The 288,358-nt window shown below is 44.3% G+C and overlaps 1 protein-coding gene across 1 annotated transcript; it reads right to left on the bottom strand.

Annotated features, from left to right (window-relative positions):
* Positions 1–120,436: 120,436 nt before the first annotated feature.
* RUNX3 (RUNX family transcription factor 3) lies at positions 120,437–288,018 on the bottom strand. The gene is made up of 5 exons (XM_069223929.1): positions 286,148–288,018; positions 282,270–282,426; positions 267,904–268,008; positions 209,774–209,938; positions 120,437–124,408 (listed from the first exon to the last, which is right to left on the bottom strand). The coding sequence occupies exons 1-5, from the start codon at positions 286,379–286,381 to the stop codon at positions 123,885–123,887; spliced, it is 1,185 nt and encodes a 394-aa protein (XP_069080030.1). The 5' UTR covers positions 286,382–288,018; the 3' UTR covers positions 120,437–123,884.
* Between the last annotated feature and the right edge of the window lie 340 nt (positions 288,019–288,358).

The following is a 288,358-nucleotide window of genomic DNA, read 5'->3' as shown; positions in this document are numbered from 1 at the left end:
CACGCAAGGCAACCCGCAGTGTGGTGGAGCGGACTTTCGGTTGCCTGAAGAGCTGCTTCAGGTGCATCCATAAGAGTGGAGGGGCACTACAGTACAGCCCAGAGACGACATGTAAAATTGTGGCCTCATGTGCAATATTGCACAACATAGCAACGAGAAGGGGCATACCTGTTGAACCAATGGAGCCTGACTCAGATGAAGATGGTGAACCCTTACCACTCCATCACCCAGTAGACAGGACCAGTGCAGCAGAGGGCAGGCAAAGACGTGCTGACATCACGCACAACCATTTCTAATGTAAGTAATGACAATGCCACTGCAATTTTATGTCTTTCTGTAGTTAGCAACTTTATTACCTTGACTTCCGGTAACGTATGTGTCAATAGGACATAGCCATGAAGCATAGGCTAACGTGCAAATAACAGTGTGACACTATTAGCATCATAGTATAATTGTACAGCTACATGTTACGGTAGTCCCCTGTAGGCCTTAACATTACTTCCTATGTCCATGCACTCCAATGAGTGCTCAGTGGCCTCACTGGCACCTCTTGTAGCGGGTTCACTGGCAGTACTGTGTCTGGTACTGCAATGCCTAGGATCCATCACAGGGGCTGTAAGACTGCTGAGGCTAGAGAACTCCTCACTATCTCTACCAACCAGTTTGCTGTTTGTAGCACTGCGTGCTATCTGCATTGCATCCAGGACATTGATTATTTGCATCAAGCCCTTTGCAACGGCCCGACTGCAGTGTGCCATCTCCACCTGTGTGCCCACAGCATGTCGTGACATCATGGCAGTTGAGCTAGCAAGCCGATTGACCAATCTGTAGAACCCATCAAACCTTCTCATAAATTGGTGATGGTGCCCACGGTGGCTGACACGCTCCTGCTGAATCTCAGTGCAGAGGTCCCTAAAGGCATTTGTCAAGTACTTTGTGTTTTCGGCTGCTGTTTGCTGTCCCTCATGCAGTGACTCCAAATGCTTGTTCATTGCGCCTATGTTCTGATTGAATGACAAGAACTGCCTGTGGATTGACCTCATGTGTTTGCATTGCAGGCGCTGCACTTTCAGCATGGAAGCTTCAAGTCCGCCAAAGATTGATCGGCCCTCTCTTTCCTCTGTGCACTGTCTGCCTGCATCGTGACGCCTCCTGAGGGCAGTTGACTGACGCTGGGGCAGGGACTGCTGTGTTCCTGTGGATTTATCCTCTGTGGGTGGTGTGGGGAGTTCATCCGGCATCTCATCTGAGTCCTGGCTGTACTCTGGAAGAGGTAACACCCTTGCCCTGCGTCTGGCTGGTGCAATACTGAGAGACTCACTTGTGTTGGAGTCGGACTGTGGCTGTGTTTCAACATCCCCCACATTTCCACTTTCTCCTGCTGCAGTGACTGGGATATCTGCAACGACAATGTGCAGCATGTCATTTATTTATATCTCACAATAAGTAGCACAATAGTAAATTTTCTACTCTGACATCATATCACTGTGACTTGTGTGTATTGTTTCTTTATGTGGCTTAACACCAAGTTGTTTTTAATGTGGTTTATTGATTTTAGGATCACTCCCACAAGGCATTGTTGTGTTGTATGTAAGATGTGGCATGGACTACTTATCACGCTGTATCAAGCTAATAGCTATTTCTAGGGGGCATTTGTACATACACATATGGGGATACGCATCATTGCTGGCCTTACCTTTGCTGGTGCTGGGTGTCCCTGAGGTGTCAATGTCAGTGACACCACTGACAGCTTCAGGAAGCAGTGTGGACCCCACCATGTCTTCCATTGGTGTGGACGATGTCTGGGTGGGTGGTCCTCCTCTGGTGCTCCTTGTCTGGTGGCTACCCTTTCTTTGGCACGGGAACGCAGGTCATACCATCTCTTGCGAATTTCCTCCACAGAGTGCTGAGCAACAACCACTGCACAGATTTTTGTCTGGATTTCCAACCAGAGTTTCCCTTTCTCACTTTCAGGGACTTGTAGTGAGTTCTTCCCAAAGAGTTTGTCATGGTTCCTGACCACCTCCTCAGTGAGCACCTCCAGTTCCTGCTCACTGAATTTGAGCTTGCGGTGCCTGTCCACCTTGTCCTTCACCTTCCCATCAGTGGCCACGTTGCAATTTGGTCCTGGCTGGATCACAAAGCTGGCTCACTGGTGCTGGGCTGTGTCTCCCTGCATGCTCCTGTGGGTGTGGCTTCTGAAAACAGCATGGGCTGACTCACTTTCTGGTTGTGATGTTATCAGGCTGTTCCGGGTTGCCGTTTTCGCAATTTGCGATTTTCAGATACCGAATTGCAAATGATTTGCGATTCGGTATTTGCTAATTGCAAATTGCATTTGCGAATTTTAAGAACTCACAAGTACCGACTCGCTATTTTGATACATCCCATTTTGCATTTCTAAAATAGCGATTTCTTAAAATTCCCTATTTAAGAAATGCAAAACGGGAGCTTGATACATCTGGCCCTTGAATCTGTAAAACAGAATTTGGGCATTGTGACCGTTACTCGAACTGTGTTCCATGTCATAGACCCCAAAACGTTTAGTAATTTGGCCTCTTTGCAGCTGATTTGGTAATCGTTTTCAAAAAACGTTTTCTTTATATAATGTACCCATCAGTGTTTTTATTTAAATTTTAAAGTGCGAAGATATACAGCAACTTAGTGTGGGGTTTGCGCTAAAAACAATAATAATAAAAGAAATGATAGTTTTTAGATGCATAGGTTTGTTTGAAATTTTGGTCTCATGTGACTGAGTATGCCAGGCCCCTCCAGACATTGATTTTAATTAATATATTAACTGTATTAAGGGGCCATATGATAACTGATGTAAAAGTAGGTCTCAAAATCCAAGTGGAATTCATCAAAGAAATGAACGCCATGAAACACCGATTGTTGGTGATTGTTAGAGATGCGCCTGGGTCAAGAGAACTGTTTTTTAATCCACATTGGTGGGCCCTTTTAAAACAATGAAATATTTGCTTATTTCATGGTGAAAAGATGTAAGAAAAGTTATTGGAATGACCTGATTTTGTTATTGATTTTGTCATGTGAAAATAAGGCTTCCCACTGAACAACATTCTGACATGTGAAGTGACCATAAAAGAAAATTAACTGCAGTATTCTTCTATGAAAATGTATCAGCTCTGCTTGAACAGACTAACGGTTCATTCCTTTTAGACACAGACTCGCCAAAATTAAACTGAGCCAGCGGCAGCCAGGCCTGCCAACTAAAACATGTTGTTTGAACAGAGCACATATTTTTGGTTGAGTATTTGGACTGAAAAGCCATGGGTTTGGAAATCAATGATGAAATGTAATTGATCCTAAGACGTAACAGTGTGGAATCAGGGAACTTTTGACCCCGTTTTTAAATTCTAAATTCAAATAACAAACTCTCAAATTAAATATGTTTGCTATAATAGTTTTCTTATGCATAATGAATGATACATTTTAAAGCATTTCGGGATTAAAGGTAATCTTAAAAAATGGAATACTCTACACAAAGCCTCTGTGTACTGTAAAACATTCAGGTGCGGTTTCTTTAACTTCTGGGTTTGGTTTAATTTGAAATCTTCAATTTTAAGGCTAATCACTTAGCACCCAGAACGCTTTAATGATATCCTGACAATTTTACAGGGATTGGGCACTCCAGGACAGCGGTACCTTATGCAACATGGTAAAGTTCAGTTCTGACACACTTTGGGGCATATTTATACTCAGTTTGCGCCGAATGTGCGTCAAAACTTTTGAAGCACATTCGGCGTAAACCATGCACCATATTTATACTATGACGCCCGACCCCGCGAACGTCAAAGTTCCTCCGTGTATGTCATTTTCTGGATGCGGGACACCACCTGCATTAATGACATGCAAGGTAGGCGTTCCCGCCCAAAAAATGACCTTAAGGCCTGTGTGCCTTTTTTATACTCCTGTGTCATTTTGATGCACAGGTGGGGGCGGTCCTTAAAAAATGGCACACAGCCTGCTGTGCGCCGTTTTTTAACGCCTGGGTGAGGGCAAGCGTTAAGGGGCCTGTGGGCTCACTTCCATGGTCTCTGACCATGGAAGCAGTCCAGAGGTGCCCTTCCCTGCCCCCAGGGACACCCCCTGCCTCCCTCTCCCACCCCTGGAGGACACCCATGGATGGGGGGACCCATCCCAGGTTAGTAGAGGTAAGTTGAGTTAAGTATACTTTTTTTTAAAAAATTAAGTGGCATGGGGGGCCTAACTTGGGCCCCACTACATGCCACTATGCCCAAAGACCATGCCCAAGGGACAGAGGTCCCCTGTGCATGGCCATTGGGCAAGGGGGCATGACTCCTGTCTTTGCTAAGACAGGAGTCATTTCAATGGGGTTTGTGCATCAAAAAATGGTGCAAGTCCTGTTAGAGCCATGATTTTTTACTCTAACCGGACTTGCACCATTTTTTGATGCACAACCCCCATTTTTCCCTAAGCCGGCGCTGCCTGGTTAGAGTCATTTCTTTTTACTCTGACCGGCCCGCAGTGCTGGCTAACGTCAATCCTTAAATAAGGCACCCTCCTGGCGTGTAGGAATGGCGTTAGCCAGGGGTAAAGTTTTTGACGCAAACCAGCGCCTTTGTGTGAAATCTGTCTATGTATATGTATGTGGTATTTCGGTAACTCTGCCCTAGCCTATATATATATATATATATATATATATATATATATATATATATATATATAGCCTACGTCTACAAAAGACCTCTACAGTCCCGCTGACTCCGCCAGGCTTGAGATTCTGCTTTGATGGAGTAATGGGAAACAGTGTCTGACTGCAGGACTGCAGCCACTGTCACAGCTGAGCAGATTCCGATCTGCCTTTCCACCAGGCCGACTGTGGTGGGAAAACCTCCAATTCAATCAAGGATGGAGGATTGGGGGGGAAAGAGATTGAAAACCCCCTTCCCCCTGTTTTCTTTTATCTTTTTCACAGGAACATGACTGGAGGATCCCTGCCAATGCTGTTGACACCAACCCCATTATCATTGAACACAAAGGTGACCAGTACGTGGGACATGTACACGAAGAGGTAACGGTTTACTGACGAACGCTACTCGACTGTCAACATACATTGACAGTTTGTTCTTGGGGTTGAAATGGGGTTGAAATGTGTGTGGACATAGGTTGTTGCATACATTGTATGCAACACGCCTATATCAACACATGTATCCAATGGGACACTCCCCCTCTGTTGCAAACCACCACCTTCACACTGCCGGTACAGCGGGATCGTCTAAATCAGGTTGGTGGTACACCGCCAGCCTGATGGTGGCAGAGTCTAATTCGCCAGCAGTGGGAAACCTCCAGGCAGCTGGTTGTTTCCTTACCGCTAACATCTCAGATCGGGTGGGGTTTGGAGACCGCCGACGTGATGGTCTTTTTGGGCCCGCTGCCAAAGCCACTTGGCGGTAATATCTCCAACATCTAAATCTGGATTTTAGTTTCCATTGCAAAAGCATTTTTTGTCTTTGCTATATCTTTGGCGCCGTTTGACAAATATTCCCGAAATTGTCTAAAAAAGTGTGCCCAAGGGGCTTGTTGTCCAAGGAAAATGTAGGGGTTATTCGTCAAGCGGAGCACCTGAGAAAAATGGGGGGTAAAAAAAAAGTGTGTTTCCCTCTTTAATTCCCATAGGGGGTTTCATCACACCTACAGCCTGAACCGCTGGATGGAATTACAACAAATTGGGCAGAAAGGTAGCTTTTGGTCCACAGATCACGCGTTTTATTATTTGATGTAAATACGTTCAGTAGTTTTTGAGATATTAAAGGGTTAAAGGGAAAAGAAATGTAGAGATCTAGAGCCATGGATCCCGGCCCTCTCCTGCTGATCTGATTGGCTGCCAATGCTTCAACCAAGAAGTGTTGCAGCCAGTATGGGACTCAACGTCAGCCAAGTCCCCAAAAAAACTTTAAAAAAAGAAAAGGGGGCAGGGTAGGTATGCAGGGTAGGTATACCCTCACCCCCTTGCCTTGGTCCTTGGGTCCCCTGGGGCCCTGCCAGGGCTTAATGATATTTTTTTTAATTCTTAGCTAAATCCATGGGTGGATCAGTGAATTTTGCTGAGCATTTTTAAAAAAGCACGGTCTCCAGTGCTTGTAAGTTATTTTGCCCCTGTGTGGGCCAGCTCGAGGGACATTCCATGTAATCATAAAGTAGGGGGCCCACATGGTCCCCCTTGTAGGACTTTTAGTAGTCCTGGGGACCACCACCTCCCTGGGTTTATGATGAATAAAGATGTGGGGGCCACACAGACACTCCCGGGCCCCAGTTATCACCAACTCCCTGGGACAACAAATTACACTTGTTACGGTGGACCGTGCAGACCCTCCTTGGTCCCAGGGACCCCAACCTCCCTGGGACTATAGACTTCTAAAGGAAAGCAGCTGTTGGGGGTGCATGGACCCCCTCAGGCCCCAGGGACCGCCACTTCCCCTGGACAAATACAAAATGATTGTGGGGGCTGAATGGAACACCCACACCCCAAGGGACCATCACCTTCCGAGCCTTCTGAATTTTAAAAGAAGGGAGGGGGGGCGTGCCATGTTCGGCCCTGGGAACAACCATCCCCCCGGGGCTGGCCCATGTTTAACAAAGGAGGGGGGTCATGCGGCCCCATTCCTGGAGCCTTTTATGGTCCTGGGGACCGTAGCCCTCTAGGGCTGCCTTCTGCTACCTCCTGAGGTGCCCACCCTCAGGAGATAGCTGTTTTCTTTGCAGCAGTGGACAGCTCCGCCAAGCAAAAGCAAACATAACAAAACTGCTCCTGCTTGCTGGGAGCGGAGTTAGCATCTTTTTCTCTGCCCGCTGTCATGCAGGCAGGAAAAGAGACCAAAAGATTGCAGGGAGCTCCATTTTCAAATGGGGTGCCAGCTGGGGCCGCAGGGGGTCTTGAGGCCCCCCCTTTGCCCATCAAGTAATAGTTGGTGCCCTGGGTGGTACAAGGGCACGTATGAGGATGTGGCTGGGCACATGGGATGGGGTGCCAGGGGCTGAAATCGGCTAGAGAGGGAGTCCTCTTAGATCGCCTCCCATTTTAAAAATGAAAAAATGGCACCAGGAAGGTGGTGGTCCCTTGGGCGAAAGGGAGTTCGAGAGGCCACCTCTAAGGGTTAATAATGTATTGTCCCAGGTAGGTGGTGGTCCCCGGGCTCGGGGGGGTCTGCGTGGCCCCATGTATTTATTAAATGTAGCCCAGGGGAGGTGGCGGTCCGCAGAGGGTCCCTGTGGCCCCCCACAAGTTATTTTAAAGTAGCCCCCAGGAGGTGGTGGTCACCGGGGCTCCACGTGGACGCCCGTATATTTATTAAATTTAGCCCAAAGGAGATGGTGGTCCCTGGGGTCTACGGGGTCCGTGTGGCCTCCAACAAGTTTTCTTAAAGTATTCTTAGGAAGGTAGTCGTCTCCGGGGCTAGGGGGGGCATTCAGCTCCTCCCTTGAAAAAAATGTATCTATCCCCAAGGAGGTGGTGGTCCCCAGGTTCCGAGGTGGTCCTTGCGCCCCCCCCAACTATTTTTTAATTTGTTGCCCTGGGGAGGTGGTGGTCCCTGGGGACTGGAGGGGTCCGCATGGTCCCACAATTTTGTTTTATTTTGTAGGTGGACCCGGGGCCTGAGGGAGTCTGTGCAGCCTTACATATATTTTTTAATGTTGTCCCGGGGATGTCGAGATCCCTGGGACATGGCAGGGTTTGCACAACCCCCTTAAAAAATAATCAGATGTAGCCCTGGGGAGGTTGTGGTCCCTGTGGCCGGGGGGGTCTGTGTGGCTCTCCGTCACTATTTTTAATTTGGTTCCCCCTGAGAAGGCCAGACCCTCAGGCCATATCCCATCGCGCACCGCCCAAGGCCATGGGCGGCGGTGGTTGGATTAACGTATAGTAAGTAAAATTACTTTAAGTTAAAAAAACATGAAATTCACTGAAAAAAACAAAATGTTTTAGTTAGAAAATAGAACAAAAAATATAGAAATTTGCTTAAAAAACAAAGGTTACAGGGACGTTATAATTAGGCTCACATTTCAAACGTACAAAACCATAGAAATTCAGCTGTTATAGTTAAAGTTATTTCAAGTAACTGTAACTCTTGCCCTAAGGTAACTATAACTCACACCCTCATATGCACTGCTAATTACATCAAAGATTACAACGCTCATGACATCTTTTATTATATCAGTGATAATATCACTGTAACATTTGCAGTAACATTATTAATGAGAAAACTGTGCATGGCGTGAGGGTTATCCAGGAGAGATGGCCGGGCCCTGGGGTCCCTGGGGCCAAAAGCGGCCTAGGGATGGGGGCAGCACAGCCCTGCCTCTGTTTATTGGAAGGTGGACCCTGGGGATGGGGTCTGTGGGGCCAAGATCGGCCCAGGAAACAGGGCCTCCTGGCCCACATCTCCATTAATTTATGGCCGGACCCCAGGAAATGAGGTCCCTGTATCTGAAATCAGCCCAGTGAGAGGGCCCATGTGGCCACCTCCCCTATTAAATGAAGTCTGCGCCCCAGGGGATGGGGTCCCTGTGGCCAAAATTGGCCCAGTGAGGGGAGCGATGCAGCTCCCCCTCCCCTAGAATCCTTGTTTAATACACAAATGTGTAAATCACCTGAAAGCTCCACCTGCTTGGCTCCGCACTGTGCACCTTAGTAGTATACAAAGGTCTTCCTGTCTTTTAGCAGGATGATGTACAGCTTACCAAGAGGCCCCTAGTGCGATTCCCGCTGATTTTGTTGCCACTTTCTTAATGCTGAGGAATATGAGAACTTCTCAACAAAATAAAGAAGTACTTAAAACATTTAGCTAAGAGGAAGGACCCTGGTTTGGTGTAGATTTACGTATTTGTAGTCTCGTTGGTTTCCCTATAGCAGGATTCATGTTGTCACAGAATTCTGGAGAAAGATGCACAAGGAACAATCACATTGAAAAACATACACAAGGTAGCCTGGAGACATTTCCTCATGGCCCCTCTCAGAAACTTACACACTCACTCACAGACCCACTCAGACTCTCACACACCCACTCACAGACGCACTGAAACCCTCACGCACCCACTCCCAGATCCACACAGAAACTGACGCACCCTCTAAGACACTGATGCACCCACCCTCACACCCACACAGACACTCTCACAACCACTCTCACCCCCAGATACACCCTCTCACACCTGTTCTCACACTCAAAGTGACAGGCCGTGGCCAACTCCCGCCATACATGGCCAAAGGGCCGTGTGCGGCCAAAGGGCAGTGCACAGCGTGGGGTTGGATAGTTAGGGGGTTGGCCGCAGGGTCTGGCTGCAGGCCAGGCCCTGCGATCAACCAGTGGTGGCTGGATTAATGTACAGTAATGAAAATTACTTTACGTTAAAAAAAACATGGAAATTCACTGAAAAAAACAAAGGTTAAAGGGACATATTAGTTTGGAAATAGAATTTAAAAAATCTAAGACATTCACTTTAAAACCCAAAGGTTGCAGGGATGTTATAGTTAGGCCTCCTTTGCAATTATCATTCACCTGGCTCTAGGGTTGTGGCAGTGCCTGGGGCCCATTTCAACCACGAAGAGGAGGGCCGCTTGTGCCCCCTCCTCAAATTATTAATTATATATATACCCTGGGGACCTGGCCCACCTGGGGGACGATCTATAAACAAGCACAGGAGACCGCAGGATAAAGTTTGCCAGGATAAATATATCCTCTGCGATTTTGTGGCAAAAATTTAAAAAAATGCTTTTTGGCCCAGGAAGGGTCCCTGGGGGACCCCACCACCAGGCCTAGGGGATCAGGGTATTCCTCCCCACCCCCTTTTCTCTTTTTTAACTTTTTATAGGGGACTCAGTAGAGTCTGAGTCCTAAAATGGCTGCCAACACTTCCTGGTTGAAGTGTAGGCAGCCAATCAGATCTCAGCATGAGATCTGTTGGATGGCAGGGGTCCACGTCCCGAGATACAAAATTTCATTTTTTCTCTAATAACTCCAAAACTACTGAACGGATTTACACCAAATCACAAAAAGGGCTCTTTCTGGACCAACAGATAGCTTTCTGCCAAATTTGGTCTAATTGCATCCAGTGGTTCGGGTTGTAGTCGTGTCCAAAATCTCTAAGGAAAATTGCAAGGGGAAAATGCATTTTGGGACCTCACTTTTTCTTGGATCCTGTTTGACAAATCACCCAGAAGCTTTCAAGACAAAAGCTGAAATGAGTGGCAAAGTAGGTTTGAAAATTTAGTGAAGATTGGTCTAGCTGTGCCAAAGTTATTAGCAAAACAAAAAACGTTTTTCTATGGAAACTAGGTTCTAATTATAACTACCTACGCATGACCTCCAGTAGGTAATATATATATATATTTTCCCACTGGATAAAACAAACATTAAAGAGGTGTTACAGTTAGTTGAAAATGTCAGTTCAAACACAGCATTTTAAGCTAACAAAACCACTGAAATTCACTAGTTCTAGGGTACCTATAACATATGCCCTGCCATACACAGTGTGGTTATCAATGATGTAATTCCAGATGTCCTTAGGGATGTTATCAATGCAGTCACTGAACATGTCAAAAGTGAAGTAATATGTGAGGGTACAAACATTGTATGATGAGGGTGCAAGTCATAATTTCTTTAGGGCACACGTTATAATCTCTTCAGATAATAATAACTGGTGAATTTCAGTGGTTTTGTTACTTTAAAACATTATGTTTAAACTAATACTTTCACCTAGCTATAACGTCCCTTTAACCTTTGTTTCTTTCACTGAACTTCTAAAGTTTTTTTTAAAGCAAAATAAATTATTTTTTCCAATCCATAACTATGACATCACTTTAACCTTTGGTATTTTCATTGAATTTCTATGTATTATTTTTTTACATAAAGATTAAGATGTCCAAAGCTGTGTGTGGCGTGAGATTGGCTGCCTCTGGGAAATAAATGTATATGTATGTGTATGTGTATATGTATATGTATATGTATATGTATATGTATATGTATATGTATATGTATATGTATATCTCAAACCAAGGCCCTTTCAGGGTTAGAGTGACGCATAAATTATGCAAAAAACAAAGGAGAACTCTGTGAAGTTCCCAATTTTAGGTGGAGAGCAGATCTAGTAAGAAGCACTCTGCAACACCAGCGACACTCTAGATTTGCTCACCTCAAATGTCTGCTTTTCTAGCAAAGTTTTTAAGCATAGGATCAGCACAGTGCTATCCTCGCCGAGCTAGATAATGACAAAGTCTTTTGCCATTTGTACAGCAAAATCTTTAAGCATAGGATTGATACAGTGTCATCTTCGCCGAGCTGTATAATGACAAAAGCCATTTACCACTCCAGGCACAGTATTAGAGCATTGGACTGGTCAAATACCGTCCAAGCCAACCTGGAATGAGTAAAGCAACCCCTGACACGTCTTTTGCTCTCATTAGAGCTCTTCAGAGGGGTTTAGCTTTGTCCAGACACAAGGGAGCACCCAGTATAAGTCAAACAAAGGCCCTTTCAGGGTTAGAGTGACACATAAATTATGCAAAAAAAAAAGGAGAACTCTGGGAAGTTCCCAATTTTAGGTGGAGAGCAGCTCTAGTAAGGAGCACTCTGCAACACCAGCGACACTCTAGATTCGCTCACCTCAAATGTCCGCTTATCTAGCAAAGTTTTTAAGCATAGGATCAGCACAGTGCTATCCTCGCCAAGCTAGATAATGACAAAGTCTTTTGCCATTTGTATAGCAAAATCTTTAAGCATAGGATTGACACAGTGTCATCTTCGCCAAGCTGTAAAATGACAAAAGCCATTTACCACTCCAGACACAGTATTAGAGCATTGGACTGGTCAAATACCGTCCAAGCCAACCTGGAATGAGTAAAGCAACCCCTGACACGTGTTTCGCTCTCATTAGAGCTCTTCAGAGGAGTTTAGCTTTGTCCAGACACAAGGGAGCACCCAGTATAAGTCAAACCAAGGCCCTTTCAGGGTTAGAGTGACGCATACATTATGCAAAAAACAAAGGAGAACTCTAGGAAGTTCCCAATTTTAGGTGGAGAGCAGCTCTAGTAAGGAGCACTCTGCAACACCAGCGACACTCTAGATTCGCTCACCTCAAATGTCTGCTTATCTAGCAAAGTTTTTAAGCATAGGATCAGCACAGTGCTATCCTCGCCGAGCTAGATAATGACAAAGTCTTTTGCCATTTGTACAGCAAAATCTTTAAGCATAGGATTGACACAGTGTCATCCTCGCCGAGCTGTAAAATGACAAAAGCCATTTACCACTCCAGGCACAGTATTAGAGCATTGGACTGGTCAAATACCGTCCAAGCCAACCTGGAATGAGTAAAGCAACCCCTGACACGTGTTTCGCTCTCATTAGAGCACTTCAGAGGGGTTTAGCTTTGTCCAGACACAAGGGAACACCCAGTATAAGTCAAACCAAGGCCCTTTCAGGGTTAGAGTGACGCATAAATTATGCAAAAAACAAAGGAGAACTCTGTGAAGTTCCCAATTTTAGGTGGAGAGCAGCTCTAGTAAGGAGCACTCTGCAACACCAGCGACACTCTAGATTCGCTCACCTCAAATGTCTGCTTATCTACCAAAGTTTTTAAGGATAGGATCAGCATAGTGCTTTCCTCGCCGAGCTAGATAATGACAAAGGCCCTCATTCTGACCCTGGCGGTCCTAAACCGCCAGGGCCACGGGCAACGGAAGCACCGCCAACAGGCTGGCGGTGCTTCAGTGCCCATTCTGACCGCAGCAGTAAAGCCGCGGTCAGAAAAGGGGATCTGGCGGTTTCCCGCCGGATTTCCCCTGGGCCAGAGAATCCTCCAAGCAGCGCCGCCATGGGGATTCTGACCCCCTTTCCGCCATCCTGTTCCTGGCGGTAAAACCCGCCAGGAACAGGATGGTGGGAAGGGGTGTCGTGGGGCCCCTGGGGGCCCCTGCACTGCCCATGCCACTGGCATGGGCAGTGCAGGGCCCCCCTAACAGGGCCCCACAAAGATTTTCACTGTCTGCTATGCAGACAGTGAAAATCGCGACGGGTGCTACTGCACCCGTCGCACCCCTGCAACTCCGCCGGCTCCATTCAGAGCCGGCTTCCTCGTTGCAGGGGCTTTCCCGCTGGCCCGGCGGGCGATCTTCTGGCGATTGCCCGCCGGCCCAGCGGGAAAGTCAAAATGACCCCCGCGGTCTATTGACCGCGGTGCGGTCTTTTGGCAGTTTCCGCCCGGCGGGCGCCGCCCGCCAGGCTCAGAATGAGCCCCATAGTCTTTTGCCATTTGCACAGCAAACTCTTTAAGTATAGGATTGACACAGTGTCATCCTCGCCGAGCTGTAAAATGACAAAAGCCATTTACCAGTCCAGGCACAGTATTAGAGCATTGGACTGGTCAAATATCGTCCAAGCCAACCTGGAATGGGTAAAGCAACCCCTGACACGTGTTTTGCTCTCATTAGAGCTCTTCAGAGGGGTTTAGCTTTGTCCAGACACAAGGGAGCACCCAGTAAAAGTCAAACCAAAGCCCTTTCAGGGTTAGAGTGACGCATAAATTATGCAAAAAACAAAGGAGAACTCTGGGAAGTTCCCAATTTTAGGTGGACAGCATCTCTAGTAAGGAGCACTCTGCAACACCAGCGACACTCTAGATTCGCTCACCTCAAATGTCTGCTTATCTAGCAAAGTTTTTAAGGATAGGATCAGCACAGTGCTTTCCTCGCCGAGCTAGATAATGACAAAGGCCCTCATTCTGACCCTGGCGGTCCTAAACCGCCAGGGCCACGGGCAACGGAAGCACCGCCAACAGGCTGGCGGTGCTTCAGTGCCCATTCTGACCGCAGCAGTAAAGCCGCGGTCAGAAAAGGGGATCTGGCGGTTTCCCGCCGGATTTCCCCTGGGCCAGAGAATCCTCCAAGCAGCGCCGCCATGGGGATTCTGACCCCCTTTCCGCCATCCTGTTCCTGGCGGTAAAACCCGCCAGGAACAGGATGGTGGGAAGGGGTGTCGTGGGGCCCCTGGGGGCCCCTGCACTGCCCATGCCACTGGCATGGGCAGTGCAGGGCCCCCCTAACAGGGCCCCACAAAGATTTTCACTGTCTGCTATGCAGACAGTGAAAATCGCGACGGGTGCTACTGCACCCGTCGCACCCCTGCAACTCCGCCGGCTCCATTCAGAGCCGGCTTCCTCGTTGCAGGGGCTTTCCCGCTGGCCCGGCGGGCGATCTTCTGGCGATTGCCCGCCGGCCCAGCGGGAAAGTCAAAATGACCCCGCGGTCTATTGACCGCGGTGCGGTCTTTTGGCAGTTTCCGCCCGGCGGGCGGCGCCCGCCAGGCTCAGAATGAGCCCCATAGTCTTTTGCCATTTGCACAGCAAACTCTTTAAGTATAGGATTGACACAGTGTCATCCTCGCCGAGCTGTAAAATGACAAAAGCCATCTACCAGTCCAGGCACAGTATTAGAGCATTGGACTGGTCAAATATCGTCCAAGCCAACCTGGAATGGGTAAAGCAACCCCTGACACGTGTTTTGCTCTCATTAGAGCTCTTCAGAGGGGTTTAGCTTTGTCCAGACACAAGGGAGCACCCAGTATAAGTCAAACCAAAGCCCTTTCAGGGTTAGAGTGACGCATAAATTATGCAAAAAACAAAGGAGAACTCTGGGAAGTTCCCAATTTTAGGTGGACAGCATCTCTAGTAAGGAGCACTCTGCAACACCAGCTATACTCTACATTCGCTCACCTCAAATGTCTGCTTATCTAGCAAAGTTTTTAAGCATAGGATAAGCACAGTGCTATCCTCGCCGAGCTAGATAATGACAAAGGCCCTCATTCCGACCCTGGCGGTTTGAAACCGCCAGGGTGGAGGGCAGAGGAAGCACCGCCAACAGGCTGGCGGTGCTTCCCGGGCCATTCTGACCGCGGCGGTAAAGCCGCGGTCAGAAAAGGGGAACCGGCGGTTTCCCGCCGGTTTTCCCCTGGCCCAGGGAATCCTCCATGGGGCGCTGCTTGCAGCGCCGCCATGGGGATTCCGACCCCCTTCCCGCCAGCCTGTTCCTGGCGGTTTACACCGCCAGGAAGAGGCTGACGGGAACGGGTGTCGTGGGGCCCCCTAGCAGGGCCCCACAAAGATTTCCAGTGTCTACTTTGCAGACTCTGAAAATCGCGACGGGTGCCACTGCACCCGTGGCACCCCTGCAAATCCGCCGGCTCCATTCGGAGCCGGCTTCCTCTTTGCAGGGGCTTTCCCGCTGGGCCGGCGGGCGATCTTTTGGAGATCGCCCGCCGGCCCAGCGGGAAAGTTGTAATGACCCCCGCGGTCATTTGACCGCGGTGCGGTCTTTTGGAGGTTTCCGCCCGGCGGGCGGCGCCCCCCACCCGCCGGTGTCGGAATGACCCCCAAAGTCTTTTGCCATTTGTACAGCAAAATCTTTAAGCATATGATTGGCACAGTGTCATCCTCGCCGAGCTGTAAAATGACAAAAGCCATTTACCACTCCAGGCACAGTATTAGAGCATTGGACTGGTCAAATACCATCCAAGCCAACCTGGAATGAGTAAAGCAACCCCTGACACGTGTTTCGCTCTCATTAGAGCTCTTCAGAGGGGTTTAGCTTTGTCCAGACACAAGGGAGCACCCAGTATAAGTCAAACCAAGGCCCTTTCAGGGTTAGAGTGACGCAGACATTTGAGGTGAGCGAATCTAGAGTGTCACTGGTGTTGCAGAGTGCTCCTTACTAGAGCTGCTCTCCACCTATAATTGGGAACTTCCCAGAGTTCTCCTTAGTTTTTTGCATATATATATATATATATATATATATATATATATATATATATATATACACAAATATGTCTCTCTATATATATCTATATTAATTGAAAAAAAACAAAGGTTAATTATAGTTCGGAAAACTTAATTTATTATTTCTGTAGAAAAACAAATTAAACTACACCTTAGAAATTAAAAAGCTATAGTTTCAACTTAAAGTTATAATTCTCACCCTGCCCAAAACTTTCTATAACTTGTGCATCTCTGTACACAGTTTTGTAAACTCAAAGTGGAGTGTCATAGAGTGGAGCTGAGTGTCGTGGAGTTAAGTGGTGTAGAGTGGAGTGGAGTGTGGTTGAGTCAAATATCAAAGAGTGCAGTAGAGTGTTGTAGAGTGAAGTGGCACAGAATAAGTAGTGTGCAGTAGAGTTGGATACAGTGTTGTGGCATAGGTTAGAGTGGCGTAGAAAGGAGAGTAGTAGAGTGTTGTAGAGTGGAGAAGACGGGAGTGGCATAGAGTGGAGCAGGGTGTTGTAGAATGGAGTGGCATATAGTGGGGTACACAGTGTAATAGAGTGAGGTAGAGTGGAGTGGCAAAGAGTGGTGTACAGTGCAGTGGTGTAGAGAGGAGTAGTGGAATACTGTATTATGGTGTAGACTGGAATGGCGCAGAGCAGAGTGGTGTAGACTTGACTGATGTACATTGCATTGGCATACAGTGGAGTGGCCTGTCGTACTGTAGATTGGAGTACTGTAGAATTGAGTGCTGTGTTGTAGAATGCAGTGGAGTGACGTCTCATAGAGTCATGTGTTATTACTGTGTCTTACAGTGAAGGGGCATAGAGTAGAGTGGCACAGAGTGAAAATGGCTTGTGTAGATTGCAGTGGCATGTTGTAGAGTCAAGTGGCATATCATACAGTAGAGTGGGGTTGAGTGAAGTGTTGAAGAGTACAGTGTCCTACAATGGTACAGAGTGGACTAGTGTTGTAGAGGGAACTGGCATCCAGTGGAGTAGAATGGAGTAGAGTGGAGCAGAGTGCGGTAGAGTGGATTGTCATTGAGTTGAGTCCATATAGTACAACGGAGGAGAGTGTCATAGAGTGGAGAGTTGTATAATCAAGTGTCTTAGATGGGATTATTGCACATTTTTGTATCATAGAGAGTGGTAGAGTGGAGTACAGTGGAGTGCATACATTGCAGTAAAGTGTTAACAGCACAGTGACATAGAGTGGAGTAGTGTGGAGTACAGTGTGGTAGAGAGGAATGGCATAGAGGCCCTCTTTATGACATTGGTGGTAAATTCCACTTACCGCCATGCCGACTGCTGCCAACATACCGCCACCGCAGCAGTTATCCGCCAACCATATTATGACACACACATACCAATCCGTCACTATACAGCCACACATAGAAGTCCGCCAGCCCAAACGTCAGTGATAAACTGGCGGTATCCAAACCCATACCGTTATGCCAACAGAACAATACCCACAACATTATGACCCAAGAATCACTGCAGCGGACATTCAATGGTGGTAAACCATTGGCGGTACATACAGCTGCGCTCAAACTACACACACACATACAAAACAAAACCAAATTGGTCAATTTAAATAACACACACCTGACACCTATGCACACACCACACCCACACACCCACACCACTATAAAACACACACCGACATTACCCACAACCTTTTACGACTACAAACCATTGCCAACAGAGAGAGAGACAGCAAGAGCAACCACACAACCAGAGCCACATACCACCATCACCTATATACCACCCACGCACCTCACAACACACACCCCAACACATCACCCTACTCACCCTCACCCACACCACTCACACCACACTCATGGCACTACAACAACACCCCAGGTTCTCTGAGAAGGAGCTATGGGTCATGGTGGAGGAAATCATCCAGGTAGAGCCACAGCTATTTGGATCACAGGTGCAGTAGATATTCATTGCTAGGAAGATGGACCTATGCCGGAGGATTGTGGACAGGGTCAACACTGTGGGACAGCATCCCAGAATAAGGGATGACATCAGGAAGAGGTGGAATGACCTACGGGTGAAGGTACGTTCCATAGCAGCAAGACACCAACTCACGGTACAGAGCACTGGTGGTGGACCCCCGCCTCCTCCCCCACAACTAACAACATGGGAGTAGCAAGTCTTGGCAATCATGCATCCTGAGGGCCTGGCAGGAGTAGGAGGAGGACTGGACTCTGGTAAGTCAATTTCCTATTACTACCACCCCCCTCCCTGTATGCCATCACATATCCCACCCTCACCCTCACTCCCGTCACTCCACCACCTCCCACACACCCCACCATCACAACCCACTCATCCCAATGCCAAGCCCTGCATGCAACACCAATGCTTGGACACCCCTCACAGACCTGCATGGACACCTATCACCACAGTATGCACACTAGAGAGAATCACCTAGCCCACCAAATAACAACTCACACAAGGAAAAGCTGCCAGGGCAAATCCAACCAAAGAGGGCAACACACCCATGCGCAATATGTCACACATAGAAACAATAAAACTGCATTTACATCCCCACAGGTAACCCAGCCAATGTCACCGGCGAAGAGGTGCCAGCAACATCCAGTCCCCCCACAGAAGAGGCCCACAGTGATGACAGCAGCTCTGGTCACCTGGATCTGGATGACCAACCTGGCCCATCTGGGACCTCCGGACAGTCGGTTACCCTGGCACACTCTCACACCATCACTGAGCCTCCCCCCTCAGGAAACACCATCACAGTACCTACCCAGCTGGCCCATACCTCTGTCCCCAGGACACGTCAATCAGCAGTGTGTCCACCACTACAGGGACCCCAGACCACCCCACAAACACAGGACAATCAGGGACCTGGGGTTAGTGGCAGTGGCCACACGGTTCAAGGGACAACAGGGAAGCTGGGAGGAGTGCTGTGTGACGGGGGGACAGGCCCAGGGAACCGACCCTCCAGGAAGCACTCACTGCGATCCTGGGAGCATACCAACATTCCCAGGATACACTGAGCCAGATTCTGGACAAGTTGCAGGAGAACATGTGGCTGCAGGAGGGACAGTACCTGGGGATCAGGGAGGACATGAAGGCCATCAACACCACCCTGGTCTCCATTGCTGGGGTGCTGGCAGACATGGCCAACAGTATGAGGGAGGCAGTGGCACACCACCGGGCCCCTGACAATAGACAAACTACTGAACAGCCCTCCACCTCCGCTGCCGCTAGTGGACAGGAGGCCCGGTCACAGGACCAACAGGTCACCAACACCCCTCCCCCTGCAGAAGGAGAACCACTCTGCAAACATTCCCTGAGATCCAGGCAGCAGCCAGAGACTATTGCCAAGACCCCCGCCAGGAAATAAGACTCTCCTGATTGTCACCCTCGTGTCCCACTCTGTCACCCTGTCCACCTTGAACTGCCATTGCTCCCCTTCCTATGCCCCCTTGGACAATGCACATGTGATACAAATAGACTGGACTCTAACCTGGACTTTCCTCCATCATCACCCCAGCCCATTGCACTACCCCCTCTTCTTCAGAGCACTGCAAAAAACATACTCAGATAAAATACAATTATGGTGTATGTCAAATGTTTTCAAAATGTATTTGTTTGACCAGGTTCAAACGTTGCAATTCAACTGTACAGTAGGAGGATAAGGGATAACTGGACCTGGCACAAGGTGTAAGTACCATTAGGTACCCACTATAAGCCAGGCCAGCCTCCTAACGTGGGCCATGAGTGTAACAGGCAGGACGGTCGGACTAATACCTTTCCCTGTGACTATTTCCCTACAGGTCAGTGCCCATCAAATGTAGGGTATAGGCGTGCCATTACCAAGGACATGCAGACCCTGGGGGTCTACATCAAGTGGAGCACCCACTGTCAGAAACGGTGGGAGGACCTGAGACGCTGGGCATGGAAGATAGCGGAGGCCAAGCTGGGGATGGCCTCCCAACAAGGAAGGGGTGCCCATCGAACCCTGACCCCCCTGATGGCCTGCATACTGGCGGTGGCCTATCTGGAGCTAGATGGGCACTTGGGGGCATTACAACAGCCACAAAGGGGTGAATACAGTGCCCTGGTGGGGTGGTATCCGTGTGGGGGGTTTGGGCCCTGTGGGTGCCCCTAGGCCAGGCCTGGCATTGCAGAGTAGGTCCCATGTTGTGCTGTATTCTGATGTGAATGTCCTCCAACCAAGCTAGTAGGCATCCACTACTGGGCAGGGGTCTTTGGGTCTCATTTATGCTGCAATTTGTGTTAGATGTCCCTATCCATGAGCTGGTGACTAGCATTGTGACTGGCAGTGCATTGCCTAATATGTAGGGCTGTTCCCTGTGTGTGAGTGTGTTGTGTACGCCAACGGTGGTATTGTTGCCGCCATTGACCAAGTGTGTCCTTTGTCTCTTCCCCCCCCCTTTTCCTTTGTCACCCTGTCCTTATGTGCATTAGCATCATCTGGCGGAGGAGCAGAGGCACCGGAGGGAGCTGCATCCCACAGGACCCAGGAGGCCGAATCCACCGACGGTGAGGGCACCAGTGGGACAGAGGGCAAGGGGAGAACCACAGCGGAGACTGGAGGGGACAGTTCGGACACAGATTCCTCCTCCGATGGAAGCTCCCTGATGGTGGCGGACACCTCTGTACCCACCCCAGCTACAGGTACATCCGCCACCCCTGTACCAGCACCGCCCTCCCAGTTGCCCCTCAGCAAGTTTCCCGTGCCTGCTCACCCAGAAGGGTGGGCATCTCCTTCGCCCCAGACACCTCAGGCCCTGCCCCAGTTAGCCCTGCTGCCCTGAGTGAGGAGGCTATTGACCTCCTGCGATCCATCTCTGTTGGGCAGTCAACCATTGGTAATGCCATCCAGGGGATGGCAGCCCAAATGCAACAGTCCAATGCATTTCTTGAGGGCATTCACGCTGGCTTTGCGGCCCAACAGTGATCAATCCAGGCTCTGGCCTCCTCTCTGATGGCAGCCATTGTCCCTGTTTCCACCCTCCCCCCTCCAACTTCCTAAACCCCAACCCCATTCCCCTCAACCCCAGCCTATCGCAAGCACACAGGCAGATGAGCAGGCACCCAGCACAACACACAAGAGTGGACATGGCAAACACAAGCACCACACTTCATCCCACAGGCACTCACACAAACAACATCCAGAATCAAACATACCAACATCCACTACCTCCACTGTGTCCCCCTCCTCTTCGTCCTCCACCTCCCTCCCAGTTGTGTCTACACTCACACCTGCATGCACCACATCCTCATCCATTACCACCATCACCAGCACACCTATCAATACACAACCCTCACTGGCAGTTACCACCCTCACATCCATGCACACATCCCCTGTGTCCTCTCCCACTGTGTCTGTGCCCCTCCTCCCAAAGTACACAAACGCAAGCACTCAGACACCCAACAGCCATCCACCTCACAACAGCATCCAGCCCATGAACCTGCACCCAAACACAGCAGACTGACACCTCCTACCACCACTCCCCCGTCCTTCTCTCCCAAACCATCTCCCTCTTCCCGCCCCAATGTCCCTAAGAAGCTTTTCCTCACCAACATTGACCTCTCTCCTAACCCTCCCCCTCCCGTCCCTCACGTCAGGCCAGGGTAGTCAAAACCCAGGCAAGCAACTCAGCCACCCAGTCCACGGGCACAGTAGTGTTCACAGCTACTCCAGGTGGGAAAGGATCCCGGCCAGCAGCCAGTCAGACAGAAAGGGTGCCTGCCCCAAGTGCGTCAAGGAAGGGCAAGGAGTCAGCCCCAGCTGCAGGAAGGAAGGGCAACGAGGCAGCCCCAGCTTCAGGAAGGAATGTCAAGGATGCAGCCCCAGCTGCAGGAAGGAAGGGCAAGGAGGCAGCCCCAGCTGCTGGAAGGAAGGGCAAGGAGCCTGCAACAGCATGCAGTATAGAAAAGGGGCCTGGTGCTGGGACTCAGTCGGAGACCCCACCACCAACCATGGTGGTGCAGATGTCCGAGGCTGCAGGCGATACGCTGGAGCCTCACTCCACCACTGCCAGCACCACCACCAGCACCGCCAACAGCAGCAGCAGCCCCAGTGGGCAGCCGTCCGAGGCTGCAAGGAATGGGCTGTAACCTCCCCCCACCACTGCCAGCACCGCCACCAGCAGCAGCAAACCCAGTGGGCAGCCGTCTGAGGCTGCAGGGAATGGGCTGGAGCCTCCCCCCACCACTGCCAGGTCCAGCAGCAGCACCTCCACTGCCACCACTGAGCAGCCGTCACCACCTGCGGACAGTGTGTAGTCCTGCATCCATGGGCTGTTGTGCGGCCTGGCCCCTGCAAATCCTGTGGGTATGACACCCAGACGAGAGGCTGTGACATTGCATCCCCAAGATCTGCATCACAGGGCACGATGCCCCCTCCAGAACCAGTAAAGAAGCCATCCATTCACCCCATCGTCCCCAGGATGAAGCTCACTGGGCACGAAGCCCCCTCCAGAGCCAGTGGAGAAGCCATCCACTCACCCCATCCTCCCCAGGGTGAAGCTCACTGGGCATGATGCCCCCTCCAGAAGCAGTGGAGAAACCATCCACTCACCCCATCCTCCCCAGGATAAAGTCACAGGGCACGATGCCCCCTCCAGAACCAGTGGAGAAGCCATCCACTCACTTCATCCTCACCAGGATGAAGCTCACTGGGCATGATGCCCCCTCCAGAATCAGTGGAGAAGCCATACACTCACCCCATCCTCCCCAGGATGAAGCTCACAGGGCACGATGCCCCCTCCAGAGCCAGTGGGCAAGTCACCCACTTGAAAGACTGTGTACCTTGCACTCCCCAGGACAGAGTGATGGGCATGTTGCCCCCTCCAGAGCATGTGGGCAAGCCACCCACTTGAGAGACTGTGGCCTTGCACTCCCTAGGACAGAGTAATGGGCATGTTACCCTCTCCAGAGCATGAGGGTAAGTCACCCACTTGAGAGACTGTGGCCTTGCATTCCCCAGGGCAGAGTAATGGGCATGTTGCCCCCTCCGGAACATATGGGCAAGTCACCCACTTGAGAGACTGTGGCCTTGCACTCCCCAGGACAAGTCAGTGAGCAAGTCACCCACTTGAGAGACTGTGGCCTTATACTCCCCAGGACAGAGTGATGGGCATGTTGCCCCCTCCAGGACCAGTGGCGTTGTACCATCTTCCGGCTGAGGTGCTCCACATTCCCCATCCCCCTAAGGTGCTTGGCTATTTTTGACCTGATGCCCCTGCAGTGTTCTCTTCGTGTTGTTGCAGGAGTGAGGTGGGGCCTTGGACTTTGTGATGTGGCCCTGTGGCCCACAAACATTGAGGGGTCCAGTGTTGTAGACTACAGTGGAGGAGAGTGTTGTAGAGTTGAGTGTCATACAATGGAGTGTTGTAGAGTGTGGTAGAGTGAAGGAGAGTGGAGTTGCATAGGTTAGAGTAGAGTGTTATAGAGTGGAGTAGAGTGTCATAGACTGTGGTAGTGTGAAGTGTTTTAGAGAGTCATAGAGAGGAGTGCCATAGAGTGTTGAACGGTGTGCTTGCATAGAGTGGAGAAGTGGAGTACAGTGGAGTACAGTGGAGTGCAGTAGAGTAGTGTGCCATAGAGTAGAGTAAAGCAATGTGGCATGGACAGGCATAGAGTTGTGTACTGTGTCGTACAGTGGAGTAGAGTGTTCTAGAGTCAAATAGAGTGTCTTAAAGTGGTGTATCATAGAGCACAGTACAATGATGTACAGTGGAGTGGTGTATCATAGAATGCAGATGGGGTCATTACAACCCTGGCGGTCGGTGTTAAAGCGGCGGTAAAACAGCCAACAGGCCGGCGGTAAAAAAAATTGAATCACGACCGTGGTGGAAACCGCCAACATAGACAGCCACTTTAACACTCAGACCGCCACGGCGGTACAAACAAACACCGCGGCGGTAACCGCCAACAGACAGGCGGAAGACAAGGTTCCGCCCACTGTATTACGACAGTCCACCTTTTCCGGGGTGGATTCACTGCGAACAAAAACACAGCGGAAACAGGACTTGGAAGAGAAAACGCTCACCTCTACACACCCCACGAGGAACCAGGACGCCATGGACCCCGAGCTCCAGATACTCCCAGTCTTTATCTTCCTGCTCCTCTACCAGGAACAACAAAGACGGCGGCGAAGACCACGGTGAGAACTGCACCTACGACACAGGAGGGAGGGAAAAAAGAGTGACACACACACGCAACACGCAACACTCCCACCCCCACCCTCACCCACTACAACACACACACAAGTACATGTTGATACATTACATTAACAACCCCCAACTCCCCCTGGAAGAATGCAAGGACAAAAGGAAATGAGTCAAACGTTTGTAATCTATTCAAATACAGTAATCAAAAATACATATATATATATATATATTTACACTATAAACAAACACATACACCAAGAATACAACTCAAAGGTATTCCACCATCATAGTCCGTGGACCACGGGGCCCAAAATGCATGGGCGAGGCCCTCACTCAATACCCGATCAAAACGGAGAGAACACTGCTGGGGCATCAGATAGAAATACAACAGGCACCTCAGGGGGAAGGAAAGGGGGGGCACCTCAGCCGGATGAGTGCATGATGCCAGATCCACGAGGGGGCTCCATGCCCACTGCTGTATCCTGGGGAGTGCAAAGCCACAGTCTTACAAGTCTTTCCAGGGGGTGGGTTGCCCACTGCTGCATCCTGGGGGGTGCAAAGCCACAGTCTCACAAATCTTTCCAGTGGGTGGGTTGCCCACTGCTGCATCCTGGGGAGTGCAAAGCCACAGTGTCTCAAGTGGATAACAGTCTCCACTGGTTCTGGAGGGGGCTTTGTGCCCAGAGTGCTTCATCCTGCCAAGGACAGAGGTAGTGGATGCCTTACTCCACTGGTTCTGGAGGGGGCTTCGTGCCCAGAGTGCTTCATCCTGCCAAGGACAGAGGTAGTGAATGCCTTACTCCACTGGTTCTGGAGGGGGCTTTGTGCCCAGAGTGCTTCATCCTGCCAAGGACAGAGGTAGTGGATGTAAATCTCCACTGGTTCTGGAGGGGGCTTTGTGCCCAGAGTGCTTCATCCTGCCAAGGACAGAGGTAGTGGATGCCTTACTCCACTGGTTCTGGAGGGGCTTTTTGCCCAGAGTGCTTCATCCTGCCAAGGACAGAGGTAGTGGATGTAAACCTCCACTGGTTCTGGAGGGGGCTTTATGCCCAGAGTGCTTCATCCTGCCTAGGACAGAGGTAGTGGATGCCTTACTCCACTGGTTCTGGAGGGGGCTTTGTGCCCAGAGTGATTTATTCTGCTCAAGGCGGCCTCAGTAGCGTCAGAAGCTTTGGTGCTCATTGGCCTGCGGTGCTGGTGGCGGCGGTGTCCTGTTCAGCGGTGCTTGTGGCGGTGGTGTCCTGTTCAGCGGTGCTTGTGGTGGCAGTGTCCTGTTCAGCAGTGCTAGTGGCGGCGGTGTCCTTGGCAGCGGTGCTTGTGGCGGCGGTGTCCTGTTCAGCGGTGCTTGTGGCGGTGGTGTCCTTGGCAGCGGTGCTTGTGGCGGCGGTGTCCTGTTCAGCGTTGCTGGTGGCGGCGGTGTCCTTGGCAGCGGTGCTTGTGATGGCGGTGTCCTGTTCAGTGGTGCTGGTGCCGGTCTTGTCCGCCATGCAGGTTTTCCCAGACTTGCCTGTTTTTCTGTGCCCCTTCCTCACCTTACTTGGTGGCGCAGCTGTCTTCACACTCCCAACTGTACCCCTGGGAGAGGCTTTGGTGGTAGATGTTTTGCCTCTCTCCCGCCGGGCACTGGCCAACTTTTTGTGCTTTTGAGGTGGGGGACTGCCCATGGTCTGGCTCCTTGGCACACTGGCTGCCCTGCTGCCTGGCGCACTCCAGAAGCCGGTTACTACTGGCACCACTGTTCCCGCAGATGTTGTGGCTGAGGTGCTGGGTTGGGACCTGGAAAGGCGGGCCCTAGGAGACTGAAGGGGTGGGGGAGGTGAGGGGAAGAGGTCAAGGTTGGACAGGAAAAGTTTTTGGGACACACTGGGACGGGTAGATGGAGGGGGTTTGGGAATGGAGGAAGAGGTAGTGGTTGTAGGAGGTGTACGTTTGCTGACTTTGGGTGAAGGTGCATGGGCTGGAGGCTGTCGTGAGGTGGATGGCTGTTGGTTGGGTGTGTGGCTGGGTTTGTGTACCTTGGGAGGTGGGCTCCCAGACACACTGGGAGAGCACACAGGGGATGTGTGAATGGTAGTTGGGGTGGTGACTGCACGTGAGTGGGGTGTGGTGGTGGGTGTGCTGGTGATGGAGGTAGTGGCTAAAGATGTTGTGCATGCAGGTGTAAGTGGAGACGAGACTGGGAAGGAGGAGGGAGACAAAGAGGAGGGGGGACACAGTGGAGGCAGTGGCTGTAGGTATGTCTGCATGTGTATGATGCTTGCCTGAGTGCCTGTGGGATGTGTGGTGCTTATGTTTGCCTGAGCTTCCCTTGTGTGTTGACGTGTGTGCATGCTGGTCTGATGGTGTGCTTGGGATAGGCTGAGGTACAGGGGTTTGGGTCTGGGTGGAGGAAGTTGGAGGGGGAGGCTAGAGACAGGGACAATGTCTGCCATCAGTGCTGAGGCCAGAGTCTGAAAAGCTCGCTGTTGGGCTGCCTGAACAGAATGAATGCCCTCCAGGTATGCATTGGTCTGTGCAACTGCCTCGCTATACCCTGGATGGCATTCAAAATGGTAGACTGCCCAACAGTGAGGGACCTGAGGAGGTCAATGACCTTCTCACAGAGGGCAGCAGGGCTGACTGGGGCAGGGGCTGAGGTACCTGAGGCGAAGGAGATGCCCACCCTCCTGGGTGAGCTGCCACGGGGCACACGCTGCGGGGATGCTGGGAGGGCGGTGCTGGTAAGGGGGGTGGCAGCTGTACCTGTTGATGCGGAGGCACAGAGGAGACCGCCACCGCAAGGGAGCTCCCATCAGAGGAGAAGTCCATCTCGCTGGTCTCAGTTCCTGTCCCCACCGTGGAGCTCCCCTCGCCCTCCGTCCCACTGGTGGCTTCTGACTCCGTTGTGTCGCCCTCCAGGGCCATGTGGGATGCAGCTCCCTCCTGCTCCGGTGCCACTGCTCCTCCGCCTTATGATGCTAATGCACACAAGAACAGGGAGACCACAAAAAGGGGGGGAAGACAGAAGAAAGACATGTTGAGTGCATCCAATACCGCTACCGTTGCCGGACACTACAGACACAGAAGCCCCCTGCACTACGCCGTGCACTTAGAGTTCCCTAATTAATCACAGGAACATGAGTTACAAGGCCTATGCCCGATTGCTGCACACATGGAAGTCACAGGAGCCTGACTAGGTGTAGTTGGCTCTGAACACAGGTGGGGTGGGGTGCCACAGGGCCTGCCTTAAGAAGGGACCTTGCCTACTAAACTCGCCCTGGCCTAGGGGAACCCACAGCCCACCTCCCCCACCCAGACACCTCCAATGCGCGTTGAATCAGCAGAATTACAGTGTACTCACCCCCTTGTGGCTGCTATGATGCCCTGAAGCGCCCATCCAACTCCGAATACACCACCACCAGGATCCGGAACATCAGGGGGGTCATGGTGCGACGAGCACCCCTCCCATGTTGGGAGGCCATCCCCAGCAGGGCCTCCGCCGTCTTCTTGCTCCAGCGGCGAATGTCCTCCCATCTTTTCCGGCAGTGGGTGCTCCGTCTGTGGTGGACCCCCAGGGTCCGGACTTCCTTGGCGATGGCATGCCAAATATCCTTTTTCTGGTGGGCGCTGACCTACAGGAATAGTACAGGGGAAAAGGAGAAGATATAACCGTCCGCACGGTCACAGTCATTGGCCCGCATCCCTACCCTTGCCATGACGCACATGCACTCACCGTCGTATCATGCACGCCTCATTCTCTCCCCCCTATCTTTCATCAACACCATTCCAAACAGGCATTGCCCATACAGCATGCTCACAGTGTACTCACCTGTTTGTCTGGAGGACCGTAGAGTGGCGTGTACTGGGGGAGGACCCCATCCACTAGTTTCTCCAACTCCTTCGTGCTGAAGGCAGGAGCCCTTTCTGCAGACACACGAGCCATTGTCTCTTCCAGACTGAGGTCACAGCAGCACTTGCAGTGTAGGTCCTCTCCTGTCGAAGATCAGGTATCAAGTGATTGAACAGACAGGAAATGGCAGTGGCGTCCGCGGGGGTGCATACCGTCACCGCCGGCGTACATCGTCATTGGCTCCTGGGACCCATAGGGTCCAATGTTAACCAATGCAGGATTGCGCCGCTGTCTTCGACCGGCTACCCCGACAGTGTACAATGCCAGCGCAGTTACCTAATATCCCCTTGTCCCACATTACAGGACAGGCAGCTGCCATTTCAGGGGGCCACAGGGCATTCGTTTTCACTGCATGACACATATCTAGGTCTTGCTTAAACACTAATACAGCCATATGTCGATTTTCAAACATTTTCCTATAGTTGTGTTCATGTACCTCAGTGTTGGCTGACCCTCTGATCGCTGTTCTCATCCATAGAGCACGTCCGCTGGGGCAGGTGAGGAGATGGTGGCATCCTCCGGTGTACAGACCGCTGGTGGACCTGTCGACAATGGAGGAGCGACATGTAATTGTCACCTACAGACTTGATCGTACCACAATCCTGGAACTGTGTGCCCAGTTGGAGCCAGACCAGATGTCAGCTATCCGCCATCCCACAGGAATCCCCCCTGTAGTGCAGGTGCTGTCAGTACTCCATTTCCTAGCAAGTGGGTCTTTTCAAACAACAGTGGCCATAGCATCAGGGATGTCCCAGCCCATGTTTTCCAACGTGTGGTCCAGAGTGTTGTCTGCCCTGCTGAAACACATGCGCAGCTACATCGTTTTCCCTCAGGTGGAGGATTTGCCTACAGTGAAAGGTAACTTCTATGCCCTGGGACATATCCCCAACATCATCGGTGCCATTGATGGGACACATGTGGCCTTGGTCCCCCCACGCAGGAGTGAACAGGTGTACAGAAACCGGAAGAGTTACCATTCTATGAATGTGCAGATGGTGTGTTTGGCCGACAAGTACATCTCCCATGTAAATGCCAGGTTTCCTGGCTCAGTGCATGACGCTTACATTCTGCGGAATAGCAGCATCCCTTATGTGATGGGGCAACTCCAGAGGCACCGTGTGTGGCTATTAGGTGAGGACATGGACCCAATACAGTGTGACTAGGTGTGTTGGTCTGGGGATGTCCCTAAGAGTTAGTGTGTGTCTAACAGTTGTCCCTCGATATTTGCAGGTGACTCTGGTTACCCCAACCTGTCATGGCTACTGATCCCAGTGAGGAATCCCAGGACAAGGGCAGAGGAACGCTACAATGAGGCCCATGGGCGAACTAGGAGGATTATAGAGAGGACTTTCGGCCTCCTGAAGGCCAGGTTCCGGTGCCTCCATATGACAGGTGGTTCCCTATTCTACTCACCAAAGAAGGTGTGCCAGAGCATCGTGGCCTGCTGTTTGCTTCACAACTTGGCTTTGCGACGACAGGTGCCTTTTCTGCAGGAGGATGGTCCAGATGGAGGTGTTGTGGCAGCTGTGGAGCCTGTGGACAGTGAAGACGAGGAAGCAGAAGAAGAGGACATAGACAACAGGAACACGTTGATCCAACAATACTTCCAGTGAGACACAGGTAAGAAGACAACACTGCCTACTACACCTGATTTAATTCTTCTACCTCTCATCTGTCTGTCATTTTCACCCAGTGTATGGACACTGAGTTGTCACTTTCCCTTTCTATTTCACAGATGTGGGTCCCACTGTGTGACCTCTGCTTTGTTTCCGCATGGACTAGAGCTGTGTGACATAGGTGTGTTGACTTCACATTGGATATAGCATTTTCCCACAGTTATTGCAAATACACATTATTGAAAGCACAGACTGACTCCAGATTGTTTTGTGATTTAAGGGTGTTTATTTAAGTGCCAAATAGTGGAAGGGGTTGCAAAATGGTCAGGGGTAATGGTGGAGGAATGTCCATGGCAGAGTCCAGTCTATTACTCTCACAGGTGCATTGTCCACAGGGTCATAGTAAGTGGAGCTAGGGCAGTTTAAGTATGGACAGAGTGACAAAGTGGGACAGAAGGATGACAATCAGGGTGGTCTAATTTCTTGGTGGGGGTCTTGGCATTGTTCTCTGTCTTTGTCCTGGATCTCAGGGACCGCTTGCGGGGTGGTTCTCCATCTGCAGGGGGTAGGGTGCTGGTGTCATGGTCCTGTGGCAGTGCCTCCTGTCCACCAGCGCCGGCGGAGGTGGTGGGCAGTTCATCGTCCAGGCTAGTGTCAGGGGCCCCTTGTTGTGCCACAGTGTCCCTCCTGGTGTTGACGAGTTCCTTCAGCACCCCTACAATGATGCCCATTGTGGAATTGATGGATTTTAGTTCCTCCCTGAACCCCAAATACTGTTCCTCCTGCAGCAGCTGGGTCTCCTGAAACTTCGCCAGTACCGTTGCCATCGTCTCCTGGGAATGGTGGTAGGCTCCCATGATGTTGGAGAGGGCCTCATGGAGAGTGGGTTCCATGGGCCTGTCCTCCCCCTGTCGCACAGCAGCCCTCCCAGTTCCCATGTTTTCCTGGGCCTCTGTCCCCTGAACCGTGTGCCCACTATCCCTGCCCCCAGGTCCCTGGTGTTGTTGGGGTGGTGGGTTAGCCTGGGTTCCTTGTAGTGGTGGACACACTGCTGCTTGACGTTCCCTGGGGACAGAGGTATGGGCCCACTGGGTGGGTGCTTTGCTGGTGTTTCCAGAGGGGGGAAGCTCTGTAGTGGCCTGTGCCAGTGTGAGGGGAACCGACTGTCCCGAGGTCCCAGATGGGCCGGGCTGGTCATCTAGATCCAGTTGGACAGAGCTGCTGTCATCACTGTGGGCCTCTTCTGTGGGTGGAGTGGACATGTCTGGACCCTCCTGTCCGGTGACGTTGGGTAGGGGTCCTGCAGGGGTGTAAAGGCATGATTATTGCATGTGCAATGGGTGGGTGACCCTGTACCACAGTGCTTCCATTCTTGTGTGGGACCTTCTGTGATAATGATTTAGAGGGGTGTACATACCCGTGGGACATACCCGTGATGGTGATGGGTGTCCATGCTTTGGTGTTGCATGCAGGGCTTGGGATGTATGGTTTGTGATATTGGGACATGTGTGAGGAGTTGGAGTGATGGGGTGAGGGCAAGGTTGGGGGTAGGTGATAGCATGCAGGTAGGGTGGGGGATATGGTAGTTTAAGGTTTGACCAGAGTCCATTCCTTCAGCTACTCCTGCAAGGCCCTCAGGATGCAGTATAGCCAAGACCTGCTCCTCCCATGTTGTAAGTTCTGGGGGAGGAGGTGGGGATCCGCCGCCAGTCCTCTGAACCACAATCTGGTGTCTTGAGACCACGGAACGCACCTTCCCCCGTAGGTCGTTCCACCTCTTCCTGATGTCATCCCTAGTTCTTGGGTGCTGTCCCACTACGTTGATCCTGTCCATGATTCTTCATCATAGCTCAATCTTCCTAGTTATGGTGGTGTGCTACATCTGTGATCAGAATAGCTGTGGCTCTACCCGGATGATTTCCTCCACCATGACCCTGAGCTCCTCCTCAGAAAACCTGGGGTGTCTTTGCGGTGCCATGGGATGGTGTGGGTGATGTGTGGGGTGGTGTGTGTTGTGATGTGTGGGGTGATATTTAGAGGTGTGTTGTGTGAGGTGTGTGGATGTTGTGTGAGTGATGGTGTTGAGTGCCTGTGGATGCTAGTGTTGTTTCTGGTGGTGTCTCTCTCTGGCCTTCTGTCGCAATTGTTGTCGTGGGGGTTTGTGGGGGATGTGGGTGTGTGTTTTATATTGTATTGGGTGTGTGGGAGTGGTGTGTGTGTATTTCGATTTGTCCAATGTAGATATGTTTTGTAAATGTGTGTGTATTTTGAGCGCGGCGGTGTGTACCGCCAATGGAATACGGTGGTTGAAAGACCACCGCGTGGATGGTCGTGATAGTGTGGGCTTATTCCTGTTGGCGTGATGATGGAGGTTTTGTTATCGCCAGTTTATCACTGTCCTTTGGTGTGGCGGACTTGTGTGGGTGTCTAGATTTTGGCGGATTCCGAGCTGTGGGTCATAATGGCTGTGGCGGAATTCCGCAGCTGCAGCGGTTTGTTGGCGGTCTTCTGCACGGCAGTAAGCAGCTTTAACCGCTAATGTTGTAATGACCCCCTGAGAGTCTTAAAGTAGAGTGGCTTAGAGTGGCGTAGAGTGAAGTGGTGGTTCGTGGAGTGAAGTCGCATGGAGTGTTGTAGAGTGGAGTCTCATACAGTGGAGTGGCTTGTCATAGAGTGGAGTGTTGTTGAATGGAGTGTCATTGAGTGAAGTGTTATTAAGTGTAATGTAGTTGAGATACATGTCATTAAGTGTAGTGTCATAGAGTGAAGTAAAGTGTTGAACAGTGGAGTGGCACAGAGTAGAGTAGAGTGGAGTAAGTAAAGTGCCATGGAGTGTTGTGCCATAGACTACAGAGTATAGAGAGGAGTATTATACAGTGGAGTGTCACTAAGTGGAGTCTCGTATAGTGGAGTGTTGTACGGTGGAGTGTCGTAGAGTCTGATGCAATGTAGTAGAGTAGAGTGGCATAATGTAGTGGAGTGTTGTACAGTGGAGAGATGCACAGAAGACTACAGTGTTGTAGAGGGTGGTAGAGTGGAGTGGCATAGAGTGTCATAGAGTGGAGTGGCCTAAGATATAGTAGTGGAGTAACGTGGATTAGAGTGGAATACTGTGTCATGGAGTATAGTGAAATAAATTGGCATTGAGTGGCATAGAGGGAGTGTTGTACAGTGCAGTAGAGTGTTGTAGAGTGGCAGAGAGTGGAGTACAGTGCCATAGAGTGGAGTAAAGTGTCATAGAGTGGTGGAGCATAGAGTGGAGTGGTGTAGAGTGGAGTGGCATGTTGCAGAGTAGAATGTAGTGGTGTAAAGTGGAGTAGTGTGTTGTAGAGTGTCTCAGAGTTTAGGGACATAAAGTGGAGTAGTGTAGAGTGGAGTGGCATGTCATACAATAGAGTGGCATGTTGTAGAGTGGAGTGTCATTGTAAGGACTGGAATATTGTGGAGTGTAGTGGCATGTTATAGACTGGAGTGGTGTGTCATACAATGGAGTGGCAAGTCTTACTGTAGAGTGGAGTGGTGTAGAGTGGAGTAGCATATTGTAGAATACAGGGGAGTGGCGTCACAGAGTCATGTATCGCACAGTGTCTTACAGTGAAGGGGCGTACAGTTCAGTGAATTAGAGGGGAGTGGGATGTCACAGAGTACAATGTCCTGGTGTGGCATAGAGTGGCTTGTTATAGAGTGCCTTGAAGTGGAGGGCTCAGAATGGAGTGCCATGTTTTACAATGGAGTGGCATGTGGTAGAGTTGAGTGGCATATTGTAGAGTGGACTGGAGTGTTGTAGAGTGGAGTGGTGTGTGGTAGAGTGGGGTGGCATATGGTAGAGTGGAGTGACGTGTAGAGTGAAAAACATCAGTGAAGAATATACGGTTATAGAGTGGAGTAGAGTGTTAAATAGTGGAGTGTCGTAAAGTGTAGTGCGGTGCCGTACAATAGAGAGGAGCAGCGTGCCATAGAGTGGTGTGTCGTGTTGTGTCTTAGAGTGAAGAGACATAGGTGGTCATTACAACCCTGGCGGACGGTGTTAAAGCTGCGGGAATACCGCAAACAGGCCGGCGGACAAAAAAAGGGAATTATGACCCTGGCGGAAACCGCCAACAAAGACAGCCACTTTAACACTCCGACCGCCACGGCGGTACAGACAAACAGCGCGGCGGTTACCGCCAACAGAGATGCGGGAGACAATGTACCGCCCACACTATTACAACCCGCCAATCCGCCACCTTTCCCGGGGCAGATTCACCGTGGATAAAAACACGGCGGAAACAGCTTTTGCTATGGGAAAACGCTCACCTGAACACATCCCACGAGGAACGACGACTCCATGGAACCAGAGCTGCAAATACTCCCTGCCCTTGTCTTTCTGCTCCTCTACGAACAACAGCTACGTAGGCGCAGAAGACACCGGTGAGTACTGCACCTACGACACGGGGAGGGGGGAAGGCAAAAGTTAGGGGGACACCCACCAAACACCCTCACCCTCGCATATCACAACATACACACCAATGCATTCACAAAAATCACAAGAACAACCCACAATCCCCCCGGAAGAATGAAAACACAATGCGAAATTCGGTCAAACATTATAATGTGCCAATATACATGTCATACAAAAGTATACTGATATATATTAGAAAATCACTCATAATAATATACAATACGAGAAGTAGTGCAGATATGTACACAACAATGTCCGTGCACCAACAGTCCAAAAATGCATGGCCGAGGTCCACAAACGACACCTGACCACAATCGGAGAGAACACTGCCGGGGCATCAGATAGAAATACTACAGGCACCTCAGGGGGAAGGGAAGGGGGGGCACCTCAGCCAGATGAATGCGAAGCCAGATCCACGACAGGGCACCATGCCCATTGACGTATCATGGGGAGTGCAAAGCCACAGTCTCTCAAGTCTCTACAGTGGGTGGGTTGCCCACTGTGCCATCCTGGGGAGTGCAAAGCCACAGTCTCTCAAGTCTCTACAGTGGGTGGGTTGCCCACTGTTCCATCCTGGGGAGTGCAAAGCCACAGTCTCTCAAGTCTCTACAGTGGGTGGGTTGCCCACTGTGCCATCCTGGGGAGTGCAAAGCTACAGTCTCTCAAGTGCAAAGCTACAGTCTCTCAAGTAGATCCAGTTCTCTACTGGTACTGGGTGGGACTGGTGCCCATACTGGATGAGTCTCCATGTGAAAGTTCCTGTCCTGTCACTGTCCCAGCTGCACATGGGATAAGTATGCCTGATGTGGCGGTCCATTCATTCCTACATGGTGCCTGCCCTGTTCAGCGGTGCTTTGCCATAGTGGTCTTTGCCCTGTTCAGTGGTCTTCACCATGGCGGTCTTTGCCCTGTTCAGCGGTGCTTTGCCATAGCGGTCTTTGCCCTGTTCAGCGGTCTTCACCATGGCGGTCTTTGCCCTGTTCAGCGGTGCTTTGCCATAGCGGTCTTTGCCCTGTTCAGCGGTCTTCACCATGGCGGACTTTGCCCTGTTCAGCGGTGCTTTGCCATAGCGGTCTTTGCCCTGTTCAGTGGTGCTTTGCCATGGCGGTTCTGGTACGGACATTGGTGTGTGGCATGACGTTTCATCATTGCCCAGCGGGGCTGTGGCAGCCGGGGCCCTCCTGGGCTGTGACTCTGGCTGTGGACTCAGGACCAGTGACGATACTTGGGCCCTCCTGGGCTGTGACTCTGGCGGTGGTCTCTGGACCAGTGACGATACTTGGGCCCTCCTGGGCTGTGACTCTGGCGGTGGTCTCTGGACTAGTGACGATACTTGGGCCTTCCTGGGCTGTGACTCTGGCGGAGATCTCTGGACCAGTGACGACGGTGCTGGCGGTTGTGTCTGGACCGCCTGAAATGATGGCGCACTTCTCCGCCGTGACACTCACAACAGGCTGGCAAGACTTCCTCTGGACCTTCCCCACCTTTGGTGGAGTCACAGCTGAATCTCCAATCCCCTCCGAACCCAGGTCAGTTGTTGTCCCACCAGGAGTCTTAACACGGTCCCGTCGTCCACTCTCCAATTTTAGAGCCTTTAAAGGGGGTGGGCTGCCAGTGCCTTGGCTCCGGGTCCTACTGCCTGCCCTAGTGGCCGGTGCACTCCACAATCCCTGAACTTGCACCACTGGTATTGGAGGCTTTTTGGCTGAGGCGCTACGACGGGACTGATGAATTGGAGGGGGGGTGGGGGCAAAAAGGTCAATTTTACACAGGGACAGTTTCTGACGAACACTGGGATGGGTAGCTGGAGGGGGTCTGGGAGTGGAGGAAGAGGAGGTGGTTGTAGGAGGTGTTACTTTAGCTGTTTTGGGTGCAGGTGCAGGTACAGGAGGCTGTCGTGAGGTGGATGGATGTTGGGTGAGTGATTGCCGGCGTTTGGGTACTTTGGGAGGGGGCGTCACAGACACACTGGGAGAGGACACAGGGGACGTGTAAATGGCAGTGGAGGTGGTGAGTGCAGGTGAGTGGCTTGTGGTGCTGGGTGTCCTGGTGCGATTCCTGGTGCCTGTAGATGTGGTGCATGCAGGTGTGTGTGTAGGCGAGACTGGGAGGGAGGAGGGAGAAGAGGAGGAGGGGGACACAGTGGAGACAGTGGATGTTGCTGTGTCTGTATGATGCTTGTGTGAGTGCCTGTGGTATGTGTGGTGCCTATGTTTGCTTGAGCTACTTTTGGGTGTTGACTTGTGTGCATGCTGGTCTGTAGGTGTGCTTGGGATGGGCTGGGGTACAGGGGATTGGGTCTGGGTGGAGGAAGTTGGAGGGGGGAGGCTCCACACAGGGACAATGGCTGCCATCAGTGCTGAGGCCAGAGATTGCAGGGTTCGCTGAAGGACAGCCTGACCAGAACGAATGCCCTCCAGGAATGCATTACCGTGTTGTAACTCTCGTTATACACCCTGGATGGCATTCACAATGGTAGACTGCCCAACAGTGAGTGACCTGAGGAGGTCAATGGCCTCCTCACTGAGGGCAGCAGGGGTGACTGGGGCAGGGCCTGAGGAGCCTGGGGCGAAGGTGATGCCCACCCTCCTGGGTGAGCGGGCACGGGGCGAACACTGAGGGGCTGCTGGGAGGGCGGTGCTGGTAGGGGAGGTGGCGGCTGTACCTGTAGAAGTGGTGCGCACAGATGGTGCCGCCACCACAGGGGAGCTCCCATCGGCGGACGAGTCCGTGTCGCTGGTTGGTGATCCGGTGGCCGACGTGAAGCTCCCCTCGCCCTCCGTCCCACTGGTGCATTCAGAGTCCGTGGTGTGGCCCTCCATGGCCATGTGGGATGCAGCTCCCTCGTGCTCCGGTGCCACTGTACCTCCGCCTGTTGATGCTGATGTACAAAAGGACAGGGAGAGCAGGAAAAGGGGGGGAGACAGAAGAACAAGAGTTTTAGTGCATGGTATTCCGCTACCGTTGGCGGACAAGACAGACGCAGCAGCCCCGTGCATTACGCCGTGCTCCTGCACTCTGCACACGCAATTTTTGGGTAATGGCCTACATGGCAATGGTGGACATCTGCGCACATGGATACCAAATATACCTCGACTTGGCACTCTGCTGAGGTGGGGTTGAGTGCCACATGGCCTACATAACAGAGGGGCCTTGCCTACCTAACTCGCCTTTGGCCTAGGGACACCCACAGCCCACCTCCCCCACCCAGACACCTCCACTGCAGGCAAAGTCCACAGAATGAGGTTGTACTCACCCTGTGTGTCTGCTGTGATGTCCTCAAGCGCCCATCCAACTCCGGGTAGGCCACCGCCAGGATCCGGAACATCAGGGGGGTCATGTTGCGACGGGCACCCCTCCCACGTTGGGAGGCCATCCCCAGCTGAGCCTCCGCCGTCTTCTTGCTGCAGCGGCGAATGTCCTCCCATCTCTTCCGGCAGTGGGTGCCCCGTCTGTGGTGGGCCCCCAGGGTCCGGACCTCCTTGGCGATGGCACGCCAGATGTCCCTCTTCTGGTGGGCACTGACCTACATGACATGCACAAGGGAAGAGGAACAGTCATTACCAACTGCACCGTCGTTGTGAGTGGCCCCCTCCCTACTCTGGCCATGTGGCCCATTCATTTGCATGCATTAATGTTCAATCAACTCTGCCCACTTCCCTTTTCCACCCAGCCCTCTCCACCCAGGCCTAGCCCATACAACGTGCTCCCTGTGTTCTAACCTGTTGGTCTGGAGGACCGTAGAGTAGCGTGTACTGGGGGAGGACCCCATCCACAAGTTTCTCCAACTCCTGTGCAGTGAAGGCAGAGGCCCTTTCCCCAGACGCAGCAGCCATCGTCGCTTCCAGACCGAGGTCACAGCAGCACTAGCAGTGTAGGTCCTCTCCTGTCGAAGGTCAGGTATCTAGTGATTGAACAGTTAGAAAATGGCGGTGAAGTCCGCGGCGGTGCGCATCATCACCGCCGGCGCACCTGTTCATTGGCTCCTGGGACCCGTAGGGTCCACTGTTAACTAATACAGCATTGCGCCGCGGTCTACGACCGCCTACCGCAACGGTGTGCAACGCCAGCGCAGTTACCCCACAATCCCATTGTCCCAGTTTAGAGGTCAGGCAGCCGCCATTACAGGGGCCCACATGGCTTCATTTACTACTGCGTGACATATAGCTAGGCCTACACTCAACACACATACAGGAAGGGTTTCGTGAGTGGTGTAGTCTTGTGTGTAACTGTGGGTACATACCTGGAGGAATAGTGACTGGTTCTTCGCTGTTGTCCTTCGTAGGCACCGTCAGCTGGGACATATGAGAAGATGGCGGAATCCTCCGGTGTACCGACCGCTGGTGGACCTGTTGACAATGGAAGAAAGACATTTAATCGTCACCTACCGGTTTGACCGTGCCACTATCCAGGAACTATGTACCCAGTTGGAGCCAGACCTGATGTTACTGATCCGCCATCCGACTGGAATCCCCGCTGACGTGCAGGTGCTGTCAGTGCTCCATTTCCTTGCAAGTGGGTCTTTTCAGATAACAGTGGCCATGTCATCAGGGATGTCCCAGCCTATGTTTTCCAACGTGCTGTCCAGAGGGTTGTCTGCCCTGCTGAAACACGTAAGGAGCTACATCATTTTCCCTCAGGTGGAGGATTTGCCTACAGTGAAGGGTGACTTCTATGCCCTTGGACATATCCCCAACGTCATAGGTGCCATTGATGGGACCCATGTAGCTCTGGTCCCCCCCCCCGCAGGAGTGAACAGGTGTACAGGAACAGGAAGAGTTATCATTCCATGAATGTCCAGATGGTCTGTTTGGCAGACCAGTACATCTCGCACGGTAAATGCTATATTCCCTGGCTCAGTGCATGACGCCTACACCCTGCGCAATAGCAGCATCCCTGATATGATGGGTCAACTCCAGAGGCACCGTGTATGGCTGTTGGGGGACTCTGGTTACCCCAACCTGTCCTGGCTATAGACCCCAGTGAGGAATCCCAGGACCAGGGCAGAGGAACGGTACAATGATGCCCATGGGCGGACTAGGAGGGTGATCGAACGCACCTTCGGACTCCTGAAGGCCAGGTTCAGGTGCCTCCATATGACAGGTGGATCCCTATTCTACTCACCGAAGAAGGTGTGCGACATCATCATCGCCTGCTCCATGCTCCATAATTTGGCTTTGCGACGCCAGGTGCCTTTTCTGCAGGAGGATGATCCAGATGATGTGTTGTAGCAGCTGTGGAGTCTGTGGAACCTGTGGACAGTGATGAGGATGAAGCTGAGGTAGAAGAAAACGACAACAGGGAGTCAGTCATACAGCAATATTTCCAGTGACACACAGGTGAGAACATTTTCAGATTTTACATTACATTTCACTGTCACACGTCTACCTCTATCCTGTTTGTCTATTTCAATCACAATTTGTTAACTGAGTTGTACCCTTCCATTACGGTTTCACAGGTGTGGTAACCTACGTGTCAACTGCTTGCATCCTTCAAGGGCTTGTGATTTGTGACATAGGTATGTTAGCCTTACAATGGTACAGCCATTATGACACTGTCATTGATAATACAAAGTACAAAATCATAGACTGACTCCAGATTGTTTTGTGTTTCAAGGGTGTTTATTTAAGTGCAAATTATTGGAGGGGGTGGTAAAATGGAGAGGGGGGATGGTGGAGGAATGTCCATGGCAGAGTCCAGTCTATTAGTCTCACAGGTGCAGTGCCCATCTGGGCATAGGAAGTGGAGCTGGGGCAGTTCGAATATGGACAGGGTAACAAAGTGGGACAGTGGGAGGACAATCAGGGTGGTCTCATTTCCTGGCGGGGGTCATGCCATCTTGCTCTGTCCTGTTCCTGGATCTCAGGGACTGCTTGCGTGGTGGTTGTCCGTCTGCAGGGGTTGGGGTGCTGGTGTGTTGGTCCTGTGGCGGGGCGTCCTGTCCACTAGCGCCGGCAGGGGTGGTGGGCAGTTCATCGTCCTGGCTGGTGTCAGGGGCTCCTTGGAGTGCCACGGTGTCCCTCAAGGTCTGCTGTATGTCCTTCAGCACCCCTACGATGGTGCCCAGGGCGGAGCTGATGGTTCTGAGCTCCTCCCTGAACCCCAAATACTGCTCCTCCTGCAGCCCCAGGGTCTCCTGCAACTTGTCCAGGACCGTCGCCATCGTCTCCTGTGAGTGGTGGTACGCTCCCATGATGGAGGAGAGGGCCTCGTGGAGAGTTGGTTCCCTTGGCCTGTCCTCCCCCTGTCGCACAGCAGCCCTCCCAGTTCGCCTGTGTTCCTGTGCCTCCGTCCCCTGGACTGTGTGCCCACTACCACTGCCCCCAGGTCCCTGTTGTTGTTGGGAGGGTGGGTTACCCTGGGTGCCCTGTAGTGGTGGACACACCGCTGATTGACCTGTCCTGGGTAGGGAGGTTTGGGCCCGCTGGGTGGGTGCTGTGCTGGTGTTACCAGAGGGTGGAAGGTCGGGGTTGGGCTGTGCCTGTGCAAGGGGAACCGACTGTCCCGAGGCCCACAATGGTCCGGGCTGGTCATCAAGATCCAGTAGGGCAGAGCTGCTCTTGTCACTGTGGGCCTCTTCTGGGGGTGGAGTGGTGTTGTCTGGACCCTCTGGTGTGGTGACGGTCCTTCGTGTTCCTGCAGGGGCATAAGATCATGATTATTGCATGTATGTGTGTAATGGTGTGCAATGGGTGGCTGTGCGTGAACCCCAGTGCAAGCATTCCTGTGTGGGGGCTTGTGTGATGATGGTTGGAGGGGTGTTCTGGGTATGTGTAGTGAGCATGCTTTGGTGAGGGGTGACCATGCTTAGTTGTGTCATGCAGGGCTTGGTGTTGGGATGTGTGGTTTGTGTTATGGGTACATTAGTGATGAGTTGTAGTGATAAGGGAGGGTGGGGGTGTGTGATAGCATGCAGGTAGGGTGGGGGATCTGATAGTTGAGATTTGACTTACCAGTGTCCCATCCTCCACCGACTCCTCCGAGGCCCTCAGGATGCAGGATGGTCAAGACTTGCTCCTCCCATGTTGTTAGTTGTGGGGGAGGAGGTGGGGGTCCGCCGCCAGTCCGCTGTACCACAATGTTGTGCCTGGAGACCGTGGAACGCACCTTCCCCCGTAGGTCGTTCCACCTCTTCCTGATGTCCTCCCGATTTCTTGGGTGCTGTCCCACAGCGTTGACCCTGTCAACTATTCTGCGCCATAACTCCATCTTCCTGGCTATTGATGTGTGCTGTACCTGTGAGGCAAATAGCTGTGGCTCTACCCATACGATTTCCTCCACCATGACCCTGAGCTCCTCCTCGGAGAAGCGGGGGTGTCTTTGGCGTGCCATGGGGTGGTGTGTGTGATGTGTGGGGTGGTGTATGTGTTGATGAGTGTGGTGAGTGTAGTGGTGTGTGGTGTTTTGTGCGTGGAAGTTGTGTGGGTGATGGTGTTGTGTGCCTCTGTGTGATGGGGTTGTCAATTGCTGTGCTGTCTCTCTGGCCTTCTTTCAGAATTTGTGGTCGTAGGGGTTTGTGGGTGATGTGGGTGTGTGTTTTATATAGTGTTGGGTGTGTGGGAGTGTTGTTTGTATGTGTATCAGGTGTGTGTATTTGGAATTGTCCAATGTGGCGGGGTTTTGTAGATGTGTGTGTATTTTGAGCGCGGCGGTGTGTACCGCCAATGGAATACCACGGTTGAAAGACCGCCGCGTGGATTCGTGGGTCGTAATAGCATGGGCGTGTTTCTGTTGGCGTGGAGGTGGAGGATTTGTTTCCGCCAGTTTATCACTGACCTTTGGTGTGGCGGTGTTGTGTGGGTGTCTGAAATTCGGCGGATTCCGAGATGTGTGTCATAATAGCTGTGGCGGTCTACCGCGGCCGCGGCGGTGTATTGGCGGTCTTCTGCACGGCGGTAAGCGCCTTTTACCACCAATGTTGTAATGACCCCCATAGAGTGGAGTGGCATACAGGGGAGTGACATGTCATAGAGTGGAGTGGTGTTTGGTAGGATGGAGTGGTGTGCCATACAGTGGAGTTGCATGGAGTGTGGTAGAGTGGAGGGGACTCTCACAGAGTGGAGTGGTGTACTGTAGAGTGTGATTAGTGTGTTGTAGATTACAGTGGAGTGGCATAGAGTTGGGTGTCACATCATAGCGCAGGGTGGAATGGTGTGTCATGGAGTTTTATGTCAGGAAGTGTCTTAGAGTGTCAGGGCTTATAGTAGAGTGGCATAGAGTGAAGTGGCATGTCATAGTGAGGTGTGGACTGTCATGGAGTTGAGTGGTGTGTCGTAGAGTGGAGTGGAGTGACATGGAATGTCAGAATGGAGTGGCATAGGTAAAGATGGAGGTGATATTTTATCATGTATAAACTCTGTAATGTGTGTGTGAAGAAGAAATACAGCTGTATTGCTTTCTGTCGGCATAGTCTCTATGGTTGTTGGTGTTATTTAGTAATAATAGGCTGTGTTTATAAGCCATTTTGTGTTAATAACCAATCACATAATGCTTTACTTCTAAATGTGTTTTCTTCTTTAGTTTTCTATTGGTTTTCATTGTCACATGACCACCAATGTGTGTTTGAAATGCATTTGTAATACTTGTCAAATTTCATTTTTGCAGAATAGTTTATTGTCTTAGGCCATTTTTTTTTTTTTATAGTATTGTGCTACATGAGTAGCCCAATTTGTATTTAAGCCAATGGTCCTTGTTCGAAATGTAGTTCTTGATATGGTTTACTTTTCTAATGGCCAATCAGGTAACTGTTTATATATGTGTTTGTCTGCCGCTCTGTTCCTCATTCTTCCATGTCAGTCTTCATGCAAGTTGGTTGGAGTTTAGCCGGTTGGGCACAGTTTTATTTTTTGGCCAAACAATATGCAAAGAAAGGAGGTGTTTAGAAGATTTAGGTTTGAAAGGAGTTGAAATAATATGGATTGGCAAAAGAGATTTGAAATGGAATCAGTGACTCCCTTTAATTTCCTCTCTTTGTGAATGTGACGATCACCACTCAATGGTAATCCACTGTAGTGGCAATCATATAGGACTTTTAACTGGAGTTAGATTTGGAATCGAGATGAGGGAGACATTTTTCATCTTAATGTCTATGTTTCAGAAGACACATTGTATGTTCTCAAGTTATTGTCAGAGACAAAGGTGAAAGTGGTCTACTGAAAATGCTGCAAGGTTTGAAAAGACTCAAAGACATGTCAGCAAGACAGTTTCAGCATTCCTATGAGATCATCAAATGTCTTCCATTTCACTTTTTTTTTATTTAAACTTTTTGTGCAATGAACAACAACTTGTAACCAATACAACAGTCAAGGCACATATCACCATTTCTATGACAAAGCGCCCTGTGCTGTGAAGTTACATTCAATTTCTAGCCCGGGCTATCAACTGAGCCATTTAGCAGCTGATCATCAAGTAGCATAGGGCGGGTAATGAAGTATTAATTGACATTTCAACTGTGTATTCAACTTCTATAGTGGACAACAAGGGGCGGGAGGGGGGTGAGGGGGAAAGGGTAAGTGGGAAATGGGGGGGTCTTCACATCACCAGCAACCTGTTTAAAATTGTAAACCACTATGCCGCTGCATCAGGATGGTTCACCTCAGTCGGGCAATGCCCCTCCGCATCAGCGGCTATATCACATCGTTAAGGCAAAGACGTAAGATATGTCCATAGGGGAGCCCATATATCAACGGGGCGGGAGCAAGGTGGCATCATTTCCCAGTAGGCTTGTAATTGTTCCTGGCAGTACGCTACATCTCCCAGCCAGTCTATTTTGCGGGGCGCCTGCCGCCTTCCCCAACACATAGCCACCCTGCGCTTTGCTAACACTACCATCAGCCCCACTAGCTTCCTGTACTCAGGCTGAATCATTTTGACATACCCTAGAAGAGCAAATTTGGGGGAGAGTGGTGTTTCCATCCCAATTATTTCCTCGATCGCTCCCATCACTTTATTCCAGTACTCTTTAAGTCCCTCTCAACTCCATGCCGAATGCAGAAAGTCTGCATCCGGCGCTGAGCATCTGATACAGCTTGCATCTAGCCTTACATCAATCCTCCAAAGACATTTCGGTGTATAGAACAGACGGTGTAAGAATTTAAAATGGATTAAGTGCAGTCTGTAATTGGGGGAAAGCTCTTGTATGTGTGTCCGGGAGGACCTGACCCATATCCATTTTCCATTGCGCCCTAGCCTGGGGTGTTGCCAAGGTTGCGGATGTCTGCATAGTGGCATACAAGCCCATGATAAGCCTGCAGAGCTTCGGGCCTTGTACACCAACTCTAGCATCTGGTACCTTGGCGGCACCGCAGGGAATTCCGGGTATTGTGACCATGCCTTCGACTTGACCTGCAAATGAGTCAAGCAAAGCAGGGTGGTATTATGTGGCTCACAGAGTGCAGCTTCTGGAGTGATAAACAAGCCCTCTGGGTACCACAACATCAGGGTTTCCATACGCATGTTGCGGAGCCCCTCACGGATCTCTCCTCCCTCCGATAGCTGCAGACTCAAACGTTCTAGCACCGGCATCGAGGGCGCTACAGCTCTCCAGCTCCAGTGCATCACAAGAGTGCCCTCTAAGCCCGTACAGTGCACAGGACCATATCTACACTTGTCCCTTTTGCCACGGGTGGACAGAAAATAGCGCCCGAGAGCCTACAAGGCCACACGGACTCATGTTTGAGAGCCAAATGTGGTAGGTATTTAATGGGATGTATCCAGAAATGTGCAAAATGAGCCTGCCACAATTATAATATGGTTCAAAGTCCGGGGCCTCCAAGCCGCCCATCTCAAATGGTTGTGTCAGCATTTCCCATTAAAATTCTTGGCTGTTTGCCCACACAGACTAGCGTTATAAGCAGTGATCGGAGTGGCTTTAGGAAGTTGGCTGTGAGGGTAAGGGGCATGTTGATAAATAGGTAGAGGAACTTGGGTAATTATCATTTTGGCTATTGCTATCCGACCGGTCAGTGAAAGTGGCAGAGAGCGCCAGGCCTCTAACCTGTCCACCAGCCGTGCGATGGTCCTGCCATAGTTTGTCATCCACAATTCATGCATCTCCCTGCTGAGCCATATACCCAAGTAGCGCACCGGGCCATCTGCCCAACTTAGGGGGTACTTTGACCGGTATTGGACTGTAGTGTTCGTCAAAGGGTAAACTACTGACAGTCCAATTTATCATAATACCTGAGAGATCACCAAAGCGTACAATCTCCTCCACAAGTGTGTCTAGATTAATCTGTGGGTCTCGTACATATAAGGCAACATCATCTGCATATATGGACACCAGAATCGGCCGCCGCCTGAAGGCCAGCCCCCGACCATGGTGATGTTGCCAGCGGCTCCATCACCACAGCAAACGGCAGCGGCGGGAGAGGGCATCTCTGCCTCGTGCCCCTCGCCATCGGGAGGGGCCTGTCACTGTCCCATTGAAGCGGATTAGTTGAATAAACATTAGGCTTAATCCCACCCTTGCCAGTAAGCTTAACATATAGGGCCATTCAAGGGAATCTAAGGCCTTTGTTGCATCAAGGAATACTGCCACGGCACGGTCCTCTGGACTCACCATCCGGGTCGCCCTGAGGAAGGTGCAGAGATTGTACAGGGTTGAACGACTGGGTACAAAGCCAGATTGATCCTGAAGCACCAAGGACAAGAGCAGGGGCTGCAGTCGGGCTGCTATTAGCTTTGCTAGTATTTATTGTCTATGTTTATAAGCGACAATGGCCTATAGGAATCACAGAACCAGGGATCCTTGCCCGGCTTCAATATGGTAACAATGAGGGTGGGAGTCTTCCCTTTTCAAGTGCCTCCACATACATTTATAGTAGATGCAGTGCTAGCAGATCTCATTATTCCTTGTAAAAGGCTGCCGTAAGCCCATCCAATCCTGGTGCTTTATCCCCAGGTTGGCTGCATATAACCTGCGTGATCTCCTCAACCAAGAATGGGGAGTCTAGGCATTGTCTGTGTGAGTTCTCTAGCCACAACAGGCTAATATCTTCAAAATACTGGGTAAAGGCAGAACAATCAGGCGTCACCGGCGTGGTGTACAAGGAGGTATAGAAATCTGTCATTACTTTCTTGACCTCTTCCATTCCGGCTCGGCGCTCGCCGCCATATCAACTAGCTCAACTATATAGTTCCCTGCCCCTGGTTTGCGCAGCATCGTCGGTAGTGTCTTACCATCTCTCTCACCCTCCCCATATCTCCTCGCCTTAGCTTCTCTCCCCAGAAAACAGATCTCCTGGAGTGCTGCTTCCTCATAATGTGACAGCTTTTCCCTCCCCTCGCTCAGAAGGGCACCATTTATAACCTCACACATGTGTCTCTCCAGCAAGGTCAGTTGGGCCTCCAATCCTGCTAATTCACGACGAATCGCTCTGAGCACACCATGTTGTTTGGAAATACAGACCCCCCCGAATCACAACTTTTAAGGCCTCCTATAGGGTGTCTGCAGAGGATACTAAGCCCTTATTGATAGTAAAATACTCCACTATGGTCGTTCGGGCCTCCTCCCTAAAGGCCTGATCTCTCAGTGCCCTGTTCAGCAACCGCCACGTGGACTCGCGGCGAGGGTCCCCGGGAGTCTTCAACTCCAGAAACACTGGAGAATGGTCCGACAGGGTTCGGGACAGATGGTCAATACTCTCAGTCCAGAGTTCTACGTCTTTGGTTCCGAGCCACCTATTGATTCGTGACCAGCTATTAAGTGCTGTATTAATACATGTTCCCTCCCTGCTCACACTATGTTTCGCCCTCCATAAAATCACAATTGTATGTTCTGACATAATAACAGACAAAACATTTGCAGCTGCCCGATGCTGGGGGCGCCATTGACTCTCTCAGTCCACGTCAGGGTCTAGCACTACGTTGAAGTCACTGCCCCAGAGCAGGGACCTAGCGCCCAGTGACCCCACCATGTGCCAGACCTCCACAAAGAATTCTGGGTCATCCACGTTTGGGCCATATATCGACACCAGACGGAACGTTGACTCTGGTACTCCTAGGATGTGAATATTGTTCCTACGTGAGCAGGCTTCAAAGTCTTGATTCTTATTGCGGATTAATTCCAACACGATCCATTTGAAGTAGGCGTTCACCCTCTCCACGTCGGCCATCCTCCAGGAACGAAGTGCGGGATTCTACCTGATCTACGTGGGTATTGTGATCATTCACCCTTTCTTTCAGGCGATCAATGCAGTCCATGAGATGGTCTAGTTTTGCGTCTATACCTTCCAGGCTGTGCTTGAGGTCCAGATGTCGACTGAGGATCCTCCTCCTGGAGCAGCTCTTCTATCTGTTTGTTAGCGTGACTACTCTTTCTCTTGCCCTCAAAGGACAACTTGGGTTGTTTTTGGTCTGCTTTTCCCATGGAAGCTGTGTCCCGTGTCTGGGGGGCGACGACCACTCTACCGCGAGCCAGCTAGATCTGTAATAAGTCCTCTGTCTCCAGTCCAGACTTTTTCCGCCACCCACGTACACTATTGCTTCAGTCTCCCTCCTTTTTTCTCGCTGCGTGCTGGTAAGAAGCATGGGCCACGGCCACACTATCCACCATGCATGCTCTTATTGCGCCATCTCGACATGCCATCAACTGGAACACCCGCTCCTCACCTCATCCTCCGGTCAGGTTCTGGGCACGTTGTCCTCTGGTCGGGCTCTGGGCATACTATTCCCTGCTGCCCCGTGGATCCCCAGAAGGCTCCGGGGCCTCGAAGCTCCTCACAGCAGTCTGAAGTGTTTTCCCGGTGCGGCGTCGGTGATCTCCAATGTGCACACTCTAAGGCCCAACTTTGTGTCCGCACCAGTGCCCTCCAGGCCTCCATAGGTTTGCCCTGTGGGACAATCAGGTGTTCTTCCCACTCTGCCGGCCCACCCACTGGGCGGGTGTTACCGCTGTTCCATCCTGCAGTTACCAACTCAATAGTTACCTTAGGGTGAGAGTTATAGTTACTGTAGAGAACACTGACTATGACTGCTGAATATCTATGGTTTTGAACGAGTGAAATCTGACCCTAACTATAATGTCCCTGTAACCTTTGTTTTTTTCAGTGAATTTCTATGTTTTTTTTTTACCTAACGCAATTTTAATTATTATAGTTGCCGTGCGCAGCAGGGGTTGGTCACAAGGCCTTCAGCCAGGCCTTTCAGCAAAGCCCATATAACCACCCAACCCCATGCCACGCACATCCTTTGGCAGTGGGCAGCGCAGGTTGGCTACAGCGCCTGTCTCTGTCAGTGGATCTTTGAGTGGGTGCATGAGTGTTTGAGTGGGCCTGAAAGTGGGTGTGAAAGTGGGTGTGTGAGTCTGAGTGGGTGTGAGGGGGTGCATGAGAGTCTGAGTGGGTGTGTGAGTGGACACATGAGTCTCTGAGTGCATGTATGAGTGAATGAATTAGTGAATTAGTGTATGAATGAGTGTGGTTTTTCTTTCAAATTTTTCCATATTTGTGAATAATTTAGAAAAAATCACAAATGCTTGCGATTATCGCACATGGTGACTTAAAATTATTTTAAACCCATAATTTGCCCCTAAAACACACCTATATTACACCCCTGGGGTCAGGGTACCCTCACCCTGACCCCTTATGCTACTTTCAATTTGGATTTTCACCCTCGGGGACTGTGTCCCGTGAAATAAAATGGCAGCTGCAACTTTGTAGTCAGGTTGCGGTCAGCCAATTGCAATGCTTTTTTTCACAAGCGTATTCCAAAAGATTGACAAATGTCACAAATTATCTGCGGCCAGAGATATACAAATTTATTTTCCCTTTAATATCTCAAAAACTAATGAACAGACTCACACCAAATAAGCAAAAGCGTAATTTGTGTACCGACAGCTAGCTTTCCGCCAAATTTAGTGTAATTTCGTCCAATGGTTCAGTCGGTAGTCGTGTCTAAAGAATCCTATCGAAATTAACATGAAAACGTAACCTTTTTTGAGTCCCTTTTTTCTCGTCCCCCGCTTAATGGATCAACCCCGAAACTTCCCATGCGCAACAAAAATCACTGCAACACTTTTTGGGGAGAATTTCATGAAGACTCTTCAAACGGCGCCAAAGATATAGGCAAGTCAAAAAACACTTTTCCTGTGAAAACATGGTCCTAACTATAACTACATAGTGGCGACCGACCACTAGGTAATATATATATATATATATTTGCTACTGGTGGTAGGCAGTCGGTAGTTATAGTAAGGACCTAGATTCAATAGATGGAGTGTTTTTTGTTTTACCTATAACTTTGGCGCCATTTGACGAAACTTCACAAAATTTTCAAAACTTATACTTGGTCAGTTCAGCTGCTGTCTTGAAAGTTTCAGGGTGATCCATCAAGCGGGGTCTGAGAAAAAGGGGGGTCCCAAAATGCTTTTTTCCACAATCATTTTTCCATAGAGTCTTTAGACATGCATGCAGCCTAATTTGGCCAGAAGGTAGATCCTGTTACGCAGATTACGCTTTTTGTGGTTTAGTGTACATCCCTTCAGTAGTTTTGGAGTAATTTAAGGCTAAAAAAATTGCTCTATAGGGATGTGTATGCTCCGCTGGATTCGCAAATCCGGGGGAAAAACAAGGCCCTGATTGGCTGGCCGCAACCTGACAGAAAAGTTGCGGCACCATTTTGTTTGTCGCATCGGCTTAGGTGTGAGAAAATAAGAGTGCAAAAACATATAAGCAGTCAGGATGCAGGCATTCTGATCCCATAGGACACACATAAGGGTTCCTTGGACCGCTTTTGGGCAAAAAATTACCCAATTATAGTTTTCCATTTGATCTGCAGATCTGATGGATCCGCGGTTCCAGCGACAAATGAAAATAAAAAATAAAAAAAATAACACCCACTGCATCGAAGGCCGTTTGCAGCTTTGGTTTGGAGGCCTGCAGGGTGCAAAGTCCAGGCCCCGCTGCCAACCGCTGCTGAACACGGTTGAAGGTTACATCTGCATCTGTGCGTGCTAAAAAATACATTTAAATTCACTGAAAAAAAACAAAGGTTACAGGGACATTATAGTTAGGTTCTGAATTTCCTATCACAAAGCCATAGAAATTCAGCAGTTATAGTTATGTTTAACTCAAGTAACTATAACTCGCGCCCTACGGTAACTAAAACTTGTGCTTTCGCCATGCACAGCTAATTACTCCACATATTACATCATTGATGACACCTCTATGGCATATTTGATATTATTACTACAACATTTGCAATAAAATTATTGATGAGAAAACTGTGCATGGTGAGGGTGGGAGTTTAAGCATTGTGTTCCTTGTGTCATCAGGGGCTAGGCACCCCACGACTACCAATCTGAATGCTGATATAAGCTCTCTAGTTGGCAGAGAGAGGGATTGCAAACAGCACTAACACAAAGCACTAATGGGAAACAGCCATGACGGTCAGCTCCAATTTCCCCCTTTTCCCTTCAACGCCTTCCTAATTTGGAGCAGGGTTGGGATGGTCCTGATGGATACATGGATGTTGTAAAGGAAATTGAGTGCATAATTCCAGTAAGAGTTCACCAAGTAAGAGCATATTTAGGGGACTTAATACACATGAAAACCATCAACCTGTGCTTTTGCAAATTTCTATAGGAGCTTTAGATCGAGCCTGGATGGAACCTGCAAAGTTTTGCAATGCGAAAATCTGTGGAGTCCTGAAAAAACTAAAATAGGCCCATATTTATATCTGTTTGTGCTAAATTAGCGTCATTTTTTTTATGCAATTCAGCGCAAACTTAACTCTATATTTATACTTTGGCGCTAGACACGTCTAGCGCCAAAGTTATGGAGTTAACGTCATTTTCTGGACGTGAAAACCTACCTTGCATCAATGAGATGCAAGGCAGGGGTTCCCGTCCAGAAAATGACGGTATAGCCCTTGTGCCATATTTATCCCAGAGTGCTAACATCTAGCACAGGGGACGGGGGCCCTAAATAATGGCTCTAAGCTTCCTTAGCGCCATTCTTTAATGCCTGGGTCAGGGCAGGTGTTAAAGGGCCTGTGGTCCTTTTCCATGGTCAGAGACCACAGGTGCCCTTCCCTGGCCCCAGGGACACCCTTACCCACCCCTACCCACACCAGGAAGACACCTAAGGATCAGGGGACCCCATCCCAGGAAGGTAGAGTATTGTATTTTTTCAAAGTGCCATAGGGAGCCCTAACTTGGGCCCCCCTACATGGCACTATGCCCAATGGCCATGCCCAGGGGACATAAGTCCCCTGGGCATGGCTATTGGGCTGGGGGGCATGACTCCTGTCTTAACTGAGACAGGAGTCATATCCATGGGGTTTTAACGTAACAAAATGATGCTAGTATGGGCAAAGGCATTTTTTTTGCCTCTGCCCGTACTAGCGTCATCCTTTGACGCTAAACCCTCTGTTCCCACTATGCCTCCCCCACCTGGCTAGCGTCCTTTTCTATGATGCTAGCCGGGCCTAACCACCGGCTAGCGTCATACTATAAATATGACACCCAGCCGGCGTCTTGGTATGGCACTAGCCGGTGGTAAACCTTTTGACGCTGAACTGCATTAGCAAAGTTCAGCATCAAAAAGTATAAATATGGGCCATGGTGTGCACAGAGTCCAGGGGTTCCCAGAGGCTTGACAGAGGCAAAAATAGATAATACTAAGCCTCTATTTGTGGTAGTGTGGCATTTGTTGTACACACACAAGCAATAGAAGAAACAAACACTCAATGACTTAACTCCAGACCATTAGGATTTTACATAGAAAAATATATTTTGTTAATTTACTTATAGTACCACAAGATTCAGTCTGCAGGTAAGTACATTAAATGAAAGGTATTTTGCATAGGTAAGTTCAGGACTTTGAATCAAATCTACAGTACATACAGTTTTCATTAAAATTGCAAAAAGCTATTTTAAAAGTAGACACTGCAATTTTCAACAGTTCCTGTGAGAGGAAAGCAAAGTGCAGTTTCTGAAATAAGTACAAACCTAGAGGTTTAGTCTCCGGGGCATAGGTAGCCTACCGTTGGTTCAAGATAACCCCTAGCATCCAGCACCAGCAACACGTGCCTGGTTAGGTGCAGAGGTCAAACAAGAGCGAAAATAACTTGGGCCCCTAAGGAGACAGGGGGTACTCCAGTTCCAGTCTGAGTGCAGGTAAGTACCTGCGTTGTCAGAGGGCAGACCAGGGGAGTTTAGCAAAGCACTGGAGGGGTCCCAAGTAGGCACCAATCCCACACCCTCAGCGGTACAGGGGCGGCCGGGTGCAGAGTGCAAACAGGGCGTAGGGTTTCCAATGAAACTCTATGAGGGGACCCTGGGGGTCACTTAGATGCTGCAGGCAAGGCATAGGAGGGCTTCTCTGGCAAGACACCAACACGGACCGGTAGGGCTGGAGCTGAGTCAGTTGTTGTCTCGTTCTCTTCTATGCAGAGTTGACAGCTCAGCAGTCCTTCTTCTTCTTGTGAGGTTATCAGGAATCTGATGAGCTGAGTTCAGGGAAGCTCTTAAATACTAAATTTAGGGGGGGTTAGAGGTCAGAGGGCAGTAGCCAATGGCTTCTGTCCCTGAGGGTGGCTACACCCTTCTTGTGCCCACCCCCTTTGGGGAGGGGGCACATTCCTATCCCTATTGGTCCCTGGCCTCCAAACCAAGATGGAGGATTCTGCAAGGAGGTGGTCACCTCAGCTCTGGACACCTTAGGGGTGGTCCTAGCTGAGGTGGTGACTCCTCCTTGTTTTCCCTAATTTTCCCTCCAGACTTACCGCCAAGAGTGGGGCTGTGTCTGGGGGGTGGGCATCTCCATTAGCTGGAGTGCCCTGGGGCAGTGTAATGAGAGCCCTAAGCCTTTGAGGCTCACCACTAGGTGTTACACTTCCTGCAGGGGGGAGGTATGAAGCACCTCCACCCAGGACAGGCTTTGTTTCTGACCACAGAGTGCACAAAGGCACTCACTCCATGTGGTCAGAAACTCATCTGAAAGTGGCAGGCTGGCACAGACCGGTCAGTCCTACACTAGCAGTTTGGCTAATATACAGGGGGCGTCTCCAAGATGCCCTCTGTGTGCATTTTTCAATAAATCCCACTCTGGCATCAGTATGGGTTTATTGTGCTGAGAAGTTTGATACCAAACCTCCTAGTATTCAGTGAGGCCATTATGGATCTGTGGAATTCGTGATGACAAACTCCCAGACCATATACTCACTATGGCTACAGAATGCCTAAGAATTGACTTAGACACTGTAGGGGCATATTGCTCATGCAGCTATGCCCTCACCTGTGCTACAGTGCACCCTGTCTTAGGGCTGTAAGGCCTGCTAGAGGGGTGACTGACCTCTTCCACAGGCATCGGTTTATGGGCATAGCACCCTGAGGGGAGTGCCACGTTGACTTCGTCTTTTCTCCCCACCAGTACACACAAGCTGCAAAGCAGGATGCATGTACTGAGTGGGGTGTCCCTTAGGGTGGCATAATACATGCTGCAGCCCTTAGAAACCTTCCCGGGTTATAGGGCCCTTGGTACCTGGGGTACCTTTTACAAGGGTCTTATCTGTATGCCAGGGCTGTGCCAATTGTGGAAACAAAGGTACAGTTTTAGGGAAAGAACACTGGTGCTGGGGCCTAGTTAGCAGGGTCCCAGCACACTTTCAATCAAAGTTGGCATCAACATTAGGCAAAAAGTGTGGGGTAACCATGCCAACAGTGGCATTTTCCTACAATAAGTCTTTGCAATCCTTCCCCATCCCATTCATCCACCCCTCATTTACCTTTTATTTTATCACATTGTGTATTTTACATTTGTATTTTCTCTGTGACTTTTTGTACTTTTTTGGTTTTCCCTTTATTTCCTTACTTTTTCCTGTCTTCTGTTATTAATCCCTTCCTACTTTTCCTATTTTTGGTGGTGGCACTTATTTTTTATGTGAAGCGCCACCTCCCCTCCATGTAGGCAACAGGCGCGAAGACTGGGAGTGGGTACGTCCTGCAGGAGCATCGGCTGCTGTGGGGGAGGGTGCCCCAGTGCGTGTGCCAGAGGACTGGAGTGAAGCACACCTAGCAACAGTTGACACACTACTGGGCTGACATCCTCGACCGGCACCAGGAATTGCTCAACCTGCTGGGTGGCAAGGCTGCTGGCTAGCTGAGTTGTTATATATTTTTGTATTCTACAATGCTAATATTTTTTTCCAAACACTCAGAGGTAAGATAAGCTTACGTAATGTTACAAATATTATCTAATCCAATTTGAGTGAGCCAGGTGCTTGGCGCTACCTAATTGTACTCATCGGCGCTCGCTTGGGCTGATTATTTAAGAAGTCATGCAGACTCCTCTGTCCTGTCACTAAGATAGTGGTAGTAGTGGTATCAGTGAGTTAAAGTTCTCTGTGTCTTTCCTTATGTAAATCTTACAGGCTCAAGCAATCTTCCAGTGATGTGTAGTATGCATCTATGTATTTAAAAGGAGACTAAGCTGGCACATCAAAGGAGGTTGAAAAGCAAAGATCATTTGTTGCAATGTATTAGTAGTTCCAAATGTAGTTTAGGTTTAGGAAATTTGGAATAGGGTTTGGGATTAGGAAATTAGGAATAAGTCAACTCGATACTAGTACAGTAGGCGACCAGCATATAGAAAAGTACAATGTTACTGCACTTGCCTTTGCCTGTCAAAATATTTTCTGGGAGGTTAACTGTACCACTAATCTATTTTTGTTATCTTCTTTATTTCTAACATCAGCACCCAAGGGCAAGAAGAGGAAGGAGGTTAGGGTGAAGCCTGTGCTGCCACCACCAGTGTCGCCACTGGTAGAAGTATCACTGCTACCACCAGCGTCATGGCTGACAGATCTGCTGGCTCCAGTAAGTCCACCTGTGAATATTATTATTAGCTTCTTAGCTTTCACCTCTCCTCATTATGAACAATTGCTCCTTTTTTAATACTTTGACTATCTCCTTTTTTTAACTCCTCTTCGTTCGATTTAATGTTTGGTAGTTCTTGCTTTCCTGCATTATTTTTTATTCCGCATTTCATGTTTCTGTAGCCGACTTCATGCTATCTGTACTGGTAGTAACTTTCTTCTGCTTTGTTACTAAGCTTTCTCACTCCCCTTATATATCTTCACTAGTACTGGACTAGTACTGTAAGACTAAGAGAATAGATATTAGGTAATCCACTGTGAAGATACAGGCCCAAGCCAGATATTCCATTCATGTTTGTTAAGAAGGCTTTCTTTTTCTTGCTCTTGCTCAAACAGTAAAATGAGAGGGGGGCCATAGTCATGGTGTGCCTCTCCAATTTTATGTTGTATGTATTATCATTCAGTATACCAGAGTTTCTATGACGTTGGAGCATGGCAGGAAAGTAGTATGAGGACAGTCCAATTATATTTGCCAACCAAGACCATATGTCCTTCATTGACCAATTTATTCCACCCCTTCGTTGCGCTTCAATGACTCAGAGTCATCTTAGCTCTGCCCCTCCACTATGAAAAGTTTTTGTTTGGCCTGGCTTTTCTAACATAGTCAGCCAACAAAATGCCTAAAGTGATATTTTCAATAGAAAGGATTGCTAACCGAACTGTAGTGATGTATTGCGGTTGAATTTTGCTATAAAAAATAATAAGGGGCGGTATATCTGGCATCTAAAATGTGTAATGATTTGCTAGCAGCACAGACCACCAGAGACAGGGCCATCAGCAGCGCCAGGTGCCAGTCACAGTGGCGACAGGGACGGGCGGTGGTAAGTCACATTGCTTGCTTATTGAAAATTACTAGTATGCTCACTCAATTTGTTAAGTGAGGCAGATCCCACCCAACATCATTCATCACCTCCCTGCCCATATCATTTCATGACCCATGACCTAACTGCGACATGGTTCAATTTGGCACCACAGTGTAGGCTGTGCAATGTGCTGTTTTGGCTGTTCAATGTGTAGCTGCTTCAGTTAATGCTGCATTTACAAAATGTTCAATGCAATGCAAACTGCAAACATGGTGTATTTTCCATTCCTTCCAGTGCCCACTCAGTCACCTCCTAGTGCTTCACTCCTTTATTCTTTACTAACTCCTGTCCCAGCCTACCAAATAAATTGAAAATTCCATTCTTGTCTTGTGCCACATTTTTCTGGCCAAGTGATTCATACATTTAATGGTTTCCATAATTGATTTATGCGTGCTCAAATTTTTCTCTTTTGACATTCCTCAACTACAGTGACTAAGCCAAAGTTTAGACACATTATGATTATCAGTGATGCCTCACTATTCCATAGTAAAACCTCTGCCTATCTGGCCTAATTCCTCTAACTTACCTCGCAGTAGAGTAATTTAAGTTTCCCTTCCTCTTTGCCAAGCAAATGTATTTGTTTTAAATAATTTGTGGTGGAGGGTGAGGACAGGGATTAAAGGGGGATTAAGGGCCTGTTTTTGTATTTTGTGGATGGGATACTCTGTGATGAACGTGCCAAATAAAATCTATATATCCTGTTTCTTTCCCTGTACTGTAGTGCATCATGTTTCCCACATTCTACTTACGGCAGAAAGGATATCTGCATGATATACATGATGTGTGTGATGTAGTATTATTATTGTTATCATTATTATGCCTCTTTGGAGTCAGGGTAGAATTGAATGACTTTTGGAGAAGAGCAGGGCCATTGGAATTACAGAAAGATAACTGTTCATTACAGCTGTCCCACTGCAGACTGCGTAGAATACCAATGTAGAACGTGACACACTAACTAGCATGCCTCCATTAATTTAGCACAACAAGAATACTTGTACTACATAGTGGATGATGCTTACTCATTATTGAGAGATAATTTATTTTTATTTTTGCACAAAGTGTCTGTTTAGTTTTTTTTTTTAGGATATTCTTTAAAAGAAAAGAAAAATCACTCTGTTAATCTGGTGTTATTCTGCCTTAATTCCTTTCAGACAGTCTGTGCTTTTACCTGAGGCATGTGTGGGTACAAAACGGCCCTGTGACTCTCCTAATCACATCAAATTCCAATGGCCAGAGGAGACCAGTGTTGGAGCAGATATGCTAATATGAGAATATGCTAATGACTTATGTATACATACTAATGAAAAGAACGATATTAATAAATGAAATAATGTGTAATGTGCAAAATGTGCCCACAGGGAGAGGTCACCATCTGTGCTAAAAGTTCTAAATACCGTGAAATTTTTTAAAGTTTGTATTAATATATCATAATTAACTATATAATCTATGTTTCATAATGCCATATGTTCTTAGTTTAGCCAGAGGCCTAGTCAGCTCCAGGTCTTGCCTGCTTAAACATGGAGACGCGATGAGCTGGCGCAGACTGGAACTGGAGAGAAGAACTTTGATCTGTACGGAGTTCAACTATGAGCTCTGCTAAGTGAAAAATGCGAACTCACCAGCAGACAGGAGACAATCAGAACAAATTGATACAATTATGTGTAGAGTAGGCTAAATGTACTTTCCCAGGACTTGAACAATGGAGCTACAGACTAAGAGCTGGAAGCAACAATTTTGTTACATGAAGACCGGATGATGTTCTCATCGACAGAAGAACCAATCATGTTAATGGAACTTGACTCTCAAAATAACATAGACAAGTGGTAAACAAAATTATAGGTTAGAGTCATAACCCCTGATAAGGTTGACCAATGGGCAATTTGTGGGACGGGCTGAGAGACCCTAATAAAAAGTCATGATATGAAGGGAAAAATCAGAATGGAGAGGCGAAAGTTGATGACGTCAGGAGACGCTGTCCGAAGAGCTGAAACCTTGGGCTTGTTTCTGTGAGCCTGAGCCTTGCTGATGACTAATGACCCAGAGACGAAGTCTGACTTGTTGCTGATCTATCTCCGATAGGTAGCTATAACCTGACTGACTAATGAATGCTTTTCTTTCTAGGTACCAACTGCACTGTTTAAAACATTTTCTCTTTTAGATAAATTATTTCCAAATTAATGATTTTTGACTCAATTGTTTTAACATGAAGACCCACATACTGATGCTAATTCGGAGATAGGTAGGCTGACAAGGGTGACTTAGGGTGACTTAGACTGAATGACTTATATTGCTGAATCATTCGATATATTATGAATTGGTATTTGCTTGTTTAACGTTGATTGCATATTAACAAGTGATGAGAATTTATGGCTTATGTTAGTAATAAAGTAAATTGATAATCATGATATGGTTGAATAAAAGGTTATGAACAGAGTTGTAACTAATAGGGAATAAACAGAACTAACTTTTTTATGAGTCGCAGTGTTTTTTTTCTGGCTAGATTAGTTCATGGATATTTGACTTGATCACTTATTGAATTGGTGAAGTTTTCTTTTACTCGCTATACTTGACTTGGATACCCTATGCGATTCAAAAGATTCATCGACCTATGCACATCCCCTTGTAAGTTTACTTACTAAGGACAAGGTGCGCCGGCACCAGCAATGTACTTTTGTGGTGCCACTATATAGTCATAAACAAGTATTTGCATAGAGCATTGTTTACAATGTGTCTCTTATTTTTTTCATTCTTGATATAGCTACTCCTGCGGGTCTACCACCATCACTGGCATGGCAAGAGATAGCAGCCCAGCTGTGGCAGCAGAAGTTGGAGGCCATCTGGACTGAGTACTAAAGGTCGGAGGAGAAGGATGCTGAGGCATTTGCCGCTGCCCCGGGCCCCAGTTCCTCCATCCAGCCACCTGCACCATCATTGCTGCGCCCCACCACTCAGACCGCCAGATCCAATGCAATGTGCTGCACAAGCTGGTGCAGCTGGGTCGTCAGATGGCACCCGCCTCAAGAACCCAGCACTGAGAACTGCAGACACTCCTTGAAAACATCATTTTCTGAGCCTTTTTTTATTTGTTGTTTTGTTGAAAGGTACTTTTGTTACTGGGTGGAGAGAATGGGAATTTGGGAGGGGCAGTTAATTTTGGACTTTGTTTTTGGACTTTTCATTTGGTGTTTATTTTGGACATTGGTTAAGGTGATATTTTCATGGGAGAGCGGTGGGTCTGTTGTGGGTGGAGAGAGTAGGTTATTGTTGTTATGTAAAGGAAAAAATTATTCTAGCATACTTTATGCCTGAAGTAGTTTTGTTGTGTTTTACTCTGAAGCGATGCATCACCTTTGTTGCATGACGCATTGCTGTATTTATGCTTGTCATAGCAAATGTGTCACTTTTGGCCCTGTTGCACTGCACCTTGCTTCCCCCAGCTGTGCCAATTTTACTGACGCTCTGTGGGAGCTTGGGATTTGGTGCACTATCTTGTAGATAAGGTGCCCCAAAGGTGCTACAAATTGTCATAGCACAGCGCATCTTAAAATTATGCATTGCTGCCTTAGCACAGCAATGCGTCATTCCTTGTAAAAATGGTCCCCAGTGTGCAGTGCTACACATGTAATCCTTTGCTTGAGAACTGGTCCGCATGTCTGTTGTCAGGTGGATAGTGTGAACAGCACTCTGCAGCAAAGCTTGTCGAACCAATTTCAGCGCCTCCTGATGGAGCGCTTGAACAGCAACTCTGGCAAAATAGGTAAGGCTGACAACCTTCCATTTCGGGCAGATGACCAGCAAAAATTCTAAAAATCCCACTCCTTCCACAAAAGAAAAAGGGAGGAGGTCCAGCTCTAACATTTTAGTCATCTTCTGATTATACAAACATGCCGTTGGGTTGTTGTGTTCGTAGGTCCTCACCTGCCTACACATGCTTGTAATAGTAGTCTGGATTTTTTTCTTTTCTGGTATCACTGACACAGATGACATCTAAGAAACAGGAGGTGGTAGACTCAATGTGGGTCTTGGGGCAATCATTGTATGCTCTGGTGTCTCCATCTGACTCTTGTGCCATTTGAGGTTGCTGAGACAGGTGATACAGGCACACTGCTGGCAACAGGGCTTCTTTGCAGGAAGCTGTCACCCTCTTCTTGCTCATCACCTTCACCTCCCACTGTGATTGGAGCTCATTCCCCTCTCTCATTGTCACCACCACCTGCAGCAATTTTTTAAGGTGCTGCTCCCACCGGGTTACGTGATGTTTTTTTATATGGGTTGTTTGGTCTCCTGTACCATAGAGTGAACTAGGCTTACCTCAATGAACACTTGTGTGGTAAATGGAGCATATTGCAATGTTTCCTCCTACATGTTAATCATAAGGAAATACCAAACTGAGAAGGAAAACTTTTATAATGGGCCACTGGTGCGACTTTCAATGTCTGAAGAAATGGAGGCAGGACGGTGTATCGATGATTGCCTTTCTGAAGTGTGTATTTCAACTCAGGTAGTGGTGGATGCAGGTTTCAGCAGACCCCTATAAATATGGAAGCTGGTGGTGGTGGTGGAACAAGTGCCACATCCCTTGGAGCATGTTGAATAGGAGGGGTAATCATAATGTGAGTGCCCTCTGCACCAGCTATCATGGCAATGACTGGCTCGTCCTCATGCTCCTTCCCTTCCATAATTCTAAGGCTTTCAGGAACTTTCTTTTCCCTTGTCTCTCATGGCAGGTCTCGGACTCAGCCAGGGTCCACTTCATGTCCAGATCATCAGAAGGGGGCTTGGAAAAGATGGAGGAGTACCCTTCCTTTTTCTTGGTAGAGATCGGGAAGCCAATCGTTCAAGAACAGGTACATCTTGCTCAACAGGAAGCTCAACCTTCTGTTCTGCTCCTACTTCAGGTAAATCTACTATTTCTAGCAGCAGCTGTTGTCCATATTGCTCAGTTCCCTGTGACAATTGGGTAGTAGTTTGCAGCTGAGACAGCGCTAATTCAGACTCACTCCTCATCGCCACGATTGCAGGGGCTGCCTCTCTGAGAGACTTGGCTTTGGGCTTAGGTTGAGGTGGTACCATTAATAGGGGAGTGCTGTTCCCAGCTTGCTGGTTGGAGGGAGGTGTGGCAGGCACATGTTACCTCAAAATGTTTTCAGCTGGCACGCCAGTGGTGGAAATCTACTAATTCTTCTCCTCACTGGACACTTTCTTGGCAGAACCTTTCTTTGGTGCCATCGTCAAGCTCTGTCAGTTGGCAGTGGCACTTAGCTGCACAAGGGGAAGGGGTTAGATGACTCACATGTTGTGGTCAAATCACTTTGTGCTGGCCTTCTGTCTGGCAGTACTCTGTGGGTCTTGTGCACCAAAATGCAAACAAGTAGGAGAAGCATTTAGTGAACCAGGGCATTTTGCAGTTTTCTATTAATTATTCATAGTACAGACAATATCATTTAGTGTGGTTGGTGTATCAATTCAAGTCAAACCACATCACAATAACATAATATTTACTTTTCAGTCAGGATAACAACAAACAAAAGTAACATTTTTTAGGTGCATCTTAGGGGAGACACCTGTGGCAGGTAGGTAGGTCCAGGGAAAATGTATTCTTTAAAAAATGAATGCTGGTGTGCATTGCATCTACGGCAGGCAGGGAGTCTTGGTTGAAATGGAATAATCCTTAAAAAATAAATGCTGGTGTATGCCTACAGCAGGTGGAGAGGCAGGGGAAAATGGAAGAATCCTTAGAAAATGAATGCTGGTTTGTGTGTGGCTATGCGCCTATGACAGGCAGGGGATCCAGGGGAAAAGGAGTAATAACAATCCTTAAAAAAAGGAATGCTGGTGTACGACAGGCACCTATAAGAAGCACGGTAGAAGGAGGGAAACCTTTTAAAAAAAAGTAAAAATAAATAAATAATAAAAAATAAAAAAAAGAAACTAAATATAAAGCAAATAATTTCAAAAATACAAAATAAATAAATAAAAATGTAACAATAAATAAAAAAATAAAAAAAATAATTGCTGGTGTACTAGGGGAAGAGGAGAAGCCCATTTGGATTTGGGAGCAAGGAGGTGGAGTTGAAACAAAACATGTATTATTAAACACCGTACATACATATACCACAATGATCCTCAGGCATATTAATTAAACTGTTATAAAAGAACACATGCAGGCCTATAGCAAAAGCACACTGACTTCCTACACAAAAATGGTCGCTGGCCACATGGTCAAACAACAAGCAAGGAGCCATGCACAAAAAAGAACACATGCAGGCTCATGGCAAAAGCATACTGGCTGTGGTTGAGCAAAATGGCTGCCGACCACATGGTCAAACAACAAGCAAGGAGGCATGGACAACAAAGAAGAACACTTAAAGGCCTATGGCAAAAGCACACTGGCTGGCTGCACAAAATTGCCGCCAACCACATTGTCAAACAACAAGCAAAGAGGCATGGACAAATAAAAAGAACACATGCAGGCCTATGGCAAAAGCACACTGGTTGGCTGCACATAATGGCCGCCGGGCACATGGTCAGACAACATTAACAACAGCAAGCAAGGAGGCATTGTAGAGCAAAGAACAGGTAAAGGCCAATGGCAAAAGCACACTGACTGTTTACTCAAAATGGCCACCAAAGACATGGTCAAACAACAAGCAAGGAGGCATGGACAACAGAACACATGCAGGCCTATGGAAAAAGCACACCGATTGCCTGCACAAAATGGCCGCTGACCACATGGTCAAACAGCAACAAGCAAGGAGGCATGGACAGCAAAGAACACATTCAGGCCTATGGAGAAAACACCCTAGTTGGATCAGAAAAGGGCCACCGGCCACATGGTCAAACAAAAACAGCAAGCAAGGAGTCATTGGCGAACAAAGAACACAGGCAGACCAATAGTAAAAGCACACTGACAGGCTAGACAAAATGGCCACCTGCCAAATGGTCAAACAACAAGCAAGAAAACATGGATAACAAAGAACACATGCAGGCCTATGGGCACTACACAAAATGGCCCCATTCACAAGGCATAGAGAACAAACAAAGACAAATGGTGGCATGGCACATAGCAAACACACACACTGGTCAGACAAAGGAGGCATGATAACAACAATGAAGAAAACACTACCATTAATTCATCAAAGCCAAAAATGAAAATTAAGTGAGCCTCAAGCATCAAACATTATCCCACCATCATACACTTTTTGCAGAAAAAACATGAAATAGAAAATAAAACCCCACATTTTTAATTTAACACAATGCCATCCGAGGCCTAAAAGATGTTAAAAATAACATATACCTAAGAAGCAGTTGGTTCATGTACCCATGATTGCTACTGGCTGGATGGCCGATGGGCAGACTAGTTTACATAGAAGAATAAATGAACAGTGCAAGTTTAACAAACATGTAGAAAATGTACTAAACTGTGCAACCTTTTTCCCTTACAAAAGATAAAGCATTAAATGCAAAATAATAACTATGCCCCTTCTGAAACTCCATGGCACACACCATCAACAAAATCAAATAAAAAATGTAATAAAAGTACAAATAAATACTGGTGCATGCTCTCTGTCAAACCACACGCTTATACAAAGGTTTTTCAATTAACTTGCGATATCTCAAAAACAAAGGGCCGAAATTAGATGTTGGCCGTAACGGTCCCACTGTCGACTTTTCAGCCGTAAAACTGCCCGCCGATTTGATTGTCCGCCCACCCTATTTAGATGTCAGCGGAAGCATAGGCGAAAGACTGCTGATGGTCTGCCACCACCACCAAAAAACATTACCCGCGTCAACTGCGCCATAGGCTAAAGCAGCTGGTGGGGGGATGGCTGCCCCTTTTACTGCCAAGCTAATCATGATGTGCAGTCCCGCCGATGCAACTTTGGTAGCTAAACCTCTAAACCTGAGCTGGCGGATTAGCAGTTATATAAACAACAAAATCCACCTTTTGAACACTTTCCACATATCCTGTCACCATGAATACACTGCTACCAGTCCTCCCATTGCTCCTGGGATGGGTCCAAGATGGAAATCAACCCTGTTGCCGCTGGAACAGAAGGTAATTCATAGGCATTACTTGTAGCTGTATAGCAACACTGGACTCATGCATGCCTCAAAATCTTTATAAACACCGCCATACTGTTACACAGTGTGGAAGTATGAAATTGATCAGAATAGACCCGGGACATAAGAAGCACCCAACAATTAGTAACGGACTGCCTGCATGGCAAAAGACACCAACACAAAAAGTCTCAACAATAAAAAACAGGAATGTGTCCTCAAAGGTGTGTGAAAGAATGTGCCCAACCATTGAAAGTGACAATTGGAAAAATAACCCCAAGTTTTACACAAAAAAAACATTCCAGTGTAGCACAAACACTGCAACATGCTACAGGTGGTTTTACCCAGAATGTGATACAATACTCACTGGTGAACTGCAAACATGTCAGAGATGTACGTAGGTCACATGTCTCCTTGGTGAGTGCAACATATCACAAAGATATGATCACATAAAATTGTAAAGTGGCAGGTCTTCTGTATGTTGCATGTGTGCATATCATTCACATATTGTCAAAATAAAGACACACGCATTCTCCAACCGCAATAACAGAAACACATATAATTTGAGTGGAAGTGTACATTAACATGATGAATGCTTGCACCCAAATTAATATGCCATCACAAATGTACATGTGCATTTAAAATAATAACAACCTGCGCTTATCACTGTTACAAAGAAGAGGAAGTGCATGGCACACACATTAGCAGAAATAACATCATCAGCATATAATTAGTAACAATCAGAAGATAAGGCCAGGACAAAGGTATTCTCAAAATAAAAATGTATTATAGAAATGATATAACTCTCTCATAAGTCAATTAAAGGACACTGAATTGAAAACATAAAGGCACTAGGCCAGTAATCCATAGTGTGGGTGCATGCCCACAACTTGCCTCCTAATGTCACTGACAGAATACATCTCCTCTGGAAAGGGCATCCATGGGGCAGACAGCAGGCACCTCAAAGATATTATTGGGGAAGTGAGCCCTTGGGTTTGGGAGGGGTGGGTCTGGGTTTATGAGGGGTGGGTTTGGGTTTTGGAGGGGTGGTTCTGGATTTGAAAGGGGTGGGTTTGGATGTGGAAGGGGTATCTTTGGATTTGGAAGGGGTGGGTTGGGATCTGGAAGGTGTGGTTTGGGATTTGAAAGGAGTGGGTTGGGATTTGGAAGGGCTGGGTTAGGATTCGGAAAGGGTAGTTTGGGATTTGGAAGGGGTAAGTTGGGATTTGGTAAGGGCCAGGGCCAGGGAAAAGAGCAAGATCTCCTTAGGGAAATAGGTAGGATGTTCGAGACTGAGTTGAGTTTGGGAGCTAGAGGGAGTGGTCTTCTCTTTTGTGCATGTGTCTGTTGAAGGTAGGGGTGCATGGGGGACTGGTGTATGTGGTACATCTGTATGTTTGTGTTTTTTTACTGTTGATCTGTTGGGTGGGTGAGTGTGGGCATATGTGTGTGTTGGGGATGTGGTGGGTCCAATGACTGGGGTTGGGTTGGTGGTGTCTGTGGGTGTTGATGTAGTAGTGGGTGTCATGTCTGGGTGTGTGTTTGTGTTTGTTTGTGTAGTGGTGGATGTAGCAATTGGGGGTGTGACTGTGGTGGTGTGTGTTGTGGTAGCATGTGTCTGTCTGTGCTTATGTTTCTTGCCATGTTTGTGTTGGGATGTGCTGCATGTGGCTGTTGTTGTGGGTGCATGCATATGTTTGCTTTTGCTTTGGACAGGGCTGTGTTGAGGGATTTTGGATTCTTAAGGGGTATGAGGCTGGGGTGGGTGGGTGGCTGTCACCAATGATGAGACCAGACCCTGGAATGACAGCTGTAGACCAGATAAGGCACTGTGAATGCCATCCAGGTAAGCTAGCATCTGGGTTTTCCAGCCGGCCAGCCCCTGGATTGCATTCAATAGTGCGGTCTGGCCTACAGAGCTTGTTCCTAATAGACCGACGGCCTCCTCTGTGAGTGCAGCCTCAGACACTGGGGCAGGGGCAGCAGTGCCTGCAGCAAAGTTGATGCCGCTCCTTTTTGAGGGGAAGCAAGAGGGAGGGTGGAGCTGGAAATACGGGGGGCAGACTAAGATGTAGGTGTCAGTCTCTACAGGGTCTGCCCCACTAGGGACTGGTCTTCATTGGAGGCCTCCAAGGAAGATTCTGAGTCACTTGTAGCCTCCTGGCCAGTCCCCGCACCCTCTGTGCCACAGTTTCCCATGGTGTCAGTGGTCTCATCACCCAATCCCCATTGGCCAGCTTCATCTCTGCTGATGTGGCTGCTGTCCCCTTCACCTTGCCCACTTAGTGCTGAAAAACAAGATACAGCAGTTATAGCATATCTGTGAGAACACGATGAGACATCAATGTTCATCACACAACATTTGCAAAATAATTCAGGTATCCCATGTCATGTATGCCTTTATAACATATACACTTGTAGTTCACTCCATAACAAAAGGTTCCAACAGCATGAGTGAACACATAGGCCTGGCTACATCTCTGAACCACTGCAGTACATAGCTAATATTGGTTCTCTGCTCACAAAGGCTAAATATTTTTGGATGGAACTTGCCTGCCCAAAATGGGAGACCACCCACATCTATGTGATGTAGCCTTTCACATGCAAATGTCCCTTTCAAGCTCACATTCCTCACCATTAGCAAATTACTCCCTGGGCGGGACTAAGGACACCAAAATGTTGTCTGTGGGATGCATAAATCTCTCACCAATGTGGACACATTCCTTTTTGTTGCTTACAGGACATTTTTGTAAACAAATTCATGTTGCCATTCACAGACTGGCTTACATGCACAATTGTAATGGTCTAAGGGCTCAAATCAAATCAAATCAAATCAATCTTTATTCGGATTTTACTCCATAAAAGATAAAAAAACAATCTCTTTAAAATGATAACAAATACACAGTAAGGTACTTCAGGAAAACATTACAAATAAATAAATAAGTAAATAAAAAAATGTAAAAACCTGCTACTACAGCTTGAGGAATTATTCGTTTTCATACCAGAGATTTTCTAAGTACGACAGCTTTTTCCTTAGTTCTATGGCATTTAGGATACATTTTATCACTGCATCACATTTCTCATTGGTATCCAGTTTACATAAGTAGTTAAAAGCTTCTCTACAATAAAATAATTTGTTAGTAATAAATAAAGGTTTAAAAAAATGCTTCCTAACATCATGATAAAATTTACAAGATATAATAAAGTGCATTGTGGATTGTGCAAATTGTCCCACACAGGGGCACTTCGGTAGGCTTTTACTCCAAGTCCTCATCTTTGGGAAAGCTACCAAGAAGTGAAACATTCTAAAGCGCATTTAAGTCAGATAAAATCTATCCTGAATGTTTACTACTTTCAGCAAATAATTTGGCATTACCTCGTTATTTTCAGTCATATAAAGTGCTACAGTTGACTTCCTACATTCTCTATTTTCTCTATCACAAACCCTCCATACCATAAGTTGATTTTTCAATTCTTTCTTGCTAAATTGAAGAATAATACCTGGATTGTCCAAATTTGGAACTAGATTTATGCCTTTCAACAAATCTTTTAAATGCATGAACCATGGAATTCTATCCCAATATTCTAGTGTGAGGCAACCTTTAATGATCTTTTGGGTAAAATGTGTCCCTTCTTTAGACCAAATACCATACCAGGCCAACAACGCATTGGTGTATATTAGATCTTCCACATAAGGGCAACCCAACTCCTTGTGTACCATAAATGTGGAGGTGGTATTTGGTACTGCAAGTAGTCTGCAAAAAAATGTGTTCTCTAGCACTTGTAATGAACGAATCTCGGGCATCGAGCCCCAAAGGGCAGAACCATACGTAATGCTGTTAATTGATTTACTTTTGTAGATTTGCAGCATTTCCCTAAGGGGTTTATTGCCAAATTGTTTTGAAAATCTAAAAACAGCCTCAGTTGTCCTAACATACTTCATCTTGATAATTTCTAGATGTTGCTTCCAATGACCCATATTAGAAAACTGTATGCCCAGATATGTAAATCCATTCACCTCTTCACATTTATGGCCTTAAATAAAAAAAGCTTTCTTCCTGACCTTTCCCTGTCCACAAGTCATTACAACGGTTTTGCTCATATTCAACAACATATCTCTGTCCTCCATAAATTCCACAAAGCCCTTGATTAACCATTGCAACCCATTTGCAGTTCGTGACAGCAGTACAGCATCATCTGCATATAAAAGGACTGTGATAGAGCATTCTCCTATTTTAGGGGTATCGATATCCATATTTGTTAGATGGGCATCTACTCCATTTATGTAAAGGGAGAATAGAAGGGGTGCCAAAACACAGCCTTGACGTATTCCTCTCCCTATCCTGAAACCTGGGGTACACTCGCCATTTCTTCCATATCTTGACAGTGTTGTGTCACAACTTTTTTCATCACATCTATTTCATTTATCCCGGTCCATTTAATTACAATACCATTTTCCCTTCTTATTCCTATATTCATTGCCAATCGTTCACCTATATTAAAGGGTTTAGCCAATCTCATAGTTAATAGCAAGGGATGATGATCACTATAGATGGTTGGCTCAATCTTCACAGATTCGACCATATCCATTTTGCTCTTAGACATTAATATATGGTCAATTAATGAGAAGTGTCCTCTTCCTATAAACGATGGGAGCTTTATTCCTTTAAACCCGTCTTGTTCCATCACTTCTAAATCATATCTAAATATTATCTCATTCAATGCAATTCCATAATTGTTGTGCAAAAAATGCGATTGTACGCTCCCCCCATCGTCGACAAATCCACATGTCTTTCCTATAGTATTCTGGAATGTCCCAATATTGAAATCTCCAGCCCATATTATTTTATAGCTTGAAGTTATATCATTTACAAAAGTTTGTAAATCTTCCTGAAGAGTCGATGCCACTACTCTATTGGTGCCATCAAATTTATTGTTGTAATAGTTTATTAAAACAATCCCTAAAATTCCATCTATCCGAAGATATAAAAACTGATAATAAGGGGAATCAAGGGAGGATTTCACCAATATATGCGGTACCAATGTTGAGATCAGTATTGCTAATCCTCCCTTTGCCCTACCGCTGGGTGAGGTAGAAGCTGGGGTGGAGAATATGACATATCTTTCAATAAAAAAGGATCCCGTGTGCCATGTCTCTTGTAGGCAGATTATATGTGATGAGCTTATTATGGTCTGCCATTCCTTCTCAACCATTTTCGTTTTTACTCCAGCTATATTCCACGACATGAGTATAATTAGATCTCCTGCTAGGGACCTCCCATCTAACTCAGCGTCACCATTACAACTTAAACACTTTGGAATGGGGGCTACAGTAGTGGGTTGTATTTTGTCAGGTAGCAAGATCTCTTTTCTACTCATGTCCTCCTGCTGTCAGTCCAAATCCTCCATGTTACTCAGGGGTGCGAATCGATTGGAACACTCTGGTTTATTATACCTCTCCAAATTACTGGGTGTTTTTCCTGTGGCCCCCATGCCTCTTGTGCCTGCAATATTCATCATTCTGTAAAAATATCCTAAAGAAACAGCCATAATCTCTTTTCTCAGACTTTTACAGGTTCTATGTCTTATATCCAAGTCCGCTAGTAGCTGACCCACAAAGCGAGGATTACGAAAATTAACCACAATGCAGTCTCCCTCGTCTTCCTCCAAATATCCCACCCAATCAACTCTTCTTGCATATAAGATTTCACAAAATAGTATATCTGGTGTACATATATTCCCTGCCATCCAGTGTATTATTTTGTTACTTAAATCTATCCAGGTCTCAACGATGTTTGGTCTCAATTTGGGAACATTTTTAAGAATGATTGTATATGGTGTAGCATCTGGCGGTAATTGTAATACCTCTTTCACAGGTCTATTTCTAATCGGGGACTTGCATCTATGATTTCTATCCAATTGCTCCATATAATTGATCATGTGTTCCTTAGACAGGGGAATTTCTTTCTGTATGGGATGCCGATATTCTGTGCTTCTTTTATTAGAATCTACTTTCCCTGTCATTGCACTATTTCTTATGTCTACAGCCACTTGGTTCTCATTTGAAATAGTGTCACAACCATGGGACAGATTTTTCGCTTTAGTCATTGAATTAACACTTACTTCTATCTTAGATATATGTTCTTTTATCTCCTTGAATTCTAGCAATACTTTTGACTCTATCTGGTCTAGCTTGCCATGCAGTTTCTTGAAAAGGGTTTCCATACGTTTTTGTAAGGGGCCATCGTTATCTGGTGATGGTGTTACTGCATGACCCCCATGCATTTCAGTTGTTATTTTGCTATCCTTAGAAGGCTGTAAAGATGGTAGCATAAACTTAGATTTAGTAGTCTGACTACTTCTTTTTTTCTTTGGTGGTGAAGGAATTTGGTCATCTGTGCTATTCAAGGAGTCAATTTCTTCTATTATGTCTGTAGGTAATAAAGGGCCTAAGGAAAATCTAGGATCCACCCCAGCACATTTTTCCTTTGGTGATTTTAGTTCAGAGATTAAACCTACAGCCTCAGTGCTCACTTCACTAATAGCCCCACATAGGACATTTTTTGTTGCTACTAAATGTGCTTCAGCATTAATAATTTCTTCGTTAATTTTCCCCATTGCATCTGTAAGATAATTAGTGATCGTATTAGCACTTCTCTGTTTTTTACCGTTCCCCATTTGGCTTTGCTTTCTTTTCCCCATTATGTGTGTTATATATAGGGGGTTACTATGTTGAACACTCTTATCTAGTCACGACAAAATATATGCAAATCGCTAAATCACTAAACCAGATAGCAACAGAATGAGTCCAGCCCAACCTCCTCCGGGCTCTAGCAGGCACGACGCGGGAGCATGAAAGGAGTTCCTGCCCCTGTCCACAGAGCCGGTACCAGCTACGAGTGTAAAGCGTTAGTGCAAAGTAAGGAGTTATTGGAGGGATCCTGCCCCTGTCTATAGAACCGGCACCAGCTGCAACTCAAATTCTTTAAACGTCTCCTCGTGGCCCTATAACAAACTAGGTATTGCGGTATTGTGGTCCCTACGAGGGTCAGTCTGGGAAAGCGCACGCCCCTACCTTATGTTGGTGCCCGAAGCCAATAATTGCCAAAAAACAAAAAATAAAATATCAGGGGGGTTGCCCAGCCCAGCCTCTGTCAGGCGCAGGACGGGCCCGTCCTTGGCCCGGGCTTTGCCCAGGCGCGTCCCGCGAGTGGGAATGCGAGGCAGAATTTAAAGGACTCCCGGGCTTTCAGGGCAGCCCCTCCTCACAGCAGCAACCAGTTCCAAAAAAACGCGCGTTTAAGGACTCAGGTCCACCAGTTACTGTCAACATAAAGTTTCATAATTTTGCTTGGGAATTGCTGTCCAACATGTGTCCGGTAAAGAAAGAAGTCACTGTACACAAAATACTCAAACTGTCAGTGCAGATGCACATTCTCATATTGCCATAGCACCAACTTAGCAATGTCAAGTCTTAAATATCAGCTGCTTCACGGTTGTGCAGTTTGCCACAGTCATCAGTGTGGAAGCCTACATCCACTACACACGTGTGATGTACCAGCCATGTGTCTGCCCACAACAGTAATTGCCTTGGGAGGAGGAATCTAGTGGCATGAGACAGTACAAAGCAGCACAAAACACACAGCATCAGACACAGTCTGGCCAACTTACATCTCAAGAAATCATCATGGGCTTTAGCTGTCTGCCTTCCTCGCAGAAGTTGGAATAAAACATGGCTGGAAAGTAAAGAGGTTAAACCACAACAATATCTCAAAACAATTACTTACCCGCTTGTTGCTGCTGTTGAGCCCTCAACTGCCCATCCAGCTCTGGTTCAACCACTGCAAGGATGTGCGCAATTAGGGGGGTCAGGGTGTGGCATACCTGCTTAGATCGCTGGGAGGACTGGCTGACTTGGATTTCGACAGATTTTCTAGTTGCCTGCTGCAGGTCCTCCCACCTCTTCCGACAGTGCAGGCTAAACTGCTTGTGGACCCCCAGGGTCTGCACCTTCTTCGCGATGGCCTTCCAGATATCCGGATTTTGATTGCCGTGGAACTGTATAGATGACACTAAAGAACAGGGAAAGCCAATTCTGTGTCACTGTTGGGCAGCACTGCAGTGACATCACATATTCCCAATGAACACGAACACGAACATTTATAAAACAGTTGAGATTTCTTTTGTCAACTAAACAGTCATAGGTAGAGTGGTAATACTGATTCACAGTGATCTCATGTGCACCATCAATACTTGCTAGAGCCTCATGTCACCTAGTCAGACCTATAACATCATCTTGGCCAGAACTATGCAACCAATTCTGTTGTGAGAGCCACCCACTATCACTCACAATCATTGTGAGCCTCTTTAGGACAGACCACTTGTACAATACTTGCACATCATCATACTCACATCCTACATTGGCTTCCTGCCTAAACACCCAAGAATCAGAACTCAAGGTCTACATCATATGCACTGACTGAGGGCAACTGAGGTGGGTTACTATGTATCAATGAGATCAGGGATTTGTGGGTTGTTTGGACATGTGTGGATTCTAATGGGACAGACTGGGATAGATGATGAAGAGCCACTGAACCACTTGCTGCACCTAAAATAAGTCTAACTATACGTGGCTTCATGACAGGTTGAAACATACAGAGCTAAGTGATCGACAATATGTGCTGGAGTCCCATGTGACAGTACAGCATCAGACAACTCCAGACCCCCAAATGTTTCAACCCTAATCACTTTTGTTTCAACATTGGCTGTATCGTGTTGGTCATACAACTGGTACGCTATCCACTGGCCATTGTCAGTCAGTGGCCTGCAGTTTGTGAGAGGAAATAGGATTTGTGTGATACATTGCCACAGATTGCAGCTTCTACTGTCAAGTGGCTTAACACTGCCATACATAGAACACTCATATATTTGGCACAAAAATCTGTCCCACATACATCATTCTCTCAAGTCAAAGCACAACAATAACCACATTACCAAAAGAGAACCAAACATGTTGTGAACCATTAAGGTATAGATTACTCAGTCAGACATTCCCCAATCAGACATGTACCTGTTGCTCTGGGTCCCAAAGAGCTAGCTGTACAGGGACAGAACCTCCCTCGTAAGGAGCTCTGCTCCTCAGAGGAAAAGGCAGTGACCCTCTCGCCTGCGTTTTCCCAGCATCCTGGCTCCTAAAGGTCGGTAAGAGCAGCAAAAATCAGGAGGTTTTGTTGGCTGCCGTGTTAAGAGACAAGTGATTTTTTTACACAACGTGGTGCAAAAGTACACGGCAGACGCAATCTGTGATGGAGACAGACACAGCAATTGACTTTTGTGCGTAGATGGCACACAGATTAGCCTATCGCAGGGACCAATGTGAGGTTCCCACCTACTACACGGTCAGTGTCCGCTGATGGCCGTTGGCTACGCAATGTCCTGATGGCAAGGTCAGACAACCGCCATTTTAGGGTGTTTATCTGCACATTTTACAATTTTATTTGCATCACCTGCACTTAAAATGGGGGCTAGTGCATTTTTAACAGTCAGATATGAACAACACTTTTCTGTGTAAGATATAACATGTAAAAATGTGTCCCATGACTGTGTTTGTCAATGATAGTGCTGCAGGGGTAACAATACCCCCATTGATGGCATTACAGGTCAAATGTATTTTTTTGCACATAATGATGAAAAGTCATAAATGTGTAGGATTTACATTTAAGTATATTTGATGTCAGAGTGTACATGCATCACCTAATGACATTTTTACTGTTACCCAGTAGACAGATGTGCTTTGACATTAGTAGTATGGTGTGACAATTTCATCTGACATTTTCTTTTCCATACAAACAGACGCCTGAACCCAGCCATGGGTAGGAGGCAACAGCCCCAGGTATTCCACCTCTTTCCAGACCTTAAGCTATATTGTCTAAAAAGGCAAACTACACTGGATTTGTTCTAGCAGTTGGAGCTGGATCTCCTGCCACACAATATAAATACAACAGCCATAACACCAATAGTCAAACTCATGGCAGTAGTGCATTTTGTAACCATTGGTACCTTTCAGTACACCGAGGTAGTATCTGAGGGCATGTCCCACCCAACATTCAGTGGTGTATTTCAAAAAAGTCCTTGCTTCCCTGATTAAGAACATGAACAGCTAAATCCAATTTCCACATCCACAGGATTTAGCCACTGTGAGGGAGAATTTATGCTTTGGGTGGAATGCCACAAGTGGTTGGAGCATTAGATGGCACATATATTGCCTTGGTGCCACCACACAACAGAGAACATGTGTACCACAATCGGAATAACTTCCATTCTATCAGAGTGCAAACTGTCTTCTTATCAGACTAATACATCATAAGTTTGTGTACCCTCTTCCCTGGGTCAACACATGATTCACTCATGCTACAGAACAGCAATATACCCATGCAGAAACACAACTTGGACCAGAGAGGGCCTGGCTTTGCTGGGAAGTCCAACATGACTTGTAGATATTTTGCCTGAATCCTAGTTTAGGAAGGGACAATGGTTTGATCTGATAGTAATCTATTGATGTGTTGCTTCTGAGTAGGAGTCGCAGTGTATCCTAACCGACCACGGTGACTGGCACCACTGAGAAATCCAACAACATTTAGGGAAGTGTGCTTCATTGAGGCTGATGGAAGAACGCAGATGCCAGTGGAGTGGTCTTTCAGGCTCCTGAAGACTTGGTTTAGGTGCCTGGACAAGACCAATGGAGCCTTCTCCTACTCACCATGTAAGGTGTGCCAAATCATGGTTGCCTGCTGCATTCTCCCGACCATCGCACTGAGGAGAGACATTCCTATAATTGCAGAGATGGGTGACTGTGATGAGCGTTCCGATGAGAATGTTGAAATGCCCTATGAAGAGGACAGTGGTGAAGAAGAAGGAGTTGGCTTATGTCAAAATGTGATTGCCCAGTTCTTCACCTGAGTGTAAATTTACCTTTTCAAGGTTTATGCCAGTACAACATGGTCCCTAGGGTACATATCTGTCCGCTAGGTTCCTTTTTAGGACTGGTCAGTGCAGGAAGGGTCAAGGCAAAGATGCTAGTGAATCAGTTTTTCCCCACATTGGGTTATGTGATCATTAAAATAGTTTAAAAGTGCTTATGCTAAGTATGTGTGTCCTCATGCTTTGCCGATTGAGGTACATATTCTATGTTCTAAAGTTGATTTTCTAATGTTATTCTTTTTCAGGATCTTTCACCATGTCATCTTCATTTAAAATTGAAACTTCCACTGTGAAGTGAAATGTTGCTGTTTGGAAGTACAAAGTGAATCCCCACTTGGGATGGACAACTCTTTTCCACACACAACTTGCACTCTGATGGCATGGAAGTTCAGAAGATTGTTTCTGTCCTATTTGCTGTGTGATGCTGCCATCAAGGCAATATGTGCCAATTGATTTGCTCAAAACACATTTGAGGCCCTAGCATGCTGTTCTCCCTTCACGCTTGCTATATCTTCAATTTGTGGTCAGTGGAGGTAGCTGTTGATGTGTTTCATCATTGGTGATAGGATTTGTTGTTAGCTCATCACTGAATGGTGAATGTGTCATTGTACCAGATACTGCCACAGTATTGTGTACTGGTCATATGGCCTTAAATGTTGTCATGATGTGGACTATTGGTGTTTTTGATCTAGGATTCTTGTTGTGAGGGCAGGATGTATGGCTCCAACTGAGGTCATGTTTCAGTGATAATTTGCCTGTTAAATCTGTTCCCAATGAATAATCCCATTCCTCCATGCTATCAAGGTATTGGAGCCTATAGACCTGATTGGCACCAACTTTGGGGTTAGGGCTTTTATTGGTTACAGGGGCTCCATTTCCACAAGGACTTGTTTCCAAACTTTGTATGTTCCACATACATTCTCAGTAGAGTTTATCTTTGAAAAAAATGTTTTAGCTTTTTCCCACTTTGTATTTGCAACTTTGTTCTACAAAATGATTGTACATAGGGTTCCAAACATAATGTTGGTATGTGGACATGACAATGGAAAGGCCATAAATAATCAAACAAGAGTATTGTACTCTGTGCCCATTACATTTAGGCCCTGATTTATACTTACTGGGGCAAAACTGCACTAACACAGTTTTGCACCAAAACATTTAGCACCCGCTTGCACCATTTTTGTGCACCAGCTGGGCACCATATTTATGTTATGGTGCAAACAGTGCAAAGAGTAGGCTAGTTTAAAAAAAAATGACGTTAGTCGAGTGGGGCTGGCGGTATGGAAGAAGGGGATTTTGCACCAAAAAATTACATTAGGCAGGTTAGAGTAAAAAAAAAGACTCTACCCTGCCTAGAGTCATTTTCTGACGCAAAACCATTCATACCACATGACTCCTGTCTTAGAAAAGACAGGAGTCATGCCCACCACCCCAGTGGCTGGCACAGAGGACCAGGGTCCCCTGGGCATGGCCATTGCACCCTGTGCCATGTATGGGGGCCCATTTCAGGGCCCCCATGGCACTTTAAAAAATAAAATAAAATACTTACCTGTATTTACCTGGGATGGGGTGTCAAAGCCCAGCTCACCTGAGTTCTTGTTCAGTTCTGATGGAGGTTGAAGACAATCCGACCCCACCCTGAAACTGCTTGTTCCAGCACACTAGTTTTTAAAACAGTGCACTAAGAACAGAAGCTCAAGGGAAGGGGGGAAGTGGATAAAATAAAAAAGAGAGACAACACCGTTCTTGCGTTTCCACTGTTGAAGTGCTGCACAAATCTGCGGCCCTTTCTGACTTCTGTAGAAACTGGTGCCTAATGAAACATAAACAAAGAACAGATAAGTGCAACCTGTTCCTAAATGGGTTCCTGACTATCCCTTTATTTATTAGAAATCCTCTTCTAAAAGTACCTCTTGGATCCTGGTCTCTAGTTTCCAGGTTTGGAATGTGTTACTGCTCTGAGATGTGTTTTCTATTACTGTAAAGCTTCTAAAACATTAAACAAATACCGTTATCAGAATTACCAATATCAAACATTCATCATAATATAACTAAAGCCTAAATTCCCAATAGCAGACTCACTTTTCCCATATTTCCAGAATCTTTTATAAAACAAATACTGTACTTTTACATCAAAATACAGCATGTAATTTGTGCAAGTCCTTGATTTACTGTTTGCCTTGCTGTTAATGGTTTCCACTGTTCGATTCTTAAAAGTTCCATGAGAAAAAACAATGTTTGCTTCACAAAGTTCTGCAAAATATTCTTGTAACAAAGAGTTTGAATCACAATGTTCGTGGAAGGTATTTCGTTTCAAATTGTCTATACACGAATCCAGAAATTGTTGTCAAAGTTCTTTCAGGTAATAAAAGGTTTTGCACTTACTTGTTGCTGGCAAGAGATACTGATCAGTCTAACCTTGTCTTCTTTCTCTTTTGCAGGTTACTCATAGGAGAGAGGCTGAAGCAAGGAGGAACCGGAAACCGGAAGAAGGAAGAGCCAGAAGCTGCGCCCATTGAAGTCAATGAAAGTCTGTAAAGAGCAGGAGTGCCAGCGCCGAGGGATCTGTTCTCAGGTAAGCGGGAGGAAGACGAGCACAAGCACTGGGTGAGGCTCGGGGGATGCCTTTTATAGACAGGGCTGGGTGTGGTTTGAAGGGCTGGGTGTGGTCCTCACATGCTGCACATGTTCTTGAAAGGTGTGCAGAGTTTCAGTTATTATACAAATGAGTTGGATTAACACATGGCCTAGGGAGGAGTATTTTAAAGAAGCTTTGGTAAAAGCAAGGCCCAATGTGTAAACAAAACAGCACATTAAACAACATACACAGAAGCCTAGGGGGGGGAAGGTGAGATAACAAGAAAGGCTTTCAATAGTAAGTTTAAAAGGGAGCTATTACAGAACCCACTAGTGCAGTGAGAGGGGACATGCTCTTTGCTGTGTACAAACCCTAACAGTGTTGCCCCCCTCAAAGGCCCTCCTACAGGATGGGGTTTTCCTGGATTTTTTAAATAAAACAGTCTAATCAGCTGTGGGGCATGTACATATGATGCTGGTTCCCATGAATTCTCAGATTCATCATATCCTTTCCATTCTACTAAATAAAACAGACGTCCACTAATTCTTTTTGAGTCTTTTATGCTTTTCACTTCATATTCCAGATTTCCCTTAATTGGTATGGGTGAAGGTGGTGGTTCAGGTCGGGTTTTTGAGTTGTACGGCTTAAGCAAGGACGCATGGAATGTAGTATGTACTGGATATTCTTTTGGTAAATCTAATTTTACTGTTACCGGGTTTACTATGGCAGTTATACTAAAGGGTCCAATGAAACGTGGTTGCAGCTTTCGGGATCCCTCTATGTTTAGGTTCTTTGTGGAGAGCCATACCTTGTCACCAATTTTATACATTGGGGCCTCAGACCTGTGTTTGTCTGCTTGTCTTTTCATGCTTTCCTTGTATTTTAATAAATGTTTCCTGGCTTTGTCTTGTATGTCACCTAACCTCGTTAGTCTATCCGTTACTGTAGGCAACAGGGAATCTTCTAACAAAATGGGTATAGCTCTTGGATGATACCCCTGCAAGAAATAGAATGGTGAGCAAAGTAGAGCTGAATGCTCAGTATTATTATAAACAAACTCTGCTACAGGGAGAGCTTCCAACCATTCACTAGAATAATCAGCCAATAAACAACGTAGCGTTTGAAGTAAGGTTTGGTTCAGTCGTTCAGTCTGTCCATCTGTCTCTGGGTGGAAAGCAGTGGATAAGGCCACATCTATTTTCAGTTTTTCACATAATTTTTTCCAAAATCTGGAGTTGAACTGGCTCCCTCGGTCTGACACCACTTTGCTTGGCAAACCATGTAAACGCACAATTTCCCTTATAAAAATATCGGCAAATTCTGTTGCCGTGGGTAATTTCCGTAATGGTACAAAATGTGCCATTTTAGATAAAAAATCCACTATAACCAACACTGTTGTGAAGGATTTTACAGGTGGTAAACCTACAATAAAGTCTACGCTCACAGTGTGCCAAGGTTGTTTGGGTGTTGGCATTGGTATTAACAAGCCGTCAGGAGCCTTATGAGAAGATTTATGTCTTGCACAAATTGGACAGGTAGTGACAAATTGCTTAATGTCCTTTCTTATAGTGTCCCACCAAAAGTGTTTTTGCACATTTTCCAGGGTTTTTACCCAACCAGGATGACCTGCCAACGGTGAGGCATGATGCCAAATTATCACCTGTGTTTGTAATTCAGAGGTGGGCACTAACAGCATGTTGTCGTGATACAATAAACCTCGTTGTATTGTGTTATGGGAATCCTTTAACCAATCCTGAGGTGCTATTTGCATGTGTGCATTATATAGATCTGTGATGAAATCCTTCTGTTGTACTGGTGCTAACAACTTTTGGGGAGGAATAATGGGTTCTCCTATTTTATCTTGTTTCATGTCTGAGGTATGTCCGTATCTAGATAACACATCAGATTGAATTTGTTGTGCACCTGGTCTATAGGTTATAACAAAGTCAAATGTGCTAAAAAAATTTAACCAGCGCATCTGACGTGGTGTTAGTGCTTTAAGTGATCCAAAAAACTGTAGGTTCTTATGGTCAGAAAAGATTGTAACTGGGTACTTGGCTCCCATTAAATGGTGCCTCCATTCTGAAAAGGCTACTTTGATAGCTAGTAGTTCCCTTTCAGCCACAGTGTAATTTTGTTCAGCTGGCAATAACTTTTTAGAATAGAAGGCTATAGGATGTAACTGGTCATCTACTGCATCTCGTTGAGAGAGAACTCCGCCTAAAGCTACTTGTGAAGCATCCGCTTCAACAAAAAAGGGCAAGTCAGGATCAGGATGTTTCAGAATTGGGGCTGAAGTGAACTTTTGTTTTAGGAGTTGAAAGGCGTGTGCCGCCTCATCAGTCCAAAGAAATCGTTGCCCTTTCCGCAACAAGGTAGTTATTGGGGCCGCAATGTCTGCAAAATGTGCAATAAACCTCCTATAAAAATGGCCGAAACCCAGAAATTTCTGAATATCTTTTACAGAGGATGGTTCTGGCCAATCAGCAATAGCACTGATTTTCTTTACATCCATAGTTATTCCTTGAGGTGACAGGCAGTATCCTAAAAAGTCCACCTTGTTGACATTAAAAGTACACTTTTCTAACTTAGCAAAAAGATGATTTTCTTTTAACTTTGATAATACTGCACGAACATGTTGGGTATGTTCTTCTGAGTTCTTAGAGTAAATGAGGATGTCGTCTATGTATACTATGACACAAACGTCCAGGAATTCATGTAGGACCTCATTTATAAAGAACTGAAAGGCCGCAGGGGCATTACATAACCCAAAGGGCATTACTGTGTACTCAAATAAACCAAACTTTGTCTTGAAAGCTGTCTTCCACTCATCCCCCTCTTTTACTCTGACCAGGTGGTAAGCTCCCCGCAGATCTAGTTTAGTGTATACAGTAGAATGTCTTAATTGATCCAACAACACAGGTATTAGAGGAAGAGGATATTTATTCTTTATTGTAGCCTTATTTAGTCCTCTATAATCGATACACGCGCGCAGGGATTTATCCGGCTTCGGGATAAAAAAGAGTGGAGATGACACCGGAGATGTGGAATGACGGATGAACCCAGACTGTAGAAGGTCATCTAGGTAGGTTCTTAAGTATTTGGTTTCTTCTTCAGTCAAAGCATATACTCTGTTATTAGGTAAAGGGGCCCCTGGGATAAGATCTATACGGCAGTCATAAGACCGATGTGGGGGCAGCACACTAGCCTTTACTGGATCAAAGACGTCTTTAAAGTCAGAATATTCAGGAGGGAGACTTGGTTCATCTTGTGTAACACTAGCACAGTGTAATACTGTGCTCTGTTCTGTACCTGCTTCTTGATAGCAATTGGTTCTACAGAAAGAGGAATCCAAAGTAACAGTTCTATTCACCCAATCAATTTTTGGGTTATGAGTTGTTAACCAGGGTACCCCGAGAATCAAACCAAAATTAGGAGTATCTATCAGATCAAAGCTAATCACCTCTGTGTGCCCGTTCTGACAGACCATAACAAGTGGACTTGTTTGTTTTGTGATTAAATCAGAGGTCAATTCTGACCCATCCACTGCACATACTGCTTCTGGACAAGGCTTTAGGCACATAGGAAGTCCTAAGATTTCAGCTAACTTATTATCCACAAAATTTCCTGTAGCACCTGAGTCCAGTAGGACAGGGAGAGAATGCCTCACTTGGGTAGTAACAATTAAAACGACCTGAATTATGAAATGTCTAGGTATGTGCGGTACCCTGAAGGCTGCAGCATTAGAGGTTTGATTAAGATGTTTTCTCGAACAAGTAACCTCTCCCCTTGTCGAGCTTAATCGTTTCCCGATTCAGTTGAGGAGGTGGAGGAAACAGCACCCTTTCGTGGAGTTTTAGGCTTTACTGGACATTCTCTGGCAAAGTGACCTGCCCTGCCACAATATAAACATAATTGAAATGTTCTCCTTCTTTCTTTTTCCTCTGATGTGAGTGGACCTCTGAGTGTCCCTATTTGCATAGGCTCTGGTTCAGGGAGTTTATTATCTGTGTCTTTCTTCTCGTGTCTAATAAAAGTTAACCGTGATTCCAGTTTGTATTTATCTCCCTTTCTTTCTCCTAGTCTATGTTCTAATTTCACAACTAAATCTACAAAGTCCGAATAGTCTTTTGGCAAATCAACGATATGAGCCAGCGCGTCTTTTAACTCGTCTCTCAAACCTTTATAAAAAAGGGAGACACGCTTTTCTTCTGGCCACTGTGTCTCGGTGAGTAAACGATTAAAACTAGTGAGATAGGTCAATAAATCCTTGTTGCCTTGTTTAAGATTTAAAAGCTCATTATCACTTGCCTGCATGAAAGTGTGTTTTGCAAAAAGGCTGGTCATGGTACGTTTAAATTGATTCCAATTATGGAGGATGGGATCATCTCTATCCATGAAAGGAATTGACCAATTGGCTGCTGTGCCACCCAAATAAGACAAGACAAATGCCACTTTCGTATCATCAGTAGGGAACTGTTGTGGCTTACAAATGAAGTGTAATTGACATTGATTGATAAAAACATGGAATTTGTTACTATCTCCATGAAAACGTTCAGGTGCTGCTAAGGGCACAACATTAGGAACATTAACAGTAACCTCAACTGGGGAAGGCAAAGTTGTATGTTTTGATGGCGCCCCTGTCTCTGAGGAGGTTTTAAACAAAGGCGTAGAAGCTGTGTTCCACTGAGATCCCCTAAATTTATACCTGCTTAAATCCTGTTTTAAAGAGGTATTCTCCATCTTTAATCTCTCTATTTCCTCTTGCATATGTTGCAAGATGCCAGACACTGATTCATTATGAGCCAAGTCCTCATTTAGGGCCTGCGCCATATCCGTGACGTCAATGCCCTCTATTTCTTCCCCGGTATTCATCGTCCACCAGAACTGAAATTTTTTAAGGCTTGTGCTTCTGTCAAAGCCCAGCTCACCTGAGTTCTTGTTCAGTTCTGATGGAGGTTGAAGACAATCCGACCCCACCCTGAAACTGCTTGTTCCAGCACACTAGTTTTTAAAACAGTGCACTAAGAACAGAAGCTCAAGGGAAGGGGGGAAGTGGATAAAATAAAAAAGAGAGACAACACCGTTCTTGCGTTTCCACTGTTGAAGTGCTGCACAAATCTGCGGCCCTTTCTGACTTCTGTAGAAACTGGTGCCTAATGAAACATAAACAAAGAACAGATAAGTGCAACCTATTCCTAAATGGGTTCCTGACTATCCCTTTATTTATTAGAAATCCTCTTCTAAAAGTACCTCTTGGATCCTGGTCTCTAGTTTCCAGGTTTGGAATGTGTTACTGCTCTGAGATGTGTTTTCTATTACTGTAAAGCTTCTAAAACATTAAACAAATACCGTTATCAGAATTATCAATATCAAACATTCATCATAATATAACTAAAGCCTAAATTCCCAATAGCAGACTCACTTTTCCCATATTTCCAGAATCTTTTATAAAACAAATACTGTACTTTTACATCAAAATACAGCATGTAATTTGTGCAAGTCCTTGATTTACTGTTTGCCTTGCTGTTAATGGTTTCCACTGTTAGATTCTTAAAAGTTCCATGAGAAAAAACAATGTTTGCTTCACAAAGTTCTGCAAAATATTCTTGTAACAAAGAGTTTGAATCACAATGTTCGTGGAAGGTATTTCGTTTCAAATTGTCTATACACGAATCCAGAAATTGTTGTCAAAGTTCTTTCAGGTAATAAAAGGTTTTGCACTTAGTTGTTGCTGGCAAGAGATACTGATCAGTCTAACCTTGTCTTCTTTCTCCTTTGCAGGTTACTCATAGGAGAGAGGCTGAAGCAAGGAGGAACCGGAAACCGGAAGAAGGAAGAGCCAGAAGCTGCGCCCATTGAAGTCAATGAAAGTCTGTAAAGAGCAGGAGTGCCAGCGCCGAGGGATCTGTTCTCAGGTAAGCGGGAGGTAGACGAGCACAAGCACTGGGTGAGGCTCGGGGGATGCCTTTTATAGACAGGGCTGGGTGTGGTTTGAAGGGCTGGGTGTGGTCTTCACATGCTGCACATGTTCTTGGAAGGTGTGCAGAGCTGGGTGTGGTTTGAAGAGCTGGGTGTGGTCCTCACATGCTGCACATGTTCTTGAAAGGTGTGCCGAGTTTCAGTTATTATACAAATGAGTTGGATTAACACATGGCCTAGGGAGGAGTATTTTAAAGAAGCCTTGGTAAAAGCAAGGCCCAATGTGTAAACAAAACAGCACATTAAACAACATACACAGAAGCCTAGGGGGGGGGAAGGTGAGATAACAAGAAAGGCTTTCAATAGTAAGTTTAAAAGGGAGCTATTACAGAACCCACTAGTGCAGTGAGAGGGGACATGCTCTTTGCTGTGTACAAACCCTAACATGGGGTCCCCCATCCTCCGCTGTCCCTCTGGCATAGGTGGAGGGTGTCCCTGATGCCTGGGGAGGGCACCTGTGGGCTTGTTCCATGGTGTTCCACCATGTAAATAGGCCCACAGGGCCCCTAACACCTGCCCTGATCCAGGTGTTACACGGGAGTATAAATATGGTGTTAAGGGCATAGAGTCATTTTTTGCACTGTAACGGCTACCTTGCATCTCATTAAGGCAAGGTAGGTTTCCACATCCAAAAAATGACTTTAACTCTATAAATTTGGCACTAGACGGGTCTAGGGCCAAAGTATAAATATGGGGTTCGTTTTGCACCGCATTAGGGTAAAATAAATTACACTAATTTGGTGCAAACAGAGTATAAATATGCCCCTTATTGTGTAGAAACAATAATACGTGTGAAGTAAATCAAATAATTAGTTTTCAACACAAAAGCATCTGTCATGGTGGATGGAAGCATGGTAGTAGAGCTGAAAACATTTTGTAGTCCAGTGTCCAAAATACTACAGTCCTCAGTGTCCATGGAACAGTCCGTAGGGTAAATGGTAGACACACAAGGGGAGATTTAGTTTAGCGTCTCTTGGAGGTGGTGGTGTTGGTCTTGCCATCCTCTGCTGCTGGTCCAGATGATTGTCCCCTCTGAGGAGGAGGGGGGCACAGGTGCAGGGACTGGGGTGGTAGGATAAGGCTCATCCTGTGGCAAGAGTTGTAGCTTGCCCAGATGTTGAGGGTCCTCAGACAGAGGCAGATGGACCGGGAAAAGACCTGCACATAAGCTGGTAGAGGTCATACATCACCCCAGTCAAGGAACTCAAAGTGGAATTGATGTTCTGGAACTCCACATTGTTCACCATCTGCACCTGTTACAGGTTCTGGATCTCAGTTAGGACCTGGTCTATTGCATCTTGGGGCTGTAGGCATGATTCCAAGACTTGTTCAAGGGTGGTCTGGCTTACCAAAACCCCTGTAGGCTCACTTGGCTGGCCCACAGATTCCCTTCCATGGCCCCTACCTCTACTGGTCTGTGCTCTTGAGGTGTGCCCCAAACCACTGGCTCATGACAGACCTGTTGCCAGGGTTCTTGGTGGCTCAACAGGAGCCAGGACTGGAGACAGAGGGTGGGTGTGCTGACTCTTGGTGCACAGGTTGTGGAAGAGTCCTCCTGCTGAGATGGTCTTGCAGCAGTGGTGGGAGGTGTTGCTGTGGACTGGGTCTGACTTTCTAGAGCGGTGCGGCCAGACAGACCAGATGGGCCAGCTTGCTCCTCATCATCTGGACTTGCAGCATTGGAGTCCTCATTGAAGGCCTGTTCCTGGGCTATAGTGGAGGTCTCCAGGCTGTCAGATGGTGGTGCACTAGTCCGGGTGGTTGGACCTGTGAATGACACAGAGGATATATGAATTAAATATTGTTTGTGCATTTCATGTGTCTTTTACACATAATGGCCAATCTAAAAACTAGAGAGGTAGAGATTGACAGATTAGGCCTTTGTGTGATTTTCACTGTTTAATCCATGCAGCCTGATTTACGCAGATGGAAACTCCAGTCCTGACCTTGTAGAAATGTAATGAAATGAAAAAGTGCAAGTTCATATTTGTGGGTTACATATGACAGACATTGGGGTCAACACAGTGGCGGGTACATTGGAGTCCTAAATCCTTCCAAGGCCTAGCAGTTTGCAAAACATTGGATACACAATGGTTCATAACACACGATACTGCAAATGAACATCATATGAACAGTGAAATTTTCCTTGTGTGTGGCTATAATTCTGTGCTGCATGCCACTACAAATCTTCTTATGTCTTGGATTCAGAAAACAATAACTTATGTAACCATTTCCAACAAATCAATACATGCATGAACAGGTGTCTGTGTGCTTGAGATCCACAACAGGTGATATTTAATTCCTAAACATGACATGGTGACTGAAAAATGCATCATTTTTTGGGATGTGTGTGCATATTGATATAATTGACAGTGTTACAACATTACACACTACTTTTGATTATCAGATCCAGGAACAGAGCATCATGATAGTTGTAATCATCTGTTGACACCATGGACAATACTTGTTTGAAAAATAGCTTCCACATATCACTTTCAATGACTGCATTAGATATGGAAACATGTTTGCAACTGGTACACACTTATGGATCTCATGTGACTTAGAGACAATGCAACTTAGTGACACCATAATCTCCTGTGAAAATGGATGTAGTTTTGGACGTGCTTTGGGTAGGACAACAACATACATTGATAGAGAGTAAGGGCACAGTCCACGCAAGTGGTGATCCATGGGGAACAACACACAATCTGGCTAGCCATAGGGTATTCTATTAGGAGGAAAAGAACACCTATGCTGCTGGCAACATATTTTGTTCAGTCAAAAATAACTACATCTTTGTTGCTAAGTTTATTGCAGCATTCTAACAATCTACCTTAAAGGCAGTACTCCATTAATAGTTAGGGAGACATACATCTTTCAAGTGGAAGACAGGGCCATGTTACTTTGCTACTTTCTCTCTATGTGTGTGTGTTTGTGTGAGGTGGGTAGAAAGCAGCAACCATGGTCAATGCATTTGTCCTTTACTGGTTGTTTTTATTAGTTGTTTTACATATGAACATTGCAGAGCACTCAGGCCCTGGGATTCAAGCTTTATTAAAAAAAATAAAACTACTTACTACTCCAAGGCACTCACCAGTGGCGTAACGGAAAATGAAGAGCCCCCTTGCAGAATGTGACGAGGCCCCTAAAAGGTTGGCCTCTTCCCCATACCACAGGGACCTGAGTTATGCCCCTGACACTCACAAAGGTTTTTGTGCAACTTCAGCATTTTATTAAAAAAACACTTTTTATACTATGTTTCTTACTACCGAATATGACCTCAGAAGTAGTTATACAACCTAAGATCTGACTATGAGCGGCACTGAACCAGTAGTGTTATAAATATGCGGATGAAAATAATATTACTGTGTGGTAATGCTGCACCATTGCTAAGCAAATACAAGCTAAACCCCCTGCAGTAAGGAATTACAGTGTGGAGCCAGTTTTACCAGTCGTAAAGCCACACAGATTACCAAATCCATGGGATTTCACACAGATATTTACCAACTGCTCTGAATAGGTGGTAAACGTATTCTGTGGTCCGTGTGTGGGGTGGGCATGGAGGGAGAGGGATGTTGGGAATAATGGAGGGAAGGGGAAGCAAAATTTCATCCAAGTGGAGCATTGTCTCCTCCAACTTGTTTGCAACTTTCCCTGAGGACTGGAACCATGCTGCAATCATGGCCCCCCTAAAAAAAATCGGCAGACCCCAAATAACTTGGCAACTTCTGCCCCATCTCCCTTCTACTATACCCAGAGAAGGTGATCGGGAAGGCAATCAACCAACAACTCACTAACCACCTGGAGTTCTACAATCTTCTTGACCACTTCCCAAACTGGCTTTCGAAGCAACCGCAGTACGGAGTCAGCACTCATCGCCGCCACAGAAAAGATCTGCATCCTGCTGGACCGAGGATAAACCACCGCCCTCAAACTGCTGGACTTCTTAGCTTCTCATAATCTCAGTGTCAGACAGGTCCCCCACGACCAGATCCAACTTCACCAAATGCATGATCTGCGTAGCAGAATGGATGAAAACCAACAGCTTGAAACTCAACTCGATGAGACAGAAGTGCTGATCTTCAGTAACAAGAACCGCCCCGGGGACTCAATCTGCTGGCCATCATAGCTTGGTCCAACACCATTACCAACTAACCTGGGATTCATTTTAGATGATAAACTTAAAATGGCCTCGCAGGTGAATGCAATGATCTCTTTCTGCCTCCACATACTATGCATCCTTTAAAAAAAATTTCAAGTGGATTCCCAAGAGAACAGGGCACAATGTAACCAGAGCTCTAGTCATCAGTAAATTAGACTGCAGCAATACATTCTATGCCAGCATCTCTAACCACCTCCTCCACTGACTTCATCCCATCCATGTTACCTTTGTGACTCAGGCCCATAATGAGGGCATTGACGGTACTCATGTTAGCCACATCACTAGAGTAAACGCCTAAGTGGACCTTCTGAAATTCAATCTTGTGACTTTAAAATTACTCGCAGTGCTGTGCGCCCCCACCAGCTTTTTTACTATCAGCCAAGCACCGAATAACTGGATGATAAAATGTGCCACTTAATAAATCCTCAGATATCCCTGTACAAGTATGAAATACAGCGTGTAATTGCCATTTTCATACCATCATTTATCTTTATTTATCATTATATTCCCACCAGTCTTTTGAATAGAAAATAAACCCTTCAGGGATAGTATGAAAGTCTTTTGAACATGTCATGTTGTCAGATGAGGCTTGAGTAAGAGACATAAAAGAGGAATGCAGAGATCTTCACAGCGAGCCTATTGTATTCTTCTCTAGAAGCTAATTTGCCAGCGTACAGAGCAAACTATACAACACATTAGCCGCGGTTTCAGTTTCCCATGTTAACAGTAGACTCAAAAGTGATCTTCAAAGAATGCCTCGGTAGTTGCCTAGAACAAACACCATAAATTAAAGATCTTGGATTTGTTTCAGATTTACACAAAATGTGCCGTGCAGTATATGCCACAGAAAGTATTACTCATAAAGAATGTGATTACATGTTCATAATTATGAATTTAAAGCCTGGACTTTTCCGCTTGCTTTAAGAGTTACCCAAAGTGGGGTCATCATGGGTTATTTCGTCCAGACAAAAAGGAGTGCCCCGGTATTTCCAGACCTGAAATAAACTGGTCTGTAAACACTGGGCCTGGTTTTACAGGGTGCGCAACTGGGGAGAAGCATGGACTGTGAGCAGTCTACTACTACTGGGAAGCAGACAATGCTTCTCCAGCTGAGCTGCAGCCTGGCATGGCCCCAGACAGCCCCCCTGCTCCCAGCCCTATCCCTGAGCCGCACCAGCCCCTTCATTGCTATTTACCACTTGCCCATTACTGGTTGCAATTTACATGAAACGAACCATGGATTCTGGGGCTGGCATGTTATTCCCCATGCCATTCCAGGTGTTTTAAATTGTTATTCCTGTTAACCCACAGAGAGATATCTACCAGAATCACCAGTTCTGCCCCAATGTTTTCTCACAGACTTAACAGGGAATTAATTATGAGACCCTTACAGGGTGATTCTGGATTTTAGTGGAATTCATAAAAAGTGCCACTCGCTGCAGGGTTGTAAATCGTACTGTTACTTATGGCCTGATTTGGAGTTTGACAGATGGGCATTCCATCACAAACGGTGCATTAAGATATAATGCACCTATAATAAGGTGGACATGATCTCCGTCATATTTGTGACACTGTCACTCAACTGTCAACTACAAATCAGGCAGATAAGCAATAATGTCCTACAGGTAGTGAGCTTGGCTTTTGGTCTTCTTTTATACAGCAAATGATCTGAGGAGACAAACCATTAACTCTTCTGACATGACCTGTGACAATAACTGTAGCCTATGTAATATGTTACATGCGTAAAGTGCCCTCATTGATGAACTGAGCCTTGTGATTACCAGTACACAATCCCACACTCATGCTCAGTGAGTAGTTAATTCATGAACATTGTCATATGTAAAACACCCACATAGCAAAATAGTAAGGAAGACTGGTAAATGGCTGGGGCTACAAGGAGAGCTTTCCACGTTTACCCTGCTAAACATTCATGGAACTGTTTGAAAAAGGGAAAAATAACAATGCTTTTGGCTTAATCGTTGTTTGAATTTAAGATGGCCTTCTGTTTTCTAAAACTGTTTAAATGAATGTGTCATGCCTGTATGCCCGGTGGAATGTGCATTTATATTAAAGGGTCCACTCTCAATCCACGTCACTTGCTCACAACTGAACTCTGCTGACAGGAGGTGGACCCTGGGGTAGCGGTGTTTATCTTTACTTTTGACTGAGCCAAAATATACACACTGAAAGGGGTCTAAAAGATCCTCTGGAATGCACTTCTTAATCTGAAGAAGACATTTATTATAGCTTTTCGCAAGGCTCGTGAAGGAAGGCTTGAATAGCCAAAAGTGTACTTTTAAAATGTGCAACAATGAAGTAAGTCCATATACAAAGATTCTTCAATATATAAACAGCAAATATATACATGCAAGGATACAAACACTTATATTGATATATGTATATATATTCATACAAAATGCAAAGCAAATAATTAATAAAAATGCATCACAGTAGGGCCTGTCGGGTGCTTCATCTTTCTCCTGACAGCAAGCCGATGACCCCGTTCGACTGCAGGAAAGAGAGAACTCTACCCTCATGGGAAATATATATCAGGCATTCTACGTCTAAAATCCTGATTGAGCTCTTTGAATCTCCCATTATTGATCTGGGTCTCTTATATATTTTAAACAAATGAGGAAGGAGCTTTCTAGAAAAGCCCCTCCTGCTTGCAGAAGAAGTATTAAAAAATGCTGGCTAGTTTAGGTCAGGGTTGAAAGAAACAGGTTGGAACTGGCCAGTTTCCCAAGGTGTCTCTCCCAAGTCTAAGCGGTTCCCTGCTGTACCATAAACATCAATCTAGTACATCCTTATCGTGCTGACTGACTGACTCCTCCATATTATGTCCTAGCTCTTCGGTGATAATATGTCCGAGCTCCTCAGTGAGAAAGAGAACATGCAGAATAGAAAATGTTTGTACGGAAGACTACTTGTACCCTTAACGTGGCAGTGAAGCTATGGCTAAACTGAATACAAAATGGAGTCTGTAACTGGTGATCACTAATGTGACGGTGGACAGCTAAGCCAAGTGCAAAGTGGTGCAACATGAAGTCAGTGGTCAAAATACAAATATCACTACAAGCGGTAAGCCTCTTTGCAGAGTCAATCTAATTTGCAGCTTCTTGAATTCCACTACATTTAAAATGTGAAATGTTTGTTGGTGCTGATGGATACCCATTGGGACATTCCTTAGCCAACAATTGCTGCACCCTTTAGGTATTTTCCTAAAGAGGAACCCGGCACAAAGCCTTCCTTTGAGACTTATATGCACCATTACCTGAAGTTGACCCCAGAATTGAACCTTTTGGAGAGGCTGAAATGCCCTAAAAGGCTCATATATTGTTGATAAATCTTTGCTAATGTATCTTCCTTGATCTAATAAAAATTGGACAGCTCCGTCTAGTCATAAAAAATGCTAATCTAGACTCCAATATTCTCTCAAACATAAAGGGGGTCATTCCGACCCTGGCGGTCATGGACCGCCAGGGCCGGGGCCGCGGATGCACCGCCAACAGGCTGGCGGTGCATCCATGGGCATTCTGACGCCGCGGTCAGAAACGGGAAACCGGCGGTGTCCCGCCGGTTTCCCGCTGCCCTGGGGAATCCTCCATGGCGGCGCTGCTTGCAGCGCCACCATGGGGATTCCGACCCCCTTACCGCCATCCTGTTCCTGGCGGTTTTCGCCGCCAGGAACAGGATGGCGGTAACGGGTGTCGTGGGGCCCCTGGGGGCCCCTGCAGTGCCCATGGCATGGGCACTGCAGGGGCCCCCTAACAGGGCCCCACCAAGATTTTCAGTGTCTGCCAAGCAGACACTGAGAATCGCGACGGGTGCAACTGCACCCGTCGCACCACTTCCACTCTGCCGGCTCCATTCGGAGCCGCCATCCTCATGGAAGGGGGTTTCCCGCTGGGCTGGCGGGCGGCCTTCTGGCGGTCGCCCGCCAGCCCAGTGGGAAACTCAGAATTACTGCGGCGGTCTTTTGACCGCGCAGCGGTATTCTGACGGCGGGACTTTGGCGGGCGGCGTCCGCCGCCCGCCAAAGTCAGAATGACCCCCAAAATCTTTTTCAACCAGGCATTGTCTTAGCTGAATAGCAATCTAGTTACTCTTCTGGTTTTAGCACTTAAACTGCATCACTTGATGTTGTCTGCATGCTAGATAATGGCGACCTCTGAGTAATTTTCCTCCCTGACCTCTTGGTGACTTTTGATACAGTTGATCATGCAAAGCTATTGCAGACATTGTAGACTCACGTATGCTTTTGCAGCCACGGTTCTGAGATGGTTTGCCTCACTTCTAAATCACAGTCATCACTTTCTGAAGTTTAGCAAGAACATGAAAACATCTTTGCCTGGCCATCAGGGGCTTGTTGCGTATTGCATGTGACAATGTGGTAAGTGCAAAAAGTAAAATGTGTCCTAGGTAAACCTATTTGTGGAGTACTCAACATTGGTGCATAGGTGTGCGCAATGTATTCTGTATTGGGACATATTACTCGCCTATGTCATTCTTTATGTACAGTATCTTATGATGCACATGTGACTGTGTCATATGTATACCACTATACTGCCCATAGTACCCTGCTGGTTGTTCCTTGCCACCTACAGATCCATACTCCCAACATCCTGATGGTATGTTTTCCTGATATTTGCCCTCTGTCCATTCAAATACCCCTTGATCCATCTCTATGTGCAACATTGAATCAGACAAGTTGAGTAGATGCCTAATATCCCTGATGTTTCCATTGAGTGTCAAATTATTGTGAGGCTGTGATCTTTATCTGTAACTTCACATGCCACACTTGCTGCACTTACTCAGATCTTTTAGAAGTTGTCCCCATTGGTAAGTGAGGGCTAAACATTGGCACGCGTGATTTTGCTTCAGAATGGACATCCTGATTATACTAAACCATGGTGGTATTACTAGACTCCTGGCGCAAACCATATCATTGATATGAGTGTTCAGAATATTAGTACCAGGTATATGTTTTTTGGATGGGAAGTGGCAATACAGCAATTTCCTATTGCAATGTGTTGTGGGCATGCTAAATAGGCCACTACATCTTGGTAATTTGTACAACCTGAACTGGTTTTTGCCAACATCATGTGTACATAGTTAGGTCCAGACATATATCAACATTGTGATGCAACATAAACATACTTACTTTCGCCATTGTAGATATGTTCGGATGGCTCTTGGTATGGAAACCTAGAGTTAGTACTGACTGGATTGTGTTGAAGATGTGGCAGTTCACCTTCACATGTTGTTGCAATTATATGTGTAGCCAGTCATTTGGCTTGCCTCAAGGTGTATGTCTCTATCATGTTGAGCTCAGAAGTGGGTTGTGGTAGTGCAATGGTCATGTGCAGATGTCAGATTGCTCATGTCTGAAGTGGGGATGGTGATGTGGTCACTTGAATAATGGCCTATTGATGTTGCCACTCATCATGATTAGCTGTACTGTATGTGGCCTTCATGTCCATGACAGGTGTACATTGTATAAAAGGTGATGGTATGGTACCTGGCCTTGTCTGTGGCTAAATCCTGTGGGTTACATTGGCCCCTATTAGTGCACATTACTTTGTATACAGGTGGTGGATGACTTAGATGAGTAGCTGCACAAAGTGTGTATCATCCTTTGCAACAAGACTATTGGGCCCTGTGTTGCTGACATGTGTTTAGACTCTCTCATAATCTAATAATTGAAATGGCAGGTATAGTTGCTGCATATTTGCTGATGCCAATAGTGAAGTTTGTGAACTCTGACATGAAATGGTTTGGGCATGTATGCAACATGCTGTCTTATGTTTGGTACATGATGTGGTTCCTTTGCTGGTACATAACATCTGCTACAAATGTAGGTATATGAGGATTTTGTGTATGTGATATGTAGAAATGGATGCTACCACTATTTCCATTTGGTTGGTTGTTGGTTGACTATGTTCCTGTGGAAAGGGACTCCGATTCATGTTGGCAAGTCAGGTTGTCATGGAATGGTTATTGTGATTGCTCTAATGATATGATGGTACAGTAGGTGTGTGATAGGGATATTACAAATGGGGATTTTTAGAAGATGGTGCGCTCACTATTGTGTCCTTATGTTAAGTTATCTATAGACAGTGCTCTCCTAGGTTGTTCCCCAAAACAACCTAAGTTAGACAGCCACAAGGCTATCCTTCAATACATTTAGCAATGGAAGTACTCAAGCCGTATACGTAAAAGCATTAAGTTCACAAGTCCATTATTCTATTTGTGACGTTTGTCCTCTTCTTTATTTATTCTTATTTGGTAGCCACAGCCAAGCCAACACGTGTTTCATCTGGGTACATATCTCCCCATAGACTTCTTCAGGGCTTCTCTCGGCTGTTAATAATGTATAATATATAGTCAATCAAGTACTCAAATAATTATTAAATCCTAAATGAATTTAGATAGCTTATTAAACAAATATATCCCATTATGTGTAATTTACTTTAACGTGGTGGAAATCCCTTATATGGTGTGTTCCTCTAGTTATCACTAGTAATCATTCTATCAGTTTGGATTATAGATAATCCCACGTGCACCAACGAGTGACTCACCCCGCACCAGAAAACACCAAATTGTATCCATTAAATTGGACCACAAATAAATAGAAATACAAATTTTACCTGACAAAAGTGACTCCGGTTACCACTATGAAATGTAATCTAAATTGAATGATCTGTAAGAAACATCATGAAATAGGAAAGGATTTTATTGCTTTCTCCATTCTTGTTTACAAACAGTATTAGGCACTTTAAATTGCGCACATCCACTGATATACTCACACTATGAAGTTAAAATGTAATGTCCAGTGCTAATCCCAAAATCGGTCTCCTTCCTTTTCTATAGAGAGAAAGAGATGCATTTTTGAATCATCAACCAAAGTAAGAAAAGTATTGTTTAGCTTTGCGCTAACACGCCTGTTAAGTACCAACTAACCTGTCTCATGAGAAGGCGTCATGTAAGGCGTCTTGCTGTCTTCGTTCTCTTAAAAATCATGAGTAACTGAGTTGTTTCAGCAGGTAGCCACTCGCGAGTACGCGAAAGGGAACCAACGTTACGAGTTCCCATATTTAAGTTCTACCTTCCATTAGCATTGAAAACGGACTTCCCGTTTCACTTCCCAAAATAATCGCACTAGAAAGAGGACGATCAGTTCTACGGATACACGTACTCTAATGCGTGGCAATAAACATAAAAGTAAGACTCAAAACAGTGTTTTCTTCCAAGAAATAAGACCCGAATTCTCCATTATTACACTCAGATTAGTAATATCTAAAACATCTATTATGTAAATGTATACAGACTCATCTTACTTGTATTATTCATTTGCTCTGCACTGAGATTTTGTTATAAAAAATAGATTAGTTACATAAAGAGAAATAAGTGTAATCTAATTACTATATAAGTATTATATAATTGGTCTTTGGTGTAGAGGCCTAACTCCTTCATGCACGTGATTAACTATTATCTTAAGTAACAATCATTTATTGATTTATTCAGTTCCCCAGAAAATATTCAAGTTCGTAATCAGAATTCAAACCACGTTCAACTGACATTAATCTGATAATCTAACATGATTCCCTCCTTCTTAAAGCAAGTTCTCTATTCCCTCATCTTGGATTTACTTTAACATGGTCAAATCCAAAAAATTGGAATTCTTTCTGTGTTTCTTGCATGTCACAATCTCTCATATGTAACGCAATAGGAAATCTATCATCATTGTGTTTTATGGCTCTCCAATGTTCTCTAATCCTTATTTTTAGTGGACGGATGGTGCTCCCTACATATATACGCTTGCATTTGCAAATCAACATATAAATAACATAACTCATATTACAATTGATAAACGTTTGTATTGGATATCTTTTGTTGCCTATCATTCCTCCAAAGTCTCTTTGTCCTAGGCATGCTCATCTACATACGTTACAACTGCCACACTTAAAAAAACCTCTACGTTCTTGGTTTAACCAACTGATATTGGTATGTAAATCTGGATAGCTAGGATATACCATATGACTAAGAGTCTTGCCTCTACGGTAGACAATCGCTGGCCTTTTATCAAGGTATTTCTTAAGAATTTCATCTTGCATTAAAATATGCCAATACTTATTCATACTTTTCAGCAATAATATAGAACTATCCGTATAGTTTACAATTACCCTCATCTGTTGTTCATGCAGCTCTCTTTTCTGTCTATCTTTAAGTGTACTCTCCCGAGATATCTTTTGTATTCTTCGCACAGAGTCATCCACAATTTTATTCTGATAACCTCTACTTAAAAACCTTCTTCTTGTATCGTTAATACATGTTTCAAAATGTTCATCCAAACTACAGTTCCTCCTTGCACGAATCATTTCACCAAATGGTATTGCTCTTATCTGACTAGCTAGGTGAGCACTTGTAGCATGTAATAATGAGTTACTTGACGTCGATTTTCTAAATAATTTGCTCTCTATTCTGTTCTCCTTTATGAATAATTCTACGTCTAGAAATTCAATGTTAGTGTCACTAAAGTGATACTTAAATTTCATGTTAACATTATTACAGTTAAGATAGTTACAAAATGCATGTAAGTCATTCACAGTACCCGTCCATAATAGGAGACAATCATCTCGATATCTCCCCCAATAGAGGATATGAGTATGCCATTCCGATGCTCCAGGTCCCCACAGCCATGTTTCCTCGAACCACCCCATGAATAAATTTGCGTATGATGGCGAGAATTTCGACCTCCATAGCCACGCCTTGTTTATGTCGAAATCATTCATTTTTTAAGAGAAAAAAGTTGTATTGCAGGATTATATCCATCATCTCAATCAGCATCTTAGTATGTTCTGATAGACTTGCCGATCTTTTGCTTAATGTGTGTGTTATATCATGTAATCCAGAATCATGTTTAATATTAGTATAACGAGCTTCCACGTCTAGAGTTACTAGATATGTGTTGGGTTCCCATATTATATCATTCAACATACCCAGTAAATGTTTTGTATCCCTAATATACGAGGGCATATTACATACCAGGGGCTGCAAGAATACATCGACAAATTCTGCTAATCTCTCGGTAGGGCCTCCGATCCCGGAAACAATAGGTCTCCCTGGTGGGAAAGCAAGATTCTTATGTATTTTTGGTAAGGTATAGATACATGGAAATCTCGGACGGTTTACTTGTAAATATTTATATTCATCTATGTCAATAATGCCCTTTTCAAACCACTCACAAAGTTTCTGATTAATCAGGTTAGTTAAAGAATATATGGGATTCATATTCACTTTCTCATAACACACTTCATTATTTAGTTGCGTATACATTTCGTTCTCATATTCATATCTGTTGAGGATCACCACATTTCCCCCTTTATCAGCTCTTTTAATCATTATAGCCTTATCTGTCTGAAGGGATTTCAGTGCCTGATATTGTCCATAATTCAAATTATAGTTTTTCTTATGTTTTTGATCTATTAAGGGTTTGTTATTCAAGTCCTCATTAACTAGTCTATAAAATACATCTATATTGATATCCATGGAGGTCCTTGGAGTCCAAGTTGATTTTTGCTTTAAACCGCTGCTTTTATGAGTATCTGCCACAATATTTAGGTCCTGTAGAACTCTAGACATAATAGCAGGAGATTCTTCTTGATCCGTGATCAATAAAATCACCAATGTATCTCTAATGTCTTGTATAGAAAGTGTACTCATGACTCTAGTCGGTTGTTGACTCATTCCGGTATTTGAAATCATAGAATTCAACTCAAAGTATTTCTTTAACTTTAATCTCCTCACAAATTTAAGAAAATCTATCTTGGATTGACAGATTTTTCCCTGGCTTTTAAGACAAAATCCTAATCCTTTATTTAAAAGGCTCAATTCATAATTGGTCAGTTGTTTGTTAGATTCATTTATAACAATATTAATATGATTAGAGTCTGGGTTTATGTCTTCCTGTGCCACGATCTTGTCTTCATACCCGTATCTTTTTCGGGTATGTTTTCCTTGCTGGCCTCTCCTTGTTTTGTGTCTCGATTTTTTTCTCATAGTTTGATCCCTGTATCCTTGTTGAATTCTCCACATTTCTTGTAAAAAAGAACTCTTATCCATACTAGGCTTTGGTATTGGTCTTTCTATACTTCCTCTCTCCCTTTCACTGTCACTCGAAGAGGGTATGCTACTTACTGAATTATTTGAATTGACTGAAGAATTTGATTGCGTCCTCTGGAGATTATCTTGAATTAAATGATCATATCTCTTAGAAAATGTAAATACTCTACTGTAGGAAGTTGGCTCTGTATGTGCTATTTCAAAGTAAGGAATAGCATGCACAGAGTCCAAGGGTTCCCCTTAGAGGTAAAATAGTGGTAAAAATAGATAATACTAATGCTCTATTTTGTGGTAGTGTGGTCGAGCAGTAGGCTTATCCAAGGAGTAGTGTTAAGCATTTGTTGTACATACACATAGACAATAAATGAGGTACACACACTCAGAGACAAATCCAGCCAATAGGTTTTTGTATAGAAAAATATCTTTTCTTAGTTTATTTTAAGAACCACAGGTTCAAATTCTACATGTAATATCTCATTCGAAAGGTATTGCAGGTAAGTACTTTAGGAACTTCAAATCATCAAAATTGCATGTATACTTTTCAAGTTATTCACAAATAGCTGTTTTAAAAGTGGACACAGTGCAATTTTCGCAGTTCCTAGGGGAGGTAAGTATTTGTTAGGTTAACCAGGTAAGTAAGACACTTACAGGGCTTAGTTCTTGGTCCAAGGTAGCCCACCGTTGGGGGTTCAGAGCAACCCCAAAGTCACCACACCAGCAGCTCAGGGCCGGTCAGGTGCAGAGTTCAAAGTGGTGCCCAAAACACATAGGCTAGAATGGAGAGAAGGGGGTGCCCCGGTTCCGGTCTGCTTGCAGGTAAGTACCCGCATCTTCGGAGGGCAGACCAGGGGGGTTTTGTAGGGCACCGGGGGGGACACAAGCCCACACAGAAATTTCACCCTCAGCGGCGCGGGGGCGGCCGGGTGCAGTGTAGAAACAAGCGTCGGGTTCGCAATGTTAGTCTATGAGAGATCTCGGGATCTCTTCAGCGCTGCAGGCAGGCAAGGGGGGGGTTCCTCGGGGAAACCTCCACTTGATCAAGGGAGAGGGACTCCTGGGGGTCACTCCTCCAGTGAAAGTCCGGTCCTTCAGGCCCTGGGGGCTGCGGGTGCAGGGTCTCTCCCAGGTGTCGGGACTTTGGATTCAAAGAGTCGCGGTCAGGGGAAGCCTCGGGATTCCCTCTGCAGGCGGCGCTGGGGGGGCTCAGGGGGGACAGGTTTTTGTACTCACAGTCTTAGAGTAGTCCTGGGGTCCCTCCTGAGGTGTTGGATCGCCACCAGCCGAGTCGGGGTCGCCGGGTGCAGTGTTGCAAGTCTCACGCTTCTTGCGGGGAGCTTGCAGGGATCTTTAAAGCTGCTGGAAACAAAGTTGCAGCTTTTCTTGGAGCAGGTCCGCTGTCCTCGGGAGTTTCTTGTCTTTTCGAAGCAGGGGCAGTCCTCAGAGGATGTCGAGGTCGCTGGTCCCTTCGGAAGGCGTCGCTGGAGCAGGATCTTTGGAAGGCAGGAGACAGGCCGGTGAGTTTCTGGAACCAAGGCAGTTGTCGTCTTCTGGTCTTCCGCTGCAGGGGTTTTCAGCTAGGCAGTCCTTCTTCTTGTAGTTGCAGGAATCTAATTTTCTAGGGTTCAGGGTCGCCCTTAAATACTAAATTTAAGGGCGTGTTTAGGTCTGGGGGGTTAGTAGCCAATGGCTACTAGCCCTGAGGGTGGGTACACCCTCTTTGTGCCTCCTCCCAAGGGGAGGGGGTCACAATCCTAACCCTATTGGGGGAATCCTCCATCTGCAAGATGGAGGATTTCTAAAAGTTAGAGTCACTTCAGCTCAGGACACCTTAGGGGCTGTCCTGACTGGCCAGTGACTCCTCCTTGTTTTTCTCATTATTTTCTCCGGCCTTGCCGCCAAAAGTGGGGCCTGGCCGGAGGGGGCGGGCAACTCCACTAGCTGGAGTGTCCTGCTGGGTTGGCACAAAGGAGGTGAGCCTTTGAGGCTCACCACCAGGTGTGACAATTCCTGCCTGGGGGAGGTGTTAGCATCTCCACCCAGTGCAGGCTTTGTTACTGGCCTCAGAGTGACAAAGGCACTCTCCCCATGGGGCCAGCAACATGTCTCGGTTTGTGGCAGGCTGCTAAAACTAGTCAGCCTACACAGATAGTCGGTTAAGTTTCAGGGGGCACCTCTAAGGTGCCCTCTGTGGTGTATTTTACAATAAAATGTACACTGGCATCAGTGTGCATTTATTGTGCTGAGAAGTTTGATACCAAACTTCCCAGTTTTCAGTGTAGCCATTATGGTGCTGTGGAGTTCGTGTTTGACGGACTCCCAGACCATATACTCTTATGGCTACCCTGCACTTACAATGTCTAAGGTTTTGTTTAGACACTGTAGGGGTACCATGCTCATGCACTGGTACCCTCACCTATGGTATAGTGCACCCTGCCTTAGGGCTGTAAGGCCTGCTAGAGGGGTGTCTTACCTATACTGCATAGGCAGTGAGAGGCTGGCATGGCACCCTGAGGGGAGTGCCATGTCGACTTACTCGTTTTGTCCTCACTAGCACACACAAGCTGGCAAGCAGAGTGTCTGTGCTGAGTGAGAGGTCTCCAGGGTGGCATAAGACATGCTGCAGCCCTTAGAGACCTTCCTTGGCATCAGGGCCCTTGGTACTAGAAGTACCAGTTACAAGGGACTTATCTGGATGCCAGGGTCTGCCAATTGTGGATACAAAAGTACAGGTTAGGGAAAGAACACTGGTGCTGGGGCCTGGTTAGCAGGCCTCAGCACACTTTCAATTGTAAACATAGCATCAGCAAAGGCAAAAAGTCAGGGGGCAACCATGCCAAGGAGGCATTTCCTTACACAACCCCCCCCCAAACGAAAGAGGATGAGACTAACCTTTCCCAAGAGAGTCTTCATTTTCTAAGTGGAAGAACCTGGAAAGGCCATCTGCATTGGCATGGGCAGTCCCAGGTCTGTGTTCCACTATAAAGTCCATTCCCTGTAGGGAGATGGACCACCTCAACAGTTTAGGATTTTCACCTTTCATTTGCATCAGCCATTTGAGAGGTCTGTGGTCAGTTTGAACTAGGAAGTGAGTCCCAAAGAGGTATGGTCTCAGCTTCTTCAGGGACCAAACCACAGCAAAGGCCTCCCTCTCAATGGCACTCCAACGCTGCTCCCTGGGGAGTAACCTCCTGCTAATGAAAGCAACAGGCTGGTCAAGGCCATCATCATTTGTTTGGGACAAAACTGCCCCTATCCCATGTTCAGAGGCATCAGTTTGCACAATGAACTGCTTAGAATAATCTGGAGCTTTGAGAACTGGTGCTGAGCACATTGCCTGTTTCAGGGTGTCAAAGGCCTGTTGGCATTCCACAGTCCAGTTCACTTTCTTGGGCATTTTCTTGGAGGTGAGTTCAGTGAGGGCTGTCACAATGGATCCATATCCCTTCACAAACCTCCTGTAATACCCAGTCAAGCCAAGGAATGCCCTGACTTGAGTCTGGGTTTTTGGAGCTACCCAGTCCAGAATAGTCTGGATCTTGGGTTGGAGTGGCTGAACTTGGCCTCCACCTACAAGGTGTCCCAAGTAAACCACAGTTCCCTGCCCTATCTGGCATTTGGATGCCTTGATAGAGAGGCCTGCAGATTGCAGAGCCTTCAAAACCTTCTTCAGGTGGACCAGGTGATCCTGCCAGGTGGAGCTAAAGACAGCAATATCATCAAGATAAGCTGTGCTAAAGGACTCCAAGCCAGCAAGGACTTGATTCACCAACCTTTGGAAGGTGGCAGGGGCATTCTTTAAACCAAAGGGCATAACAGTAAACTGATAATGCCCATCAGGTGTGGAGAATGCTGTTTTCTCTTTTGCTCCAGGTGCCATTTTTATTTGCCAGTACCCTGCTGTCAAGTCAAAGGTACTTAAGAATTTGGCAGCACCTAATTTGTCTATGAGCTCATCATCTCTTGGAATTGGATGAGCATCTGTCTTGGTGACAGAATTGAGCCCTCTGTAGTCCACACAAAACCTCATCTCTTTCTTTCCATCTTTGGTGTGAGGTTTGGGGACTAAGACCACTGGGCTAGCCCAGGGGCTGTCAGAGCGCTCAATTACTCCTAATTCCAGCATCTTGTGGACTTCCACTTTGATGCTTTCTTTAACATGGTCAGATTGTCTAAAGATTTTGTTCTTGACAGGCATGCTGTCTCCTGTGTCCACATCATGGGTACACAGGTGTGTCTGACCAGGGGTTAAGGAGAAGAGTTCAGGAAACTGTTGTAGGACTCTCCTACAATCAGCTTGCTGTTGGCCAGAGAGGGTGTCTGAGTAGATCACTCCATCTACTGTGCCATCTTTTGGGTCTGATGACAGGAGATCAGGGAGAGGTTCACTCTCTGCCTCCTGATCCTCATCTGTTACCATCAACAGATTCACATCAGCCCTGTCATGGAAGAGCTTAAGGCGGTTCACATGGATCACCCTCTTGGGGCTCCTGCTTGTGCCCAGGTCCACCAAGTAGGTGACCTGACTCTTCCTTTCTAGTACTGGGTAAGGGCCACTCCATTTGTCCTGGAGTGCCCTGGGAGCCACAGGCTCCAGAACCCAGACTTTCTGCCCTGGTTGGAACTCAACCAGTGCAGCCTTTTGGTCATACCAAAACTTCTGGAGCTGTTGGCTGGCCTCAAGGTTTTTGGTTGCCTTTTCCATGTACTCTGCCATTCTAGAGCGAAGGCCAAGTACATAGTCCACTATGTCTTGCTTAGGCTCATGGAGAGGTCTCTCCCAGCCTTCTTTAACAAGAGCAAGTGGTCCTCTTACAGGATGACCAAACAGAAGTTCAAAGGGTGAGAATCCTACTCCCTTCTGTGGCACCTCTCTGTAAGCGAAAAGCAGACATGGCAAGAGGACATCCCATCTCCTTTTGAGTTTTTCTGGGAGCCCCATGATCATACCTTTTAATGTCTTGTTGAATCTCTCAACCAAGCCATTAGTTTGTGGATGGTATGGTGTAGTGAATTTATAAGTCACTCCACACTCATTCCACATGTGCTTTAGGTATGCTGACATGAAGTTGGTACCTCTGTCAGACACCACCTCCTTAGGGAAACCCACTCTGGTAAAGATACCAATGAGGGCCTTGGCTACTGCAGGGGCAGTAGTCGACCTAAGGGGAATAGCTTCAGGATACCTGGTAGCATGATCCACTACTACCAGGATATACATATTTCCTGAGGCTGTGGGAGGTTCTAGTGGACCAACTATGTCCACACCCACTCTTTCAAAGGGAACCCCCACCACTGGAAGTGGAATGAGGGGGGCCTTTGGATGTCCACCTGTCTTCCCACTGGCTTGACAGGTGGGGCAGGAGAGGCAAAACTCCTTAACCATGTTGGACATATTGGGCCAGTAGAAGTGGTTGACTAACCTCTCCCACGTCTTGGTTTGTCCCAAATGTCCAGCAAGGGGAATGTCATGGGCCAATGTTAGGATGAACTTCCTGAACAGCTGAGGCACTACCACTCTCCTAGTGGCACCAGGTTTGGGGTCTCTGGCCTCAGTGTACAGGAGTCCATCTTCCCAATAGACCCTATGCGTTCCATTTTTCTTGCCTTTGGACTCTTCAGCAGCTTGCTGCCTAAGGCCTTCAAGAGAGGGACAGGTTTCTTGTCCCTTACACAGCTCCTCCCTTGAGGGTCCCCCTGGGCCTAAGAGCTCAACCTGATAAGGTTCAAGCTCCAAAGGCTCAGTTCCCTCAGAGGGCAGAACTTCTTCCTGAGAAGAGAGGTTCCCTTTCTTTTGCTGTGTTGTAGTTGGTTTCCCAACTGACTTTCCTGTTCTCTTGGTAGGCTGGGCCATTCTTCCAGACTCCAGCTCTACTTGTTCACCCTGTGCCTTGCATTGTGCTCTTGTTTTCACACACACCAGTTCAGGGATGCCCAGCATTGCTGCATGGGTTTTTAGTTCTACCTCAGCCCATGCTGAGGACTCCAGGTCATTTCCAAGCAGACAGTCCACTGGGATATTTGAGGAGACCACCACCTGTTTCAGGCCATTGACCCCTCCCCATTCTAAAGTAACCATTGCCATGGGATGTACTTTTCTCTGATTGTCAGCGTTGGTGACTGTGTAAGTTTTTCCAGTCAGGTATTGGCCAGGGGAAACCAGTTTCTCTGTCACCATGGTGACACTGGCACCTGTATCCCTCAGGCCCTCTATTCTAGTCCCATTAATTAAGAGTTGCTGTCTGTATTTTTGCATGTTAGGCGGCCAGACAGCTAGTGTGGCTAAATCCACCCCACCCTCAGAAACTAGAGTAGCTTCAGTGTGGACCCTGATTTGCTCTGGGCACACTGTTGATCCCACTTGGAGACTAGCCATACCAGTGTTACCTGGATGAGAGTTTGGAGTGGAACCTTTCTTGGGACAGGCCTTGTCTCCAGTTTGGTGTCCATGCTGTTTACAGCTATGACACCAGGCCTTTTTGGGATCAAAGTTTTTACCCTTGTACCCATTGTTTTGTGAAGAGGCTCTGGGCCCACCCTCCTGTGCAGGTTTTTGGGGGCCTGTAGAAGACTCTTTACTATTTTTAGTTTTGGTTGTCTCATCACCCTTCCCCTGGGGAGTCTTTGTGACCCCTTTCTTTTGGTCACCCCCTGTTGAAGTCTTGGACACCCTTGTCTTGACCCAATGGTCCGCCTTCTTTCCCAATTCTTGGGGAGAAATTGGTCCTAGGTCTACCAGATGCTGATGCAGTTTATCATTGAAACAATTACTTAACAGGTGTTCTTTCACAAATAAATTGTACAGCCCATCATAATTACTTACACCACTGCCTTGAATCCAACCATCTAGTGTTTTCACTGAGTAGTCAACAAAGTCAACCCAGGTCTGGCTCGAGGATTTTTGAGCCCCCCTGAACCTAATCCTGTACTCCTCAGTGGAGAATCCAAAGCCCTCAATCAGGGTACCCTTCATGAGGTCATAAGATTCTGCATCTTTTCCAGAGAGTGTGAGGAGTCTATCCCTACACTTTCCAGTGAACATTTCCCAAAGGAGAGCACCCCAGTGAGATCTGTTCACTTTTCTGGTTACACAAGCCCTCTCAAAAGCTGTGAACCACTTGGTGATGTCATCACAATCTTCAAATTTTGTCACAATCCCTTTGGGGATTTTTAACATGTCAGGAGAATCTCTGACCCTATTTATATTGCTGCCACCATTGATGGGTCCTAGGCCCATCTCTTGTCTTTCCCTTTCTATGGCTAGGAGCTGTCTCTCTAAAGCCAATCTTTTGGCCATCCTGGCTAACAGGAGGTCATCTTCACTGAGAGCATCCTCAGTGATTTCAGAAATGTGGGACCCTCCTGTGAGGGACTCACTATTTCTGACTAACACAGTTGGAGACAGGACTTGAGGGGTCCTGTTCTCCCTATTTAGGACTGGAGGAGGGACATTGGCCTCCAAGTCACTAATTTCTTCCTCTGTGAGGTCATCATCAGAGGGGTTGGCTTTTTCAAACTCTGCCAACAGCTCCTGGAGCTGAATTTTGGTAGGTCTGGAGCCAATGGTTATTTTTTTGATATTACAGAGAGACCTTAGCTCCCTCATCTTAAGATGGAGGTAAGGTGTGGTGTCGAGTTCCACCACATTCATCTCTGTATCAGACATTATTTTGCTAAGAGTTGGAAGACTTTTTAAAGAATCTAAAACTGTTTCTAGAATCTAATTTCAAACTTTTAACAAACTTTTAAACTCTAAAAGACAATGCTAAACAGGGACTTAACACACAAGGCCCTAGCAGGACTTTTAAGAATTTAGAAAAATTTCAAATTGCAAAAATGAATTTCTAATGACAATTTTGGAATTTGTCGTGTGATCAGGTATTGGCTGAGTAGTCCAGCAAATGCAAAGTCTTGTACCCCACCGCTGATCCACCAATGTAGGAAGTTGGCTCTGTATGTGCTATTTCAAAGTAAGGAATAGCATGCACAGAGTCCAAGGGTTCCCCTTAGAGGTAAAATAGTGGTAAAAATAGATAATACTAATGCTCTATTTTGTGGTAGTGTGGTCGAGCAGTAGGCTTATCCAAGGAGTAGTGTTAAGCATTTGTTGTACATACACATAGACAATAAATGAGGTACACACACTCAGAGACAAATCCAGCCAATAGGTTTTTGTATAGAAAAATATCTTTTCTTAGTTTATTTTAAGAACCACAGGTTCAAATTCTACATGTAATATCTCATTCGAAAGGTATTGCAGGTAAGTACTTTAGGAACTTCAAATCATCAAAATTGCATGTATACTTTTCAAGTTATTCACAAATAGCTGTTTTAAAAGTGGACACAGTGCAATTTTCGCAGTTCCTAGGGGAGGTAAGTATTTGTTAGGTTAACCAGGTAAGTAAGACACTTACAGGGCTTAGTTCTTGGTCCAAGGTAGCCCACCGTTGGGGGTTCAGAGCAACCCCAAAGTCACCACACCAGCAGCTCAGGGCCGGTCAGGTGCAGAGTTCAAAGTGGTGCCCAAAACACATAGGCTAGAATGGAGAGAAGGGGGTGCCCCGGTTCCGGTCTGCTTGCAGGTAAGTACCCGCGTCTTCGGAGGGCAGACCAGGGGGGTTTTGTAGGGCACCGGGGGGGACACAAGCCCACACAGAAATTTCACCCTCAGCGGCGCGGGGGCGGCCGGGTGCAGTGTAGAAACAAGCGTCGGGTTCGCAATGTTAGTCTATGAGAGATCTCGGGATCTCTTCAGCGCTGCAGGCAGGCAAGGGGGGGGTTCCTCGGGGAAACCTCCACTTGATCAAGGGAGAAGGACTCCTGGGGGTCACTCCTCCAGTGAAAGTCCGGTCCTTCAGGCCCTGGGGGCTGCGGGTGCAGGGTCTCTCCCAGGTGTCGGGACTTTGGATTCAAAGAGTCGCGGTCAGGGGAAGCCTCGGGATTCCCTCTGCAGGCGGCGCTGGGGGGGCTCAGGGGGGACAGGTTTTTGTACTCACAGTCTTAGAGTAGTCCTGGGGTCCCTCCTGAGGTGTTGGATCGCCACCAGCCGAGTCGGGGTCGCCGGGTGCAGTGTTGCAAGTCTCACGCTTTTTGCGGGGAGCTTGCAGGGATCTTTAAAGCTGCTGGAAACAAAGTTGCAGCTTTTCTTGGAGCAGGTCCGCTGTCCTCGGGAGTTTCTTGTCTTTTCGAAGCAGGGGCAGTCCTCAGAGGATGTCGAGGTCGCTGGTCCCTTCGGAAGGCGTCGCTGGAGCAGGATCTTTGGAAGGCAGGAGACAGGCCGGTGAGTTTCTGGAGCCAAGGCAGTTGTCGTCTTCTGGTCTTCCGCTGCAGGGGTTTTCAGCTAGGCAGTCCTTCTTCTTGTAGTTGCAGGAATCTAATTTTCTAGGGTTCAGGGTAGCCCTTAAATACTAAATTTAAGGGCGTGTTTAGGTCTGGGGGGTTAGTAGCCAATGGCTACTAGCCCTGAGGGTGGGTACACCCTCTTTGTGCCTCCTCCCAAGGGGAGGGGGTCACAATCCTAACCCTATTGGGGGAATCCTCCATCTGCAAGATGGAGGATTTCTAAAAGTTAGAGTCACTTCAGCTCAGGACACCTTAGGGGCTGTCCTGACTGGCCAGTGACTCCTCCTTGTTTTTCTCATTATTTTCTCCGGCCTTGCCGCCAAAAGTGGGGCCTGGCCGGAGGGGGCGGGCAACTCCACTAGCTGGAGTGTCCTGCTGGGTTGGCACAAAGGAGGTGAGCCTTTGAGGCTCACCGCCAGGTGTGACAATTCCTGCCTGGGGGAGGTGTTAGCATCTCCACCCAGTGCAGGCTTTGTTACTGGCCTCAGAGTGACAAAGGCACTCTCCCCATGGGGCCAGCAACATGTCTCGGTTTGTGGCAGGCTGCTAAAACTAGTCAGCCTACACAGATAGTCGGTTAAGTTTCAGGGGGCACCTCTAAGGTGCCCTCTGTGGTGTATTTTACAATAAAATGTACACTGGCATCAGTGTGCATTTATTGTGCTGAGAAGTTTGATACCAAACTTCCCAGTTTTCAGTGTAGCCATTATGGTGCTGTGGAGTTCGTGTTTGACGGACTCCCAGACCATATACTCTTATGGCTACCCTGCACTTACAATGTCTAAGGTTTTGTTTAGACACTGTAGGGGTACCATGCTCATGCACTGGTACCCTCACCTATGGTATAGTGCACCCTGCCTTAGGGCTGTAAGGCCTGCTAGAGGGGTGTCTTACCTATACTGCATAGGCAGTGAGAGGCTGGCATGGCACCCTGAGGGGAGTGCCATGTCGACTTACTCGTTTTGTCCTCACTAGCACACACAAGCTGGCAAGCAGAGTGTCTGTGCTGAGTGAGAGGTCTCCAGGGTGGCATAAGACATGCTGCAGCCCTTAGAGACCTTCCTTGGCATCAGGGCCCTTGGTACTAGAAGTACCAGTTACAAGGGACTTATCTGGATGCCAGGGTCTGCCAATTGTGGATACAAAAGTACAGGTTAGGGAAAGAACACTGGTGCTGGGGCCTGGTTAGCAGGCCTCAGCACACTTTCAATTGTAAACATAGCATCAGCAAAGGCAAAAAGTCAGGGGGCAACCATGCCAAGGAGGCATTTCCTTACATCTACCCTTGGCATAATCCTGTTCATCCCTCTTAAGTTTCCTGGCCTTTCTTTCTTTAATATTATCCTGAAATTTCTTTACGATGTCGTTGAGAATTTCACAGTTTTTATCTGTAGCTGTTTTGAGGTCTAATTCCCGAATTTCTTTCTCCAGTTTACTAATCTCTGATTGCAATTTCGAGACCTTTAAGTGTGGCAGTTGTAACGTATGTAGATGGGCATGCCAAGGATTAAGAGACTTTGGAGGAATGATAGGCAACAAAAGATATCCAATACAAACGTTTATCAATTGTAATACGAGTTATGTTATTTATATGTTGATTTGCAAATGCAAGCGTATATATGTAGGGAGCACCATCCACCCACTAAAAATAAGGATTAGAGAATATTGGAGAGCCATAAAACACAATGATGCTAGATTTCCTATTGCGTTACATATGAGAGATTGCGACATGCAAGAAACACTGAAAGAATTCAAATTTTTTGGATTTCACCATGTTAAAGTAGATCCAAGAGGAGGGAAAAGAGAACTTGCTTTAAGAAGGAGGGAATCATGTTGGATTATCAGAGTAAGGGCAGTTGAACGTGGTTTGAATTCCGATTACGAACTTGAATATTTTCTGGGGGACTGAGTAAATTAATAAATGATTGTTACTTTAGATAATAGTTAATCACGTGCACGAAGGAGTGAGGCCTCTACACCAGAGACCAATTATATAATACTCATATAGTAATTAGATTACACTTATTTCTCTTTATGTAAGTTTTCTATTTTTATAACAAAATCTCAGTGCAGAGCAAATGAATAATACAAGTAAGATGAGTCTGTATACATTTACATAATAGATGTTTTAGATATTACTAATATGAGTGTAATAATGGAGAATTTAGGTCTTATTTCTTGGAAGAGAACACTGTTTTGAGTCTTACTTTTATGTTTCTTGCTACGCATTAGAGTACCTGTATCCGTAGAACTAATCGTCCTCTTTCTAGATCGATTATTTTGGGAAGTGAAACAGGAAGTTCGTTTTCAATGCTAATGGAAGGTAGAATTTAAATATGGGAACTCGTAACGTTGGGTCCCTTTCACGTACTTGCGAGTGGCTACCTGCTGAAACAACTCGGTTACTAGTGATTTTTAAGAGAACAATGACGGCAAGACGCCTTACGTGACACCTTCTCATGAGACAGGTTAGTTCGTACTTAACAGGCGTGTTAGCGCAAAGTTAAACGATGCTTTTCTTACTTTGGTTGATGATTCAAAAACGCATCTCTTTCTCTCTATAGAGAAAGGAAGGAGACCGATTTTGGGATTAGCACTGGACATTACATTTTAACTTCATAGTGTGAGTATATCCGTGGATATGCGCAATATAAAGTGCCTAATACTGTTTGTAAACAAAAATGGAGAAAGTGATAATATCTTTTCCTATTTCATGATGTTTCTTATAGATCATTCAATTTAGATTACATTTCATAGTGGTAAACGGAGTCACTTTTGTCAGGTAAAATTAGTATTTCTATTTATTTGTGGTCCAATTTGATGGATACAATTTGGTGTTTTCTGGTGCGGGGTGAGTCACTCGTTGGTGCACGTGGGATTATCTATAATCCAAACTGATAGAATGATTACTAGTGATAACTAGGGAAACACACCATATAAGGGATTTCCACCACGTTAAAGTAAATTACACATAATGGGATATATTTGTTTAATAAGCTATCTAAGTTCATTTAGGATTTATTAATTATTTGAGTACTTGATTGACTATATATTATACATTATTAACAGCCGAGAGAAGCCCTGAAGAAGTCTATGGGGAGGTATGTACCCAGATGAAACACGTGTTGGCTTGGCTGTGGCTACCAAATAAGAATAAATTAAGAAGAGGACAAACGTCACAAATGGAATAATGCACTGGTGAACTTAATGCTTTTACGTAGAAGGCTTGAGTGCTTCCATTGCTAAATGTAGGCGTGTGATAGGTAGCGTAGTGTTAGGTGACATTGTTGTAATGTAGGGGTGTAGGTAGTTGTAATGTAGGGGTGTAGGTAGTATCTAGCCATGACATGATGTTGGCACTGACCTGGTTCTACCTGGGGGTGTATTACAAGTGGTTGTAATCTGCTTGATGTGTACAATGTTATGTAAGTGCTTGAAACAAATGTGATGACCCTACCTCTCTATTGACCTCCTGAGGTCAATCTCTGTGGGTCAGTCAACCATCATGAATGCCATCCAGGGACTAGCAACTCAAGTCCAACAGAGTAATGTGTTCCTGGGAGCCATTCACTGTGCACTGGCTGGCCTACAGAGATCCTTTCAGGCTTTGGCATCCACACTGACAGCAGTCAGTCACCGATTGTCTACTGTCCCCCCTCCACCTTCTTCTCCCCCAACTCAAACCCCCCTTCCCTGACCCAGCCAAAGCACTCAGACACACAGGCATGCATCCACCTTAACATCCAAGGGTAGCTCAGGCAAACATAGGCACCACAAGACATAACACGGGCATGCACACAAGCAACATACAGATACAGACACACCAAACGTCACAACCTGCCCTGTCAGCCACCACTCCTAGCATCACTGACACTACACCTGACACACCTGCATACACCACACCAACATTCACAGATCCAACCACTACACCTACCCTATCCACAATCAGCACAACAACAGACCCTCAGACATCCACCCCAGTCACCAGACCCGCAGACACCACAACCATTGACACTCTTACATGCAGCACATCCACCATACCTTCAGTCACCACCCAACAGACAGTCACCCACCCACGACAGCATTCCCCAGCATCTCCACCCCCAGTTCCGTACACATGAAGGCCCTCACTCACCCACCCAACAGACACCCAAAATCCACAAGCATACCTCCCACAAATACGCACCCACAACACCCATACATACACATCAGACAACCACTGCCTCACCCTCCACACCCAAACCCCCTTCCAATGACCGTCCCTGTGTGTCAAAAAAAGATTTCCTTTCATGTTTTGACCTTTTCCCTACTCTTCTTCCCCCTGTGGGATCCCTAAATGCTCAGTTTCCCTCCCCAGTCCCGTCCCTCTCACCTCCAAGGCCTCTCCTAGCCCCCCTGCAAGTACCCAGGCCTCTCCCCAATCAAGAAGTGTACCTCTCCCAAGGGAACCAACCCCCCCAAGCCTAGACCTAAACCCCCGCTCCCAGTCCCAAAGGACCCCCTCCAAAGCCTAGGCCCAACCCCCCCACTCTGTCCCACCAATAATCCCAGATGTGTCTGCCTGCCCCCTTGATGACCCTACCTGTGGAAGTTACATGACAGTCAGGAGTCAAGTTCAGAGCACACAGATGTGTACTGTGTGCATTTAGCATATTTTCAAATTGCACTGGCCTATGGCCTTGGACATTTCAATAATGTTTCTAAAGTTGAATACATATTTGGACCAATTGGTTGTTGGCTTCGACGTTGCATATTTATCCTGCATTTCTTTTCTTAGGTCAGATTTGTTAATGTCCGACATTGTTTGTCTGCGAATATTTGTGTGTAAGTTCTGCTTGTGCTGCCTATTTTGTCTGGACAGCATGTAGAGTTGTGTGCAGTACTTTTGTCTCCCAGTGATGGGCATGTGTTGTGTGATGGGCATGTGTATGTTGGGGACATGTTGTTTTCATGGTAGTGAATGGTGTTTGTGTTGACATGTGTTTGTTGCAGTGTTGTGTGCCTTTGTGTGCTCTGACTGTGTGATGCATGTTTGGTGCATGGTATGTCAGATATGATGTGCTATGTATGTCGATTGCTGCATTGTATGGTTGTGTGATTGTGTGTGTTCATTCTCTGTTGGAGGTACCTTATGCTGTATGTGTGATTTGTCACTGGGTTGTGTATTGTGGGTGCTTGCAAATGCATTGATGGTGTGGGTGTGGTGGTGTCGTGACATGTTGTGGTGTTGTGTGTAATTGTGTGTAACTGGGCCTATGCTGTGTTTCTGGGAGTTGGTATGTGTTTTTGACGTGTGTGTGATGGGCATAGTGTGTGTACTGTGTTTGTGCGGTGTGTAAGTGGCTGTCTGTGAGTGTGCGTGTCAGTGTCAGGTTACGTGGTTGTGTTGCCCTCGCCTCCCGTTCCCAATGGTATGTTGTGTGAGGGTACAAACTCTAGCAATATACAACAGTGACAGGTAAGTGTGTGTACTTACGGTTGCTGGAGTCATATTCTGTGTTGGTGCCAGAGTCTCCGGGCGAGTAGGAGCAGCGGGATGACATCTAGTTCAGGTTCCAGGTCTGCTTCAGATGAGTATGGCTCCCTGAAGGTCAGTGTCTCCTTTCATGCAGTTGATTTTCACCTGGCGGTGTGCTACCTCGTAATCTGTCAGTCAAAAACATGGTCTACGCCACCCTGCAGGTGCCTTCCGGCATCCGTGGAGGTCTAACCGCAATGGTGGTGCCGGTGGTGCATTGACTGTGTTCTGTTGAGAATGCTGTCATGTTCGTAATTTGGCAGCCCTCTCTGCCAGTCTGTTGGCGGAATGACCATCACCACTAACATGGTGGTCCTCGGACCGCCAAACTCGAAATGAGTTTGATATCATCTTGATACATTTTTTACCACTGTATGTTCTACAAACCTTACTCCACAGTATGTTAGAATACTGAGGCCACTGAAATTAAAAGCATACAAAAAACATGCTAAAAATATTCTGCTGGGTGTGACAAATGTTGTAATTGTTTTGGTCCTTTCGTACAGTATCACCTGTTGGAACGCAGATGTTAGGTACAATGTTGAAAATACCCTCTTACCGCTGAGCGCAATCATCATTTCTGTTAAATTGGTTGAAGGTGTTTGTCAACCAAAACACATTTATTTTTTTCTCTTAGGTCTATACAGAGTCTTATATCACACCCCCTTTTACTCACACTCACAACTGGAGCCAACCATTATATTTCTTCTATGGTGAAAGCTGTACTTAGTTTTTGTAATTCCTTTATGACTGCCACCTTCATTGTGATTGAGATATTGCTCACCTTTCACACCATGGATTGTGTACTTCCCTTTAACCTTATTTTTGTTTATTCATCTTTTCAAACAACCTTACTTATTAGTAAACACCTCTGTGAACTCATAGTCAAGTTTTGGCTCCTGTGTAGCACCTACTGTCACTGACTATATATTTCTGTCACATCCTCTAGTATTATGGGGGGTATTGTAGTTGGGATCCAAGATTCATTTAAAATCCCTCTGATGGAATCAAGTGATTATGCAGTCCCTTTTCATAGATACATATATTTTCCCAGTTATGTATCTTCCTTTGTATTCAGTGCACCCAATGAAGCAACCCTGTAGTTTAACTAGTTCTCTGCATTATCCTGCAGGTCTGATGTCAGACGGGAACAACTTGACTGTCACTTTTATTTTTCTTTGTATAGATCTCCTAAGAGATCAATATTAGCTTTTCAAAAGGGTTAAATAACGTCTACCTTATGCCCTTCTACTTTCACCTTTCCTTAGGACCAGCTTCTATTTTGCTTACAACCTGTCTATCTTGTCACTCTACTCCTCACTTTATCTACTTCTTTAGTCCCTTTGTTGATCTACATACCTTTGTAAAATGGCCCTTCTTCCCACAGTGATTGCAAGTTATTTTCCACCCTGGGCACCCCATTAGTTGTCAAATTTCCTAGTGATCTGCACCTGAAATTCATGGCCTGATCATTTTTTTAATCTCTGCCCCAACAATACATTTTCTTTCACTCCAGTTTCCTTTCTCATTTCTTCATAGGCAAGGCTATGTTGAATCCTCTTGCTATCTGGATGACTTCACTCAATTGGGGTTGTCCTTAAACCACAGTTCATTTCTCACCTTCTTCATATTACAATCCAACATAAAGTGATCCATTAGTTTTCCCCCAGGGATTCTCTAAAAGTATAACTTGATGTTAACTTCCTTAACTCATTTACGTACTCTCCTACTCTCCTTCTACTCTTTTGTTTCCTTTTTCCAAAGTGGAATCTCTCTAGTGTAGATTTACAGACTCCTCCATAGACAACTCTGAGAGATGATCAAATATTTCTTGATTTTCATCACCTATACATTTCATCATTAGTGGGGGTTTTCTTCTAGCACACCTGGTCAGTGCCAAAAGCTTTTGCATAATGTGAAAATGTTTTTCCCCATTTTCCCACTTCAATTGTGGATATACTGGGGAGGACTCACAATCTACATTGTTAAGATCAAGCGTCTTATCAAACGTCAGCATGAGCATTTCGTTTTTAAAGAGACAATGGACTTAGCATAGGACTCTGTAGACCTGAGATCACCTCTTTTTTTAAGTTCAGTTAATCCTCAGTACTCAAATTCTTTTGAATGGCTCACACCCATAACAGAGTTCCCCACACTTTTAGGGAGTAAAATGAACTGTGAAGCACTCTACTTTCTCTTTCGCAAAAAATAATTCATTGAGGTCTGTACACAGTGCACCTTATCGAGTACACAAGGATGCATTCTGTCTTCTATTTATATCTATGTTTCAATGGTAGCTACTGGGTGCTTCTTCCTTTGAGCAGTAGATAGGAGAACAAGCATTGGCAAACCCAATAGGTTGTGCTTATACGATAACAGTGCTAGCTGGTGTGCAGCATGTCTTAAAGTTTTTTTAGAAAAAGCACTATAATATGGACAGCATTTGACAGCATTAAAGTTTAGCGATGTGTCATAGTGTTTTTCTAAACCTTTAAGACATGCTGAGCATCAGGTAGTGCTGCTGTGTGATATGTCTAAAAGTCATTGACAAAGCCAATAGATTTCATGGAGGCAAAACCTATTGGCTTTGCCAGTGCTTATTTTCCACACTGTTTACCCGACCTTGCTCCCTCTTCTGAAGGCGCTAATTGTAGCCAGAGTGCACACCATTTCACAAGGGATACAGAGTGGATCTGTCCCTGCTGTGAGGTGCACACATACAACATATGGTAAACAAAATAAAAATAGCTTTTTTTTTTCTCTTATGCAGACTTCAAAATGAAATGACCTTCTGCAGGTCTTCAGAAATGCAGCAGAAATGTAGCAGAACTGGAACATGATGAGGTCCCTCTCTGTCAGACACGCACCTGCCTTCCCTGCAAGAAAAAACAAGAAAACAATGGAAAAAACATTAGTGGGAGGTCAGGGAGCTCAAGTGGCAATGGGCAGAGGTGCTGGGGGGAACTTGGAAAACATCAACAAACAACAGCAGGAAGACGTAACACATGCAGTTGTATGGAGTGCAGGCCTGAAATTAAAAAATAAGTACCTCAGATGCGCACGGCCAGTGGAAGGACACTGGCCGCCAGCCACTGATATCCAACTGGAAAGAGTACTTGGTCAAGGCTCCAGAGAACAGCTGAAGCTGAAGGAAAAGAGAGGAAGTGCAGCCAGATGACGTGAGGAATTCTCCTGACCAATGAGAAGCAAGAAATGGAGAGTGACCGGAGAAGCCTACCAATGGTAAGTAATAGGGAGGCTGTGGGCAAGCTTTGAATCTGTGGGGGGTTTGTGTGCCCCTTATAAGATTTTTTTTCCAAATATTAAAGCTTTCACCACAGCCCAACCGCTGTGCTGGCGAAACCTAAAAATAGTTTGGTGGAAAGAAGAAGTGGCGTAATTGTCAGAGCTGCTGACTATGGAGCTGGGGAACCAGGTTTGAGTCTCAGCGTCAGCTCAACATGCTGTGATTCTAGGCAAATCACTTAATATCCCTGTGCCCACCAAAAATGAATGTGTCCTTGTGTGATGTAACTGGTGTTCATGTAAAGTGCTCCAGTACCTTTGGTTCATGTTCGCACTATGTAAAACCACAAAAAAATGGTATCTGTGTTTCGATGGTAGTCACTTGGTGCTTCTTCCTTTGAGCAGTAGACAGGAGAAAAATAGTGCTGAGGACCTGACGACTGGGATTACTGGTATGTAAGTGGTTCAGATGTACTCATCATTCACGTACAAATGCAGGTTAAGAAGTCCTCACAACTTGTCATATTTATAAAATAGTCAAGTTTAATCTTATCAAATCACAGCATCCACAAGCTGCTATGTCTCTCAGTTACAAAACCTATCTGAAGGAGGCAGGTAACAACGGTGGATGACACCTCTATTCGAATTCCATCAGCCTGCATGTGTAACCAGCAAACATATACCACAACGTGTTTATGTCTTCTAAGAGATATAGTGGTACAGGTTTACTCTCATATTAATGATTGTCTGTGCCTGTCTCTATATTTTCCTTTCTTAATTTAACTATTTTCAACCTTTTTTTGATTTATGAAATATACTGTGTATTTTCACCAGCATCCTTGTAAATATTTACTGGTTCTCATTTATGTCTCTTCACTGTTCTCTTTTTTATCGTGTATTCTACTTCTCCGTTTCTATGCCTCTGTCTCGTTTTTCCTCTTACATCTCCTATGTGCTTAATGGTGCCTCAATACATAGGGCCAAATTTACAAGGCCCTTGTACCTCTTAGCACCACCCTAGTATAATTTTGTTTACGCTAATGTGGCGTTAGGAAGGCCATTCTCCTTTGCCATATTTACAAAGTGGCGCAATGCTGGCCACTTTGTAACCCCTTACACTACATTATACCTGCGCCAGGTATAATGTATACAAGGGGACGTTCCCATGCAGGGAGGCTGCAAAAAATTGCGCGTAAAAAATCTACAAGATTTCAATGCAACATTTTTTCCGTCATTTTTAATGCCTTGCTTGGGGCAGACATTAAAGTGATGGGCCCATAATACCCTATGGGACTCCCTAGTACTTTGCTACACTAGCGCCAGAATTTATGGTGCAAATCCAGCAAAGCGCCACAATAGCGCCATAAATTATGATGCTATTGTGGAAATGAGTGCCCTTAATGTGTTTGTGGGGTAGCAACAGCTGTATTTATTAACAGAAAGCCTCCTTGTCCTCGATATTGGTAAATACGCTATTTTAGTCTCATACATGGTGCATTTGTCTTATGTGATAATGAAATGTATTTGGGAGAAGGCAAGTGTAGGCAACCCACTCTCTTCTCTCATTCCCTCGACCCCCCTCAAGTATTTGGTTCATTGTGCTGAGGTATTTGTGAACAGGCCAGCAGAATTTTGGGTGTTGATGTAGGCTTCTCCTTTCCGTTGTGTTTAGCATTAATGAAACAAGGTATTTCACAGAATCTAAACTAACTTTCAGAGACTATGGTGTGATGGTTTTGACTAGCACTGGAGAACTTTGTCCACTAGGAGGGAGTAGCGTTGATTCTATTTAATGTTCCCTGGAGTGAGACAGATCTCTTAATGCTCATAACCAAAAGAAGTGAACCCTCATACCATATCATTCCAGGCCCTCTGAGATCTTTCTCAACAGACCCTCAACACCTATTCTACCATCAACGGCGAATGTTACCACCATGGGGTGACTTCGTGGGTAGCACCAACCCAAGGTCTCAATTCACTTCAAACTAATTTAAATTACCTCATATCCTAAATTCAAATGTATTAGTGCCCATAAAAAGGCTGAGGGTACGATTAAAAACAGGTGACGTTGTGAGGATCAGCAATGAATCCTATGCAACTAAAAGTAAGGTTGGCATGTTTCAGCCTGACACAGCCACCCAGGGTCCATGGCTTTCATCAGGACCTATAGTTAATTAGAAATACCTACAACTTTCAAGTAATCATCAAACGTAGTTATGATTTGTGGTTCAACTAGTGCTGCACCATTGGGAGTACAGAGAGGAATCTCAATGGGAGCTCTCCCTGTATCCCACCACAGGAAAAGGCCTCTATTTTTGGAGAAGCGATCAAAATCTTCAAAAATTCTCCAAAGATCTGTAATGCCATCCTGATCCAAGTGAGAAGGATGGAAAAGGTGACTGTGTGATCTCTTAATACAATACTTTTTGTATCTCCACACTAGGCGCAAACAATGTTTGTGCACTTAGCACAAAGCGTATATTTTGCCATTGCCATTAAATCCTAAAGCTTGCAAGCTTCAGGAAACTGTGCAAAGATGACTACTAGTTTTGGTTCTTCTTATTGTAGCATTCCCACTATCTTATATTTATCAGTTTCAAGCATTAACGGTGCTTAAATGCTAATAAAGATAGTACACACTTACCAAATGGAATTAAATATTTGCAGAGTATGGTACAATTATTTTAGCAATTTTCAGAAAGATCTATATGAATAATAAAAAGATTGTGAGTACATCACATGTTGATTGACAATGATCCAGTTATCATTCGATAAATATAGATCAAATGTTACAGCTTCAAATAGCTCAAGAAATTGTGGTTACTATTTACGGTGATCCTCATTTTGGTAAAGGCTCGTACATAGGCTCCCATGTGTCCACATTTTGGGCCTAGGCTACACTAGTGGAAGTCTCTGGCTTCTGGTCCAGTACACTTGTTGCTCAGCGTGTATTATTTTGCTGCGCATATTTTAGGCTATATAGCCTGGTTTGCTTTTCCATAGCAAAATATCTTTATGGAAGGGACAGACATTAAAAAATGTAATACACAGTAAATTGAGTAGGGGTTGAGACAACGGAAGGGATCAGTAACAACTCTTTCATGCGCTGTAATAATTAAACGTCTTCAAAGTGTTGCAATACTATGTAACGTATGGATGTTTTTAGATATTGGCCTCAATGAATAGACATATGTTGATTCCAATGTTTACTTGAAACGTGGGTTCATGTGATGCTTTTCAGAAACAACCATATTTCTCCTTCATGCAGTATCATCAGATCTCTGAAAACCACCCAACCCTTCTAGTTAGACTTTTGCAGAACGTCAGTTTTCAATTAATCTCTTGTCGCAGAGAGTTTTGACTAAAGACAAGCTGGTTTTCATCCAAAGCATGGGACCATATCTGTGGTGGTAGTTGCGATTGACAAATCCTCTGCACAGTGTATGATGGACACAAAGACTGGTCTCCTGCTCTTATATCTCTTGGTGAAGCTTAATACAGTTGATCACTCCATCTTGATCAACTGCCTGCTAGGTGTGGGTCTCTCAGGCATGGGACTGAACTAATTAGATCTTTTTTCTCAGGTACAGTTGATCTCCACGCTGCCCCTTCACCTCAGCAGAGTTCCTGATCTACTTTAGGGGGCCCCAGGGATCCTGCATAGTCCCCATTTTATTCAATACTTACGTACACTCTTTTTTTGCATTTTTAAAAGTTTTTTTAAACATTTAAGCTTATTGTTATGCAGAGCTTGTATCACCAAAATTCTGATAATTGAAGGTCATCTATCAATATATGAAGGTAAGTGATAAAAACTATATAGACTTACAGTAGGTCAGTGCCACAGGCGAGCACCAAGAAGCAGAAACAGAAGGAAAGAAAGCAGACAAAACTAAATCTATTTCTGAAAACTGGGTCCTCTTCCTTATGGTTCTGTCTAATTCAAGGTAGAAAAACACTGACATTTTCTGCCTGCTTAGAGCAGGTGAAAAGTGTCACCGGGAGGGCAGGTTTAGGTTGTGTGGTGATGGTCCAGGTGTGGATGGCTAGGAAGGGTCAGGGGCAATTTGGGGGTAGCATTTTATACTCCTTTGTGATGTGTTTTAAGAGAGGAGGCAGTACACACACAGCTCTGGGCTATGACAGTGCCCAGGGCAGTAGTACCCTCGAGGGGGAAGGGGAGCGGTTTGTGAGGATGGGGCCTTGAGGGGAGGGTCTGCAGCCAGACTAAGAGTGCACTGTATACTTCCCCTCTTTTGAACTGTGAGGGAGGTGGGAGAAGTGTCATGCAGCCCCATGCTCTCAGCGATGAGTGAATAACTTGAAGAGGGGCACATGCAGCCATGGGCATTGTTCCCAACCCAGATCTCTATCTGGTGTACGTGGGGGGAATAATTAGAGTGGGAGGTGGGTGGGGGCCCTGTCTGCCGCAAGCCCCAGTCTGTGGCATAGAGCTCTGCATATAGCTCGATGCGTCCTTACAGCCAGCCCTGTCAGGAGTGGGAGTGGGAGAGGGTTGAGGGGGGGGGTTATCGCTTTGACTAGAGGGGTCATTTTATGCTCCCAAGTAGGACTGTAGTTGTCCTCGGTCCAGTGAGTGCTCCTTCCCACTGCCCTTACCTTGCCCCTGCAGTGGTTTCACTAGATACACATTGTCGTCCAGTGAAGCCAGCCCTGATGTCTCTGGGCACAGAATTCTAGTTTAGAGGTAGTCTGGTTATTTGGAATTGTGAGTGTTAGAATGCAAAATGCATAATGCAAAATATAAAGAATTGACTGACAACCGTTCATTCCCATAACCACACATTTATTATTTCACTTAGGAATTTATTTAATGCATGAAAATTATTTCACAAACACTTAATTAAGCATAGTTGATAGAAATATCGATATTTGTAACACAAAAGCAAAACAGGTCACTTTGCATGGTTTTAAAAACATTAACAAACCTATTCACAAAATAGGCGGACATAAATAAGAAATATAGCAACAACAAATCATGGTGTATAGTATTCCTAGGCAGTGACAGCAAGTTAATTTGTCTTTCCTTGTATAGCCACATTATACGATCTGTTATATATAACAATATTTTTTACAATAAAATTAGTAGCATAGATGCATTTTTCAAAACCGTGTGCTTTTCCGCACAATTTCTCATTCCAAATGTTTTGTTCCATCTGTAAACCAACGCGCCAAAGACATTTTCATTGGATACAATACCTCATTTGCATATTAGTATGATCGTGCAAATGTAAACAGGCTTGACAGTTAAGTGCCAATCACGTCCAAACCCTATAACAAATTGAGCATATCAAATAAGCAATCTATAGTGCAAAGCTAAATGTTGTTGCTCATTCTTTAAAATATTGTCATTAAATACATTGACAGGAATATTTAACACCTCAATATGACAATATGTCATTTTTTTATTTGTATACACCATCAATATTATTAAAATGTTCTTGACATTAGCAACGTTCTTTGACATCAGACTCAGTAGATGTCTGTTTATATTTTAAAAAAACTTTGGGAATGCTAGCAAGTTGAAGAATTAAAGCAATGACTGTACAGTTTACAAAAATACTTTTGTGCTTATCATTCATATACAAATGTCAGGTGAAGAAAAAGGTTATTAAGTTAAACCATGTACTCAAGTGGTTATTGTACCTTTAAAGTCAATCTTGATGCCTGTACTAACTATACAAGCTACAGTATATCTAATTCAGCAGCTCCCACAGGACCTCATGAAGAATCCCTGGTGCAGGTGGTGTTACATATGTGCCCTCACACTTAAAGTAGCAGAGGGCCCCATTAAATCTGGTGGTGGTGAATTAATATCAATGAGGATTCCTTGTGATTCCTGATAATCCGCTGAGAATTGAGGAACTACCAGGAGAAATATCAGTTCTGAGTTTTATTACCCTAGTTGGCAGTAGGGTTTCCCCTGCAGATTTTGCTTGCGTCCCACGGAACTTGTAATTCCTGAGAAGGCTGATAACGTTATTGTTGGCCCCATCAGGAATTCAGTGGAGCTCTTAAAGAGACCCATTATCTGGACGTAAAATACCACAGTAGGTGAAATAATACAACTTGAGATGTTAACTTCAAAAGTACTTGATTAAAACGCTTATTACATCTGCATTGCCCTCTATGGTAAGCAAACATGGAAAGGAAACTTTAATAACATCTTCTTTCTGAATGAAAGGAAGGAAAGGCTCTTGCTAACATACCTGTGCCGCATCAAGAACTTCCAATTTGGCATACGTAATTGTGAGATTTGCTTTTGTGTTCGGAAATCTCAATTGAAAATACAGTAGACCTTTTAATGTGCCTGTTACTTGATGAATACCGACTTTGTACTTTAAACAAGGGAAATAACTAGTGCAAGTTTCAGACAGTTTCCAAGTGGCGGTTCTACATTAATTAGCATACATGTATGATCTCCTTGTAATTTTGGAGAAGGATGCAATCTCACACGTAAGCCATAATATTTTGCCCTGTTTCGCACAACTCTTTCTTAGGCTTAGGTGCATATTTAAGGAAAGTGGTGCAGCGCCACTTTCCTAGCACCCCTTAGCGCCCCCCTACCACCACCATGTGTGCGCTGTATCTAAGATAAGGAGCACCATGACGCAGGGTAGGGGCAATAGCATAATTTTTATTGACGCTATTGATGTACTGTGCAGGAGTAGCACCAAAATATTGGTGCTACTCCTGCAGAGTATATAGGGGCCCATTATAAATAATGGAAGCCCACTTTTAATGCCTGCTCTGAGTAGGCGTTAAAAGTGTCGTAAAAAAAGACGCAAGGAAATCTGTTAGATTTCCTTGCACCATTTATTCATCCCCCCTAACGGGGGAATGCTCCCTGGGCATACATTATGCCTGGTGCAGGCACAATGTAGCGCGAAGGGTTACAAAGTGGCGCAATGCATGCATTGAGCCACATTGTAAATATGGCGCAAGGATATTGGCCTTGTTGGGCCACATTAGCCTAAAAGAAATCACCCTAATATGGCTCAAGGTGCCACTAGGGGCTTATAATTATGTCTCTTATTACCTTCCATTGTTCTGCACATAACAGTGTAATACTAATCACATGTAGCAGTTAAGTCTGCTTCTGACAACGTTTTCAAATATCCGTTTCCTTTAAAGTAATGTTGGTGCTACCAAAGGGGCATCAGTAGTTAGATTTCCAGCAGAACCATGTGGAATGGTTGCTTTTCAAGTGATGTAGTAGTTAAAGCCCCATTACTGTACCTCGTTTCTGAACTAGCTGATATATCCGTTATTGGAACATACTTGACGCAAAGCTCCCTACCTCCTACTTAACCTCGAAAAAGGAAATATTATTTCAGTACAAATGCATTGAATTCGGCGCTTTTCATTTTCATCTGAAACGCTCTAAAAAATATTGGATGAACTCATAGGTTAAATACTTAATCACCACTTTCCTGTACCTCTGAATACAATAATGGGAAAAAATATTCATCTGAAAGGCATAAGAAGACAGATCTACAACAATACTATATTTACAAGTGCTTATCACATATTAAGTATCTCAAGTTCATTGCTACATAAAACCAGTTCGCAGGAGCAAAATATATTGTCAAACTAGAAAATAATTTATGTAAAGGTATATTGTGGACGAGAATCTTTTCAGATGTCACATAAAGTTTTTTTCTGATTCTCAGAATATTTGAATACAGATGAAATCCCCGTGTTTTACCAAACCACGTTGCTGCATTCAATATTTTAGTATGGACAGATAGGCTGTGAATCTTCATTAACATATTTACATAAAATGCTTATTTATTTTCCGCATTTCTAGTTGGACAGAGCTTCTAAGCAGTAATTGACACCGGCAATGTATGCTAATCAATAACTGCCTCTCTCTATTCAAGGTGGAGAAAAGGGTTAAAATGAGATGATGATTTCACTCCAAACAATGTATGTACATGGGTAAGCTTAAATTCCAGATATGTGTAAATTAAGATGTTTCAACTCAATGGTGAGCAATTAGAGCCTATTGAACACTACAGTACATCACATAGAGAATAACACCAGTTGTTTGTATGATTATGGTAACTCTGGCTCGTTATGTCTGGAAAATATAAGAATGATTTTTGTCATTATCTGACTTCATAACTATAATGCACAATGGTCATGGTAACAGATTAATTTTTAGAATTTACATTACAAAATGCATACATTTAGAACTTTGGTTATCTATCGGTCTCTCTTATTAATACGGTCTCCAGACAGACTCGTCCATTCTTCCAGTGGTCGACATTGCAGTGGGTGAATTACTATGACTGCCATCTGCATCCACTCCATCATTCTGATTGGCCAGGTTGGGGTTCATTAGGCTGTTTCCTGCCGTTGTACTTGTACAGGAAGAGAGCATTCTAGTTGGCGAGCGTTCTCCCCCTGCAACCATAGAGAATTGGTATGATCCCGATGATGTCCCATAGTACAAATGGTAGGGGGATGGGTTAGTCTGGAATGGCCCACTTTGGTTTTGAGTTGATCCAGGGTAGGGTGGTGGAAGGTAGGTGTGATGGAAACGGGTGGACGTGGGCATACCTGCCATGCTGATGCCACCTATCCCTGTCGTAGATGATGTGGCAGTGTATGGGAATGCAGCAGACATTGCCCCAGGATAATGCATGCGTGGATCAGTAAACCTGGTTTCGGTGAGGGCAGGCAAACTTGAAAAGGATCGATCAAACTGCCGTGGATCAGAGAATGGGCTGAGCTCTGCTGTTCCTGTTAACAAAATAAGAAACATTTTCAGTAACAACATATAGTTTCAGAACTGTATAGCATAACCAATCTTATTTTGAAATTAAGTCTTTACTAGGTCAATGCTAGTAACTCCACTGAGGCTGAGCCTTTCAATGTTTTCAATGCCTATGGTACTTATGTTTATGCTGTACACAGAGGTGCACCAAATGGTTACTGTATTGCTGTATTTGCCCTATCACCAAATATTTAGGGCCTCATTAACAGTTTGGTGGTCCTACCGTGGGATCGCCAAACTCGCAGGAAGGACCTACCGTGGGATCGCCAAACTTGCAGGAAGGACGCCCCTGCTATGGCAGTGGCAGCATCCTCTGCCCTATTGCAATGTTATTGCCGGTCTGACCAGTGAGAACATTGCAATAAAGCGTTCCAGCTGGTCAGACCAGCAGGAACAGTGCTACAAGTGCTCCTTAAATGGAGCTGAGTGCTGTCTCATTACACAGAGGAGGCCGACCAGCACCGTCGGAATGCGCCTTGTCTGCAAATAAGACAGTGCGCATCTCGACGGTGCTGTGCATGGTGCCCTTACGCTGCCCAGGCCATGGCAGTGGGCATGGATAGTGCAGGGGCCCCCCTGAGGCCCGAGCACACCCCCAATGCCAGCCTTTACATGCCGGTCAGACTGCCTTAAAGATGCTGGCAGTGAGGGGATTTGTAATCAGCCAGGTGGCGCTGAGTTCAGCGCTGCCCTGGCTGAATACAACGCTGACTGCCGTCATGCTGTCAGGAACATTACTGGCGGGGACGGCGGTCCCCTGGCAGGTCTGCCCACCAGGGTTGTAATTGGACAGTAAGACCACCTGGAGTGCGGCAGTCCGACACTCAAAGCTCGTAATGAGGCACTTAGTCTGGTCTTTGGTTGAAGTGCATTACTGAGCAATAGTACTTTTATTACTAAATTTCTAAACCTGTAAAACACCCTTAAATGCAATCAGTAAAAACACTCTAATACATTTTTTCATATTCTCGTCTTCCTCTTGTTTTCATTAGCCCAGTGTGAGCAATTAATACAATAAAGCAAGAAAATACATGTATCAGTAACATGTGGTTTTCCACTTGTAAATCAAAACGTTCTAAAATATTTATGGTTTTGAATCAACATTTAACAAATAACACTTCCAACATTTCAGCGTTCAGTGGTAAAATCTGAAAATTTTCTGCTAAAGCAAACTACATTAACTTTTACAGTTGATTTGAATTTTGATTTCTTTGGTAGATATTTTTGTAGCATATGAATAGGGTCCAAGAGTCCTGTCTCGACCTCGTTATAAGTCAGACCATTTTTTAAGTCAGAAAATAAACTTTCGACTGGGACAAATCTGGTCCCTGTATTCGACGAGTGATCCTTTGCAGTTAGCCTTAACTTTTAACTTTGACTTGGTCTAGTGAGACTAGATAACTGCGACTGGCACTTTTTGCTTTTTAGTGCTATTTTTAATTCAAATTTTTAAAATGTATGTCTCCAGTTCTACTTATGTGAGTTTTGATATTTTGGTGTAATTTTCTTTATTAAAACATCCTCAATGGTTCTAAATTGGTTTGGGCTTTTTCTTGTGTAGTGTTGTCACCTTATTTCTGTTTGAGTACTGCACAAATACTTTACACATTGCTTCTAAGTTAAACTTGACTGCTTTTCGCCAAGCTACTAGAGGGTTTTGCACAGACTTATATAGTGACTTTAGTGGTTCACCTTGATAAGGATTGTGATTATTACTTGACACCCTCAACTAATACTCCAATTTCATACAGTCCCCGAAATGAATAGATGGACTGATGTTGTGGACATGGGTTGCAGTGTTTTCTAGTGGCAACTTGTGTCATGTCCCTGTCGAATGCTTCCAAAGGATTTATTGGAGGGATGCAAACTCCCTTTATTACTTTATATGGTTGGGTTGGAGTGGATAGGAGCATAAATAAGGCAGGCCAGCAGTTTGGCAGCACAGTCTTTGTGGGTGTGGTAGCAGAACATCTTAGTCAGAATACGGTCTGAAGTAACTATCCTATTCAAAATAAACTTTATAAAAATATCACCTCTTTGGGTGTCATAATAGAAAATTTTGACTCAGTGCACAATATTTTTCAAATGATATACCATCCATTAGAGCCAATAATAGATAATCTACACCTAGTGGGACAATCATTTTTAAATTCTATTTCTCACATTGGAGTTAAAAATAGAAAATCTATAGCCAAAGGGATAATATTTTTCAAATGATATATCACCCATAGGAGTTAATAAAAGAAAATATACACCTAGTGGGACAATATTTGTCATATGATATATCACTCATTGGAGTGAATAATAGAAAATCTATAGCCAGTGGGACACTATTTCTGTAAAGGATGTTTAGGACACAATATTTATGTCAGACGATATTTCTGGCAACCATATTCTGATGTACAACTGCTTATGTCACTAGAAGTCCCTGTTTGTTGATGGCATTTTCTTGATCCTAGATGGCACAAGACACTGCCTAAGAGCAGAGTGCTTTAGGCAAATTTGATCATGGGCCTCTCTAGTTTCAGACCCCATTAGGGCTACTTAGGGATTTGCATTTCCATCACAGCAGTCAGGATTGTAATTGCTGTAGTCAGCAGAGGAGGCTGAATTGTGGATAGCTATATACTTTCAATTAAATCCAATCCCAAGTAAAAAAGCGTAACACTAGGGAAATTAGGATAAGGAAAGGAGGAAGACTCACACATCAGCCTGAAATGACAAGCAGGAGCACAGCTCTTTGTTCAACCCTGTCCTGTAAATGAAGTAATGACATGCCGGTATGTCTCGAACAAGATGCCGACCAAATAGGCAGTAATTTGACTCTGTGACACACAATGTTTATTTTAGAGTTACTTTTTAAAAAGTTTTTCTATACTTTACCCCTGGACGACTTCACAGTCAGGGCACAGATCCCTGCATGGTAACGTATAGGGACAAATAAAACAAGTTTAACTTGAAAATGCAGATTACAAATATTTTTACATTAAATAATATTGGAAATTCATTTTGTATATTTATTTCAAATGTAGGAAAACTAAAACATGGTACAGCACTATTAACTTAATTTTGAAATAAATCTTTAATTAGTGGAAATAGATTGTGTTAAATTAAAATGATTTTTCAGACGTTTAAATAAAAAATAAATTCCTACCTAAAGAAAAAACGATTTTTATTATGCATTATGTTATGCATAATGCACACTACTGTTATGCTGCAGTGGGTTACTTCTGAAGAATGACAATGACTGAATGGAATAGAAGTAACCTTCTGCTTTGCACTTAAAGAATAGAGTAAGGGCGGGATTCTGAGATGAGCAGATTGCTGCCCTTTATTCACTCATTTGGAGTTATTGATACAGGAAATACTGGTAACTCTGTGTAGGTGGGTAGAAATGTTCTTGGTTAGTGGATTTCATAGAATAGGAAATAGGAATTAGCGATTCCACCACAATTCCTGCATGATAAGGCCAGGTGGTTAATGGCAGCGCCGTGTGATTCTCCTATAGAAGCTAACCAAACCTTTGTTTTGGCATTCTGTGGAATAATTTAGTATGTATGGCCTACACGTATGGTCCCCACTCCCTCTTCATAAATAGGCTGAACAGCTGTGAGGATTCCACCATTTCTTTTCCCTTTGCGCATAGGGTTTAGACAATATTTTCAGTTTTGAAAACATTCACACATACACAAATTGCCACAATCCAAAATGTTCAAAACGTCTTTAAAACAGAAGAGAATCGATGGAGTTTTTCATTGAGAACCTGACCCCTCAGATCAGGACTGGCGATACTTTAATACAAATGTTATAGATCTTCGAATGACAAAATACACTGAATATGTGTGCGTTTGTGTGTTGAGCATCTATATGTGCTTTGACTATAGTTGTGCGAAGTATTGGCGTGTTAGCTAGAATTTTCACCTCTTTTATTGGCCTGCACTTCCAAATACAGGCCAGGCCATTAAAAAACAGCCCAGTGGCAATGCTAGTTTAGTGCAGTCCTGCAGGATGGTAGTGTAGCCCTAAAGGATGGAAGTATGAGAAAGCCCAGCAATCTTACAAAGCATCTCCCACACTAACCATCCTCCCACTCCGCTCTCCAGTCTGTTGAATTCCCTTACTTTGTCATGGAATTCCATGAATGCTGAAGCATGAACATTCCAATACCAAATGGATGTGGTAGTGTTGAGTGGTAATGAGATTCTATGTTAATAGTGTTGTGAAAGTCAGGAGAAGTACAGTGGTGAGCTTTTCAAAATAGTACTTGGGGTAATAGTGCAGTGTTGGGGTTACAGATGTGTGTTCTAATGTTCGTAATGATGCACTGGGTGTGGTGCTGAGAGGTGGTAGTTTTCTCTGTGGGATGGAAGGTCATCATTGGCCTGATAGATATTTGCAGCAGGCTGTGGTTGTGTGGTGGTGTTAATGTCAGTACGTTGTTGTGCTATTGTAGTCCCTTGATGTGCTGTGGTGCAGTGGTGCAAGATACAGGGCGAGCTGGTTGTGAACCACCCTGTCACAGAGTCAAATTCTGGACAGTGAAGTTCTCATTTCTGAACAGACATCAACTTTAGACAAATGAACAAATTCTAGACATAGTGTAACATTTATGCACACAGCCATCGATTACAGTGAATCACATAAAACTAAAAAGAAGTAACAGATGAAGTTAGAAGTCAAATTAAATCATTGCTCACGCTAAATTTGTATCAGTTCTAGAGCAGAAAAAAGATAAATTCTGAGGATCTCAACTCGTCCCTTCCTCTAGAAGGAAACCACTTTATGGAATGTGCTCCTAAATTTAACAGTTTTGAAGAGAGGCATTTTGTGGATTGAACAAATGTGAGCTAGCCTTAATGTAAGCCCTTCCACAGAACAACGGCTGTGGTTGAATTAACTGTCAACCTTCCATGTCACTACTCACTGAAATTCAAGACAACAACAGTCCATAATAGGCAGTATGTTCAAATATCATTTAAAAATATTGTCCTGTGTATATATCCTATAATTACCTCCAATAGAGGGACATTTTTGCAGAATATATTTAGGACATGAAGGGCATGATTCTCAAAGGTAGCTTACATTTCTTGAGTAATTTATGCTTTTTAGTACATTTTTGCCGGTTACAAAAATCAATTATATGTTACTGCTAAAAAAAACTGAAGTTAGAACAGGACCACACATGGAAAATCACTGGTACTGAAATACCCTCTCATAGAAAATAATTAAGTAGGGAATTTAAATAAAACCCCCATATCAAATAATATTTAATTAAATAGTTAAAAATATAAATAAATATAATTTTATGTTAAAAAATATCAATAGTAGATATGTATAATGTACTTATGACACATTCTAACGCCCTATATTAATGTAAAAATAATTTAAATTTAAATACATTAATTCAATACCTCAAGATCGATAATTATTAATGTGTAATAAAAAAGTATTTTTTTCTTTATTTGAAAATTTCTTTTCTCATTTAAACTTCTGAAAAATAATTTTCTTTTAATTTAACATATTCTATTACTAAAAGATTTATTTCAAAATTAAGTTGCAGTTTCGTAGCATATTTTATTTCGTTCTACATTTACAATAAAAGTATAAAATTAATTCACATTATTATTTCATATAAAATATAGTTTAATGTTTATTTTAGAGTTACACTTTTTTTTAGGTTTTTGTATACTTTACCATTGGGAAACTCCACAGTCAAGGCAGAGATCTCTGCATGGTAAAGTAGAGGGATTTTTTAAAAAAATAGTTCCGTTAACTTGAAAATGAATATTAAAAATATTTTAAGATTAAATTATAATGGAAATTCATTTTATATATTCATTCGAAGTGTAGAAGAAATAAAACATGCAACAGCACTATTAACATAATTTTCAATTAGTGGAAATATATATTACATTAGATTAAAATGATTTTTCTGAAGTTTAAATTAAAAATAAATTCCCACCTGAAGAAAAAATAATATTTTTATGCATTAATAACTATTAAAATTATTGTATACAATTACTTGAAATTAATTTTGTTATATTTCAATTCAAAATAGTGTTAAATATTTTTTTTTAATTCTAAATAAGGCATTGAAATATATCACCATTCAATAATAAATGAATAATAAATGAATGCGTTTTATATTTTGTTATCATTAAATTACACATATTTATATTTTTAACTATAGAAAAGAATTCAGTTTAATTTCACATTATTTCATACAGGAGTTATCTGAATTTTCTACCTCCATTTTTTTCCCTGGGGGTGGGAAGTGTTGCAGTTGTTTCTAGTTGGCCATATATATTGCTTGACTTACTACTTTGTAGTAACATAGACTCAGATTTTGTGAATAACCAAAAGTAGTACACTTACACAAAGGTATAAATTACTGATAAAGAATAAGTTACCTTTGTGAATAACGGCCAAAATTTGTAACAAATGATATTTTGACAACAATACTGTGATACCACACCCAAAAAAGGACACAGATTTCCTGACCAACTTAATGAAGGGTTCATAAAAATACTGGACAGGTGTTCACTCTAGTAGTGGTTCTGGAGCCCGGGAAATGTTACCAGGAGTAGTTGTGGGGTGCTAGTCAAAGTATCGCTTTTCTCAGCATAGTAATGTGGTATGTAGTGTTGCAGTACTGTTCTTGGCAAGTCTAGTGCTGAGCTCAAAGTGTGTCTCAAATAGCTAATATTAAACTGCTGTTGTAGTGCTTTTTTGGGAGGTAGTAATACAGTGCTGTGAGGTTGTACTCTGGTGGTGGAAGGTGGTGGTGAGGTTGTGGTGGAAGGCGGTGAAGTGCATTGGCGAGGGATATAGAGGCACATTATGATCCTGGCGGTAAAAACCGGCTACTGCTGCGGCGACGGCCGCAAAAAGACCGTCGCCGCGGCTACCAGCCGTCCACCCTATTATGACCACCGCCGGATTTCTGCCAGAAGAATGGCGGAAACCCGGCTGTGGCCATGGTCGAAATCCGGCTGTGGCCATGCCGGAGGATGGCAGTAAGGTGGTGCTGCTGCCAGCAGCAGCGCCACGCCAGTAGACCGCTGCAGACCGTACCATGACCCATGATATGCCCTGGTGGTGTTCTGCTGGCGGATGCTGCTACTGGCGGCAGCGCCCCGTCCAGTCTCCTGCCGGAGGACCCCCTGACAACAGGTAAATCAGGTGCTCCAACAGGGGAGGGGCATAGGGGGTGTTGTGTGTGTGTGTGGGTGTGCATGATGGATGTGTGAGTGCATGCATGTTGTGTTGTGTGAATGCGTGTGTGCTTGTATGTATGTCAGTGTGTGTGGATGTGTGTGTGAATGAATGAGTGTGGGAATGAGTGTGTGTATACGTGTGTGCATGTGTGAAGGAAGGTGCGTGTATGTGGTGGGGGACTGGAGAGAAGGGCAGGTGGGGGATGTCAGGGGCGGGGGCAGGGAAGACCCCTATCAGTGACAGGGAAGGGATTCCCTGTCACTGATAGTGCCTACCGCCATGGTTTTCGCAGCGGTAAGGTTGCCACTAAAACCATGGGGGTAGGTGGGGTCATAATCCCGCAGGCGGGCAAGTGACGGCCCCCGAGCTGGAGACTGAAGTCTTCAGCCCGGCGGTCGTTACTGCTGTGGTGGTCAGTGTGGTACCAAACCGCCAATGTCTTAATATGGAAAAAAGTACCACCAGCCTGTTGGCAGTACTTTCCTCCATATTAACACCATCCGCTGGGGTCATAATGACCCCCATAGTCATGTAGTGGGATCTGTGGTAGTGTGTCACAGTGAAATGGTGGAGGGTAGGAGTGCCAGACTGAGAGTAACTGTGTGTTGGGGGGGTTAACAGACCTTTGATGAATGGTGGCAGTTCGGTGAAAATGTGGTTATGCAGTGGTGGGGATATTATTTTACTGTGAGGTGGTAGAGCAGTGGTTTTAGTTGTTAGTGCTATGGGTGCATAAAATGGGCACCATAAGGTGGCAGTACGATTATAGGGTTACTGTGCAAGAATTGTGGAGTTTTTGCTTTTTGGCAGCACTAGAAGGAGTAGCAGTTGTCCTTCCATACATCACAACCATCACAGTGTCACGTGCAGATAGTAGCCACAAAATGACAGCTTCATTTCTGTTGCTCCATGTGCTTAACTTGAACATTTATGGCCCACTAGGAAGGGGCTTATTCTAGTGGATTCAGACAGGAATCAAGATCAGGGGTCGCCGATCAGAAAGCCAAAACACAGCCAAACAATTGAAAGTTTAATATAGTTGATTGGGTGGAAGAATTATAGTAGGTACTTATGGATGCTTTATTTCTGCGTGAGCTCAGTCAGTTTCTAGCAAGACCTAAAAAGAATGTTTTGTCGAATTTGCACAACTAGCTAAAAACACTGGTCAAGCCTATATTAAGTGAATGTATTTTACTTTGAGCGTAATCGGGCTAAGACAATTCGGTGATGGATAGTTCAGTGATCTCTACTGGAGAAAAGCCACTAAGTGACAAACTTAGGAAAGGCAGAATGTCTAGGAATGCTTTGTATAAAGCTGCACTTCTTGACAGCTGGGACATTTAAGCTGACCTCGTTTATAAATATAACTAACATATTTGTGTATAGAGACTATGTTACATCCTTAAAATATTTGCAAACATATAACAATTTGAAGGAGTCTCTCATTAGACACGATTCAACCTCATGTACTTCCTTCCCCATTTGCAGGAAAGCACAGCCACTGAAGTGCCTCATACACATTTAATATATTCCAAAATTCAGACGAAAGAACAACGGGCTAAATGTACTAACTTTTGACCAATGCAGTTGCTGCACTGAGGTATCTGAAAAGATATGGTGCTGTTTTCTTTAACCGTCAGTACTAGTGCAATTTAGGCTGACATGCTCTAACCCATGCACCCTTGTACCATTGTGGAAGGGTATGTGTGTACTGTCAGGTATACGTTTTTGTTCTGGAAGGGGACCGTGGCAGCACAAAAACTATGCTTTAATACTATTTTCACTTTGTATGTGTGCTGTAGCATATGTGCAAAGTTGGAAAAATGTTGAGACTTTTAAAAGTTGCTCCACTGACACACCCACCTCAAGGATGTGCAATTTTGTGTACAAATCCCTATCTACAACTAATAGGACATATGGATTTGGTGATAAGAACCACTAGTGGTTGCATGGCAATGCCCATGTACCCCCAGTGGTAAGCCCCTGTGATGCAAAGTAGCGTAAAGTAGCACACAGCACTAATTTACGTTACAGTAGGCAACTTTCCAACATAACAGGCGCGGCTCCACCGCTATGGTGGAGGAGCATCTCCCCCCTCCAGCAGCTTCAAACCTTTTGCTATAAAACGATAATAAAAGGGGCAGGGCTACGGGCCAAGACGGGCACTGAGTGGGAATGCTCAGCACTCCCCTTCAATGCACATGCATGTTTGGCCGACTGTCTTGGGCCGGCCAAACCCACATGTGCACTGGGCTCTCTCCAACCCAGCACTGTGTTGCTGGGCTGAAGAGAGCAGACACAGGCTCCCAGTCTGCCTGGGAGTGCCCTGGCTGGGCGATCTGGCCAATCCGAATGCTGCTGTCATGCTGGCAGCAGCATGACACAAGTGTTCAGATTGGCTGCAGGGCAGGCTGGGACCCTGTGCCTGCCGATGCAGCTAAGGAGTGGCGCAGTGGTGGTGGCAGCAATAAAGTTTTTTTTTAATTAATTCTCCCCTGCCCGCTCTGCCCCCGCACGCGCTGCCCCACCTCTACAAAGCTCTGTGAGCCGCTCCTGCAACATAAATGATGATTTGCATAAATTCCACTGCAACACTATGCACCTAGTTTTTTGTCACTTTTGGGGCACAAGCTGAGTGCAAAGAGTTAGGCAATTTCCCCCACCATTGTGGGTGTGGGTGGAAAAGTAATTATTTGTCGTTATCCAGGCAAAGTGCATTTGGCTTCCTCTTTCTACCACTGTCATATACAATATCAACTGAAACCTTTAAATGTACAGAGACATATGTTTTCAATTGGCTGGAAATGCTGTTTCCTATCAAGTACTTTCGATGACATTCACAGCAGAAATCCATGAAAATGAGAAACAAACTGAAAGCCAAAACCAAACAGGTTGTCAATGTGGGTTTTCAAAAGGTTCAGAAGAAAAACATCAATTTTGTGTTAAGGAAATCTTTCTCTCAAACCTTATTTTATGGAAGGTTGACAGGCAGGTTGGCGGGCATGGACTTATACCTGAGCCAAACAATTTTAGGGGGCCGGAAAAAGGACGAAAGTGGTTCCAATATGTTTTGCAAATGCGCCAGGGGCATTTATTGAACCACAATTACAAACAAAATTACTGTATTACATAATACAAGGAACAACTCTCATTATTAAAACAGTTTAGGATAGCCCTTGCCTAGAGCTTCTTGGTTATATAAATAAGAGCTGTATCTCAGAATATTGAGGACAAAAATAATGTGCTACAAAAATATACTAGCCGGAACATCAACTACCAAAATATTGTGAAGGTAAGTATCCAAAGGTAAGCTTGTTAAGATTTACTATTCTTTAGTATGCGTGCCTTGAAGAGATATATATTGTCAGGTAATTATGTGAGTAGTAAATATTGTATATCAATACTTAACTATAATTTACTTACCTTGATAATATTTTGTTGTAAATATCCTGGCTCTGATATTCTTGTAGTACAATATTTAGACTTTGATATTTTGTATACCAAACAGGGGGGATGATACTTGTACGATTGCTGCTCATGTTTGCTTTTCAAATTCAATTACTTCAAAGTCAATTTATTTCAAAATACTGTGCTTTTTCTAACAATGAACTAGGCTTATATATTTAAAAAAAGAATCCTTCAGTCTTTCTGTCTGAGATTGTGATTACTGGATACATTATAGCCTTTGTGAATATGTGTTGTGCAGTAACTAGAAGTTGCCAAATAATTTTACCCTGGATGTCAGGTGAAGTTTGTGGTTGGTTCCAAAATTTGGTCAGTTGCCCATGTGGTAGAACGTTTCTCTCAAAATGTGAATTTTCCAACAAAATGTAGGACAATAATCCTCCTGCTTAGGGATGTTTCTTTGTTGAGTTTCAGTCCAAGTAAAATAACACGCTGGGCCCACTGTTTTGAAATTCCCTCTTGTAAATCCCTGGCAGAAAAATGACCACATAAACGTCTGAAAATAACTCTATACCTTTCTCAGCTGCTGAGCTTACTGATTGATCCCGTCATGGTTCCACCCGCCTACCTCTTGTTCAACAAACTACATGTTCCCGTGGTCTCTTGGAATTGCTTCTGTATCATTTAGTTGGTTTGGATGTCATATATAAAACACCCATGAGACTGTTGTAATATATCACAATAACAGACACAATTGCGTGCCGATGTGCAGTCTGTAATCCTATAAAGTAACTGTGGTTTACTCAGTCCAAAAATGTCTTTGCACTGCTGATAGGAGCAAAGCCCATTTCTGAGGGGACCTTCAAAAAACTTTCAATTAAAAGTTCTAATAATATTAATCTGAGGGATTAGCCCCGAATTGGACGTAGAACCCAAGGATCCTAATTCAGAGTGAAAAAAACAAGACCTTTGGGTTTAACAGGTGGGGCACAACGCCTGTCCTATCTTAATCAACCTGGTAGACTTCCATCTTGCAATGGGTTCAGAGAAAGTTAATTTCAGAAAGCACTCTGGTACCACCAAAATCATTGGACAATGGAACTCACCATGATGATTCAATCGCGTAACTGTGAACCACCCGACAAATGCTTGTGCTTGTCACTGAGAAAATAGCAGGAGAAATTCACCAGCTAGTCACTCAGAGAAATGCCAGAAAAATACATCCGCTATTTGCTGACAGAATGACTAGAAAAATGCTTCAGTTCGTCACTGAAAGGACTGCTGGAGACATGCATTAGATCGTTCCTGGGAGAACTGTTGAGAAATGCATCAGTGCACCTCTGAGAGAATCCCTGACGACATGTATCCTCTGATCATTGAGAGATATGCAGATATGCATCAGCTTGTCACTGAAGGAACCACTGAAGAAATGTATCAGATATTCACTAAGAAGCTTGTATGAGAAATGCAGCAGTTAATTACAGAGATGAAGGATGGAGGAAATACACCAGCCGCTTCCTGAGTGAACTGATAAAGAAATGCATCAGCTTGTCACTGAGAGAACTCCTGGAGAAATTCATCAGCTTGTCACTGAGAGAACTGCTCAAGAAATGCATAGGCTTGTCACTGAGAGAACTGCTGGAGAAATGCATCAACTTGTCACTGAGAGAACTCCTAGAGAAATGCATCAGCTTGTCACTGAGAGAACTGCTCAAGAAATGCATCAGCTTTTCACAAAGAGAACTGCTGGAGAAATGCATCAGCTTGCCACTGAGACAAGTGCTTCAGTAATGCAAGTTTGACCATCAGCGAACTGATGAAAAAATACATCAGCCTGCCACGGCGAGAGCAACCTACAAATGGAACTTTGCCAAATGTTTTCTTAGTAGTTCACAAGCATTATCTCATGCACTTCCATCTCATGTTCTCTGAAGAGTTTCTATAGGTTGCGAAGCAATGCTCATCGGGGGACCCTGCTCACTCAAGCAAAACCACACTTATAAGGCCAGATGAAACCAAAATACATCTCATATTCCTTTTTGTCATCTGCACAGGGCATGTGGCCTATCAGTACATCCAACGTTTTGGGCATGCTTACCCTTTTAAAATGTGGTTGTAGAATTTGCACACGTTTGGGCATCTTCAGTACTGTCTGGCATGAGTTAAAATGATGTTGCTTGCTGTTGGAATTGTAGGCAGTATTTTAAAAGCATTAAATCAATCATTTCCAATAGACTTGATCACTCTCTGGGGAACCTCCATATGTTGAGTCCATATGCCCTGATGTAGACTATGAAGAAACTCACGTTGCACCGAACTGATGAGTTCCAGTTAGGGTGAAAAGCATTTTAGGATCGTGTTGTATCTACGAATATGAAGTGTGTGTACTCCAAAAACTGTACCTTCAGGCAAACATTCTCTCACAAAAACAACACTTTGCAGATATCTGCAACCCTCTATTGGTGAGATAATTCACAGTTGAAAGTGAGTCTTTGCTGGGAATGTTTGCTGCAAAAAGTGCCTTTGTAAAGGTTATGTTTGGAAAACCCTCTCAGCCTCAGACACCCTTAGATGACTAGTCGTCTCTACCTCAGACACCCTTAGATGACTAGTCTTAAGGTCATGTGGTACAGCAGCTCAGGCACGAAGGGATAGCTTTTCATCAGGTGGAATAGCTTTTCTAAAGGTATGGACAAACTACAGTGGGTACAGTTTTACGAGATACTCCCAATGGGTGTCTTCAACATTTCCATCAAATGTTGACCTTGTGTAGGATGCCTAAAGACACTGCAAAACCCTACTTGATTTTCACATGCATTGCCACACTAATCACAAACATGATTTTTCTTAAAAATATGCTTTTTCATTTTTTCCTTATTTCCTGTGCCTATATGAAAGTTAGTTGAGTACCTTTGCACTTCTATAAACACACCCCAGTTCACAAACCTATTCACTGTCCTAACAGATTCACCCTTTCTTCTAACAAAAATCCATATAAAGAGCTAGTTAGACTGAATCTGGTGGAGAGATATGCTTAACCCATCATCATAAACAGAGAGCAATAACTAGAGGAAACGTCTGCAATCTGGCGGAGAGATATGCTTAACCCATCATCAAAAACAGAGAGCAATAACTAGAGGAAATGTCTGCAAGCCCTCTGGGTTTCAAGTTGGACTTTTAAGGTACACTCTGCATTCCGCTTAGTCTCCGTTTACAAGCTGTCAGAGCTGAGTTCCAGAGTGGAATTCCACTTTGCGTAATTATCAGTGGGTCACCTTTATCAGTCAGATTTTCCAGGTGCGGGAACACCAGACCTGATTTTACCGATCAGAAAATCTGTCCAGTATAATTGTCCTAGGAAAGGGTTCCATTGCTGCCTAGACCCAGTCCTTAGACCCCGCCTGACCCTCTATAAAGGCACTGAGCAACATGAGGTGCATACCACTGCCAGGCAAAATCCTTCCATTTCCCTTCCACCCTCTCCACCACACTCCCTCCCTCCCCCACCGTGCACAGGCCGCAGCAGTGTTTAAAGCAGGGGCGTAGGGAAATCCCCACTTTAGCAGCTGAAGCGGGGGCTCCCACTGGGCCTAATAAGCTGGTAAACTGGGTCCACATAAACATTAATTAGTTGTTTATGGGCCTCTTATGTCTGCAGACAAAATACTGATAAATAGCACCGCTAGGAAATACCATGAGAGAGGGTTGTGAGCTTTCTGGTGGAATGCACAGGGAAGGAAACACACAGAACAAATAAAAATAGTGAAAAAGGCAAAAAAGAGGAGCACATTGGACAGAAAATAGCATGACAGAAAAAAAGTAAGGATGAAAGAAAAAAGATGGATAGATACAAAGGGAAAAAAGAATGGAAGGAGTATGGAATGGTGACAGGATAGAGGAACCCTGAAAGGAAAGATAGAAGAAAAATGAAAGGGAGAATTAAATGGTGAATAAACAACTGGATGGAAGAGTGAAAGAATTACCTGATGAATGTGTGAATGAATGAAAGTATGAACGAATGAACAGACGAAGGCGAGTGAATAGATGGATGATGGAAACCTAAACATATAGATGGATGAAAAGATGGCTGAGTGGATGAATGGGGCAATGGGTGAGAATATGTAAAGGTATGGACAGATAAGTAGATGGAAGGATAAATGGATGGATAGATGGAAGGAGAGTGAAAGGAACTCTTTTTTAGGAAGGTAGCATTTGCTCGCTTTACACGCTTGGTCTGATTAGAGGTATGTTTCAAGTGGTGGGTGTTTTAATTTTCTGGCTACTCCCTTGGAAGTGCACAAAACTGGTCATCATTCTCTCAGTCATCCAGTCAGTGTACGGACCAGGTCATCATTCCCTTAGTGATCCAGTTGAAAGGGGAAATAGTGCCCTCTCTGGGCGGCCAGTGCAAAGGGAATAAGTTCTTTGTCAGGGAGGGCAGGGCGTGTGAAATCAGGTTGCACATGCCCGATTTAACAAGCACTGCCCTCGCTGCATCTGGTGCCCTGAGTAGGGTTAGAGGAATTGGATTAGACCAGGCCTGAAACATACACGGGCTGTTGTCGCTTCACAAGGCTTGTATTTTTTGCAAGTGCATTTTCAGGTATCTATGGAGTTAGGGAAGTATCGTTTTTTTCTGTAGTACTGCTCTCTCCTATTGTCCTGAAGCAGCCCGCAACTAACAGGGGCCGAAACACGTTGACCTACTGTATTCGAGGAGTTGCTTGAATCTTTAGCAATACTAATAAGAATTGTGGAACACATCTTCTACAAGAAATGGACAAAAGTATCTACCTGATGTGTTCCGTGATGCAACTATCTCCTATGTGGATTGCCTTATAGACAGAAGATTACAACCACGTCTTTGCGGATTCTAAGGAGGATTGGAGTACAATCACAATGAACTGAAATTGCTAAAAAAAAAATGTTTGTCTGTGTTGTGTATTTATATGTGTTCCATGTTATTTTAAGCAGACTGATGTTTCTATATATTGGATGAGTAATATATTTAACTCCAGACCACTGCACTATCCGGATGAAGTATAATGACATTAGTTAAAAAGATTTTTTTTCCAATGACTAATTAAGGTATTCAATGTTGTATGAATGGTGACATTATCTTTCCCTACTATTAACCACACTTTTTACATAAAACTCTAATTACCCGGGTCTAATGGGGTCACTAGGGTCACTCCCCCCTTTTCCCTTTATATACGTATAACCTGTAGGGTCAGCCCATAGAACTATAATAACTGAGAACGCCTGGGACAAGGAGAATGCTTAAAATGCAGGCATTAAGTACTGATGTTTGCCTGCTTTGTAGGGTCATTGAAAGTCAATGCAGACATGAAGCAGAGAGGGATAGTTTGCTCTTCTGTGGACCTTCGGCAGGTGATACAGACTGATAATTAGGCCTGAGTCAAATGTGCATAATTTTCATTGTGGAAATTACATGAAACTCCCAAACAATTATGTGAAATGCTCGCACAGCATGTTGTGCCTTTTTAGCGTGAAAGTCCTCATATTTATTTTTGAACACGAGGACACGTTTTACGTTTATAACAACTCAAAATCCCTATGATGCAAATAAAAACGTGCTCGCATTCTGTACGCTCATGTTGTTCCCTCCTTCTACCATAGGATCTTTTCCCGAATGGAATCGACATTACCTACTGTAGCCGAATGGTGTATATTTTTGGCATTTCGTGTAACAAGCGTTAACACGAAATGCTGGACATTATGCAAAAATACGCCAGCATAAAAGACATTTCATCCGGCCCTAGTGGTAAACGTCTATTGTCCCTGTACTGCTCTGTGGTAACATCGATTAATTTTTCTTTCCATTCATTATGTGCCTTTGTCCAAAGTCTAACCTCATAATTGAAGGACAGGCAATGAACTGTACTATACACCCCAAGTGGAGGGCTTTAACCATATTAACATTCTCAACACAGGATAATATTGACTTTTTAGCTGTTGAGTCATAAGGCATTATAAAATGTGCTCTGCCTTTGAACCTCGTCAGCCAGGTTTCATTCCCGGTGCCCCAGCCAGTGACAGCCTCTGAAAACATTTCCTCTCAATGTAACAACTGGTAGAAAAGTAGGGTTTATGAAAGAAAGAACGAGGTTTAAAATAAAGTCAACTTATATGAAGAAAACTATGTGCAACGTCATCCAGTATGGCATGATGCTCACCGGTGGCGCAGAGGAAATAATAGCTTTATTTATTTATGCCAGATGGATTTCTTGAGCTAAATAAAGACAGTGGCTCCCCAGCCAGACCCAGAAGGATGAGTTGATTAAGCTATCTTAAATGGAATATCCTGATTTTAATTCCTGGTGTAAACACTGAACGCACTGTTTATCTGTTGTATGCGATCTCTAGTAAATAAAACGGCCGACTGTAGACAGAAAGTCCCCAAAGCCAATTTGCTCTCTTATAAATGCTCACACACATGCAAGGATGTTGGAAAGTAGGGTTATTAAGGCTTTGTGTGGGTGGGCTCACTGATGCAGGGGTCCTTTGGAGAGGCTGCTAATAAACACAGCAAGGAATAAACAGCTAGAGACATGAGCTGGGAGGCAGCTCCAAGGATGGATCAGGGAAAGAAAAACTCTCTGTGCGTCACTGGGACCAAAGTGAAGCTCTCCAAGCGACGGTCTGTGAGGGAGCCTCTTAGTTATGTGATTTTATGTGGATTATAGAGTGCATTATTACATGTGAGGGTATCCTGGCGCTGCGCAGGTACAGGGACCCAGCCACGAGGGCGGGTGGAGGTATTCGAAGAGCCAGGCCTTCAGCTTCTTGCGAAACTCAAGTAGAGAGGAGGCAGCTTTGAAGGGTATGGGGAGGTTGTTCCATGCTTTAGGAGTGATGAGCGAGGCCTTCTAACCAAGTGAGCCCTAGAGTGCTATTGCCAAATTTCAGGATTCTGGATCTGGGAGGGCCATAAACATGCAAGGGTCAGCAAAGAAGATGCATGGGTGGAAAGATAATAAATTCAACAGAGGGTTTGGGAGATGTACTGTTTTATACACTGACTATATCCATCCGATTTTGGCATATCTAAGAAACAAAGCTTACATATCTTTACAAAATTTAGCCCTAATGGGTGTGATCATTGGCAAGGCCCAGTGTCACAATGTACTGCGAGCTGGCGTACCGGGCACAGGAATTCCGTGCAGATCACGCCCTGTGCCAAGGGGGCTCAGCTGAAGGTAGTGACAACCAGGCAGTGGCTGCAGGGTAGCTGAGGTCAGTTCCTACTGGAAACATGCCCATAGATCATCATAAGTATGGGTGTTCTGGCTACAAGGAGTGTCTGCAGTACATAAGCTGTCAACTCAGGGGTGCTATGGTACCACTGCTAACCACAAATGATGACAATAAATATTTAGCTGCCTGTTGGAGAACTCCTGTTACCAGTATATTATCCATAGTATGGGCTGTGTATCAGTTTATTCTTGTTTGGATGACTGGTTGTCTGTCTCAGGTCTCTGTTCTTGATTTGATGATTTGATTATTTTCGTGTTTGTCCCCCCCAGAAGCATTTTAGTCTCATAATATTCTTCTTGGAGAAGTTGTACCCTTCCACTGCTGAATTGAGAGGACTCTTTTTTTCTTTGTCTTTCAGCAATCATGTCTTTCCAAGTCTTTCTCTAACATCTCTTTCTCCTTACTCGTCTCCTCATCACGTGTCCCCTTTGCTCCTTCTCCTGCTCATCATTTTCAGTAAAAAAAAAAGAAAATCCCCATTAGAGTGCTCTTGCCCCCCCCCCATGCACCACACACCAAAATATTAGTCTAAATCAAGAAACATGTGTTTGCAAGCATTGTGATGAACTATTGACCAACTTGGCAAAATTTAAAGGCAATGCAAAACAAAGCATTGTCAAAACCAATATCTCAGCCTTTTAGAGTTGAGATCCATTGCCTTTGCCAGTTTTTGTTGGGTTTTGGTTTTTAATAAATAATACCTTTTGTAGCAGTGGTTTCAAACCATACATTTCTAAGATATTATGTCATACCTATGAATCATGTGTTTTGCATAATTTGTGGAAATTACATTATCCATAGTCTACTACCACATATTGCATTAGGCAGTGTAGTTTTGATTGTGTGGTTTCCTGTTTCAAACATCATATGCTATAAACAATTCATTACAGTCTGGAATTATAATGACATTTTTAAGCCACCCACCCCATTATATAACCGGGTGGTGTTCAAAGTATAACTTCACACATGAAAATCCCTGAATTTGCAGGATGCAATACTTTGTAAGCATTGGCAAAGCCAATAGGTCTTGCTTGTGCAAGACCTATTGGCTTTGCCAATGTATTTTAGTCATGTTGTTCACCAGTGTGGCTGCTGCTCAGCATGACAAAAATGTTAGTGACATAGAGGAGAGTGGTGTTGAATATTGTTCAATAGAATGGTGAAGAGTAGAGTAAAGTGTTGTAGAGTGGAGTGGTACAGAGTGTCATGTATTGGCGGTGGCATGTGTGGAGTCACGTAGAGTGGCGTAGAGTGGACTGATATAGAGTGCATTGGCATAGAGTGTTGCGGAGTAAAGTGGCACTGAGTGCAGTGGCATTGAGTGTAGTGGCACTGAATTCAGCAGCGTACAATGAAGCAGAGCAGAATGCTATGGTGTACATTAGAGTAATCAATAGTAGAGAGCAGTGGTGCAGAGTGGAGTTATGCGGAGTGGAGTGGCGCAGGGTAAATTGGCGCAGAGTGGAACGACGCAGAGTGGAGTGGTGCAGAGTGAAGTGGCGCTGAGTAGAGTAAAGATGTGCTGTCTGAAAGGCTGCTCCTTAAGGTACTGAAATACATCAATGCTGTTAATTTTGCAAATACAGTGTGGCAATGGGAAATTATTAACTAGCTCTGAATGACTACCTATATTCCACAACATGACTACCTGAATGACTACCTATATTCCACAACATGACTACCTCTATTATTCGGGAGTAGTGAAGATAATTGTAAAGTGCTGTGCTCTAAGCAGCATCAGGATTGGCTGCAGGGCAGGCTGGGAGCCTGTTCCTGCTCTATCCAGCCTGACAACACAGTGCCGGGCTGGATAGAGCACACTGCACATGTGTATTTGGCCGGACCAAGTCGGCTGGACGAAGAAGCATGTGCTCTGAGGGGAGTGCACAGTGCACTCCTCTCAGTGAGTGTCACAGTCCGTGGTCCTGCCCCTTTTAATACAAAATGATAATAAACATAGCTTATTATCGTTTTGTATTAAAGAGTTTGCAGCTGCTGCTGCTGGCGAGGGGGCGACGCTCCTCCACCCTAGCGGAGGAGCCGCCCCTGAATGCAGGTCTCACGGAAAATAGATGTTCTCCCACTTTTGAATAGGGCTTGGATGGAATATGAGACTCTTTTGGTGGGGCTTGGTCCACCTAGCACCTGCCAAGACAGGTATACACCAGAAAGAATGAATTAGGGGCAGGAATTTTTAGGGGGTAAATTTGATGCTTTAATGTATTGTTCTATGAATATTTAGGTAACAAAAATGAATTTAAAAAACGTAATAGTGTTGCTAGAAGAACATGCAAGCCTTATCAAATGTATTTTACATGATGGTGGACGTGAGATCTGAGTCTGGTTAGAGTTCGCCTTAGTACCAGTTGACTGACCTGAAATACTGGAACCCAGGTAAGCGTTTCATCGTCAAGGAAAGTTGAATTATGCATTTCTCCAGCTATGGTGTTTTCTGCATAACTATGGATTTGCCACAATATCTACCATTTGCAGCATAATTCACAGATATCACCGAGAAAGTTTCTAGCTCAAGCGGATCAAAAGTTACTAAACAAAAACTGCTACACGTGGCTCTGTTCAGTGGTATACCCCTGGCAACTGTTAACCTGTCACCTTTCAGTTGAAGAATGATGTATTCGAGTGTTAAACTGTAACTAAAGAGGTGCAGTTTGCCCAGACCGTATTAATAGTTGTTAAAATTACGAAATAGTGAAATACTGCACAGATTGTGTCACATTATGCTGCATATTTTTCCATTCCTTGCCAAATAATTTTGTCAACCGTGCTGCGTAATTTAGTCCTCCATTGCCACATAATTGCTCTTCCTATAGGTCATGATGACCCTGGGACTTTTCTTTTATGTAAACTAGTTTACAAGATTGGAGATTTACTCATTGTGCGAGTAGCTGAACAACAGTCCCGTGATGCATTGCTGGGTATTGAGCACATATTTTGCCTTGTCAAAAAAGCAGGATTTAAAGAATGTTTTCTTTGATAAGAGTTGCACCCTGGAAGAAGATCCCAGGTCTGTTTCATGAATGGAAAAAAGTCGGCCTTGCAGTAATGACACCACACACCTGTTGACTTCCATTCCCTTGAACGCCCTGTGGAAGTGATATTGGACTGCCCTTGATCATGATGACAGGTCATGGTACGTTTTTGCAACATTATTTCCTGAAACGTGGAAAGAGTGCCATGAAATTAGGGGTGCAAAGGGACATGCATTAATGTTGAGGGTCACAAGATGTCACCCCTGTTGAAAACAAGACCATCTCAAAGGGAGGGCTCTTTACCACAACAGGGGGCCCCGTGCTCGTGTACAACACGTATTTAAGTAAATGAAAGCAGGCTTTCAATTATAGGTGTAGACAATATAATGGAATTGCTCCATGGAAAACAATCCACTCCCTTGTGGAGTTGACGACAGAGGTATTTCAGGTGTGGAGACATGCTCTGCGATAGACTGGGTGAGACAGAAAGATCACGTTACAAAACTCATCATGGAGATGTAGGTGGTTAAGCCAGGCTACACAATTAGGTTTCACAAAGTGGGACCTCATTGGCATCTCTCAGCTGGGAGACATCTGGCAGGGAGTCTACATGGAATCATTTCAGGACTTGAGAACAGAATAGAACTTGAATCAAACTATAAATATCTTCAACTCTGCCACAGGGACCAATAAGGGGGGAACGCTGAAAAGGGGGTATATCCTGAGTATACAAGTGGTTGGTCATTAACTCGCCAGACTTTTTCATCCCAACAAGAGCCAATTGGTAAGCTTAGATTGGCCCTCTGGAAGATGGTGAATGGAGGGAAGCACTCATGGCAACAAGGGAACTGGGGATATTCTCCAAAATGTAAATTATACTACCTACCTATACCTCCGGAAATTATGGAAGGTCCGAAGCCACCTCTTGTCCTCCTCCCTGCGCTGTGGAGAAGATGAAACAGATTTCTCTCATGTGTTCTGTCCTTCCCCACTATATCCATTACTGGAGGTCCATTTTTCACATACTGCCAAAGGAATTGGGACCTCCAGTAGATATGATGGCCGCATAGCTCTGTTAGGGCTCACAGAGGACATGGAGTGGTGAGGAGGGGGCAAGAAGAGAGGCTGCTGGGAGGGTCAGGTTTGGGAATTTAGGTTTCAAGAAGAGACTTTGCTCGCTTATGGAACTCGGCCATAATTTGAATTAGCTAAAGGGTACTTTCTTTCCAAAAGCAATAAGGAAGAATATCTCAAATAAGGAGCTATAAAGCAATCCGCATAGGTTTCAAGAAGCAACCATGTATGCAGTGTGGCTTCGGTGATGTGGTATGGGTGAACATTGCATACCACCTCCATACAATGTTGTGGTTTGCCTAATGTACTAAATATACATCGGCATGGTCTCTAAACACAATTATTTTTTTGAAAAAATAAATCCGTTTTTATACACCCTATACGCCCCATTAACAACATACACTGAGGTAAATGATACAAACGATCTCTACTATTTTAGGAAAGGTAAACGTATATTTATTTTTCAATACGCCATATTTGTTTTCACGGAAGGGTTCGCGCATTTGTCTGAGCCGTCAAATTTCGATTTTTCAGAAATGTGAATTGTACACAGTGGATGTGAGCCCATCTGGTATCAATGCGGATGACTCTGCCCTCTCTTCAGAGCTTCTCCTTTTTCCTCGCTAGGCGGGAAGAAACATATCCTGAGGGCAGGGGCAAGCTTTCCTCGAAAATATTGGTTTCCGTTGCGGTCTCCAGCACCTAAACAGCTCTAAGGCATTCGAGGTCAACAAATATAAACACATTTATCCAACTCTCGAGGCAAAGCCAACATTCTAATTAGAACAATGCACTCACCGAAAGGCACCTCACTTCCGCAGGTTCACGTAGTACAAATGAAATGTGAGTACATGCAACGGGACGGCACATCTTGTAATTCCATCCAAGACCTTTGCTCAGATAGCGTCCCAGGCGAAACCAAATGCGGTGCCCTCCTTGGTCATCCTCCCCACTGCTCTCCCCCACCCAATACCCTCCTGTGCCCCCTCCCCCCCCCCCCCCGCCCACTCCCCTCCTGGGCCTCTGCTACTCGCTGTAGATAACAGGTGTCACTACCACCCAATGTTGTAGTACAGCTGCTACTGCTGCATAATATTCCCTATGAATGAGAATACGTTACTCTACTGCTGACGCCGCTGTACCCTTTCTGTATGTAAAGGAAACGAGAGGGAATGAAAGGGCAATGATGCTGAGTGGTTCCAGAGGTTTATGGAAGATCTGTGACCTTCACTGCTGGCCTTATTAGGTCATGCGCTGCCTGTTGCCAGGCAGATAGTGGCTTGCCAAGAACACATAGAGACTTGGAGCTCTCCCATTGCTTACCATTGGATGGCTTTCCTGTCTTGTCATTTGCCTGCTTCCTATTCGTGTCCCAGCTTTTCAGTTTTGTTTTTGCCCCTCCCACGGAGCATTGACTCTTTTACATCATTTGATTGGCTGGTATTTCTGCATCCGTGCTTTCTTTTCAAGCACTACTTTTTTCTTTTGTTTTAAGCAATCAATGAGAGTGCATGTCTTTTGAACTCTCTCCCTCATGTACTTCCCTCCTACTGCACTTGTGTTGCTCTCTGTCACCCACGAGCCTCTCCTTACCTGCTTCGCTGAAGCTCTCATCCATGTGCTTCACCCCATTGCCTCCTCTCGCTCTCTGTGTTGCTTCCCCTACTCCATTCATGCCCTCCTTCTGTCTCGTGTTTCCATGTCTTGCTTTCCTCCACGCCCTGTGTTGTTTCCCCATCTCTCATCGTCCTCCTCCTGGTTGCTTTCACAGTTCACATCCTGCTGAGTATTTTAGAGCAGTGAATGACTGTGAACAAATATTTACCCCACCTCTGACTTATCTGAATCCCCTATGGCACACCCAAAGTCCCTTCGTCTGACGCCCAGCTGCAGATGAGATCCCAGGTGAGGTGGGGTCTGTGCGATGGGAGGTGAAGAAAGGGAAACTAAGGCAAGGAGAAGATTTAGAGAGATTCTGGGGTAAAACAACAGACACCAGCAACCTGGAATAAAAAATAAATAAATAAAACCAGTTTTGTAGAGAAGCTTGTGCGTGCCTCTAAAGTTAGAAGCCCTGGGCATCTAGCCTACTCGCCCATAAAAACCTGCCCTGAACCAAGAAGCATTTGATAAAAAAGATGACATAATATTCTGATAGAATCAAGTACTAAAATAGGAGTAGATACTTACAACTAGACAGATAAGTATTCTTTATAAACCGAGAAAGCCATGTCTTAGACCCTCGTTACATGTAGATTAAATACAGATTTGGGCAGTTTACGAGTTTGTCCTTGGCTGCAGACTGGTAGTGGTGCATATAATCGTCAGGTTGGAGGAGTGTCTCTTCTCCCGATGACATCAGGTAAAATGAGAACATTGTGCATATTGGCGGTTATGATTGTGTTGTGTTTTTAACCTAGAACTATGTTTCTGACTGAACAATAGCCTTAAAGCATCAATTTAGAGTTTTAAGAAAGAATGGGATTAAGGCATCTTAATTTTTACAGTTAAAAAATACCATTTAGTCAGTGCCCAAAATCGTCTTGGCTTGTAACATGGGTTGTAATACTGAGCCTGGTAATACGGTTACTCAATTGTATTCTCACCCCATTTACGATCCATTACAAGTATGAGGTTCAGAGTTGGGAATACCATGAAGGACATGGTATTAACCAGGCTGTTTCCTGCATGTTTCCCTAATTTCTGTACTTTTCAGATAGCAGATTATACCTGCTCTCAACAGGTGAAAGTTGTGTCTAGAAAAGCTAGTGGCAACACCAAATGTGGTATTAGTATGTGTGGTAATTCCACCCGGTAATACCACATCTGGTAACCCTTGTTATCCTTTGGAGAGATCTTACCACTGGAAACCATGCAGAAATACCACCCACACTACTGGGAGGCACCCCCTGCAACTGAAGGCCGGGCGTCATTAGTCGCATCACAGGAAGGAGCCCACCTCTGGAAGTCTGAACGTTGGTGTGTGTGTGTAGGATGTGATGCCTAAACATCGACTCCCGCGCTGACGATACCCAACTGATCCTCTCCTTGCCCGACTACCCAGCAAAGGCCAAGAGAAATTTCCACAAAACGATGAGAGCAGTCACTGCCTGGATGGAAGCCAGATGCCTCAAACTCAACTCGGGCATGATGGAGATCCTCATAATCGGCTCCACCCCCTTCACCTGGAATGACTCCTCATTGCCAGCATTACCAAGAAACTGCAATCAAGACTACAAAGAATCAGAATGCAGCAGCTAGGCTCATCCTGGACATCCCTCGACACAACCACATCTCCTCCCACCTCAAAGACCTAGACTGGCTCCAGTCAACAAGTGCATCACCTACAAACTCCTGATACACACTTACAATACGCTACACTACACTACACTACACAACATAGGAACAGCCTACCTCAACCACCGCCTCACCTTCTACGCACCCAACAGACAACTCCATTCTTCCCAGCTTGCCCTCGCAGCCATTCCCAAGATCTGAAAAAGCACAGCAGGAGGAAGATCCTTCTCCTATCTCACAGCCCAGACATGGAACACGCTACCTCTTAAACTCAGACAGACCACATCACTGAAGCAGTTCAAGAAGGACCTCAGGACCTGGCTGTTTGATTGAGCAGCAGGCCAGCTAACAGCGCCTTGAGATCCCATGGGTGATAAGCCGCCCTATAAAAATACTGATTGATTGAGGTGGTGTCCCTGGCAGTAGAATAACGGGGATACCCAAAATTGGACTCTGTGCCTGGACCGACCCTTGGGCAGGGTGTTGTTTTGTGTGGGCACCGGTCTGGCAGGAGGAAGGCTGACCTGCTGGTGGTTCTGGACCTTCCTGCCCTACTCCCAGATATCTGGTTGGAACTTTTGGGAGTTTCGCCTGTTGACAGGTACCCTGGCAGGGCCGGTGCACTATGCGGTGTCCTGGGTATGAGTTAGCTTGGTACTCCTCTGTGATGGAGGGGATATGATGATGTTTTTTTCTAAAGTTTGCCATCCAAATGTCGTCTTTGTAATAGTTCATGGATGCCTCAGGTAGAGAGCCTGGGAAGGGAAGTGTATCAAGTCTGGGCACTTCTGGCACAATATACACAGCAGATCTCATGACAAATATGATTCGAAGAGGCTTAAATGTGGATTTGATGTTTATGTTCTGGAGTCTTGCTCTTTCTTGTTGCATCCTGTAATGCTAAGTTTTCTTGACTGTTTTACCACAGAACAACATTTTTAAGGTTACTATGCAAATAAAAGGCTACGCTGTGAATGAATCATAACATTTTTATTTTCCTTCTTGAGCACCTGCATCGAGGGAGTGTAAATGTGGGGGTGGCGATTTGCACGTTGTGTACGCACTATTGCAACGAGTTCATCAGAGAAATGTATGCCCTTTGGTTAGACTTGTCATAGTGTGTGGACTATTGTTGGAGTTGTTCAAGCCTATCACCCGTTTATCAAGCTAAATAGGGATCACTGCAGTCTTACTTCAGACACTTCTACGATGCAACCTCTAGGGGCCAATTACAATAACCTAAAAATCTTATTTACCCATAACTTTAAGATATCAGGGTGCTATGTTTATCAAAATGGTGTCAGCAGGTGGTGTTGGTACAACACAATGCTCAGACTAGAATTTTGAATTAATTGAATCGTTTGAAGTAGCTTAATCTTCTTTGACTATGACCTTCCTGTTCACTGGTGATTCCATTCAAGTGCAAGCTGCTAAAACATCTTATCATTCAGCAATCCCCGTCGTCATCCAAAGTGTAAAATCCTCTCTCTCCTGATATATCTTCCCTCTTATTTCAAACAAAGCAAATTGTCTCCACACTATCACAAGCACTGGCAAAGCAAATTGGTCTGGCATTGGCAGCCAACCTTTTGGCTTTATCAATGTTTGTATTATTTTATCAGGGTTTTTGCAAAACTTTATTGTTGGGGAAACTGTGGGGCCCTGATCAATCAAAAAAAAACATTTTTTGGTCTCGAAAATCACACATTGCCATGCTAGTGTCTGGCACTTAAAGGAACTACTTTGTGCGTGGATGTGCTCCTAGTGAAAGGGAAGAATGCTGCCACTCACAGTGAAGTTATCTAACAGCTGAATACTAGGTGGTGTAGTGAGCAAAATAAAAATATGAATGACTGAATAACAGATCAATGGATGAAGAGGGCTGCCCATATGTATGTTATACATATAATGTTAGTAAGTGCAAAATGTTTCGGTAGTGCCAGACCTAAAAAAGAGTCTAGAGTCTTGCACAAATCTGTGTTTCCACAAAGACTCCCAAAATGTGTTCCCTGTAGTTACACCTGGAGATTTCGACTGCCAGAATTCTCTGGTAAAACCTGAAAAGCTACGTGAGAGATCTTCACTTCAAATAAATATTTAGACTTCACTATGAAAACACAACTCATTCCACAGGGACGTGTCACCTCTTACCAGAGTTAAAGACTTTATCAGCCTACAAGGTCTCTGTCCGGCAGTCCACTTCCTTATCCTCTCATTTCTTGGTGATGACAAGATGAACCTGACAGCCCTACTAAATACACATCTGCTCCTCTGCAGGTGAATGTGATGGATGCCTTATCGCTTCACGTGACACCTATTTCTCACCACTGTCTTCCTACAGTAGCCTGCATATTAAATTTAAAAGGCCATGCAAGGCTTTCAAACTAGCTACTAAAGAGCAGACTTGTAATGGTTGTATGACCCAAGGACTCCAGGATCGCAGAAATTTCCAAATTCAGGAAATCAAAATTTCGAAACCACACCATTTCATCTATAGCACATTGGAGTAGGTTACTCCAGACATCAAATAGTAAATTCCGGCCAGGATTTCAGTAGCTTCACAAATAATTTGTACGCAGAAAATGTATCTATGATTAATTCTAGTGAAGATTATTTACATATTTTGGTAATTCCTGAAAAGTGAGCTGAATTTTTGTCAGGAAATTCAATAATCTGCCCTATGGCGACACACCATGAAAAACTCTGAAATCGTCCCAAAAATAATCTTCTCATTTTTGTCAAAAATCGGATGTTTTCTCCAACACACACACACCCCTCAACATCCTGTCACTATAGACAAACAAAAAAATCTGTCCTAGTGTAATGTCAACTTGCACACATGTAAAGTGCTCTAAGGAACTAGGGTTTGCTCAATATAAAAACTATAAAAAGAAAAAGAAAGAAAATGTTGTTTTGGCAGTAAGTATCTGGCCAGAGCTGCCATTCTGGATGCCCTTCATTGACACTGGGACTTCCTGGCAGTGTCCTGGTGCAGTGCTGCTCCAGCTGTGGGATACAGTACGCACAGTCAGTGGGACCAAAAGATGGTAGAACGCAGGCACAAAGGACGATCTACGGAACGCTGACTGCATAGAAGTGCCGGGGCTGTCCTTTACATATATGACATCTAAGTGTCTTTTACAAGTACAGGAACTACTCTGAGAAGTACTAGCACTGCCTTGATAAAAACTAAAAGTAGGTCAGGGTTCCCGATCAGGTTTCATATCCTGCCGCAACTCTATCGGGGCTAACATCAGAGATTTGAGTTAATGTGCGGGAAAGAGGTGACTAAACCCTCATATCCTTTTCTAGGATTCAGTCACCTGGCTTATCAGCATTGAATGTGTTTCCACCGTTGAATCTTTGACGGGGCTCTGTGTTTGCAACCTTTTTTAATTTCCCGTGTTAACTGTTTGGAACACATACATTTAAACTTGTTGAGTCCTGAGGAGGCCATAAAGATACTGGCCGAAGCACATCGACCTTGTCCTTAGAGGAGATCACCACCAGAACCACGATGATTGTAATAAATTGCAGTTGTGTAGGATTCTACATATATAAATGTTCTTCTATGTTACTCTCAACCCGACTGAGTACCAGTCTAAGGACATATGCTGAACGCCGAAAAAATATTGTTTACGAAAAAATGTTATTTACGAGGACAATGGGTGTTCAAATCCTTTCTCATATTGATGAAGTCGGAAATTATGCAATAAATCTGTGCCAAAGCAAGTAGATTGTACACTTTTAGCTATTATGACTTATCGGTTGGACTGTATCTGCAAGTACACTTACAATGTGTTAATTGCACTGTGTAAGCGGACACAATCATGTGAAGCTTCAGCTTGCAAACTGAATAGGCTATACAATAATAATTGATTGTATTATTGTAGACTGAGTGTTGGTTGGACAAATTTATCCCTGTAGAGAACCCCTTTGAATTTCTATGTGATTACACCCAGGTTCTGTCAGGGTTGTACAGGCTTCCCCTGTGTTTACACAAAGCTCAAAGTAAAGCAGCCTTTCTGTTGTGCTGAGGATTGCTGCTGTTTTCCCTCTCAGTGTACAGCAGCCCTGCTGAGAAGGGCTGATACTGCCTTAGTAAAGTCTAGTTTAGTTTAGGCTGCTCTCCATCCAAGGTATCCTATGAAGAAATGGCTGACTTTTTATTTAGGAATAATTCCATTACTCAATTAGATGTAAACAATTACAACCGAACATGTATAGTTTAGCTGGAAAATCATTTTGTTATTTAGTATCAAAAAGTGTATGTACATTAGCACGTTTTGGCTTCAGTGGCAACATTAGCTAGGATTGGGTAAAGAAATGTTCTCCTTCCTAGGTGAAATAATGACAGGGCAAGGTCATGGCTAAGGTGGAAGTAATGACTGGACATGGGATATAAAAAAAAACGTTTTTTAATATTTATTTTGCAATTGTTTTCGACCTAAGCATTGTCAAACTAACTGCAAAATACTTTTTAAAATGTCAAATTAAATGTATCTCAGTAAAGTTTAAAAATGAAATGTACTTGCAACTAAACGTTTTAGAGCACTCGCCCATAATCAGAAAAGATATTCAATAGGACATTTTCCACTAGTTTTCTGAGTCTAACAAAATCTGCTCTTAGAAACTAAAAACCTTGATTTAACATAGTTTGTCGCTTGGGAATGCATTTGTTTCCTGGTCCCCATTTCTTCAACGGCTATACTAAATAGCAAAGTAGCACACAGTTGTGAGACGTAATTTTTTTTCAGGAATGCAAATATGATTTGTGAAGAGTATCCAAGTTATATCACCGAAACAAACATGGTAAGTATATTAGATTTAGCACGGTAAGTATATTGGATCACCTAGCATTTTAATGTAGGTGTTAAACTGGTGATAACACCTTGCACAGTTTAGACACATTTTGACTAGTTCGCCTTCGAAGCAGGGGTGTCAGGGGTGTCCAATGCTGGCCTACAGTGTTTTCAGGATCCCCATACGAGATACAGTTACACACACTGGGCCGCGTCACGATTCCTTTGTTTGCGTTGTGCCGAAACAGGGGGCTCTGCACATTTCTGTGTCACCATTCACTGGGTTTACTAACTTAAAAAATCTCTGAAATAACAGGGGCTTAGTTATCATTGGTGCAGTGGCACAGTGGCCCAGAGCCCTGAGGGGCCACTGAACCCTGATAATTGCTATATTCTCCAACTCAAATATCAGTCGAAGGGGTCACTTCCTTACCCTGCACCAGGGCCAATGCAGTCTCTCTGCACTACTGTGAGATAGTGCATGTGCTGCTGGGAAACATGAAGGGTCAATTGTTCTGTGCTTCCGAGTCCTGCACTCAAGAGTCCCTACACTAACTCTGAGACCTGTAGGGTTAAAGAATGTGCCTAAGAATGGGAAAAAGAAAGGCACAGACCCCTTCTGCATGACTCACATAGAGGTAATCCACAAAATCTGCTAAAGCTTTGAGTCACGTAGTCCAAGTTTGAGAGCTTGGAATAGGGCAGAAGAAATTGTCATGATACCGAGGATTCCAGCTCCGTTTGAACACAACTTCTCTAGAACATTTTTCATGACTTGCTAGACTAATACTGAATGTCTGAAAATGCCTTTATTTCCACATGATTTTCTTCTTTAAACGTGCTTTAAATTTCTGTTGAAATTATCAGTTAGTGAGTCCCCCTCAGAAAAGCCCATAGTTAGTTAAACAATCTGAGTCATTTTTTTAAACATTTTGATATAATGTACTTGTTTTGGAATTGTGTCATTTGTGATATTTTTGGCGATTTCAAATGTACCCTTTTAAATTGTGACATCTAAGTTATTGGTCCTGCTAGAGACACAGCCCGCTCGCTCCCATCCAGTTCTTAGCTCCGCTGGGGCCAGTAAATGTTTAAAAACGCATTTGTAGCCAGTAGGAAACCGAAAGCTCAATTTCCTGTCAGTAACATTATGGGACTGGTTTACTGCTGCAGAACACGCGTGTGTTAGAATCCCAACCACAACATAAGGGCTGCTATGTCTTAAACAAATTTATGGCTCACAAACCTTGCTCTGTGTGCCATAAATACCTGCAACAGCACTTGGTGTGTTTCCACCAATTAGGGAAGCTCTTCTTGCACAACTGAAGTGCTTATATAAAATCAACATCGATACCCAAACATGTTAGCTTTTGTAAGGTGGAAAGCTAACACACATACCACAGGTTTAACATGGGCACACACAGACACACCTACGCACATGCGCACAACCACACACACAACACACCAAGTGCACCAATAGTCCAAGATATGCTCACACAAAACACACGCACGTGCATGCTCATACACGGTACAGCATGCGTAGCTGAAGATCTGACCTTTTACAAACACACACAGACACACTCAGACGAGTTCGCGAGCACACACCCACACACAACACGGTAAGTGCACCAGCAGTACAAGATATGCTCACGCAAAACACACACATGCATGCTCACACACGGTACAGCATGAGTAGCTGAAGATCTGACACAGACACACAGACGAGTTCGCGCGCACACACCCACACACAACACGGTAACTGCACCAGCAGTACAAGATATGCTCACGCAAAACACACACCTGCATGCTCACACACGGTACAGCATGCGTAGCTGAAGATCTGACCTTTTACAAACACACACACATGCATGTATTCACACACACACACACCAAGTGCACCAGCACTTCAAGATACCCTCACCTGCACAGAACAGTCACAGCAGGCAACAGCAGTCCAAGTTTACCTTGTCTTTGAGCATCCTTTGCTACCCAAAATGGATGACGCTGAAGTCCACGCAGAATGTGGCAAAGCGGCCTTTCGTGAACTCAAACGATCTACTTTGGCCAAACTGCCTTACTAGCTATTGGTTACACTGACATATCGTGCCCCATGCCAAAATGTAAAAAGTGCCCATTTGCACAGCAGATATCAACACTGATGTGATTCATGACAACGAGTGTTGTCTTAGCATCTCCTCGGTGCTCATTTGTTGAACTTTGGAGAATGACTAGCTAAACCAGACTGCCAAGATTCAACTTAGTACCATTCAGGACCTCCACTCCTATCAGAAGCAGGTGCAGCAACCCACTAGGCTCCATGCCACTCTGACAGGCACACGGAAGTGCATTTTAGCAAATAAACCTATTGCTTTCTTCTCATTTTCGTGACAGAGGCGGGCTGGCCGCAGGGACACCTGCCCCACTGTTGTTATGGAAATGGCGGCCTCTTACTCCTTCCGCATTTTTCTCTAAATCTGTAGGATCGCTGCTTGTTGTGGAGCTAGGGTTCCGTCAAAGCAGACACATAGATGCTTTTTATTTGATACATATAGTTGTGCAACCTTGAAGTGGCTATGATCCTAAACAATGTCATTTGGTGCGTCACTCCTCACTTTGCAGTGCATCGATTTTTTTAAATGTTTAGTACTAAGAATGTGTTAAGTTGTGAGATTGTACCAAGAGACAGACAATCGGCCGAGGAATGAGCGCGTTGATTCCCTTAAAGAAAGTGACAGAGCAGCACAGGACCCGGGGAGAGACCTTTTAGCAGTGACACCCTTCCAACTGCCCGTCTCAGAACCCACCTGCATTCCCCAGGCCACACTCTCCGTCCACATCCACCCGTCACACGCCCAGAGCAAGCATACCACCCAAAGCTAAAAACAAAAATGAGGGGCACTACTCGATGACTCAAACTGCTTAGTAAACCCCTCGAAAAGCAAAAAAACGAATGTATCTCCACAAAGACCGGTTCCAAGCCACCACTTCAACATAAAAATACACTACTGCATTTAATGTGTAACTTAATTTCTGCACTGAATCGAATTCAATGCGTTCCCGTGTCACCGGGGGTGCCCCATGTCCACGATACCATTGTTTGATTTATAAACCTGGTGCATCATGGGAGTGGTACTCTTGGTTCACGTCAACGCATCAGTTTGGACTGTAGTGCCAGGTTGCAGTTTGGGTTATGTAAAGAAACCCCAGGGACCGGACATCTGGAGCAGGAGTGTAGTTTGGTTGGTGATACTGGAGGTGTGAACTTCAGATTTCGCAAGAATCACGCTGGTATATCTTGTTAACATTCACTAGCTGGGAAGCAGGTCATGAGGGGGGCTTAATGGGCACTGGAAGGGCAGAGAAGTGCGGATTGTTAGTGGCACTTAAAACAAAATATGTTGTAAAAATAGCCAACATCTTTTACAGAACTGCATAACAGAGGAGAGAGGGATTGTATGCATGTTTTTTAATCTGTTTGCCTGTAAAATTCTTGAGTTAAATCCGACAGACACCTCACTATACCTGACTGAAAGCACCTGTTCCCAACTATTACATACATTTATTTGGGGGGTGGGAGGTAACACCCCAAGGCCCCGACCCCCAAGCTACGACCCCGAGGTTGAATCACCAAAAAATTTGAAAAACAGAGATCATGTAAGATGAAGCCACATATTGCCAAGAAACACGAAGCATACAGAGAGCAAACAACAAAAGATCTGCTCCAAACGCAACACGATACCATGCCCCTCATTTACTTCCACATTTGCATGACCATCAAGCACTGCCCGCGAGCCATTAATTACAGTATACGAAGAAACATGGTGCAAAAAGTGTTTTCAGACTGGCCAAATTTAAGCTGAAATCAAACAGGTGGTTCAAAATCATGTTTTCATGCGTATATTAAAAAGAATATTGTGTCCGCCAAAATTCCCTGCACCTGAGAATTGCTTGTCTAATTAATATATTGTGAAGTTTGTAAACCCATGTGAAGCGCGCTGCTACCTTCGTGTCTTGTCTATGCTCGCTAAAACCACACATAAATAACATTTAAAACAAGGGCACACATCAAAATGGATATATCTCTCAAACCAGCATCAATACACAAATGATCTGATGGTGTGCACGCAGGGAAACTCTTTTGCAATAACTACTAAAGCAGAGTCTATATCATCAAAGTTGCACCCCACAACCAACTACATGGATGAAGTGTCACACCATGTGCTAGGCCAATATGAAGGTCCTGAGACAACATCTCAGCATCATAGAAATCCAGCTCCATCGAGCATGCACCTTCATGCACAAGAGCAAGAAAAGATGGTAGACATACAGGAAAAGCAGTTTCTGGAAACAGACAACAGACTGGGACTAGATTGATTCGGACGCAGTTAGAGATTTATAACCAACAGAAGCATGCCATCGAAGACTTCTCCGATTTAGCACACTCAACCTCATTTCAAATGATTAGAGAGATGAAGGTGGCATGTGAAATATGTTACTTCCTTCCTACAGTAAATCACCTGGGACATAATCAGCATCTCACAACCACTGTAAGTCAATGAAACATGCAAGCATGGTATACCATGTCTCGCCCCACCGGATACAAAACAGATAGAAGCTCGAGGGGCTTGCACAACATCAGTGGCTTTCCTCTAACATTAGTGGCCCTCAATGGCACACACACGTGTGCGCTCACACACACACACACACATATATATATATAGACAGCTATCAAGAAAACCTAAAGCTGTGTTCCCATTTGCTTCAACAAGAAATGAGACACCGGTCTTAACTAGCAGTTGATGCCAGCAATGGCTCCTCCATTAAGGCAGAGGAGCCTCTCCCCACTGCTCTCTCAGCAGTGAAAACATGAAAATAAAAGGATTATCACACAGGCCATTATCATTTTACTTTTCCTTGTTGAATCGAGCCGGGCCATCCCAATGGACAACAGCTGCAGCAGGGATAGAAGTGGTAGGAACTGCTGCAAGTGCGCATGTCAGATTGGTCGGCTGTCTTAGGACAGTCAAACCGACAGGCGCAATTAGATCTCCCCACCCAAGCTGTGGTGTACAGCCAGGTGGAAACCAAGTACAGGCTCCTAGGCCCTAACTGAGTGTTAAAACAGCCCACTCAGAGCGCTGCTCTTATGTGTATTATTAGTATTACCAGCATGAGATCAGCACCTGGTTTGGCGTAAGGGACTGGGAACCTTGCATGGACTACTGGGTGTCAAGAGAAGTACAGAAGAGCATTGAGGTGCTGGCCTACAGGTAAGTGCTTTTTATTTTTTTGTATTCCCCCCGCGCTGCCCCGCTTCCCCCTGCACTGCCCGACCACTTTTGTTTCACAGTGGCCCGCCACTGGTTGAGGCATGATACCAATCTGCGCTTCACGGCATACTCTAAGCACTTCCCAGGACCATGGCATGGTTCAGCCATTCAGTATGTCAGTCGAGTCTGTGCAAACATGTAAAGTGGCAGATAGTGCAACTGTGCTGGTCTAGGTGAGGTATGTGTGTGTGTGCTATTGAGAAGCATATTTTCTTGTTGCCATTCTGACAGGTAATATTTATTTGGCATACACCTTTCCTGAAATAACATCACTTCTCTTTCTCTCTCTGTCACTCTCCCTCTCTCTCTCTCAATCTTTTTTCTTTCTCCTTGCCTCTCTCCCACTACGTATGAAGACCACTTCCAGCATCAAGTGGTAGCAGATAACTATGAAGACAAGCTGGATGACAACCTTCCACAATCCAGCAAAGGTGAACAGATGAGATGTGAGAGTGCACACATCCAACTATGGTGCCTCACTGACAAACCATTGAGGTGTTCATACAGTCATATGCATGCCTCAGAGCATAAACAGGATTCAGGTGGAAATGCTGCAGGCAGGGTTCTGCTGAAAGTCTGTATCATGCAATGTAACATGGCCCTCAACAGACTGCTCTGAGCCCTAGATAACCAAAGCCAGGTTCTACTATTGCCACCCTTACAGCTACTGAAACATGGGGCATTCAGACAGCTTCCAGTACAACAGCATCCTGGACCTGAGCACACAAGGGCATTAGAGTGTGTCTACTCAGGTAATTACTGCAAAGGCTCCTATAATATCATATGGAAGTGCACAACGTACCGGGCACCCTTGAGAGTCTACTGGCAACAAAAAGTGGATGCAACATTTCTATAGACATTATTCTTGCTAAAGACATTCTAACATACAGTACAATATCAGTACTCAATGAGCTGCCCTGACCTACAGGGACCAACTCAGAGGACGATTCTGTGGGGAGGCAGATGACACTTCTATTTAGTAAAGCTTGCACACATGAGGTGGTAGCATCCCAAATTGTCTGTTCATTGGAAGGATGCAAATTCCTATAGGTGCTTGAAATATGCAAGCACAAGTGAACAGGTTAAGTTTTTCAGCAGACTATCACTATTTCTATTGTCCTTACTGTCTGCATGCAAGGGGGAGTGCATGCTGATTATTCAAGCAAGCTATACTCCCATCTGGCAAACACCTTCTGTGCATTTAAAGTTGACAAACTTAGTTATGCCAAACTACTCTTAGCAAATTATTTTTCAAATGTCCCCCACACTTTCCGGGTGGAACAAGATTGTAATGAGGAGGCAGAGGATAATTGCATATTTGACACAAAGACGGATGGTACTGGGTGGAAGGGGCATGGGAGTGTACGCACTGGGGCCTTCCCTTCTTCTTGTGCTTCCTATCTATTCCTCTCTGCTCCTTGCTCCTTTTTTCTTTTGCTAAAGCCTCTGATGGGCCTCTCTCCTGTCACAGCCCTTTTTAGGGTTGAGCCTGTAAATGCATGCACAAGTGTTCAGTTAAGGGCTTGAAGCCCACCTGCCGCTCACCATTTGTTGGTTTGCGTGGCACTCTTCTTTACTGCCTCGTAATTCATCAAGGCACACTGACTTCATTTCCATTTGTCTGTGTGGAGCAGGGTCCAAGCACTAATTGATTCAACTTAATTAGTGTCCGTCCGCTGCTCCCGATGTGATCAAAGTACTATTTGTTCTTTCTAACTTCTAGTGCACTGCAAACAGAAGGCTTGTGACTGGCAAAAAAGTGCTCAGCACAGCAGGACAAACAAAATTGCAAAGTTTTATTTTTTAAAGCTAACTTTTTTATTTTGCTAAGTCGCCTTTTCTCAATTTCCATGCATATCTTCTTTTGCTTTTGCTCGTGGGTGCTGTCATCCTAAGATAACAATTAACTTGTTGACATCACCAGGCCTCTCTAGTCACTGCCCACAAGACTCATTACTTTACTGTCCTCTCCCAACTCTCACATCAATGCCCTTTTCTCGTTTCACTGCAGTTATCAAACCTCACTTCTCTCAATCATTCCCAACTGCCCTCCCAGTGTTTGTTTCAGAGGCCACTGCTCCCTTCTCCCGACACTGGTGAACTTTCCTGTCGGTGCCCCTTCTCCTCTCCAGTCACCACTCCTCTCTCCTACCACATCCCATCACTCCCCTCTCAATCCTGCCCCCTTATTGTTTCACTTTCGGTCTCTTATCATTCACTGAAGACGACTACTATCACAAGGCCTGAGTTTCTATCTCCCCTATCTTTAAACCTCAGCAACTATAAACAAAACTGAAACAATGCAAGCCATTCTCACAAAACAAGCACATCTGCATTTAATACAACATGCTACACAACAGTTTTCCCACACAATGATGTTGATATGTTAGTCAAAAAGTTGTGCTGCTGGGACGGGTACCCGCTGGGACATGCTACCATGCCCCACTCGTTTGGTTTATCCTGTGGCCATAATGTTTTCTCATTCCATCATGTTGCTAGTGGTCTATCAAGTCCATCTCTGAAACTGTCTGCCTTCATGCGCAGTCTCGTCGGGCAGTACTTGGCCACATTTGTGCCCCGTTTTCTGCAATGTGCAGTGGGAGGGAACTGGTGGCAGATATTGATGTCTCTCACGTGACTTCCTGGAGAGGTGTTTTTGCCAGGATGATACATCAGCTTCACATACTGCTGTATCTTGTGTGCCGGGCTTTCCATTTTTTCTTTAGTAATATCTGGTATAATGCTAACACTCAACTGTCAGTGTTCTGATGTGTTTGATGTGCAGTAATTTTCTGGCAATTGCTTTTAGACCTTTTATCACTGAGATCGGCTTCTCTGGCAGTGATGCCTTCTGTGTGCCTCCACATGGGCGCTGTGGTGAGAGGCCTTGCTAAAACCCTGTGGCATGTCCGGAAATCAGTGCTTTTGTGCATTCTTTTCAATGCTATCAGCTTTTTCAATTCCATTTCACTCTCGGTGCTCACCTTACCTGTCGTGCCTGACCTTCAGTTTCTTCGGAGGTGTCACCATTGCACTGGTGTGGGTGGATTCTTAGAGTCTCCATCTACGCCTGGGACATATGGGTGAGTGTAGGTGCCCTGCCCGAACTGATGAGGGTAGGGCTTCAGATATGTCTGTTGCTTGTGGTTGTCAAGTGCAAGGGAGGGCAAAGTCTGTTCTCCGAGGGTAGCTGGATCCAGAGTGGCTAGCAGGTGTATTTCATGTCATTCTTGAATTTCAATCTGAATTAAATTGAAGATTGAAATGGATTGTGTAGGCAGATGTTGGCATTACACATTATATATCACACAGGCAAGTTGGTAATAATCACCTTGCCATTTAGTTTAGAAGTGGCTTTCGCCATGTTACAAAATTCTGGATCCTCTTTTGGCTAAACATTGTGTGATTTCCTGCTCAGGAGCAGGGAAGTGTTTTTCAGATTAGTCATTGTGCTGTCACAAGGGCCTATTTCAATTTCCAGGTCGTTTGCAGTGAGTCTTGTTGAAAGTCTGCAGGTGTATGTAAATTGTTTAGAGGGGTGTCACCTGTGTGATGCGTTGTTGATGTATATATGTGTGTGAGATAGGTGAAGATTCAATCTTGTGGGAGTATATGTTGCATACATATGATGGATTGCAGTACTATTTGCACAACATTCACCTGTCTATAGTCCTGTGCTGTAAGTTCCATTATATTATGGTGTCACCTTTCCTCTTTGGCTTCGATGTGGTAAGTGTATCTTATGGAGGGGCTAGAGGTTGATGTGTCCTGTGCCAGTCGCGGCTGCTGTGCTCATGCGAGCGGGTTGGGCGAGTGGGTGTTGGGGGTGGGATGTGGTAAAATTGAATAAAAAAAAAAATGACCTGCACGCCTCAGCGCCGCTCTGCTCCTCCATCTCCTCTGCTGCAGGCAGGCAGAGGCTCCCAGTCTGCCCTGTGGCCAATCCCGACGCAGCTCAGAGCAGCGTCAGGATTGGCTGGGAGGGCCCAGACAGGGCGCTCCCATGCAGACTGGGACCCTGTGTCTGCTCTCGCGGGCTGGAGAGAGATTACTATGCATGTGTTTGGCCGGCCTGAGACTGCCACCCAAATATACATGCGCACTGAGGGGTCATAGTCCCTAATTCCCCACCTCTTTAACAAACGAAACTATAATAAACATGGCTGATTATTGTATCATTTGTTAATGGAGGAGAAGCCGTTGTCCTGTGTCCTTGTGAGTATTCAGGGCTGGGTACGATATGCACTGGTTGTAATTTCCCATGGTTTCTTACAAAGCTTTACCTCTGCCTTTTCTTGTATGAATAGCCTACACTCATTCTATGTTAGCATGTACTTTAGTGCTTGTGCAGCAGAGTGAGCAGCATCTTTTAGCTGGAGTCAGATTTCTTGTTCTTCTGAGCGTATGTGAGTGTGTGTGTTCTACAGGGATGCTTTGGTGTCATTACGGAGCATAGGTTTGAAATGTCATTTTGGTGGTTAAATTTCCTGCGTGTGAACAAAGGTGTCTCCCAATTGTAGTTCTTTAGCTTTTGCAGTTGGCAACTATATTGTGTGAGGTGTGTATGGATGTGGTTATGTACAACGTATTCTGATAGGTGTTTGTGGGTATCTTCTTTTCCTTGACTTTATTGTGTTTTGGGACCATCACAAATAGTATGGGTGGACTTTGCCATCCAACTAGTTGCTCCATAGATGCACGTGTGTTTTTCTAAGCTGCAAAAAATCGAGTAACGTTTATGCTTTTGCAGTTTCAATATGGTCTTGGGTGCTTTTACCCAGGTTCAATCTACCAAGCCAGGGTGTGACCTGTAGTCTTTAGATAACTCTAGATTGTTGGTCACCAGGTTAATGCACAGCACATTCACCCACACTCACCCACACTCACCCACCAAGAAGAAACTGAGAAATTCTACTTTGTGCATCAATTAGATCATTGATCTCTATGATCTGAATTGCACAATATGGTGTAGCTTCTACAAATGGCATGCATATACCGTATAGAGCACCTGGACTGAGTAGTCAACACACACTAACACAGGCACAGACTCAGTCGACAAAGGTTGCACGCTATTGTCTGAGGGTGTGTCTGAGTACCACTCAACCTTTAAATATGGATCTAAGGCCCACCAGGAGCATGAGACGCACTGTTAGTACTCTTACCTATACCTTACCATCAGTATGCCCCGCAGAGGCCTGGCGCATGGCATCCTAGCTAAAGTTCAGGGCACGCCTCTACGGCCATAGAACCTGCAGCCTCCCTTTGGTGCAGAGTGAGTGGGGCCTTCTTTTTCCTTCTATCCGATCCGGGGTCCCTGCTGGGGAAGAAGGTAGTTGTAGACCATTTTTTGGCTTTCCAGTAGCAGAAGCTCAGTCCATCGTAATATCTGTAACAGGAGCTTCTGTCGTCCCAGCATGAGAATCCTTCAGTTACAAGGGGACTGGCTGTTTTAACTAATCAAACAAGTGGTAAAAATGACGCGGCCTCTGTTCCGTGGTTGCCGGTCATCCTTCTCGGAAACAAAATCGAAGCAGGACAAATGCAAGTAAATCATTCCAGCGACCGTGACATCAAAATATAAAACAGAAGGCAAAGTGAAAAAATACAAAATATGTGCCCACAAAGTGGAGCCGGCACTCTTTGTATTTGGGAATGTCGTGCTTATTTTAAAGGGATGTAACCCCAAATCCCTCTCTGCTCTCCCTATTGCGGCTGTCCCGCCGCCAATCACAATATTTGAAGGAAGTGTTTATTTTCTTCTCGAAATCACACCAGCTGCTGCACTAACTGAATAAGCCCATTTAGTTGTAAGAATTTACCCATTGTGAGATTGAATCAAATCCCCCCGTGCTCCGAACCTGACCCGGCCTATCGACGGAAACGTGAATGTTTTGGGATGGTCTGTCGTGGAAGCCAGGAATATGTAGAAATGTGTATACAATACAAGGCATCGAAAGGTCACGGTCCTGCTTGCTAATTTCAGTGTCTCGCACTCAGGGTCGGCCTGGATTAAGGCAAAATGGCCGCCAAAACACATAGGCCAATATTTATACTTTTGAGCGCCGCATTTGCGTCATTTATTGACGCGAAAGCGGCACAAACTTACAAAATATAATTGTATTTTGTAAGTTTGCGCCGCTTTTGCGTCAAAAAATGATGCTAATGCGGTGCTAAAAAACTATAAATATGGGCCATAGTACTTAATTGAAAAACTGCAATTTCCACTTCATTAACGGCATTTCTTCTTTTTCAGTTAAGTCATGGGTATTCACATTTTACCAGCGGCTGCACAGTTTGATCTGTAATGTGACCGAGGACCACATTGATGCCAGCAGGGTGGAAGTCGGAGGGCTTGGGGGAGTTTAGGGAATAGTGCTAAAGTGGATGTAGAGGAAGTGAAGCATATACATCTAGGCCCATTTTTATACTTTTTTTGCACTGCATTTGTGTCATTTTTAGATGCAATAGCGGCACAAACTTACAAAATGCAATTATATTTTGTAAGTTTGCGTCGCTTTTGTGTCAAAAAATGACACAAATGCAGCACAAAAAAAGTATAAATATGAGCCCTGGTGTCTGAATTGCACATTGTGAAAGCAGAAACTTGGGATTAATCCCGGCTTCTCCACTTAACCAAACTTTGTCATCCTGGGCAATTGTTTTATTTCACTTTACCTCCTTTTTCTTTACTATCACATACGAGGACCTTGAAATACATGAATTCAGGATGTATGCTGCACAATTCCTTATGTGTCTGAATTAATAAACTATAATGCTGTTCATGTATAATCGAAACCCAGGTCTCCCAAAGAGTTCACATAACAAATGAGTTGCCTCTTAGGGCCAGATGTACGAAAGGAACTTACCCATTCTGTGTCTATGGGAAAATGTGTTCGCACATATGGTCCTTAGTTCACAATTAATATTGTTTTCTGGAGGGAGGTGAGGGGGGCGGGAAGAATGAAAGATTCTAATTTCTATCACTTAAAAAAAGTGCTTCTCAATGCACTAATATATCATTGTGTACTATGGCGCAAGGGTTCTACATGTTAATGAAATGTACTTTTTGAATTTCAAACAGACTTAATCATACTTTTATACTTTTGCTGCACTATGTCTTTAATAGTGAAGGTGTTTCTAAAGTTAGTAGGTCTGGGACACCCTAGTTACTTCCTTTCATTAGCTTCAATTAGCCTTTAAGAAATACTTCCCCATTTAGTTTATATTTTTTAGTGTTAACGCTGAGTCAGTAAACAGCAGCACAGTGCTGTTGTTGCTGAGGGCTGCATGTAAATGTCAGGAGGGCCGCATGCAGCCCCCCAGCATACTGTGAGTATCACTGAGTTAAATCAACCAAGGCCAAGGCTGCTGCAGCGGGCCTCTTATATTCTTCAGACAATTTGAGTCTTCTCTCCAACTGGTGGAAAAATATAATTAAAAGTAGTTTTGTAGAGTTTAAATATGGACTTGAACTATTGCCAAGCTGGGATGCAATAATGTAGCCACCCAGGCAGACAAGCCTATAGAAAAATGAAGAGTTTTTAGGACTGTCGTATAAGTTATTGGAAGAGTTAGCAACTTGTCTGGCTAAGAATGGTCTGGTCTTAAAATATCTGATTTCTCATTAGGGTATAGCCAGTGCCACTGGAAGCATGCAACAGGGGATGATCAAATTATGTGGCTAGAAAATGAAAATTATGTAGCATAAAGCAGCACATTTTGTGACAGCATTAATAAATTATTTTTCCTTTTTTTTTACACTTGTTAACACTTTCCAGGCAAAGGGTCCACCTCATTAGTAACAACTTAAGACGTTAAGTACATCAATCGGCAATTGAAAGGTGACCAGTCGCCTTTAGCAAGGGCCTTTTTTCTTTGCAGCACCACATGTTGCTGTATTTTCAGTACCTTTTGATCCTTCTGATTTAGAAGCATTTTTTAAATAAAATCTGTAAATTAAGTAGCAGATTATGGATTATGTAACATTAGGGCAAATTCATAATTGTGCAGAACAATTCCACTGCTGCAGACTAATAGAATTCCTGTGAGACCTGGATATAACTAGTATCCAATCCCTGAGCAAGACAGGTGCTAGAATCTTTCACACCCTAACATTTAGTGGCTTTTTGAAATATTTTCATGGGCTGTGTGTCTAATACATGTTCCCTCACCTGCGGTTTCCCCCAGGGCTCCTCGTTGAGCCCCACACTTTTAAATATCTATTTCTCTTCTCTGGCCAAAGTTGTGGAACCCCACAGCCTCTCCTTGGTCTCATATGCTGATGATACACAGTTAGTACTGTCACTCTCTAATGTTGAGAATACCTCTCAATCGAACCTTTCATCCTGTCTGGCGGATGTAGCCAAATGGATGACTGAGTCTAAACTTAAACTTAATGATGTAAAGTCAGAAGTAATGATCATGGGTAACTGCACGCTATCCAACTCTCCGACACTACTTCCAGAGGATTTTAAAAATCTTCGCCCCCTAAAGACCACATAAAGAGCCTAGGCTTCTGGCTAGACCGTCGCTTTATGATGGACCAGCAATCCAAAGAGATCGCCTCATCCTGCTTTTGCCTCTTAAGAACTATGAGGAAAATCCGCAATCTTCTGCCTTTTCTTGCCAGGAGACTTCTTATTCAAGTCCTCATATTGTCACGATTGGATTATGGCAATCCCCTGTTTCTCAGCTCCCCTTTCTACGTGATAAGGAGACTGCAGGTAGTGCAAAATGTGGTAGTGCGATTACTCAAGAATACACCCAGACATATATTGGCTAAACCTGCTTTAGTCTCCCTCCACTGGCTACCCATAAAGCAACAGATTAACTTTAAGGCCCTATGCATGACACACAAATCCCTTCATAACAAGGGTCCCAAATTTCTTAGGCAAAACACTTTATTTTACATCCCAGCAAGGACGTTGAGATCTTCTGCTGCCCTGCTGGTTAACACTCCTGGATTCAAGAGAACTATATGGGGATGCAATTCCTTCTTAGTTAAAGCTGCACACCTCTGGAACTCCCTCCCCTTAGAACTCCAACAAGAACATCTAGAACTACCCTTTCATAAGAAACTGAAGACTTTCTTATTCTCATCATTGTTTTTCCTTGGGTTTTTGCTCAAAGCTTTCACTTACTTTTTTAGCGCTGGGAGGCCTTCTAGTAGCCATGCACTCTATAAATTTACTAAACTAAACTAAACTAAATAGCGAGCATACTGTGGGAGCGAGTTCGGAAGCAATGTCCGCCACCACCCGAGGGGGGCAATGCTCTAATGGCGAGCCTGATTTAGCAGGAGCCAGAGCACTCTGACTGGGCGTAGGTGAGAGGAATTAAAGTTACTCAGCACAGGGCCTGGACTTTGAGTCATAAGACTAGATTTGGCATGAAGGTCTTGGCACCCTGAAATTTTCAGAAAATTCGGATAGATAATATCAATTTTGTTCTCAAACTGATTTGCAATAGCATCACAGATAGCTTGTGATTTAAGAAAGAATTAAGGACCTTAAATCATTTTTTGGAAGAACTGTTGGCTTGATCAATTTGCAACAGAATATAAGCCCTCTACATCTTTTTTATGTTCTGATGCTAATGTATTAAGGCTAATTTATATACTTCCTTATCCATGCCAGATTTTAAATAGCGCCAGCACCTTTCAAGTTTTTTCTGAACGCAGCTCGGCAGTGTACCTGGAAGACTGTGGTGTATGGCTAAAGTTGTTGCAAGGCTTCACGTGGGCAATTTTATTTGAAAGCCAAATTTATCATCTGAAATAACATTGTCAATAGCAGTTGTAACATGAGGAGAACTAAATTGAAATTCTTGAGCAAAAGATTCTGGTACAATATTCTGCCAGTGTTTAGAGGTGTTCTTGATAACCCTTAGTAGGTGAGCCAGCCCTTTGGATAGATCAATATAAAAACTGATTACGGAGTGATATGTCCAAAGTAGAGATACAGGAGTGTCACAAGTCAAATGAGGAAAGTTAGGAAAAAAATAAGTCTAAAATGTGACCTGCAAGGTGGGTAGAGCCAATGACTCCATGTTAGAGCAGGTTTCACAAAAAAAGTTAAAATCACCTAATAATAAAAAGTAATTTGAGGCCAGTACATGAGGGGCAATGTATTAAATTAGATGCTGGCTAAAGACTATAGCCCTCATTATGATCACAGCGGTTCAGACCGCCATAATATGAACACGGGGAGGGCTGCCTGTGGCGGCCCTCCGCCACTGCCAGGCTACTGCCAACAGGCAGCCTGACGATGGTGGATATCATTATCCGACAGGGCAGCGATGCAAGCAGCGCCGCCCTCCAGATAATGAACCCTGTTTCCTCCAGCCATTGGTGGCGGAAGGAGTGCTCCGGGGCCTCCCTGGGGGCCCGACGCACAGGTCACTGCCACATTACGGGCAGTGAGCTGCGCGATGGGTGCTGCTGCACCCGCCGCACTGAGGCATTGACGACGGCTCCATGTGGAGCCATGGGCAATGTCTCGGCTCTGCATTCTGCTGGGCCGGTGGCCGGAAACACTGTTTCTGCCCGCCGGGCCAGCAGAATGTTTGTAATTCGGCCAGAGTGATCTCAAGGGGGCTGGCGGTCTATGAAAAGACCGCCAGCATGAACACGGTGGGGTTTCCCGGCGTGTTCATAATGAGCGCGTATGGGTTCTATGTTGTTGGCCACCGTCAATAAAATCCTTTTGTGCTCTTTGGTTGATGCAATCTTGCAGTCCTACTTCTATGTTTCTGGAAGGTAATGATATCTGGTTTCCAAAACATGGTCCACGTTATCTCTTAAAATATATAGAGTACAGAATTTGATAATTCTACTGCCATTGCAGATTGTAGCCTCTTATAAATGACCAACGATTAATTATAAAATTTGCAGCGGCACTGATTCTCAAGCAACAATCTTTGGGTAGGCATAGTTGCCCATAATACTTTGCACTCAATGAACTTTATTAAAAGCAGATTGGTGACGTGCCACTGTCGTACAGTAGTGACTTTATAATGCTGCTTGTTTGCACTCAGGCTCATATACACAGAAGCTGACATTAATGAGTCCCTTCGAAAACAATCTATGGAAACTGAACAGTGCAATCAAGGGGAGCTAACGGCTCCTCAGAGGAAGGAGCTGAAAATATTTTGTTTTGGTGACTTAAAGGCTCTAAAAATGTCTCTGATTTCATTCCAAGTCAAGTCGCAGCATATAATTATAGTGGAGGATTTTAAGGCATTAATATAATTATACAGGTAGAATTTACAGTTATTAACTATCACAGCTCTCAACTATGGCTTTTAACTGCAATTGTTGTATGAAACCTGTATCACTATTGTAGCACAGCTCACTGTGCACACATTTATGTCACTTGATGTGCTCTTCGTGTTTTATCCACGCATTTAAATGTTTTCAAAATATGCATCTGTTTAAAACCCTTTTTCTGATTTTCTTAATAGGGCCACATTCTGATAACACTGCTCACCTGTAATACGAAAATGACATCAGTAACCTGTCATAATAATGTATCTCAGCTGAGTTCAGAGATGTTAATGCCCCCTTCGAGAGCCAACAGACAATGTGAAGGGCAAGTCATAGAACAGAAATACAAGTGCTTTGTAAACAATGAAACTCTTTTCAGCTCTTTCAGCTGCGGATACGGACATTAGTATGGAATAATACTTATTAATGATTATTATCGAAGTTTATTACAAAAACAATAGGAATCTTTTTATGTTACCCCACAGTCTGATCCACATCGGCTTTTGAAAGTGACATATGCAACCGTTTCAAGCACACACAAACAAGTTGGATACTGGTGCATTTGTTTTCACATTACAGCTTTTTCATGCATTGTGCAACCATAACATCTCTATAAAATATTGTATTATGCAATCCCTGTATGAAAATGCGACTCTAATTTCTTGATAATTGGAGAGTTGTGACACACGCAGTCGCCGATCATTAAAAAAAAAATGACACCAGAAATCAACTGCAATAGGTTATTACATTCGAGTTCTGAAGCCACAATGCCTGCTGCCAGAGGTAGCAGCCAATGGGAAATGAAGGTCGTGTCATAGACAACAATTAAAGTCGTTTTTTAAAGAAGGAAAAGGAAACCTTACTTTTCTTTCTTTTTCTAGTTTTTTAAACTTTACAGTGCCAAGCAGAAGTAGATATTTAGGGCAACATGTTTATTTTTTGCACTAGTTTGAAAATTATTTACAACTTAAAATCTTCCTTCATGTTTCTGCTGCACATTTTTTTTAACAGTTTCTAATATCTTTTTTCCAGCAAAAACGAACAATTTGTTTGATGTGTTTAATTTTGCACTAGTGGTTCTATTGTTCAGGTTTGCACATATACTCTCTCGTTCATGAAAGAGCTTCATTTTATGATTTGAGCATTTTGTGGGAGGTGATGGTGTGACCATCTATTATAAGGGACAGGGTACCCTCTGCCATACATGATAAGCATATTGCAAGTCACTTCAGAGTTCCATTACCTTATAAAGGAACTCGTTTGTTGGCCTCGTTCCTCAATATGGCCATGGAACTCCTCTGTGACTTGTAATAACCTTAGCATCTACAGCATAGAGTACTCTATCCCAAATATTATACAAATATGTATGCAGTAGGGGATTTAAAAGAGGGGTGGGCGAAAGATGGTGGCATGACCATATAATATTAGGAATACAATACTCCCTACTATATGCTATAAGGATGTTTCAAGTTATGTGTGAGTTCTGTAACTTTCTGAAGGAACTCTTAGGTGATTTGCAGCATCCTTGTAATGTAAATGTTTAGGGTACTTTATCCCATGGGTAGTGGCAGTGGTCAACAATTATGTTGGGATACTTTGAGCCAGCACTTTTGACCACTGGGACAGATACTTGTATTTCCCGGGACAGCATTTTATTATTTTTCTTAGCTTCTATGTGTCATTATAGAAGAAAACTCATATCACTGGAACTGCTAGGCCGACTCTGGGCACTTTGGGCCCGTAGAGCTTTGTTAGTGAGGTGTAGATTGAGTCTTTGACACAGGGGCCACCTCTGGGCTTATTTCAAATGGCTTGGCCCTTTTTTTTAAGTAGAAACTAACTGAAAACGAAGGAAAGCTTCCCAAAAAGTAACACTCCTACTAAATCAAAGGCTTTTTAGGCGTTTCCATTACATTAAGGTAATAGCATATATGTTATAACTGATGAGATCACTGATTACATTATGGCTGGAACTTGAAACCACCCAGTTTTAGAAAGTAAGATGTTTCTATTTAAACCCCTCATGTCCTCTTTCAAATGTTCACGTTTATTACAGAATACTGATGATATTCTAGGGTGAATTACTGTGACCTCTTTTTACCATTTATACTTTGCAAAACACATCCTACAAAATCAGGCAATGTTGAGCTGTAACGTGGCTTTTGAAGTGGAATTCACAATTATTCCTTATATTTCTTTAAAGGTCTGCGTCAAATGTCTCTGTAACCACACGGTTACACCTTAGGCACTCTAGGGTGCTACAAACAATAGTACACATTTTAAAAATGACTTTGCTTCCTCGGCCACTGGAACAATTTTTTATAGACTTAATATACAAAAGAACGTGTCCCATAAAAAGGCTAAATACATTTTTAAAACGATTTTTGTTCTGAAAAAGAAATCCAAGGGAGGCATGTTTTATTAATTTGTAGAGCTTAACATAAAATGTATCGCCCAATAAAACGGTAGTCACAGACCTAGAGAACATGTGGGCAAGCAGGAAATAACAATCTGATAACTACCTATAAAAAGATATGGGTTTCGCCCCAACTAAATGTATGTTTGTGTTTATTCTCTTTTTCAAGGGACACTTATTGTAATTCATTTAACGTATGTTCCATTTATGGACAGCAAACCCACTTTCATTTGGAAGTGCATGTATAGGGGCAGAGAACATATGATACATCATCCACATAGCCCACATGACAGATACATACTAGTCTTTTCCACTGCACTACCATCTAGTACACAGTCAGGGGTATATAATACGATATAAGTGCGATTACAAGATGGCAAAATACAGTATACACAACTACCTGAGTTTAATGCTTATTCCAGACAAAACAGCAACAGCCCATCGACTAGAGTAACAAACCACGAAATCTACGGGTAAACATGAAAATGTTTGACTTTTCAACCTTGCTAGATCAGTAATTGATTCTGGGAAACATGGTGCTGCATTTGAAAGAAAATCCTCAAATCTTCAGTAGTCAACATTTAAAAAATGCATTTACAGAATTCTGGACAGCGGAACATTGGCAGTTACAGGAGAAGATTTTGGGATCCTGAATTAAGGGCCTTCTGCTCTAGTAAACCAATCAATGGGGAATCTGTACGTTACCCCCAGCTCTACTAATGTGCTCTGCTATCTCTGCCTACTGATCCCTAAAATGAACTTTAAGCAAGGAAAATGCAGGGATCAAGCACCCAAGAGATCATAGTAAGCCTGGAGATTACCGCAAGACTAGGAATCTCATTATTAATGAATGTTGTAGCCTGGCTTTGGCAAATGTGACTACAATGTAAATAGTCCCCCACCTGTTCCGAAAATGGCCGAATGCTTGACTAATAACCCAATTAGAAAGATGGCCGCCTTCCTCTAGAGTAATGTGCGAGCAAATACTGCCAGGCACTTTAACTAAAGCTGTACTGTGGTGAAGAAATGGAGCAAAAAGCGTTGCTGACCATTGTTGCTGAATCTGCAAACCCAGCGACGATTACTTCATTTCATGAAAACACCAAAAACATTTCCAAATCAATTGCTTTTCTAGTTATTCCCGAGTCAGTTTGAATTTGCTAAAATGTAAATAACAAACTCAATAGATGTTCCATTTTTACTTCGGTTTCACAGCCTTTTGTACAGCGTTTCCCATTACTTTTCAAGCAAACTGCAAACATTGTGAAAGCGTATTATCTTTGTTTATTTGCACTAACATTTTTTTGTGTATGATAACGTCATGCCACCTCTTAAAAATGTAAATTAATTGTCAAAATATAGGATTTGAAAAACTAGCAACGATTTGACAGGAGAAGAGGGATCGTTTGGCTGTGCACCTAATCCGGTAAATCAGTTCTACTTAGCATCTCTATGCTTAACAAAAATCAGTACTTAAAAATAGTTCACTCTGTTGATGCTGTTAACAGCTGTTAATGCCCTCTTCCCACAGTTAATGGTCCGCTCTACGAGCATAGGCCTGAGTCGAAGCTGTGGTCTTAAACTGAGCTGAATAGAAATCAACCGCTGTTAATGCCTGGCTGTTCATGGACAGTAAGGCTATTGGACACATTTACTCAAACTCTAGCCCTACTGGCGGACAAAGAAGCCCGCTACTCCCATCTGCATTAGGTCCTCGCTTCAGAGGCTCACCTGGTTCATGCAGGATGCAGACATACATGGTTTAACGCCTGCATTCTGAAGGGCTTCAACTTTAACATTAAAGCTTTCAGAAAATCTTAAAACCTGGCTTTTTAGACAAGCTTATTTGTGTATGATTCGTAGGTCTCCCTCTGGCTTCTCATTCCCTTAGCCTTTATAGCACCAAGAAACCATTGGTGAACGTGCGCTTTAGTAAGTCTGGTTAACATAACATAACATAACATAACAAGAGGCCTCTCAGTGATATAATAGACACCTGGATAGGGACAACCATGGGTGGCCTTTGGGTTCATTGCATGGGGATTCATGGATGGCCAAAGACTTAGACCTTGAGTGAAGGCTGTGGTTCCAACACAGAGGTGGCTTTTCACAACGGGTGTGTGTGCCCGCAACAGTGACAGAGCTGGGCAATGCCTGTCACATGTCAGGTGAACCTGACACATCACTGACTCAGTGCTAATGCTCTTGGCCAGTCAGTGATGTCGGCTGAAGTAAACAAACTGACCATTTCTCTCGAGTTCATCTGTGATCATAAGTAACAAAAGCAGTGCCTGGTACATTGCTGAAGAACCAGCTTAGTTCCTGCTGGATCTGCCTGCACTTGGTTTGTCAATAAAATAAAAACGTGCAGGCGCACTTGGCACACCATTGCATCTTATAGTGCACCATTAGTGGCTCTACTTGGTATGGATGAACTAAATATTGTGACCCCCCGGAAGGCAGTACGGAGTGAGGGGGGCTCCAATATAGCTAAATGGGCTGCAATTTGGATTGAAATAAGCTCTTTTCCATGACTGCACTGGAACATGAGGTGCTTCTATACGTACGCAAACGTGGACTCTAACTAACGCTAGCAGTATCAACGACAGCCAATCACAATGGCACTATATGGAGATTAGGAGGAAGGAAAGGCACCAGAAAGGGGGGATGGACTGGCATATGGGCAATCAAGCAGGTCCTGATGGGATGGTCTGACCAGTGCTTAATGTGTTAAAGAAAGAGTGTTGATGCCTAAAACTCTGCTCAGAAGCCAGCAATGGGTGCAATTAAACATCGGTGGGTAGAATACCATGGCTGGTAGTTTTAAAACCATCTCATACCTCTTTAATCCCCTCCCTCTCCCTTTATCTCATTCCTGCAGGTTCATGCTTTCTACTTTTGTGATGGTTTTACCATCTTTCTATTCCTATCTCTTTCCGATCTGTGTAACTTTCCTTTCTTGCATATAGTCAAATAAATGATGCCGAAAAATAAGTGTCGGTCTCCAAAAACAAGTGCTGGTGCCCCCATCCAGCAACCACTGTCTCAAATTAGGCACTGTGCCTGGCAGGTCAGAGCATGGGCCAGTTTTGTTTTGGCTGTTTGGGGGCCTATTTTATGGCCTGCTGTGCCAATTTTTACTGTTGATTTCCCTGATATTAAAACAAAAATTGCCTGCAGCAAGCACAAATCCACACAGTCTTCCACACCTTGCAAAACACTTACACAGTGTTTCTACACATGTTAAAAATACACCCAATTTGCGAACATGGGACACTTTTTTAGCTATCTAATACACTAATAAGGGCCACTTTTATTCTGGTGCCCAGGCCTATTTTCTGTGCTAGTCTGACCCTGCTGGAAAGGACAACATACATGTGGAGGTTCAAGAGAAGAGCTGCCTGGGACAAACTCTGCATGCATGTTCATTGAGGGGCATATTTAAGAAAAGTGGTGCCTCTTAGCGCCCCCCTACCGCCAACATGTGATCGCCGTATCTAGGATACGGTACACCATTGCACAGGGTAGGGGGCAATAGGGTCATTTTTACTGATGCTATTGATGTACTCTGCAGGAGTTGCACCAAAATATTGGCGCTTCTACTGCAGAGTACATAGGGGCCCATTATAAATAATGGAAGCCCCATTTTAACTCCTGCTCTGAGCAGGCATTAAAAGTGCTGTAAAAAATGATGCAAGGAAATCTGTTAGATTCCCTTGTGCCATTTTTTTGCCCCCCCCCCTTAACGGGGTACCGTCCCCTTTGCATACATTATTCCTGGCGCTGGCATAATGTAGCGCAAAGGGTTACAGAGTGGTGCAATCCATGCATTGCACCACTTTGCAAATTTGGCGCAAGGATTTTGGCCTTGTTGGGCCACATTAGTGTAAAACAAAAATGACGCTAATGTGGCGCGAGGGGATTATAAATATGCTCCTTAATGTTTTATTACAAGATTCTGTTTGGAGGCTAAATATCTGAACTGTTGTATGTTAACACCTGGACAGAAAATCCTCTGCACCAGAGACAAAGTGCGGTGTTAATCTGAACTTTTTCCAAGCTTTTTCACCAAGAGACTTTTCAATATGTGGAGACCCTCTACAAAGACTTTCAAAGTGTAAGATTCAGAATTACTAATTGTTTAGCACTTGCAAATTTTGTGGTTAGCTAAACCTCAGGCCTGATGAAAGTAAAAACCCGAATCGCTATGTTAGCAAGATATAATGAGTCACAATTGACTATGAAACATGCAATGTATACATTTTGAGGAGTTCTTATGACTCCTTCAAGGGGGTTCAGTCCATTTGCAAAGTGGAAGCTTTCCGTGAGGGACAGTTAATCCTTTGTTAATGTCTATGGCTGGTCTTGGGGGACCACTGTATGCTCTTCCCTATGTCTTTTTGTGTAGGACACTCTTTTTAGGTTGAGCTTGGGCAGCGCTTGTGCTGCTCTGTGAGGCATGTTGTATGCAGAATATGGGCTTAGAACACACCCATCGATTACCACTGGTTCTTTGTTGTGCCATTCAGAAGTCCTGCCTTTTGATTGGTGCATTGCTTGTAATTGGCCCTCCTTTAGGTGCTTGGTTCCCACACAGGGAAAATCCCTAATTGATCATTCTGTTTGGCCATTCAACGCGTTCAAGTTTCCTCCTGGTCGTCCATCCCAACGTGATTTACACAGCTTATTGGTGTATTGTTCCTCGTTTATTGTTGCTTCACTTGGTCACTTCTCACAGTGGCATGGAAGCGCTCCTGTTCACATGCTTGGGAGCTCATGTTGGAGCCATGATATCAATGCACTTCCATTCTGTTGCGTATATGATTTTTTTATAGGCATTTTTCATTCGTACTTTACCTTTTGCCACTTGGAAGTGCTCCTAGTCATGAATAAATCTGCACTTATAATGCACAACGTAAAACGTTTCTCAAAACGGGCGCCGCACTTCATTTTTCAGCACAGCGCCCGAAAGTCATTGGGGATGTGCTAATTTCAAGATTGCAGGGTGCAGTACTTTATGTGGCCAAGAGAGGTCCCAAGGGAAACCTAGTGACTGCCTGTAGTACTGCACCCTTTCCCTGCTTTGTGCACATTAGAACAGTAAATGTTGCAGGTTTTTTTCAGCCAGCATATTACTCTTGTTTTTTATTGGTGATTCTCGGCCCATCCCAAACCTGTTTTTCATTTATTTATTTCTGGGAGCCTGGCAGCTGTAAAATGGTGCCATATTGTTTGCTTCATTTTTATGTGCTCCATGCATTTTACATTGTATGTTTAGTTTACTGGTTTGATCTGGCCATCCCACGACAACTACCATGTGCATGTTTTGAACAGTATTGCGATTCTGTGCTTAGCCAATGGCATTAGGTTTGCTCCTCGGCTCACTTGTTGAAAACCATGACTTCAACAAATAGCTTTTTCCCTCTCTTTCCTCTCCTTTGTTTGTTCCCCTGTGAAATGGATCCAAAAAAGAAAGAAACACTTTGGCTGCAAATGTCTTTTTCAAGACAGAGTGGTCTCAAAGGAGCCAGATTGTTTTTATTCACAACCACACACGTTAGCGCCACTTTACAGAGTTTGCCAGAGAAGCACTAGTTTTGTTTTCTCATCATTCTTTAGACAACATCTTTTTCCCGGGTAGGGAAGTTCAACATTCCTGGAGGTACTGCAATACCTGGTTGATGCGTACAGTGGAAAACGTTTAATGTGATTCTGATCACTTTTCCTTATTTTAGTTTATAAAATGTGTACCATGGCTCTATGTTCAGGGATGTGGTCTTTTTAAACCATACTGCTTACGTTTTGTAAAGATATAAGCAATGAACTTTGAAACAGGACCCTTCCGGGCCCTGTAGGTATGTCCTTAACTTTTCAGGCAAACAAACCTCATTGAGTTCTGAATAATAAGTGTAAAAGCATTAACGTAACCATGTTGTTCCTGCTTACATTTCACATGCTTTACTTAATCTTGCATTCTCTATGAGGGTTTGCCTTTTCCAAGATGTTGTTACTTTTTTTCAGCCTGCATATTACTCTTGGCTCCCCTCCCTCATAACCTATTTTCCATTTTCTGGTTCTCCAGCACCACAAGGTCATACAAGTGGCAAAAGTGCTATGCAAATATCATCACTCCACTGCATACAAAAAACAAAGGTAAAAACATTGTGATTTTAAATGCCAAGAGCTCTAACTTTCACAAATGGGAGACCGATCACATTGCAAATGCTAGTTTTGCATTGCACTCCTTGGCCCTCTAGGACACAGTGGCTGCAATAACATTTGGTGAATGGAGGAATGGAAATCTGGTGTCCCTCACAAATCTCCCTCACTACATTTGTAAGGATACAAATAGGAACTACTGTCTCACTAATATTAATAAAGCAATCCTTGTAAATGTTCTTTTAGTGGTCTTCCGTGTTAGTATATCTGGTGAAAAAGAACAGCGCGGTAGACAAAACTAAACCAGGGGGTCATGGCTAACACTTAAGAGGGCTCGGGCCCAGGAAAGGCACATGGGGGAGGGGCTGCTGCCACACATATGCATCCTCCTTTCTTATTACAAAGAAAGGACAGCCTGGTGGAAAAAATGGGAGGGTGCAAGAGGTCGACCCTCCTTTTCCAGATGTCTAAATGTTGGTGTAAGAAAGGTGCAAAAGGCCTGGAGAGGGACTGGAGCATTACCTTTAAACTATCCAATGGTAAGACAGGGGGGTAAGGAGTTGTACCTTGCCCACGAGAACAAAAGGGTAGGGCACAGGGCAACTAAGAATCAGCAGACACCTCGGTAAAAGATTATTCCAACCCCCTGCACCTGAAAGGCAAGGAATGTCGGGCATCACAGACACTACCACGCCAGTGTAAAAACACTAGAGGCCACCCAACTTAACCCACTAAAGTCTTGGGCAAATCAACATATAGAAACTCAATGATGCCTATAGAGGGATAGATCCATAGACCTTTTTTCAACAATAATATCTCAATTATTATTGGATCAAAGATATTTTTATTAAACTCTGTTTTCTCTAAATATTATTTACAGAAATATTTACAGACACTGTATGGAAAAAGGATCAAAGCCATTACTATATTAAGCATGTACCGTAAGCAACAAAACACCACTTAATTGTTTACAAACATATGTTAAAATCAATGAACATTTCCAGACTTATCCTTATATGACAAACTTTTAAAACACCATTGTAGGCCAGGGGCGGACGTGACACCAGTAGGACACAGTTAGAATGCTTAAGGGTGGCCTACAGACCAGATGAGGGAATAAGCTGCCATACCGGATGGCCTTGGGATGTTTAGAAGCTGGTTCACTGAGGGAGAGGGCAGCATGGAGAAGCAAAAGGGGCTTGCAAAGCAGACATGACACTTGCAGTCTGGGCTTAGCCAGGAGGGCCTTGCATGTCACATATCAGTAGCAAGGGAAGCCTGGAAGCTGCAGCATGCAATCCGACATGCAGGGCAAGGTGCGATCTATAGTGTTGCTGTCCTGATTTATGGTCCACAGTAATGATTTATGACTTATCAAAATAATTTATGGTCTATCTCATGATTTATGGGCTCCGGACAGCTAATGAACTACTGCCTCTTTTTCACCAACCACTTCTCAATGGGTTTTTCTGCGGGACAGGCAGTAGTGGGCTTGTGGATGTTTTCATCTCATGGCCATGGGCCAGGTAGTGCAGTTGGGTGGGTTATGCAAAACAAGGTGGGAGTTGAATTGCAGCACTGTATATAAACAACATCTGGGATACTACCTAGTCCTATACATCCAGCCAAGGCCTTTTTGGTGGAAACCTTTTGAGTGTTAGAAAATAGTTGTGGGTCTTGACTGGTTGCTCCTGGCAGTCTCTTCCTCCCACTAACACTCAGTTTCTCACAACACAGTTATTGCAGATTTCAACAAAATACTGATCCACCTTTGGTGTTTCTGAAAACTACATAAGCGCAATTTAACTATTCCATTTTCTCTAGGAGTCATCCCATAGGCCAGGTTCATTGAATGTGAAATTGGAGGTTCCGAATAAGTCCTAGGGAGTACTTGAGGTCAGCTACCTCATATGATGTGGAGTGCCAAGAATGGATCCAATGGAGTCTGGCAAAGAAAATGTGATGTACACTAGCACATTGACTCCTAGCACAATTTTAAGGGGGCATCTGTGAAGAAGATGTTCATCGTCCTGTTTCCAGGTGAAGGCTGGCTTTGGAATCCCATAAAAGCTCCCAAATTCCCTCAACAGTCCATGAAGGCTTATCCGTGTTTTTTTTTTGTAAATTGATGAGCCTCACATTTCCAAGCTCATTGTGCTTCACGCTCCTACAATGCTCATTCATTGCATCCTTTCACCTGTCCATGGGACACTGAAGTCCTTACTTCACTTGTAGAAAGAAGCAGGAGATTTTATATTCCATTATATACTAAATATAGAATGTATACTGTTTATATATAGAGTAAACAATGGCCCATATTTATACTTTTTTAGCGCCGCGTTTGCGCTGCTTTTTGACGCAAAAGCGGCGCAAACTTACAAAATACAATTGTATTTTGTAAGATTGTGCCGCTTTTGCATCCAAAAATGACACAAATGCAGCACTAAAAAAGTATAAATATGGGCCTATGTTTTTGCAAATAATAACTTGTGTCACTTTCCCATGCCCTAGTGCATTCATCCTTGTTATATTGTGCACTGCATGAGACTTATCATGACTTACTCTGCTTTTAAGTTTAAATTTACCTCCTTTTCAAGTGATGGGAAGGTTTCCCCAAGGAAGAAAATACACTGTGATCTTTGTCTCCAACTTGTTCAAGATCTAAATCATATGGTCTTTGTTTGCCCATATTTGCACTCTGCACGTTGTCATCTTTTAAGACCGATTTACCCGAAATATAATATAAATTCAGCTGCTGAGACTCAACAATGTTTATATGTTCCTCCAACGAAACAGCTTGTGCAAAAAAATTGTAACTATTAAAAACTTTCTTGTGTATTAATTACGCATGTTATGTGTATTATCGCGCAGTCCTTTGTAATTGGTTTGTAATGAATCACACATATTATCATGCCGTCATACACTGTGACCTGTGTAGGTTGTTTTTTGCATCTACTTGTACCTTGCACTTATAACGGAAGCGGATTGAACTGTATGCTCTATTGCAGTCATATGTTCAAATTGCACTTTATGTGCTTTGACCTCTATTAGTTAGATTTGCACTTTTGTACATCTTAGGTCTCAAGCATCTTAATATGGTGTGTACAGCATTGTCCATTTTATTCGTGCAGTCATATGCCTTTTCTTCGCTCGCTGGGTGTTGTGTTCTTATGTGTTTGCATTTACCTATATTTGCACTTCTGCATTTTATTATATTTATGTAGTTATATGTTTATTTGTACTATATGCACTGTGACATTTTTAAAATGTTCCTTCTGCACAACGTCATTTCTTCCTGGTGCCATTTTGCTGCAAGGAATCAGAATTGCTAATTTTTGCAGTTATTTATTTACCTGCATTTTATGCATCGTGATCATTTATTAGAATGCCTTTATAATGTTGCAGTAGTGCATGTGCAAAGGATGTGCTTTTGTGTTTTATGTGGACTTCGGTTGAGTCCAAAACATAATAAGACTGGAAGTTGAATATATTACATGGCCTAAATCCATTTAATCTGTCGATGGGAACCCCGAGTCCTTATTTTCATGACTCAACCAAACTTGTACCATAATATACTACATGCTTGCAGTTGTGGATTTCCATTTGACTATGTGGCTTGGGTTGTGGCTAATTTTTTTTTTCCTTTCTCTCACCTACACCTACACCCAGGTGGGTGACATGTATGGCTTCCTGTCAAACGTTCCCAGGGCGTTCCCCTGCACCACATCGTTACTGTTTCTCTTTTCCTGTTTCTTCATGTGTGACTTCTGGTTTTGGTCGCTTTTGGATCTGACCTCGGAAAGTGTGGGTTTATCTTTTACTCCACCTTTTCATTCTAGATAACAGTTCGAAACATTGTTTGCATACATTATATACACTCGAGACTGCTCAGTAGGGTCCTCCTATTCTTAGTGACAATAGGGTAGATGCACACATGTATAAGTTGTTTCCAACTGGACCTCGCCCAAGGGAGACACATAATTTGTGTATAAGTAGAACGTGCCCAGTTAATAAAAGAAGGCAGAATTCCAAGGTATGCATGCAGGGGGGAGATGTGTGTGTGTGTAATGTACACTAGGAATGCATAACTTACTAACTCATAACAGAACAGCTTAATATAGCACCCACCATCCTCAAGGGGTCTCAGACCGCTTTAGAAATGTGCAGGGATGGTCCTGATCGACCCGTCAATAGAATTTCGGGCTCAGTAGAGAGAACTGTGTGAGCATTGTCTTTTTGAGGATTCCAGGAGACGGGTGGTGGAAGTAGAAAAGAAACGGTCAAGGAAACCATTTGGCCGTGCCCTGAAGATCAACCCCACAGCACGGTTGATGAGCCACACACACAAGTTTTGCCCCTGCATTTCCTGATAGTGACGTTTTCCTGGGCCGGCTTTGCAGCTCACACCCAGCAGTGATTATAGCTTACAAGGCAGGTCTTATTTGCTCCATGCCGGAGAACAAAACCCACATTTATCGTTGAACAGGAAAACATCAGCAAGAATGCTTCAACCTATGTTCAAGCTTACGAGTTTACTACGTTTTGTTAGTGCTGAAAATACTATATATTTTAACTGAAGTCTGTGTAGTGCTTCTTTGCCCATTGTTAAACGCACCCTGCAGAGATCAACTAAAACTATTTTTTCTACATTCTTAATAGCATCATGACAGCCCCAAACCACAAACCACTTGCCCTTCTATATGTGACAGGTAAACAAAGTCTGAACATTCTACTTAGAGCTATCGCAGGGAGAAAACGTGAATACTTAGCAGCTTTTCCTAGCATAGGAACACTTGCTCAATAAAAAATAAAAAAAATCTTTCCGAGGAAGGGTAAAATGTCACCTTTGTGAAAGTTTGCGGTTAAGGACTGGTGGCAGGGCAAGTAGCCGAAATACTTGTCCTTTCTGTGAATCTCAAATATTTCCATGGGAATCTTATGCCAGGAATACTGTACTTAAAGAAATGTATGCAGATTTTTTTTAAAGTGCAACATTTACATAGGCTTCAGTGTAACATACATAAAGTTAGTCAAATCTTCCTGAAACTGGTGAATTAGCATCCGTTTAGTTTTCAGTTTCCCACCTCAACTTAAAATAATAGTTTGAATCAGAAGTGACATCACATAGCTTTTGGCAACCCCGCCCCCAATCAGATATGTGGAAGTGACTGTGCATGACTGATGACACCAATAAGAAACCTTTGAACATTTTTAAAACAATCGGTATTTTCACCATTTTGAAACAAACTTGAAGGAACACTCAAGACCGTACTGTGTTAATAAGCGTTGACTGATAAACAGGAACACTCAAGCAGCTACTACATCTAAACAGGACTGAAGGCATATTGTCACCATTCTTGCAATAGCGTCCACAGGGGGTTTGACGTGGTGACATGGCACTCTCGGCTGTTACCCTTACCAACTTCTAAAAGATGCCTCTGGGTGCTTTTGTGGTCGCTGTGAACTAACACTCTGATCAAGAAACTGTGCGTCCTATTATTGTAAATTCTCTAAGATGCGGATATGACGCAGAGCAGCATTAATGCGGCTCAAGATCAAAAATGGGAAAATAAATGAAAGAGTACAAAGAAAAGGCTGGGACATTGAACTATTAATATCCCCAACGCTTTTCACACAAGAAATTCTTTTTTTTCCATTAAGTCAAGCTTTGCAACATGTTTCTTTACCCCTCGAGACTTGAATACAACTTAACATTTGTCCAGCTAACAATATCACCAGTCGGAACTCTCTATCTTACATAAACTGTTTTATAGTTGTTTCTTTTTCATGGAAAACGTTCGTATAGTTCGAACTAAGAGACGAAATCCCCCAAGCAAGATTCTAAATAATCAACCATGGAAAAGTTGGCGCTTGAGTGACTCTATGAATAGATGAGTTGTGTCTGTTCATGTCCCAATTATAAACTGAACTTTTAGTAAAACATAGTGACATTTTATTGGGATTATCCTCAATGGTTGGAGGAGAACTGAAAGCAATCAAATATTTAAAATCAGAAGTCCAGAGGTGGTTGGTTGAAGTCCCACGGAAAGGAAAGTGGTTGAGGCAGGAAAAGAAAAATGCGGCAAACAGTGTTCTTGGGTTGGTTGAGACAGTTTTGCATTTTATCTGCACAATATATGATCCATTCTATGTACTAAAACATATTTGGGAATACCTTTTAAGCACTTATGATTACACTCCTACCCACTGAAGCATATCTCATACTGAGATTGCTGTCATCGCCAGTGTGGTGAGATAAGATGTTATCCTCTAAATATCTGACTAAATATCTGACTGCAGGTTTTCGGTCTAGTCTACAGGGAGTGCAGAATTATTAGGCAAATGAGTATTTTGACCACATCATCCTCTTTATGCATGTTGTCTTACTCCAAGCTGTATAGGCTCGAAAGCCTACTACCAATTAAGCATATTAGGTGATGTGCATCTCTGTAATGAGAAGGGGTGTGGTCTAATGACATCAACACCCTATATGAGGTGTGCATAATTATTAGGCAACTTCCTTTCCTTTGGCAAAATGGGTCAAAAGAAGGACTTGACAGGCTCAGAAAAGTCAAAAATAGTGAGATATCTTGCAGAGGGATGCAGCACTCTTAAAATTGCAAAGCTTCTGAAGCGTGATCATCGAACAATCAAGCGTTTCATTCAAAATAGTCAACAGGGTCGCAAGAAGCGTGTGGAAAAACCAAGGCGCAAAATAACTGCCCATGAACTGAGAAAAGTCAAGCGTGCAGCTGCCACGATGCCACTTGCCACAAGTTTGGCCATATTTCAGAGCTGCAACATCACTGGAGTGCCCAAAAGCACAAGGTGTGCAATACTCAGAGACATGGCCAAGGTAAGAAAGGCTGAAAGACGACCACCACTGAACAAGACACACAAGCTGAAACGTCAAGACTGGGCCAAGAAATATCTCAAGACTGATTTTTCTAAGGTTTTATGGACTGATGAAATGAGAGTGAGTCTTGATGGGCCAGATGGATGGGCCCATGGCTGGATTGGTAAAGGGCAGAGAGCTCCAGTCCGACTCAGACGCCAGCAAGGTGGAGGTGGAGTACTGGTTTGGGCTGGTATCATCAAAGATGAGCTTGTGGGGCCTTTTCGGGTTGAGGATGGAGTCAAGCTCAACTCCCAGTCCTACTGCCAGTTCCTGGAAGACACCTTCTTCAAGCAGTGGTACAGGAAGAAGTCTGCATCCTTCAAGAAAAACATGATTTTCATGCAGGACAATGCTCCATCACACGCGTCCAAGTACTCCACAGCGTGGCTGGCAAGAAAGGGTATAAAAGAAGGAGATCTAATGACATGGCCTCCTTCTTCACCTGATCTGAACCCCATTGAGAACCTGTGGTCCATCATCAAATGTGAGATTTACAAGGAGGGAAAACAGTACACCTCTCTGAACAGTGTCTGGGAGGCTGTGGTTGCTGCTGCACGCAATGTTGATGGTGAACAGATCAAAACACTGACAGAATCCATGGATGGCAGGCTTTTGAGTGTCCTTGCAAAGAAAGGTGGCTATATTGGTCACTGATTTGTTTTTGTTTTGTTTTTGAATGTCAGAAATGTATATTTGTGAATGTTGAGATGTTATATTGGTTTCACTGGTAATAATAAATAATTGAAATGGGTATATATGTGTTTTTTGTTAAGTTGCCTAATAATTATGCACAGTAATAGTCACCTGCACACACAGATATCCCCCTAACATAGCTAAAACTAAAAACAAACTAAAAACTACTTCCAAAAATATTCAGCTTTGATATTAATGAGTTTTTTGGGTTCATTGAGAACATGGTTGTTGTTCAATAATAAAATTAATCCTCAAAAATACAACTTGCCTAATAATTCTGCACTCCCTGTAGTAGCAAATATGCATTCCCCTTATCAGCACAATAAACTGCCTCTAACTGCAACTCTCTAGATTATTCTGATTGGTTGAAAGGGTGGCTAAACAGATTTCTGGTGTTTTAGCAATGTAATTGGTTACCATGTCAATTTATTATTATTATTCAGAATAAGGCCCTGTATTAGGCCCATTCTGATTAGTTAATGGCAGCCACTCAGAATCAGTCTGGGTCTCCCAGGAAAGAATTTCCTCTGACTTGCATGCAAGTCTCCAGTCTTCTGTAGATGTGAGCAGTGTGGGACGCTGCTTGAATTTCGATTTTTTTCAGATCATTTTCCTTCCCTTTACCCTGGACTGAGAATAGAAAATCGCATGGCCCTAATTATTTTGATAGAACAGTCTCAATGGAGTAAAATATTTTGTTCCAGATGCAATACATTTGGATGAGCTTGAGAAGGAAGTATCAGTAGAAGCTGATTAAACATAAAACATGTTGATCGACTTCATTTTAAGACATGATGATAATGGTTAATTGTGGAACTAAACCACTTCAGTATGATGGTGAAGACATGGTATCTAATAGAAATGCTTAAACTTTTCAAAAGAAAGGGGAAATGACATAAGGCAAGCATCTGCTAACAAAAAATAAGTTTGAAGATTGATGGTAAGCCCGAAAGACGGAAGGGAAGCAGCATCTTCCAAACCCTTGCTGACTGCTGGTGTATTTGCAAGTTCCCGGTTTACAGTACCAGGCTCTGTGAAGCTGCAAGTCTGCTGAAGGAATGTATGACTGTGGAAATATATAAGTGTGGTGGATGTTCCTCAGTCATACTTTTAGGGTTACGGGCTCGAGCATGGATGTTGCCTGAGAGGGCTAATGGGGTGGTCACTGGGATCACAGTGGACACCACAAGGTAATAATGTTTTAGGTATTCACAGAGAACAATAGTCGCAGCAGATATTGACCTACACCAAGGGCCTGATTACAAGTGGCCTGTAAAACTGCGATTCTGGTACAAACACCTGATTGCACAGGGACCACAATTATAAGTGATGCAATGTTCATCTTACCTGTTAAATATCAGATGCAATTAAGTTCGCACCCTCCATTAAGTATCCTCATGTCAATTTAACAATGGTAAAAGGCAGAATATTTACCAGCACATATGGATTCAGGTGCAGCAAGCACTATAATCGTGCATGTTTTAAATTGCAAGAGCTTTTGTGAACCACCCCATAATTCATGATTTCTTGAGTCGTTTGTGTCAGTTTAGTTTAGTAGAAGTAATATAGGTTGCTTTAAAAATTTGGACCAATGTATTTTTTCATCCATTGCCAGTGGTGCAAGTTTTAAATCCATGGTGGTCTCCCTTCTGAGTTTTAAATCTGTATTTATAGTTACGGTGAACATGGTTCAATTCTCTGCATAAACAGTTATAACTTCGCTGAGCAACGAATATTGAAATCATTAAAGGATCTGCATTTTCTCTTGCGCTGCAACCTCTTGCCCAAAAATCCCGTAATGAAAGGCGATTAGTATTCCAGCAAAAAATAACTGACACCGCCTGTGGTTTGAGGGAATGTCCTGTACAATCAAGCCTGGCAACACTGCGAGTTACAGAAGGAAAATGAAAACACGCCGTGGCCTAAAAGGTTTTATTCATAACTACCATCATTTTGTAGATTAAGGAATGACACCAAAAATACAGGCATGCACTATTGCAGGCCCTGCAGTTCACGGTTTAATCACCAGTGACGTTGAAAGTCCTGGCTTTAGGTATCAAGAACCAGGAGTCGGAATACTATCTTTTTTCCACACTCTTCCAGTAATAGAAACCTTCTTTTCATGTATTTTATTCTGCCCACGTGTGTATTATTTTAATAGTTTATCGTTTCATAAAATTATTTTTTTCTGCTGATTAATTCTCTGGCTAATGCGCAAAAATACGGGAAAATCGTAGTATTTCATGAGTTCGTTTATGGTCTAAGGCTCTGTCTATTGTATAGGTTTTTTCTCAGTTTTGAACATTATTTTCTAGGTAGAGAGTTCCCTTCCACTGCAGCATCAGAAAAAGGGTTTCAAGTTTTTCTCACACCCTGTTGTATTCGTGCACAAGGGCCTGATTACAAATTTTCCGAATTTATTGGGCGGGATAATTATTGCCTGTTGCGACATTTTGAGGAACAACCTGCATTTATGCTTACAGATTATTGTAGTCTACAAGTGTTTTTCTGATTCATAAACATTCCTGGTTTAGTCATACATAAAAAATGCATGACATAGTTAACATGCTCAAGTGCCTGGTTTTCACACTCACACATGCACGTGCACACACTCCCACATGTGGACACTTCCTCACACACACACACACACACACACATAGACAGCCCCTAGGTTTTCTAATAATGCTTACTCTATACTCCTACGCCTGAGCATGGTTATGAAGAAAGGAGAATTCGATATATGTTTTACATTCATACTTGCTGTAACAAACACAATTCTGTAATTTCTGCACCCACTCACGCCTGGACATGTAGGTTAGATGAGCAGAGAATGCATTACAAGTTTGGGTGTAACAGCTGCTAAATTATGACTGTGTGGCTGTGCCCCTCATTTGCATCATTTCCTCCGTCACTCCCTTGGGACTGTCCATGTGTCTGATCTAACAATAGGAACATGGTCGATCCCGCCAAGAGGCATTCATTTACATGCATTGTCTGCTTTGTGAAACTCGGTCATGAGCACTGAAGCCACACCAAAAGATTTCAGGCTAGCTACATAAAATGACTCAGCATGCAAATAATCTAAGGACACTCATTTTAACAGTGATTGGTTATTATGAAACTCTGACATGGATTCACTACTCCCGAACCTACATTAGAAATCTTTAGCACTATGGGCCAGATTTAAAAAACGTTCATGCTGCGCAGCACAGCAGACATATTGCTGTGCGGCACTGTGTGAAAGAGGGAGGGGGGGATGTACCTATCCAGTAGCAGCTGATATCTAAGAATCGTGGTGGGGCAGTGCGGGGGCCAAAAACAATAAAACAAATAAAAGTACTTACGTGCTGCTTGCGTCTTCTTTGCCTCTGTTATCCTCTGCTGCCAGTGCACAGGCTTCCAGACTCCTTTGCGCCAACCCCCATGCTTCTCATACCATTACCCATCATGAGAGAAGCACAGGGATTGGCGTGGGCAGGCTGGTTTTGTGCTCCCAGAGGTTGCTGTTCTCTACCTGGCAACGCAGCTCGGGTTGGAGACAACTCAGTGCGCATGCCAGTTTGGCTGTCCTAAAACAGCCGGCCAAACCAACATGCTCACTTGCAGCAGTGTCCAACTCTCATCCTTATGCCCCGCCACTAACACTCGTCTCATGAAGAAAATTAAAATGATAACATAATAGTTTTATTATCATTTTATTTTTCATGTTTGCATGCTGGCGGGTGGGTGGGGGAGATGCTCCTCTGCCATAACGGATGACCCGCCGCTGTATCTATGTATCAGGATTTGGTGCATTCCTGTTCTCTGCCTGTACTGGTGCACAATTAGCAGCCTAGCGCCAATGCAGGCACCCTTGTGCCATGAAGCAAGGGTGCCTGCATTACAGGCAGGATTGTTTTTGTTGTAAATGTTACTACTGTTATCTCTGTTTTGGTAGCATATTAGCATCATTATTTATCCAGTTCTGTTCTCATTAAGAGCAAATGTTCAGTGCTTGGTGTGCTTTTATTGAGAAAAAATAAAACTCACACACCTCACTGGAGTCAATAATGGAAAATCTACACCCAATGGGATCATATTGTTTTAAACAACATTCAGGACACAATATTTATGCTATTTTGCCAATGACAGTTTGACAAAACATTTTTAACTCTTGCCAATCTGGAAATTATTGCCATTTCCTTCATATGCATATGGTTGAACTCAAAATATATTTGTTATATTAATGAAATGCATTTATGTAGGTTTTATCAGAAGCTGCACATAAGGGTTCAGGTTGTTTATAGCTAATCTTTCTCTGGCCCCCTTTTAGTCGGCTGATGTATATCAATTTTAAATCAGTGTTCTGGTTATTGTTCTGGTTATTTTCAGCCACATTCTTCCAAAGTAGATCTTATTTCATAAGAAGGATCTACACCAGAAGAGACGAATGAACATTGATAGGATAGCTTTTTGCCAAGTACATTGGAATATAAAACCATCTCCTCTTAAACTATTGCCTCTCACAAGCCCTTTGATGAACCTTGTTAAAACACTAGAAAGCCTGCTGTAGGGACTGACCATAATTTGCGTGGTGTACCTCAAGATTTTTGCCTTGTTTTTGCTGGATGTAGAACTCTGTGCACTTTACTCCCAGTAACAAGTAGTAATGTCTTACACACAAGCAGAGTAGAACGGCACATCCCATCACACGTCCTCCCAAGGATGAATCTATATACACAAAAGAGTGTGGGGGCGAATATATATAGGGTTGGAAGAACTAGGAAGATTATTCCGGTAGAGTGTCTCAACTAGAGGCTCCACCAACAAGGGTCAAAACTCGTGCTATCAACAACTGAAGACAGGATTACTTAACAAATAACTCTGTTGGAGAAAATAGCTCCTTAGTTGTATGTGAAATCCCTCTCTGCCTATGAATAACTTGAGAAATGTCCCTTTATCCCTTCCAACCCTATATATATCCCCCCCCACACCCTTTTGTGTATATACAAGTAGTACTGTGCCTTTGCTCCCCCATTAAACATAATGAAATAGGTATATACCTGAACAGCATGTAACTTACCTATAAGTTGGTAGTACAGGGTATAAAGTGTACCCAGGGCCTGTAAGTTAAATGTCACTAGTGGACTGTAGCACCCATTGAGATACCCACTACAGTTACAGTGTAAATATGACTGCAGGCTTACCATTGGTAGCCTGGCTGTTGCAGTGTTAAATTGCAAATTCAACCTGCCAAACTGTCAAAACCTTCCTTTTGAATATTTATAAATCACTCCTTTGTAGGCTATGTAGACCTTATTGTCTCAAGGTAGGGCACATGGGCCCATGATTAAAAGAAAATGACGGAGTGTGACACTGTGTCAAAATTGGCAGCACTGCGGTCTGTCATTTTCACAATGCAGGGATGTGCTGTATTTAACTGAATAAGGCACACCCCTGAATTGTCTCCAGCGCTGGTGCTAAATTAAGCTGCCTGAGCCAACGCAGGCATCCTTGCACCATCATGCAAGGATGTCTGCGTTGAGGGGTTTGATTGTTTATGTGTGGGAAGGTGTCCCTTCCTGCACATAAACAATCATTTCAAAATGACACTATGGCACTTCTGTGTGTGCTGCTGCTCTCTGCAGCACACACAGAAGTGCCAAATCGCCATTAGTGATTGTTTATGTGCAGGAAGGAACACCTTCCCATAAACAATCATTTCAAAATGACACTTTGGAACTTCTGTGTGTGCACACCTTCCTTCACATAACCAATCATGTCTGGCATTTTGCTCTTTCTATGTGTGCTGCAGAATGCATAGAAAAATAAAAAAAGGAGGAGGAATAAAAGCATTCCTCTTCGTTGCGCCTTGCTAACGCCACCCCTGTGGTGGCATTAGATTTTGTTGCTACCTCAGGTTTACGAAATCTCTTAAATCTGAGGCAGCGTCAAAATGCAATGGGTAATCCCACAGCAACACCCATTGCATGCCCTTTCCACGCAAAGGGCTTAACGCCACCTTGTAAATACGGTGCAGGGCATAGCTCCATCAGAGCATGACTAAAAGTGACGCTCCGGTGGCGCTAAGGGTTCTTAAATATGCCCCTCCGTATTTAAGAGTAGAACATGTAGGAGTTCAATGTTAAGCATGTCCTAATGGTTAAAAAAGTCCCAAAAACTATTTTCATTGTAGCAAAGCTGACTGTTCCTTAGGAAAACACTGGATTATATTATTGATGCTAATATTCATTAGTAAACAGATAGAAAACATTATACAACTGTTTTAATAGTTGTTAAAAACTCAATTCAACGGTGATAAATATTAAGGAAAAGATGCCTTAAGAAAGTTATCTTTCCCTGCATAAGATCTCTGGAGGGCCATTAGCATTTGCAGAGGTTACCCATCTGAACCTGATAGATTTGAACAGTGGGGCTGTGAGCATCCTTTTTGACATTACAGTATCAAATCCCGCTAGAATGTCAAATCCTTCCTGACAGGTCTGCTGAGGTTTTACATACAACACTTGTTGCACACTTCAAGAGGCCTCACCTGTCACAGGCAAATGTTAACTGAGACCAGGGCAGGCCCCTTCCTTTGTCCCCAAGCATGGCAGGCTCTGGTCATTGTGAGGCTCTTTTTGGCATTACAGTGTCCTGCTTAAGTGTCAAATCCTGCTTGACAGGTCTGCTGGGGTTTTACTTATAACGCTTGGGGCACACTTCAAGGGGCGAGAACAAGATGCCAAAACAATTCTTCTGTATCCACTTCAAGGTGCGAGAACAAGATGCCAAAACAATTCTTCTGTATCCACTGTCTGGTGGCTGGAAAACCCTGTTTTGTTCTACCAGTCTTCTTTGTTATTAGTGGTGTAGTTAATGCCCCAAACTGGATTTTGGTGTTGAATGTGGGCGAAATCTTGGATTAACATAGTAACACTCTACACACACACCATTAGCCCTCAGAACTCAGGTTCAGTAAGGCCGAACCATCCCACCATCTTGATATTCACCATTTTCTGCATGGCCACCCTAGATTTTGCACCTTTTTCTTAAGCTTTTTTCTGACTTTAGGGCTTTGCGCACTGTATCATTGCTAAACAGTAGTAAACTATGTTTGCGCCTGGGGGAGGAGCCAAAATGGCGGCCGGGATGGACGCCTGAAGCGAGCGCTCCGTCCAGGGCTCGCCAAAACCATCCTGTAGGGCGCCCCCCGGAACCCCACTGTCACATCGGGAGTGGTGGTCTGTCCGGAGCGGGTAGGAGCATCTAGCGGGGGCCGGTCGCTGCCCTGAACGTGGATGCGGCGCTGAAATCTGTCCGCGAGGCCAGGGGTCGTGAGACGCGGACCCCGACCTAATCGAGGCTGCTGGCGTGAGGAGCTGCGTCGGCGGATCTGACCGCGCCCCTGCCCGGCGTCGCCCGCGCCTGCCTGGCTTTCCTCATAGCTGGGGGGCCGCGGGGCCGTTGGCGCTCCCGCAACGAGGCGAGAAGCCAGCGCGAGGCAGAGACGGGGGCCCAGGTCTGGGCCACAACTCCGCAGCGCCGCACTGAATGGAGCCGCGGCGGTGAAGGAAGGAGTCCCTCCACTGGGCTGCAATGACACTCCAACCTGCGATTTATGTGCACCACGGCTTGCGGCCTGAGATGGGGCCGGGAAAAGTGAAGCACGACAGCACACCGAGGTAAGGGGGGGCCTGATGGGGGAAGCTTGAAATACACAGAGGGGACGCCACCAAACCCCCACCCCCCCCCCACGCTTCACTTCTTTTACTGTCAACCTGCACCTTTAAAATGGCGGCGCGCAGCGCTCAAGCTCAGGAGGTGGCTCAGGACCAGAGCGTGCCACAGGGACCCCACTGGTCTCGCCCTGATAGGCCGCTCCGCACCGGTGGTTGGCCCGGATCGAGAACATGGGAGCCACACCTGGGCCCCACCGACTGTCTGTGAGAAGCAAGAAACTAGTTGTCCTGTGCTCCCGCGGGTCTATACCAGAGATCACGGGAGCTGACGTGGAACCCGCCTGTGGGGCCAGACACCCGCTCCCCTTCTTGAACTTGCCCTGTTGTGCTCCCCTCTTCTGCCTCCAGCCGCGCCCCCTCTCTCCTCTGGGAGCGCTGCTACCGCCGGACTCCACCGCTATCCCTGGGGGTACGAGCACCCTACTCCAGCTCATACGGGACGCATCCCCGCTAGGGGCACCTCGAATATCCCTGGGGTGATTCAACGTTGAGGCCGGCGGGGGGCTCGGCAGCCACCGCATCGCCCAGAGAACACACAACCACACGCGTGTGTCATTCAAAGCAAAGAATAAGCTCCTTCTTAGCTCTACTAGCTAATTCCACACCCCAAGTGTTAAAAACACACGCCATATTGAGGGCAATAGGCAAAAGGCTAGCCTGCCGAGTTGATAGCGCCAAACTGTGCGTATTAACTGCTCACAAGGTAATTCCCGGACAGCCACAATGGCCGGCAGGGCCAAGTCATCTAAGAATCTGGACCGCAACACTCTTGGAACAACACCTAATGACCAGCAGACCAACCCGCCCCTACAGTCATTGGAAAACACTCTCATGTCGCATTCTGCCCAGTTTGAGAAAGTACTACAAGCGATTATGGACACTAAATCCTCTCTGGAAAACAGAATAGATGCAGTTTCACAAGACCTGAATCTCCTGCGCGTGGACCACCGAAATTTAGCCGAAAGAGTGAAAACGGCCAAAGACGAACTTTCCGACTTAACCCCAGTGACTCAAGGCAACCAAAAACAGATTCAGCGCATAGAAGCAGAACTGAAAGTGCTCTGGAGGAGATCGGAAGAAATGGAGAGCAGGGCGCGCCGCAACAATGTACGATTCCTGGGATTTTCAGAAAGCATGCGGCAATCAGAATCGGAAATTCCCCTAGAGCAATGGCTTATTAAGGAGGTGTTAAACGGAGCTCCATCCAAGTTTTTCTCCGTGGAACGGGTATACAGAATCCCGGGCAGACCCCCTGCCCCTGGCCAGCCGCCTAGACCACTGATCGCTAGATTCCTAAACCACAGGGACCGGGACGCAATATTACAACAATTCCGCAACAAAGGCCTATTTAAGTACGAGGATTCGACTATTAACGCATACCCGGACTTTACACAGGAAGTGCAGAGTCAATGCAACTCCTATGTTAAAATTAAACAGTGCCTGCGTGAACATAACATAAAGTATGCCTTGCTTTTTCCCGCGAAACTAAGGGTGGTAGCGGAAGATCGCACCCACATATTCACCACTCCTGAGGATGCTTGGACATGGCTGCACGCCAAGGGCCTCGCTCGCCCGCGGGAAGACGCGGAAGGAGATGAGGAATGGCAAACCTCTGCCTCAAGGAAGCCTTCCAAGAGGCGCGCTAGGGGCCAACCCAATGACCTGCAAGTAGCAGAAGAAAGAGCAAGAGTGCTGAAAGAGATGCCCTTACACATGCAAAGCAACTTTGCAATTGCTAGGAAGCCCCCTGAGATGAGCACGGACTCTGACACGGCCAGCTCCGCATCTACAATAACAGGAGAACTAGGCGGGCCGAGGGTCACACCCAGGTCCGCAGATGAACCTTAACTGCACACATCTACTTCGTTGGCCCGCTGGCTCTAATGTTGCCTGAACTCAGAAAGCCACTGGGAGCCCGGGGGGAATGCGCCTCCAGCAATGAGTATCTTTGGTATAAATGTATAGCTATCCGATGAGGGGCGCGCGGGGGCGCGCTGCGGGTGGCGACGCGGCGGAGGGCGGAATAGTCTCACATCCTGGGGGCGCCCAATGGTATCAGCAGACTAAGGCGGTCGCCGCCCGCCATGCGGTTACCGCCGAATGACCGCACCGCGGTCAAAAGACTGCGGCGGCCATTCTGGCTTTCCCGCTGGGTCGGCGGGCGACCGCCAAAAGGCCGCCCGCCGGCCCAGCGGGAAAGCCCCAGCAACGATGAAGCCGGCTCTGAATGGAGCCGGCGGAGTTGCTGGTGTGCGACGGGTGCAGTGGCACCCGTCGCGATTTTCAGTGTCTGCTTTGCAGACACTGAAAATCATTATGGGGCCCTGTGAGGGGGCCCCTGCACTGCCCATGCCAGTGGGATGGGCAGTGCAGGGGCCCCCAGGGGCCCCACGACACCCGTTCCCGCCATCCTGTTCCTGGCGGTATTTACCGCCAGGACCAGGATGGGGGCAAGGGGGTCGGAATCCCCATGGCGGTGCTGCAAGCAGCGCCGCCATGGCGGATTCCTTGGGCCAGGGGTAAACCGTCAGGAAACCGCCGGTTGCCCTTTTCTGACCGCGGCTTTACCGCCGTGGTCAGAATGGCCCTGGAAGCACCGCCAGCCTGTTGGCGGTGCTTCCGCGGTCCCCGGCCCTGGTGGTCATGGACCGCCAGGGTCGGAATGACCCCCTAAGTCTGCAGAAAGATGTGAGCCCCTTATAAGAGCCACATCTGGGAGATATGATAACTCCATCATGGAAATCCAATCGGATACGGGCTATTTCACACGTTTACGGGTTTAGTAGTCTCACACAAGTTGTAAGTAGTGTTGGGGATCCATTTGGGGTGGGTGGGGTTAGTAGTTTAACAAAAATGCACGCGCCGGAATCACTCAAAACACAAAGAAAACAGCTGCATTCGCTACTTTTAACAAATAGCATTGACAGAGGGGCAGTGACCAGGAGGGCCAATCTCAAGGCTCAGATCTCAAGCACAGAGAATTATCCCCAAAACCCCACATGGCTCACGGGAGAAATAACAAATGCCAGTATGTCATAGTAACATGGACTGTAAGAGGCCTGGGGGCGCTGAGCAAGCAGACCAGAGTACATGCACGTCTTAGGCGTACATATTGCCATCTTACAAGAGACGCACATGCTAGAAGTGGACTTACGAGAGCTGCGCGCGAAATGGGGAGGCCAATTGATAGGCACTGCGTACTCGGCCTTCACGAGGGGGGTGCTGGTCTGGATAGCGGTGGGAGTTCCATTCCTCTTATCGGTACATAAAATAGACCAAGGAGGTAGATACGTGGTAGTGGAAGGCAGCCTGGACGGCAGACAAATAGCTGTAGTCGGTATATACGCTCCAAATAGTGGGATTGTGGGTTTCCTGGGCACCCTCACACCAAAATTATTTTCCTACCCAATGCCCCGGCCCTCTGGGGCGGAGACTTCAATAGCAAACCAACCGCAACATTGGACAGATCCCATGCTCAAGTGAGTTCGATAGCAAATAGGAAAACCCCAGGCCCCCTGCAGGATTGGGCAAGCGATATGAGGCTGCACGACATATGGCGCTTAGGACACCCACAAAAGAGGGAATACTCATTCTACTCAGCACCACACAATACCCACACTAGAATAATATATTATGGGGCACCCGGGATATAGGAGCACTGGTCAGAGAGTCAGAATACCTAGCGAAGACACTGTCGGATCATGCACCACTGAGAGTAACACTGAATTGGGGCAGGTCACGCCAGGCGGTTCCCACCTGGCGGTTCCAAGTGGAAGCACTACAAGATCAGGCATTCGCCGAAGCATTGAAATCCACTATAAGCCTGTATTGGGAGACAAACACCATGACCGCAACAACACGTGCGATAGAGTGGGATGTCCACAAAGTAGTGGTCCGTGGAGTATGCATATCCTCCACGTGGGGAGTAAGACGCACCTTACAGGCGGAAATTGGCAAATTAGAAAAGGAGCTCAGAGCAGCAGAAATAGAAGCAGTGCTAGGGGAAATCCCCCACACTGTCCTAAAAGAAAGGCGCTCAAAATACAACGACGCTGACAGCAAACTCTGCTGTCACGATTATAACTATCATCTAATAAGGCTGCAAACAGAAGGGGATAGATCGAGCAGAATGCTAGCGTGGCTGCTCCTAGAGGACAGACAGCAATCCCCAATAGGGGCCATACGCGTGAGTGCACACGCTATGGCTACTACGCAAGCTGAGATAAACGGGACGTTTAGAGAATGTTACTCAAACTTATATACCAAACGCACCTCATGCACTGCTCCACAACTTGAGGCTTTTCTCGCTGGCTCTCTCCTGCCGCAGTTATCACAAACCGACAGGGAAATAATCGAAGCTCCCATGACAATGGGAGAAATAGAATTAGCTCTAGCACAGATGCCCAGAAATAAAGTGCCTGGCGCAGATGGCCTCCCGTTGGAATACTACACTGCCTATTTACCCTGCTTAAAGTCTCACCTACTGAAGGTGTTCGAAGAAGCATGGACTAACGAATGCCTGCCTACATCCCAGAGAGAAGCCATGATAGTGGTACTCCCCAAACAGGGCCGCGATCCCACAGATGTTAAATCCTACAGACCACTATCGCTTCTAAACTTAGACTGCAAAATACTAGGCAAAATACTGGCAAACAGATTAGCCCCCCTCATGCATTCTTTGGTACACGCCAACCAAAATGGCTTTATACCAAGGCGTAACACCTTCTTAAATATCCGTAGATTACTGAGCATAATGGGAGATACTCCCCCAGATGCGCACAAAGCAATGGTGCTTTCACTGGATATTGAAAAGGCATTCGACACGCTCGAGTGGGACTTCCTTCTAGCCACAATGACTCGCATGGGAATAGGCCCCAATTATACATGCTGGGTCCGGACACTGTATTCCAGCCCACGAGCAAGGGTGAGGACGGGTGGGGTGATCTCCGATAGCTTCTCGATATCCCGGGGCACAAGACAGGGCTGCCCCCTATCCCCGCTACTGTTCGCTATAGCAATGGAACCATTAGCAGCAAGAGTGCGCCTCATGGAACGCGATTGGGGAATAGTCAGGAACGGGTTCCATCATACGATCTCGCTATACGCAGACGATGCCTTAATATATATCCGGAGAGGCCGCGCAGTTATTCCCTCAGTAATATCCTTATTGACCGAGTTCGGAGACCTGTCAGGCCTAGTGGTAAACTGGGAAAAGTCATGTGTGTTCCCTCTAGCAAAGTGGCCACCCGAAAGACTGGGCACCCCTCCGCTAGGGCCTCTAAAATGGTGACCAGAAACGTTCAAATACCTTGGGATAAATATATACCACGACACAGAAGATCTCAGAGATGGGAACCTGGGGAGGGCGTTGTCCTCCATAAAAGGCTCATTACAGTTTTGGAACAAGCTTCCGCTCTCGCCGCCAGGCAAGGTGGCGATCGCGAACATGCTGATCCTGCCTAGGCTGTTATACTACTTTGCGGCCTTGCTGATAATCATCCCCAAAAGCTTCTTTGGCAACTTAAATACAGCCCTGCTGCAACTCATTTGGGGCGGTGGCAGAGCGCGTGTGGCCCTAGCCACGCTACAACACCCAGTGGGCGTGGGCGGTCTGGGAGCCCCCAACATCGAACGCTATTACGCAGCCGCACAACTGCAGTGGGTTCAGAACTGGATCCACAGACCAGCGCTGGTAGAGTCCGCGTGCCTGGAGCCCTGGTTGAAGGGGACTCCCCTGATAAAGTGGTTGTTATCCAAATGCACTAGGGTGGAGCCTGTTAACCCACTGCTTGCGGTGGCGCACGCGTGCTGGGCTAAATACGTGCAAAGTGGAGGTGACAAGCTCCCCTACTCCCCACACATCCCACTGGACAACCTCCCGGGGTGGAACGCAGCCGGCACGCAAGCGTCGTTGGCATGGATAGAGGCAGGTGTGCACACAGTGGGCGACTGCTTTGAAGATGGCAAGCTAATGTCATTTGAGGCCCTGCAAGCCCTCACTGACCTACCATGCTATATGCCACGCAATTAAAAAAACGTGGGGGGCAGGCGCCTCAGAACCAGAGATCTCCCATGTAATTCATCATCTCCTACAATATAATGCCCAAATAAAAATAATATCAAGCCTGTACAAAATCCTTAATAAACCCCCTGAGCCACAAGCGGAGAAAGCCCGAGAGAGATGGAACGCCGTTCTTCCTGACCCGATCCCACAAGCCGATTGGCCGAAAGCCCTGTATCATACCCGTGGCGTGTCAAGGAATCCCAGATTCAGGTACACCCAATTTAACTTCACGCATCAAACATATTTATCCCCTGCCAGGATAAAGCGAATGTTCCTCGACTCTGAGCCGTCATGCCCCAGATGTGAAGCGCCGTCAGCACACTTCTACCACATGGTCTGGGAGTGCCATTACATACAAAAAGCCTGGACGGAGGTGGTACAGGGGATCTCCGAAATAACGGGGCTTGCATTGACAGTAGACCCCAAGTCCTGCTTACTGGGGCTGAGATTAAGACCTAAAAAACAAAGATACCTGCACAAATTTGTAGATCTAGCCTATTTAATGTATAAAAGACTGATAGCGATGCACTGGAAAGCCCCCAATGCTCCCGATCGGAAATCTTGGTACACCTTAACATTACGCTGGGCTCGCACGGAATACCAGGTATTAAAGAAGCTGGCGCAAGAGGGGCAACATCACACAGGGAGCGCCGCCTCGGAATCGTTGGTATCCAAACTCGAGGCCAAAAACGATGATAAGCCCCCTTGATCCAGGGAACGCATAGTTGTAACAAGCGCGGCATAAATCCCTCCGCACATCTCACCACAGAAGCATAACCCGAAGGACAGCCCATCATCATAGCACGGTCCCGACCCCCCTCTCCCTCCTGCATTCATAACCCACTAGATCACCAGCGCAAGAATATCTATAACACACAGGGTAAAGTTCCACCTCCGTAGCCATCCGCTATCACCAACCTAGGCGGGGCCACTACCATGTGACACGTGGTACAGGCTCAGTAGCAAAGGGTCCACATTGGTCACGCGCGAGTACCCCCGCAGATAGTTAACACACGCTAAGCTTCCAGCAATTGCAGCAAGTAATGATATTGAAGGATTGGTAGTGTTCCGAGACGCGTCTAATGTGTGCATACCGATACAAGAAAAGGAATGCAAACACAATCTTGGAACAAGGGAAAATAGGCAACTCTGTCAGTGACACTATTAACGTCATTAACCTCTCCAATCTTGAACTCACTACTCATGATCTAACACTTCTTAGTAAAGGTCTGGGGTTCTGTCCAGGGGATGTTGGAGACTTTCAGAGTACTAAAATTGACTTTTTCAAATTTATTAGACGTTTGAAATTGAAAAAACATTTTATGAACCAAACTGACTATAAACAAAATGGTACCTTCTTGGACGCTCTCAATGAGGGCCATCCTTTATCCATTAAGGACATTCAGGATACGGCTACTCTACTGTCTATCGCCAACTGCGAACAGGATCTGACTACTTTATCACAAATCTTATCGGATCTAGATATCCCATCAGATACACTCCCTAGCGGTTTGAGGAACAAATCAACTTGGACTCCAACCCTCATGAAGGACAACTGTATAGATACCTTCTTCAAGGTGGTTTGGCGTGACTTAAATAAATTAGAATTGAAAAACGCTACTCGACAACATGTTTGGCATCATAACCTGAGCCAAGCAGAAAGGACTAATCTCAGACAGTTACGAACTAATGAGGAGATTACCATAAGGGAGGCAGATAAAGGGGGTAACATTGTGATTATGAACACCTCAGAATATGAACAAGAAATTTTCAGACAACTAGGAGATAGTACTTGTTATGAGAAGATCCTTTCAGACCCTATCCCCGCATTGGCTAATAAAATCAATAAATTCTTACAAGAATGTTTGGATCATTTGCTCTTAAAAGAAGAGGAATATATGTACCTTCGTGTTCATAGACCCAGGAATCCCTGCATTTACATACTGCCAAAAATACATAAGAACTCTACATCCCCGCCTGGTAGGCCCATTGTTTCAGGTATAGGGGGTCCTACAGAGAGACTCTCGGAATATGTCGACATTTTTTTACAGCTATTTGTAAGCAACTTACCATCTTATATTAAGGATACTAAACACATTCTTAGTATATTAACGGACATGACTTGGGAACCAGGAATGACATTAGTTACACTAGATGTTACCTCTTTGTACACCAGTATCAATCACGAGCAAGGAAAGGAAGCATTGCGTCATTTTCTTTACAGGAGACCTGCGAGACTATATGACCACACTACTATGTTAATCAATATGGTGGATCTGATTTTGAACAACAATGTTTTCTTATTTAAAAATGACTGGTACCGCCAGAGACAAGGTGTTGCTATGGGATCTAAATTCTCGCCAGCTTATGCTAATCTCTTTATGGGGTTGTTCGAGCAAAATAAGATCTGGAGTAAAGAGGGCAGTACTTGGATTACGGACATACTCTATTGGGGTAGATATATCGATGATTGCTTGATGATCTTGACAGGTGACTTACAAAAACTTAATGAATTTATAAACTATTTAAACATGAATGATTTTAATATTCATTTCACTTCTGAACATAGTGCGACTAAAATTGCCTTCCTAGATGTGGAACTTTTTTTATTCGTGGTAATAAAATAGAGAGTCGGCTTTACAGAAAAAGTACTTCTTGTAACTCTATTTTACATGCAAAGAGCGCACATCCGGTCCACCAAATCAATTCAATACCTTATGGTGAGATGGTAAGGGCAAGACGAAACTGTAGCCTTGAAGAAGACTTTGAACTATGTATTGAGGATATGAGTAATAGATTTAAGGCACGGGGATATTCTTCTAATGTGATTAATAATGCCCGTACGAGGGCGATGCGTTTAAAAAGATCGGACACACTGTGTCAGAAACCAAGACCTAGAGATAATGCTATTCGATGTATAGTCAATATATACGAAACCAGCTAGGCTGTGTTTGTGGAGGATATAAGAACATTATGAATAAAATTGGACTCTGAGATTAACACGAGGTTGTTGTCAATACACAAAGAAGATTGGATACATTACTAACTTCTAATTATGATTTCATGAGTGCCCTGACATCTGTTTTTTTACTGTTAGTTTCCCTTGAAACATTGGAGGATTAAGGAAGATCCTCTTGCCAGGAGCACCGTGCCATGAATAAATTGTATCATTACTTTGTGGACTTACTGTGAGCGCCCTAATCCTATGATTATCTTCCTTGTTAGCATTATTTTGTTTGCGTCTAATGTGTGTGGTTTGGGGTTGTTAAATGGTTCTAAAGCGGATAAATGTTCTAGGTGATCCTGTTGCTGATAATTGAACAGCTTGTATCGGATATTTGAAATATAAAACCAATAAAAAAAAAAAATAAAAAAAAAATGATGTTTGCGCCTTGTCTAAAGTTTGTGCTGTACATTAGAATTAATATGCCTATTTAACTTCCAAATAATTCCTTGTAGATTATGCTCTACATGCACCTATGGCATGAAAAGTTAAAAATAATTTGTGCACTTTACATCACCCACATACATGTCAAATTTCTTATCTGGCACGATCCACCACTGTGCTATGGTTTAGCTGCACCTCATTTGCACTGCAGTGACACATGGCTAGGGAAAATTCTCTGCTATGTAGGAAAATCCTGTTTTTATATTTTCATAACTAACCCCTACAATTGACTTGTAAGCCTACATGGAAGAGTACTAATATGAACAATAGGAAATAAAACCCAAAAGCTATTTCTCTTTATAGGCCTGGTCAGAACTTTCCCTAAAAGGCCTAGGTGAGATTAACCTCTTAATTTTCCACCTCTGCTTAGGAACTGGCTACATTTCAAAGGTATTCCCTGCTTAGCTTTCAAAATGAAACTTAATGGTGAAATTTGATAACTTAATCAGAAAAGTTACTTTGTAAAAATGCACTATAGGCTGCCTGATCTAGAACTGGCCTACAATCATTTCTGTCACTCATCAAACCCCAAGAGTTGGAATGTATACATGTGACTCAGAGGACAATGGCTTGCCTCTGGGCCCAGGAAAGGCCAATCATGTTAACTGTTGACCACTTAGCAAATATTACCTATCTGAACAAGAGTTGGAAGAGCAACACACACCTTCAGCACCCACATATGACCTGGAGATGCAAAGGAGGGTTTGTTTTATTTATCCCTAGGACTCTGATAAACAGTTAGGCTCCAGCCACAATATGAGGGAAGACAGTTTTAACTGTGTCGGGTAGTAGGGTAGTCAAGAAGCTGAAGACAAGGCTGCTTGGTAGCTGCTGGGGCTGGCCATCTTAAAACAGGGGCTCCTGGGTAATTTTAGAGAGGAAGAGTAAGTTCTGCAAAAAAAAGATTTGAGACTGAGGAAACATTGTTCGGACTTGGTGGCAGAATTCCTCTAATCACTGGCTTTTGTATAGGATGTATCTTGCACCTCCATCACCGTCTGCTCAGAACATTCCTGAACCTGGGAAGGCTACATCTGAAGAAGGTGGCAGCGCTTTCAGAAGAATACTGACTTCTGATTCCTGCTGGAAGAAGAAGTCTCACAGAAGGACTCAAGGACTAAAGGACACTTTAATGAACTGCCCTCCAAGGGCCAAGTGGTTGGCCTCCTATTTACTTTCTTTCGGGGACATAAAAAGCAGAAGGACTCCTGACTCCAAGAGGCCCTAGCTGACTAAAACACACTAGACCCTGCATGAGACCTAGCTAGAGAGATGCATGTTACCCAAAAGCCTGCCTTGCGGAGCTGGGGTGCAGGATTGACCACCAGAAGGTTTCCTACCAGTTGGAGTCTAAGTCTAAAGGTAAAACCTATCACTGGAGCAACCTGCTTGGAGTATCCAACTTCTGCTCCATCACCGTGGGCCTGAAATTGTGCCTAGGCCCACAATCTATAGTGCTTGACTTTTTCTAGGCACTTGTTGAGAATTAAAAATATAAAAAGCCATATCACTTGTTCGCCTTAATTTAATCTGATAATTTTGGTGTCTTTTTGCTCATTAAAGTTTTCTACATTAGGTTGAATGCTCTATTGTCTTTACTTTAAAAATGTTGGTACTGCTTAAACGTAACATGCACTTCTCTGGGTCTTGCTAAGCACAGATTCTCTCAGAACTCAGTTTTGACCTACCCAGAGGGGGTTTATTGAGTTGGCAGGGGTACTGCCTAGCAAATCAATAACCCCAGTTCTAACATGGAACATCTCAACAACTTTTAACCGGAGGCTCTGAGGGAGTGCAAGAGATTCATAGAATAGGCCTGGGTAATTCTTAAATAGTAGAACATTCCTGCCATTCCCAGTGTTTCTTTTGATCTTGGATCAGTTAGAAGTGAGATAAGGTGAGAATGTAAGACCTTATTGTTTTTGATTTTTGCATGCTATTTAATTAATATTTTGGCCCAGGTTCTACATTTAATTGACTATAAAAAATATAAATATTTGTTATCAAAGAAGTTTTCTTAAAGCTTAACTCTGTAGAGGCATAGCAATTGGTTTGTACACAGGCCAGATGAATTTCCTATCATACTGGGAGGCAAGGCAAAGTGTGTTGTTAGAGACAGAATCATACTGAAACTAAAATGATGCCATCATTCCCAAAAGGGAGGAGACAGAGTCTGGTTGTGATGCTCTACATCTGCTTGGTAGAAACTGAAATATGAAGATCTACAGGGACCATCCTTGGAGCTTTGGTGTTGTATCAAGAAATATGTAGACAAGCATTGAAAACCTTTCTTCAGCATGGCTTTCCTTTGTGCTTCTTGGTTAGCCAACTCTCAGAAGTAGCACTCACTATTTCCGTGATTAAGCAAGTCATAAATTGCTGAAACAAGAGACGTTTTAAGGCACGGGCAAAGTGGGCTTTGGCCCAGGGCCCCTGGCTTTCAGGGCCCCCCTGATAGAGCCATCTCTATTCTTCAGAGGGTCTTGCCCTGAGTATCTTGAGTAATTCTTAAATAAATTGTTTTGATTAAGGTTTTTCTTTAATTTATTCTTAATGTGGGTGTTGTGTGAGAGTTTATCATGGACATTTTGCAGAGACATGCTTCCAGAAATGGGAGGGTGTCTCAGAGATTATTTAAAATAGTATTGGTGAGCTGCTGCTTTGTTAAATATTGAAAACACAAGTCACTATCCCTGCATATTAGATATGAACACATTTCAAATTTCCATGAGTGTGCCTGTGCAGTGTCAGTGACCTGGCCAATTAGGGCACGAAAGAGCTGAAATTGGATCATGAATTCAAAGCTGTTGGGAAAAGGGGCTACCAAAATCCGCTTGGCCCAGGGCTAAAAAAATCCATGTGCCTGGCAGAAGCCTGTGCATGTTTTACAAATGCAAATTACAGTTCCTAAAAATGATGGCCCTCATTATAATTCTGTCGGTAATAACCGCCTACCGCCGCGGTGACCTGGTGCTGCTAACACTGGCGGTAGCAATGCCCCTTCCCGTTCCCTACTGGACAATCTCCTCACTGGACAATGTAAGTTGGGCATCCGACAGGGGAGAGGGGTGGGAGGGTGGGGGGTGAGTGTGTGAGTGCGTGTGTGAATGCGTCTGTGTGTGTTGTGTTCTGTGCATGGCGTTATGCATGTGAGTGAATACGTCTGTGTGTGCGTGGTTGTATGCGTGTGAGTGAATGCGTGTAAGAATAGTGAAGTGAGTACGTGTCTGCATGTCAGTGTCTGTGTGTAAGAATGTGTTTGAGTATGTCTGGACCAATGCATTTGTGAATGTGTGTATGGCAGCGAATGAGTGAATGCGTGTATTGGAGGAGGTGGGGGGTGTTTGAATCAGGGGTGGGGGGTTTAATCAGAGGGGGTTGGGGGTGTTTGGATGGAGGGGGGTGAGGGTGTCAGGTGAGTGTGGGGGAGGAGTGGGGAAACCACCTACCAGTGATAGGGAAGGAATTCCCTGTCACTGGTAATGACCTACTGCCATTGTTTTCATGGCGTTGCTAACGCCATGGAAACCATAGCGGTAGACTGGCTCATAATGCCGCCGCTGGTACTCTGTGGGCCACCGGGTCGGAGATTGACATCTCCGGCCCGGCAGCTCATACTACCATTGTGGTATGAGTGGAGAAGTGGCGGGTTGGCACACTCATAATGTGGCGATATGTACCGCCAGGGTCATAATGAGGGCCTATATATTGCCAGATGGAGTACCTTAAAATATGATCAAAACTATCACACTCAATATGAAGTATTAAGCCCTGATTACAGTGAAACTATTTTGGGTGCTGTAAGCTCTTTCTCTTGCATGTAAAGTTCCACGAGAACAAAGATAAGGTGTGTGTAAAATTATAATGTGATCTGCAACCTTTGTGCAATTGATAACATTAACAAACGCTTTCACCCTTGCAAATCTTTGTTTTTCTGGAATGAAAAACATTTCTTTTCAGGAGGATGGGAAGGAGACTTCTCACACAAAAAGTAAATTCATATGGATTTTGTTTTACCACCAAAACTTACTATTAAGAAGTCTTTACCCATACACCATTATCTTGTTGCCAGGTTTCTGAAGTTGGTGCCTCTCATTTGCAAAGTTGTAATGAAAGATACTATGGCCCATATTTAAGTTAGCACTGCCTTAGCATCATTTATTTCACCACTAAAGTGGCGCTAACTGAACTTCATATTTATATTTTGACGCTAGACCCATCTAGCGTCAGAATATAGGAGTTAGCGCCATGTTTAGGAAGCGCCAACCCCCCTTGCATCGAATAGTGCCAATGATATGCAAGGTAACCGTTTCCTTCCTAAAAATGACGCTAGTCCCCCAGTGCCATATTTGCCTCCTGATACTAAAATGACATGCACCTAGGAGGCAGACCTAAAGAATGGTGCTGAGGCCGATTAATGTCAAAGTTTTACGCTTAGTCAGACCAGGCGTTTAAGTGCTGGTAGGCCCATTTCCATGGGAAAACACCATGGAATGGGCACATAGATGCCCACCCTAACACCCAGCATAACCACCACCCACACCACAGGGACACCACTGGAGGAGGGAGCCCTGCCAGGTAAGTGTACGTGTATGTGTGTTGTGTGCTACTGGGGGGCCATTACATGGGGCCCCCTGCCTGGTACTGGGTCTGTGGGGGTTGTCCTGGGGACACTGGTCCCCTGTGGTGGGCATTGGGGTTGTGGTAATGACTCCTGTCTTTTGTTCAGACGCTAGCCAGTCCTTAGCACCATCATGCGTCTTCTTTTAAATATGACGCACGGATGGTACAAGGGAATGCCGTAAGCTTATGCTAAATTTCTTGACGCACAAGTGCGCTAGCGCAGTTGTGCGTCGTTTTCCATAAATATGGGCCTATATCTCTTAAAAACAACAAAGTCTGCCGCCCATTCAATAAGTGTTATTAAACCAGTCCTAAGGTATAAATAGGGGCATTAGTGCAGTTACTTCTTTTCATGGAAAAAGCTTTTACAAGAACAGTAATTCCATTGCCCACAACTTCCATGAAAACAGAGAATATGTTTTACCTTGCCGCACAAGCTACACTATGACTCCTTTGAATTTCCTTCATATTTTTCTCTGAGATTCATGACCTGTGATTGATTGCATTGACCTCTTAAAAGATTATCTACAGATCACCTGGCCTAACGACTGGCCTCAAGATATCTTATGATCCTTTACTGCAGGAGTAAATAATTTCCCATGCCCCATCACTGGGTTTGTCTACAGGTTGTCAATACAACACCTTTGCTTACCTTGTATCTGAGTCTGCGCTTGTGAACTAAAGTGACTTGTGTTGCTCAAGCCTGCTCGAGGATTAGGGGTGGACTGCGTGACCCTCATTGTCTGTCGGAGCCGTTCTAGCTCACTAAAGCGGTCTGGGAAGGTCCGCGCTTGATCTTCGAGCTTTTGACGGTGCCCTGAAATGATAATACAACCCTGGTTAAAATCAGAAAGAAAATGTGTAAAGATAAATCCTAATGTGTGGCAGTACCCAAATATCTGAAAATTGAATCTAAGGTCACTCTAGCAGAGGATAGCATATTGGAACAAATGCGAGATGTGTTGGTTTTCACATGAAAAGAAACACAGTGCAGAAAGGCACACATTAACGTTTGGTCTACATACGTAATAATATTTGAGAATAAACCTATGATTTGAACCCTCATGTCATCATATTTAGGAATATTAGCATTTCAATTCTGTAAGGCATGGATGCCCTGATTTAGAGTTGGGTGATAGTGGCTCTGGCTCTGGAAAGAAAGTCGAATGTGAAGGAGAAATGACTACTTTGTAGGAATAGAATGGCAGAGGGACTTCTCCACCAAATTATCTTTCAGAAAACAAAGGTTTTTAGTTACTATCGCACTGACAATATCTCTAGCAATCAATGGGTAATTTTGATTTTTATTTGTTCACAGTGTGATGAAGGAGGTCAGGAACAGATTCTCTTTTGATAAATGAAATCATGAAATTTCTAGCATTTTTCCAAGACCGCTGAACTTATTTTACAATTCTTAAAACTGATCCAGTCTGCTTCTTGCTCATCATCTGATCCCTCTCTCCTTTCTTAAAGAAGGATTCAGTTTTTGAGCTAGACCCCCATTCAAGAGTCGCCCGATTATTTGTCTTATCAAAGATTATCAGCAGTGAGTGATCCTCGCGTACTACTCTACCTCTAGAATTGAGCTTAGAATTATCTTGAAATAGGCGGAGGGAAAGAGGGGATTAAAAAAAAAATATTTCAACATTGATTGATGCTTTTACAATGGATGAAATTCTTGGACAGAAGCCCTGCAATGCAGTTTTAGTTTTACAAGATGTTAAAGGGCATTGGGTACATCCAAGAACCTTCTCCAATCGGTATAGTGACAGAAAAGCATGGAAAAAAATGTTGTGCTGCATAAATAGTCATGGTAAGTGTATACCGGTAAGTACAGATTTACTATACTTGCTAAACAGATGTGAAGATGAGAGTATTAGATCTATACTTACCTGTGCATCTTTATAAACAGACTTTCAAGCACTCCCAATTCTACTTGCTACTCTCTGCCGATGATGGACAAAAATCAAAAAACAAGAAAGCTATGCTGCAAGCACAGACTGCATTAGCATTGATGGCGCACACTCTTCTACCTGTGCATAATTGAAAGTGTTTGAAAACACTCAAAGGCCCATATTTAAACTTTTTTACCACCGCATTTGCGCCGCTTTTTGATGCAAAAACGGCGTAAATTTACAAAATACAATTGTATTTTGCAAGTTAGTGCTGCTTTTGCGTAAAAAAAGATTCACAGTTTTACCCTCAGAAGGATGGCCGTAATGGTCTAATTTCACTGCAGCTAAGCACTTGCACTCGTGTGAATCTAAGCTTGAAAATACTGCTCAAAGTGGCATAAACGGAAGCCGTGATCCACTTTTGTGAACAAAATTTACCTTGCACTGAATGTTGGCACGACTGCAGCGTTCAAAAACCCATGCTTTGCCCAGAGCCAACCCTCTGCTACTGTAGCTTAAGGGGGTGCCACGAGAAGGGGGCTGTGCTGAAACGGCCTTAGGATTTGGTGCAAAGTCAATCAACTAAAACAGTGTGATCTTGCCTAACTTGAAACCTTCACAATAATTCAAACCATGCACAAACAATGGAAAAGCGGAATAATGTGATAATCCCATGAATTTCAGGTGTAATTTAAGCAAAATTACACATTTGTCATCTCACAGGAATTTGTACTTTAGGTTTTTGTCAAATATAAGTTCCACACGAGAAACCATTGCCGTACCCTTGTTGGCATCATGCCAAGCAGACATTGTTTGCACGAGTGCTAATGATGAAGTCACTCAACTCTCAAGATTTGATTCTGCATACATTTTCATTGCTTGTGCAATGCAGCTCTATATGTTTTCGAACAGTGTTCTGTTGCTTGAACATTAATAAATCTAAGTCAACATATATTAAAAAAATGGTGCATCCTGCATATTTACTATACTTTTACTATACGCTAGCATCCCTTTTTCTTTCTAAGAAGTGTTTTAGGGAACTCGGGTGGTCACATGTACTATTTACTGGTCACAAAATACTGGTCGCAGTTTGTGATTTGTATTTTTTTTGCCACCATCCAGTATTTTTAAGAACTGACCTAATAAGTTGGTTCTCAAACATCTCAATCATAGTAAGTCCGAATCCAACCTTCCTCATGCATCTTAATAAGGTAGATCACAAAACGTGAACCACTATGATTCGTGGCCATTACAGGGATGGTGGCCTGTACGGGTCAGTTGACCACCATGTCTGTGATTGCTTTTAAATAGAGTAAATTTTTTAAGGCAGCTTGTTTTACTTAAAGGAAAACAAGTTATGCGTAAAAAAAAACTGAAAAGCTTTGCATTTTTTTTAAGAGTAGGCAGTGTTCCCATGGAGTACTATCTACTCAGAGAAATATTTTTAGACATTCAAAAGGGTCACTTGTTGACCCCTTCTTGTTTGTGAATGGATTAACACTAACTTTCAGTTGCCCATAAAATATTAATGATTTTCGACCGAATTTCAGTTGCATAACAGTAATGCATACCATAAGTAATTGGTGTTTGAAAGGGATACCTCAAGCATGTCCCTTCCAAATACTAATTAGATATGGTTTCTTTAACCAATTTAGCAATTTGGTAACCTGTTAACAAATCTTTAAATGAGTTTAGCACAATCTAAAAACACATTTAATGGTTGTAAACCGTCCGCGTAGGCTAATTGCAGGGTTTGCGACCAGTAAATGCATTCGAACATCTGCACCCTTGATGCTGAAACATCAAAATATTTTATGACTTTATCTTCAAGCAATGGATATAATGTTACACATCTGCGGTTTGGTAAGCGTGGTCTGGCACACTGACTTCAAAGTCACAGAGTGGTCTCATTCGGGCCTTAGCCTAGCCTGGTTGGTTTCATGGATGCTTGGGTGCTTACTCAGGAGAAAGTTAAATCATGATGAGTCAAGTTCATTTTCTGGACTTGATTTTCAGAGCAGAGAAGCTTCCGATGAGGGCCAATGGGTCGTCTAGTTACAGTGATCTTGTAGAAGTGGATAAAGGGAATGGGATATAGGAGATACAGGCTGGTGTAAATTCCAGCAGAAAAGATTTTTGATCGTTTTTTGTACAGGGTTAAAATTTGTGTTATGAAAGGAAGTGCAGTGTTCCTTGATAAGAAATGCAAAGGCTTATGCATTATTTCCCTCTGCCCTAGCTACTCAAGTAAACCATATACACCACCCAAAGTACTGTTTCTTGTTACACTGAATGCTCTGCAAACATTGTCGGTGGGGTGGGGGGTGTTCTTAATTCAGTGGCACTATCCAAGAGATTTAAAATAAAATTAATCTGCCCAGGGTGTTCTCTCAGGGCACAGATCCTAAGGAAAATAGTCCATGGGAGGGGTCTAATAATTAGATGCAATCCACAAATTATGACAAAGGAGGAGACATTACAAGAAGCGCTCTCATGCCCTTCTAATAATCATCATGTGCAAGGTCTAGATAACAGAAACAACAAATTAACATAATCCAAAGAAATATGAAAACAAAACAGTTTTTGTTTTTACTTTTTATAAATCGCATGCATTGCTATCATATGTCAAAGGAGCAACTGAGCTCGGACATGGCTGAAAGTAACAATATTTCTTAAAAAGACATTTGGGACTTGTAAATTGCATTTTTAGAGAGTAAACAAAATATGTTGGATGTGTTTTGAAACATTAAACTTGCTTTAAATGCATGATGTTTTCCTTCTGGTATTATTTATCTAGCTCCAAAGCACAAAAGTGCTTTACAGTTGCAGTTTATTTCTTAACAGAAAGGTTAATGGCGTAAAGTTCTCTGTTTCTCATATAAGGTTAAAACATATCCTGGTCCTGGGCCTTTCCCACAAATAAAGGGGATGCTCCAAGTGGGTCGGAGATATACAAACACCCCGGCCCCAGGTTACAGGGCTACAGTGTTCATAAATGCAAGCAGCTGCAGTCTCTCAGCCTAGACCTAAGGGGAAGGAGCCCCCTTCTAAAAATAGCGGGGGCGGGCTTTCAATTGCATCCACCCTGACTTGTGTCCTGGGTCCTCTGGCCCTTGTCCTCTGTCAGTGACTGGGGCCTGCTAATCAGGACTCCATGCCAAAGTGCTTGATTTATCCTTTCAATGCAGTCCCTGTTCACACAGGGTTATCATAACATCTAGTTGGCCATCAGACTGCTACTAGAAGGAGTAGAAGAATAATAACCAGTATTCAACCTCTGAATATTAACTGTGTGACATTTTCTAGCCACAGTTCTACAAGATCTGCCAACCCACAGCTAAGCCAGGGCCTTTCATACAAAGTACATAACAGTTAATATACATGATCATTTATAGTTTTATACAACATACACATTAATTTATAGCTTCATACAACATACATATTAGTTTATAGCGTGCAAACAGCAGTAGTTGCAATTTTAATGTCTGGAACCACTGTATATTTTTAAATAAAATGGACAAACATGAAAATAGAATTAAATTATCTCTATTGCAAACATAGTTTAAAGAGGCAAAATGATTTTATTATTTTCCCATGGAATCGACAGAATAATAAAAGCGAAGACCAACAATAAAATACAGGTGCACTCCGTGGTAGGAATCTGCTTTTCTGATGTCAACACCATTCCCGTCACTGGGTGGTCATCCAGGGAAGGACAACGTGAAGATTTTTAAAGCTGTCAAAATTGCAGCTGAGGGATTTGATTATGGGTATCCTCTATAAGAAACCGAGCTTGGTCCTTTAAAACAACTCACTGGATCTGGACACCAAGAAAAGAAGCAGAAGAAAGAAGACCTGTTCTTTTTATGATGATGTATGAGGAGATTGTACTGAAACAGGACAGATGACTTCCTGAGCTGAAGCAGGAGTAAGACTGGTTAGCAGGACTAGTGAAGCAAACTTAACTACAACAGAATTGTGCCACCTCATGAACATGAGCAATGGCAATTAATGAAGAACGTGTTGTCAGGCAGGCACCGGTCACTTGGTTACCTACGGAAAGGTAGCAAGTGAATGCAACTTTAACGCAATGCTGTGCTCCCTGCTCAGCCCCAGCCACGCATCAGGCATAGTCCATCAGTGAATCAGGGATCTGCATGCTTACTGCTCATTCACAGTGTGCACATTGCCAAACTCAGACTTGTGTCAAAGTCCATATGTATCAAGAGCAATTTACATGTGTAAGTGTGCACGCCACACACACTTACACATGTAAATGCAATGCATTCATAACATAATGTATACATGGCACAAATAATTGGCAAATGAGTGGGCATTCCAAGGGATGATGCAGTCACCTATGGGATCTATGTCCCGCTAAATAATGGATAATTGATGACTTTAACTGATGACTTAACATACTTTCTTCTCACACTCAAGACCCATATTTTTAAGAAACCCGACAATCAAGAATGCCTGCTCATACCTGACCTACAATCTTACCTTCTATTTGGTTTAACACATGACACTCCATTCAGTATGTGTACCCAAGAGCCCTGAAGCAGCCAGTGACTGATTCATGCTGTACAGTGCCAAGAAAAAGGTGTAACATATAAATGATAATACTGAAGCAAACTCTCTGATGCATTGAGTAGTCAACATAAAAGGGGTATACAGTTCACCCCTCCTCCACTGTAAGATCATGGACTGGGAGAATTTATTTGCACTGTCCCTACAGAGGAATCAAGTAGCTTTTAAGGCTGCCCAATTATGGTAGATCGCGAAGGAGGTCTCTGTGGGGCCACTAGGCAGTAAGGGAAGGTGGCAAACACCAGACAGGACACCAGGTAACATCTTGCAATTTGTCTAGGGGGCGCTCCGAGAGGTAGTATCAGAAGTAGACATCAGTGCATGTTGTATAGGACTCACCAATTACTCTTCTCCGCCTCGATTCCTACACTACTAACTCCTGAGAACAGCTGGGGGAGGAACGGTTGGGGGGGCGGTCACTCCAATATTAAATTGTAGATGTTTTCGCCACCCTCCTCTAGGTAAATTACACTCTGGGGTTTCAAGTGTTCTAGAGACCACACGGAGCACAGCTGGGCTTATCTTGGACATACACCGCACATATTAAGAAGAAAACATTATGAGGCTTAATTAAAAGCTGTAAATTTTTAGATTTTGCTTTTCCAACCTCTCCGATAGTTAAGTGCCTCTTGGGTTTGTTTTTCCTCCGATATCATGTTCCTTTAATTATTTAAAGTGGAGTTGTATTATTTTCAGCTTGAATATAATACATTCATTTACTGGCTTTGAAAAACACGCCTTTAAGGAGAATGCACCCTACAGCACGTGAAACACTTTGATCAAGTTTATTCATCCGTTTCTATTGATTTAAGATTTGTTTTCAACCCTTTAACCCGTTGTCATTATTATAACCATATTCAAATTTCAAAGTCCCGCCCATACAAGGTATTGAATTAAACATAAAATGAGGATGCGGTTATTTGGATCTTAATAAGAAGTTTAAATAAAGTTAATTGTATCATCTACTTATGAGGTGACATCTTGTTCAACTAATTCTTGTGAAAGAAAATACCTTGAAGTATCCACATCAGGCAATATATAGTACGTTTACAAAACACTCTCCCACATACGGGTGCATCGCTACGCGTCTGAATGCATGCATGCACGCACACACCACACACACATTCACACACGCATGGGCGCGCACACACACCATCTAGGTATGATTTTATAATGCTGCGATGTGTCTATCAAGGTTCAGCCACATACACCTACAACACTAAAGATTTTAATTCAAAGTAAAGCCAATATCATTGAAATAATGAAACACTCACACAGGTACTCACTTGCACATGCTGGTACACAATACACAAACGCGCATGTATGCGTACGGGCGTTCACACACACACTTTCCTGCTACACATGAATTTCTGCACCAGCTTATCTATCAGATTTATGCACATATGCATGCACTATAGCATACACAAATGATTTACATTTCAAATAAAGTCAATGTTTTGGCCATAAAAAATGGATCACTTGCGTGCGGTATGCAGTTCTTCCTACAAGGAGTAGCAGGCAACAGAGAGAAAACATAGAGGGTTACAGTGTCTTCTGCTGCCTGACAAAGTCCACCACAGATAGCCCCTTATTCACACGTTTGAAGTTGGCTTGCTTACGCCATGTGGAAAAGGAATCAGTCACGCCAAGTCTTTGCTTTGGCTTGTGTCTTGGTGCCTCACACAGTGCTGCTACTGTCTCCTCCAGGCCTAACAGCAGTGGGAACGTTTTCTGCCAGGGCCCTCAGCTTGCCTGTTCAGTCAGAAGATTTACACTGACTTTAACAGCTGAAGCGAAAATAATATTTAAAAAGTTGATAAATTTATAAAGATTTTAAGCTCGTGGTGGTCCCTGGAAATCTTGGCTCACAATGAAGGGTTGAAAGTAAATATCCTTTTTTTGGAGGAAATAGGCTGGACAGGGTCCAGCTGGCAGGCAGGGGGAATTCTGCTGCTCTCACTATACAGATCTTTGTGTCTGAAGTAAGAACAGTGGGAGAGATGGTCGGTATACACGCCTGGGGTTGATTATGCGAACCCGAACCCGCCAAGGAATCCTGAAACCTGTTATTCCCTTTGAGTAGATGCAAAGAAATGATACTTTTCCTCATTTTTCTTCCAAACCGACGGCTGCCTCATAAGTCTAACCGGATTATAAAGAACTCGAACGTGTATTGCATACTGCCATGCAAACATCAGTCCTTAGTTATTGAGGCCTTCTCATACTAAATCTTAAGTATAGCCAATGATTATTTCCACAGTTCTTTGTGGAAGTGTGCCCTGGTGCAGGAGATAGATCAAATGGTAGACCTCGGGTTCTTATTACATGTGGCGCTAATCACCAAAGCGCTGTGTAAGGGATTGGGAACTAGTGTTCAAATGTGGTAAGAAGCCAGTGTCAAAGAAGGATTTAAAAGTAAAATAAACTGAAAATGCAGCCATATTACTTATGGTCTCACTTAGGCCTTGGAAAGCTGCTCAGCAGCAAGCCAGGTCAGTGGAGGCCAAGATTAGAGATCTCTGCCAGGGGTAATGAAAGTGCTTCTGCCCAGCAGTTGAGTGTTGAGAAGGCTGACATTTCTTGCGGCCTACACATCATTCTTTTTTGCTTTCCAGTAACAAACCTCCAAAAGAGCGTAGGTGTTCTTGCTGAAAAGCAATAACCAATTGTCCCTGATGTACAGGGAGTTTACCTCCCTGCATGGCAAGGACATTTCAACCCTTTTCTTCCCAGGTCCTAAATAGGGTGGGACAACTGTCACTGTGACCTGATACCCCAGTGGTGGACACGTCACCAGGCAAGGATTTCTTTCATTTTTGCTATCTGATGCTCTACAGGCAGAAACCCCGTTGAGGAGAGAGAAAGACAACTTTGCCGTGAGCACTGCCCATTTGGGGTAGTGCTCCTATTCCACCAGACTCTAAATAGCCACATTGGCTGTTGATTTTCAGCATTTATCAAACATATCTATGTTTCACAACATAAGGATTTGCTTATGTTTAAATACAATGAGCAGTTCGTAAGCAATCTTCATCTGGTCAGGCATCTATTCCAGACATGAATATCTGGGTGCTTGCAATACAGAAGAACTCAAGGTACAGCTCATTGATTATGCTGAATGAGGATAAAATGAATCAGAGATAAATTAACTTATACTATCAAGAAAAGGACAAACTGGTTGAGATCAGATAAACGTGTAAGGGATGGCCAACCGTAGGCAAATGAGCCTAATCCTACTACAATCCATTGGTAGTCCAGTGACTGAAGGTAGACCCAGTGCTATTTGCAGAGCACAAAATAAGTGATTATTGCAAAGTTGCAGTACTATAAATATAAGGCTGCAATTATCTTTTAGGCTCTGGTGGTCTCCATGCTCGCGAACATTGAGGCATGACTGCCCATGGCTATCTGTATGCATGTAACGTCTAGGAAGTAAAGCTATGTTCAGCTTGTATGCCCAATGAGGCAGAAATGTGCTTAGGTTGCTTCTATTCTTGAAATGGAGGCCCACCAATTGTGCTTAATTCTAATCATTTTGTGGGTCAGGCTGGACTCACAAAAAAGACACATAATTTATCACAATAGTAGATTTAAAGGATGCCTCCCCTTTACAAAATAGTGCTATGTAAAATGTCTGTGCACTCCTGAAAAACGGGGTAAAAGAGTATAAACTTTCCACATGCTTATATGTAATGACATTGGACTGATTCATGCATCCCACATGAATATGTGCAAACATGTACAGTGTATCACAAGATGTAAAAATATAACTGTACTGTCGCTATAACATGGGCACATTTATTAGTTGTTCCCTTATCGTCACCTCTGGATTTCTATAGTCTCTTCTCTACTGGACTCCACACACCACAAATGTGTATGTACAGCACCTTATGTATGAGATGCTTTTCCTACAAAAAAAGATGCTCTCTAAAACCTATCTGCTGCTCACTGGCGATAGGTCCTCAATAACAAGAAAAATAACTTTCTTTCAAAAAGCACATTTTATTACAGTTTTGCTTTTTCTCAGTGCTTTAAAGTATATGTGCCCAATTTTAAGCTACTCAGGCCCATATTTATTCTTTTTCAGCGCCGCATTTGCGTCATTTTTTGATGCAAAAACAGCAAAAACGTACAAAATATCATTGTATTTTGTAAGTTTGTGCCGCTTCTGCGTCAAAAAATGATGCAAATGTGGTGCTAAAAAAGTATAAATATGGGCCTCAGTTTAGCAAATTCGGAAGGATAGATGGCTGATTTGGCCGTTTTGGCATTCAAACGTGGTATCTGCTGATCACACGAGATGTCAGGACAAACTGTTAACAAACTGTGCTGTCCTGCAGCTCATTGAGTAGCACTGTCTTAACAGTACCTTAAACAAAAAAATTGTTGTTGGAGCAAGTCACTAAAATATGTGGAACCAGCCATTTTACAAACTAAAATGTATTTTTTTTAATCAAAAACAGCTTGTATGTATGCATGTGTTGGTAGCTGTAGAGCACAAACCCAGCTCGAAACCAATGGGGCATCCCCCAGGAAACACAAATTCATTAGGAGAAGATCAAGGGTCTTCAGCTTTTTCTAAATTGTATGAGAGTTGGGGCTGATTTGATATTGATAGGGATGCTGTTCCAGACCCTGGCACAATAAAGAGAGAAGGGTTGCGTTCTGTTTTTTATTACTTGTTACAGTGTTTGTCTCCAGTCTGGTGCTATCCAAGTTCCTGTTTTACCATTGTCCCCCAAACATGGCAAGTTTGTTCAGCAGCTAAGCTGGTGCCTTATTCTTGAGGGTTGTCTAGCTGGTCTTAAAGCCAATCTTGGGAGAAGCGGGAGTATTTAAAAGTGGCTGAATATCATCAAGCCCTTGATGAGCTGTGGGTAGGATACCCTGCAGTGGTACTAAGGTGGTATCAGGTAGGCTGCTGTGCAGCACAATGCCTCCTTCTGAATTGGAGTGGACTAAGGCTTATACAGTGGTTGTAAAGTCGTCTTCTGAATTAAATGGCTTCACTTTCATCAAGAGGGAGAGTTGAATCCAAGATGTCTTAATCTTCCTGGTCATGTGTTTCTTCAATGAGAGGTGTGTGTTAAGGGTGAATCCGAGAGATTCTGCATGGTCTAACAGCCAAGAGCGAAGCATGGTAGGTTTAAGTGGGAGAGGCAGGCTTGAACCTGGAGTTGTTTGACGCTGTTGGCAAATGAGCAATTCAGGGTTTGTGGGCATGCTTCTGCTAGGGCAACACCTGTTTGCAGCAGGTACTTTCGGGCACATGAGTGGTTGAATGACAAAGACAGGTCAGCTTTCAGCAAAAGATTCAGTACAGGACAAAGGCTGTGTGTAGTAGGGGGTTGGCCATCTACTGGTGATTGGGTGTCTGGACAGAGTGGGCTCCTCATGCAAAGTTGTTCACAGCTCAAAGATCATCTGCAGCACAGGCTTGTCTACTTGTGTCTGGTTGATTGCCCACCTGAGTACAGCTATCCACAAAGCGTTCGGTACAGGGCGAAGGTGGACCTTGGCTCACCTAGAGGAGCTTGTGTGTGCGAATGGTAATTTATAGTTTACATTATTTTGGGCCATATAGTACTTGATTTTATATCTGAAATCCTGTAGTGGTTTACAGACTAATATGAACAGCAGTATGGTTGATGATGGCAGCAGTGATTTTATCAGATATGTCATTCATGGTGTCATTTGAAATCTCATCAAAGATGTCATTGAACATGTCATGAGTGATGTGATATATGAATTCAAAAACATAAACATATTGTCTCATTATACACCGATAATACCCTGGTGGTTCTGAAAGAATCCAGATAGAGATGTACCACACCTGGTCAGAATGTTGGATGACTTTAGTGACGGATCATGTTTAAAAAAAATGGAGTCCAAAAACGCTTATTTCAGCTCAGCGCATTAGCCCAACAGAACGATAGTCTACTACTGTAATTGGGACTCAAATGTTAACTTAAGCTGTTAAAATGCTTGAGATTCAGGTTTACCCACAGTAAGGAGATAAATATTAATATGACTATAGGCAGAGTGATTGATAATGTATGACACTTGATCCCCTTTTTTGGAATAAACTACCCGCTTGCTGATGAGTCGTATCGCATTGATGAAAATGCTGATACTCACAAAGTTTTTATGTAACTTTCAGGCTGTGCCTCAGAGGTTGGCCCAGTTGATTTGTGATACAATGATGACTGGTTTATTATAGACGGAAACTCGGCCTAGAATTTAGTTGAACACACTTAAAGTCCATTATTAGAAAGTCCTCCCTGACTTTGAATGCTTCTGTCTGGCATTAAAGTCTCAACTTGTGGCCGGAGCAGTCTGCCGACAAGGAACTGTTGTTAGGGACTGTTATTAGGGGATTGCCATGCAAACACCCTACTGAACCTCTTAAGAATTTTAAAAAGAGGAACTAGAGTCCATATACTTGGTCCCTTTGATTACTGAAATTTGTAAATGGACAACTGAAAAGGTTTTAAAACATGTCCAATTCTTGGCTGAAATGGATATCCGGGTTTTTCCATTATTCTCCAGACTGCTGCGTGATGCTGAACTGGCAGGATGGACCGGGGGAGGCTGTCAACACTGGAGAACTTATACATGAAAATGATACATTTTTTTAGCTTTAACGAAGCCAAAACTCACTTTGGGACGGCCCAAATCCTATTTTATGCTAAAATAATAAGGGCTGCAAGAACTACATGGGAAAGCTTCCCGACAGACCACCTGAGCCCAGTCATATTAGCTGCATAGAGAGGCCAAACATTTTCAACACTACAGAAAGCAGTGCTACGTGAGAGCGCGTTGATGCCTTTACAAAAAACAGAAGGGGATGTTGGAACGTGATTGATTGATGGTGAATGGCTTGCGGTATTAGGATAGACAAAAGATTACACCTCACTGGTATAGGATAATACAGAGAATGTACCTTCCTCTCTTGTTGATAAGTAACATTTATCCAGAGATCCCACCATAACGGCGATGATTTGTTACTGATGCTGTCAGTTGTGTCTGATTGTGGATAAATATTGGAAGTATTTTGTTAAGATGTTGAACAGCCGACACGTACCTAGGCACTCAGTGAAACACTGCTTTTTGGGATTCTACCCTGTACCACAGAAGGGATATGTTCGACTTGAACTTGTAGCTCTTTATTTTTTTCTAATAAAATACTTTTCTTAAGAAACAATAACTAAGTTGTTATTTGGGAAGACAAGCAGATCACATTAAAAAATATTAAAGGTGTTGCATAATTTAAGGCCAAATAGCAAACACTACACCCTTTTCCAGATATGGCATTCTCCTTGCTTCAACATTGTCCTTTTAGTTGTCCCTCTCACACAGAAACATATTCCATACAATCTTTTCACTTAACTCCCAATATAGTTTTAGCAGTCTGTCAATGAACCTAATTCTAATGCTGCAAAAAATGGGAGGTGCATTCTGGTACTCATTGGACAATGAACCTAGCTAAACATTCATTTTCACATATATATATATGATTAATTCATGTTGGAAATAAAATAATTTTCCATGAATTGGAAAATCAGAAATGCTGTACTTTTAATGAAACACAAGTGCACTGCCAATTCCAATGGCAAACGTGTATATTTGTCTTTTCGTGTCCAATCAGGTTCATAGAAGGAGGTAATCGTTCTGATCATGTGGTGGACATAAAACCAGCTGGACAAATTTATTAAATATAGCTTTCTCACTCTACTTAACTTTCTGTTTTCGCCCAGGGATGGAAGTTAAGAAGGTAACGACCAGATGTTAGCAAACTAAAAACATTTATGCCAGTAAATGTTGCCACCGTGGGCCTGCGGATAAATCATTAATTAAAACGATTTAAAATATTATTTAAAATACATTAATTTTCTTTTAGAATACATTTTGATTTAAAACTTCTTAACATAATTTTTTGTAACTAATAACTATTTCCTAGGTACTAAAGATGAGCTTTTGCTATACAACGTAACCTCAAAATAGTACTATGTATTGCTATCAACTGATTATGGTGGCATCAAATAGGGTGGCATCTGTATTTCTGTAATCAGAAGAGCCACATGCCACTATTTATTTAAATAAATATGCTGTGCAATGTTTCAGTGTGCTTGGAACTTGTTTGCAGATGTATTTGTTATGTATTCCTTCCTACATTTTTGCTGAGATGTCTTCATCTCAATTGTTTTTTTGTTGCCCTTGATGTTGCTGAAAACTGGTAATGCTAGTCAGGTTGCAAATTTAAGGTACCAGGTGTTGCCGTGGATGTCGGGATTACCTAGCTTAAAATGTATATTATTGTATGCATTCTAATCTGGAGAAGGTTTTGACTAAAGTTACAAGACAATATAAATCCCTACAAATTGCAGTTGTTTGATATAGAGCTATTGGGAGTTCACCAACACCCTTCAAGAAGCTCCCAGAGGTGAATCCAAGTCATGTATCTCATTTAGAGGGTCTGTGCATATTAAAGATGGTAACGCTGCTCATCTCAAACCCCTAGGGTAGCAATTAGCTACATAAATGGCAGTGCATTGGTCTCTGGGGTCCTCCACAAGACCATTTGTCTCCACTCTCATTCCAGATACATCACAAGGAGATTAGCCATGTTGTAGGACCTGCTCTATCACTCACACCATGTAAGTGAACTCTGGGCCAGGAAAGAAGAGTGTCAGCAGGCGCTGCCTGAACATAACTGATGCTGACCTTCCAAAGTGTGAAACTACAGGAGCCAGAGAGAAAATGTGTCAGTTGGGTGCATGATCAGCCATCTGATGAGGAAAGCAGGCTATGAATGTAGAGCTGAGACAGGTAAAAGCCTCAAGTGCATGTGACTGTGTGTGTTTATGCATGTGTGTACATTTTTGTTTGTTTGTGTGACATTGTGTCCCTTCTTAATAAACCATGTTGCTTTATGGAAGCTATGCCGGAGTCAAGGACCACCAAAAGTACTAACCACTCCCATCAAAATAGGATCATCTCTGGCACAATTTTGTCTGTTCATGGCATAAAAGTGCCAATGGCTTAAAATTGGCTATCCTTGACATATTTAGGCATTCATAATCTATTTGTGGTGGCATACTGGCAGCCCTCATTGACATATTAAGGGCATGATTGGCCTACTTTTTAGCCAATCCTGACATAATGGTGGCATCCCTTACATAATAATGGCCGCCATGACTCATATGTGTTGGCATCCTGATCATTATGGTATCCATACTTGGCATGAGTGGCCTTGGTGTAATTGTAGGCATTATTAGCATATTACACGCATCATTGGCATTATTGTGATCATTGATTGCCTGGAACTGATATTCTGATTGCCACATTTATGTTTTTTTTCAGATAAGGCTTTTCTTCTGGAAAATTGAATTTGTTTGCACAAAATGGAGAAAGGTATTTGAGAGAAATAATTGGGTATTTAAATAAACTGATACTCTGATGAAGAAAAAGGGTTGCAATTCATAAACATATTTAAACTGAATAGTTGAATGATAATTCAGGCTGAGCTGAGCTGAGCTGAGCTGAGGAAATTTGTTACTGTGGTTATATTCTTTGTGCCAGCGAGCAGATCATGGTTTGGCTATAATTTCACAAGTCAGGTGGAGGCATTAAAAAATATAATTCTGTGATTCAGACTTCAAAATGTTAGTTTTGACTGTGGTATTAAACATTTTCCAAGTTGGAAAGTGAACTCGATAGAAAAATATAGAAATGAAGTCCCAAAAAGTGAAATCATTCACATCTACCAGGAAACTGTATGGGTTGGTGAGTAATTAGCAGCTGGGACGGGTTCAGGCCTAAATGATGGAGCGTCTTCAAAGAATGGATTTTCTCTTAATATGATGGATTTTCAGGATCAAACTTTCTGGTAAAAGCTGAAAAGTGTTTTTCTGTTGGTGTATTAGTACTGACCCATGGCATAATTTAAAATAAAGGCCTGGATTAAAAACGTCACTATAATAATTGTTCTGTAATCTTTCTATAATAGCTCGTAATACCTATATAAATTATATGTTGTTATCATTGTTATTATTATTATTAGTTATATTATTTATTGCTAATATAATTCTTTGGAATGAATCCTTTCCTGTTCTTAAATACGGCGTGTGTGTGGCTGCCTCCAAGAGCGGGCCAGGGGGCGGAGCACAGTAGCGGCTGGTTAGGAGCTTCCGAGCACTGAGGATGGTTAGAGGTTACTGTAAAAGCAAGGCCTGGCACCTGCTTCAGAGGCTGAGGCTGCCAGTTTTGCTGACTATGCCAACAGCCACCACAGTGATGTCACAGGAGTCATGTAAAGTGATCACTTGAGCCTGCTGTATATAAGAATGTAAGTACAGAAAATATATATATATATAATATATATACATATCTATCTATCTATCTATCTATCTATCTATATATATATATATATGTGTATATATATATATATATATATATATAGATATATAAATTGATAGATAGATATGTATATATATATATATATATATATATATATATATATATATGTGTGTGTGCTATTTGTATAGCGCCAACCTGGCCAAAAATCAACGGCGTACAGCCACCAAAGAAACTTGCAACCTTTGCATTCATCCTCTTCCTCCAGCTGTTGCCAACAGCACAAGAGGCTTTCGGTATATTATTGTGGATAAAAGCAAATTACATCTATTCCGCTATGATGGAAAAAGAAAAGAACTGAAAAAGTATATGGGTTGAATTCGACGACTCCCCCTCAATGTACATTTACACGTTTTTGCTGTTAACGAAACAGGTGAATTGATAGAGTGCCCGGTGCACTCTTGCACGTGCCATGTGGCTTTTTTCAAATTCTGCCAATTTAAGTGTAAATATATTTATGGCCAAAACTAATTTGTGAATCGAACCCACAGACTGTATGTACTCATAATTTTACATAAATGGGAAGTGTCACTGTTTCTTTGCACAAGCTCACGGCCTGTGTTCACAGGATCTGGAATTTCGAAATGACTTCTTACAGCCTAAAAATACCATCCGTTTTCTATTTAACAACCTTGTGGTGATAAGAACATAAAAAGCTTCATATGTAACTCATAAAGTTCCTCTTTATGCTTCGTGCAGTATCCATGGTAACAGCAAGAATGTACCAAATGCAAACAAAAAAAATATGATGCTGTAACATCAGTAGAAGATATCCCCAAGCCCTCGCTAATCATCACTCAAGTAGCAGCTTCAAATGTTTGGAAAAAAATGTATATCAACTTGTCATTTTGTTAAAATATACTCATTATCCCCAAATATAATTTTCAATAAATACATGCATTATGTCTCCAACAACAGCTTGTTATGTCTACAGATGCAAGCGTTTTATTTTCTAGTAAATAAACTAATTTGTCCCAAAATATAATTGTCCTTTTCTAAAAATGATCTCAGTTAACACCAAAAAGCATTCATCAAGGCAGCGTTATGCGCTGAAGAGCCAATCATTTGCCAGTTATTGCAATTTTACTCTGAGCTACCTTCATCCTAATCCAGTCTTTGCTTTAAAGGCTCAGCAATACCTGTCACGTAGCAGCCATTGCTGTCTGTACACAGGTATTCCTATCATACAGCAGTGTTGCCATTAAATGCCCAGGTACCACAGTCATATTACAGCCATTATGACCCAGTCACCACCATCCAGTGTCAGCCATTGCCATCACATGTCTGCTATCTCAATGGCTTACCAATCACTGCCATAATGTGCTGAGGTGATCCCTGTATTTTCCATCGCTGCCTTGCAGTGTACATAAACTCTATATTTTTGTATTCTCAGGTCCATTTTCCTATATTTTTATGTGTCAAAATGTTAAATCAAATTAAAAAGCATCCTTCTAGCTGCTGGATTACACAAGGGTGAGTGATCCCTCTGGGGAGTGCTCCTCGTTGACCAGGAACATATTCCTGACTACACAAAAGTAAAGTAAACCCATGTGCCAACACCATAGAGGTGTGGTATTGTAATATTCGTATTCCTCCTACTGATACAGCTGCATTAAAATACAGACTTGGGGTAGACAGCTTTTCTTATGTAAGAGCAGAAGATTTTCAGTAAATTTGACCAGTGGCCTAATACAAAATTATGGGGCTCCCCTGAAGTATGTAAAGAAGAGCCCCTGAGTCTCCCATATCACACAGATATTAATTGGCGATGGGCTGAATGAGCCCCCCTCCCCTCCTGAAGTGCTGGGGGCCCGCAAAGGTGCTGCATGGGTTTTCATTAAGCGTCTGAAATTGACTAAGCTTCACTCGTGAGCACTAGGGCAGTGGCATATCCCCCCTCCCAATGCGATCCACAGCCGTACTCTTGAAATGGAGCAGGAATATACCTTTTCACAGTGACGCTCATTATGAGTGCTTCCTCCTTGTCATTCAGCTCTATCACAGGAATTAATGGGATGTTAAGTGCAGACGGGGCTTTTTTTCTTAGTTTTTGGCGCAGCCCCAGAACATGATCTATAGAGTAAAGTCATTCAGACATTTCACATGGCTGTCAAAGACAGGGGCCAGTTTACTGAAAACAGCAAGGAGCTAAAGAGCCATTTACCTCTCGTGTTTCCTTACCCTCACTGTCTTCCCTTCAGAAAACCTTATACCCAACAATAGGAAAAATACTATCAGCATTTTTATAAATAAATAAGATTGGGATTCTCGTAAGACCACGCTGATGTTGTCCATTAAAATGGACGGCCATTTACAAATTATAATGTCAAGATTTGTCTAGAGGTACCACACGCTGCTTCGTGGTTTTTAGCATTCTCTATATGACAGGAAAAGGAAAGATGCAAATCAAGATTAATCTGTCCACAATCACAAGCCGGAAAACAGAACTACAATTCAAGTTTCTAATGAATCAGTTGCAAGCCCTGCCTCAGCTCCATATACGTGAAACGATAACATTTAGAGAGCGGCGGAAAGGGTACTCCATTGCAACAATGACATAGTATCCTTTCTTCCGTACAGGTCAGCCCGCCTCATTCAGAGTTGTGTGGACCTTTGGTATGTCAGCGACACAGACTAATCACTCTCCGCCACTGACATACTACTCTGATAGCCTGATGGTGTAAGGGCCGTCAAACGTTTTGCCATTTTTCGGGTGGGCGAACAAAAGGAATGTTTTTGCCTTCACACACCACCATCCAAAAAGTGGCGGTAGGTGAAAGTAAAGACATTTTAGTGACTCCCATGCCATGGGAGAAAACTGCCATCTTGAGGAGGTCATTATTTTTTGATTTTCAAAAAGAAAATTCTGCACTGGAATTTTCTTTTTGAAAACCAAACAGATATTGAAAGTGTGCTCTAAGGCTCGGTCCTGTTCACGGAGCAGCCCAACAAACTTTTAATGCAAGAGATGTCCAATGGGCCAGTGGACATTTATTATTAGAGTTGGCCGATTAACCTCAGCATAGCGGTCGTAAAGTACTCCCCCATTCCAATGAATCAAAACCCATCTGCTGCACTCTAAATCAGGCCCTTAGGGGGTCATTCTAACTTCGGTGGGCGGCGGAGGCCGCCCGCCAAAGTTCCCCCGCCAGAATACCGCACCGCGGTCAAATGACCGCCGCGGTAATTCTGACTTTCCCGCTGGGCGGGCGACTGCCAAAAGGCCGCCCACCCGCCCAGCGGGAAAGACCCAGCAACGATGAAGCCGGCTCCGAATGGAGCCGGCGGAGTTGCTGGTGTGCGACGGGTGCTGTTGCACCCGTCGCGGTTTTCAGTGTCTGCTTTGCAGACACTGAAAATCTTAATGGGGCCCTGTTAGGGGGCCCCTGCAGTGCCCATGCCAGTGGCATGGGCACTGCAGGGGCCCCCAGGGGCCCCACGACACCCGTTCCCGCCATCCTGTTTCTGGCGGTGAAAACCGCCAGAAACAGGATGGCGGGAAGGGGGTCGGAATCCCCATGGCGGCGCTGCTTGCAGCGCCGCCGTGGAGGATTCCCTGGGGCAGCGGGAAACCGGCGGGAAACTGCCGGTTTCCCTTTTCTGACCGCGGCTTTACCACTGCGGTCAGAATGGCCCCTGAAGCACCGCCAGCCAGTTGGCGGTGCTTCCGCGGCACTCTGCCCTGGCGGTTGTCAACCGCCAGGGTCAGAATGACCGCCTTAGTCTTTTGCACTTTCTAGTTTCATGATACAGATTATTTCTTGTTAAACTCTTTATCAGAATTGAAACCCTCTCAATAAGCACCTTGACTGGTTGATGAAATAGTTATAGTGAACCTTAGGTTTGTGTTTATCGAAATGTAATGGTTATTATATTTTTTTACTGGACAACACAGGGCTGAAAAAGTTGATCTTGGTCATTTGCTGTAAGAACTTTAAGCATATTGTATCAAATAATAAGTGTATGTGGCAATGCTGCAGTTATGTATATTTTTACCGAGAAGAACCGTTTGATAACAGATGCACTTTTACACTCATGCATTTTTATAGCAGATACATCTGAGAGTTACTTAGGGCCAGATGTACGAAGCCGTTTGCATGTTGCAAACTGCAAAAATCGCAGTTTGCGGCATGCAAACGGGCGAACGCGATGCTCATTCCCAAATTGTGATTCGGTACCGACTCGCAATTTGGGAATGCGACTCGCAAATTCAGAGTTGCTTTGTGACCGTGAATGCGGTCGCAAACCAACTCGCAGTTACCACCAGTGTCACACTGGTGGTAACTCATTCGCAAAAGGGAAGGGGTCCCCATGGGACACCTTCCCCTTTGTGAATGCCGAAAAAAATATTTTTCCAGAGCAGGCAGTGGTCCTATGGACTACTGCCTACTCTGAAAAAAACGAAACCAAATGGTTTTGGTTTCGTTTTCATTTTGCAGCTCGTTTTCCTTTAAGGCTTTATTTACAAAGCAGTCACAGACATGGAGGTCTGCTGACTACAGCAGGCCACCATCCCTGTGAGTGCAGGGACTCGCTATGGGGTCGCAAACTGCGACCCACCTCATGAATATTGATGAGGTGGGTCTTTGCGACCCCATAGCGAGTCGCAGAAGGTGTCTGAGACACCTTTCTGCATCCAATTTTGCGAGTTGCAAATTGAGAGTCGGTCAGACTCGCAATTTGCAAGCTGCAAAATTGGAGTTTCCTACATCTGGCCCTTAGATATCCTGAGAAGAGTAACCCCTGCACTTCTACAAGCTTGTGAAAACCAACAAAGTTCCACCTCTGTGAGTGCATTGCTTGTCCTGGACCACTTCCCTCAAGAGCCCATGAAAATAGAGGTGGGTGAGCCATTGAAAGATCAAGCCTGGCTCGAGACAGGTGCTGGCTCTGGCTCAACGTGGCTCCTTCTGAACCCTTGAGTGGGAAACAGTTCTAGACTTGAGGTGGCTTCTGCCTGGTGCTTTGACCTAAGATGAGGCAGAGGAGAGATTTAGACAGGCCGATTGTATAAATGTGGTGGAGTAGTGTGAACGTGCTTGGAAAGGGAGACTGTTCAAACAGCATTACGTCCCTCTCCGATCAGTATCCCCACAATCAGCCAATCTGCATTGAACCATTTACCGGTCCCTCTCTCTTTTGTTCTCCCTCCATCCTGATCAAAACAAGCAAACTGTTAGCTGAAGCCTGGCTGTAGACTGGCTCAGCGCTCAACATTTGCCTAAGTCAAGATCTGTATTTTGAGGATCTCTGAGACGCTTTTGTTTTGCTAATTCATGTAATTGTCATTACTGAGGTGTTGAGCCTCTTCAAAAGCCATTCTCTTTGTTAAGTTCGGGGTAGCTATGATATCTGCGTACAAGTATCTTGCTCCGCCTTCCCTCAAGTTTGTACTTTTTTCCTAGAAATACTTTATGTTAGGTTGATTTACTGCTAGAAAGGTGTATTTATTTATTTGATACCGTGTACTGATTTAGTGCCCTTCTGTACCTTTAAGGAGAAAAGGCTTGCTAAAATCGATAAAAAAAATAAGAGAATCCTGATATCCCAAACCGGACTAGATCAAATAGACATGTAAACAAAGAAGGCCGAAAAGAAAAATGACCTGCGCGGACAGCAATACAATGAAAGTGAAAACGGATCTGAGGTGACTGGAGGACAGCAAAGCACAAAGTACAGTTTTAGAGAGGTGTAGGGGCCTTCTGTGGTGCGCAAGGAGGAGTACATGGAGGCCTGGAAATTTGAGGCTCTCACGCAACCTAAAGACTCTGGGATGGCTACAACCAGGAGCAACTCCTCCATGAAGGTGTAGGAGCGTTGCCCCTCCGCCAGCAAAACCTTTGAAAGAAAAGGATAATAAACTGTTTATTATTCTTTTCTTCGAAAGGGACGGGCCACGGGGGTGAAGTGCACTGAGCTGCGTATGTATGTTTGGCCAGCCGTCTCAGGCCGGCCAAACATACATGTGCAGTAGGCTCTCTCAAGCCCGGCAACACAGTTGCCTGGCTTGAGAGAGCCTGCACAGGCTCCCAGTCTGCCTGGGAGTGCCCTGGCTGGGCGCTCCCAGCCAATCTTGACGCTGTTTGAGCAGCGTCAGGATTGGCCGCAGGGCAGGCTGGGAGCCTGTGCCTGCAGCATCCGGACGAAGGCGAGGAGATGAATGGCTGGGAGCAGCGCGGGTGCAGAGGTAAATGTTTTACTTTTTTTTTTATTATTAATTTCTCCCATGCCCCCCCTACCTCTGTACGCTGCCCCACCCAGCCCCCAGGAATACCTATGAACCGCGACGGGCTACAAGTAGATAAATCTTTAACCCAGACCACATTTGCCACGTGGCCCCTCCTCATAAACCCCACCACAGTGACCCTTTGATCCCATAGACCACAAGTAGTCACTGTTTGGTGGAAAAAAAGCTGCAGTCCTTTCACATTTTCATGATCCTTGTTGCTTCATCCCATAGGCAATCACATTTCACAATTCAACCAACAGAGACATCATGTACATAATCTGTGAACTGGATGATGGAGGCCATTGTGTGAATTCAAGCCTTAATCCTGCTACCGATTATCCATTCCTGGCTGTGTGAACTCCTGACAGGGCGGTAAGTGCCATGCCCACATTGCTGTACCCCACTTTCTTCCCAGGGAGCCCTAACATTTGGCATCCCAAGGTCCAATGGGTCACTGGGCAACCCCTTACTCCCTTGTCCTGCTGTTCATTTTATTCCCACTCTGCCGCTGGGCTTCTGAGAATTAGCCCTGCCCTTGTCACCCCAACCTTTTTGCCTGATTTTGGTGTAGGTGATTGGGTCTTCCATCTTTGCCACTAATGTTGAGTTGGGGTTCCCTCATCTGTGCTGTGACCACCCCCCCCAACCACTGGCCGAACTGGCCACTTCAAATGTGGCAGGCGGGTAACAGCCAATCAAGTGCAGTTGGCTTTGTGCTGTTCACGTTTTGCACCCCCTTTTCCCTTTTTGCCTGGGAAATATTTGCGCCTGCTACCATTCGTTTTCTAGTAACGCCGCTGGGGGCACCAGCCATGTTATGGCACTGGGCCCTTCTAGGTCCGTGATGCGCTGGTCTGGTTGCCTCAGCCCTGAATGTCAAACAAGTGATCAAATCCCTCCTCTGCCTACAGGTGAACCCCGACAGGAGTCAGAGAATTTTGTGGGGAACTTGGTTGGGGTGAATTTTCCCACAAGAGGTTCAGAATATTCAGTAACACACATGAACCCTTGCGGCCTATTTTGAAATAGTAAAGTGTAGGGCTTTCACTACCGACAGCAGAAAATTTAATTTGTTAGATAACAGTGTCACAGAGAACTCAGAAACACTTTCTCTACTTGTACTCAGCTTGAAATTCCAGTGACGTCAGCACGCAAGTGATCAACGTACTTCTTGTCACAGTGGTGGCCTGCCAGATCCCCACTGCCACAAGCACAAAAATCCTTCCAGGCCCACCATATGGGCGAGCCTGGTGGCGGATATCACATGCATTGCCTCAGTAGGAAATGAGCACACGTGAAATGCCCACATTCAGTGACACATTACGTCCTGTGCACATGGGTGATTCATTTCTCAGATTTCGTTTCTTTTAAGTTGGTTTCTGTATTACAAAATGTATGCTATGTGTAGGAGGAGCTTGAAAATAAATTATTTTCTTTCCTCTTGTTTCTCATATGGCAGAAGCAGGCACTTGCGCTGGAGCAGAGGAAAACAATTAACGTCTCTTTATCTGCATTTGTTGGTGGGTTTCCCGTGGAATTAAATGCACATTTAAAACTTTTAGCTCCAGGGAACAGACAGCTCAGAAGTTGGAGCACTTCTTCCTGTTACTGCTGTTTTAAACTCATGTCCAGGAATAGACTCTGCTGTGAAATGTTTGTGTATTTAAAATATGTAAAACGAAGTGTTATGTGTTACTGGTGATATCTGCTGTACTCATGTTCACTAAAAGCTAGAGATACTATCGAAGTCTTCAAAATGGTTCAACTTCTTGTGTTTCTGGTCTGCAGTTTGGTTTGCTGATTTAATGTAGTGTATGTAAGCTTTTAAGTGCACATCCTGGAATATTATATTTTATGTAGCTTTCAAATTTTCTGACTGTGAACTAAGGACCCTTGGCAAATTAAACTGCTGAACTATCATCTATCGCCAGAAACCCCAGAGTGCATGATAAGGTTTGTAAAAAAAATAACATTTAAAAGCAGTAAAGTACAACGTGGTTTGTTTCTAGCAGTGAAAACGAGTTCCCGTTTTACTGGGTCTGCTCCCCATTTCCCTCAGCAGGGGCCATTTCTGGATATCTATGGAATTCAGCCAAGTCCCAGTAGTTTAAGCGAATCCCTTGTATTCATTGGTGCTAGAAATTTTTGCTTTGTTTCCTTTTAGGGTCACGTTGAACTATGTCACTTACACAAAATAAACATCATTAAAGAATTAAGGGCCAGATGTACATAGGGCCTGATATAGGAAACGTTTGCGAGTCGCAAATGGCCCGAATCGCAATTTGCGACCCCGCAAAATCGGAAATGGGATGCAAAAATCCCATTCCCGACTCGTAAAATGCAACGCGAGCCATTACCGACTCGCAAAAATAGCGACCCCATTTTGCGACCCGCTAATAGGAAGTCGCAATTTGCGAGTCGTAACCCAAATGCAATAGCAACTCGCAAATTGCGACTAGTCACAAAAAGCCCATTTTGCACTTCCAATTTACCACTAACTCAGAGCAGGTGGTAACCAGAACCAAAGTATAAAAGGAGACCCAGAAGGCATCTGGGTTACTCAAGATGGCGGAGATCTATGTGATAGGAATGAGGAGGAGAGCCCACGCCGCCCAGCAGAGGAGGAGGAGGAGCCAGAGACAAGAGAAGATATACAGAACCAGCAGACACTTTTCCAACAAACTGAGGAGGAGATTTATGATAAATATAGACTCAGCAGTGCAGCAATACTAGATTTAAAGAATTACTCAATCCACAGCTACAACGCCAGACTGTGCGCGGCTGCACCATCCCTACCCATGTGCAAGTGCTTTGCTCACTGCACCTCTTGGCCTCGGGTAGCTATCAGGGAATCATTGCAGTGGCAGGTGGGGTATCCCAAAGTTCACTCTCACGGTTCTTCAGGGCATTCCTAGATGCCTTACTCAAACACATGTCCAGATACATATACCTACCCAGGAATGAGGCAGAAATCAACAGCACCAAGTTGGAATTCTACAGGATTGCCAACTTCCCTCATGTCATAGGGTGTGTAGACGGGACACATATACAAATATGCCCTCCTGCAAACCTGAAATAGCTGTTCCACAATAGGAAGTGTACCGACTACCTGAACATCCAGGTGGTATGTGACGCCCATTATGTTATCACTGACATGGTTGCCAAATTTCCAGGGAGTACACATGACTCCTACATTTTCAGGCACAGTGGGATACACCAACGCCTAGAACGTGGGGAGTTTGGAGACAGATACCTCCTAGGTATAGCTGAATACACCTTGCAGACATACACACAGGTCAATGTGGAACCCATCTATGCCCAGCTAACATTGTACATTTTGTGCCACACAGGTGACAGTGCATATGCACTTTGACCATGGATACTTACCCCGTACTTAACACCCAGCAATGAGACAGAGAGGCGATACAACAGTGCACATAGGAGGACCAGAAATATCATAGAACGGACCTTTGGACTGCTAAAAGCAAGATTCAGATGCCTCCACAGAAGTGGAGGTGCCCTCCAATATACCCCAATAAATAGCTTTCAAGATCGTTGTCGCATGTGCTATACTGCACAACATTGCCACCAGACGTGGGCTACCTCTCACCCCTGAAGACCCTGATTCGGAGGATGAAGAGCAAGAGCTACCACATCGCCATCATGGGGATAGAAGCATCGCAACTCAAGGCAGACTGAGACGGGAACACATTGCAAACCAATACTTTGGAAGGTACGTGCTAACTGTCACCACACTCACTAATGTCACACACAAAGAGTCCAGGTGTAAAGTGGAACTAACAAGTGATTTAATTTGTGCAACCAAAAAAACTATATACATTGACAACAGTTCAGGGGCTGTAACAGTCCACCTGGCATGAGGACACATTGACCTCATGTGCCCCAACCCCAGGACAGTGTGGAGCTCATATCCTACGCCGGCCTCGGCCAGCATGGCTGGTACCAGGGGTGTCAGCAGTGCCCTGCCTTGCGCTTCCACTGCGCAACACCCTGGTGTCACTGGCAGAGACACTGCTGATGGTGGAGCCCTCTTCGCTGTCTTGCGGCGTGTCAGCCACGCCCCTGGCCACCTGCTGTGCCTCCATTATATCAACAGCGTGGCTGAGACGGCCCAGTCCACGTGCTACATCACTGGCAAAGTGGCCCATGTCAACTTGGAGGCTGACCGTGCTCCTAGAAAGGCCAGTAGTGTTAACAGCCAGCCTGACTATGGAGACAGACATGCGGTCCAGCCGCTTAAGTAGCTGCCTGTCACAACGCCTTGCACCCTCTCTCTCAGTTATGAGTTCGGCCACAAGTTGTCTCATGGAGAGTGCAAGGTCACCCACATGTGTGTTCAGTTGTTGCAACTCCGTGTGTACAAGCTGCATACTACTGCTTTGGTTTCGCTCCATGCGCCGCATTGCCCCTGAAATTCTCCTAATCTCCTGTGTTTGCAGGCGCTGACCCCGTAGGAGTGCGGCCTCAGCACGCGACATGGAGGCGTCCCCTGACTCTGCCTGGTACATTTACACGTCGCCTGCGACGCAGTGGAGGCTCCGTGTCTTCTACAGTGGCACTGTGGCTGGGTCCAGGTGCTGGATCACACACCAGTATGGCAACTGGTGTATCATGAGGGGACTGAGTGTTGGTGGTGCAGGTCTCAGTGGTGGCTGGTCCTGATTCATCTGTTGGCTGGTGGCTGACCTGTGGCCCCTGGATGCTTTGGCTGGTGGGGGTGTCTTGTGGGAGACCTGTGGGACATAGGGACCACACTGTCAGTATCTACTATCTGTTATCAACTTCCTAATAAACTGTTGCCTATCAACTGCCTACTTGACTACATTGCCCATAATGCACCATGCAGGTGGTTGCTACTCTGAAATGGAGCTATTTTGGTTGTGCATGCTACTGTGTACAAGGTGGGTGGGGGTATGGCATAATTGAGGGTACATGCATGTTTCATGGTACTCACTGGTTGATGGTCGTGGCTCTGATGTATCCAGCTCTCCCATCCCGCACACTGCCTCTGGCTCAAGGGTCTCCTCAACTCTTTCCTCCAGAGGTGTGGGTGGTGGTATTGTGGACAGTCCCCCTCCAGTGCCCCTCATCTCGCGGAGCCGCTCTGCCACCCTCTCCTTGGTCCGGGAGCGCAGGTCATACCATCGTTTTTTTAACTCATCGATGCTCCGGTGGCTGACACCCAGGGAGTTCACTTTATCTTGGATGTCCGTCCACATTCTTCTCTTCTCCACCTTTGGCACGGTGAGGGTTGCCTTCCCAAAAAGTTGGTCATGGTGCTGGCAGCACTCCTCTGTCAGCACCTCCAGCTCTTTCTCTGCAAATTTAAGTTTGCGCTTCTTGGTGTCTCAGCCATGGTAGCTGCTGTTCTCTCTGTTTGCAGTTCTGCTGTTAAAATGGGTGTGGTCCTCCCTCCTCCCAGGTGTATTTGTAAACTTCCTGGCTGTGATGTCATCATCATGAGCCAGGAAGTGTTTTCCAGAGTGTTCTGCAGCACCTGCATTCAATTCGCGCACAGTCGCAATTTGCGACACCCACTCAAAAATTGTGTGTTCGTTTTTAGCACGGTCGCAAAAAGCGAACTCCAAACAGCGGACTCGCAATCTGCGGTGCGACTTCATTTGCGAGTCGCAAATTAAAGTCACGTTTTCTTCTTGGATACCATTTAGCGAGTCAGAAATTGCGAGTCGCAACGACTCGCAATTTCCGACTTGCCAAATTTTTCCTACCTACATTTGCCCCATAGTTTCTGAACTGCGACTCTCAATTTGTGAGTCGCAATTCAGAATGCAGGATGTTTTCCCTGACACCATCTGCGACTCACAAGGGGGTCGCAAAGGCCCACCTCATTAATATTAATGAGGTGGGTCGCAATTTGCGACCCTCTTGAAACTCGCAGCACTCACAGGGACGGTGGCCTGCTGGACACAGCAGACCACCATGTCTGTGACTGCTTTTAAATAAAGCAGGTTTTTTTTTGTAATGCAGCCCGTTTTCCTTAAAGGAAAACGAGATGCATTACAAAACGCTCTGAAAAAATGTTTTCCATGCCATTCACAAAGGGGAAGGGGTCCCATGGGGACCCCTTCCATTTTGCGAATGGGTTACCCCCAGTGTGACACTGGTGGTAACTGCGATTGCTTTGCGACCGCGTTCGCGGTCACAAAGCAATACAGCATCGCGCTGCGACTCAGAATTAGGAAGGGGAACACCCCTTCCTAATTGCAACTCGCAGTCCCGTTTTGTGAGTCGGTAACCAGGTTACCGACTCGCAAAATGGGGATTGGGCATCGTGATGTGCTTTTTGCACGTCGCAAACAGCAAAATGCCCTGTTTGCGATGTGCAAAAAGTTTGGTACATCTGGCCCTAGGACACAAGAAGGTCGGTTATTTCCCAAAATAACACGACCAGCCGGCAATGGGTAAATCCAAGACTGTAGCGAGTTGAATACATGTACAACCAGGAGAAAAGAGCACAGACTCTTTGTGACCTTCAATGGACACCAACTGACCCCATGAAACTGGCAGCAATGTCCAATGGTACGTGCACCTGTAAGCAAACCTCACCACAAAGCACCACGGATTAGACAAATCATAATCAGCCCGTATAATTATACCAAGCACTGGTTTGAAGAGAACAAATATTTGCTAAGAAAAACAAAATGCCAACTGACCACCATGGCTACTTTAAAACATAAATAACACAACCAGTGCCCAGACTCTTACAGTCATATATACTCTTACAGGTATATATGTCTATAAATATGGCAGAAGAGTGCTATGTACAGGATGGTAATATCAAATCATATAACAAATAGTAAATACGTTCCGATCACATGACTTTCAGTCCTTCATAACACTTAGCAATCTACTGAATGGTCAACTGAGATTTGTGCTTGCTACACTGTGACTACATATGTTGAGTTGATTCTATGTGGGGTTAGTTATATACTTCAAAGATGCAGGTGAGGCACAGACTTGCAAGATGTCTTCCTTATTCACAGGGGGTATTTAGGCTGCCTACAACCAGTTAGAGTCACACTAGTTGTTCAACTATGTAGCCTGGCTTTTCCTCGTGTGAGGTACCAGTGAATTTTCCTCTTGAATGGCTTACCATTTGAAAAAAATTGAGAAGTTATCTACATATTTCGGAATGGCCACCTGTGACTGTGAGTTATGACTATCCGGGGCGAAGAGACGTTTTGAAGAGACCATTATGTTCCATGTGTAGCTTCCTAAGATATGGGAGTGTCAGTGGTTGACACAGCCATCTCCCCTGTTATGTATGCTTAAGATGTAACTCATGTCAAGGTGCATTTCTAGTCCAGCTGTGGCTTGAACACATTGGTGAACCAAGCAGTGGCCGCTCTCTCCAAAACAAAAATGTTATCGCCTTTGAGGCATTAAAAGGTTGATTCAGTGGTACACTTAGGTGACAATTCTAGCTGGATTTCATCAGGTGTTCTTAATCCTTCAGATTGTCATGGGTCTGGCTGTTTATCACTCTATCCAAGGCCCTGTTCCTGAGCAACTACCAAAATATTGACAAAAGGCTAACACAAATGTGAAAATGACTGCTTGGTGATGGGTTGGCCAGTGGTCACTAGTAAGGAGGGAGCTGACCATAGTCTGGAGCAGATAGATAGTCAACTGCGACTAACCAGATATCACTCTGAGCAACTGCAGTATGTTGAACGCTCAATGTCTCTATATGAATAATGAAATGTGGGCCAATCTAAACATGCAATTGATCAATGTGAGGGAAACAGAGAGAAACAAGAAGAGACAGAGATAAAGAGAGAGAACGAGATAAAAAGAGCAAGACAGACAGAGCAACAGACTTGGAGGGAAAGATAAAGTGTACAGAGAGAGAAATAAAGTTGTCTGGTCAAAGTTAAAACAGCTTAAGTCACTCAAGAATGATCCAGAGTTCTAAGAGTTCCAGAGTTCTAAGTTGTTTGATTTAGATCAGGAATATGTTAATATGGTTGTTTTACAAAGTGTCATAGACAGGAATGAGGACAGTGAATGGCCCTTAGGCTATCCCTTTGTATTATATTGCATAGCAATTGCATTCAGAAAGTGCTTCATACCCCTGATGGGGCACCAAATTGCAATACTGGATTGGTAGCACACTTTGCCATAATAAGTACTTGGTTAGAAGAGTATTGAGTTGTAGCGTGGCCTAGGTGCTATGCTTTTTGGTGTTGTGAGTGACTGACTACAGTGGTTCTCTTATCCTGACATGGGTTGCTGCACTTTAGCCTGAAGAGGAACAAAGAGGAGTAAGGGGTGGAGTGCATGAGCCTTATTTTCATTTATTGTTCTGTTAGTGGGAAGGGTGTGGGATATGGTTGTGGCCTATGTGGAAACTGTTTTGGTGTTGTGCATGAGGGGCCGTAGAATGCACTTCTTGTGTCACTGCGGCCATGTTGCTGATCTTGTTTTACTCAGAATTTTACAATGTGAGAGACAGATGCACATGTGGTCTTGCCTACCATGTGTTGGAGAAGTTAGATTCTACTTCTTGAGTGGGCATAGGTGGCATGGGATCAGCACATAGATAGCATTGGCTCAGCCAACAAGTATAAACACTCAATAGAGTCCAAACAGGACTGAGAGAGAATTAACTTATGGAAATGCACTGGCTGCAGACTGGCAACAAATATGCTTTAGACAGATTAGCCCAAGACTGCCAGAGTAGCGTGCTGTTTTTGTCTTGGGTACAGTAGCCAATACTAGCCATGATAGAATAAACACTACATTTGCTTATGATCGCAGTTATAATGCCCATCACAATGTAAGACATACTCTCCTAGCACGGGCATGGTTCATTGAGTTGCGCCTAAGCAGACCTATCTAGTTATCTCACACTTCATGTCCTGTCAACTTCCTGGGAAAGATACAGGCTGGAAAAGCCAATGTATTTCAAAGGTGCGGTGGAACACGTCATGTTTCAGTAAGTCTAAGGAAACGAGTGGACAAAGTCCAGATTCTGGAAAACTAAGCCTGAAAGGACTTAGTCCAGCACATGAATGCAGTTGGTGAGTTGATATAATGATGTGATCCAGCCAAGCTAACCAAATACGCAAGTAGCGAGCGGAAGAAGACTAATTGAATTCCGGTACAGGCAAACAGCCACAGTGCTCAAAAAGGTGCCAGTGTGCAAACCAGTCAACAGATATTTTCGATTCCAATGGGCGTTATTTGCACAGTGCGATATTAACGCTTAAATAATTTTGTAAAGGATGTGGCTGGATGGAAATGAAGAGAGCACACTTCTCCTCTCCTAAATTTGCCTCGTTTCCAAGGCCGTTGTTCATAATCATTACCCAATATATGCCCGCCATCTTCTAACATGTCTGAAGTACAGTGGTAACATATATTAAACAATATGCTTTGCTGAAAACTGCTCCGGGCAGTAACAGTAAATAATGCCCTTTACAGAAGCCTCTGGTAATTGCCCATTTCGATTCATGAGCTGGAGCCAAAAGCAAAGGTAAGGTGCATAAAGAAAGAGATGAGCCTTTCGCAGCTGTTGATACCCACTCCCATGTGGGCAATATTGCTGCAAGCAAACGTCTGCCTACTCTCACCCATCACGGGCAGACAACGGCCACGTAACTCTGTTTAATTCACGGCCCTGCTGAACAATGTAAGGGAGTTAACAATACAGGCATAAATCAAGAGTTAGTGGCAGACATCTGATAGGCTGAGTCAATCTCAGCGCTGTATTCCGGGTATTGTGTAGCCCGGGTGGGCTTATGTCCTACTCTGGATGCCACAAGCAGGGTTAAAGTAAAGTGAGTAGATTGTAAATAACAGTGTTAATGTACCAAACATTGTAGAAATAAACAATGAAAACATGAAAACAGCCTCACTTTAGTACTTGGCAGTGAAGTCGTAGAAAAATCAAGGTCTTGGAAAAATACATCGTCTAATTCTTGTGCACGTTTCAGCTTTGCAGGGAGACATTCTGAATATGGAGCTGAATATGGAGTTTGACTCTCTGGTACTACACTGGCAAACCACACTGAAAACTGCTGATCTTCTGGCATAGGTCCCAATAGAACATCTGAACTTCTTACCCAGGGCCAGGCGTCGCCAGTTTCATTTTGCAGCAAACACCGGAAAAGTCGGAGGCACGGCCCACTTAAGCACTCTGATCATAACGATAGGTATCTTGTGCCAGTCCTCCCCTTCTCCGTGCCTGCACCAGCGTAGCCAGTGCGTCAGAGTCCGTAGAGAAAGAAAGAAAATGCCCCCCTTGGCTGCTGTTTGAATATAAAATACAGCAGAAAAGCTAGGTATAATGAGCTCCGGTGTCAGAGCACCTGCTGCATCAATTCAAGTTACACCTCTGCGTACCTGAATTATAGTGAGCATTCATGGCCTCCCTCAAACCCCAAACCTGCCCGCTGTGGCTAACCAAGCCAGGGGCCTCTTGGCCCAAGGAATGCACCCATCGAATTAGCATACAAATAGCCTTTTCCCACATACCCTGCCCTCTGCCACTATTTTGCCTGACCTCCACCACCAGAGTAACTCTTTCCACCAGGAAGCATGATTGTTGCATGCACCTCTAGGATCCTCTGTTGGTCACATCCCTTTTCCTCTTTCCTGCCGGGGTGGCCTCCCCTTAGGCTCCACTCTTGCCTTGCTTAAAGGTACTCACTTCAATCCTAACTGCTACCCTAAGAGATATAACCACAAACAGGTGGGTGATGTCCTGATCTGTCTCAATTTTCATTGGTGATGGCAAGGTACTTCCAACCTGGGGATCTTCACGTGTGTCATGCCATATCTACAACAATGGCTTGATGGTTCTTGTTCAGTGTACACCATCACCGCTACAACCTGATCCTTTACAGTTTTCATACGGTTGTCCACATAGTATGATGAATATTAACTCTACTCCTCCCTGTAAATCATGGGTTCCTTCCGATGGCCATCCTGCAAGTATCACAAGATTTGCTAAACCATGTGAAATGGGCTGGTTTGTGAATATGTTAATTTTTATTCCAAGTAATTAACATTTGCATGAAGACATTTACAATATTTTAACATTAGTGGGCATTGACGCGGCAGCAAGCTCCTTGCTTACTGTACCTATGAACATTACATTTAATAGAAAACAAGTTCCTATGGTTTCAGTGTTTGCATAGTTTAGTTTCACATTGTTGTGTTTTTGACAACAGCTGCTGCTGCAATGGTAGTAGACGTCTATACACGGAAGGATTACATGCTGCAGAACAACTGAAATTCAAGCAAACCTCAAAAGCCGTATACCAGGCCAGACTTGTTAAACCACTGAAATCAAGTAGAGGGCTCAAAATGACCAAAACGGATTCAAAACTCTTCACCGACATTCATAATATGCAGATTTGTCTCATGTATATTTATTGTGGATAGCCTTTAAATATAACTGAATTTTACTATTCGATGGGTTAACAAGTCAAGCGCAGCACAATAAGTCGCAGTCCATACATCCAGTATCTTGCCAGTCGATGATTCATAACTGCACAAAGCACAGGCACGAACCAGGGCACATGGGATGAAGTGCTGAGGCTGAATGCACCGGCCCATCTAGAGCCCTTAGGCAGGGACATACACCCAGTACTAGTCATTCCTCAGCAACCCAAAAACTGAGGCCCTGAGTTTGGCAGGCAGAAAAGCCTGGGCGCCAAACTCCCGCGGTCAGGTCACTGACTATACGGCAGCCCTCCCGCAGCACCTATTACAAGTTTCCTGCTGGACCAGCGGGAAACAGCCCACATATTGACATCGGCTCGCAAACAAGCTGGCAGCAATGTTGTGGTGCACCAGGTGCAACAGGTCCTGTCGTGCTTTTCACTGACAGTCAAAAGCACGGTGAGGCTGTCCATGAGGGCCCCTGCACTGCATGGGCAGTGCAGGGGCACCCATGGTGCCCCAGGCACCCTGTCTCTGCCAGTTTTTACATGCCCTGGCAGATTAAGACAACCGGCACCGCTAAGCCCTTGGCACAAAAGTGGTGGTGCCGGTGGTCGGACCGTGGCGAGTTCACCACAGTCATAATGTGGAGGCTGGACTGCCTCCGTGAATCTGACGGTCCTAGGACCGCCAGACTTCTAATGAGGGCCTGAGTGTCTTTTCCTAGCTGAGACATAAGGGCATTCAAGTTGTACTCCTTAACTATTATGTCACGGTTCTGTTTGTATACGTTCTCCAACCATGCTTTAAAATGATTCATAGATGTAGCACAAAAAAAGCTACAAATTAAATAAACACTTGTACTACAGTTTTTCTGTGGATGCTCTCTACCTAATTTGTGAGCGTCCCAGAACTCCAATGTCTGCAATACTACGATGCATAATTTATGTGCAATCATACATTGGTAACTTATTAAAGGATGTATAATGCCTTCAATGCTCCTTGACTTCCATACTTTTGCTGTCCGATTGGTGGCATATAGCAACTAACAAACAGTCAGTGAATAAACTGATAGATTGATTAAATAAACAATATATATATATATAAATGAATATATATATATATATATATATATACATATATATATATATATATATATACATAATTTTCAAAGAATGGTGCAGCTTGATAAAACACCAACAGGCTGCACAATATCCAAAAGCTCGTGAAAAGTAGAAAATGAGCAAAATTTTTAAAAATCAGTCGTATGAGAAATCGTCGGCTCCAATTTATTGAAAAAATTCATACAAATAATGAGTAAACAGCACTTTCAAAAATATACAAAATAATAGTCAATTAAGTGCCTGAAAGAACAACACACAAATGCTGTCCCGGCCAGATGTCGACGCGTTTCGGCATAAGCCTTCAACTGGACATTGGCAGACATTTTTACATCTATCTATTTAAATGTTCTAGTCCTTCTTTAATTTTCAGCAGCATGGCTAACAAATTGTGCAACACGGCGGCCATATTATAACATAACAGTCTTCAATTCGAACTGTCAATTCCTGTCTCTATACTTAAATCTGGATTGTAAATATCACACTATATATGTCTCCTATAATCTCTTATATCAACCTATTCTAAAACTAATCATTTCTAAACATCAGTTCTTTCAATTGTTGGCAACAATATACAAAGAGAAAGGAAAAATGTATATATATATGTTTTTCTTTGGATTGTACATGGTTTTTAACATCATTATTATAAATAATCTGTATATAAATAGATAAATATATGAAATATAATATAAACATCAATCAATTTATCAATACAATCAATATATATATTATTATATAAATAGGATAAAAAATTCCCACATTTATATATAAAAAAGAGGATAAGAAAGATGTTAAAAAGGATTAATATGAATCGATAAATACAGATATTATCATAAATGATGCCAATAATTAAATATCTCAATGTATCACAACAATATATCAAATTCATATATACACTAAAATTTAGATAATCCACAGGAAGAGCTGTAACCTTATTCAATGTTAATCATACATCAATAGGGAGAATCAAATTATAGAGTAGGTCATATAAATCAAACAAAAGGATCTCTATATGTCAAAAAGAAAAAAAGGAAAAAAGAAAGAAAGACCAATTCAATATATGGACATGGACATTAAACAGACCCCCTATCACTCACCCAAAAGTACTAATTAAAAAAAAGTTCAATATTGTGCAAAATAGTGATCTAAATGTAAAAAGTATATCTATAAATATATATATACTCATTAAAAAATGTCTATTTCATAGTCCCGTACTAATATTCACCATCACAAAGTCAAATAGAAAATATCATCATAATATCTATTGCTATTTAATATACATAGGAATTTCATTGTATGTAAATAGAGACTCCAAGAGTTTAAATTGTCACAGATGTACATAGAGTTCCGCATCCAAATTGTGTCCCCACGGGTTTTCAGAACCTAATAATAAAATCATTCTAGATTCAGTCTGTCTTAACAGAGCAGTTCTATTGCCTCCCCGGGGGTTGACAGCAATGGTTTTCATCCCATAAAATGTCAAAGAGCTGCAATTACCTTTATGAACATCCCAGAAGTGTTTAGGTAAGGGATATGATGGATCATGATTTTTGATGGCTCTGAGATGTTGTAGAAACCTCACTTTCAGTTTTTGGATGGTGCTGCCTACATATTTTTTATGGCAGCCACATTCAATCACATATACTACATACTCAGTATCACAGGTAATGCGATCCATTATTTTACAAACTCTGCCCTCAAATGTCGTATATGAATAGGTGTTCTGCGCATATGTACAGGATTTACAATGCCCGCATTTCCAAAAACCTAGACTTTTCTTGGATAGCCAAGATCGATTAACTTTAGAGCAAAATAGACTTCTAGTGAGGTGATCACCTAATGACTGAGTTTTGCGATATGTGATCTGAGGATGTAAAGCTATACTCTCTTTAATCGAGGAATCATGTCTCAAAACATGCCAATTTTTTTGTATGATGCTGTTCAATTGGGAATGTTGAGAATTGAATTCAAGAAACAGCCTAGGAGGGGATCTATCATCTTGACAGTTATCATCTGTACCTCCAGATTTTAAAAAAAATTCTCTCTGGACATATTTAATACTCTCAAATGGGCATCATTTAAGATCTTCCGGGGGTAACCTCTTTCTAGAAATCTCTGAGTCATAGTGGCAATTTCAATATTGAAACATTCATCATCAGAACAAATTCTACGAGCCCGTAGAAATTGACTGTATGGAATGCTCTATTTTAAAGCTGTAGGATGACTGCTATTTCCATGCAAAATGAACTTGCATGCAGTTGGTTTCCGAAATATGGTAGTCTGCAGGGTTTCATTGTGGATGGTTATCTGAACATCTAAAAATTCTATGGTATGAGCACTATATTTTAAATCCAAATGGATATTAAACTCATTGTTGTACAGTACATTGACATATTGTGCCAAAGAGTGTTCATCACCATCCCAGATGAGAAAGAGATCATCAATATATCTGACCCACAACACAACTTGTTCCATATACTTGCTATTGGAATCAGACCAAGCTATCTCCTTCTCCCACCAACCCATATACAGGTTCGCGTATGTGGGAGCAAATGAAGCTCCCATTGCTGTCCCCTGTTTCTGCAAATAATATTGATTATCAAATAGAAAAACATTATGGGCGAGGCAGAATCTCAGCATGGTCAAAAGCATGTTGGTATGTTGGAAAAAATCAATTTTGCGTGTAGCCAAAAAATGTCTGCAGGCCTGAATACCATATTCGTGCATGATGGAGGTATAAAGGGCGGTCACATCCATGGTAACTAGTAAAAAACTGGATTGCCATGGAATATTATGTATCTTGGCTAAAAAGTCATTTGTATCTCGCAGATAAGAGGGCAGTTCAGTTACAAAGGGACATAGGAAGAGATCCAAATAACAGGAAGTATTTTCAAGAAGGGAGGAATTCATACTAACAATTGGACGACAGGGGGGATGTTTCTTATTTTTGTGAATCTTTGGTAAGAAATAAATGCAGGGAATTTTTGGAAATTCGACCTTCAAGTAGAGATACTCATTCTGATCAATGAGGCCATTGGTGCACCATGTATCTAGCATCTCCCAATAAATAACTTGATATTCAATGGTAGGATTGATACCTAATTTTTCATAATGATTCCTGTTGGATAATTGGTGATGAGCCTCCTTGACGTAATTTTCTACATCCATAATTACGATGTTACCTCCTTTATCGGAGGGCTTGATGATAATCGTATTATTGGATTTCAACTCATTCAAATATTTCCAATCTGTAGCTGAAAAATTGGTTCTCCTAGATCTTCTCAATTTATTACCATTCCAATCAGTGCGAAAATGATCAATATCATCAACCACTTGTTCATAAAAGGTGTCAATTAAATTACCAGTGGGTAGCTGTGGATTAAATCTGCTGGAAGGTTTTATTGCACTGGATGTAGCGTGGTCTACTGTGAATCCCATGGTTTTCAAAATTTCATTGTCAGTACCTCTGTTATTACTCATGGTATCTCCTGTGTTGATCAGATCACCAATCTCTACTAGATAGGGAACATCATTGATATGGCACCCAGAACAATTGCCCACATTTCTGTTAGACCCTGATGAATTAGCCCGTGTTTTGTTGGAAAAATATTTCATTAAGCGCAACTTGCGTGTAAATTTATATAGTTCCATTCTTGTATCAACATAATCCCAATGCACATCAGGACAAAAACTCAACCCTAAGTTGAGAATACGTTCTTGATTCTGGGTCAATTCAACCTTAGAAATATATATATATACACACTCACACACACAACTGAGTTCCGATTATTAATTATTTAAAGATAAATCAATAGATGCCAGAAGGATATGTGCTATCACCTTCATTATTTATTGCTGTACAGGAGCTCCAATGTATAAGTCGACCTTCTTCAGTTTGTAACTTCACTTTATTTTTTTCTTTAGGACCTGAGTTAGAGGATTTCGTCTTTTTTTAAGACCATGGTGTTTGGATGGCAAGAGGGAAGAGCCTTCCTCGCCCGGAAATCAGTCACTCTCCACTGTACTAGAGACAAAATTGAGCCATTGCCACCAGCACTGGTCGTGAATACATACTGCCTGCAATTGCTCCTACTCCAGCACCTCTAGAAACAGCTGTAAACATGCCTACCTAAATAAGAGGTTGGCAGAGAGGCCTTGCGTGTGACTGGAGGCAACCTGATACTTCTACAAGCCAGAGGTTTGCAGGATCCCCCTCATGCCCTACTCCACAAGGTGGACGAACCCTGGGGAATCTGAGGGCCATATTTATACTCTGTTTGCACTGAATTAGCATCATTTTTTTAACTCTAATTCAGTGCACAACTAACTCCGTATGTATACTTTGGCACTAGACCCGTCTAGCGCCAAATTTATGGAGTTAAAGTCAGTTTTTGGATGTGGAAACCTACCTTGCCTTAATGAGATGCAAGGTAGGTGTTCCTTTGCAAAAAATGGCTCTATGGCCTTAACACCATATTTATACTCCCGGGGTCAGGGCAGGCGTAAGGGGACCTGTGGGCCTATTTCCATGGTGAAACGCAATGGAATAAGCCCAGGGGTGCCCTCCCCAGGCACACCCCCACCCACAGCAGATGGACAGCCGAGAATGGGTGATCCCATTCCAGGTAAGTACAGGTAAGTATTTTATTTTATTTTTTAAAGTGCCATAGGGGCCCCTGAAATGGGCCCCCATACATGGCACAGGGTGCAATGGCCATGCCCAGGGGACCCTGGTCCACTGTGCTGGCCTTTGGGGTGGTTGGCATGATTCCTGTCTTTTCTAAAACTGGAGTCATGTGGTACGGATGGTTTTGCGTCAGAAAATGACTCCAGGCAGGTTAGAGTCATTTTGTTTTACTCTAGCCTGCCTAATGTCATTTTTTGGTGCAAAACCCCCTTTATCCATACCGCCAGCCCCACCTGATTAATGTCATTTTTTTTACACTAGCCTACTCTTTGCACCATTCCCTAAATATGGTGCCCGGCTGGTTCACAGAAATGGTGCAAGCCAATGCTAAATGTTTTGGTGCAAAACTGCGTTAGTGCAGTTTTGCCCCAAAAAGTATAAATCAGGGCCTTGGTTTGCCTGGACCCCAATGTGCGGCAAGGGGGGGACTAGGCCTGGGCAAAATTTGTGTTGTACCAGCATAATTAGATTCATTTCGTAATACTCCTGTGACACACAATTCTCAAAATTACTCTGTTTTGACACATGATGTAATTATGCACTGTTCAATGTAAAACTTTACTGAGAATGCCCATTCATTGTAAAGGAACAATGCAAATGACAGAGCGAGCAGCTATTGTTTGCAGTGCTTTTGTGTTTTTGCACTTTTTTAGCATAAAATGCATTCTCACATCCTACATTCTAAGTGGACACAGAGGTGTCTTGCTAAAGTACAGCCCCAGATGCCAGTTTTGCAGTTTGCCTAGTAACACATAATTTTAAGTAATTTTGCTGAAATTTTATATAATTATGTAAAACCAAATGATGCAAATGTTGCACATTTTTAATGGGGGGATAGCAAAGTCTATGATCATTAATCCTGAGGAGGGGGCATCCCTGCTTTCCTTGAGGAAACTGCATCTGCCTCAATCAGGGCATGCCTGATGCCTTAACAAGATTTACCTGAATGCATTTCTACCAGGCAGATCCCGACCATGGTGGACTCGTTTGACAATGAGGCAGTAGTTGTGCCTCCCACTCTGGCTTGAAAATCGGGGATCGTAGCTCCTACAAGCTACCCCAATAGTTCAATAGCACCTTAGTACCCAATAAAGGTCAACCAAACAGTAGCTTCTGGTGGGGAGAGGTTTGGGGGTATTATGCCCCCTAATAAATGTATTTTCTGATAAGTAGTTGGGTACAGATGCTTTCAGTCAGTTATGGTGAGGTATCTGTCGGATTTTCCCAGGACGTTTTACATACATACAGATAAAAACACACACACTCTCCCTCTCTGTTTTGAAAGACCTCAAAAATTTTGTTTAGTTGACAAAATATTGTGTTTTAACACACCTACTACTCCTACCAATCTACATTCCTCCCCCTTTTCACTGCTTCTTAGGTCCCTCTAATGCACCCTGGTTGCCAGCGTGATTGCTGGTGATAGAGCATGTGTTTTAATAAAAATATTAATGAATATTCATGTATTCTGAGTGATGGATGTGCGTAGAAAATGTAATAATATAGAGAAAAATAATGAACACATTGAATATATGTCCACATGCGTGGCTGCAATTTTCACATAGTATACTTATTAATGGCTTATTAATATGAAATATGGAGCTTATGTTTGATTAATGTAGTAGTACATTATATTAAAGGTTATGCATTATGTCTTAGGTATATTAATCGTAGGCTTTAACTTAGTGGAGGTCTTGGCCTAGTTGCACGACCTCGTGTCAAGCTGTATTTCTTAGGCGTTAATAAAATGTCTGCTTAGAGAATAAAAATTGTAATTTTCCAATGTACTGTCCAAATGTGCTCAGACCTAAAAGTCTTTCTCATGAGAACCACTTGCTAGAAGACGCTGTTCTTGCTAAATGTAACAATATAAGTGTAATGTGTGCAAGACTGACTTTCTCAGGAGGAGAACAATGGAGACACTGACTAGAGTATAAGCTGCAACAATATTGTTACCTGATGAGCTGGATGATGAGGACGTTACAAGAGAAGCCAATCAGCGAAATGTGAACTGTTTACTAGTAGAAATTATGGATTTGAAGTTTTAGTTTTATTGGACAAAGTGTGAACATGCGATCCCTTGACCAATAGAGACTTGGGAAGTAATTTTAGGAAATCTAACTTAGCTGGACTGCACTGATGAAAGACAGCACATTTGCCCATTTTCTTCTTGCTGAAAGGCCATTACTTTACTGAGTGTCTAGAGACGTGCTTAACTTTAATACTTAAAGACTTTGCGTTTTCTGAACTTTGAGGCTGAATCCTGATGCCTTGCTGACCAAACTGATGTCCTGATGACGGAGACTATTTTAGCTTGCCCATCCAATTGAGGAGAGGTATACTTTACCCATGTGTTTGTTATGCCTCTTTGCTTTTTCCTTCTAGGTACCAACCGCACTATTTTGATAGAGCCATAGTTAGATGTTTTCTAAATTTGTGTTGACTAAATTGTTTTGCATGAAACCCAACATGCTAATGCTAATCTGGTGTTAGATAACGATCCTCACTAATGAAAGTCTGCTACAGGGAGTAATAGTGGATGTCTTTCCTTTGCTGAATAAATGTATGTGATATCGTTCGTGCAATTGTTCTTGTTATTACTTTGCACTGTAACCTTAGAATGTGTAATTATTCCAGCTTTGATTAGATTACGTTTCTTTCGCAGATTTGGACAGCCAGTGATGTTTCTGTATTTTTATCATTTGATTTTGAGATTATTTTACGTGACAGTAGCATTGTTAATATAGGGAAATAAATAGTCTAACTTTTACTAAAAGGTGTGGTTATTCATGACTGAAAGCTCATGGTGTGTGATAATTACTGACTCCTGTTGATTACTAATGCTATTAATCATCTTTGATCATGAATGTTATTGATTGATTATTGATCTGCATGTAATGGATCTATGATGGGAACATCTTAAATGCGAGTCAAAAGGTTCATCAACCTATTTGCGTCCCCTTGTAAGTTTACTTATAAAGGTCTGATGCGCTAACATTGGAAAATCTGAAACTCACACCCCCCAGTCATACTGACCAAGCTACTCCCTGAGCGTCGGTATACTATACCTGCAGCCCCTTCCCCGCAGAGTGGTATCCACTCTTCACAGGACACTCAATTCAGTTCAGGGCCTAATAAATCTAAGAGATATTTCTTAAAACGTTTAGATCCTGAGGCTATTTCAAAATCCCTTTTCTGCTGTCAAATTCCATGCTATCATCACTTAACTCTGTAATATAACGCAGCTTGGAACGTAAATGTCCACAGACGCCGAATCTATGACTTCAGATCTACCAAAGTGGGCGCAGATGACGCCTTTTCTGCATCAGAAAAAGGTTTATGCATTCGGGACAAATCATTGAGCTTTTTATTCAACAAACCTGTTTTAATCCCAAAATGAAACAGCATGCGTGACAGGAAAACAACAGCGTCCTTCGACGCTCTACCTTCTTGTTATTTTTCAAGAAATGATTATAATTCCCCTCGCATGCAGATCGTGTTGCCCTCCCATGGCAGCAGGCCCTTTCTAAACACAGGCCGCAGCCGCACAGAGCCTCCACTGCTGACTTAATGACTTCCTGTTTCAAGGAGTCTGTCAGCGCTTCTCGAGCAAAGCGCAGCGTTTTCTAACTTCAAATATAATCACGAAGGATGTGTTTGTTTTTGTAGCTCATAACAGGCAGCAAATCTAACATGATGTAGCAGAAAAGGAGCCTCCTAATTCGCTCATTCTCTGTAAAAGATCATTGAAGCTGTTAACAGTTGACTTGGTGTTCTGAAATCTCATGTATGAAACTCTCAGTCCCTCGCGTGAAGTTTAAAGTTTCACCAAAGCGTTTCTATTTTGTAGACTGCACTGGGAGCCGGTGAATGTGGCTTCTGTGCATTGAGGGTAGCATTTTGCAAGCCGTAAACACCCCGTAACACATTGCAACCAAACACCCCATAACACATTGCAAGGGAACTTTCCAGAACGCACAACCCCGGAAGTATTTTTTTCATTCAATCTCCTTTCCATGTGTTTTATATTTTCGTTCATGCTTCTTTATGGAAAATTGTGAATTATGTTTTGCAGCCTATAATACCGACAGCTCTGCGTGGTTTGCCCATTCATTTTTGCTTATATTCAGGGCGTAGCTTCATAGTGTGTGTGTGTGGGGAGGAGGGCGGGACTAGGCGGGTGTTACAACCCTCTAATAAATGTATTTTGTGATAAATAGTTGGGTGCAGGTGCTTTAAGTCAGATATGATTATGTGTATGTCAGTTTCACCAGGAATTTTTACACACACACACAAATATGCACACACCCTCTCTCCATCTGTTTAGAAGGATTTTTAAAATGTTGGTTATTTCAGTAAATAATGCACTTTCTTTCACTTACTACACCTACCAATACACATTCCTCTCCCTTTCCACTACACCTTAAGCACCTCTTGTGCGTCCCTCTTGTTGTATAACGTATTTTGTTGTATCATGTGCCAGTGTGACTGTTGGGAAATATGAAGCTAACATCCCCCAATCAAACTGACCAAGCTACACCACTGCTTATATTTTTGTGTACTGGAACTTTCCATATCTTCCTCCAGTGTGTTTTTCACTGGAGGAGAGGAGTGCAGAGTTTCTAGAGATAGCAACGATCTATCAACTGGTGCACAACCCTCAGGAGCACAAAGGGACATTGGTCACCCGTTAACTTTGAATGTGGTGTGGGCCCAGGTGTGTGAGAGACATAAAATCTGGTGCATTCATTCTTCAGAAATAGATGCACTGTGGCTCAACTTCTTATGGTGCACGAGCATTTCCCTGACGCGGTACTCCTGCAAGAACAGCGACAATGCAGGCAGGGGACAAACAAGCCATATAAAAAGACTGGGGTAAATAAATTGTCTTGGGTACAGTCTACACCAATGCTTCTCAAACAACCCACTTTTTAGTATGACAAACTTTCACTACCCCTCTAGCTTTAATGGACATTAACAGGGCAATATTTTACTGTAACTAAAGTGTTGTGTGGTAGCCCACAGCCACGTAAAGGCAGCACATTTTCCATTGAAATGACCACTAAATTTCCATAGAAATACAGTTTTACTAACAAAACTGTATTGTACACAAATGATAATGTGCAGAGATTGTGCTTAAGTGAATATTTATTTGTTATCACCATGTAAAGTGTCTTGATTTTTCTGATCTTACTAAAATCTTTGTTTCCGTCACACTTCAGAATTACCACAAAATGTGCTCAATTTTCGCTCCCCTAACTGCTGAATGTGTCCAGTTCATTTACAGGCATTTACATTTTGTTGCATGTTACAAAAATGACATTTTACAACTTTTCCTTTCACACTTCATATTCCCTGCACATTTGTCACATAATTCACTTACCTTTTCCCCCTTTTAGCAGCAAAGTGTGAGGAGTTTGTAAACACTATGTTGAAACAAGCATTGGCAAAGCCTATAAGTCTTGCCACCGAAAGAACTATTGGCTTTTTCAATATGTTTTAGCCATGTTGTTCACAACCGTGGCTGCTGTTCAGAATGGTTAAAAGTTAGTGACATACAGGAGAGTGGCATGGAGTGTCAAAGAGTGGAGTGGTGAAGAGCGGAGTGCAGTGTTGTAGAGTGGCTGAGGGTATTGTGTATTGGAGTGACATAGTGTGGATTTGCATAAAATGACTTACACTGGAGTGGCATAGAGTAGAGTGGACTGGTGTAGAGTGCATTGGTGTGCTGTAGAGTATAGTGGTGTAGAGAGTAGAGGCATTTAGTTCAGTGGCATCAAATTCAGCGGCATACAATGCAGCGTTGTAGAATGTAGTGGCGTACATTAGAGTGGTGCATAGTAGGGTGCAGTGGCGCATAGTAGAGTGGTGCAGAATAAAGTGGCATAGATTAGGGTTGAGGTGCGGGTGAAGAGTGTAGTGGCATACAGTGGAGTGGTGCAGAGTGGAGTGGTATAGAGTAGAGTGGCACAGAATAGAGTTGCACAGATTAGAGTAGAATTGAGTGGCATAGAGTGTGGTGGTGAAGAGTGTGGTGGTGTAGAGCAGAGTAGCGTAGAGTGCTGCAGAGTGGAGTGGCCTAGAGTTGAGTGATAGAGACGGCAGTGGTGCAGAGTAGAGTAGAGTGGCACATAGTTCAGTGGTGTAGGGTGCAGAGTAGATTCAGGTGGCATAGAATGAAGTGGCATAGAGTGGTGCAGAGCAGAGCATATTGCCATACAGTGCAGTAGCATAGAGTGCAGTGGTGTAGAGTGGAGTAACATAGAGTGGAGTAGTGCATAGTAGAGTGGCGTGGAGTTCAGAGGTGGAAAGTGCAGTGTTTCAGAGTAGAGTGTCAGAGTGCAGTGGAGAAGGGTGTCGTACAGTGGCATAAAGGGCAGTGGCATAGAGCACAATGATGCAGAGCACAGTGCAGTGGCACAGAGTGCAGTGACACAGAGTGTAGATGTGGAGAGTGCACTGGCATAGAGGGCAGTGGTTAAAAGTAGAGTGACATAGAGTGCAGTGGTATAGAGTTGGGTGATGCAGAGTAGAGTGAAGTGATGTAGAATGGAGTGGTGCAGGGTACAGTGCAGTTGTGTAGAGTGGCATAGAGTGTAATCGCACCGAGTAACGTGGAGTGAAGTGTAGTGGCATAGAGTGCTATGGTGCAGAATAGATTAGAGTGGTGTGCAATGGACTGGAGTAGATTGCAGGGGCATAGTGTTAAGTGTTACAGAGTAAAGCACATTGGCGTAGAGTGTATTGGCATAGAGTGCAGTGGCATGGAGTGCAGTGTTCCAGAGTGTCATAGAGTACAGCGGCACAGAGTGGAGTTGTGCAGAGTAGGTTGGTGTGGCCTAAACTGGAGCAGTGTAGAGTGCAGTGGTGAACAGTGCATTGGCATTGAGTAAAGTGGTACAGGGTACAGTAGAGCGGTGTAGAGTGAAGTGGCATAGAGTGCAATGGCTCAAAGTCGAGCAGTGCCGATCGCAGTCGTGCGGAGTGGTGTGAAGTGGAGTAGTGCAGAGTAGAGTGCAGTGGTGTGGAGCAGTGCAGAGTAGAGTGCAGTGGTGTGGAGCAGTGCAGAGTAGAGTGGAGTGGGGTAGAGTGGAGTAATCATGGTGTGTTGGCACACTGCCATTACAGACAACATATTTTGAATTGAAATGATAATTACATTTACACAGACATGCAGTTTTACTAATGATTCTATACAGTGTACAAATGAAAATGTGAGGAAATTGCATCACCCAGGGTAATGATTTGTTTTTATCATATTAAAATATTTGTTTCCAACACACTTCAGAAATAACAAAAATTAGCTCCATTGTGCTCCTACTTCTGATATATTCTGAAATACTTACACAGTTCATTTTAGTGTTGTTGTGCACCAGAAAAACTCTTTCCTACCCAAAGTATCCAGCAAGACTGTCACATAAAGCCTATCACTTTGAAGTCAGAGGAATAAAAGTAAACAAGTGCACTTCGAAGACAGTGCCTGACATTTGACTGCACAACAAATGTGATGAGATAAGAACATGATTTACAGCCTGTCTAGAGAAAGGGAGCAGTCGGAAGGATACTGTAAATGCGGTTTTGGCAAGAAAAGGACCGAACTCAAGCTGGACAGCCTAAAACAAATAAAGCAAGCAAATAGAAAGCAAGATAATGTGAGTTACAAACCACAAAGCCAATGGTAATCAACAAGCGGAGTGCATTCCTAGATCAACTTTCTAAATGTCCCCAAGATGTCTTTAGCAAACCAGATAGCTGTGCTGTCTGTTAGGTTGCGACCTAAATATAAGCAGCAATTTGCAAGGGAGGGAGGCTTTCCATGGGTGTGCGGTGAGTGTTCCCATGCAATTTCCTTTGGTTTTGAGGCATTCCAAGATTTACAAGGACCTGTAAACCTGGGAATAAGTCAAAATCTTATGCCTCCCCAGGGCAGGAATAACAAGGAGAAATATATTTATTTTTCAGCACACATAAAAAGAGGAAAACATCCCTGTGGCTTGTTTCTGGGTAGGAAGGTGCACCTTTCTGCACTTAAACAATCCTGCCAACAACACAGGCACCCCTTCACCATGGTGCAAGACTGCCTGTGTTGGTACCAGGCTGTTAAAAAGGCATCTGTGCACCGGACAAGGACAGGAATGCACCATATTGTATAAATACAGTGCATTCCTGCCCTTTCACTTTAACGTAGGGCAGCACAGCACGTCAAAACCCCATAAATGAGGGCCACAGTTTGGGAAACACTAGTCTACACAATGCAAAGGTAGAACACTGCCATAAACAGAAAATACAGGAATACTTCTTACACAGAATGCGCTCCTGAGTACATGAAAGCCCCCTTTGTATACTTAATGCACATAATGTGCATGATATGGTGCATAGGGTTTACTAAGGGGCTAAGGGGCGCAAGGGCCTTGTAAATCTGGCCCTATCAGTTTACAACTTCTATAAGATTATCTGCTTAAGTTTTTAGAGACTGATTATTTTATAGGTTTTATGTTAATCGGGCACTCATTAATGCGTTCTCCTGTCCTCTTGTAGCACTGCAAATTACACCTATTTTTCTTACCTAATTCAATAGTGCGCACTTTATTGACCTTGTAAGGGTGAACGCTAGAGTAATCAACGCAACGACTTGAACCTATGACCTTCATTGCAGTGGACGTTATAAATACCTGAACTAGATCTTTCCTTCCTGCAACAAGAGTGTCTCTTTCCCCTATAACATATGTGCTGTATTTGGACTTAGGAAAATATATACCATACGCCCAATGTACACTGATCGTTCTCCTGCGAACCAACGTAAATGTTACTGAAAAAGCATTGAAACAACTTCCAACAACTACTTATGGCAAGAGCAAGGCGTTTTCAGAAATTGTAGGAGCAGCAAATGATTTAGGAAACTGTAAGAGCTATAGCTTATTTAAGAAGCTAAAGGAGCTGCACATGAGTTAAGAATCTATAGGAGCCGATTTAAGAAACTGTTGGAGCCATAGCTGATTAAAGAAACTAGGCCCAAATTCAAGAAAAGTGGCGCTGCATTACATACAGTGCCACTTTTCTTGCGCCCACTTAACGCCACCATGTGCATGCCATATTAAATATATGGCGCACCATGGCATAGGTTAGGGACAATAGCATCAACATTTTTTACGCTATTGTTGTACTTTTCAGGATTAGGGCAAAAAATGTTGGCGCTAATCCTGCAAAGTACATGGAGGCCCATTATAAATAATGGTGTGCCCCTTTTTAATGCCTGCTCTGTGCAGAGGTTAATAACTGCCGCAAAAAATGGTGCAGTGGAATCTCTTAGATTCCACTCTGTCATTTTTACAGTTCTCCTAAGGGGGGAACGACCCCCTTGCATACATTATGCCTGGCAGAGGCATAATGTGGTGCAAGGGTTTACAAAGTGGCACAGTGCTTTCACGTGCACTCTGTAAATATGGTGCGCTGTTTTTGCCACACTATTGCCACATTAGCATAACAAATAATGGTGCTAATGTAGCGATGGTTGGCGCAAAGCCCTCTTAAATTTGGGCATTTAAGTGCCACAGCTGATTTAAGAAGCTATAAGAGCCGTAGCTGATTTAAGAAACTAGTGGAGCCACAGCTAATTTAAGAAGCTAAAGGAGTTGCAGCTGAGACCTTTTTTGCAAATAATTTACCATGTTGCTTTTGCAGAGGAAGAGTGAGGTTTGATATCTTAGTAACAGAATATCAAACTTACAGTGCGAATTAACACTGGCTAGTCAACAATTCAGCTTTTATGACACCAACTGCAGTAGCCCACATAATGCCCCCTCACACTTACAAGGCTTTGATAAAAAGCATCTTGGCTTATGAGTGCACTCATGCTATGCATATGAATAGTTACCCTGTTGCTTTCACAAGATGAACTAGTATGGGCATGCCTATGTTAAAAAAGGATGTTTGTTCAATGTGTATGTTAGCATTCATATTTCATGGGTAAAAGTATTGTTGTTTCTGAAGATCTATCATCACACGATCAGCAGTTAATCCAAAGATATATCAAGCGTGATCTCTTTGTAAAACTTTGTTGAATTAACATTTGTAAATATTAGTCCTAGCTGATTTCATACAATTATATGTGTAAATGCAAATAACCCACAACTCTATGCTGCTTGGCTCATCTTGGACTGAAATACACAGATCATATCACCCCTCCTCTGACAACTCTTTATGGTCACCCAATAAAACATGGATTGAATTCGGACTTTGAGCCTTGTGCACCAGAGTCTTCCTGTTCTAGCATCTCCCTACTTTGCTAGAGGAGTGCTCTTCTACCAGCCACTGGATACCTAAGTGTGGCTGTCCAAAACCATCTTACCATTCACCTACAAGAAGCAATGCTTTGTTGGGCGATCATTTCATTCTCAAATGTCTCTGCTTTGGAATTTGCTTCCTCTGTCACTCCATTCAAAAGACAACTTTCTAAAGTTCAAGAAATGCCTCGAGAATCTCATCTTTTGAAAGGCTTTTTGCCCCCTTAGTGCCTCTTTCAGAACTTCGAACAGGAAGATGTAAAAATGTAGGTCTTAGTTCTGAGCTGACTAGGTCCACTCCTGGGGCAGAGAAATACAGCAGATCAGAATTCACTGATATACCTTAATGAAGAATCAACAAAAATCAATCGCAAAATAGCCTACTAGCGGAAAACAAACAGGTGCTAAAATCACTGACAAAAGAACGTAATGCCAAAAAACTATGGATCAAACAGTACTGCTTATTGCCATACAACAACCTGGTGCAACTAAACTTTCAACTCACAGGTTGATATAGCTCTTGATTAGTGTAGTCTTTTAACTGTTTTTTAAAGTTTGGATAAATATTCTTAGCTTTATATTAGAGCGTTTGAGAAATGTCGTGAGCACCAGGACAGTATTCTTTGTAATGTCTGTAATTCAGGCAATCTGTCACAGGACTGAGTGACCCACGATCTCAGGGAGTTTACTGGAACGCTTTCTGTGCTTTCATACTACGTTAAAGGTACTGCTCTAATGGAAATGCAAGTTGAGAAACTTGCAAATGGTGTCTGCTGAAGCCAGTTGGGATGTATCCGTTTCTGGACTACCTGTGCTAGCCAGAGATAAAACACAAAGGGAGGTCTATTCGTTGAAAGCATTATGCAGCAGTACCCAGAACCAGGAAGTCACTGGAATTAACTTTAGTTTCTTCATTGTGGTTTCTTTGTGTGTCCAGGCCCATCTGTACTCACTAGTAGACATAGATAAAGTGGAATGTCCTCTTGTGGCTATCTCTGTGAAGACATTGCACTAGCACTGACTTAAAATGCTAAATGCTGCTACACTGGAAAGGAGGAACACGCCTTTTTTTTAGATTTACAGTTTCTTTTGTTTTTCTTAAAATTAATTATGGCATTCCACTCAGGCAATTGGGTACCAGGACTGAACAGTCCTAAAATGTCTTTTCACGTTTGGTAAAGTTTGCTGCATCTAACTTAGGCAGAAACATAATTGTATTGAAAGATTCCTGTCCAATTTTAACATTTTGGTTGAAGAAAACTGTAAAACTGCAGAATTACTTTACTGATTATAGCCATTGTCAAAATGTTTGGACGTTATTCTTTTGCATGGTAAACTGTTTTCATTGGGTATATGCAGTAGTATTTAACAGCAAACTTAGATTCAAATGTTTGCAAATTTTATGTGAACTTAGAAATGGATGGCCTCCCAATTGGCAACGAAACACAGGATACACATAATAGCGACAAGGCATATACACTGTGGAGAGTTCTTTACATTACATGATGCATATACTATTTATATGTCCCAGCATAGTTGTTCCTAGAGAACAATATTCGGTAACCATATTTCAGAAGAGAAAAATCACTATATTGACAGAAGCAATTAATAAATTGTTGCATAAATATTTGCTATAATCTGTATACATTTTAAGTGCTTTCTAAGAATGTAAATGATTGTTAGAAGCTGTTTGACTAAAATTGCTTTTACATTTACTTTTTCATACTTTTTTCTTCTTTCCATGTATGTAAATCATTGTTAACTAAACTTACACAACTGTGGAAATTCGTTTGCAAACAATAAATAAATAAAAGTTGGATACAAGGCAGCCCAATCTCAAAGATTGTTCGGTAGAAGTAGGCTTGCCTCATTGGCTTAAGCAACACATTTTAAATGCTTACTTTATCAACAAACCAATTCAATGGTTGACTTATATACTGATTTATTTAAATTCCCAGTGTTAGAAATGGTGTCTCTCGTTAGCAGTAGTTTACACCTTGTCCAAATAGGGACCCTCACTCTAGTCAGGGAAAGGGAGTCACACAGCTAAGATAACCCCTGCTTACCCGCTTGATTGTTTGGCTCAAGCAGTTAGGCTTATCCCAGAGGCAACGTGTAAAGTATTTGTACACACACAATAACACTGTCAAAACACCACAAAAGTAATCCACATCAGTATCAGTTTAGATAAATAGACAATATTTATCTGAGCAAAACAAGACCAAAATGACAAAAATCCAACATACACAAGTCAAAATATCTCTTTTTAAAAGTTTAAGCAAGTCTTAATCTATAGGTATCAATGGATGTATCTCTTTAGCACAAAGTACTTGGGATGCTCCATAAACAAAGATGATGTGGGCCATAGGGGAGGTGAGGTGCCAGAAAAGTAAAGCAATGCGTCGGTTCCTTACTGTGCAGGGGAGGTGATGCGTCGATTCTGTCCTCGCAGGTGGTACGATGAGTTGGTTCCTTACTGGCAGGGGAGGTGATGTGTCGATTCTTTCCTCTCAGGAAGGATGATGCATCGATTTCCGGACATGCTGGCCTCGGGTCCTTATTACAGTGTTGACGAAAAATTGATGCACAGGGACAATGCGTGGAAAATTCATAGTCGCTGTGTTGATGCGATGGCAGTGAAACAGGAGTTGCATTGATTCTGCAGCTGTGAGGCATATGCTATGTCGATTCTCCAGCCGCGGAGCACGCACTGTGTCAATTCTTACACCGCTGCACGTTGATACGTGGATTTTCTCCTTCAGATCACCAGGTTGCACTTCCAGGGGCTCAGGGACTGGAGTTGGCACGACTTGACAAGTTAGGACTCTCAGCAGAAGAACCCAGTCTTTGATGTCCTTGAGACTTCTTAACAGGAGGCAAACTCAGTCCAAGCACTTGGAGAACCTTTGGAAGCAGGATGCAGAATGCCAGGTCCAGTCCTTTCACTCCCAGGACAGAAGCAGCAGGACAGCACAACAAAGCAACAGGCAGAGTGTCAGTCCCTCCTACAGCACCCAGCTCTTCTTCCTGGCAGAATTTCCTCAGTACAGAAAGATTCTAACTATGTGGTGTCAGAGGTTCAGAACGTATACCCATTTCTGTCTTTGAATTAGGCAAACTTCAAAGAGAAGTTTTTGTAGTGCACAAGACCTTGCCTTTCCCTGCCTAAGCCCCAGTCACGCCCCAGGGGGTTGGAGACTGCTTTGTGTGAGAACAGGCATAGCCCTATTCAGGTGCAGGTGTCAGCTGCTCCCACCACTCTAGCTCAGGAACAGCCATCAGCCTGGTGATGGACTATCAAGATATGCAAGGCACACCTCAGCTCCCTTTGTGTGACTGTCTAGAGTAAATGCACAAACAGCCCAGCTGCCAACCTGACCCAGACGTGTATTCAGCAGACAGGCAGAGGCACAGAATGGTTAAGTAAGAAAATGCCCACTTTCTAAAAGTGGCATTTTCAAACTTACAATTCAGAAGCAATCTTCAGCAAAATATGTATGTTTAAATTGTGAGTTCAGAGACCCCTAATTCCATATCTCTATCTGCTCCTATGGGAAATTACACTTAAAGGATATTTCAAGGCAATCCCCACATTACTCCATTGGAGAGATAGGCCTTGCAATAGTGAAAAACAAATGTAGCAGTATTTCACTATCAAGACATGTAAAACACACCAGTACATGTCCTACCTTTCACATGCACTGCACCCTGCAGAAAGGGCTGCCTTGAGCCTACTTTAGGGGTGACTTACATGTAGTAAAAGGGAAGGTTTGGGCCTGGCAGGTGGGTGCAATTGCCCGGTCGAAATGGCAGTTTAAAACTGCACACACAGACACTGCAGAGGCAGGTCTGAGACATGCTTGTAGGTCTACTCATGTGGGTGGCACAATCAGTGTTGCAAGCCCACTAGTAGCATTTGATTTACAGGCCCAGGGCACACACGGTGCACTTTACTTTGGGCTTACTAGTAAATCAACATACCAATCATGGATAAACCAATCGCCAATAAAATTTAGACAGGGAGTACCTGCACTTTAGCACTGGTCAGCAGTGGTAAAATGCCCAGAGCCCTAAAGCCAGCAAAAACAAAATGCAGCACACAGTCAACAACAGGATCTCAGAGTCAATAAATGTGAGTACAACCCTGCAAAAAGGGCCATTTTCAACACCAAGCCATGCAAAAGAGAAGCCTGTTAACTAGTCCTATCTAATTATTCCTTCACCTTTCATGCTAAATTATAATTCACCAACACTTCATACCCCTACCCATAAACATTGCTCTCTGTGATGTAAGTGATTCTTCAGATTCCATCTTGCCTCACCACTACCCTGTAAGACAGGTGTCACTGAGTGTGCCAGGAAACTGAGGATTCTATCTGTGGAGGAGAATAATCTAATTAGTGATCTTATGGTAAGGTGTCCACCCTCAGTCTGTGAGGGCTGGAGCCTTGCTAGATTTCAGAATAATCATTAGCTAAGTTAATTGTTGAATGTCATTTAATTCATTGTATGTGATTGTTTTTCATATGACAGCCATGATATAGATACAACCCTCTTGGGTCACCACTAAACTACACTCTTTAGGGCATGTCATAATTATGTACTTACAGTCAAAATCTCTAACATATTACTGGGCAAAATATAGTGCTTTCCAACCCATGAGGCTGCATCAAGATCTTTTTCATCAATTAAGTTTTGCGAAAAATGTTTCCTCTGCTTGCTGAATCAAAGAGGAGTGTAGTGTCTCGGTCTCATAAATGCTGTTCTCGTGTTTAGATTACTGCAATAGTCTATACTTGAACCTACCACAAAACCTTGGGGTCTAAGTTAGAAATTGCATGATAGTCTTTCTGTACCCCACTAGGGTTAATTCCTCTGCTTTGTCTGAGTAGTGGCCGAAAATCTGCCAACAAAATAAGTTCTCCTTCAGGATAGCTGAGGTTTCTACACTAAAGTGGTTAATTCTACTATAATAGAAGCCAGTTTGACAGGGAGTTGCATTCCCACAGTGGAGATGCATTTCATGAATTACGTTTATCACGCTCTTCTCAATCAGCCAGCTAATTACCCATTTTCGGCACATCCATAGTACATCTGGAGTCCAAAACAAATTGAAAATAGGCATCACAATGGTCTGGGCAGATAAAATGCATGTTATGAAAGCTCAATGCACAAATCTGGCCTTGCCTTCTTCTTGGATTGAGTACAGCAGGACGTCTTTGCTCCTTTGTCAAGTACTTGTTGAGACTGCAATTTAGAACTGGGCTTGAGGCAAGCTTATCCCTTCCAACAACGTCCTCAGACATTTTTGTTTCTTATAAGGAGGAGCATGGCTCATTCCATTTGACTCATTTAGAGTCCAGAAGTCTCAATTGTGCAAAGGTTTTTGACGAAATGTATTAACAGAACAAGGGATCACTTTCCCCACAACACAAGCATACCACCATATTTGGACATTGGCACTAGTAAAAGAGACTCTTCTCCTCATTCACTTTCTAATTAGAGTTCTTCTGCTCACTATCATCATGGTTTTTGCCTCTGGATTTGTTGGGGGGTAATCCTGTGTTACTTGGAAGCAAGGTGGGTCACTGCCTATTTTGTTATATATATTTGTGTAGCGTCAGTTCAGTGCCACTGTGGGGTAACTCTTGCAGTGTATCTTTAAAGAAATTGACCACTTGAAACTATGGGGCATATTTATACTCTGTTTGCTCCAAATTAGAGTCATTTTTTACTCTAATTTGGTGCAAAACGAACTCCATATTTATACTTTGGTGCTAGACCCGTCTAGTGCCAGATTTATGGGGTTAAAGTCATTTTTTGGATGTGTAAACCTACCTTGCCTTAATGAGATGCAAGGTAGGCGTTCCCGAGCAAAAAATGACTCTATGGCCTTAGCGCCATATTTATACTCCTGTGCAAAAATGGTGCACGGAAGTGGTCAAAAAATGGGGCAAAGCTTGCTTTGCCCCATTTTTTAACGCCTGGGTCTGGGCAGGCGTAAGGGGACCTGTGGGCCTATTTCCATGGTGGAACACCATGGAATAAGCCCACAGGTGCCCTCCCCAGGTCCCAGGGACACCCCCACCCACACCAGAGGGACTGCGGAGGATGGAGGACCCCATTCAGGTAAGTACAGGTAGGTATTTAATTTTATTTTTTAAAGTGCCATGGGGGCCCTGAAATGGGCCCCCATACATGGCACCGGGTGCAATTGCCATGCCCAGGGGACCCTTGTTTCCTGTGCTGGCCATTGGGGTGGTGGGCATGACTCCTGCCTTTTCTAAGGCATGAGTCATGTGGCATGGTAGGATTAGCGCCATAAAATGATGCTAATCTGGTAAGAGTCATTTTTTTTTTTACTCTAAGCTGCCTAATGTCAATTTTTGGTCCAAAATCCCCTTATTCCGTACCGCCAGCTCCACCCGACTAACGTCATTTTTATTGACGCTAGCCTACCCTTTGCACCGGCTTGCACCATTCCATAAATATGGTGCCCGGGTGGTGCACAGAAATGGTGCAAGCCGGTGCTCAACTTTTTGGGGCAAAACTGCGTTGTATACATCAGGGCCTGACTTTCTGAGTGAATGCAAACCCGCAATTAAACCATGTAATAAGAAAAGTAAATGATAGATTCTTAAATCAATAAGGATATGATATGGTTTTCGCGATAGAAGTCAGTAGCTCAAGCAGGCTCTAGTCCGAGGGGAGCAACCCACCCAGCCTCACCTCTTTTTACCACAGTTCTCCCCATTCTGAAAATTGAATTTCTACTGTCCCGTGGCAAGGCATGACTGCCACTATTAGAATGCAAAGTGACATGCACTGAAAAGACACTGTTGACTAAAGTTCTTAGCAGAGTGCGCAGCCTCTCCCACGCTCATTGCACTAGTCCACTCGGTCACTCTTGTTCTTCTGATACTTACAGTTCTGTTTGTTACAAATGCAAGACAAAGGTAGAAAAATGCAAGGGAGTGTGACATGGAAATGTACTACTGGTTAAAGTTCTCACCAGATCGTAACTTACAAGTCTCATTTAAGACAAAAGCCATTCCTCTCACCCCAAGAATGAGGAGTTTTCTGTTCAGGAATAGGGAATATCTCTTTCCAGGCTAGACAAATCTCTCATCAGTGCAGGGGCACTGAACCTCTTCTCTGAGCTCCACCTGGTCGCTTTCCTCCCATCTCCTGCACCATCCACCCACCCTGTCCCTCTCCATTGGTATCTGCTCTCAGGCTTTAGACTCCCAGAGTGAAGCAACAAAGGCACCCTGCCTCACTCACAAATGATGTTGTTTGTATTCATGCAGTGAGAGGCCCTAGAAGCCATGGTTCAAAGAAAGAAAAACGCCAGCAGGACGGTTCTTGCCGTGTTCAGATGAGAATGCAAAAGCCAGTGAAGGGATTACTTTATTTGCATGTTATGTCGGCGAAAGGATGTTTTATGCATTCATGATAACAGTACTTCATTTTCCACATCAAGAGCTCCGACTACCGGTTCCGCTTGCCAACAGTCATTTCAAGGACAACCTGAACAGAAGGGTTGCCATGATTCTTGCCACTTATGGTACAGTGAGCCATAATCATCAAACTCACACAACGCAAATATTAAATAGAGGCATCAGCAAGCAGATCTAGTTTAGGGATTGGTGGATGAATGCAGCGGTTTATTAAAATGATTCACAAAAAACATTGACAGAGCATTGACAGAAGAAGCCAAGTAAACTAGTTATAGGCCGCACTATTTGCATAACTTTGTAATTACCCTTAGAGAGCAGAAGAATAAACAAGAGAAGTAAATCGGTGAGAAAAAGATAAAAGGGAAGACCAATAAGAATAAGGTTTTGGTGGAAGGGGGGGTGATATGCAACAATATATTTTGGATTTCTTTCAGGTAACATTCTTAATGATAATACCCACTGCATGATGTGGTTTGCAGAATGATTTGCAGAAAGGAAATGCATTCTGCTACCACCATACAGACCACTGAAAGGCAGTAGGTTTGTTTGATGAAAAGACAATATGACACATAACAAATATACTGTGCGTGTGCGCACACACACACACACATGTGAGCCCATACACACAAATTTACCTTGATAAAGAAAGATGAAGGTGTTGAACTTACTTCTCGGTTCCCTGGGACCGTCCACTGTGACCTTAATGGCTCGGTGATAAGTAGCAACTTGTGTGGGGTTAGTAAAAACTGTGATGGTCAACGTGAAGCTTTTCCCTATAAACAAAAGATTGTTCATTTAGTCATTTTTAGAAAACATACAACATCCTTCAGAGAGGTGATTTGCATTTCTTTCCAAGCCAAGGTGGAATGCATAATAAATAATGTAATGCAATAAGCTTTAACTCAGATATGTCCTTCGAGGTGTTCAAATGTCCAGGCCATGATCATTCAGTACTGTAACCCCACCAACTGTGCCAAGGCACATCTTCAGCACAAAGGCACAGACTTGTTGCAGCATGCATGCCTTATAAGGCTGACTGTGGAAATTAGAGCAATAAAGTAGGCAGCCTTCTTGGTGTTTGGCCCTGTGATGACCAGTGTTTGTACACCTGTATCATGCCATCTGCTCAATCAATATCCATCAGGAATGTTAACATGATATATAAAATATATGTTTCCCCAATTAATTCACACACACAGCTCACTGCTTCAAAAGACCTCTTTGGAGGGATTTCTCTCCAGAATCAAGATAACAACAGATGCTGTCAATTACCCACTCATGCAGGAAACTGCACACAATATTTAGGCCTGGTTTTAGTCTGGACATTTTGAGTTTACTAAAATTAAATGTAAAATACTTATACGGGCTTTTAATTCCTAAAAGTCCTTCTCTCATCTTCATCTATTGGTCTGTTATTGTGCCATTCAAATTTTTCTTCCACCGACTACAGTATACAGTATGAGACAGTGGGTCAGTTCACTTCAGCCATTGACTACCTTCACGGTGAATGACATCATTCTGCCTTTTCACAAAAGGTACATCCACACACAAAGTAAAGAGCCAAAGTCTGCTATGGCTATGTGTGCTTTTTGAGACCAAAGAAATATTTTTGCTAATAGCTATTTTTTAGACTCATAAGGGCTGAACAGATTCCTAAACAATAAAGTTTTGAAACTATTATGACAAAACAAGCCTAGTATTGAGAAAGCCAAAAGACTGATAGTGAAAAGGGAGACCCACTGGTTTTGCCAATGCATGTTAATATATGGAGATCTCAAACAATGGGTCAGACTAAGGGAGCATGTGCAGTGCCACTTTAAGTGCAACATAGTTAGATAACTTTCAAAATTGTTCAATGACTAAAAATGAACTTCCTGTTTTTAGTCACTCATCTGTCATACTTCATCGTGCGTACGTTGCATATGCTCCTCACAGATAGGAAGCACGCAGGCGCATTTAATGCCATTATATCTCCAGTCAGTCGCATACACTCTCCGAATGTGCTTCTAACGTGTCATTATCTTGCAGGTCCCGAATCTGACCAGGCATGCTAGTGCTTAATTTGTTTAAAAAAATATACATATAAGTTCAAGGGCCCAAATTTTTTCTTAGGAGCCTGGTACCAGAATTGATGAACCAAGGAGCTGCTGAATGCCAAATGCTTCCTAGTCTTGCTACCACCTCATACCTGTTTCCTCCACCACTCTACGATTCCAGTCTCTTCATCTCAGTCTTTCAGGTTCTTTTTCACACCTGCTGTCTCCCTTTGTTTTCCTATCCTCTTCCTCCTCGTCCTCCCTTTCCTGTCTCTCTCTCTTTGCTGTAGGTTAAGGTTTAATGATGTAAAAATTAGTGCTGATGCCTACCACCTGCAACCATTGTCTCAAATCGAGCAGTGGATATGCCTGTTACACTATTGTTACATGTCCGCCACACATGCTTATTGCGCTGATCCAGTATAGAATTTGAATTTGCGTGTTTGTTCTGTGGTCCCAGGGTTGTCAATACTCGGTGTTCCTCACTGCATTTTTCCTGGATATCTTCTCCAAATACACCATTACAAAATGCTCCCTGTAATTCAGGCCCATAGCCCTGGTTGCCTCTGCACACAGATATAAATTGTTCCTCATTTAGTTTTTTCTATGGACTGGACCCTTATATCCATATTGTGTGAGCCCTTGTTCGTGTCCGGCCCTAGTGTTCCTAACATGGACCCATCACATATGGCTATGGCAAGCTGCCAACATAGGCTTGCCAAAGGTGTTTTGTTTACCCGGGCCAGGCATTCGGCCCCTATCCTCCTAAATGTAGCAAGGAGGACCTCTGTATTGCCCTTTGGCCACGATCAAGTGTAGTACTACACTGGATCATGCTTTTCTCTAGTTTGAGTTTATTGTGGTAAAGTAATTAGGACACTGGAAATATGCATTTCTACGGACATATCATTTTTTGCATGATTATGGAAGTACCACGCTTGCCACATAATCCAACATCTGCTGCAAAATGTGCAAATTTCAATCAAAATATTGTTTACATGTCGAACAGATCAAATGTTACTAAAAACGGACACACGATGTGCAGTGCAACAGAAGACCCTTTGCAGAGGTAAACTGGTCACTTTTCATGTGGTGATCTCTGTACCGAGGGACAAAAGGGACACTTATGAGGTGAAACAATTGCCCGGGAAGTATTTGTGTGTGTTAAAATAACAAATATCTCAATTATTCTGTCAAATTAACAGCCGCATTGCGCTCCATAATTTACATGTTTTTGATGCATAATTTAATCCTTTTATGCTGCTAATCCCAGTTGGCACTAGCTATAGTTCATATGTTTAAGGACATAGATCACAGTAAATCGGTACCTGCGACAGTCTTTACATTTTTGTCGAGTAAAAAGGGCGTCAACAATGCACCGGTGGTAACATGCATTCCGAAAAATGCATTGCTCTTGATACTGTACCCAACACACGGGCTCTAGGCAGACTTTTATCAAAGCCCAAAATCCATGCTCAGAAAGAGAATGTGCCTACAGTAATTGCTTGAGAAACAGCCATTAGTTAGATTATGGTTATTTCTTGATTGTATGGGGGAATCCTGCAGCTGTACAGGGGGCGGTGTGGTTAATGGTAGATTTCATAACAAAATGTATCTACTTCTTGCGTTTACACTATATCATTGCAGTGAACATTTATGTAATGACATGACAATAAATCCATCTTCCTATGATTACCCCCCTCCTGGGTCCTCTGCTTAGATATTATATCATAAAGCCAATTATAAATGTATTTATTCTTAATAGGGTGAATGTAAAGGTGCCAAGATTTCCTCTGTAAAAAATGTTATAGTTTTTCTTTCAAATCTTTTCAAGCTTTAGCGAGGCCATGGAGTGTGAAACCAACAAAAATGCAGGCAAAAATGCACAAAAGCAAGTTTTTCGGGATACCATTGCAGCACGAAAACAAGTTTAGCATTGTAACTTCTTTCCAAACTATTTTTTTATGGACACAATTGTTCTACTAAAACATTGTTAAGGATGTTTTATGCACAGAGAGGATATAAGAAAGTTGGCAATCTTTGCAAAAATTTGTCAACGTTACAGGAGCATCATGAAAACATCTGTCTTCATTTGACACCCCATAAATCATTCTGGTGCTCCTCTTTTCAAAGTTGTCTCTTTATCAAGTTTATTTGTGAAACTGGTCAACATTACAACTTTAGTACAATGATTACAAAATAATTGTTTTATTTTTTGCAGTTTTATATAGCACAAACCTGGGCACAGGGCATCAGAGCACTTTGAAAGAGCATCATATAATACACTTACTAGGCAGAGGGAGATTAGGTAAATTGCCCAGAATCACTGGATGTTGAGCTAAGGCCAGGACTTGAGCCTGGTTCCAAAGTTGGCCGCACTAGCCATTAGGCCACATCTCCTCCCCAATGACAAAACCAAAGACCACACAGCAACAGGGTGTTAAATAAAGTAAAATAATTAAAATCATTTGTCTCGATCTATTTTTTAAGATGGTAAAAAGTGGTAACATGTAATTTCAAGTAAACAAAAAATAAAAATCGATTTCTCAATTTCGGCAAGTCTAAAATCGTGTATAACTAAAATTGATACCTTTCTGTCCTTGTGTATGGATAATCCATCAATACAGGACTATACCTATACTGTACGTGTACATAAATGACTAGGCAGTACATGAAAGAGACACCTAAATTCTTCTATTTACATAAATACCCCCAATCAAAATTGTAGAAAATGTTATTATAGAATAGATATGACCATATTCATTTACCTAGGCTGGTTTTCACAGTTTTTATGTTGATGCTGTACCTTGAGTGACCTCATCTCAAACAGCTATATCATCACCACCTCTACTTTCCTCACCCCAGCTTGCATGAGTAGCCACATCTAGTTATCTTCCCCGCATGTTGCAGAAAACTGGGCACAGGAGCAGTGAATGATTTGAAGGGACCTAGTGAAAACTACAGAGCTTGTCCTTTTTCCCATCTAACTTCATCAGCAACCACCAGCAAGTCATGGTGGGCTGATAAACTTATTGTGGCCTCATTCACTTGTTGTCCCTATAAGTAGTCTTTGCAAGTAATATACTGCTCCATTTTCTTTCACAAAGGGAACTTCAATTGATGGTCCGTTGGTGGACAGATTACACAATGCCTCACTAGGATCCTTGAACTCTAATAGATATCTATAAAAACCTTCTACATTTTTGTTTAATCAAATCATCAAGAGACTTGTTTTTATGTAAAAGCATCCAATTTAAGATCAACTGATATATATACCCAATCTTAAGTTGTTCAACCTTTGCCTTTTAAGGCTTATAAGGGGTCAGTTGTGGGGAATATCTTACACATATCTTGGACAAGGAAGGGCTACTTGATCAAGCAGTTTTGCCTGAAATGTTGACATTGTAGGTTCTGCCAAAGTGGAGTATCTATCACCCTGGGTCCCGGATAACCACTGACTTTGTATATGTGTTTTGATTAGATTTAATGTATACAAATGTATGTAATATGAATATCCTAAATATTTGTCATGGATCTGAGTCTATTGGACTAAAGGTGGACACCTGTATGCTAAAGTAACCACACCCCCAACGTTAACTTGCCATCAAAGAGCCTCCACAGGAAGGGCCAGGACAAGGGGAGGGCCACAGAGGACATAATGCTCCAAGCCCTGTACTTAATGGAGGCCAAGCACACCTGCCTCAAATAAATCTAACTATAAACTTTGAAGTAAGTGTGTCTGTTTATAAAATAGAGGCATCTACATATGTTGACACCACTGGATGGCACCAGATGCTAGAGATGCTGTTCTTTCTCGTTTCCCAGGAGAACACTTTTGTTCTGTATTTAGATGGAGCCACCCTTGCCCTCTAAAACGTCTGGCACGTCTATCCATATGCATGAGTTCAACTACCCTGGGTATTTTTCAATAAGCACCATAATTCTAGCAGGCTCTGTAACCCAGATGTGTGTGCTGCTTAGGGACATCATTACAATGCTAACCACATATTTGCCTCACAAACATGGCTTAGCAAAATGCTCTCTGATATCCTATTAAACATGGCCAACCCCTGCACGGCAGAATGTTTTTTTGTTCTCCGAACCTTAAAATATGAGATTCTGCAAGGATACCACTCACACGTATTGGGACTGGGACAGAAACTCCAACGCTGTGTGTAAGGCCAGGACCAAGATTAAGATACACCTTTGCTTTATGCTATCTATGTCTTTTGATTCTAGCATGTCCCCTTAATTGTTTGATTCTGTCTGAGTGGCTTAGGATGTCAACATGTCACTTCACTTGATTGGTGCTATCTGGGTGACTTTGCATTCCGGCATTTCGTTTTGTTTGATTGATGCTATCTGTGTGTTTTTGTATTCCAACAAGTGCCTTTACTTGATTGGTGCTATCTGAGTGGTTTTGGATTGCAGAATGTGCCTTCACTTGATTGAAGCTATCTTGGGTGTCTTTGGACTCTAGCATCTCACTTTGCTTGATAGTGCTATCTTTGTGGCTTTTGATTCAGACATGTCTCATCACTTGTTTGATCATGTCTGAGTGGCTTTGGATTCTAGCGTGTCCCTTGACTTGTTTGATTCAGTCTGCGTGGCTTTGGATTCCAGTATGTCACTTGGTTGACTGGTGGTATCTGGGTAGCTTTGAATTCCAGCATGTAGCTTCACTTGACTGATGCTATCTGGGTGTTTTTGTATTCCAGCATGTCCCAGACTTGTTTGGTTCTTTCCTGGCTTCTTACTGGGTTTTAGTATGCCACTTTGCTTGACTGCTGATATCTGGGTGGCTTTGGATTCTAGCATGCCCCTTTATTTGTTTGGTGCTGTATGAGTTAATTTATATTCCAGCATGTCTCTTCACGTGTTTGGTTCTGCCTAGGTGGCTTTAGATTCCAACATATGCCTTCACTTACTTTGTGCTATCTGAATGGTTTTGGATTCTAGCATGTCCCTTGTTCCTTTCCTTGTTTGAGTCTGTACGGGTGCCTTTGAATTCCAGTATGTCCCATCACTTGCTTGATTCTGTCTGGGTAGATTTAGAATTCAGTATGTCACTTTCGTAGACTGGTGGTATCTGGGTGCCTTTGGAATCCAGCACGTGCTTTCACTTGATTGATGCTAACTAGGTGTCTTTGGATTCCAGCATGTCCTTGACTTGTTTGGTTCTGTCTGAGTGACTTTGGTTTCCAGCATGTTATCTAGCTGTCTTTGGATGCCAGCATGCCCTTTCACTTGTTTGGGTCTCTCTGAGTAGCTTTACATTCCAGTATGTCACTTCACTTGATTGGTGCCATCTGAGTGACTTCAGATTACAGCATGTCCCTTCACTTGTTTGGTTCTGTCTGGTTGGCTTTGGTTTCCAGCATGTTATGTGATGGACTTTGGTTTCCACCATGACCCTTCACGCGTCAGATTCAGTCTTATGTCACTTTGCATGACTGCTGGTATCTACCTAGGCGGATATGGATGGCTCCAGATTCCAGCATTTCCCTTGTGCCTTCACTTGTTTGACTCTGTTTGGATGGCTTGGGATTTCGTGTGTCGTTGGTTGATTGATGCTATCTGGGTGGTTTTGGATTCCACCATGTTTCTTCTGGGAGTATTTTGATTCCATTATACCCCCTTGCGTGTTACATGCTGGCTAGGCAGCTTTGGGGTCCATCTCGTGCCTTCACTTGTTTGTGGCTGTCTATGTAACTTTAGATTCCAGCGACTTCCTTGACTTTCTTTGATGTTGTGTGACTGGGTTTGGATTTTATAAGGTCCCATTGTTTTATGATATCTGGTTGTGTTGTGAATTTCAGACTGTTTCATTATTTGAAGCAATATCTCTGGGTTTTTGTTTCCGAGATGTTTCTTTGATGATGACTGCATAGGGTTTAGATAACCGGATGTTGACTTCTTTTCCTTCACTAGTTTGGCATGCCTCTTCACTTGTTTGATTCTGTCTGGGCGGATTTGGATTCTAGTATGCCCCTTCATTTGTTTGATTCTGTCTGGGTAGACCTGTATTTCATGTGCCTTGACTTAATTGGTGCTATCTGGATGATTTCGGATTCCAGAATGTCCCTTCACTTATGTTATGCTCTCTGAGAGTATTTTGATTCCACATGATATCTGGCTGTGTTGTGAATTTCATTTCATTTCATTTTTTCTACGTCACTAGGTTTTTGATTCCCAGGCGTCTCTCTGATGATGACTCCATGGATTTTGGATAAACAGATGTTGTTGTCTTTGATAACATCTGGGTAGGTTTTGGTTTCCAACATTTCTCTTTCATACTAGCAGGCTAGGTTTTGAATTCCATAAAATAGCTGTGTTTATTGCAGGCCGGCTGTTTTTTTTCGTTTCCTGTATGTCCATTTGTGTGATGATACCTTGCTTGTTTGCTTTGGATTCCAGAATGTTCCTTTGTTAATGTCTGCGTGGCCTTCATACTCTTGGACAGATAATTGTTTGCTGCTAATTAGTTGGGTCTTAAATTCTTTTAACTTTATGTTTTCTAGCTGAGCTTTGAATTCCAATATGTCTCTCTTTTTGATGGTGCCTGACTAGGTTTTGAATTCCAGGATGTCTCTCTTTTTCACTTTTCTGGCTGGGTATTGAATTCCAGAATGCGATTTTGTGTGAAGCTGCGTGGTTGGGTTTTGAGTTCCAGGTAGTGCTTTTGTTGGATGTTGTTTGGCTGGATTTTGGATTCGGTGGTGTCCCAATGTATATCAGAAAACTCATTTTAATTGGTAGTCTCTAGTTGGATATTGGATTTCATCATACCTCTTTTTTGTTGTTTGCAAGAGCTTTTGGATTTTAGGAAGTCTTTTGTTTTGTAATCTGTGGGTAGGCTGTCCTTCATTTGGGGGTATATTGGTAGGTTTTGGAATTTAGGCATCCTTTAGTTTGATGGTGTCTGGATGAGTTGTAGATTGCAGGATGTCTTGTTATGCTGTTCGAGTATGGTTTGGATTTCTAGATGGATGTGTATTGAGTCTCTGCATGGAGTTTGCATTCCTTGTGCCCCTCGGTTTGACTCTGTATTGCAGGTTGCCCCTTGTTTGGCTGGATGGGTATTGAATTACAGAACGTTATCTGTTTGATGGGTCAGTGTGGTGTTTGGTGTTGTCAGGCCTGGTGTTTGTATTTTAAGACATCCTTTCTGAGGTGATGTCTGCCTGGGCACTGGACACTAAAACATCCCGCTGGTGATGTTAAAGTGGGATTTAGGTTCCAAGATGCCCCTGTACGATGTGGTCAGGGTGCTGTTGAGTCCCAGCAAGCCCTTTTCTTTGACAGTGTCTAGTTGGATTATTTGGATATAAAAAATTCTTAGTTTTGATAATGAATGTGTGGACTTAAGGGTCTCTTTTGTGATTTCAGGTTGTGGTTTGGATTCCAACATGTCCCTGTGTTTAAAGTGCTGTTGGATTCCGGTGTGTGTTGCTTTCTTGGATTTTGTCTCCCTCGATTTTGGTGCTTTGAAATGCTTGACTGAAGTCATAGGTGAAAACTAAAGTGTATGACAAAGAACAAGTGTAGCAAATGAGCCATGTCCATTTAGGAGAGTACGCAGCTTGAAGTGCATTTTGGAGCACACTGTCTCAAATATATTATTGAAAGAATGGTGTGGTTGCACACTGTCATTTGCATATAGCACATATTCCATTGAAGTTGCCACTAAATTTGCAGTTTTGCTAATACAAGTATTGGATATCCAGTTTCAGCAAAAATTTATCATTTGTGCATGACAAGAAAAAGTACCTTGATTTGTTTTGATCAAATTAACATTTTATTTCCAGGACATTTCAGAACTCTAAAAAAAAATGTGTCTGTTGTGTGCTTTCCTAATAGATTAAATACTTTGAAATATGTGTACAATTTATTTACAGGTATTTGAATGTTGGTGTTAGAAAAAAATTCACATCTTATGGCCTTTCTTTTCACACTCCCGCTACCCCAACGACTTTGTCACCTACTTCACGCTACAATCCTCTCATTTTGTAGTCAGAAAAAAAGCTAAAAACATCCATCTCCATGTTAAAAGAGTAAGCAGCAATTTGTCACAAGACTAGACTGACATCTGACCTCTGTCTATGAAGGCACAACAAATGCGACAAGACAAAAACAAATTGTAAAGGCGTTGTTATTGCTCATTTACCTCCAAAACTACAATGTTATTTTGGGGGTGCTGCTACAGCCCCTGTACTGCCTGTACCTGCCCTACACTCCCTCCCCTCCCCACCCCACCAGTACCTGCCAGCAGCATGACAGCCACATTCGGATTAGCCGCAAGGCAGGCTGGGAGCCAGCAGCTGCAGAGAAGGCAGAGGAGTGGCACGTTTGTGGCGGCGACGAATACCAGGTAAGTGGCTTTTTTTCTTTTCTTTTTTTTTTTTTTGGTTCCCCTCCTTAAACATACAGCGAGCTGCTCCTGGACTGCAGCTTCCATAACTGCCACACCTCATTGTTTAAAGGTGCTCAACGGGGAAGCCCTATGGTCTGTGACAACCCTGCGCAGGGTCGGACTGGGAGAGAAATAGGCCCGGGCACCAAAATAAAAGTGGCCCCATTTCCTGGAAGGGCACTTTTGAGCTCTTACGATATGCTCCGTAAGTGTCTGCATACATTTCGCGTACTTCGGGGAATGTTTGTGGTGATATCAGGAAAAGTAGCAGTAAAAACTATCCAACCTACCATAAAACAGACCCACAAATATCCATAAAACAGCCCATACATTGATTGTCAGACCAGCCCCATGGTAAGGTCACACGTCGGGTCAGCGGGTTTACCTCAAGAGCAAACATTTAGAGCACGTCTTCTGCTAAGGGATTTGCTCTATGTGCCCACTGGAGGGGTGAAGACTCCCTTCAGTGTGTGTTTTCGAGAGAGCCCGAAGTGCACCAGTATTTCCTCAATATCAACCTCCAGGGCTCCTTTGTATTGCAGCGCATCCTCGGGGCACTGCAACTTGTTTCTTAACTCGGTAAATAACGGAGACTTGTTTCCGGCGTCAGTGCGGCTTGTGTTGTCTGAACCCGCTGCAGAGCTCAGTGTGTTGATGCCTTTGTTGAAGGCCCCCGCATATCAGAGGTTCGTTTCAGCCTTACCAGTTAAATGCAATGATCACTACAGTGTTCTGTAGTGGTTTACTTTTGACTTGTGTTGTTGCAGAAAAAATAAAAGAGACAAATAGCATTACTCGTGAAATTACACAATCGCCATTGATCGAGAGTTGCAACCAAAGGGACCGGGTATTTTGTATTAATTTCTTTAACTGCGTTATACAGCGCGTGAGAGCCAAGGGGTACAGATGCAATTTGCATGGTAATAACACCAGCCACAAGCCTCGTCATTTGAAAGAAGGTCGTGCGTTATAGACTTCGCGGTGTGCAAAGAGGTGCGGATCTTCTCGCACGAACTTCGCCTAATTTTCGCCAAGACTGCACTTAGGACAGGTGGGTCACAGAGTTTCCCACATGTGGGTTAGATTTTCATCTGAAGACTTGAGGTGTTTAGCTCCCTGTTTATCAAGAGAGAAAAGGATACTAACATCCTTACATTTTCAAGTCAGAACTAAAAGGGCTGCAACGTTAATATATGAGAAGACTGTACATTTATGCAACAATCACGACAAACTACCGCCTGTCCGCAGGAATACCATGACACAGCTTTAGGTGTAAGAATGTGGGAAGCTCCGCGAGCCACAGCTAGGCCAGTCACGCGATCTACGCGAGATTAGCCTCGCGGAATAAAAAGTAGGCGCACTTTACCTATGAGGAGAGCGCAGGGCTCTGGTGACATTTCAAAAATTCTCAGCCTACGGCAAGTTCGTGCTTCTCTTTATTTACACAGCAATTTATTTTTAAAGAATAATAATTTCTGATAATCAACTCCACCGATCATTTTCATTGCTATGAATTTATAGATATGGGGGAGTAAATATCCCCTATTAGCAGCACTAGCATGCGTTCCTTGTGAGATGGAAAATCCTGACTAGAAAAGAGCATTTTAATATAATTTGCTGTTGAAAATGTGCGGTGCTAGCTTTAGCATAATTACAGGAAATGTTGCACAACACGAATGTCTCTCTTCCAGACCAACAGAAAAGTCCTCTTTTGTTTTCACAATATCTAAAAAAATGTATTACTGACCGGCCATTAGTGCCACCGCAATTATGTTGCAATGAAGGGTCAATTTATGCCACATGGTTTTTTAAAGTTACGTGGCAAAGAGGCAAATTATGTGGCACACTGCTATAGAGTCCAGATCTCTGACTGCATTTCGTTATGTTGCCGTGTAAACATCTATTCCCATCAGAAGCTGGATTGTGTTGCAATGCGTTAAATCTAAAACTATGGAGAAATTGGTTCGGTCTCATAATTCCATTTATTGCGAACCTGGGGTTCTTGACAGGCAAAACACCTCACAGTTTTCTCTCGGTAACCCCAAGGCCATTCCACGCTGGGCATTAAATCTAATAAAAGCGAGTCAAAGACTGAGGCCTAGACTAGGCCGCATTCTGCTTTTGAAAAATGTGTGTACAGTTGGGCTGGGGGGAGGGGGGAGAATAACAGGATAATTGACTGCAGAAATGGCGGCTTAATTCATAAACGAAAACATTTTCCGTTCATCAACCCGCAGCCAGTTAAGTGCAGGGATTTGGAGAAAGCTGGAGCTGCGGGGGCTGGCTGGAGCGGGATAGGAAAAGTCTGCGGGAATGTCAACCATTCGGCTTCGTAAAAATAACAGCTCGACGGTCACTGCATACAAACCGCCACCGGGGCTTTCACTCACAGAAACAATAAACAGACGTCGGTGCGCGCGGGGCGTGGATGTGCGGGGGCAGACCGCAGCGCGAGGGGGTGCGTTCACCTCACAGACCCGTGACGCCACTGCGCGCGCCTCGCGCCGTGACGTCATTCTGATCATGCTTTCACGGTCGAGTAAAACTAGGCTTCGGTTGTTTCTTTCTTGCACGGCAATGAATGCTAATTTCAAACAAGTGTATTGTTCTTTTCTTTCGGATGTGATATACGCACATATTATGTAAAAGATACATAGAAGAAAACTTATACAAAACACCGATGCCAATCGGTTGCAACAGTGAACTGATAAATTCAACTTTCCACCGTGTTTATAGACCCAAGCATTTCCTGGTTTACTCTAAATTGCGTTTCAGTGTATCGTACATTTTTCAAGAAAGACAGAGCTACAAATGTTTGTTTAGGTTAAAATTTAAAAATGGTATCAAATAAACAATGAACCTTCTGTGACTGGGAACACACGCGACGTTATTCTAGACACGCCACGTAGATAACGTGTGAAGGTTAATTGGCGTGACTTCTCATTTTGTAAGTTGTCAAGAAAAAGAAACCACGTTTTGGGAAGTGAAAACGTCATGTCTTTCACCAAATGTATTTTAAAAACACACCATTCGTCGCCACATGAATGGCTGGGGTCATGCGCAAGGTGTGTATGGTTGCGGTAGCTGCTGCTGCAAGTGTTGTTGATAGCGCCTTAAGGTTTTATGTAAACACCAGGCACGGTGAGAGGAGGGTGGTGAGAGATTGCCTTAACTGGCACATGAGAGCAGATTACACTGCTGAGGGATGACAGGCGATGCTGTGCACAATTCCAGCTCTGAAGACAGGATATCGTGGAAAATGAAATGTGAAACTGGCAGTTTGTCGTGAGGTTTCCCTGAGGTTTGCGATTTTATCTTTCGGGTGACATCAGAGTCCATTTTATAAATTCATAAATTACATGTCGGCCTACACATAAAATAGATAACATGTGCTCACATTACTTCATGTGAGTGAGGATCGTTAAACAAAATAGAAGGCATCTAAATATTAAGTCATTTGGGAAATTTCACCTTAAAGTCACAAGTAACCCAAATCTATCTATAACCAGTGGTTTTCTTTTCACTCAGCACAGAACGAAGCTGTTCGTGTTCTGCGTCATACAACATGCTTGTCTGCACAAAAGAAGCAAAATTACATAGGATTTTCCCCTATAAGCGCCCACTTCCTCATTCAACGTGCTCAGTGGGGTTCCTACATATGAACTCAATTTCCATTTACTATGAGTGATTTTTACTACATGCTGAGTATAGTTCGGCTCACATATTCACACGGTGCATCCTACATAGTAACTACACCCGAAGTTATTAAACATTTACAATGCCCCTACACTCATTGAAAATCCGAGTGCCTACTTAGTGAAGCAAAGAAACCGACGTGTCACTGACACATAAAGGTATCTAGCACTCATGACCCTACCGTAACCCCTCACGGACACTGAAAATTCCCTCCTACAATGTAACTCACGTGTTTCGTACAAATAATGTGGCCCAACTTTGTCACCCACAGAGTGCTGCCGTCCATGACCATGTGCAGTACAGAGTGCCCGCCTACTTGTGTACAGTGCCCTGTGTGGTATCTGCTTATAACGTGCACCCCCACTTCTGCACCGAAGCCGTGGGTGTCCTCTTATTCAGACTGGGGGAACCTGCATGAATGTCATGCGACTGCATAATATAGTGTGCATTCTGCCGCACCATGCCCCCCTCCACACACACACACACCGCCCTCAAACTCTGACGGCGTACAGCGAGCATTCCTGCTGAACACAACACACACTCACCACACGAGCACAGATCTAACCTCCGTGGCCTGAGATTGGTCCTTTACCCACACACAGTGTTACAGTGCTCGCTGAATCACACACTGACCTACACCCACCCACCACCTGTGCAGTGTAGGTCGCGACGACCACTCACTCTCGCTTTACAACACACTAACCAGTCGGGGATGATAGAGTGCACTCTGCACCCCCACCCTCCAAGAGCCCAGGGGGACCCCTGCGCCTGTTACCACAAGGCCCCCACACAGCCGCATTTCAGGTGGTGCGTCGCCCCCTCACACCCACAGTGAAGGCACAGCGGCCCCCACACGGCACCCGCTCCCTGCCCCTCCACGGGTACCCACCTCGCCCGCTCCTGCCCACGAAGCGCAGGTCGTTGAACCGGGCCACCTGGTTCTTCATGACCGCCGAGGCGTTGCGCAGCTCAGCCGAGTAGTTCTCGTCGTTGCCGGCCATGACCGTGACTACGGCCCCGTCGGGGACATCGCCGAGCGCCACCACCTGCCGAGGGAGGAACACACGGGTCATTCACAGAGCGCGGAAGCGGGGAATTCCGAAGCCCACCCACCCAACAGCGCCTACCTGCCGCGCACTCTAACTCGCAAGCGCTATAGTCTGAGGAAGCGGAGCTTTCATACTTAAGTACCGCGAAGAATATCAGTCAGAACTGAGGCTAACATTAACCACCAACGGCCTTTGTTAATTCGCAATTTTTCCATTATTCGACAGCTCTTAAAACACGGTTATTAACATGCGGTTTCTTTAACATAATTTAGTTCCATTTCGACCGGAGATTGGAACGAAGGACCGGGGAGATAAAGCGGTCTGCCCACGATCACACAATGTGGTCATACTGTGGGTAACCGGGCTAACAACTACAACGTGTTGTACCCACGTTATCTGCAGCCCAGCACCAGATCACATCTCTTCCGTGGACTGTGGTGGCGCGGAGAGCGAATGCCATGTGTTGGGGATTGTGCAACATTACAAAAAAACAATTCTCCAACTTTTACAGGCCAGAAGATCTTACAGAAAGTGTGGTAATTTGGATTACAAAGTGAAGCATCATCCTGCACTAAACACCGCAAAAAACAGAGAGGGGACACTGGAGTCTTACCCTGGCAGCCCAGACTCGACACAGGCATAAACGGGAAAGAGAGGTTGTATTCTGAGCTGTTCCTATCCTCCGAAAATGTGTACAATCCACACTTCGCCCTGCAGTTCGAATCAGCCGCTCTTCCTACAGGGTTCGTTGATTGCTCGGATACTTGGATGGCCAATTTCTACTCCTAACTGGATTTTTTTTACATTTAGTCTATTTATTTTAAACGGCAAATTTGATCAACAGCTCTTGGTTTCATAAAGAGGCGTCTGAGCCGACGTCTACTGTGTGAATTATATTTTAAAAATCAAGCTATACATTTGTCTAAGTAAGACTTCCTCTCCGCTCATTCCGTATGTGTCGTTTGTTCGAAATGTAGCTGTACTGAGTGATTAATACTCAAACAGAATATATACGTTTGATTATTGTATGCTTCAAACACCCTACATTTTAGTGTATCTGATTCGAATAAGGATGCTCAAGATATTACGAAACAGAACGTATACAAATTAGGAGACACCGTGATCCACCTTTTTTAATTCTTCAGTACCATTGCGGCGTTAAAAGTCTATGTGTATAGCGGAAAATTAAATATATGGCATTGATACTAACGTCTTGGAGTTCCAATAATATTCAGAAACGTATTAAGATTTGCTTGTAAATGTGCGTGTTCTCACAACAATGTACATTTTCAGCACAGCAGACACGGAGGCACTGAAATCCGCACACACACACACACTGAACAAAGTAAAATCCTTTCTAGCCTTCACCAATTAATTTATTAATAAGAATAAATGGGGCAGGTCATTGTCGTGCTCTGCTGCTCGTGAAATAAGAATTTAAATATCCCCGGGTTTAGTGGGGCAGGGAAAAAAGCGGCGCCTCGAGAGTTAAAGGAGTAGGTCTCCTATCTATGCTGCTGCATGTTACTGTATGTTACCAGAAAGTGCCTAGCGCACACCAACCAAGATTGCGGCATCGCAGCACTGCGGGTGCCCTAGACGGGCGCTTCTACCTCGCGGTCTGAGTTCATAGGATAAAATATTCCAGGTTCTGTGCCCTGGTCCTCCGCTGCCTGCGCGCTTAGCGGGAATTAATGTTTCATGTGCACTTGTTTTAAAAAAAAATAATCTAAAATGCATTTAAATAAACTTAATAAAAGCATTGTCATTTCATATATTCTCTTAGGGACACGTTCATGCTGTACAAACATCGGGATGTTGCATGCTGTAGTTCGTGTTGAGGGATATATTATATAGGCGCAGACGCAGGTGAGCTCGCGCATTTTTTATATTACATACTTTGTACAATTGAGCTGTGGACGTTTGTAATACAGCGTGTATTTTTTGTATAGTACATGCATCCATCTGCTTATACTGTAAACGTCACAGATTGTAAACATACGCAGGTTATAGTGTTTTTTTTATATCATCTACGTCTGCTGCTGGGTTAGGCCCTTACACCGCGGCTGATTTTTGCAAGCCTTAGAGCCCATGCCCCCGTGTCAATCAAGTGAGATGTTTATAACTCTGGTCTCTATCAAGTTCCAGGTAACCCCAAACCAACCGCAAACTGCTCACCACCCACGCATGACTCACCTCGCTTATAAGAGAAACCCTACCCACCCGTCCAGACCCTTGCCACCCAGGCCACACCGCTGCACCTGGTATGCCCATCATTCCAGGCACCTGTCACACAGGGCATCCGACCAGGCACTTGTCACCCAGGGTACGGGATCAGGTACTTATTACCCAGGCCACCCGTCCAGGGATTGGTCACCAAGGACACACGGCAGGTCTGCCCACCCGTCCACGCACTTGTCAAGCAGGGCATCCAACCAGGCACTTGTCACCCAATGCACCTGACCAGGCACTTGTCACCCAGGCCATACAGGAGCCCTGGTCTGCCCATCAGTCCAGGCACTTGTCACCCGGAGCACGCGACCAGTCCCTTGACACCCGGACCACCTGATCAGGCACTTGTCACCCACGTCATCTGACCACGCACGTGTCACTCAGGCCACCCCACAGCCCTGGTCTGCCCACCCGTCCACGCACTTCTCACTCAGGGCACGCGACCAGGCTCTTCTCACCCTGGCCACCCGACTAGACACTTGTCACCCAGGGCATCTGACCAGGCACTTGCCGCCCACGAGCCCTACCCTTCCATCTGCATCCTTGAAAGTCACCCAGCTCGCTCCATAGATACGACAGCCACCTATTAACCAAGTTCATTAATTGAGTGCACTCTAAACATCGCCCACAAATCAACAAACTCGCCCATTGCTTACCAGGCTCACTCGCTGCTCGTCCATCTCCCCACAACAGCAGACATCACCCGCCTCTCCTCCTGGCTCATCTAACCCACCCAGCCACTCACCCGCCGCACCCTCTTCTCCGTCAGCCTTCCCGGTTGTCATCAGCTCGCCCACCGCTCACCCTGTCCACACAACGCTGGTTTGACTCAACGCACAGCTCATCAGCTAACCCGCCAGTCACCCAAGCCCCCCTGCGCTCGCAGTGTTTACTAATCTTATGGGTGGGCGTAACTGGAGTAATCCCACGTAACGCAACCGTGCGAGATTAACAAATGATTAAAAACGAGGTTTCGCTTGAATTAAGCAAGAAGTCTTATTCTGCAGGTAGCGCTTTTTCTTGTCGCAAAAATTCGGAAAATGCATTTTACGGTAAGAAATAGCGCCACTTCACCTGATGTATTCACACTCACCCAATTTACCCATCCAGCTCGCTCTAGAAGTACACCAGCTCACCCAAAACACGCCTCACCCATCACTAATCAAACGTACTCGGTCTGACCCGAATACTCACCCAACTCACCCCTCCAGCTCAATAAAGTAGTGTCCCAACTCACTCAAAATTCACCTGCCTCGCTCACCACGTATCCAAAGTACTCACCATCACTCAAATACCCATGCAACTTACTTCAGTAGCGCCCGAACTCTCTAGACTCAGCAGCCTCCCTCAGCACTTGATAAGTGTACGCACCCTCACGGGAATACTCAAGCAAGTCATCCCACCAGGATCCCCGCTCCCTCAGGCCCACCAGCCTCGCCCACGACCCGCCCGCCCCTCGCACCCACCGCTCCCGACACCCCCTTACCTTGAAGGCCACGGGCAGGGTCTTGTTGCACCTCCAATGGGACGGCAGCACGGAGCACAGGAAGTTGGGGCTGTCGGTCCGGACCAGCTCCCCGGCGTGGTCGGCCAGCACGTCCACCACGGTGCGGGGCTCGGGCCGCGTCCTGCCGCTGTTCTCGCCCATCTTGCTGCAGGGGAAGGCGGTGGAGGGAGGTGTGAAGCGCCTGCTGGTGCCGGGGTCTACGGGAATACGCATCACAACAGCCCGGTTAGTGCCAGATCTGAGGATCTGCGGAGAGGCGAGCGGCAGCGGAGGCGCTGGGAGCAGGTCTGAGGGAGGGGCAGCGACTTCAGTCCTCACTGGTGCGGGGGGGGGTGAGGGCACAGGTTCAGGAGCCCAGACAGCACCCCGCCACAGGGTCTGAGGGATAGATACAGGCTCAGGGACTCGGACAGCACAGCACCACAGGTTCTGAGGGACAGACCCCTACAGGCTCAGGGGGCTCAGACAGCACCACAGGGTCTAAGGGACCGCCCCCTTACAGGCTCAGACATCACAGCACCACAGGTTCTGAGGGACAGACCCCTACAGGCTCAGGGGGCTCAGACACCACCACAGGGTCTAAGGGACCGCCCCCTTACAGGCTCAGACAGCACAGCACCACAGGTTCTGAGGGACAGACCCCTACAGGCTCAGGGGGCTCAGACACCACCACAGGGTCTAAGGGACCGCCCCCTTACAGGCTCAGACAGCACAGCACCACAGGTTCTGAGGGACAGACCCCTACAGGCTCAGGGGGCTCAGACAGCACCACAGGGTTTGAGGGACAGAACCTTACAGGCTCAAACAGCACAGCTCCACAGGCTCTGAGGGACTGAGCCTTACAGGCTTACGGTGGGTGGGGGGGGGGGATTCAGACAGCACTACAGGGTCTGAGGGATAACCCCTTATGGGCTCAGGGGGCGAAAAAAGCACAGGCCACACCACAGTCCCTGAGAGCACAGCCCAAACAGGTTCGGTAAGCTCTCAGGGTACAGCTTCTACAGACTCTGTGGGTTGTGACGACGCAGTCCCTAGGGGCTCTGAGCACTCAACTCCCAAAGGCTGAGATGCCCTGGCGGCCCTGCCCCACAGGTTCCGTGGGCTGTGATGGTGCCCCACAGGTTCCGTGGGCTGTGATGGCACAGCCCCAGGGAGCTCTGAGCACTCAACCCCCACAGGCCGAGAGGTCCTGGCGGCTCTGCCCCACAGGCACTGTGGGCTCTAATGGCCCAGCCCCGGGGGCTTTGAGCACTCAGCCCCCACAGGCCGAGAGGTCCTGGGGGGTCTGCCCCACAGGCACTGTGGGCTCTGATGGCCCAGGCCCGGGGGCTTTGAACACTCAGTCAACACAGGCTGAGAGGTCCTGGCGGCTCTGCCCCACAGGCACTGTGGGCTGTGATGGCCCAACCCCAGGGGGCTCTGAGCACTCAGCCCCCACAGGCTGAGAGGTCCTGGCGGCTCTGCACCACAGGCACTGTGGGCTGTGATGGCACAGCCCAAGGGGCTGTGAACACTCAGCACCCACAGACTGAGAGGTCCTGCCGGCCCTGCCCCACAGGTTCCGAGGACTCTGATGGCACAGCCCGGGAGGGCTCTGGGCACTCAGCCCCCACAGGCTGAGAGGACCCTGGACAGCCGCAGGGGATCAATAGGGCACTCTGAGGCACAGCCGCACACAGTCCCACAGGCTGAGAGGTCCTGGCGGCACGGCCACCACAGGCACAGGAGCTCTTGGTGGTTTGGTCCCCAGAGGCGCAGAGAGACCGAGGTGCGGTCGGCTGAACCAGAAAAGGGGCGGGAATTGTCTGGTGGCTGAAGAAGCAGCAACTCCGGGATGTCCTGACGGAGTCAGCGAGGAGAGGACTGTGTAACCAACGCGATTCTCACACACCACTCACTCCGAGGAGCTCCCCCCTCGAGGATGGGAGGGCGGGCTCAGGAAACGTGTGGGCAGGGGAGAGGCTCTGTGTCTGAGGCAGTGGGACGCCCGCCTGCAGCTGTGAGACGACGTGTTCTCATCTGATACTGTGTGGGCCTCTGTCACACGCTGTGTGTGCGTTGCTGTGAGTGTACGTAAAGTTGTGAGATTCTGCTGTGAGTACCTCTGTGTGCTGCAAGGACACTCTGCGTGTCCCTTTGTGCCCTCCCTATTGGTGGGTGGGAGATTCTGCGCGTGCAGAACCTCCTGTT

The sequence above is a fragment of the Pleurodeles waltl genome, chromosome 3_1 (assembly GCF_031143425.1).
Source record: "Pleurodeles waltl isolate 20211129_DDA chromosome 3_1, aPleWal1.hap1.20221129, whole genome shotgun sequence".
Classification (NCBI taxonomy): Eukaryota; Metazoa; Chordata; class Amphibia; order Caudata; family Salamandridae; genus Pleurodeles; species Pleurodeles waltl.
This window is presented reverse-complemented; position numbering and strand designations above follow the sequence as displayed.

Coding starts and splice junctions, on each gene's coding strand:
- RUNX3 (XM_069223929.1), bottom strand. CDS start 286,381: ATGCGTATTCCCGTAGACCCCGGCACCAGCAGGCGCTTCACACCTCCC. Junction 282,427..286,147: donor CCCTGCCCGTGGCCTTCAAG/GTAAGGGGGTGT, acceptor CTCCCTCGGCAG/GTGGTGGCGCTCGGCGATGT. Junction 268,009..282,269: donor CGTGGGCAGGAGCGGGCGAG/GTGGGTACCCGT, acceptor TTTTGTTTATAG/GGAAAAGCTTCACGTTGACC.